This window comes from Ursus arctos, unplaced genomic scaffold, assembly GCF_023065955.2.
Source record: "Ursus arctos isolate Adak ecotype North America unplaced genomic scaffold, UrsArc2.0 scaffold_2, whole genome shotgun sequence".
Taxonomy (NCBI): Eukaryota; Metazoa; Chordata; class Mammalia; order Carnivora; family Ursidae; genus Ursus; species Ursus arctos.
Genome location: NW_026622874.1, coordinates 25,929,624 through 26,198,639, shown reverse-complemented (window position 1 = coordinate 26,198,639; position 269,016 = coordinate 25,929,624). Strand labels below are relative to the sequence as shown.

Here is a 269,016-nt window from a genome sequence, read left to right as displayed (position 1 = left end):
TCAAATCCATCACATTTTTAGGCTATAAAATATATTGCCAAAGTGCGCTCAGAAGACACTGTTCCTCATTGCATCCCCACCAGAAAATTGTTTTCTGATTTCTCCACACCGTAGCCAACAATGGGTATTAACACCGCTTTTATCTTTGACTAACATTTTGGAAAACTTATAAGCATACAATATTGTATCACACTTCTTAAAATTTAAGTATTTCATAAGCATTCCCATGTTGCTAGATTTCATAATTAGTTTCAATAACTGTATAACATATTACCAAACAAATTTAATCTACTTTACTAAACCACTTTTGTTGGATAGCAGAGGTTGGTTTTTTTTTTCCTTCTCCAAACCATAATGCTGTAATAAGCATCTTCATGTATGAAATCTTTTTTTTTCACATTTTAGATTATTTCTGTGGAACACACACTCAAAAGGGGAATTATTTGAGCTAAAGGATATGAAAAAATTATGGGGTTTGATACATATTGCGAAATTGCTTTCTTAACGGATTTAAGAGTTTATTAGCACACCAGCAGTGCTGTGAGAGTACCAGTTTCAAAGCACCTTCACCAGAACCAAATTCTAGGATTCCCACCATCTCAGCTGGTCCTTTAACACACAAAACAGAAGTAGGTACTATGATGTTTGGTTTTGCGTGTCTGTGATTGCTAATGAGGATGGCATTTTCTCGTTTGTTTACTAGTTACATTTTTGTAAAACAACAACAACAAACATTTTGGTAAACACTGAAAATGTCACCGGGTTTTTTGCATATTGGAGTAACCTCACCGGTCAACATGGCAGGAGACGATGCCAACCCAGTACCAAGACACATAAAAGTCACTGTGACCTCATCGAAGGCAAATTCTAAGTGTAGACGACCATGCCCTCCTCCCCCACCTTCATGTTCGTCCCTCACCGTCCCTGGTGTTCCTTGTTTAGGGACAACGCCAGGAGAAAAAGCAGGGGACGCTCTGTAAGGTTGGAGATGGCACACCGTCCCCTTCCCCACCCCAGCTGGACCTGACTAGGCTGAGAAGGCACATCTGTCTACATCTTTGGAACGAACTCAGGATGGGGGCGTCGCGAGGGTGGGATCCGTAGAGCCTCTGGGTCCTGCGGCAGGGGAGGTGGGCTTCCCGCGCCTGCAGCCAAGTGGCATCGAGCAAACTGATGAAGCATTAGAGAACCTTGGCGGCGACCTGCCCCAAAGGTGGGCCTTCTGTTTTATTTCCGCCAGGAACTTGAGTTGAGAATTTAAGTGTGCATGTGTGCCTTGTAAATTCGGTAAGCAACACAGGCCCCTTCCGGGGTTAGCAGGGGTGTCCGTGTGCGCGCTGCCGCCCTGCACGCACGAGGTCCGGAATTTTTCGAAGCGCCCGCGGTTGCAGCCGCCGAGGCAGAGCAGTTTCTGGGGACCAAGGACAGGACCCAGCTGAGCCGGCGTGGGCTGAGTGGCGCCGGCAGCCCGGCAGCCAAAAGGCGCGGGGACCCGACGGGGCCAAAGAGGAGCGAAGCGCGGACTCCCCGCGGCAAGCCGCGGCGAGCGGGGACGCGCATCGGGAGTCCGCGCCCGGCCGCCTCCGCGCGCAGACCCCCGGCTGCCTTCCCCTGCCAGCCGCGTGACTCGAGCCTTCCTGGCCGAGTACGGGCTGTCCCTGGCCTAGCCTCAGCCGGGCGCGGGGGAGACAGAGCAAGGGCTGAGAAGCGCCGGCGGGAGAGCAATTGGCCAGAGGAGAAGAGGAGGAGGAGGAGTTGGAGGATGGAGGATGAAGTCCCGGGCGGAGAGAAGCCCGGGACCGAGAGCGCGCGAGCGGAAGACTCTGCCGTGCGGCCCGGGCCTTCGGAGGGTCTGCCACGCCCTTCCCCATCCCTTGGTCCGAATGGAGGGGCAGTGGGGACATGAGCCGCCGACCAGTTCCGAAACTCCCGCAGGACCCGCAGAACCCCGCAAGCCCGGGGTTCCGCCGTCCAAGAGCACCTGCTGCCGCGGCCGAACCGGCCGCAGTATTTATACCCGGGGCGCGAGCCCGCACGGTGGAGCGCAGGGCGGGGGTGGGGGGCGACGTCCCGCGAGGCCCCGCCCTGTTCTGTGCGGCCCCGCCCCCATGCGCGGCCCTCCACATTCCGGGTGCCGGGACCCCCCACTCCCGCCGGGGTCCGCGGCCCGCTGCCGGGTGTGGGGATTGGCTGAAGGGCGGGCCTCCCTGCGGAAAGCGACGTCACGGCCGTTCCTGCAGTGTGAATGAATCAAAATGCTTGGGTGACCGCGGCCTCCCGAGCGGCCGGCACGCGAAGGGTGGAGGGGGAGGGGGAGAGAAGCGGGCGGGGGAAGGAGGAGGGGAAAAAAGCCAGAGCTGCAGCAACAGCGTCTCCTCAACCCGGGATGTGCACCTACCCCGGAGAGCGAGATCAAAGGGATTTGAAACAGACTGAGGACTGGCGGGGGGAGGGGGCCAGCCAGCCTGTGGAATCCTCCCGGAGAGGCGGAGGGTCCGGCTTCCACCGTGACTTCGGCGGCCTGGTTGGGTCTTTATTATTATTTTCAAATTTCTGAATCCAGCTTAAGCGAGAGAGCAAGAGATCTCCGTAGACTGCGACTCCCTGGCTCTCGCTCCAAGATGATGCAGAGCGCAGCTGTCCCCGCGGAGGGGGCTGTCAAGGGGCTCCCGGAGATGCTTGGTGTGCCGATGCAACGTAAGACACCCCCCTTTCTCGCTGATTTAATTTGATAACAAGACAACCAGCAGCCTTGGCGGGTACGGGGCGGGTCGGACGCTGCGTGTAGCCTGGACCGGAGGGGCCGGGCGGGGCGAGGGGCCGCCGGCCCCGGCGCAGAGGCGGTCACAGGGCAGGGGCACTGGCCAGAGTGCGTTTAAAGGGCCTGGCTCTTGGCTTTTGGGGCCGAAAGTGAAAGCCTCCCGATCGTGCTCGAGGCCAGCCGAGGGTACCGAACCCCGCATCTCCAGCCCATGGCTTTTCTAGGAGCGTTGGGAGAGTGCTATTTGGGGACACCATGGGACGAACTGCAGGCCAGGCCTGAGGGCTGGGTGGTCCCAGTAAATCATCCTCCCTTCTGGGGTTACGGTCAAAGCTGGAAGTACCGCTAGTGCAACTTCACCCCAGCTGGCGGGAAGTTGGAGAGCGCGTCCCCCGCCCCCGGGGCTGGCGGCGCGGAAGCCCAGGCCACACGCTCTGTCCCCGCGCGCTGGGCGTGCGCGCCTGGTGCGTCCTCAGCCGCTGCTGCCCGCGGCGCCCGCAGCCTGCGCCGCTGGGGACTGCCTGCTTCTAGTGAGGAAGTCGACTCGCCATGTTCCAGCTAGCTGAGGAATGCAGGGGAGGGAGAAGCGCCGGGACGAAGTTGTGAACTCGGGGTACAGCCTTTGCGAACGCGAGGACATACTTTCCAGGCGGCTTGGACTCAGCAGGAGAGACACATAGGATGCCCATAGGGTATTTGAACGCTTTGGTCGCCCACCCACTTTTCTTTCCCGCGCCCGATATTAGCAAGACTGCGGGAGCTCGAGGCGTGTTTATATCCAGGTCTCTGCGTGTGTTAGGGTGTGCGCGCTCGTTTCCCCGGAGGGAATCTGTCTCTGTCCCGCACTCCCAAACAGAGTCTTCGGTGGAGAATCTGTGCGGAGGCAGGAGCAGGTCCCGGGGCATCACGCGCGCACGGCGCGAGCCTAGTGAGTCCTCCCTACAGGGTCGCGGGCTCTGCGGAACACCCCTGCGCACCGTGGAGAGGGAAAGGTACCCTCACTCCGCTTGGCAAGGGACTGTGCTTCTGCCCGCGATTTCTTTAGTGGAGCAGTAGCTCCGTCCTCGAGGTTTATTTTAAGCAAATAAAATAATGCTGTCTACCTATGAACTAGGAGGACGCGCGGCTGCGCCCTCCTGCGCCCCAGCTCTCCGCGGCAGGGATTCTCCCTGGGCCATACCTCAAAGGGCAGGTTGGAGAGCGTGTGTCCTGGGCTTCGCTGGGAAGTTTTTGAGAAGGAACTGGAAGAGAAGAGCTTCACCCAAACCTATGTAGGTTGTTATCTGACTGTATCCTGCAGTTATCCTTTGTGTCTTTTCCTCTTAACTGTTGGCAAACAGTTCCACGTCTGCACCGCGTCTTGGGAAGTTTCCTGCTGACCGAGATGTGTCTGTAGAAGGCTCTGGGGGTTCGCCGCTGCCCTCACTGCCCCCACCCCACCACACACAGGCAAGGAGGGAGTAGGTTCTCAGCCCCTGCAGAAACAGAAACACAGACCCTGGCAAAGGAGCTCCAAGCCCTTAGACGGATTGTAGCTCTGAGTGCTCGAGGGGAGCGTGTGAGTGGGCGGAAGGCGCGTGTGTGACTCGTGTCCTTGTTACCCAGTACGTCTGCGCTTTAATAGTTGTGGTCCGTAGGTGGCCTGTCAGGACCGCAAAGAAGGGCAGTGCGCTTTGCTCTGACAGCCTTTCCTGGGATGCTCAGCACATTCTCCTGGATGGTCTCACTTTTTGTTTCTCTTACTCGGAGACAACTTTGATTTCCACGTCAGGAACTCGATTTCCTAAAATGCCTAGAACTTGCCTTCAGAGCTACAGTTCACCGGGGCTCGAGTCTGGGTTCCAACTGTGGAGAACTCAATGAAGTAGAAAATGGGACTCTCATCCCAGGGCTGCCCAGCAGAGGCAATGGCGAACTAGGAGGGGCTGGTCTGCCCTTCCTTTTGTCTTGCCCTGGTTCGGGGGCCTGTTGAAGGAAGCAGTGGCCAATATTGAGGGGCCCAATCCTTGAAGACTTGGAGTCCAGCTTTTTTGGGGGGGAGGTGTGCATGGAACATACTCATCCCCTTTCAGCAGATGTGGCTGATGGCCATTACCTGTTGGTACAGAGAACTGGGCATAGGTGGGATGTGGTCCCCTCACACACATACACACCACCTTCTCTCTTCTGGAACATGGGATCCACAGGGGGAACAACATCTGTGGGGGTGGGGGTGGGGTACATGCCCTTAGACCTCAGGGAAGAGGAAGGATCATCCCAGGCCTGTGGGTGTTTAAACCTTGGGAGAGAGGAGACAACAGAAAGGCTCTCTGGCAGCAGTTCTTCCAACCCCACAACTGGAAGGTTTGAATTGCCCCCCATCACTCCCCTCCCTGGGGCACACACACAGGCGTATTTGGTTTCTTTACCCTGAGCCACCACAGACGGAGCCCTTCGGGTCACAAATGTAGGGATCCCCCAACCTGGGTCCCTCTGGTGCCCTGGCGTTTTAGCAGTTTGAATCCAGTTTGTTTCGGAGGCAGTCAGAATATTCTTTTGGGGGGTGGTTGAGGTGCTCTCCCTTAAGGAAGACATTGACCAAGTGGTGTAATAAATTCTCTCTTGGCGGGCTTATTCCTTCTCTCTGATGCCCGCCTCCCACCACTGTTGGCTCCAAGGCCCACTTGTCAGCGCGGTCACCGTCCTTCTGCTTGCAGGGCTGATGAGAGCCTCCCTGCTTCGACAGCTCCGGGCCGCCCGATGGGGCCCACGCTCGGCTCGTCTTCTCAAGACAAGCTTGAGGATTTTCATCTGTTTGAGGGGCATGAGCCCGGGGCAGGAAGCTGGAGAAGAATGGGGCCGGAGGAGTCTGGGAGAGATTGGGAGAGCAACCTGGGGTAGGGAGGTAGAGCTTACCCCCTTAAATCTTGGAGGGGTTGCTGGGCAGCCCAGCTCCTGCCTCTGGTCGGTCGGTGTGTTCTAAGGAACTGAAAACCCCCAGCTCCTTGCTCTGTGTGGCAGGAACGCTGTTTGTGTGAGGCTGCACCCTCAAGGTCTCTTCCAGCACGGGCGAAGGTCATGTCCGGCATGAGTCCAGGGCCTTGGGTGCTTTTGTTTCTGGCTAGGTGGATAGGTTCAGAAAGGGACCTTGTCCTAAAGCTGGCTTTAGGGTCTCAGCTACCTGGCCTACGATTAGGATCGCAGGTGTCGCTCTCATTCTGGCCGCAACCTGCTTCTGCTTGGGTCTCCCCCGCCATCTGCTTCTGGGCTGTAGAAACGCCAGGTCCTAACTCTCTCAGGTCCCAACCGGAGGGCAGCGTTGGAGTGGACCATCGCCTCCCCATCCTCCCTCGAACTGAACCTTTCTCCTCCCTGAACTCATCAGTTTCCCCACACATCTCGCCCCACTGGCCTCTCTTGCACATGACTCAGAACAGTGAGGGACATGCAGGGAGGTGGGCGTTTTATCCGCCCCTTGCCCTCGGTTTTGGCCTATCTCCCACGTAGTTTCTCGGGGCACCGAGGGCCCCCAGGTTGCTGGCTGGAGGGCTGGCCAAGCCCCGCAGCAGAAAGGAGCCACCCCCCGGGTCCAGGCAGGGAGTGATAAATGGGGAACATTTCCAGGGCATCTCCCATCCCACCCTTATCTCTTAAAGTATCTACTTCTTGCAGCTACCCCCGAAAGGTATTTGATTTCGTATGTGGTAGGATCTGGGTGAAGAACTTCTCTAGGACGCCTCACTACACTTTCTTCTCTTCCCCGGCTCCTGCGGGTGCTTGGGGTAAATCTTCCAGCACCCATTGTGTCAGAGTCCTCGTTCCCGACTTTATCATCCGTCTTGCAGACTATTTCTTAAGGGGTGGAACGGACTCATTTCCCGGGCCAGGAGTTCTCTCAAACTCTGGAGCAGCGATTCGAGCTTCTTTCCATTCCTGCCTTTTCTGGTGGTGCAGGAAAGAAAAACAAGGGAAAAAATTTATTATATGATATATATCTCCATATATTATATATATGGAGAGACAGAGAGATATTGATTGATTCAGATTCCTATACAGAAATTCAGACAGCAGCCCCGGGCACCACAAATCTCCTTCCCCGCGTCACAAAAATATTGTCAGGCGCGAGCCAACTTTTAAAGGTCAGACTGGTGGCTGTCCCCGCCGGCAGATTCTGGCCTCACGGATTGGGGATTCAGATTCCCTCACCTAGAGGATCCCACCCCAGCCTAGAGCCAGAGCTTCGCCCCACCCGGAGGGGAATTTGGAGGAACCCGGGTGACCATGGCTGCGCCTTGTTGCGGAGCCGGGTGGCCGAGGGCGCCCGAGGGGCGAGCGGGCTCCGACCTCTGGCGTTCCACTGTCTCGTTCAAAGAGGGCGGCGAGGGCGGAGGGAAGCCCTCCTTGGCAGGGCGCGGCCCCGGTGCGCGGAGGGAGCGGAATTAACGATTTGACCCGGACAAGGAGCGGGCAGGCGGGGCGGGTGAGGGGCGGAGGTCTGCACTGAGCGGTCCCCAGTGCCCGGGAAAGAGGGAAAGTCGGGACTGAGAAGAGGAGGCAGGACCCAACTCGAGCTGTTTCCTCGCTTGGCTGCCGCCGTGCGGGCTCGTGGAAAACCAGGGCCAGGCGCGGCTGGGCGGGAGCGGCGGCCTTGGGTCCGGGAGCGCGACCTGCGTGACCCCCGCGCGACAGGGGCAGAGCTCCTCCGCGCCGCGAGTAGGCGCAGGTCTGGGTGGCCCAGCGAGCTGGCGATGAATTCCCTCCACAGGCGTTTGCGGCGCACCTGCGGGTGCTGTGCGCTGGCTCAATGCGTGCCCCGGCTGTTGAGGGCTTGCCCGTGGAGACGAGTGCGGACAGGACGGCCCATCTGGGAGAGCCGGCTTTGCGCACACCGCGTCCCGCAGCCCGACGTAGAGGTCGGGCCCGCGAAGGGTGCAAGGCGCGGGCGACCTCTGTGTCCACTGCGCGCGCCGCATTCAGCGTTCCTGCGCCTCGGCCCTTGCCCTTTGCCCTTGCCCGCCTCCATCCACCTTGCCGGTTCTCGGCTTACTCTTCGGAGCGGCCCCTGCGAGCGGGGACCGGCCACGCCTGGGTCCCGCTTCCTGCCCCTTTTGGAGCGGCGGCAGAGACTTTCCCCGCGGGGAGAGGCGCGGTAAGCGGGAACGCCGACAGCGTGTCCAGCCAAGGGAAACCGGGCCGAAACCTCTCTTTCTCCCCATACCCATTTCTCGCCAAGCATTTGGGAAAACAAAACTAATCTCCCAACGCCAGCGGCCCAAGGCTTTCCGGGACTTTAACCCTTGGAAAGCATTTTCTTTCCCATTTGGGCAGAGGCTCCTCACGCACGGATCCCGGAGGCAGCCAGCGGGTCCCCGCGCTCCGCGCACCCCGCGCGCCCTCCCCGGGTTCGAGCCTCGGCTCCTGTCCCTGCTCCCAGCGCTTAGCGGACCTCGACGAGCGCTCGAAACGTGGCGGGCTCAAGAGAGATGAGGTCTCTACCTGGGCAGCGGGTGCAGTAAATTAAATTCGACCTGGGGAGGTCGTTGGTGCCACTGTGCGCGGCGGAGGCGCCGGCAGCAGGTTGCTCCTGCGTGTGGAGGAAGCCGCGGCCGGTCGGGGACGGAGCGCAGCCTTCGGTTTGTGGCGCTCAGAGGTTGGATTCATCCGGGATGGGACTTTTTTGTTTTGTGTTTTAGTTTTAGTTTTTTACTTTTTTTAGACGGCAGAGTGAATGTCCTTTAAAGGGATCTGAAGGGTGAACTAACCAGGAAGGAAAGGAATGACTAGCCAGGCCGGGGCGGGATAAGACCGGCCGCGTCAGGAAGTTGAAGGAAGACCAAATGCTAGGTGTACCTCCCTCTTGACACGCCAGAAACGAAGCGGGTTTAAGGCAAGAATGTTGGCTGAATGCTCAGGGGATTAGAGCAACGTGAGTCCTCAAGACGTCTTGGAGACCGCCTACACCACTGCAAATAAATACCAGGGTCGATTTTTAAAAATCGAGTCCTCCTAGAGGTGAGGTGGGGGCGAGGGAGGCAGGAAACCGGCAAAGCAATTTCTTTCCAGGGAGTAGACAAAACACAGCCCACAGGGGCGTCTTGGGTTTTGAACAGTGACCTGATGACCCCGGCTGACCAGGTGTAGACAGCCTCAAGTCCTAAATATTCCCATTGTCCTAACTTCCCATTTGCCTCGGATTTAGTGCCCTTTCACTGTGTGCTACAGTCAATTAGTGAGTACTTAGCACCGCATTAGCAGGCAGAACCCAGAGGGACCCCCGAGCTGAGGAGGCAGGCCTGGAGGAAGGGGAGGGAGGGCTGCACCTGCAGTCCTCCGGGGATGGAAAATTAGTTAACAGGGGCTAACCTTTCCATCAGGTTGTTAAGAAGACTGCTTTGAGCCTCTTGTTTTGGTCAGCAATGATGGATATTTGGTGGATTTCTCTGGCTGAGAGACTTGTCTCCTCCAAATTGAAGAGTTGTGGATGGGGAGGGTTGGTGGCCTTGGATGGAGGGACCTTCTATCACTGCTTTCATTTAGGGAAATTGATCAGGCTTAGAGCTGAGAAGCTTTGGAATGGTAGAGATTAGGAAACAGTTTGGCTGTAGACAGGACGAAAGGAATAGTACTATCCACTTTGGGAAGCAGGGTTGGAGACAGACAAGCAGCCGTTTGCTGTGGTAGCACCAGAGGCTGGGTTTGGAGATGGTGGGGACGGGGAGGGCAGGTTTCCGTCTGTGATTTTTTTTTTCTCCCTTTTCTCTCTTTCTGGAATGAGTGTTAACAATGCCCACAACACAGATGTGAGCAAACTGCTGTTCGTAAAATTCCATTGTGGCTTACATGTCTATCCTCGGTCTTTCTCTTCTTCCTTTCTTCCCTTCCTTACTTCTTACTTCCTTCTTCTGTGAGGTCTTTGTAAGGCAGCGCATGGGGTCCTGCGCGAATTCACAGCACAGGGATTTTGTTAGAGGTTGACTGTTTGGCAGGCTGCAGGGTGATGGGGTCCCTCACCTTTTTTTTTTTTTTTTTTTTTTTTTTTTTTTTAGGAGACTTAGAAGGAAGGGCAGTTTCTGGGTCCAGGACAGAAGAAACTGCCCAGGAGCTGGGCTGTTGTTGTCTGTGGTAGGAAAAAAGTCATCTAAAGTATAGATGCTGCAGTGAGATTTTGCCTTTTTTTTTTTTTTTTTTTTTTTAGGTCTTAAATTCTACAGGAGCCCTGATCAAAATGGAGCACAGATGAGCCATTTTGAGGCACTGCTGTTGGGAGTAGGCGGACGGGTTGGGTTTAATCGGCAAAATTGGAATTGATTCTCCCTTGGAAAATGTACTTCAGGTTAACTGTATTAATGGTGGATTGGAAAATCATCTTGGGAGGCCAGTCCTAAGTCCTGTTGTTATTTTGGCGGATTTCTTTTCTCAGATTTCCTCAGCCCCCTTCCCTCCGTCAGTCTGGGTCTAGCCACAGATGTTTTACTGTGGTATCTCACCCCCAAATGCCTTTAAAGTATAATTTACTTTAATTATAATGTTAGAGGGTTAAGGGATGGGTTCTGGGAATAGCTTAATAGAGACAAAACTTGCAGCCAAATTAATTGAAAGTTTCTCATTATGAGGGAGAGGTTGCCAAACATATGGAATATTGCTACGGAATGAGACATCAGAAAAACCCATTGTGGAGAGTTAGCAGTGATTAAATGCAAAGATGGGGTGGAAACAGAGATGTGTTTACAGCATTTCCGTAGACTGTCATGGATTTGTTTAAGGTGACTTTCTGTTTTATTTGCAATCACGGAGAATATTCGATATCCTACCAAAGAACATTAATTCTGTGTCAATATTTAATCTAGAAGATAATCCTATACCTGCAAATACATATTTACATTATGTATTCTATTTACTACAGGACTCCTATTAAAATGTTGTCCAAATTCAGCCTTCAAATGGTAACATTGAAGTTGTCTCCAGGATACTTTCGGATTTGATCTTTACCCTGAAAAGGTTACTATATTTTTGAGCTGCCTAAGCAGAAAAAGAACAAAGGAGATTGTCACAGGGACCCCGGACCACGAAGGGAAACAAACAGGAATCTGGTGAAGAGGATTCTGAAGGACGAGTGGAGGGGAAAAAACATTAGGAACGGTCATTTCTTACATGAGAAGACTTTTCTGACTTTTTTTCTAGTTTTTAGTCATTCGTTGACACACACACACACACACAAACTAGGAAAGACTGGAAATTAGATGAGACGTGTAGGTTGATGTATTTTTCAAGTATGTAAGCAAATATAATTATAATAGAGATTTACCTTAAATTCAATGCTGGTTGTTTTTTTTTTTTTTAATTAAGCTTTTCTCAGGATTCGTGTGGCTCTATTTAATGCTTCACCACCATCACAAAATACCACACGCACCTTTTCTTCTTAAGTTTTGAAGAATTAATATTAGAATTTTGTGCCTCAGTTATGTTGCTTATGGGACAATTCTTACTAAGTTATGAAGAAATGTATAAAGTATTTGGGAAAATTATGTTACGGTGTCTTCAAGATACATGGGTTTGGAACAGGGAAAAATATGAAAAAGGAAGCTATAGATTGTTCAATAAAAATGAATCGTCCTTAGTAGGGAGGTGGAAAATAAAGAGCCAGGGAGGAGAAAACCCAGACACACAGAGTCATGATTTTCATGTAAAACACAGCCTGAGTTTCAGGCCCACCCTGTATGTGGACTGCAGAGATGAACCGTCCTCGGTTCCGGTGCCTTCAGCCACAATGATCAGGTGATTGAAAAGGGGAGTTGGGACCAGAAAACAGGATTTTATTGTCAGTGGTGATGGTGGCAACTTTGAAGTGGAAAGTTTTATTTGTGAAATATAGATCCAGGAATAGAACTTTTAATTAATTTAACTATACCTGTTATAATTCTTAGACTTGGAGATTCCAGAAGCTAGGTATGAGTTTCAGCAGGCACGGTGTCATGCTTGGTACGTCCTGTGGCCATATGTTGATACAGTTTAGAATTAGTCACTCCCAGCCTAAATCAGTAAGTCCCAACCCACCCCCACCGAGAGGGCTTTCCCTAGTCTGCCTTTTTGAAACTGGCTTCCTTCTTACTTACTCAGGGAAACCTGTGGTTTTCTCCCCCTTATATGTGGGGAAGGAATGGAGAATTCTAAGAAAAACAATATTTTGCACAATATTTCAATCGTATATGTGTTTCCTCAAAGCCCCACTTAGCTTCTTGTTTCAGTTTGTAGTCGGTAAAGAAACTTAACAAATAAATAAAATTATGTAGTTTGGGAAACATATATTGGCCAAAATGTTATTTAAGATGAGCTCCAAAACTACTTACTTCTCGAGTGAAGTCACCAGCAGAAGGGTTTGGAGCGAAAGCCACAGGCTTTCTTAAGCCCTGTTCGAAGCCTTGGTCTTCAGTCAACCCCAGAACCTGTCCCAGACAAAAAAAGAAGCTTCCAGCCGCACTTTGGCCCCCAACTGTGTACCCTTCAGGGAAGCACTTTTAAATGTAGAGGTTCACTCTTCACAGGTTGCTGAGAAGCTAAGAGAACTTGCAGATTTGCAAGTCCTCGGCAAAATTCAGAGTGCTGGCAATCTTAAAGACCAGGACCAAGGTTCCCATCTTGCAGACGGAGCTGCCCTCAGGCTGGAGTGCTCCTGGGCGTCCCAAGAGGGGCCAAGCCTCCCGGGAGTGTCAGTGTCCTGGGATCTATCTGCCCACCCCACCCGGAGCACTGGAACGTAGACCCTGGCTTCTGTCTTGAAAGAAGCAAGGAAAACTTTGTCGTTGGCATGAGGCTGTCCAGTCAAATTCTGAAACCAAAAGAGGAACTCTGTCCAAAAGGCATTTAAAAAGCAGGGTCTCATGGGGCTCCAAGGTGGCGCATCAAAGCCCAAATTTTACAAAATATTAATCCGATCTCACGACATGGTTAAATGAACATTATTCCTAATAACATGAAATAACTTAGTTTTAAAAATATCAAAATACTCATCAGCATTAGGATTCCATTAGAAATGTGGAAATTCCAGTACATTTTCCCAGAAAGGTGCACTTTTCTTCAATACATTTTAGAAGTTACTGCCAAGTGTGTTGGTTCTAGTTTTAGTCTCTTTAGTGGAAAAAAAAAAATGTTTTCCTCACCTTGTTGCTCTTCTGTGACCAGAAAGATAGAAAACACCATTTTTCAAAGAATTAAAATCGATCGAACAAACAAACACAAACCGTCTCTGAAATGCTTCATGGTGACCCCCGGTTCCTTGAGAGCAGTTGCTTGGAAATGAAGAAACGCGAGTGGGGAATAAAAACACACAATACTTTTTTAGATGTCATGGGGAGGGGTGTGCATGGAGGGGGTGATTTGGTCTACCACAGACCACATCAGACATTTTGACCCCCTCTACTTGCCAGTTTTCTGAAACTTCACTAATGGAGGAATTTGGGGATTTAAAATGGAATCCATTTTTGGATGGACCACTCTGAAAACTAAGCCCCTCGTGCCCACACCACAGTATTTCAGGTGATTGGAGGGCTGGGCACCATGGTATGGGTTTGTAAGCTTCCTTGATGAAGAGGTAGAGAAGACTGCAGGCAAAAAAAAAAAAAAAGGTTTTTAGCCATTTCTCATCAAATAAGAAATAGTTACTTTTCCATTGGGCATTTACAGACCTCCCCCCCAAAATACTAGAATCCTCAATGGTTAATATGAACTCAATCCACTCTTACCTGAATACATTACAGCAAAAGTGAAGTGACGTCAGCTGGTTGGTGGTCCTAACCCACCCCCCCCCCCTTCTCACAAATTTGCCCGCATTCGGTGGAGGAAGTAGTCTGCCAGATTTCTTTATTCCAAAAAGACTTAACCTTGTAATGTTACATTAGCCGCAATTCATATTCTGGGATTATGCTGATTAGAAAGGGGAGGATGGAGGAGAGTCTTGAGTGTTTTGTGTGTGTCGGGGGAGGTCAGTGAGGGAGGGGGAAATTATATTGGGAAATAAGGAAACATAATATATTAAAGTATATTTAATATACTTTAAATATATAAATTCATCTTGTTGGTGACTGGTCATGAAGAGTGGAAAGGGAGCTACCATTGAGCTGGGCACTGGCATTATGGGGCTGGGCGTTTTATACTCGTCTGATGTGATCACACGGCCACCCTGCGAGACACTGCGAGACCGGTGTTACCACCTCTGTTTTACAGATCAGAAAACTAAGGCTCAAAGAGGTTAAGCAATTTGTCTGACATCGTGTATGTGGTAGACTGAAATCTGAACCCAGGTCTATCAGACTCTGATCTGGGATTTCTTATAAACAATTTGGCAGACCTAAAGATTTGAAGATCTAAACTCTAAGCAGAACTGAAAACTTTCAAATTCTCCCAGTAGTTTTTCCAAAGAGTATTTGAACAAAATGTTTCCCTTCGCCCTAGCTTTCCATAGCGCTCAGTGCTCACTTCCCCAGGGCTCCCGGGTTGGACAGCTCCCTCCTTCAGAGATGGCTTCCTTTTCAGAGATGGAGCCGGCTTCAGAAGGATTGGCCTTTTTCCAGAATGGCGATACCTCAGCCTGTGTGTGAGGATGTGTGTGTGCATGTGTGAGTGTAAGTACTGTGGTATATGTGGGCTTGTGTACCTACGAGTGTGTGTTTTACAAGTGTATGTCTGAGTGTGTGCAAACGTGTGTATGTCTGTGTGACTGTGGTATTATGTGGGTGCCTTCGTGTGTGTCGCGGTGTATTTTGGTTTATTTGTGATTGTGTGTTTCTCTATGTGTATTAGCATGTATATGTGTGTGTGTTCTAGGTCTGTGTGTGTACTAAGTATGTGTGAATATGTGGGTTTGTCTGACTGTGTATGTGTTTGTGTGGGTGTGGGTGTCCTGGGATGTGTCCAAGGGAGCCTCCCTGCCTATGTAGCTGCTCTCACTGTGCTTAGGTCTGTGCTTTGAGCCACGTCACTCTGCAGGACTCACAGAAGCCTCTGGGCCCTGCCGATGGGGAGGGCATTGTACCCTGTGACCCAACATCTCCCCAGATTCCTTGGCTGTTCTATGGGCTTTGCTGTCTTTTCATGGCTGAGCTTACTCTCCATCACCAAAGAACATCACCAAAGAACCTTTGTGTGCAGATAAGATAAAGATTTTCATTTTAAGTGAAATGACACCTCATCAGAAACTGAGTTTAGAGGTTAAATTCTGTCTTAGTGACTCCCAGGGTCGGCTTAAATTCCAGTTTTTAAAGTGGAATCTTGTGATTAGGGACTTTGGAGATCTTCTGGCTCCTTGGAAATTTTGGTTACAACTTTATTTCAGGTAGGAGACCTATATAACCTCTGTCCTGTTCAGGCTCTCTGAATTTAAAAATAATAATCATTTATTGTAGTTTGAAAAAAAGGCTTATGTCATTGCTCCTGGAAAAATTTCTAGATAGCTTACATTTCACACTAATCAAAATAATTACATGGAGTGCTGTCACCTGAAGTGTGGGATCTGAGTTCACTGGTCTCCACCCCCTCACAGGCAGGGATGAATCTGAACTTGACAGATGCCATCAACAAGCTGGCACCTTGCAGCTGGGGGGAGGGGACCAGCAGGGCAGGGGCTTCTGCTTCCCACCCCGGTCTGGGCGTTAGGTGTCCATCCTGTACAACACATGCATACTCTGTCTACAGGATCCAATGCATGTCTCAAACATTTCCATTTGCCCAATTGTTACGGAGCACAAGAGGCCAGTGGCTCATATACTCCCTTGTCACTGTATGCAGAGCAGCTTTGAGGCTACCTCTTCCCTCCACCTCCTCTCCATGAAATGACAGAGGTAGAGCCAGCCAGGTGAGGCACGTCCAGATCCCTCCAGCTCTCAGGTGGGGTTAGCCTACCTTAAGCATAGGCTCTTGGTTCAAATCCCAACTCCCCCATTGTGGGACCTCAGGCACTTGGCTTCCCATCTCCAAGCTCAGTTTTCTCATCTCTACAATGGGAATAAGAACACTTCCCTCACCAAGTGGCACAGATTATTGAGCTAGTATACATCCAGGACCTGGCAGAGTTCATAACAGGCTCTTGACATTTGGTTTTTACCATTATTGGTATATAATGGATCTCCCAAATCATTTCTATGTTATCTTTGTTTTTAAAAATGCCACCCCCCCTCAAAATCTACACTGAAATACAGTGTGAAAGGTTTTATTTTTTAACTTAAAAAGCGCCCTTAGAATGTCCCTCACATTTTTGCTGAACTCGAGGACTTCCGTTTGGTCCCAAGGCCTCAGAGAAGCCCAGGTTTGGGCAGCACCAGGCAACGGACCCAGCAGGAAGCATCCCTGCAAGCTGGAGGCTGAAATGGCTTGTCTGTCTGCTTTTAGTGCTGTTCCTAAGCGTGATGCTGTCTCTGTCTCCAAGCCTCCAGAGCTCCGCTGCCTACCCTCCCCTGCATACGTTAGCCTTAATGTATTCTCTCTTGAATACTCATCATATTAAGGCTCCCGGTAGCTACCTTGCTCGAAATAAATTTTATGAGCACACATCCTCGCCCTCATCCCCCTGCATTTGCGGCTGGGAGGAGAAATATAGCCGTATCTCCCCCGGAGGCCGGGCCAGACAACAATTAGGTGGGAATCGGCGCCCTCTGGCCCCGCAGCGGGGTGGGGTGCGGGAGGCAGCGGGCTGGCGCACGCCCCGCGCGGGCACCGCGGCTCTCGGGCCGGCTTCTCCAAGGGTCACTGAGCGTCCAGGTACCCGGCCCGGGGACTCGGGCCGCCCGCTCACACAAAGACGCCCCTAGCGGGCCGTGTCGCCGCGTCCTCGAGGGCCCGCGCGGCGGGGCTCCGCGGGCAGACGGTGGCACCAGGGACGGGGGCCCCCCGCCGCTGGTGGGCACGGGCTCCGCTGCTCTGCCCTGGGGCGTCCGCCGGCCGCTGCCCCGCGCGGGGGGCCTTGGTCTTCTCTCCCCTCCCTTGCAGAGCGGTGCCGGAGCGATCGTAACGCGATCCTGCTCCGCACCTCCTTCCTCAAGCCCCTGGCTCAGCAGCCGCGGCCGCTCCAAATGCAAACGCGGGCCGGAGAACCGCGTGCCCCTTGCCCTTAATGACCTTCTTTACAAGAGTTGTCCCCCTCCCCCCACCCCCCGGCGGGCTGGCCTGTCACACTGCAGGAGCCCCTGATGAGTCACGCCTCACTCCTCAGAGTCTCCTCTGTACGTCTCCAGATCTGTCCGGGGCTAAGGCCCCCTGCTCCCCTCCCCTTCCCTGCCGCTCCAGGGGTGCCAGTCCTGATAGACCCCGAGAGAGGCAGGGGTGTAGTTGCAGTTGAGGGAGCACTACCTGCAGGCAGACAGGCATGCCCCCAGCCCTGGCGGAGCTGCCCTGTTGGTGTGGGGCGCTCTCTGAGCCTCTGCGGGAGGGTCCCGACATCTATGCAGGGATTCCTGGGAGGGCCCAATGAGATCAAGTCCATGAACGGGGTCCCTAACTTTCCTTCCCCTCAGCCACACGCAACAGCACCACATCAACACCTGGTTACTGCAGTTATCCCCTTATAAGAGCAAACCTTTATTGACCACCTACTGTATACTGGCTCACTCTTACCTCTATTGATTCAATTACTCTTCGCAATAATCCTACCAGGTACTATTATCATCACACCCCCGCACCCCATTTTAACAGGGGCAGAGAGTGGCGAAGTAATTTGGTGAAGGTTAAAAAGCAGAGCCAGGATTCAAACCCAGGCAGGCTGGCTCTAGAATCCATGGTCTTACCCTGTGTCCTACTCATTTCCCCTTATTTGATGGAAATCCTGTTGCTGTTGTGTGCTTAGTACTTTGCTGGGCACATCGGAACTGTTTGGCAAGGAACTCGGTAACTAATTGGTTGAACATTTTCTTTGTCAAGGAGGAAAAAAAAATTTAAGATTTTATTTATTTGAGAGAGAGAGAGTGAAAGAGAGAGAGCACAAGTGGGGGGAGGGGCAGAGGGAGAAGCAGACTCCCTACCAAGGAGGGAGCCCAATGCTGGGATTCAGGGACTCTGAGATCATGACCTGAGCCCAAGACAGACACCCAACCGACTGAGCCACCCAAGTGCCCCTAGAAAAGTTTTGAGATAGAAAAAAATTCTGTATGCACAGGGATAGGTAACCAGTATCCAGACCCAGGCGGATCTGCCTCAGTGTGGTTCCTGGTAGTTTTCATGGGGCATTTTGGTCTGAGAATGGGGTCAAAGAGCAAGGCATCTAGTGGGTCTGACTTTCAGGCACGTGTTGGTGGCTGCCGGGGCCATAACGGGAACAGGCTGGGCTTGGGGTTTCGTGGGCGCAACACTGACACGCGTGTGTGTCCAACACTAGGGATGTCACGTAGTGAGGGTCCCAACAGCCTGTCTACAGGTATGAGATGCAAATGACTTAGAAGTTGAGCTTTCCTTCTACATAGATTTAGACGTGTTCAGAGTTTCCCCAGTGCTTTGAGGCTGATCCCCTTATGTTAACACTTTTAAATTACGTCACACCAACAAACACGATTTGAATCAAGAAACACGGATGGTTCCTGAGAGATTTGGTGTTCCTACTTGTGCTGGTATTTGGAGTGCACAGGAGAAACTGGTGAACTGTTTCAAGATGAACTTCTTGGAGAGGATGTGATCAAGTATTTATTCAGTGATAAACATCTCTGGAGCTACTCGTGTGTGCCAGGCATGGTGCTAGGCCTCCAGGATACGAAGCTGCGAAAGGAACACTATTCCGCCCCTTGAAAATCCCACCTCCTAGTGGGAGACACAGGGTCGATTGGATTTCAGTTCCCGCCTGCCCCCTGGACCAGCGGCCTCTGTGCAGCATATAACCCGCATGATTCTCTGTGGCAGCCCGAAGGGTTTGGGTTATATCCTTTTCCTCCCGTGGGAAGGGAATCGTGAAGACTGGGAAGGCATCCACGCAGGCTCTGGTCTGGTGAGCAGTGCTGTGTGGAAGGCTCACTGTGCCTTTCTCTCCTCTCCCCACAGAGATCCCTCAGTGCGCTGGCTGCAACCAGCATATCCTGGACAAGTTCATCCTGAAGGTCCTGGACAGACACTGGCACAGCTCTTGCCTCAAGTGTGCGGACTGCCAGATGCAGCTGGCCGACAGGTGCTTCTCCAGGGCCGGGAGCGTCTACTGCAAGGAAGACTTCTTCAAGTAAGTCCGAACCCTGGTGCCGCCTCCCTTCCCGCGCCCTGGTCTGTCTCTGCCTCTCCCCTGGAAGTGAGGTGGGGGAAGGGGGGAGCTGGTGGCAGAGGGCAGGAGTGAAATTTCTACAGGGGGGCTGACACAGGAGTCCCACAAATCCTGCCTCAGGGCACTTGGCTGTCTCACTGCTGCCACTTTCAGAGTGGGTGCTTTGAGGTTCATACCCCTAATCTAGAAGGAGTCTCTGTGGCTGCTGCGGGGCTCCAGACACTTGGGAGAGTGGCTGGTGGTCCGGGTCAAGCCAGGCTCTGTTAGTGTCATCGCTTTCAAAGAAAATATGACGAAGAGGCAGTTTCTTGGGATGGTTAAGAGCCCAGACCCCGACTGGGCTGAACCACTTATTAGCTGTGTGCTCTTGAGTCGGTCACCTCTCTCTGCCTCGGGTTGCTTATCCATAAAATGGGCCTGGTAATAAGAGTTCCTACCTTGTAGCGTTGTTATGAGCTTTGAATGAATCAGTATGTGTAAAGTCCTTAGGATAATGCCTGACACCTGAGCGTTAGCTTTGAAGACTGTCCTCAATTCATTCTGGGGTTGGATCCATCAGCCACAATCCTGTTGGTCACGGTGAGGGGACTTCCTAGAATTTATTTTCTGTGGCATTTAGTCTGGGACTTTTCTCCCGGAACCTATTACCCGAGGCACTTAGGCTGATGCCTTAGCTCACTTGGACCAGCTGGCAGCAGCGACGCCAAGAACAGGAGGAGAGAGTTGTCTGGCGGTGACACGGAGCCCCGTGGGGGTGGCCCAAGGGCTGCGCTGAGGGGTCGGGACTGCTGGGAGGCTTGTCAAAGCCTGCAAACGTTTGGCACAAACTAGCAAGACTCAGCGAGGGGCCGGGTATCCTTTAGAGGCTGTGTGTTCTGCACAAAAGGAGGGGACATGGGGAGAAAAGCCCGTCCTGGAGACAGAACATGTTTCTCCTTAATCCTCCCAAGGTTTAAATTCAGTGATTTGAATTTCTGAGGATTCCCAAATTTCTTTAGTTCAATATGAGTTGAAAAGCACATTAAAGATGAATTTGGTTTCTGCTGGGGCTTCCTCTCCTCCATGGCTTGTGCTGAGAAGGCAACACTCAGGGTCACCATCACACTTTGGCCAAAAACGCACCACGTTCTCCCTGTGTGCGCGTGTGAGCACGTGTGTGTGTGTGTGTGTGTGTGTGCGCACGCGCGCGTGTACATCTGTGCCTGTATGCTACCTGAGGCAGGGGCGGTGGGCACACAGGCACGTCCAACAGATTCTTGATGGTTCCCCTTGGAGGGCCGGGCCTTTGGCTTGTCGTCTCGGTCTTTTCTGTGTGCGGCTCCCCTTTCTCCCTATCTTCCTTTTGCTCTCTCCCCTCTGAACCTTGCCCTGTCTCCGGTATTCTGGTATTTACGCAGTTCTGTCCCCTCCAGCCACATCCTTTCTCAGCGGGCAGCGAGTTATTAGTTATTCATTTTTCAGTGATGCCCTGGCCAAGCAGCACAGCGGCTCTTACTGGCCCCTGCATGGCGTGAATTTCATCGTGTGTGTGTGTGTGTGTGTGTGTGTGTGTGTGTAGGAGCAAGAGGACTCAGGGGGCGCGCCTGGCCTTGGGGCTGTGTCAGCTGCTTTCCAGGGTCTGTACACCATCCTCCTCCCATTTGTCTCTGTACCTTTGGGAAGCCTCAGTGAGCTCCAGGGGCATGGCTTTCTTGCCCAGCTGGGAACAGGTGGGTGCTGAGATGTCCCTGGCTCAGACCACTGGCTCTGTCACCGGAGAAGCTCCTTTGAGCCCCTCCCTGGGGTTTGGACCTTGACTAGCTGGCTCTGGGTTTGGGAAAGGGAGGAGGTGGCAACTCAAGTGTAGGTTTGGGTTTGGGAGAAGTCGTAAGTGAAGGGGTCCCTTTAGACCCAGAAGAGGCCTGGGGTGCAGGCTAGGGAAGGATTAGCACAGGTCTGTGAGCCATCAGCCCAAGACCAGAAGTAACAGTGACAGTTACTCACTCAGGCCAGTGCCCTGACCTCCTGCCACTGTAGCTTCCCCGTGCCACGGCCCTCATTTGGATCCTTCTGGGGCATTGCTCAGCAGTGACCTCGTGACAAATCGCCCACATGCCTCCCCACCAGACCAGCATCCAACCTCACAGCTGACCCTGACCCCCAGCCCCTTCAGGAGGCCCCGCCTGCTTACAGAATATTCCAGATGCACTGTGCTGTCAGAGCCTTCCTCCCCATACCCCGGCTCCTTTCTAGTCCTCCTCACCACTTTCCTGGATACCTGACGCCCCCCAGCCGGTTGCCCCCTTTCCCAGGCAGGCCCTGACCCAGGCTAGTTTGTCCTCCAGGGATGATGTCTGTTCTCTCATGGCTGTGAGTCCAGCTCTTCTGCAGGTGGGCACCCTGCCCCTTCTCTGTCCCAGTGACTCAGCGTGAGTTGCCTTATTTTTGCTCACCCCTCCTGCACCTGTTTGAGCTTCTTGTTGGCTCGAGGGAAGGTTTATTAGGTATGCGTTTGTCTGTCCTGGTCATGGCACAGGCGCTTGGCCTTGCCCACAGGCTGTTGCTGGCTTTGGTGCAATGAAGAGTAGATCCCACAGTGAACTTACAGCATGTTTGGTGACCATCCCTTCTGTCCCTCACATGCTGTCCTGTGTGTCGTGGAGGCCCAGGCTGCCTGGGAAATCCACAGGCCTGTGACTGACTGACTGACTGACATTTATTTATTTAAAGATGTATTTATTTCTTTTAGAGACAGAGTGTGAGTGAGCGGAGGGGCAGAAGGAGGTGGGGGAGAGAATCTCCAGCAGACTCACCACTGAGCACGGAGCCCCATGCAGGGGGGCTTGATTCCACAACACGGACATCATGACCTGAACCAAAGTTAAGAGTCAGACACACAACCCATGGAGCCACCTAGGCTCCCCAGGCCCGTGATCTACTCACAGTTACTCTCCTTGTCCCACAGGACCACTCTGCTTCATAAAATGACCCACCCTCAGGGTCAGGTCCTTTTGTGAAGTAGGGGAGCCAGCTGAACATTCCGGGCGGAATCCAGGTCCTTACTCTGTGATGAGAGGCCATGTGGAGAGAAACTGAAGGCTGACGTGATTCTGCCTGCTGTGAATGGAGGCCCACTCAGACCCGAAGGCTGGGCTGCTCTGAAGCCCCCAGGGAGGACACTTGGATCCCCGGCGGCCACACACAGCTCTTTGGGACTGTGGCTATTTGGTCGAGCAAGTCACAGTCCTCGGGGAGGACACAGAGGGAGTCAGTCCTCCAGGGTCAGACTGGTTCACCTTCCACCTCCAGGGGTCTTGGGAACCACTGCCCACTTGGGGCTCAGGCTGTAACTTGGCCACAGAGCTGGTGGTCTGTTCCTCATGACTGTTCACTAAACGTCACCAGGCACCTGCTTTCAGATGGCACACAGGGGACATGCGAGCAGAGAGAGCACAAGGCAGGGCTGGAGGGGCAGAGCCATCGCCGGAGCCCCAAGTCCCTCCCTTGGCCCACAAGGGGCTGCAGGGGTCCCTCTGGCAGCCTTGTGAGAGGGAAGGCAGGTGCTTCTCCTCAGAAGGCTTTCAGCTGTGGGATTTGGGAGAGGCCTGGTCAGATCCAGGGAGACTCTCTTCTCTATGCTCCTTGAAGAAGAAGAAAAAAGAAAGAAAAATCTCTTTTTCTGATACCTGCCCCATAGCCCTGCTCAGAAGGGCATGGACCTCACTGATCCGCTCTGGTGAGAAGTTTCGGGATCAGTATTTTAAATCTCTTTGCCCATAACGAGGGGCATGGCCACTGCTTTGCACACATCTAAGGGGTATCCTCTATTCTGTGTGACGTTTTGTGAATCAAGACTGTAACGGGAAGGGTGCCCCACTGGAGCTGTGTAATACCTCAGAGGCGGGGCGGGGGGTGGGGGGAGTCAGCCTTCCACCAGCCTTCAGCCCAGGAGACGCGGTAATACTGGTGGCTGACAGCAGAGGGCGATGTTGATGTGTGCGCAGGCAAAGAGGTATTGGAAGGTTGTACTCTGTGGTTGTTGCATTTTTCTCTCGGAGCTGTTGAATTCTATCTTGCCCAGTAACTTTGGCTGATTTTTGCTGTTGTTTGTTGGTTTTGCCTCCTGGGTCTTTGGCTGCCGTTCTCCAGAGGAAATAAAATTCTGAGACGGAGAGAACAGGCCGTGAGTTGACTAATGCTAGGGTTCCAAAGCTATTATAATTGAATCACACCCTGAGGAGCCAGCGACTCCTTGTGTTGCCTTTGCTAAGCAGGTCCTTTCTGGACTGTGTGTCCCTCATGTCTCAGGTCTCCCATCTCCTTGCCCAGGGCCTGGGGAGGGCAGGAGTCTGGGAGTAGAGCTTCTGGGCGCCCTCCTCACTGCGGACCCCGTCCCGGGAGGAGCCTAGCAGCTCCCTTACTCTGGAGTGCAGTGAACAGCACAGGTTCTCTGCTGCAGGAACTGGTCCAGGAACTGGCTCTGTCAGCATCAGCTGGGCGCCCTTTGGTAAGTTCCTTAACATCTCTGAACTCCAGTGTCCTCTTCAGAAAAAGTGAGGATGCTGATGGTGCCTGCTTTAGAAGACCTGGACACAGGAACATTTCATAGAAGGGAGTTATTTTATGAACAGAGTGGTTTGGTGAACCCGGATGGTGCTCAGTTGAATTCCTGTCCTGTCTTGAACTAGCTGTCAGCAAACAAGTGACTAGGCCTTTCCGAACGTCAGTGCCTTATGGGCTGCAAGGCACTCATTGTAACCCTCAGAGTTGTTGCGAAACGGGAAGGAAATAGCGTGTCAACCATGTCCAGCTCGATGCTGGCTGCTTGATCACTGTCTCTGGGTTTCTGGCCCTGACGTGTGGCCACTTGACCTGCAGCCCTGGAGGGCCAGGCTGTCAGAGCTCTCCCTCCAGGCGAGGGCTGTGCTGGCTTCTGCTGGTCTTCCTCCTCCCGGCTCCCAGCCCCCAGCTTTGAGACCTTCCTGTTGAGATGACATTTAACGTCAGAGTGTGGGGGGAGGGGTAGTCTGGCAGAGCTGGGAGGGTCTGCTGGGGCTAAAGATGCCTCGGGGATTTGCATGAAGATTTGGGAAACAGACTGGCAATGATTACAATCTGAAAACAAACACGACTCCAGGGTCAAAGAGAGAGCAGCGTTTAGGTAAAGCACAGCTTTCCAGAACATTCCAGGCTTGCGTCACCAGGGCTATGTGCTGGTCTGCCACAGGGGGGCTTGAAGGGAGAGTTGGACGCATTCTGAGAGTGACTGCCACTCCAGGGGGTTCCTGTCTAAACTTCCTGTGTCTCTGGGGGTGTCTCCCTGCCCCTGAGGCCTTCGTCTACACTGTGGCGGTGGTGGGCAGCGATGGTCCCTGCTGGGGACCCAGTGGGAGAGAAGGCGCCCTCGCCGCTTGTCAGCGGGGAGCTGTGTGGGCTGCTCCCCAGCCAGGCCCGGAGCACCGTGCCTCACGGCGCCCCTCCCCCAGCCAGTCTATCTCCAGGCAGAGAGCGAGGCTGTCAGCCAAGGGCAGGTAAGCAGCGTCCTTGGGAGCCCGGGAGACGCTGATTTATCCCCGCAGTTCAGAACAGCCTGTTTCAGCTCCAGCATGCTCTGCGTTTGGCCTGGACGCAGGGTAGTTTCGCTGGCTCCGGCCTGGTCTTCACTAGTGACCTTGGCCCCACCATCGCTCTGGTGCCCAGGGCCTCCATCCCTCAGCCGGGCAGATGCCCACAGGAAATCAGGGAATATGCGCAGAGGCCCGCGCTCAGCCTGCCTGTGAGGTGGACTTCCCAGAGGGAGCAGGCTCTGGGTTTGAATCCGGGCTCTGTGTGACCTGGGGGCGTTTGACGCCTGAGCCTCCGTCTCCTGCCTCTAAAGAGGGACGGAATAAACGTTACTTTCCTGGGTTACTGAGGACCGAGTAAGGTGAAGAAGTGCTTGGTTGTCATCGTTCTTAGGGGCTCTTTTCATTAAGGTCAGGATGGTGGATGCATGCAGGGAAGAGAGAAAAGGAGAGGAGGTTCCTGGGAGCAGAGGCTACAAAAGGCTGCAGACGAGGCAGGGGTCCTGTGGCGGTGGGAGGCGTGGCCTGTGTCTAGTGGCCACGTCATCGGAACAACCGGCTACCTGTCGGTGTGGGGGTGGGGCAAGGAGCCACCACGAGTTCTCCCCACAGAATGCCATCCCTCCCTGTGTGGTCCAGAGCTCTGGGCTGTGCCTGCAGCCCGCAGCCCTCACCTCCCAGAGGAGGGGGTCCCGGCTCTTGCCGGGGGCCTAGCCGGTGCTGCTTGTGTGGCTGCCTCTAGCCAGCTTTTACTCTGTCGCACTGGGAAGAGGCCACTTCAGGTCTCGGGTTGGTTGCTGGTCCAGTCTGGGGCCAGGTTCTGGTCAAGCTAGAGTTATCTCTAGAAACTACACACCTGCTAGCCTCCCCATTACCAGCATGTGGATACACACATTCTTTCTCTCTAGCAAAATGTGCTTAGGGAAACTTCAGGGGGAGTTTGACGTGTGACTTTCCATAATTTCTGAATAGTTTATAGTCTAATTCCCTCACTAAGCAAATTAAACCTTTTAAGGTAACGATCAGATGGTCCAGATAGTGTCTGTGCATGTGGACATCTGTAAGAGTCCAACGCGCTGGTGGGACCAGGCCCGCCGTCATCTGCGAAGGCCTGTAATCAAGGCAGAAGCAATTACTTAGCCGAGCAGCTCCCCCTGGGACCCGAGGCTGTAGCTCAGGCCGTGATGAGTCCGAGGATTATCTGTCTGCCCCCCCGGAGGCCCCACTTCAGCTGTGCCGGCCCCCCCTCCCGGAGCCCAGCCTGGGGCTAGGCTGACATCTGTGGGACCTGCATCCCAGAGACTTCTCGGCCTTGGGGAATCTGTTTGGAACAAGGTGGTTGCAAATCACACTGGGAGTCGGATGGCATCTGGGCTGTGGAAGCGGGTCCCCAAGCAGAGGGGCGTGGGTGCCGTCGGAGAGGGACGTGTGGAGCTGCCTCTTCATCCCAGGAAAACACACCGGCCAGCAGCGGTAGTGCCTGGTCCCTTCACTGCTGGGGCTCAACCACCTTCTCTCTCCTTCACCTCCATCCCAGGCGTTTAGTCATGGCCCCCAGCTCCCAAATGCTCTCTCTTTCTGCCCCCCCCCGCCTGTGCCCTCTCTCAGCCCATCACCACCCCTCTGTGCCTCTTGAAGCTTCTCCCTGTCAGGCATCCTGAAACTCCCTGCCCAGCACTTGCCAGCTGTGATCCCTTCCTGAGGGTCCTCTGGCCCCGGTCACACATGAGGGGCCAGTGTCTGGCTTGGGGCTCTGGCTCCTGGGCATCTGCCCCCAGAAGGTCTGCTTGAGTGGCATGCGGCCCTGTGGTGGGAGTGCGGTGTCAGCGTAGTAGATCAGTCTGGCGGGAGGCTTTGGCTAGGACCTCTGTCCCTGAATGTCCCTGCTGCTGCCTGTCACAATGCCTGCCACACCACCATTGAGGTCTTGAGGGACTCAAGAACCAGCCAGCCCCCTGCGGATGCCAGGAGCTCTGAGAACATCTGCTGCTTGGGGCTTCTCTGAGTGGCCACGTCACAGCTGCATGGGAGCCTTCCAGGGGCCTTGCTGAATGTGCGGACTCTGGGCCTGGAATCGGGGGTCAGGGGTGGCTCTTCTGCTTTGAAGCGGACGTCCCAGGTGGCTCTTGTGCACTGAGTACTTTGGTGACAGGTGAGCAAACACCTGGGCAGAGAAGAACTAGCTTGGAGTAAGCAGATTAGGTGGCTGGAGGGTCGGGGTGGGCAGGGGTGACAGCTCCTAGCCTGGCCCCATCTGTGGAAAGGGAATGGCCTATCTACCTGTGAGGGCTGTTGTGTGGTTTATAGGACACAGCTCCTATGAGATTGTGTGCTGACTATGTGCCCGGTGTGTGTTTACCCGGATTAAGGGAGGTGGGCTGGACTCTTGTAGAGGAGGGTCGGATCCAATGTCCCATTGGCTCTTGGGAAACAAATCTACCCCCAGCAGGGAAGAGGGGAAGCATGGCTGAGGGAAAGGGGGAGCTGGGCTCTAGCCCCTTTTCTGCCACTAACGGAGCTAAGTGATCTTGGACAAGTCACTACCCCTCCCTGGGCCCCAGTTTGTTCTGTGTTAAGTGAGGGGGTGGACTAGGTCACTTGATTCTAAAGCTTTTCTAGTAGCATTCATCTCAGAATAATATTGAATGTTTGTTAAGAAAAAAAGCATCGTTAGCCCCACCCCAACCCCTAACAAAAGGCAGAGCCCCGTGGGGCCGTTCCAGTGGGTCTGGGAGGTGTACGTGTAAGTGTGTGTTGTGGGGGGCTGTGTCTCCACTCCCCAAGGCTCTGACACTTTCTGGTGTCAGGCCTTCTCCAAATATGGCCCTTGTCTATGTCTGGAGAAGGCTGACCATTCTTGGGCAGAACTTTACGTGCCCGTGACATGGCTGGGGTGGTGATATATGTTGGAAATATTGGTACATACAGTAACAGTAAATATCAGCAACACACCTGTCAAGTGCGGTGATAGATAAAAGAAATACATGGAGGGAAGTGTCAGCTGGGAAAAAAATATACAGCTTGCCGTAAATCACCACCAAGCAATTAAAGTGTAAAATTAAGTTATGCAGTATTTTGTTTCCTCGGGACAGGGCACTGTGCTATGACAGCCCCCCCGCCCCCCACACAGAGGCTGGCGGGGGCCTGGGCGAGCCCCTGCCCGACTGCCTCCCGATGGCATGTAAGGAAGAGCATTGGGTTCTAATCCCAGCTTCACCGTTCATGGCTATGTGGTCTCTGGCACATTCTCTACCCTCTCCGAACTTGTTTCCTCATCTACAAATGGGGGACGTGTGTTACTGCATATCCCAGGCACGGGTCCTTCACTGTTGTTTCACCAGCTTTCATCGGACATGTACCCTGGGCAGGTACTGCTGTGGGTGCTAGATTCAGTGGTGACCAGGCTGGCATGGAGCTTCCTTCTAGAAATGGAGAGATACTGTACACGAGAACTGTGCAGCGCATGCATCTGGTGGAGACATGGCAGAAAGTGCTGGATCGGGGCAGAGCTGGTCAAGGAATGCCCCTGGAGAAGGCAACGTGTGAGGGGCGACCTGCAGAAAATGCAGACCTGAGCCACACGGGTATCTGGGGAGAGAGCATTCCAAGCCAAGGAGCCAGGGTGGCTGGGCGTGTGAGCAGGCAGAGTGTAGGAGAGGAGGCTAGATCGTCTTGGAGGGTCTTGTGGACCAGTAAAGGGACTTGGGCTTTTACCCTGAGCCTGGAAGGTGTCAAGCAGGGGAGTGAGGTGGGAGCACTGTGGCTGCTGTGTGGGGGAAGAGCTGAAGCCAGGAGAGCCGTGAGTTGTGGGCAAGGCCTCGTGGTGGCCTGAACTAGGGAGGCAGCGGTGCCGATGGTCAGAAGTGGTCCAATTCTGATTGAATTTTGGGAAGTCCCAACAGGGTGTGCTGACAGACTGGGTGCGGGTGTCCAAGGCTTTCAGCCTTAGTCACAGAAGGATGAAATCCCCATTCTCTGATGGGGGGCAAGCTCTGGGGGAGGATTAGGAGTTTGGTTTTGGACATCCAAGCGGAGAGGCCGAGGAGGCAGTGGGATAGACCAGTCTGGAGTTAGGCAGGAGGTCTGGGCAAGAGGCTGCTGGAGGGGAGGGGCAGGACCAGGAGAGCCGTGTGAGCCCAGTGAGCACCATGTTCTAGGGAGCAGGAAGAGAGCCAATGCCACTGAAAGGTCAGGGAAGATGAGACCTGACCGCTGGGTCAGCAATGCTGGGGTCATGGGTGACCTTGGCAAGGGCCGTTTGGGTGGATTTGTGGGTGGCACCCTGAGTTGGAGTGTGTATCTGTCGGGGTTCTCCAGAGAAAAAGAACCAACGGGGTGTGTGTGTAATACAAAGAGATTTATTATAAAGGTTGGTTCCTGTGATTTTGGAGGCCGAGGAGCCCCGAGATCTGCAGTCAGCAAGCTGGAGGCCCAGGAAAGCTGATAGTGTAAATTCCAGTCCAAAAGCCAGCAGGCTGGAGACCTAAGAAAAGCTGATGTTTCAGTTCAAGTCAAGGCAAGAAAAAGCCAATGTGCCAGCTCAAGGAAGTCAGGCAGGAGGAATTTTCTCTTACTCTTGGGAGAGTCAGCTTTTCTGGTCTAGTCAAGCCTTCAACTGATTGGATGAGGCCCACCCACAACAGGGAGGGCAATCTGCTTTCCTCAACCGACTGATTCATCTGTTAATCTCATCCCAAAACAACCTCACAGACACATTCAGAATAATGTTTGACCAAATATCTGGGCATCCCGTGGCCTGGTCATGTTGACACATAACATTAACCATTACAGTGGGTTCAAGAGGAGAGTGGGAATAGGGGTGTTAGAGGCCCTGCATGCAGACCCTTCTTTTGAGGAGTTTTCCTATACAGAGAGTAGAGAGGTGGGTGGTAGATGGAGGGAGATGTGGGGTCAAGAGAGGGTTTTTTGAAGTGGCAGAAACAAGAACACGATTGTACCCTGGTGGGGAAGAGTGAGTTGAGAGGGAAAATTAATCATGTGGGGGCGAAAGGAACAGTTGCTGGAGGACTGATCTTATTGGGCAAGAAGACATGCACTTGTGCCTGCGTGGGTGGTCGGCCTCAAACAGGGGGCACAGCTGGTGCTGCAGTAGGAGGCAGAGGGAAAGCAGGGCAGATGGTGGCTGGACAGGGGAGTGGGGGCCCATGGCGGGTCTTCTTGGGAAATAGGAAGCCAAGGGCTGGGACTGCGGATGAGGGGCTGGAGGGAGGAGGGGTCTGGGAGCATGGCAGAGCAAGTGGACTAGGGAGATGTACTGTGCTCCTCAGGCCCTCTTGAGTCACGGATCACAAATTTAAACTGGGCCCAGTCAGTGAGGCGGTAGGTCAGGTGCTGGGTGGAGACGGCAGAGGGTGGAGGGCAGGGCGGCGAGGTGAGGGTGTGTGCAAGGGAAGGACTGGTGAGATGGACCACAGAGACCTTGCTGGGTAAGGAGGAAGCCAGGCTGGGAGGGGGATGAGGACCTGTGGGCAGTGAAAGGATGAGCTGGTCCTATCTCAGCAGAGCCATGGGAGTCAGTGCTGCAGGGCGGGAGCTGGATGGACGGGAGGTGGTGGCCAGATGGGCAGGTGCCTGGAAGTCACCCCTGGAGGCACTGCAGTTCCTGCAAAGTCTAAGTGGACCATGGGAGTGAGTGGCTGAGGAAGGGTAGAGGCCCTGACCTTGAAGGAAGAGGTCAAATGATTGAGGGAGCAGGGGCAGGAAGCACTGTTGTGCGGATAGCAAAGTCAGGAAGCATGCTGACAGGAAGGACAGGAGCTAAATTCTCCAGGGGATGAGGGGGAGGGGCTGGGCTGGCAATGACCACCACGGGGAGGGGGCAGGGTGTGGTCTGTGGATCAGGGAGCACGCAGTAGGTGCTGGTGAATTAGTAGTATTGCAATGCCCAAACGTGGAACCTGGGATCATAGGGCAGAACTCAAACTCAGGATGTGCCAAACATCTGTGGTACAGGATTTGCGTGCATCTGTTTCTAGAAGGTGTGGTGTCTGCAGGGCCTGCCTGTTGCCCTTTTCTGCAAGTTTGTCCCTGGCCTGCAGAGTGGTCCCACCAGGCTTGTCAAGAGCAGCAGGGGTGGACAGATAAATGGGCAGACGGGGACTCAGGCTGAGCCCCGGAGCCAAGGGTGAGACCAAGGACACAGGCCTGGCCCCCTTCCCGGGGTCAGGGGCAGCCTCTGGCTGTCGGCCATGTTGTCTGGTGCATTTCCCCAGCCAGCAGCCCAGGCCCGTCATGCCCGCCCCCCGGGGGGCAGAAGCGGGGAGGGTGCTGAGCAGGGTCGGTCGGTGTGTCGGGGGGCTCCCCCGGGGTGAGGGCTCCCGGGGCAGCCTCCGCATTGGTCTGTGGCTCAGAGCAGCTGGGGAGGCTTGTGGAGGGCCCTTCTGCCTGGGTTCCCTTCTCAGGGTAGGGGCACCACAGCCGGCTTCCCAGGGGACATTCGCTGTGACACCCGCCATGTGCCAGGCGAGTGGTCGGAAGCCTGAGCTCAAGCCCCGTTTTTCTCACTCGTTGCCTGTGAGCGGCGGCCGCCCCCGCACCAGTGTCAGCCTCAGCTTCTCTCTGCTGGGAGGAATCGCAATGCCGGCGCTGTGCTGGGCAGGCACGTGACCTCCGGGACCGAGCATCGGGATGGCACAAAGTGGGGTGCGGGTTTCGTGTTTTCCTCAGCTGCGGCCCCGCTGCCACCCGGGTTCCATTCGTTTGTTGGAAAAGCTTTTGATGGGGGTGGCAGGATTATGTTTTGTGCTGGTTCCTCCCTGACGGCTGAGACCACGTTTTAAGGAGCCTTTCCTGAGTTCGCTCCTTGCTCCTTCCCTCGGTCAGCGCCCGGCGCTTGCCGACTCCATGCTGGGCGGGGTAAGAGAATTTCCAGTGATGCTGGTCCAGGAGGAAAGCGCTGTGGGCCATTAGCAAGTTCCTTCCTGCATTTTCTTTGTCAGTTGGATTGGCTCCAGCTGCCTTCCCCGGGGAGACCGCGGTCCCTGGAGGCTCGGCCAGGCAGGGCTGGCCAGAGAGACTGTCGCGGTGAGCAGGGCGGTGCCGGTGGCTCCAAAGGAGCAGGGCCCTGCACGCAGCAAGGGCCTGGGATAGGACGAAGGGGGTATGGCCTGGAACATCCCTCGGAAGACTCTTCCTTGGCTGGCGCCCAGCACCGCCTCACCCCAGCATCCTTCAAATGTGGTCAGGTTGCTGAGACATTGCCTCTCTGCGCAGCGGCCAAGTTCACCGTTTGACCTGGGTTTGGACCAGGGAATTTGAACTATGGCCGTCTCATGACTGCCTGTCACAGAACGAGTCATCTAGCCGTCCAGGCACGGCCGTCTCATCCGTGACTCGGGCTGGTCTGAGCTCTGGAAGCCGTGGGACAGTGTGTTCATCAGGTACCCCCCCCACCCCCAGTGGCGTCTCCTTCCAGGGCCACTGGCTCTGACCAGCGGGTTGCAGGGGGTGCCCCTCAGGGCGGGGCGCATGGTCCCTTCATCGAGGGTCCCGCTGGCTGTGCTCCAGGGGAGAAAGGTAATAAGGAGCAACTTGCACTTACTATCGGTATAAATCCCACAATCAGGAAAATTGCTTCAATTGCTAAAAAACACTGGTGGGAAAGTCCATTTATTTTTCATTTTTCTTGTGCACTTGCCCCCCTTACACATGAATCACTGTCGGTATGTAGATTAAATTTATACCCCCGTTATCTTTCATGTCTCTGGGGCTCTGGTGTCAAGTGGGTTTCTGGCTACTGAAAGCCACGGGCTGCTTCTTTGTGGAGAGATGTGGTCCTCTCCGAGGGGGGGTCCTCACTCTGTTCCGGAGCCTCCCCTCAGCCCTCCTCCCCTTGACAAGATCAGACTGGCTTTTTGGAAAACCCTCGTTCCTCTCTGGAGCTGTTTGTGTTCCAGCATCTGCAGCAAAGGATTTGGACCCTGGACTTGCAGTGCTTTGTGTGAGAGGCCCTGCAGGGAGCGAGCTGAAGGTGCGGGTTCGCTTGTAACACCTGCTTTGTGAATTGGCCTGGAGAGCATCTACAAACGGCAGGCGTTTTGAAAACACACTCTAGTAACACATATCCACACAGGCTTCCTTTCTCTTTGTCCCTCACACACACACACGCACCCACTCACACAGGATAGAACTGTCTGCCTGCCTTCCTCTTTAACATGGGTGGCCTGGTTAGACAGCAGCTGTTGAAGAAGCCTGGTTTCACCTGTGTTCTGTGGGGTGTAGAACTTTCTAGAATGGACAGTATACTTTGTTCTCCATCCTCAGATTTAGCCATCCCCATGTACATCCTCTATAAAGCATGGTTCTTTATGAGCTGATTTATTCATTCAACAAATGTTAACTCTCTGTTTCTGGGTCCTGTACCCCTCTGAAAATCTGATGAAACCCCTCCTACTGCACAATTCTGAATGACTCAGGGGTAGTTTGCAGAGTCCATCCTGAGCCGTGGGCTGGAGAACAGCTGTTCTGGAGGCCTGCTCCTACACCGCCCATCCTCCTCACCACACCAAGGTCTGGGGTCCTTCCGAGCCAGACTCCCCAGCCGCTCAAACCCTAACACCCTTCTCAGACCTTGTCTCAGAAAAGCAGCCCCCTGGGCCACACTTCTAGACTTAGAGACCCCCCACTTCTCTCTCTGTGACACGGTGTGGCTGGGCGGGGAGCCTCTGAAGTGGCAGCTGGCTGCTCCTGCTCTAGGCCCCTGGAGCCCCCCAGCAGGTATCATTACTGCATAAGAGACCCATCATTCTGCATTAATCTGGGATTCATCATGATAGCCATGACCATAATTAATTTATTTGGTATTAATGTGGATGAAATATGTACTGTCCTTTCAGGGGAAATCAGGCTGCCTATAAGCATTAGTTAAAAGGACCATTAAAATCAAACCTTCCCCAGATCCATTAGGCGAAGTCTTTCATCCTGAAGAAGATAAAGTTCTGCTGTGTGAAATGTCATGAATAATTAGGTTGATTGCTGTTTTAAACTCTGCCCCTGCCTCTCCAACCCCTCCCGCCTGAAGCAGGCAAGGCTCACCTGCCGTGGAGCACCCCCCCTTCATCACCCGTGTCTACACTGGCCCCAAATTCCCCTCTGGCCTCTATGACCACCCGTGTGGCTCTGTTGTCTATGGACGGCATGAGGAAGGGGCTTCAACGACCCCATTAGACTCTATTTTCAATGGGTCTCCTTCTCCCCACTTCCCACCTTGGGCCCGGGGGGCAGCAGGCGCCTTCCTCTTGCCTCAGTGCTGGTCCAGAAAGATGTAGAACAGGAAGAGGCCCGAAGCAGCATTGTTCAAACTGAGATCCGCAGACTCCTTGCCCGGAATGGGGCAATGGTGTGAATATGAAGATTCCTGGGCTCGCCTCAGACCGACACATCTTGGGGGCTGTGTGTGGGATGGGGATGGAGGCTGGCAGGGAGGGCTTCGGGGTGTGCCAGATGAGGGAGAGAGATGGGAGAGAGAGGACTTTGGGAGAGCCCCGCTCTTCCTGCCAAAGGCAAGTTTCTCCAGAACGGCAGTGTGGACCCTGGCATGTGGGGTCTCCTGGCTCCTCTTGTGCGAGCGTGTAAAGAGGTGTTTGCTGGATGCCTTTTGCACACCAGCCTCCCCCCACCATGCAATTGCCCGGTGGGGCCGGTCCTCGAGGCCTCACCGGAAAGCTGAAGACCAGGATGCCGAGGCTGAAACGGTCGGCTCGCAGGGGATCGGGGTGCTGTCGGGCGGGTGGGAGCCCTGGTGGGTCAGCCTTAGAAGAGGCCCTGGAGACTCGCCCTTCATTGGGTGGCTGAAGAGCCCGGGCACAAAGCAGTGAGGCTAGCCGGAGATGGGGGGCAGATGGTAAGTACGGGGTGGGGGGGCGCGGCCATCGATGCCCACGGACACCCCGAGCGCTGGGGTGGGAGAGGGGCTGATGTGGTAGGAAGGGGGCACAGCCAGCTCTCACCCTCGTGCTGCCCTGACAGGCGCTTCGGCACAAAATGCACGGCCTGCCAGCAGGGCATCCCCCCGACCCAGGTGGTGCGCAAGGCGCAGGACTTCGTCTACCACCTGCACTGCTTCTCCTGCGTCATCTGTAACCGGCAGCTGGCCACGGGCGACGAGTTCTACCTCATGGAGGACGGGCGGCTGGTGTGCAAGGAGGACTACGAGACGGCCAAGCAGAACGGTAAGCCGCGCCGCCACCCCGCGAGCCCCGCTCGCGCCACCCCCAGCGCTTAGCGCCGCCGGCCTGGCCCGCACGGCTCGGGGGCTGAAGGACGGCCAGCGGCCTTGCGCTCCTGGCACGGGCGGGGGCCGCGGGGGCGCCGTCTGCCGCGGACTGGGGTTCTCCCCGGGCTTGCGTACCGGGGTGCACGCCCCTCGGCGCTCCCACACCTCCAAGGCTTCCTCAGTGACAGCAGGACCGTGGCCTGCCTCAGCTCATACTTCAGTTAACTGCGTTCCCTTCTCAGGGCAGGGTCTCCCCCTTCCTTGTGAGGTGAGGACCCCGGGAAGTCTCCAGAAGTCCCCGATGCAGGAGCCAGTCTTCACACTCCGAGGGACTCCAGTCAGTCAGCCGCACAACTTCCTGCCCACCCTGCCCTTCCCCCAGCCCCCTCGGGCCTATTGTCTAGGGTCCGCGTGGAGACCTCTACAGGCCCCAGGGTTAGTGGCTCTGGCCCTCCGGTGCCGGTTCCCGAGCAGCCCAGAGCCTTTCCTGGGCCTAGACAGGGCTGCGACCCCTCAGGAAGGCCAAGTTCCCTCCTGCTCCCCTGGAGCCCCCCTCCAGCTCCTCACTCATAGCTGTGCCCCCAGGTGCTGCGCCCTTCACCCTGGTTCCAGATGGGCGTTTGGCCAAACTCCACCTGGGAATCTTAGATGCATAAACTCACAAAACACCAAGGTCATTTGCCTTTGACTAGAATTTTTATCAACTCAGCAGCTCCCACAGCTCTGGGCCTGATGAAAAAAAAAAAAGCAACAACCATTTCATGCATCCCCTTCTAGATCTTTCCTGGGCCCCCACACATGTGTTGCATAGATCTGATCCATACATGGAGAAATTATTATTATTATTATTTTTGGCTGCATAAACACAGTTTAAGGGTTCTGTGGTGGTGAGGAGGCATAGGCGTAGGGGCCGGTTTGGTGAGGCAGCTGGCACCAAGCTTGGCTTTGGTGGGAGGTGAGCAGGACAGCACTGCAGGGGTGCCGGAGTCAGAGGCTTCCACTCTCTCCTCCCAGGACCCCTGCAGCGCTGGCCTTTCGGGATGGACAGGACTTCAGTCCCCTTTCCCCTCTTTCTGGGGCCTCGGCAAGCCCCTTCCCAAGCTCTTTGCCTTAACGTATTCATCTGCTCAGGTTCCTTCGAACTCCCTCAATGCTGCTGCTTTGGAGTCAATCATGACGTCATAGAAGATTAGGGCATCTTGTCAGGGATAAACCATCAAAGCAGAGGGACTCAGGGAGAGCCCAAGCTGCCTTTGGAGCTCTGATGCCCTCCCCCAGAGATACTAAGAATGCGTGACCTCCCTCCAGGCCGGCGGCGGCTTCTCATCATCAGAGGCCTTGTTCAGACCCTGAGCATTCGTGGCCTGGCACCCACCTCTGCTGGGGACGATTCCAGAGGAGGGGGAGACTAGCTGGGGAGGCAAGAACGACAGTGGAGTGAACACTTTTATCAAGGATTATTTGAGCCACACCAGACATCTGGGGGACACTGGATTTGGCATCAGAGGCTGGTGGACATCTCTGCTCAGTTACTAACTTGGGGCCCCTGGCCAGCTATGTAACTGGTTGAGCCTTGGCTTCTCAGTTCTGTATGGGGGTGGGGGGGTAGTAGCACCTGCCACATAGGGCCGGTTCCTGAGGTCTACATAGGATAGCACCAGAACGGATGCTGAATGAGAGTGAGACCCACGAGGAAGATGAGTGTCAACAGGGGGGTGAGATCTGCTTTAGGTTTTCAAGTAGCCGAAAGTTACACAGTATTCCTGACCCGTTCCTCCTGCCTCTGGCTGTCGGTGGGGTAGGGCCTACTCCATCCTGTGGAATCCAGGTGACCCTTAATGCAGCAGGGGGCCTTTGTCTGCTTTGGGACATTTGACTCTTTTTCAGTTTTAATTCCTCCTTGCTGATCTAAACCCTCTTTCAGGCTTACAGTTCCCTCCCCTTGGGCTACACAAAGGACCGAACATCAGCTATTTGTACCTTAGTGCGAATGGTTTTGTTCATTTGTTACATCTCCCTGAATATTTGCATTTTCAATATAATGAGGTTGCATTTTACGCCAGGGACAAGTGCTAGGAGACCCTGAATAATTCAAAACGAACGTATTTTAAGACTAATTTTCCCATAGGAATTAATGTAAAAAGTAGGAGGGGGGGATGTATTCTGGAAGCACATAAATCTATAACCGGTGAAGTGTATCTTTGCCTTAATGCTACTTTTTATTTTCTCAGCACTATCTCTAATACCTTGCAGAATGCTCTCTCCTAAATTAACAGCCTAGGATATCATGGTCTCGCTTGGCCTTCTTCATAGCGTTTTATCACATTTAACTTCCGTACCAAAGTTATTGATTTTTGGGTACATTTTTCAGCACGAGCACTGCCACCACTACTTAATGAATACTTGGATGACATTGTTATAGGATATAAAAAAGATTTTAAATTATAATAACAGCGAATGTTAAAATAACAGCATAATAGTCCCCATAATCGCAAGAAGAAAGTCCTGTGCACGTAGGCAGCAGTTCTGAACCCAGGGGCCACCCACCCTCGATGACGGGCAGATCCCAGTGGCCACGGTGAAAACAGTTTCTAAATCACCAGGCTGGCCTATTTAAAAATTAGACAATTCTTGATGAATTACATCCTTTTGCTGGTTTCATTATTTCAAATTTTTGATCTGAAGACCGTAGAGATGTTTTAATAGAGCACTATTTCATACTGGCATCAAATGCTGTCCTGCTGTCATCTCTACAAACAGGGGCAGAAGGGATGGATTCCTTATGACAGAATTTAAAGAACTTGGGAGGTTTTCCTCAGTCTCTGCCATGGCGGCTGTGGAAGCCTTGCTCTTTGGATCAGGACTCCAGGGAGGGGATGGGTGGCAAGGGTTTGAGGACAATAATGGCTCTGCTGGAGCAGAAAACAGCCCAAGGAGAGAGGACTGGCGACTTCATCCTCCCCGGCCGCATGCATGACTGCCGAGTGGACTCGGGCCTGCATGCTGCCCCACTCAGGGCAGGCGCAGGTGCCCCAGGCTCCAGAGTGGGGAGGGTACTGGCCCACGTCACTCCCTTGCTCAGCAAGAAGGTTGAACCCAGGTCTTCAGGCTGCAAGAAACACTTTTCAGAATTGTCGTGAGGACTGTTTGCACATCAAGTTCTCAGATCACACCAGGCACATAGTAGGTGCTTAGCAAATACTGGCTATTATTGATCCTAAGAGATGGTTTTCTTGAATGGAAAGGAAGGTAGGAAGGTAACAGAGACATTTTAAAGGGCCCGGGGGAGGGAACACAGAAGACCCAGAGAGCCAGGCCTGGAGCGATGGCGGTTTGTGGACTCGGGTGCCCTGCAGAGAACGGGCAGAGGTCTAGCGCCGGGAGAGGGACAAACCGTCCGCTCTTGGCTGTGTGCTCCTGACTGCGCATAGGCGCCCTGCTCTGGGCTGAACAAACCAACCTCTGACGACGGGAACAGCAGGCTTATTAGCTCGATGCTCAGAATCCACCGAAGACTGTGGATCGGTCAGTGTGTTGTCCTGAACACTCTTCAGACCAGTGGTTTTCAAAAAATTTTGACTATGACCCCAAGTAAGAAACTCATTTTCAACTCAGCACACATATATTCATACCACGAACACTAAGCAAGTCCTGTGAACCATGCTTGCCCTCCTCTCTCCCATTCCATCCCATGCATCATATTCCGCCCCAAATTTTTGATCCACTCAATTGACAATACAAACCACTAGTGGGTTCTGACCCGTAATCGGATGCTTAGATGACTGGCCAATGAGCAGGTCACCCCTGCTGAGCTCAGGGAGGCCACTGCGAAGGGACCTGGGAAAAGGGAGGCTCCGAGGGGAGGAGGGGCAGAGGTGTCTGGGCACAGCCCAGAACTCACATCGCTCATCCTGGCTCATGCGCCTTCACAACCCAGGATGTCCAACCAGAGCCTCTGCCATGACGGGGAAGCACGTGGAATTGTACACCCTCAGTGGGGCGGGAGCCCCCGTGTGGCGGGGCTGGGGGCACGGAGAGGGGCGGGGAGCTGAGGAAGGACTGTTGTCCTCACTTTTCCGTGACTCGGGAAGGCCTGGGGTGAGGAGTGGGCTCCGGCGGGTCGTTCACCATTCCTTCCCATGGCTCTGCCCATGGTGGGCGAGACCGCAAGAGAGGAGGAAGGGGGATGGGGCCCAGCTGCTTTGGGCAGGCGGAGGCCAGTAAGGGGTGGTCTACACTGCAGATGACTCCGAGGCCGGGGCCAAGCGGCCCAGAACCACCATCACAGCCAAGCAGCTGGAGACGTTAAAGAACGCCTACAAGAACTCCCCCAAGCCCGCCCGGCACGTGAGGGAGCAGCTTTCCTCGGAGACCGGCCTGGACATGAGGGTCGTACAGGTGAGCCGTCTGGGGGTCCCAGGCCTGCGCCCTCCTGCTGGGCCGGGGTAGGGAGGGGGTGGCCTGGGCGGGTGTGTGGTTCCGTGGCCTCTTCGCTTGCAAGAGGGAGGCTCAGGGAGCGCACCGGGGAGCTGAGCTCCGGCCGTTAAGGGGGGCGAGCTTCCGGGAGCAGAGACTAGCGGGCACATCACAGTCCTGGCCCTGACCTCGCCCGACGAGTCTTGCCCGTCTCCAGCTACCTGTCCTGGGGACCCTGGGGGCCTTGGGTTTGCGGCAGACGCTCCCTGAGTGGGTCCCTTCTGCTCGTGCGGCAGGTTTGGTTTCAGAACCGAAGGGCCAAGGAGAAGCGCCTGAAGAAGGACGCGGGGCGGCATCGCTGGGGGCAGTTCTATAAGAGTGTTAAGCGGAGCCGGGGCGGCAGCAAGCAGGAGAAGGAGAGCTCTGCGGAGGACTGTGGGGTCAGTGACAGTGAGCTGAGCTTCCGAGGTGAGCAGGGCTGGAGGGGCGAGGCCGAGGCCTTAGGAAAGGCCCCTTGGAAGCAGTAATTCTTGACCTGCAGGAGGGACCTTTCTCGAGGCCTTGACAACTGCTTCCTGAAGCCAGGCTCTTCCCAGTGACTTGTAGTAAAGGGTGGGGGGTGGCAGTGGCCCTTCAGATGGGACAAGGAGTAGGAAACGAGAGCTCTGCTGCAGAAATGTGGAAGCTGGCTTCCCCAGGACCGTGGGCCCCAAGGCCTCCCCTCCTTTCCTGCTGCCTGGGGCTCTCTCACCGCCAGTGCAGCTGGGAACAGACAGCTGTGTCTCGGCCCCTGCCCTCAGCCCCCCTCCTGCATTTCCCTCCCTTGCAGGGGTGCTGGCCTCCCTTCCGTGATCCCCTGGAGTAACCTCTCCCTCCTCTCCCGGTGGTGGGGAGGACGCGCTCAGGAGGCCCTTTGCCCTGGGAAGTCACTGCTGTGAGTGCACGCAGGATGGGACAGGCCCCCCTTCGGAAGTCCCTTCCCCCGCCGCTCACTTCATCCTGTCCCCTGCACACAGCTCTGCCGCATGCGCTTCGTTCGAATCTGCGCATCAGCAAAATGGCCAATCACCGCATGTTTTGGATCCCGAGGTTGTTTGCAAATAGTCATAACGATTCTCATTTACTGAGTCCTCAGCTGTGGAAGGTCCTCTGTTGTAGGTGGCTAGAAAGAGTAGTGGCGGGGGGGCCCAGAAATCCGGTGGCCAGTTGTGGCTTTCTCAGATCAATTCACTTTTCTTGAGGCTCAGTTTCTGCATCTGTAAACGGGGAACAACTACATTCTTGCCCATCTCAGTGTTGTGGGGTTCAATGAACACCACTGACTGTGGATGTGTTTGGGTGAAGCTCAGCACAGTTTTAACACTTGGAAGACACGACTGTCCCCACCGGGAGCCTGTGGACCCCACAGAGGGTCGTACGGAATGACAGGTGTAGGCGAAAGACCAGATAACGGCCATTTTCCAGTGGAGCTGAGCCTTCATCGTTCTGCCCCCTTTAAAGAGCATGAGCTCTCCTTCCCCCTTTTCATTTGCAGGGTGGAGTGGTGAGGCGCAGGCCTAGGGCAGGCTGTCAGAAGGAATGGGTGTTGAAGTCTAGTCTGGGGAGACTCAATAGGAGCTGATGCACTGGCCCAGGGTGGGAATAGAGAAGGAAGTTCACGGGGCAGAGGCTGGACCCAGCTGCCGGCCAGAGCACAATGCCCTGAGAGGACTGTCGCCCACTCAGGAGGTCTGTCCTGTGGACCCTGGGAAGGGCTCAAGAGCCTATGCTCACCTTCCAGCCCTGTTGGTGGAGTTAAGAAAGCCATTGAACCTGATCTGAGCTGCCCACAACGTCTGGAACATGCAGGATCGTTGCGTCTTGCGTTGTAGCTCTTTTCTGTTGGGTGCAGGTGGGACCCCAGGTTGACATGTCATGGGTCTGTCTGGGTAATTATAGAACTCTTTATTTCTTAAGACTAAAACCTCTCGCCTCTTTTGGGGAGATACATGCTTCTAGGTAGCACAGGCTCCATTAGAAACCCTTAATGAAATTCTTCAAGAAACAAGAAGGTCCATTTGCCTTAGTCAAGTCAATGCTTTGTCCCCAGTGAAGAGCTTATTCGATTGAGAGAGAAACCAAGTCCTTCGATATTGAACTGCTTTTCCAGGTAGACCAGAAGGATTTTGTATATATGCCTAAGAGCGGCCCTCAGCTGCCCTTACCACGTGGGCCAGCTTCTTTCCCAACCAACGAAACCAAGCACTTTTCTCAGCCTGAAAGCTTTCAGATTAAATCTTGTCAGCACGTGGTTTCCATTTGTGAGGCTGATAACGTACGACTCACAAACCGCAGGCATTCATATTCTTTAGTGTAGCCATCTTGGTACGTGAGCCACACGGGACCTACAAACTCAGCAGACATTTGTCCAGCCTTCTGGGATCTGCCTTCAGTCTCCACAGGTGTTTCTTCTGTGTTTCCCCTCGATGTGGGTCAGTCTCTGGATGCCAGGTTGACAGTGTTGGCGTCTGACTCATGCATGGCAGTGAGGCAGCTGCCATCCTTGGGCTTCTTTCTTGGTCATGTGTATTCCTAGGTTGTGAAGAACAGGGACCACTGGAGTCCTGGCGGCTGACAACAAATCTCGTTCTTTTGTCCACAGAGGAGCAAATTCTCTCAGAACTTGGCCACACCAATAGGATTTATGGCAACGTGGGGGACGTTACAGGCGGACAGTTAATGAATGGGAGCTTCTCCATGGACGGGACAGGACAATCCTATCAGGACTTGAGGGATGGGAGCCCCTATGGAATCCCCCAGTCTCCCTCCTCCATATCGTCCCTGCCATCCCACGCTCCTTTGCTCAATGGGCTGGATTACACAGTGGACAGTAATTTGGGCATCATTGCGCATGCAGGGCAGGGAGTGAGCCAGACGCTGAGAGCCATGGCTGGGGGACCCACCTCTGACATCTCCACGGGAAGCAGTGTAGGCTATCCCGACTTTCCAACGAGCCCAGCCTCTTGGCTCGATGAAATGGATCATCCTCCTTTTTAAACATCTCTCCTCCCCACCCTACCCATCCTGGCTTGAGAGAATATCTTCAAGGATCAAAAGAGACTTGCCTTTTAAGGATCAAAAGTGCGCCAATGTGAATTTCCATTATTTTCAATGGAAGTCCTCCGCTGATCCCTAGGCGGGCGAGAGACCAGACCACACGAGGGCCCTGTTATCCTGGGGAAGTAGCGGGAAGGCAGCCTCCTCTCAGAACACAGCACAGGGGTGCAGAGCCTGGAGCGCTAGGGTGCTGCTTGGTGGCTTCCTACCCCCGTCCTGCTTACAGGCTTTGGCTGCTCGGTGCTTGGTAGCACGAGGGGACCGTCAGGCCACCTTGGCCTTTGGGAACTCTGCTCCGACTGGTGTGTCCCATGAGATGCCTCCCGAACCACTACCACTGCTCTCACCAGAACTGAGGTTGCTGGGGTAGAGGCGTCATGGCCCTTGAGTATAGTAAAAGTGATCTCTGGACCACCCTATTGAACTCGAATTTTGAAAATAAAAGGTCACTTATTAAAGGTCAGTGAAAACTTTGATGGCCACCGTTTGATATTGAAAATGTCCCATTCTTCTTCTTCTTCTTCTTCTTTTTTTTTTTTTTTTTTTTTTGCTGTGAAAAATATGACTTCTTCCCTGCCCAGAAATACAAGCCAGACAATATTTGTCAGTTTGGGTTTTTTAGAAATCCCGTCCCTATCACTGAATCCCTGATGGCAAGAAGTGGTTTTCCTTGCAGGTGACTCAGGCTGGAGCTGAGTAGCCCTGGACCATCACAGCGACTGCCCGACGAGTCCCCTCGGTGCACACTGTGCCTTTTTAATTTGCTCGTACCATTTATTCCACAAGACAGGCTGTGGGTTACAAGGTGATCAAAGCTAAAATACGGACAGGACAGAACGACAATCAGTGCAAGCGTGCAGGCGCATGTGGATTTTAGACGTGCCGTCCGCTTAGCCGTCGGCAGACGTGCGTCGCAGAGCTCCCCATCCCGCAGGCCGAGGCGGCCTGGAGTCTGCTTGGCAGGCGCTGGCGTACCTGAGCTTGCGAGCCCACCCCACCGGCAGTCAGCCCGCCCCAGCCCTTGAAAAACGAGAGCTTTCTCTGTGCTAGCTGACTCAATTGGACAGTTCTGGAATCTTCCAAGAACTAGTCATGCTTTTTGGCCTGTCTTGGTTGGGAGGAATCACTAGGGAGCGTCCAAAGGGTCCCAAGTGGTTCTTGGGCCGCATCTCCCTGGGCTGCTGCCTGGGCTCGGCCTGGCCCTGTGGCGTCCCCGGCCTGCGCTCCGTAAGGCCGAGCTCTGCAGCCAGCGGCGGCGACGACCGTCAGCTTGCAGGTTTGCTCTGACGCCTCACGCAGCCTGAGGCCTGCGGCAGGGGCTCGTTGAGCTGCCCCCGCCCCCAGCCCTGCCCCGCGGTCTGCAGGCCCCACGCGGGGAACCGCCGGGGTGAGCGAGTGGTGCCGCAGCTCCTACCTTACCGCACCTCGGCGGGTCGGGAAGTACCCCGGGCACGCTGCGGGGGCGCGGGGGGCGTCAGTCCGGTCCCCTTGGGAGATGGTGGTTCAGCCTCCATTTTCTTAAACAAGAGAGCAGGGAAGGGTGAGAAGGCATTGCCTTTCTCTCACACGAAGTGACGGGGCACCCTTCCTTCTGTGAGCGCTCCGTCACCTTTTGAGGACCACGGGATTCAGGCACACGGCGGGCAGGCTAAAGGAAGACATAAAACACTTCTTTTGGCTGCTGCATGTACTGGAGACTCCTTTCCAGGACTAAACTGAGGTCAGTCAAGCTTCTCGAAAAGAGGTAGTCAGTGAATTCCTGGGATCACCTTTGCTCCGATCCGTTCGGATTGTCCCATTATTTTTGGTGTGCTGCCGCTGCTGTGATTTTTGCTTGCAGAGTCTACAAACGTAGACTTCTTCAGGCTCCCGGTGGGGGGGGGGGGGTGTCAGGTTGCTCCTGGGAATTCGCCAGTAGTGGGGACGCTGGGAGTGGGAGCGGGGACACACATGCAAGATAAGCCGTGTGAGGGAAAGGAAGACACAACTGTCCTTTTGGAGGACAGCTTCTTCCACACACTAGTCTTTGCAGGCTGCTTGCAGGACGCAGGAGAAAGACAGTGTCGGGCCGTGAACCAGTGACACACTGTCCCACGCAGACCGCTATCTCGGCTTGACTATTTGGCCTAGTGACTCATGAGACGTCAGAGGCACTTCACATTTGTCATGCGTACAGTGCCGGGAGGGCAGACTCTTTAGAGAGACAGGCCCCCTCTCTGTGTGCCACTGGTTTTTTAAGATCAGCTGAAGTTGACCTGGTTTTGGTCTTGTATGTGACTTCCTCGTGCTCACTCCCGATTCAGCGGTGGGAGAACGGGAGGCTGTCCGCGTTCCCGCTACTAGCCTAAGTCTCCCGCCGCACAGCGAGCCGTGCAGCCGACGGTGCTAGCAGCCTGCGGTTGTGGTGGGGTCGGCTGCCTTGAAGAGCCCTTTCGAGAGCACTGGCCAGAAAGCTGGAGTGGCCTGAACGAGTTCCCTGGGGCCACCTCCCCAGAAAGCAGCAAGCACTGGTGTCTCATCTAGAAGAGGAGCCACCAGAGGCCTCAGATTGGAAGTGGGTCTCCTTGCAAGTGAGGTTAGCGTACGGGTGGGCCAGGGCCACCAGGGAGCCATCACATGCCAAGACTATTCCTTGGCTCTTCTGCGGCTCAGAGAGGGAGAAGAATAGAGCATCACCTTGAGGGTCTCGTAAAGGCACTCGTCTAGCGCTCATTATGGTGATACTCTAATATGACAGTACTAGTCTAGTACTGAGGTACAAGGTGCTCCGTGGGAGTGGTTTCCTCCTTACTAAAACGATAGGGATGAATTATCAAAATGAAATGAGAACTTCTAGAGGCATTTACAATATTTGGGTCTGTCTTTGGCTCTAGGAGGGCAATGAACTAGCAACCCTTATCTGCAGCGCCTGGCTGGTAGACCTTAGGGTAGGTGGCTTCTGAATCCAGGAGCAAATTAAAGGCAGAAAGAAAAACACCCCGCCCCCAAGTTTCCAGGGGTAACTGGTATGAGCAAAAATGGGACCTGAGTGGCTACGGAAGAATCTACATTTGCCGAGAAGAAAAGCATAGAGGAAATACCAAATCCAAGGGCTAAGCTGCCCTCTAGGTAAATCACATTGCTGGGGAGCCTGGCTCCTTGCAGGGACTTGCTGTGCAACTCGAGGCCAACCCCTCTCCATCTTCGCGCTTTCTCTTTCCTGCCCCATCTGGTAGTTATGACTATAAAATGAAAATCAGCTAACATGACTCCTGCGAACGAGTACAGTGAAACATTAGGGAAAGAGAACAAGATGTAAGAAAAGCATTGTGGGGTGTCTTTAAAACTTGGTCTTTTTGTTTTTGTTTTTTCGCCAGCGTAAAACACGAAATCTAGTAAGATCACTGGGGCCATTAGATCTTCATAATGAAGTTCACATTGCAAAAAGTGTGAGAAGTCTGTAGAACAAAAGACATTAATGGCTGTGAAGCTCAAGCTGGTTATCGTGAGATAACTGCCTCCTGGCAGGAGGGGCTCTAAGGCTTCAGCTGAGCAGAAGCCCTCTGACAGGGCACGTCTGGCCCCCACGCTCCCATGTGACCCCTCCCATGCACCACGACTGACAACTCGGTCATAACCACGGAAATAATGACCATACCTCCTCAGCCAGCAGGGGCTGGAAGGACTGAGGAGGCTCATTTTTAAACATTGCACTTTAAAAATTGGAAACCGTGAGATGAAGAAAAATTCAATTAAGCGGAAATGAGTTTTGTTTTATTGGCTGCTGCTGACGGGCTCTGGGCGTGCTGAAAGCTAAATAAAAAAGCACATCACTGGCTCTCTCTTTCTTGGATTGGTCCGTTGGCCCTTTTTGCAGTAGTTGCTCCAATTGCTCTAACACGGTGACTGGAGCCAAAAAGAGAGAGCACGGCAAAGCCATCCCACCCACACACTGCTTGGTAGGACCCCACGGAAAGCACAGTTTCATGCTGCGAGCTCTGGTGAGGAGGCAGCTGCAGGTCTGGGAGGTGTGCCAAGCATTCCTTTCCTTAGGGAGGCAGAGCACAGGTGGACAGAGAAGGACACCCCCACTCTCGTCTGCTGCCCACCTAGAGACAGGAACCATTTGTACTTCCCCACTTGAGGACTGTGTTCAGCCAAACACGTGGGTTCAGGGCTGCAGGGACCCAGAAGCTGCTCTGAACTTGCATTCAGACCTCAAAGCCCCAGATCCCCTAAGCTCTGGATCGTTGCCCTCACCCTTGGCAGTGTAAATTTTGTACAGTTCAAAAGAAACATGAAGTCTCATTTCCTGGAAAAAATAAAAAAATTAAAAAAAAGGACCCACCCATCCCTATTTATTGCCATGTGACTTTGGAACACAGAAGCTGGTGCGTTCGTTTGTATGTGCCTCCTGTGTGTTGGCATGAGACGTGTATGGTAAAATTATGTCAAATAAATATGGAAATTCTTTAGAAGCGGATGTGTCTTGCTTTTCATTTTCGTTCTCTGGACGTTTTTTCTCTTGATATAATTAGGACAAAAAGCTGAGCTGACATGGGGTCCTTTCACTACTGGAAGGAAACCCAAAATACAATCCGAATGCCAGAACGACTTACAGCATGAATACCACAAGTGCTCAATAAAGGTTCGATTAGAGGAAGTGCTCTGGTTTTCTGGCAGCAATTTCCTGGGACCCAATCCTCTGCTCCTAAACTTGGGGGATGGGCAGGGAAAACCCACTGACCACATAATCTTGGTTACTGTTTGTCCTGCTGCATTTGAGAAGTCCTTCCCACTTAAACATGTTCTCCCTAGAAGAAGTATGTGCAAACATCTGTATCTGGGTGAGAGGTGGACCGAGGGATAGAAACACCTTCGCAGAGTCATCAGGGCTCCTCGATGAGCTCTTCTAGAAAAACCTTCATTCGGCTTTCTTCTCTGCAAGGGGTGTTAGCGGCGTGTGGAACCCGAAGGTTAGCGGGGGTGGGAAAAGCAACACGGCTTCTTTCATCAACAAAACTCACAGTCCTCCGATTTCTTTCGAGCTGGGCTTCCATCTAGGAAAAACTCAGAGTGCTTTTTCCATTAGTGATTGGTTTTATTTGAAGAGAAGATCCCAAACAGAGGTGCACTGCCCCATATGGCAGCTACTAGTCACACGTGGCTATTTCCCTTTAAACGGTTCATATTCAATAAAACTGCAAGTTTCGCTCCTCATGCGGGCTCTGTTTCAAGCGCTCAGTACTGCGGGTGGCCGGGAGCTACTGTATTTGGACCCACAGACACAAGCCCTTCAACCACCGCAGAGAGTTCTACTAGCCAAGTGCTGATGGAGTCCGCCGAGGGAGAATGGGCACAGCAAACTCAGCCATGTGGTAGATCCTCGCTCTCCCGCGGCCCTCGGGGAGGTAGTTCAAGACTCCTTAGACAGAGGGAGCGTCAGCTTCTGTCATCCTATTTTGTGAGCAGCACTGCCCACAAGTACAGCTTGCTTGGGGGCAAGGGAGGGGGGCTGGGCTCTGGACTCCTGCGTCCGCAGTCCAGTGCTGCCACCAGCTTGTCCTGACTCTCCGTAACCCCTGGACGCGTGCTGTGCCCCACGGTCCACACCGTCACCCAGGAAAGACACTGCCTCCCGGGCAGACATACAGCGAGATCCTTGGGGGGCTTGAAGGTCTTTTAGTGAAGACCCAAATCTCTGCCATCAGGAGAGGGAATTAGGCTGAGGAAGGCGGCCAGGATGGGTGAAGATAAGGGCATCACGTGGGAGTGGGGGTGCTGGTGGAGGATGGCAGCAGGTGCTGGACACGAGGACTTGTTTCCTCCACTAGCCCAGTCCCTTGGGTGGTTGAGAGGGAGAGTCGCAAAGCGGCTGTGAAGGGCTCTGCTGCTCTCAGATGCTCTCAGATGAGTACATCTGAGCATTCCCGAGGCACTAGTGACGGGCCCCGAGAATTCGGCTAGTGTGCGCACTACACAGCACGTCTCGAGTCTTCCACCCTCAAACCCCTCGTCGTCAGCCGGTCTACACGGAGCCTTTGCTCTCAGGAGGCTGGCAACCGTTTCGAGGATATCAGGCTGACAATCCATCTCCGCTCTGTGCTCTGCGTGCACAGCTGCCACCACGATGCCAATCTGTAACTTTTTGGAATTACGAGATGCGTTCTCAGCTCACAAAGGAAGCGGAGGATCTGATTCTCTAATTTTTTTTTTTTTTCTTCCCTTTGGCTTGGTCACTAGGAACCAGCTCCTGCGCAGTGTGATTTTCTGACAGTGGCTTTTCAAAAAGCTGCAAGAAGAATATAGGAGAGAAATCCCCGGCCAGACTAAAGTCAGACACAAACTCAAGAGGGCGAATGAAGGCTCAACATTCGTGTTTTCACTGCTTTTCTTTCTTTCTCCTTGGGCGTAGGATTGGACTCAGCTAAAATCAGAAAAGGATAGTAAGAGATCAAAGGCTAATTATTGTGTTGTAAACTTTCGCTGATTGCCAAACTAGAAGTAAAATCACGAGAGGTGATCCTTAACCCATCTGAATGTATTTCCTTAGATTTGCTATTTGAGGCAGTTTCAAAATTGTCCTTTACGGTCTATACCTCTTTAGAAGAAGCCTGTTTCAGTTTCATCATTTGGAACTCCTGGCGCGGTCTTCATACTGTCCTCTGCCCGCGGGGCGGGGGATGGCGAGCGAAGGAGGGCGGGGTGCTTGCTGGGCTGCGGAGTGCGGTTTGGTGGCCTCGGGGAAGAAGGCGGTGGCCACTGCTGCTGGAGCAAAACCGCAGTGTTTCTAAAATGGGGCCAGGTCATTAAGAAAAGGAAATAATTTTAAATTATATTTAAAAAGGAGTAATAAAACTAAGCCATCCAAACTGTTACACACAAATCTTCTAGATGATCCACTCCGGCCCTCGGAGCGTGGACGGCACCCTTCCGGAGAAAGTGGGCGTGGGCCTTTGCATTAACACCCGTCCCCGTATGATTCTGCGTTTGTTTTCTTCTGTCGTTCTTGTCCAGTGTGACTTCAGGATCTTCCTTTAGAACCCTTTCCTTTGGTGATTTTTCCTTTTGCCATCTGCCCCGTTGAGCACAAACCCTGGTCTCTGCTATGCTATTAACTGGTATGTTATTCTGTAATTAAACGAACAAGGCACAGGACACCCCTGACAGGATACACATTCTTCCTTTCCTGAAGGGGGCTCCTCAGAGGAAAAGGTACCCACGTGCTTTATTCGTTCTTCTGGTTGTTGGGCAGACCACCGAACCAGCCGGAATTTTCAAGCCTGATACAGGCTGGGCTGTCTCTGGAGCTGGGGAAAGTTTTGTTTTTGTTTTTAAGGTTTGTCTTTCTCTCATTTGCTGCCAACCCTGGACCAGGATCTCCGGTTGGTTGGGAGGGGTTTGGGGATTTTGGAAAGGCTGGGAATTACTTCCTGAAAGATAAAATACAGACCCAAAAAAAGTGGTCTTGGCACACACTTAGAGCTGGAAATAAGCAGTTTTTTTTTTAAAAAGGTCATTAAAATGGTAAATAGGTTTCAACAGATGGCTTCAGCATAGCAACGGAAAACCCAGGCAAGGACTTTGGGGTTAAATCTCATATTTTAGTCACCTGGGACCAGCTTATTATTCCAGAAAAACAAACATCTATAAAGTTGACAGCTCCCTCCCCTCCTCTAAAGTGGAGCCCTTGAAGGTTGGCTGCCTGCTGGCCAGCTCCTGGGCGGACTGCAGATAGTGACCTAGGGAACTGAAAGTCACTTTTTCGACACCTGTCAACTGCACGGCTTAAGCTCACCCAGGCTAGAGGGATATGGTGACCAGGAATCTTTATTACTGATGGGCCAGGACTTTTAGACTCAATATGTGTGCTGGCTTTATTCTTTTTTTAGAATCATTTTAACATTTAATGCTCCTCAATTAAAGTGATTTCCTGGAGTGGATGCCAAGCTTCGTTTAGCATGCACATTAACCACTTTCTGTGTCAGTAGTTAAAGGCACTGAGGGATTTAAACAGCAATCCACAGGTCTGTTCAGTTAAGGTTTGGCGGAATAAAGCAGATTATAAACAATAATATATGTCTCTCTCTTCTTTTTTTGGAAGGGTTCCAAACTCAGAAACGGAGCTAAAGTGCTATAAACATATCCAGGCCTAAGCTCCGGCCCCACAGATGTACTCCGTGAAAGCCACGGGCATCGGCGGTGCCACTCTCTAGCCTGTGTGTGCGCGCACGTACTTTGAAAGAGCTTTTTATTACACAAAGTGTCCATCAACTGAACTTACCTTCTAAATATGAAAATGGAAACCAGGATTGCTACACAAGTGAGAGGACAAATAAATCCTGGCTGCAGTGTAGGTGATGAATTCGTTGCTGCTGCCTCGCGCGGCCCCGAGGGAGGCCGTGCTCCAGTCCTAACGCTCTCACACCCGCCGCAGGCAGGAGCCCCAGGTCCGACAGGGCATTTCCCCACTGATCAGAGACGCCCACACTGGGGGCAGTGAGCTCCACCGCGAGGCAAACGAATGTGACGAGGGGCAGCTCCTGGGATGTTTCCCATCTGGCCTTTAACCTCAGAGTTCTATTGCAAACTTGCGTTCGTTCCTTCTAAGACCATGTAGGAAGAATATCAGAAAGGAAGCTTCTGTCTTGAGCACAAACTAGCACGCACCTTACGACTAACCCCATCTAGCTTTTGGGGCCTGGAGGTTTCCTGTTGCTGGAGGACGGGACACACCTTCAGAAGTGACTTCAGTACATGAATCCCCAAAGAAGAGACAGTAAAAAATGTAAGATAACGACATTTATAATTGTGCCAAGAAAAGTGATATGACAAAACACAGGAAAGAAAGTTTTGAAGAATTTATATGTAAAAATAAAAATAGTAAGAAATAAAAAGCCACAAATTTCCAGTAACTACTGGTGAACAAACCATTAAGTTCTGCTTTCCAGGGAGGAGCGTGACAAGAATATTTTAAGGACAAGTGAATGAAGATGAGGTTAGATAGCTTTTGCTGTTCAATGCTTCAGTGTAACACCAATTAATGCATATTTGAAAAATGGACCATCGCTGGTGCATGCTAAACCGGTGATGAGTACGACAAGGAAGGTGATTATTATTATCGGTCTGATAAGCACTATACTTTGGCCCCAAATCTCTCTGACGAAGGATACTACAGATGCTTATGGCAAAGCTCCAATAATGACCGTAATTTTCAAATCACATGATTACAACAGATTGCACTGAAAGCTTTTTATGCCCTAGGACAAAGTCCAATGTGTATATATAAAATCCATGAAGAGGCTCGATTATTAATGTACCTTTGAGTATGGCTGCTTTTGTTTCCACTGTAGCTTATCCTGATAATGTGGTGCAGGGAAAACTTTTTGACTTGGTATCGCGAAGCTTGGATAATCACCCTGATTCTGAAAAAAAAAAATAAGATCATGTAGATTGAAGTGCTTTACCTATAATAAAGCCCATAAAAAGATGAGCACGCTTACTATTTCTATTTATAGAACCTCGGACAGTTTCCCTGACAGTTCTGAGTTTTAATTCCCTCATTTGCAAAACAGAGAAAATACCAATTATTTCTACTTTTACAATTATTCTGAGGTTCAATTAAGATGCTCGTGCAGAGTCTTGTACAAAAGGTATAATTACTGCTACATCCTTGAAGTTAAGACGTATCGATTATAAGACACATTAGTTTATGTGTCACCAACCAAAAAAAAGTGTGCCTTAGAATGGATCAAATACAATATGGTAACTACTCTTGAAACATTTAATCCAAAATACCTTAGGATTTGGGATTTGAGACTCATGCACAAATATTTAAACTCAATATGTTTATTACTATATTGTAGTTGGTGGGTTACATACCTATTCTGTGATAAACATTTATTTATGAAGGGGATTTCTGGGGGACTTGAAGTCTGATGAAAGCTTTCAGGCTTCAGCTGTTAAATGTTAAATAAACAATTGAAAGTCTTCATGTTCAACTGAAGCATGTATTAGCCTGGGCACTGACCCCTTCTGCAACTCAAGCTCAGCTCTGCTATAATCATGCACATTGCTCATTAACCCTCGGAGATGCCGTACTGTACACGGAATAATAACCCATAGCCAAGCAGTTAAACCTGGCAGGAAGCGAAGAAATACCTATTTAATAGAAAGGTTCACTTGATTATAGCAACCTTTTAGCTGGAAAATGCTGAAACGTTAAAAAAAAAGGATATAATAGATACAATTCCAGATATTATACTTTGGTTGCTATCCTTCTACCTGACGAGCCTAAGAGATAACAAGATGTGGCCAATTGGCTGACTTCTTACATCTTTATTTGAGACATAGTTAGAGTAGGTTTAAAAGATTTCGTTTTTCGTAAGTAATTTATGAATTTCTATGAGACTTTTCAAGATACCTCATGCAATATCTGGAAATAACATCATGTAATTCTAAATATCCATGACAACGGGAAGAGGGAACGACAGTGGCCTGGAACAGTGTCTGTCATTCAGCAGGCTCTGAAAAAATCTCTGTGGATTGAATGGAGAAGAGCTTCAAAACTGTACAAGTGTTTTGTGGTCTAATAGACAGGACTGAGAGTCAGTAGACTTGGTCCTAACTGTGGCTCTACTACTCACACCTCTGTGATCTTGGGCAATTTAAGTAACCTGCGTGGATCTTCAATTCATTCTTGTTTAAGTGGCCTTAATGAACACCCGTGCTGCCTACTTGATAGGATTCCTATGGAGTGACAGATTGAATAATGCCCATGACAGATTGAATAATGCCCATGAAAGAACTCTGAAAAGTCAAAAAAGCTAAATGCATATGAAAAGACATCACTAGTCATACAGAACTGAACACCTGGGTTCATTTCTGTCCGGCAGCAGAATCAGAGGGCAAAGATGTCAGAGACCAGCTTTTTGGCCAATCTCTCTTTAAAAATTTCCCCATGTGGTGATCGGTGATAAACTGCAGGATACCGTTGAAATTGTGGTCGGTGGTTCAAAAAAAAAAAAAAAACAACTGCTTCTCTCATTCTTTCAGGTAGGCATGGTGACACCCCATATCACTTGGTAGGAGCACTTGAAACTATGAAAATAGGGTCAGTCAACAAAGATTTCTCTTTCTTGAAACACTGTAACAAGGAGTCAGGAAAAAGGGTTTTCAGTGGGATCCACAGACCCCTGGGGAGTCAGTCCATAGATGGGCTTCAGATCTATGAACTTTTCAAAATTCCATGCATAACACTGTATTCTAGGGAAGAGGTTCATAGTTCTTCAAAGTGTCTGGAACTCCCCAAGAGTTGAAAACACTGATCGAGTAGACTCCTGCAAGCATTCTGAAGATAACAACGATTCAGGTATTTTTCTTTGTCTCCTCTCTAATGGTTATTTGCATGATTCTCTTTTTAGTCTTCATTTTTCACTAGCGTGTATCAAAGCCACTGTGAAGGCAATCAGGGCCTCTTAGATTAGCTGGCGGAGAGCAAAGCAAATGGGAGTCATGAATAAAAAATAGTCCCTAGTGTTTTTCTGATCACAATATCTTCAGGAAAGAAAAAAGAAAACAAATTTCCTTTTGCAATGTTTTAGGGATATAGGAAAATGGGGCTAGGTATGTTTTTATGTGTAGACATACACCTACAGAGGTGGCCTGAAGATAGGAAGAATTATCTTCTTGAGAACTGAGAATGAGGTAAGAATAGAAAGGCAATCTATAAACAGTCTAGAAGATTCAAGTGGTAAAGGGGACAAAAAGTAACTACTCCTAACTCAGACAAATGTCTTTAGTTACCCACTGCTTTATGACCACTCCAACTGAACTAGTTTCCAGCTTGAGAACACAGAGGAGACTCAATTTTTAAAATACTATGTACAATAAAAATAACAAATCAGAGAGTTTCAACCAGGGATGAAGTAAATTGAATTCCAATCCCAGTAAACGTTAGGAAAAAAAAAAGCAACAATTATTTTGAAATACTTGTTGTGTCATGACCAGAAATGAACCTTCAGGAAAAGGTTTTCTAGGATATTTTAAAATATTAATTGGCTTGAACATTACTAATCTATCCAGGAAAAAAAATTATGCATAGCGGAACCAAAGTTATGCTAAATTAAATTATGTCCTGGTTTTATTCTGCTGAACTACAGGAAAAGATGGTTCGCCATGTACCTGGGAAGTTAGCTGCTTTCTGCTACAGTAAATTCGTGTTCTTTGCTTGGTGGGAACTATTGCAGCTTTTGCCAATGGAACTCATGATCCGGCTGAAGTGTGACGCACTACATAATAATTCAGTAATTTCAGGGGAATGAAAACAAACCAAGATCCAGTTTTCTGGTATTTCTGGATGAAATCTTTCCCTCAAGCCACAGGGAGATGATCCATAGATTGTCATGAGAGTAAGGTTTTTGAAAATTCAAGTACCAGTGACAAAAGAATAGAGATTTTGGAAAACGATTTTAGAATGTACTTGAAAATGTAGAGTTGATGACTGTTTTTAATGACAGCTTTGAATGTAAATTTGAAGCCCTTAAAATAAAATTAATATAAAACAAGCTATAATCTTTGCTCAAAAACAATCTACATAGTTTTAGATGTACCAAAACAGGTTATAAAACACTTGTCTCAGAAATTTTAAGGTCAGGGGTGCCTGGGTGGCTCAGTTGGTTGAGTGTTCGACTCCTGATTATGGCTCAGGTCATGATCTCAGGGTCATGGGATTGAGCCCTGAGTTGGGCTCTGCTCAGTGGGGAGTCTACTTGAGATTCCCTCTCTCTCCCTCTCCCTCTGACCTCCTGCACGCTCTCTTTCTAAAATAAATAAGTCAATCTTAAAAAAAAAAAAAGACATTTTAAGGTCAAATTACAAAAGAGAAATGAGAAAAGGAGCTCCTTGATAGCTTCCTGCTTAGATAACTACCCTGTAAATCTGAAATGAATTAAACACTTTTTGATTTGCTAATGTCCTAAAAATGCACAAAGTACTATTAATGAAAGCTGAATGCAACATCTTGGTCACTTTTACTGTAACTAATGAATAATGTTTGTTAAAACACAATTAATGTGGAACACGAGAGAGTTCAGCTTAACGGCAGGTTGCAATGTGGCTGGGATTATGGGAAAAGAACAGATAATGAATAGAAAGCTCTACCAGAATTACAGTCATGTTTCAGTATGTACTAACATGCGATCACTTCCACAGATAATTAGACCGTTTAAAGAATGAACAGTCTTGGTGAATGGTTTTGGTTTACATCTCAGAAAATAAGAAATGAGCTTAGAAAAATCACAAAATAAGCAGCATTCATATGCCTCATTTCTGCTCTGAAGGAAGGCTTGTTCCGGAAGGACAGTTTAGGTGGAGCTAATGAAAATTGTGTCCACTGTCGAGGGCTCCACTAAGCAAGTTTATCTTACTTTTCTTAATAGTGACATGTTGGAAAAATTATCTTTTAAATAGTCATCTTTGCATCTCAAATCATTTCTTACTTCATTTCTCTTCCTACGACAACTATCTACTTTCCTTATATAATGAGAAATGTCAAGGAATTCCCCAGATGGAGTTCTTGAGCCTTTAAGGGGAAAACGTAGGGAGCCAGTTTCAACAGTGGCACACTTGTTAATCCTTTAAAGAAACACTGTGGTGTACTTGTCTATGTTTTCAATTAAAACATGAAAGCTCTCCTGGTATCCAGAAATAACTACAATCACAGCTAAGCAGTGGGGCATTACGGGCTATTTCACATTTCAAACAGGCCTCACAGTGCGGGCCTGAGCTCATTTCCAGAGACTACTGCCGAAAACGATGGGGGACATCAGAGCCAATTAAAAGGGCCCTAGGGAAATCCCTCCCCATTTTGTGAAGGTGAGTTTAAGGAATCTTGACCTAACCAGTGAATTCTCTGGAATCTGTGCTTTGATCCTCAAGTGAGGGTGCTGAATCTTATTCTAAGATCCTAAGGTTTTGAGGTTTTCAGTAAATCTGGTTATTCCTCTGACTTCTAGACCCCTTTTATGACAAAATTCTACCCTTTCTCTTTTGCTTGCTTCTTAACACCCCTCTGTCTTCTCTATATTCTCAATTCCATCTGCCAAAAAGAAGAGACATTTTAGCTACCTATTCAGACCAGCCGTGCAAAATGCCACAGGATCACTTGATCTCTACCACCCTGGGATTTCATGCAACTTGGCCTAATTGTCAGTGTAGCACTGTCGGTCATATTTTGCTTCTGTATGTTTTTTTTTTTAAAGAGCAGCCATGTTTAATATCATGAAATACGATGTGTCTCCTCCTTGCCCCACCCTCTAGAGCAGTGATAAATTTCAGCGCACGCTCAGCAGAATTGGATTGTATTATGCACAGTACCCATGTTCATCACCAAAACTGTACTTGCTGGAATGGATGCAAGGAGAATGAATTGCTGAGACTTCAAAATCCCAGTTCCTCAGAACTGATTTTATTAGCCAATGTATACCAAAGGTGGGTGGTAAGAGAAGTATTATTTTTGCAGTTTTCCTTCATCACTGAAGCTCTCTGAGGTTACAGACTGTGCTTTTCCAGTCTTTTGATTAAGCCTTGCCAGTCGTGTGCTGCTGCAACGCCAACGACACAGCTTTGCAAGCCGTCACCTCCTCCGGCAGGCAGCCGTCCTGGTCCCGGAGCGTGGGGTCAGCGCCGGCCTGGAGCAGCAGCTCCACGACGTCCAAGAACTCACAGGCAGCAGCTGACGGAGGAGAATCGACAGACAGGAAAACAAGGTTACCGTGAGACAAAGAGAAGCGACTGCGCTCCAGCAGGAGCGGCAAGGGCTGAGCAGTCAGGGATCCCGAACAATGAGAAATGTTACCGTGGCCGGTGGGTGATCAGGCCTTGTGATGAGAACTGGGCTGTGAAAGTGCGTTTTCAAGGGTTAGGAAAATCAAATCTACCTTTTTTGGTTGCCCAGAGGCAAACAAACAAACACAATTAAAAAAAAAAAAACTGAGGTTTTTAGACTCTATCTCAAGAATGGGATGAGGGAAAGAACAAAAATAGTGTTTACGTATTTTACTTTGATCAGAATAATGACAGGTTTGTAGGCTATGTCAAAAGGCTAAAAATACTGTAAATGTAAAAGGAAAGATTTTGTTTTGTCTTTGAAGAGGGGGTTAAATGGGTAACTAAACTTCAAAATTTGCAAATGAAAAAAAAAAAAAGCTGGCCTAAGTAATTGGACCAACCCTTTACAGAAATTTTACTTATTTAAAAAAATAACAAATGGCCCCCATCACACAAGGCACAGGAAGGAGACAAGGACCTATAGATACGGAGACTCATTATGAAGATGGTATCTATCGCCCCCCAGGAAGGACACACAGACCAAAGGGCTAGAACGGAGAGCCATCCACGTTTTTGCACATATACGGAAACTTGATTTACGACAACGCTGGCATCGCAGATCAGCAAAGAAACAAAGATCCATTAATTCAGATGCGCTGAAACAACTGGGCTAAAACACGCATTTCATACAAGATGAAACAGAAATGGCAATAAACATATGAAAAGATGAACAACCACATTAGTAGTCAGGGAAATGAAAATTAAAACTCGGAGATACCATTTCATACCCAGTAGAGAGGTGGAAATTAAGAGCAGACAATATGAAGCACGCAAGAGGGCTGAAGCAGGGGAAGCTCCCCTCCGGATGGCCCGAGTGCATGCTGGTGCGGCCACCAGGGACACCGGTCTGTGTTAAACCTGACACATGCGGGCCCTGCGCCCAGCCATCCCACTCCTACTTACATACTCCAGAGAAACTTGCGCGTGTGTTCTCTAGGAGATGTCTGCAAGAACGTGTGTAGTGGCGCTATTCGTAATAGACCCCAAAGGTCAACAACCCAAATGCCCACTAAGAATAACATGTGAAAATAAAACACTGTTTACTTCTTCAATAAAATCCCACACAACACTGAAAACTAATGAACTATAGTTTTACACACAAGTGGACCTCCAGGACATAACGTTGAAGGAAAGAGGCGAGTCTGAAGAATACGTACAGTATGGTTCCATTTAAACAAAATTTTAAAAATAGACCAAACTAAACACCATTGTTCAGAGAGACAAATATATAGTGAAATTATAAGGGAAATCATTAATATAAAATTTGGGATAGTGTTAATCTTGGAGAGAGGGGATGGAGGGAAGGCCCTGTGGGATTGGATAAGCACACCCAGGGGGTTTCAAAGATATTAGCAATGTTCCATTTCTTAAGCTAGGTGGTGGGTGCATTTTTTTCAAGTTACATTTTAAATTCTTCGTGGACATTTAATATACTCATTCATTGTGTGATGTAATGTAACAGCAACAACAAAAGGTAAAAAAAGAAAGAAAGAAAGAAAGAAAGAAAGAAAGAAAGAAAGAAAGAAAGAAAACAAACCAGGGAAAGAAAGAAGGGTAAGGAGTTTGATTCAATGGCCATTTTATTGAGTACATGCTACACCAGTCCTGTCAAGGGTGCATTAAGATTCCTGCTCTGCGGAACTTAACAGCTGGGAGGCTAATATGTAAATCGGACACTCAACACCCCCCCCCCCCCCGCCCCCGTCAACACACCTACAAAGAAGTGGGGGTGGGGTGGGTGGAGAAGCTGAGTGGTCAGGAAAAACACAAGTAGGTGGTATGTAAGCTGAGCTTTGAAGGACAGAGTAAAATTCCGGGAAGCGGAGACAGAAAGGCACTGCGGAGAGAAAACACCACTAACAGTGGGAGTGCTGAGAGAACTGACTGCCGGCTCTGGGAAGCCATACAGTCAAACGCAGATGGGGTGCACTTGAGTCAACCGAGGCAGAGCTATGAGAGCCACACTAAGCCATGCTGAGAAGCGTGGTTTTGCGTGCTCTACTAAAGTCTGCATATTTAAGGAAGGGAGTGGCATACTCTGGCCTCTGAGTTACGATGATCATTCTAAAAAGAGTGACTTGGACAGCCTAGAAATGTGTGGCAGGTAGACCAACTAGGAGACTATGACTATTTTAGGAGACTTGAAATTAGCCAGTGTCAGTATGAATAGAAAGAAGGGACAGAATGAGAGCCACTGAAATTCATGGGGATAGGACATAGCAAAGACTTGTAAAAAAATGTTTGTGAACTCTAAATTTAATAATTAATGAAGCTGATATAATGTTATATTTACAGTTAAACATTTAATTATTATATTTTGCAATTTTCTTTGTTTTTTAGAACAAAAAATATTTTATTTCAGGTTTCAAATATTTTTAGAGGTTTCTGAAAAGCTCACAGGCCCACCGCTTGTGATCATAATGTTTACTGAATAAAATGGCCTGAGTTTTTCCATTCTTGCTATGAAACCCAGACACCATAAAGAAAATTACTGATAAATCTGAATACACAGAAATCTAAAATTGATAAATTTGAACACATAAAAATTTAAAACAGCTATACCACAGACACACAAAATATGATACATAAAGGTAAATCATAAACTGGGAAACTATTCACATATATGACACATACAAGAGCTAATACCCTTAATATCTAAAAAGCATTAACAAATCAATCCAAAAGAACAATACGCAGGGGCGCCTGGCTGGCTTAGCAGGTTAAGCTCCTGAGTCTTGATTTCGGGTCAGGTCATGATCTCAGGGGTGTGAGACCAAGCCCTCTGTCAGGCTCTGTGCTGGGCGTGGAGCCTCCTTAAGATTCTTTCTCTCCGCTCCTTCTGCCCCTCCCCCCACTCTCTTAAAAAAAAAAAAAAAAGAACAATGCGAAAAAGAATTGCAGGAACCAAAGATGTACCTATGTTTTCAGTCTGGGAGACTTGTGCTCTCTCTCTTTCAAATAAAGTCAATAAAATCTTAAAAAAAAAAAAAAGGAGAGATTTTATTTATTTGAGAGAAAGAGAGAGAGAATGAGCCAGAGGAGAGGTGCAGTGGGAGAGGGAGAAGAAGGCTCCCCACTGAGCAGGGAGCCCTAAGCTGGGCTCCATCCCAGGACCCTGAGATCATGACCGGGGCTGAAGGGAGATGCTTAACCGACTGAATCACCCAGCGCCCCTCAAATAAATAAATAAAATCTTAAAAATATATATATACAAATAACTCTAAAAGCTCAACAATAAGAAAGCAAGTAACTGGGTGAAAAATTGGGCGAAAGACCTTAACTGACACCTCACCACAGAAGATACACATATGGCAAATGAGCTTATGAAAAGGTATTCCACATCACATCGTCAGAGAAGTGCGAACTGAAAGAACAAGGAGATACTACTACACACCTATTAGAATAGCCAAAACGTGGAACACTGGCAACACCAAATTCCGGCGACAACGTGCAGCAACAGAACTCACTCATTGCTGGTGGGAATGCAAAAGGGTACAGCCATTTGGAAGACAGTGTGGTGGTTTCTTACCAAACTAAACATACCCTCACCATCTGATCCAGCAACCATGCTCCTTAGCTTCTACCCAAAGGAGCTAAAAACTTATGTTCACTCAAAAATCTGCACATGAATGTTTATAGCAGCTTAAGTCATAATTGCCAAAACTTGGAAGCAACCAAGACGTCCTTCAGTAGGTGAATGGATAAATAAGCTGTGGTACATCAGACAATGTAAGTTTACTCAACACTAAGAGGAAATGAGCTATCAAGCTATCAAAGGACATGGAGAAACCTTAAATGCGTATTACTAAGTGAGAAACCAATCTGAGAAGCTTACTTACTGTATGATTCCAACAATATGAACATTCTGGAAAAGGCAAAACTATGGAAATAGTAAGAAGATTAGTGGTTGCCAGAGGCTGGGGGTGAGGGAGGGATAAACAGGCAGAACACAGTACATTTTTAGGGCAGTGAAAATACTCTGGATGGTATCATAATGATGGATACATGTCATTTTACATTTATCCATAGAATACACAAAAGCCAAGAGAACCATACTGTAAACCTTGGGTGATTATGATATATTACGATATGTTAATAATTTTATGGTATGTAGGTTCATCAACTGCAACAAATGTTACACTGATGAGGGATATTGATAATGAAAGAGTGGAAAGAGTGTGAAATGACAGAAAAAATACACATTGGTTTCTGTCCCCAGTTCTTGGCACAGAGCTCCTAAACCCCCTGGACTTCCCTACGTGTGCGAGCACTAGAGGCATCTTTTGTTTTAATACTTAGTCTTCGACCCTGGTTCCAGACACAGAACTCCTAAATCACTTGGAATTTCCTGGTGATAGGAGTATCTTTTGTTGTAATGAATGATTCTTGGTGGACTCCACTGCTTCAGGAAGGGGGCTGGTCACCAAAAAGACCCAATCAGATTATAAGCTTGTAACTTTCAGCCCCACCTCCCATCCTCTTTGAAGGGGAGAGAGGCTGGAGATTGAGTTAATGATCAGTCATGCCTATGTAATGAAGCCTCCATAAAACCCCTCAAAGTAGGGTTTTAGAGAACTTCTGGGTTGCTGAACACATGGAAATACTTAACAGGTGGTACTGGTGATGGCACGGAAGCTCTGCTCCCCTCCCCCCATATCTCATCTAATGCATCTCTTCCAGCTGGGGTTTCATCTGTAACCTTTATCATATCCTTTTATATTAAACCAGTAAACCTAAGTGTTTCCTTGAGCTCTGTGAGCCATTCTAGCAAATTATTGAACCCAGGAAGGGGTCATGGAAACCCCAATTTGTAGGTCAGTCCCAGGTGACAGCCTGGGACTTGTGATTGGCATCTGAAGGCAGAGGTGTAGTCTCGTGGGGGGCGTGGGGAAGGTAGACAGTGGAAGAACACCCAGCTGGTGTTGCAGAGAACTGCTCGTTGTGAGGAAAAACTCACACACATGGTGACCAGAAGTGAAGTGCAGTGGTAGTGGGAGAGTAAAGGAGAGACACACAGGGACTGTTTGTTCTTTAGAGGGAGGCTATCCATGGTGTGAGGGTTATATGCAAAATCTCTGTACCTTTCCCTCAGTTTTGCTGTGAACGTACAACTGCTCTGAAAGTCTTACCAACCAACCAATTAAGCACTTGTAATTGGGTCTATTTCTGGGTTATCTATCCTGTTTCATTGATTTACACACTTATCCTTATACTAATACCACATTGTCTTGATGTTTATAACTTTATAATAAGTCCTAAGTAAGGGTGTGTCCTCCATCTGGGTCCTTTCCTTTTCCATATAACTTTTAGAATAAGCTTGTAAATTTTTTCAGAAAGTCCTGTTGGAATTTTGATTGGGAGTGCATATAGATCAATCTGGGGAGGATGGAGAGCTTAACAACATTAAGTCTTTTGACCCATGAACAACAGTATCTCTGTCCATTTATTTTGATTTATCCTTAGGATTTTAATTTTTTTGAGGCTATTATAAATGGTATTTTTTAAAATTTCAATTTCTAATTGGTTCACTGCAAGTATAAAGGAAAACAACTGGTATCTGCATACTGACCTTGTGTTTTTAACTTTCAATTTCCAATTGTTCATTACCAGTGTATAGGAACTTTTTGATTTTTGTATATTGATTTTCTAGTCCTCAAACTTGCTGAACTCAACTTATTAACTCTAATAGCTTTTTAAAAACTAGATTCTTTGGGGTCTTCTACGCAGGTGTCATGTCATCTGTGAATAAAGAAAGTTTTATTTCTTCCTTCTAAATCCATCTGCCTTTTACTTCTCTCTTTTGCCTTAATGCACTGGCTAGAACTTCTAGTACGATGTTGAATCAAAGGGGAGAGAGTGGAAATCTCTGCCTTGTTCCTGGTCAGAAGGAAAGCATTCAGCCTTTCACCATTAAGAATGATGTTAGCTATCAATTACTTCAGGTTGAGGAAGCCCTCTTCTATTTCTATTTTGCTGTATCTTTTTTTAATCATGAAGAGAGGTTGAATTTTGTCAACTGTTTTTTTTCTATATATATATATATGGAGATGATCATATGTTTTGTTTTCATTTTGATCTGTTGATGCAGTAAAATATAATGATTTTCATGTGCTGAACCAACCTTGCATTCCTCGGATAAAGATATTTGAGTATGATTTATTATTCTTCTTGTATACTGCTGGGTTCACTTTGCTAACATTTTATTAAAGATGTTTGCATTGAGGCACCTGGGTGGCTCAGTCAGTTGAGTGTCCAACTCTTGGTTTCAGGTCAGCTCATGATCTCAGAGTCATGAGATGGAGCCTGGTGTTGGGCTCCATGCTCAGCAGGGTGCAGGGGAATCTGCTTGAGATTCTCTCTCTCCCCTGCCCCTCCCCACCACTCATGCTCAATCTCTCTCTCAAATTAATTAATTAAAAAAAAAAGATGTTTGCATCTATATTCATGGGAGATATTGGCCTGCAGTTTTCTTTTCCTCTAGAGTCTTTTTCTGGTTTTGGTATTAGGGTAATGTCAGCCTCATAGAATGAGTTGGACAGCCTTTCCTCTTTTATTTTCTGGAAGAGTTGATGTGGAGAATTAGTTTTACTGTGGAAAAGTTTTTAGCTACAAATTCAATATCTTTAAGAGATATAAGGCTATCTAGGTTATCAATTTCTTTTGAGTTTGTGTCTTAAGAAATGTGTCCATTTCCTCTAAGTTATCTTATTGCTATGAAGTTGTTCATAATATCTCCTTATTTGCTTCATAATATCTGTACAATCTGTGACCACTCCCTTTCATTCCTGAAATTGGTAATTTGTTTCTCTTTTTTATTATCATTATTATTATTTTTTATTGCTCTGGCTAGGGGTCTATCAGTTTTATTAACCACTTCAAAGGTTTTCAATGATTTCATGGATTTTCTCATTGATTTTTGGTTTTCTATTTCAGCGATTTCTGCTCTCTGATCTTAGTTTATGCCTAAGCTTATCTTGGGCTTAATTTGCTCTTCATTCGCTAACTTTTGAAAAGTAGAAGCTTAGGTCATTGACTTGAGAGCTTTCTTCTAACAAACGCATTTAATTTCCCTCTAAACACTGCTCTAGCTGCATCCCAAAATTCTGATAGTGTTTCTTTTCACTCAGTTTAAAATATTTTGTAATTTCCCTTGGAATTTTGTCTTTGACCTATGAGTTACTTAGAAGTGTGTTTAAGTTTCTGACAACTGTGGGGGCGGGGTGGTTTCCACATATGTGTCTGTTACTGATTTCTAATTTAATCCTGTTGTGGCCACAGAGCAAACTTTGTATGAGTTTTATAATATTTGTTGAAATTTGTTTTATGGCCTAGAATATGGTCTATCTCGGTAAGTGTTCCATGTGTACTTGAAACAATATATTCTGTTTATTAGGTGGAGTGTTCTCTAGATGGTCTAGAGATCTAAAGATGATAATTAAGTCGACTTGGTTGATTGTATTGTTCAATTCTTTGATCTCCTTGCTGAATTTTTATCTACTTGCTCTATCAATTACTGATTTATAGCCTGACAATGAGTTGTTTCTCCCCAGCTACTCTAATAATTTTTGATTGAATGCAGAACATTGTATGTAGAAGGGCAGTGGAGGCTACATTAAATAACACTATTTACATCCAGAAATAGGTATGCCTCTTTTACTGTCATGCCATGAGCATGGGTGTTGAATCAATCTGGTCGGCAGTTGAACTGGGTTTGGGTTTTGTTGTTGCTATAGGTAACGTCAATGCATCACACACTTCAAGTTCCTCCAGCTGTGGGCTGCTGCCACCTTACGTTTTGTATGTGGCTGCAGGTGCCAGTGGGTTTTTTCAGGATTCCTGCTCCACCCTCAGCTTTCAGTAGTCATGCATGTCTACTACAGAGGGAGTTTCTCTCTGCACTCTTGCTCCTTCCCCATCGCTCAGAGTGCTACTGCTTATTACTCGGGGCAAGTCTCATGGTGGGAGTGGAACGGAGTTGTTGTCTTTTTGGGCTGGTCTCAGACTTATGCAGGCCCTCAGAGGCAGTGATTTCTCACTGTTCCTGCCACCCCCCCCCCCCAATGTCAACAAAACTCCACCTTGTATGAGGGAAAACATGTCTGGAGAGGGAGAGAGTTTTGTGCCCTGCTCTCAGTGGCAAGAGATATCTGCTTTGGGTCAGAGCAGGGCTCCTTGACCTTCCCGAGTGGCAAAAAGAGCTTGCTTTTACTCCTCCAAAAGCAGTGGCTATCTGCCTGGGCCTAGGGACAGGGGAAGAGGACAGAAAAGTTTTCTGCTCTCCCCGAGAGGCTTAAGGCATTTTGCTTCCTATGAAATAAGACTCCAGGGAAGTGGCTGGGTTTCATGCCTGGGTGACACTGAGAAGGGCTCTCTCCGTTCTCAATTCCTCTCTGGGTCTCCTAGCTAATGAAAAGGGGCATGCAAATGAGGACTACTCCTCTTGGGTCTGAGGCTCCTGGTTACTCTAGAATGTCACATTAGGTCACTTTAAGAGTTTGTTAATTTTAGCTGCCTTCTTTCCTGCTTTCATGGTGGATGCCTCCTCCTTGGGTGCTGCACCAAAGGTGAGACAATTTGTGTGTCTTGTAGGGGTTTGTTATCCTTCGGAATCCAGATTTCTTTGCTGCCATGCAACCTCTGCTATCTTATGGGTTCAAGAAATTAATGATCTTGTAGATTATCTATCCTTTTCTTCTTGTTAGTATGGGAGCATTGTTCTTTTGCACTTTTCTACATTTCAAATGGAAGTAGAACTCTATGGGAGTTTGGTTTTATTTTAAATTTTAAAAGATTTTATTTATTTGAGAGACAGAGAGAGAGAGAATGTGAGCGGGAAGGGGCAGAGCAGGAGGGAGAAAGAATGTGAAGCAGACTGCACTGAGCATGGAGCCTGACGTGGGGCTCAATTCCACAACTGCGAGACCATGACCTGAGCTGAAACCAAGAGTCGGATGGTTAACTGACTGAGCCACCCAGGCGTCCTGGGAGTTTGGTTTTAGATGATTTAGCAGTGATATTTCTTCTTTTGCTCTTTGTTGTTACTCAGATAAGGATAGTTTCTCTGGCTCCCTTGACTCCTTACTCTGCTGGTGGCTGCTTCCAGCTCTGGGCTCCCTGCTATAATGCTAAAAAATGGCATAAAGCCAGCAGCCAAAATCAGGTTGTGATGAGTTATAAACTTGGGACAGCTTTGGCGATCCTTTGTATTACCCACCCTGACAAACTCAGGTACCAAACTCTACTCCATAATAGCACAGGCTCAGAGGTAGTTCTAAGTGAACAGAGGTGGAGGACAGAATTTTACTCTGAGCTAAAGTCAGACCATTTGAGAATGCTATCTCTGTCTCTAGTGGTGCGGGATTTCTTAGAAGGCTATCAGGATTATCAATGTTAAATTAACATTTGATGAATGAATGAATGAATAAATAAGAGAGTAGGAGAAAAGGTAGAAAAAGGCAAGAATTGCCTATTCCAGTCCCAGGACAGGTGTTAATGGGCTAAGATCATATTTTGCTACGGTAGGTCACAGACAGGAGGATGGCGGAGACAGAATATCTTTACCAAGGCTCAGGACTCAACAGAAATTATGTAGGATTATAATATCTCTTAAAGAATTTAAAATAATCTTCCCCAAATAATATTATGGACATTTTAATTTTACATTTCCAGAGGTTTTACCATGAATCACTGTACACCAAATTAGATTCCAATGGAAGGCAGTCTCTTATAAAATGTAACAAAGTTAAAGACACATTGCCTAGTATCAAGTAGTTGTGAGAAGAGGGTTTTATCCTGCATAGAACTAGCTACCTGACATCTATATTCTGAGAAATAATCATTTAACCTTTTTGCTGCAGCTATCAGTCTCAACTTACTGTAAGAAACACTTGGTTAGGTTTTAAAATTGGAACTTTTAAAGCAGTATCAGAGGAATAAATTTCCCAGGGTATAAATCTGTAATACAGGATAATAACTACCGTTGTCAGATCACACTTCTCAAATCTAACCCAACACTTGAGACCCCTAAGCAGGAAGATCAAGGCTACATCGATGAGAACTACAGCTGAAGACACTACGCCGGCCGTCTCAGACAAGGAAGCATTACTTTCATCTGTGCCACAGAGTGAAGTGACTTTTCCAACAGTGAGAGATGGTATAATGTGGCAGTACGAACTCAGGAATAGAGCTTACGCTTTTAAGTTCCACATCCAGAGGAGCACAGCCAACCAGCTGAGAAAAGGCTAAGCAGGCTATCTAACAATCCCCTAACCTAACAAAGGTGAGTGCGATTTAAGGGATAAGAGGACACCACACAGGTGAATCTCATCCTGGTATGAGGAAGGCATCAATTATGTTTGTTTAGCACAGAGCCAACTGGCAAAGATAGGTGCCCAACAAATAGCTTTTGGAAAAACTATGCTTTGTACCCCCACTTAGGTGGTGAGCTACTTGATTACACGCTTTGTTATGTTCTCTTCTCCATCTAGCACAGTGCTGGGAACTTAGTATTTGCTCAAAATTCATTAGTTAATTGATTTCTCCGCCTTTGGCATCTTCAGTAAAGCACAATTCACAAGGCAGAGTCATCTTTCAGAAACGTGTGAGCTGCCCGTCCCCTCAAAATGGACAAAGGGAAAGGCGATGCGAGAGAGATGAGAAGGGTGCTAACATTTTGCCAAATTAATGAGGGGATACATTGGTGCCCACAATGTGCTGGGAAATACAAAAACAGTCATAAGCCTGTCTCGGAAAAGCTTGAGCAAGTCTATAGGGATTAGAACAGTTGCTGAATTTATGGTACCCTGGGAACCTCTATTTGTCAAGTGCCATAGAGGCAGCCCTGACACTGGCACAGGTGAAGATGAATTTTCATTCAGAGCAGTGAGCCTTCTGACTCCATTAATCCTCAGGGTTTTGATGATGAATTTCTTTCTTTTTTTTATTTTATTTATTTTCACTCTAATGCCTCCTCCCACTGCCCTGTAACAGCGTGGAAGGAACAGAACAGATGGTGCTTTACGTGGAAGACCGAGGGCTCATGAGGATACAAAGCCTGCCCACTCTGAAATCACATGACTGCACGTGCAAGGAAAAGCCTTGATTTCCCCTGGGAGACACAGATGCAATGATGTTAGTATTCCCAGTGGAGGGAGAGGAGGGGAAGGCTAACAGGCCATTTACAAGGAAGACCACACTTACACTAATATACTCTTCAGCAAGACCCGTGTTTAATCACAAAACAACAGGAGGACTGATATCTGAAGATTAAAAAACACCAAAGTGAAATAGAGGCAAGTAAGGGTTTTAGTATGCTGCTATGCAAAGCCTATTTAGAATGAACTAGTGAAGACATACAGTAGTAGAATACTGGCCTCTAGTTAACCTGCCATTGGCTCTGACCCAGTTTTAATCGGAAAAAGCCAGGATTTACAACCTGCTTAAGGATGGAGTTTGACAACTGCTATAATCAGAAGAGCTGTCAACACAAGGACAGCTGTCAAGCCAAACTGTAATTCATAAAAAATAATAGCTAAGCCCCTAAGATATCCCCAACATTGTCTGTACTTACTGGATTTAACTATACTTAGAGTTTTATGAAAGTTACAAAAATAGGTTAAGGGTCTTAAAATCAAATAAAAAAATAGCTACAGAGTACCTATTAAATAAAAAAGGGTAAATAATACTAAGTGACTAAATGGATAAATTATATCTAGCAGATTCCCTGGCACATAGTGTTTAATAAATGGTTATTATTATTATTACATGGCCAACTCTGTTTTGATGACCTTAAAAACTGGCAGAAGTCTAGTGACCTAGTAAAAAATCTTAATTAAAAATGAATCACTCCTATAAGTGATTATTAATTAAATTTAAAATCTTAATTTCATGAAATATTCCTGAGTTGTCAGAATATTTTAGTTTTATATATTTGTAATGTCAAAGCCTCTTAACTAATGATATTATTTTAGTGTTTAATTATCTTGATTATAATATACATGGTATTTGTTTTGTTCTTTCTGCAATGAATAATATAATCTGAGAGACAGAGATAGAGGTTGTTTTACTAGATCAATTTTGGGCAGAATCAGAGATAATTTTTGTTAATGTTGAAACTCTCAGTGAACAGAAATAAGAATATAAAAGCACATGGATGGACACAGATATTGATAAAGTACAGTTCTGAAAAATAGCCTTGACTCACTAAGGTGACCAATGATAAAGAATTTTAATTTATTTCTATAAAAGATTATCCTCCAGAAAATAATGTCTGCTTTAAAAGGATACCGGGGCTGTAATTATTTATGAAATTACGGAAACGCGACTGGAAGTGGAATCAGAAGACCTGGACAAGTGTTTTGGCTCTGCTCCTACAACTTGTACTACCCTGTCAAGGTCACTTGGCCCCTCCAGACTTCAGTTTTTTATTTGCAAATGTAGAAACAAGACCTAGCTCAGACATCTGTTAGAAAGGTTAAGAGATTATATATATGAAAACAGTACCACCACCACCACCTTCAATGAAAACGGTACCACCACCACCACCTTCTATCTATCTGGGTCTGGAGTTTTAACATTTTATTAGAGTATATATAAATTAAATACAGAAGAGGACCAAAATCATATATACAAATTTTCTTAACATGAAATTATCCACATAACTAACTAGCACACAGATCAAGAATCAGATCATTAGAATCTCAGAAGCATTGCTCCCCTGTTAACCCCTTCCAAACACTACCTTACTGCCTATCCATTACCCCAAGGAAACCATTCTCCTGTTTACTAATGCTGGAGATGAGTTTTTCCTGTTTTTGACCTTTATATAAATGGATGCATACAGTTGTACTCTTTTGTGTCTGGCACCTTGAACTCAACAGTACGTCTGTGAGATTCATCCAAGGTGTTGCACGTAGTTGTAGTTCTTGTTTATTGCTGTATAGAATTCCATTGGATGAATATCTTACCTGATCAGATCTCATAATTCCTGCATCTGAAGATTGGAGCATTTTATCAGTTACAGAAATTATTAATAAATGTATCTTCAAATATTGATTCTTACCTACTTTCTCCTTCTGGAACTCCTATTTAAAAATGCTGGACTTCACTATTTTACACTCAATGTCTCTTCCACATTTCCATCTCTTTATCTTCTGTGCTGCCATTTAGAACTACCTTTCTGTTCACCATTTTTTAAAAAAGACTTTTGCCAGTTCTGCATTTTAACCTATCCATTGTGAAATTTCTGTATTTTTTATTTATTGAAGTTCTTTTGGTTCTCAAATCTGCCTGTTCTGTCTTGTTCTTATGTTTTTCATCCATTGATTTTATACCAACTTCTGATAATTTCTTCAGTAAAACTACTGAAGTTCTTCGAAGTCTAGTCCTGAGGTTTACTATGTCCGCTGACAATCACCTAAGTATACTTTGTAGTTTTGGATTATAAGCTCATTTTTAGCAGGGCTTCTTTCTGTAGCAATTTTGTGCTGCTCTGGTGGAGGAGGTGTCCTGCAAGAGAAGTTTAGCATTTGCTTTTCCCAGGTCCCTCATGGGTAACCAGCCTGTACACTTATTACGTTAATTTCTTGACTTGAGGATTTATGAAGCAATCAGAGTATAAATTTAAACCCCAAACTCACATGAGATGGAGCCTTTTCCCCCCACTCAAAATTCTGGTGTGTGGCTGATTAGCTTCTTCGTCTTCCTTCCTTATACTAGTGGGCCAACTTTTTCTAATGTAACTATTATTATTTTTTTCTAAACTGAGGGTGTAGCCCTTTGAGTGTCCTGGCTTATGTGCAGGGTCTCAGTTTCAACGCCTCATTATTTCTCATTCAGGAAGCATCGTTTCCAGGGTTTGGTGCCACTGAAATCCAAGCCCACAGTTTTCCCAGTTTAGATGCAGCGTTAGCTCACACACTTACCATTATGGTTGTCTCATCCTTGCATATTGGGTGGGAGTTCAAGACACCTAAGTCTGGGGACGTCCCTTCACCTTTATAGAGGATTTTTGGTATATTTTATTTAGCAAATAGCAGATGCTCAAAAATATTCGTTGAATGAATGAAATATAATTAAGAAAGTAAGTCATATTCACAGTACTAATAGAGCTTATGATATTGTGATTTCAAAGAATTTAAAATTAATTTTCAGACAAATTATATATAACAATTTCTCTTCCATATATATAAAGAATCACCAAATAGAGAAGTTATTAAAGGGTTTATAGGAAAACCTTTTTATCCTATGCTTGTATTCTAGCCCTGCAGTTCCTCTTCCCTCAGGCAACCAACACTGGCTTTTCGTGTACCCTTCCAGAGATATCTTATGCAGTTACTAGCAAGTAAGTACAGATATATTTATATACACTGCTCTGCACCTTAATCCTTTCACTTAACAATGTATCTTCCATACAGAGATTTTTCCATATTAATACATAAATAAAATATAGCTTATTTTGAAGCCAGTCAGGAAGACCTTTGGAAAATCCAATCCTGTTGCTATCTAGAAATGCATTTTGCATATACCACGCTTAAATGGACACATTCCCACCTCCGCAAGGCATTCACCCCTAACGGTTACCTAGGGATGACAGAGTGACTCATCTACATTCTCAAGGGCGCAATCAGTCTGGCTTAGATGTTTCTACAGTTTCTGTTTAAGTTTAAAATTTTAATATACTTATCATAATTTAAATTATGATTTGCATTTTTGAGTGTTTTCTTAAGAAACCACTCCATGGGACGCCTGGGTGGCTCATTTGGTTAAGCGTCTGCCTTCAGCTCAGGTCAGTCCTGGGATCGAGTTCTGCATCGGGCTCCTTGCTCAGTGGGGAGCCTGCTTTTCCCTCTGCTTGCAGCTCCGCCTGCTTATGTGTGCACTCTCTCTCTGACAAATAAATAAAATCTATTAAAAAAAAACCAACAAACCATTCCTTATCCTATTCATCTAAAAGTTTGTAATTTTGCTTTTCTTTATATATGCATCCAATTCACCTAAAATTGATTTATGTGTATGGGGTGTGCTGTTTGGTTATCTACTGTAGTATAACAAACCACTCAAAATCTAGTGGCTTAAATACAACAATGTATTATTTTTCATGATTCTGTGGGTTGACCAGCTGGTTCTTTTGCTTCAAAGAACTAATTTTTAGTTTGTTGATTTTCTCTATTGTTTTTCTATTCTCTATTTCATTTATTTCTACTCTAATCTCTATTATTCTTTCTGCTTTCTTTAGGCTTTGTTTACTCTTCTCCAGTGTCTTAAAGAGGAAGGTTAAGTTAGTTACTGATTCGAGATTTTTCTTCTTTCTTAACATAGGCATTCACAGCTATAAATTTCTCTGCAAGCACTGCTTTAGCTGCACTCCGTAAGTTTCGGCATGTGTTACGTTCATTTCCATTCATCTCAAAGTATTTTCTGATTTCTCTTTTAATTTCCTCCTTCTTGACTCACTTGTTACTTAAGAGTGTGTTGATTAGTTTTCTCATTTTGTGAGTTTTCAAGTCTTGATATCTAATTTCAGTCCACTGTGTTTGGAGAACATACACTGTATCATTTCTATTCTTTTAAATTTACTGAGGTTGTTTCATGGCCTTCATATTGTGTATCCTGAAGAACACTCTATGTGCGCTTGAAAAGAATATATATTCTGTTGTCATTGGATGGAGCGTTTCATAGATGTCTGTTAGATCTTTGATTTATAGTGTTGTTCAGGTCTTCCATTTCCTTGTTCACCTTCTGTTTAGCTGCCCTATCCATTATTGAAAGTGGGGTGCTGCAATCTCCAACTATTATTCTTGAATTGTCTATTTTGAGTTTTCTCTTTAGTGATTACTCTAGGGTTTTCTTTAGGGTTACTCTAGGGTTTACCACATAAACGTTTTAACTCCAGCTTCAGATTTATGCTCAGCTTAATTCCAGTGATATGTAGAAACATTACTCCCATATATCCCTACTGCATTTTCCCTCTTTTGGTGGTAGTATTGTTATACCTGTTACAATTATTAATGTTACAAATCCAACAAGACATTATTACAATTACTTTAACATCTGTAATCACTTTCTTAACCCATTATAACTTTGTTCTCACCCATCTCCTTTAGGCTGTTACTGGCAAATATATTATACTTCTATATGTTTTGGGCCCAATAATACATTATATACATATTATTTTAGATACTACTTTTTAAAATCAGTTAAGGAAAGAAAAGAGAAAAAAGTATGCTTTATACTGTCTTTTATAACTGTACGATTGTATTTATGAGCGTTCTTTGTTTTTCATATGGATTTGAATTACTTTTTGGGTCATTTGCTTTTAGTTTGAATATTTTCCTTTAGTATTTCTTGTCAGATAGGTGTGCTAGCAACGAATTCTCTCAGTTTTTGTTATCTGGGAAAGACTTTATTCCATCTTCATTTTTGAAAGACAGTTTTGCTAGATATAGATTATAGATATAGATTCCTTCTATTTCTATAAATAGATATTCAAGGTCAGAACACAGTGGGATAACATATCGAAAGTGCTCCAAGGAAACCACTCAACTGGGGCACAAATTGTCCTACAAACCAACCCAATCAAATTGTGGCTTCTTTAAAGGTCAGTGTTTGATATTTTTCTTACTCATGAAGGCTCCTTCCAGATGTAGTATTCTCCCATCCTCTCCACTATTTTTGAGAGTACCCTTAGCCTTGAACTTCTCCAGGCTCTGCTGCAAATGAGGTCAGATCCTTTGGGAAGCGAGTAGGAGCTGTTTTATAGTCTGCTTCTCTCTCCAGGCAAAATCTCTGAGTCAGATTCTGGAGCTGGGAGTGTGGACAACAGCAAGCTTCTCTTTGAGTGACACCCTTCCTCCCCCTACTCTAGCAGTTTGTGCTTGGTGGCAGTGTGGGGGCAGCCTGGTTTGCCTCTCCTGGCATGGAGCCACTACCTTGCAAGAAAGGGCAAGGGTGATCAGGGCCTCCATATTGTCAGTGTACCACATGGGGGGATGCTGGACAAGATAAGGGAGCCTCCATCTCTTGACTGCACTTGCCTAGGACTTAGCTCTTTATATTTACTTTCTACCTTTTATACTATGTTTAAGAATGTAATTTAAAAAACTGATCTTCTATTCAGCATCTTTGTTAAACTGTATTAGTTTTAATAATTTGACTGCAGAGTCTCTTGAATTTCTATGTAGCTACTTATTTTGTTTGAGATTAATGATGATTTTGTTTCTTTTTGTCCATCCCATGTACTTTTTAGTTCTTTTGCTTTTCTTTCTGTATAGTCTAGGATTCCAATATAACATTAAAGAAAATTAGTTTTGGTAGGCGTCCTTTTCTCATTCCTGTTTTTAAAGGAAATGCTTCAAACATTTCACCTTTAGTAATATTTGCACTAGGTTTTTGATATATAATTTAATCAGGCCATAGAAGTCTCCTTGCATATCATTTATTAAGAGTTTTTATCATAAACAATCATATTAGCTAACATCTACTGAGTACCTCCAAGGTGTTGGACATTGTCCTAAGCACTTTACATAGATTAGCTCATTATATGTTTATAACATATCTCTGAGGTTATTATTCCTATCTCACCATAAGTAAACAGGTGCATTGAAGTTAAATAATCTGTTCAGTAGTAGAACTAGAATTTGAACCCAGATGTCTGGCTTAAGAGCCTGGGGTCTTAACCACTTTTCTGTATTGCTTCTTTATATTGCATTCTGTATTGAATTTCCTCAATTGCTTTTTCTGCATCTGAATTGACCAAATGGTTTTTCAATATACTAATGTGGCAAACTACATTAATAAATGTTTAAACTGTTAAATCCTTTGAATTCCTAGGAAAAATTCAACTTAATCACATCTTAAAAAAAGACACTGATGGATTTCATTTGCTATTATTTTATTTAGGATTTTTACATATATGTTCAAAAGTGAGACTGACTCACGAGTTTCCTTTTTTTTTTTTTTTTAAGATTTTATTTATTTATGTGACAGAGAGACAGCCAGCGAGAGAGGGAACACAGCAGGGGAGTGGGAGAGGAAGAAGCAGGCTCCTAGCCAAGGAGCCCGATGTGGGACTCGATCCTGGAACGCCGGGATCACGCCCTGAGCTGAAGGCAGACGCTTAACGACTGCGCTACCCAGGCGCCCCCACAAGTTTCCTTTTTTTATGCTGGTTTTGGTACCCAGGTTATACTAGGTAAACTCATAATCAGTTGGCGGCATGCATTTGGTGATATTCAATCTTCATTATTAGGCTGATAAACATAGTTATTAGCATTACCAGCTAGCCCAATAGTTTAGACTCCTGGACAACTCAGTGAGGTTTCTGACATCCAAGCAAATGCTAATAAGCAGCAGACAAAAATATCCAGGGGCATCTGGGTCATTTATTACTGCATGGTGGTCCAAGATGGCCAAAACTGGCGAAAGAGCCTAATGTATCCTGTCTCCCAAAGTCTGATGGTGGTTGATCCTTAATCTGATTTAAATATTGATGGTTGTCTTTTACTCAACCATATTCACACCCAAATAGAATAAAAGTAAGGATACTTTACTAAGTGCTTTATTTACAAAATACTTCAATATCTTTTATCTCACTGAATTTACCCAATACTCTTTGAGAGCCACATTATGTCCATCTCACAGATTATCCTCTCTTTTATAGATTAGTTAAGTGAGGATTACTCAACTAAGCTAATCAGTTAGTAAGTAAAATGAGTTAAAAAATCAAATCTATTTTTCTTCCCTTCAATTACATCATGAAAGGATGGATTTCTTACAGGACTGGAGCTCCTACAGTGACGATGGTTAGCATCTCAGTTGTCGTTGACAGTACCAAAAACAAAATAATGATGGTATAGAAAGGCTCAACTTACTATGAAGGTTCCCATAAGAATTTTAATATAGCTCTAACTTTAGAGGTTATTAATCTATTTTTAAACAAAAAAATTAGTGTATTTCTGCTAGTGACCATTTTCCTTTTTATATTTTTTATATTATTTCTTAAAATTCAAGTATCATTAACAACAGTGTTATACTAGTTTCAAATATACAACATAATGGTTCAACAATACTATACATTTCTCAGTGTTCCTCAAGATAAGTATAGCCTTAATCTCCTTTACCCATTTCATCAACTCCCATATCCCTACTCCCCTCCCCTCTAGCAGCCACCAGTTTGTTCTCTGGGTTTTTTTTTTGGTCGTTTGTTTTTTTGTTTTTTTAAAGCAGGCTCCAAGCCTAGCATGGAGCCCAACATGGGGCTTGAACTCACGACCCTGAGATCAAGACGTGAGCTGAGATCAAGAGTCGGACACTTAACCGACTGAGGGACCCAGGTGCCCCTGTTCTCTGTACAAGAGTCTGTGTCTTCTTTCCTTTGTTCGTTTGTTTCTTAAATTCTTAATTTCTTAAATGAGCAAAATCATATGGCATTTTTCTTTCTCTGACTGACTTATTTCAGTTAGCATTATACCCTTTAGGTTCACACCCACGTTGTTGCAAATAGCAAGATTTCATTCTTCCGTTGTGGCTGAGTAGTATTTCCTAGTGTGTGTGTGTATACATATTTACACATACACACCACATCCTCTTTACCCATTCATCTATCAATGGACATTTGGGTTGCTTCCATATCTTGGCTATTATAAATAATGCGGCAATACACATAGGGGTGCATATCTTTTTGAATTAGTGTTTTTGTTTTTCTTTGGGTAAATACACAGCAGTGGAATTACTGGATCATGTGGTAATTCTATTTTTAATTTTTTGAGGAACCTCCATATTGTTTTCCACAGTGGCTGTACCAACTGACCAGGCATTTTTCTAAGTGCTACACAGGGTTGGACAAGGTTGAAATAAACAGAGAAAACCTCCTAATATGATTATTAATAATTTGGAAATATCTTACCATAATGTAGAGCTGTTTGACCTTCATTATCCTGTAAAAGAAATACACAACACATTTTAGAAGTCTACATTATTGCAAAAGTATGAAAGTCCATAAGCTATAGCAAATATATCTCATCTACCAAAGTCATATAGATTTATCAGTGCGGGGCGCCTGGGTGGCACAGCGGTTAAGCGTCTGCCTTCGGCTCAGGGCGTGATCCTGGCATTATGGGATCGAGCCCCACATCAGGCTCCTCTGCTATGAGCCTGCTTCTTCCTCTCCCACTCCCCCTGCTTGTGTTCCCTCTCTCGCTGGCTGTCTCTATCTCTGTCAAATAAATAAATAAAATCTTAAAAAAAAAAGATTTATCAGATGCAGTTCTTTGAGCCTCCCAGTAACTTCCAGCCAAGCTCTGTACCGCGGAGAGCAGGAGGTTGTTGAATGGCAACTTGTGCATCTCAGCCGCTGCAGCAGAGTCCCACACAACCAGGCTGCAGATATTAAACCAAAGGGACCCTCTTAAAATGCAGCAGTCTGATTGCCCCATCCGTGGCAAAAAAAACCCTGACACGGTATATCCTTCATTTTGGTTAGTATTATAATGTTTTTTCTGAGTTTATCTCCAAATCTATCGAATAAATCTGTGATTTCTCATAAAAGTCAGTAGCTTTTGGGGCGCCTGCGTGGCTCAGTCAGTGAAGTGTGTGCCTTTGGCGTAGGTCATGATCTCAGGGTCCTAGGATCGAGTCCCATGTCGGGCTCTCTGCTCAGTGGGCAGTCTGCTTCTCCCTCTCCCTCTGCCCCTCCCACCACTCATGCTCGCTCGTGCTCTCTCTCATAAATAAAATCTTAAAAAAAGTTAGTAGCTTTTTAATCCTCTTTCAAATAGTCACATTCCAGGCTCATAATACTATCAAATATTACCAGATCAAATATCATAAGGAAATGTGATTTCAAAGCACATAAAATCCTGGAAGTTAAGAAAGTCAGAAGCTCCCATAGATAACTCCAATAGTTCAGTTAATTTTTTTATTCTTTTAAAACCAAGATACTCTAACTGTACACACTAATTATAGCTCACGTAAGTACCTTTTTAGCAATGCGGCCTCTTAAGTTGAGAGCAGGTGATCATATTAATGAGCAACAAGTAAATCAGGATTAAGTACAAGTAAGAAGTAGAATTTAGTTGTTAATTTGATATTCACTTAGTAATATGCATAGCCACTGTTGTGCCCCTGGTAATTAAGAACAAATGCTTAATTATTGTGAATAACTGGGAAAGGGTGATTTTATGACCTCATCAACGATTCCTGGGCACACCATATCTACTTCTCTCACTTCTTAGAGGTTGAATGTGGGGTTGATTCCAGAACTTTTGGCTATGTTTCTATTTAATCCCCTAGGAAGTTTCCTGAGGCAGGAACCTTCTTTTCTGGTTCAGACAAGTAGTAAGAAAAAGTCATTCCTTAAGGGCTTTTTAACACCTAGAAAGAGCTTACAGGGGTGACATCTGGTGGGGGCAGGGAGATAACCTTGAGGCAAGACAGTTTATTTTTTATTATTTTTTTAAAAGATTTTATTTATTTATTTGACAGAAAGAGAGACAGCCAGTGAGAGAGGGAACACACGCAGGGGGAGTGGGAGAGGAAGCAGCAGGCTCCCAGCGGAGGAGGAGCCTGATGTGGGGCTCGAACCCAGAACCCCGGGATCACACCCTGAGCCGAAGGCGAATGCTTAACAACTGCGTCACCCAGGCGCCCTAAGGCAAGATAGTTTAATTAAGCTATTTTCCTACCAGAGAATGGGAATTCTTGTTGGATTTGGGGGTGAGGTGTGAGGAAGTGAGCGGAGATCTGAAAGAAGGAATTCTGAGGGACCTTGGGAGTAGGGCCGACTTGGCTGAAGTGTAAGAGTGGTTAAGTCTGGGATGCCCATCGAGGATCATTAGGATAATAAACTCTAAGGGATATAAAAGATGGAGAGCAGCACTAAGAAGTCAGGAAGATAACAGAATATTTTTGCCTTCTTTTTAAAAAATTTTAATTGAAGTATAGTTGACATACAATATTATATTAGTTTCAGATATACTACTTAGTGATTCAACAATCGTATACGTTACAAAATGCCCATTTCTTTTTTGTCTTTTTAGTATAGCCTCCACCTTGATCCCTGCTCCCCTTTGCCTTGCTCTGCTCTTGAGGTTAAGGACAAGCAGGGGAAGGGAGCAGAGGCAGCTACACAGGAAACAGGTTCCAAAGGACGTTTATGGTGGGCAGCACGACAATGGGAAGTTGCACTCCAGAGTATCCTGACTTGCCTGGCTACAGCCAAAAACAATTTAGAAAGAAAAGAAGTGCCCATTACGGCTTTAGACTCGTATCTACTTTGCCCATTTCCAATGTTAACCAGAAAAAGTGTATGTAGCGTGTGTATGTGTTTATACATTCACATGCATGCATGTGATGAGTCTATACATTCATGCTTATGGTTTAAATGTCCAGCAATAGAAAGCAATTTCAGAAAGGGCTTAATCTACTGCAATTTTGGACTTATGCATCCATCATGCAAAGTTATATTTTCCACAATTATCTGTCTTTAGGAAGTGTAGTTCTCTTCTTATTTGTGCATAACACTCTTGTTTAATCACCCTATTTATATATATTCAAGGTTCAGTTTCTTTTAATTTTTCTTTCTTCTTTTCTTTTCTTTTCTTTTTTTAAAGTAGGCCCCACACCCAGCATGGAGCCCAATGTGGGGCTTGAACTCACGACCCTGAGATCAAGACCTGAGCTGAGATCAAGAGTCTGGATGCTTAACGGGCTGAGCCACCCAGGCGCCTCTCTTTTAATTTCTTTTTGCTTATCTTCATTAGGGAGATGGAAACAATTTCTTTTAGTCACTTTTACCAATGAATACTAAATCTGTATCTCCAGCCCAATTTCTAGTTAATTAATTAAAAATATTTACTGAGCTCCTATTATGTACCAGTTACTGTTCTAGGGACTGGAAACACAGAGGTGAGCAAGAGAGAAAAGGTCCCTCATGTTATAAATCTTACATTCTACTGGTAGAGGAAGTAATAAGCAAATAAGTATATTTAATAACAGGCAGTGATGTGCTCTGAAAAAAAAAACAACAACAAAGCAAAGTAAGGGTCTAAAGTGATGTGGGGTACTGTTTTAGAGAGGACAAAGAAGGACTCTATGAGAAGGTATGTTTATGAGGAGAACTGGGGAAGATTCTCTGGTAGCCATTTAACCCAAGCTGAGCAAACCATAGCATCCATCATCATCCTGGTCTGAAAAGCCAAGCCAAGCCCATCAGAGTTTTCGCTCAGGATTTTGAAATATGGAACTAGGGGATGGAAGTATGTGTACAGAGAAGGTTCTTTCCTCTATGATCAAAAGGAAATGGCGTACTGAAATGGACAAATACTGTATTATTTCATTTACATGAAGTACTTACAGTAGTCAAATTCATAGAGACAGAAAAATAGAATAGTGGTTACCAGGGGCTCAGGGAAGGAAGGAATGGGGAGCTTTGTTAATGGGGACAGAGTTTCAGTTTGGGATGGTGAAAAAGTTCTGGACGTGGATAGTGGTCATGGTTGCACAATGTGCACGTGTTTTATGCCACTGCACTGTACACTTGGTTAAAACAATTAATTTTATATTGTATTTTACAATAAAAAAAAAGCTATTAAAAAAAAAAAAAGCCCAAGCAAAAGGTGTGAGCCAAAGCTGCAAGTGTCAACATTCTCCACTTCCTGGAGAAAACTTCTGCAGTAGGAAAGAAGGAAGTATTCACAAAGAAAAGTAGTGGTCAGAGATGGAGAGAAAACGATTCCTGTCATTTCAACTATATTCTTGCCTTTCTTGGTTAGGTGAGCCAACAACAAAATACTCCCTAGACGAATGTTGATCTTTTTGTCACTTGCAAATAAGAGTCCTAATACAGAATGCAAAGCAATTTATGACCCAAGTCTTCCTCCCAATTCCTCCTCCCATTTTGGTGACTGCTAGCTCCCAATAAAAAGACCTGTCTGGACTCCCACAACTGTAAAGGCTCCTCCCTCTGCTTGAAAACTATCTCCTGATCTTTTATAGATACTATCTTGCTCTTTTCTCATGTTTTAAAATGTGACTTTGACATATTTGAACATTTTAAGTAGACTTATAGTCCTCCTATTTACTTGAGATGTACTGAAAGATGTGATGTTTGTTGTGCTGAGATTTGCCTACTGTTTGCTTATTGATGATTGATTCCTGTGTACTTTATAATTTTGGACTGTAAGTTCATTTTAAGTGGGGTTTTTTTCTGGGGGAGCTCTGGGTGGCATTTTCTTTTGTTTTCCATTTATTTTTTAAAATTTTATTTTATTTAAATTCAATTAATATATAGTGTGTTACTAGTTTCAGAGGCAGAGTTCAGTGATTCATCAGTTGTATGAAACACCCAGTGCTTATAACATCAAGAGCTCTCCTTAATGCTCATTACCCAGTTACACCATCCCCCCACCCATCCTCCCTCCAGCAACTCTGTTTGTCTCCTATAGTTAAGAATCTCTAATGGTTTATCTTCCTTTCTGACTCCGTCTTATTTTATTTTCCCCTCCCTTCTCCTCTCATCTTCTGTTTTGTTTCTTAAATTCCACATATGTGTGAAATCATATAATTGTCTTTCACTGGTTGACTTCTCTTAGCATAATACTCTCTAGTTCCATTCATGTTGTTGCAAATGGTAAGATTTCATTTTTTTCTGGTGGCTGAGTACTATTCCTCTGTGTGTGTGTATACCACATCTTCTTTATCCATTCATCTGTTGATGGACATCTGGGCTCTTTCCATAGTTTGGCTACTGTGGACACTGCTGCTATAAACGTTGGGGTACAGGTGCCCCTTCGGATCACTGTTTGAATCTTTTGGGTAAATACCTAGTAGTGCAGTTGCTGGGTCGTAGAGTAGCTCTATTTTTAACTTTCTGAGGAACCTCCACACTGTTTTCCAGAGTGGCTGTACCAGCTTACATTCCCACCAACAGTGTAAGAGGGTTCTCCTTTCTCTGCATCCTCACCAACATAGGTTGTTTCCTGACTTGTTAATTTTAGCCATTCTGACTGGTGTAAGGTGGTTTCTCATTGTACTTTTGATATATATTTCCCTGATGCCAAGTGATGTGGAGCATATTTTCATGTGTCTGTTGGCCATTTGTATGTCTTCTTTGGAGACATGTCTGTTCATGTCTTCTGCCCCTTTTTTGACTGGATTATTTGTTTTTTGGGTGTTAAGTTTGGTAAGTTCTTTATAGATCTTGGATACTAGCCCTTTATGTGATAAGACATTTGCAAATACCCTTTCCCATTCTGTAGGTTGTCTTTTGGTGATGTTGACTGTTTCCTTTGCTGTGCAAAAGCTTTTTATCTTGATGAAGTCCCAATAGTTCATTTTCGCCCTTGTTTCTCTTACCTTTGGAGACATGTCTAGCAAGAAGTTGCTGCGGCCGAGGTCACAGAGGTTGCTGCCTGTGTTCTCCTCTAGGATTTTGATGGATTCCTGTCTCGTATTTAGGTCTTTCATCCATTATGAATTTATTTTTGTGTATGGTGTAAGGAAATGGTCCAGTTTCATTCTTCTGCATGTGGCTGTCCAATTTACCCAACACCATGTTGAAGAGACTGTTTTTTTTTCCATTGGTTAGTCTTTCCTGCTTTGTCCAAGATTAGTTGATCATAAAGTTGAGGGTCCATTTCTGGGTTCTCTATTCTGGACCTTTGATCTATGTGTCTGTTTTTGTGCCAGTACCATACTGTCTTGATGATACAGCTTTGTAATATAGTCGAAGTCCAGAATTGTGATGCCACCAGCTTTGGTTTTCTTTTCCTAAGTGGGGTTTTGTGAAAAATTCTGTGCTGTGTTTACTGGATTGAGGGTCTGTCCCTCCAGAATGATTTTGCTTTTGTTTTTGCCAGGTACCACAGAGATACTATCAATCCCTATGTTGATTTCTTAGCTTGGGGATTCTGAGCACTTAAGTAGTATAAAGTTTAAGAGGGCAAACCTTTCTCCCACACCTGGGCTTGGAGCACAGGCCAAGACAAACTCTCCATGTTAACTTTGCATTGGTGGGCAGAGTATTTTAGTCTACCTTCTTCCTGATGGTAGTTGGTGTTGTTTGAGATCTCCATCTCATGGGTATTGAGACCAGCAAATCCTTTCAGGGCAGCCCAGTGTTGGTTTAAATCTACCACTTTCTTTTTAAAGCTTTGGGTTTTTTAAAGTTTTACTTTAAGACTTCTAATTTTGTTTCTTAGTTGTGTTTGTTTGGGCCCTTGGAGAATTACCTTGCTTTTTTATAATCTCTGCTGTGCATTTAAAGGGATGCTTGTTATATTTTATTCTGCATTGCTGGGTGTTTTGTGGTGGGAGAATTTTCAGATTATTTAGTCTGGAATCTTGCTAGGAAAAGGAAATCCCTTAACCTTTAAGACATTTAAGACACAGTTCAGCTTCTTCAGGAAACCTACCCAACTCCTCATGTGGGGTTAGGTGCCCCTTTTTCTACTACTGGGCAGAGCACACTGTATGTACTTACCTGTCTCTTCCACTAAACTTCTTGCAGGCAAGTACTATGTCTTTTACCCAGTGCCTATCACAGTATCTTAAATATAGTGTGTGCTCAATAAATGTTCATGAAATGAGAGAACGAATATATTACTTTAATCTTTCCTCATTTGTTTATTCTTTAATTTTTTGACCTATCTTTTTTCTTTTATCTGAATTTAAAAAAAAGTCCCCACATAATTCCTATAGTGTAAAGTATAATACCAGATATAGTAATGCAATGAGGGACTAAACAATGATGAACAGGAGACTCAGTTCACAATTAACTAAGTGCTAAATGATTACTATATTCAGTTTGATTTCTAGATTCTTTTTCTTCTATATGTATACACAGTAAATTGGTCTCTCCTGAATTTATACATTTATTTCTTTCCCCACATGTATTCTGCACTAATCTTCTCTTACTTTATTTTGATCATGTCTCCATTTTATTAATAATGATTTCTCTAAGGACTTAGTTTTCTTCTATCTTCAGACTGGGTACCCTATCGAATATAAGAAATACATTTAATTTTACCAAATGAAGTATTAGTGAAAATATTAAATATTTTGTTCAGAACTGATATACAGGAAACTTTATTTATTTTATCCCTTTAACATGAAGCCACTGATAACACTACTGTTTCCTGTGCATAAAACTCTGTAGTCAAGTCTGATTTTTTTTCCTACTATTAAAAGCAGTTTATCAAATTGAATTAAGAGCCATATTTCTAAGTCAAGATACACATATTTCACAGCTAACATATTTACAGCTAACATCATATTCAATGGCAAAAAACTGAGAGCTTTTCCTTTAATATCTGGAATAAGACAAGTATGTCCACTCTCACCATTTTATTCAACATAGTACTAGAAGTCCTAGCTGTGGCAATCAGACAAGAAAAAGAAATAAAAGGCATCCAATTTGGTAAGGAAGAAGTGAAACTGTCACTATTTGCAGATGATACAACACTATATATAGAAAAACCTAAAGACTCTACCAAAAACTATTAGAACTGATAAATGAATTCAGTAAAGTTGCAAGATACAAAATTAATATACACAACTCAGCTGCATTTCTATATACTAATAATGAAGCAGCACAAGAGAAATTAAGAAACCAATCCTATTAATAATTGTACCAAAAGGATAAGACACCTAGGAATAAACTTAAGCAAGGAGGTGAAAGATCTATACTCTGAAAACCATAAAATACTGATGAAAGAAATCGAGGACAACACAAACAAGTGAAAAGATATGCCATGTTAATGGACTGGAAGAACCAATATTGTTAAAATGTCCATACTACCCAAAGCAATCTACAGATTCAATGCAATCCTTATCAAAATACTAACAGCATTTCTTTACAGAATGAGAACAAATAATCCTAAAATTTGTATGGAACTACAAAAGAGCCTGAAAAGCCAAAGCAATCTTGAGAGAGAAGAAGAAAGCTGAAGGTGTCATAATCCCAGGTTTTAAGGTATACCACAAAGCTGTAGTAACCAAAACAGTATGGTAGTGGCACAAAAACATAGATCATAGATCAGGAGAACAGAATAGAGAACCCAGACATAAACTCATGCTTATATGGTCAATTAATCTACGACAAAGGAGACAAGAATATACAATAGTCTTTGATAAATGGTGTGGGAAAACTGGATAGCTACATGCAAAAGAATGAAACTGGACCACTTTCTTACACCATACACAAAAATAAACAAAATGGGCTAAACAACTAAATGTGAGACCTGAAACCATAAAACTCCCAGAGGAAAAGACAGGCAGTAATTTCTCTGACATCAGCCTTAGCAATATTTTTCTAGATATGTCTCCTCAGGCAAGGGAAACAAAGGCAAAAATAAACTATTAGGACTACATCAAAATAAAAATCTACACAGCAAAGGAAATCATCAACAAAATGAAGTGGCAACCTACTGAATAGGAGAAGGTATTTGCAAATGATATATCCAATAAGGGATTAATATCCAAAAAATAAAGTTATGGAATGAATAAGACAGGAATAAAAGGTACAGTAGAGGGAATAAAGTCAATGACAATGACATTGTAGGCGGCAGACAGATGGTAGCTACACGTGCGGGGAGCACAGAATAACATATAGAGAAGCTGAATCACTATGTTGTTCACCTGAAACTAATGTAACGTGGTGTCAACTACACTCAAAAACAAACAAACAAACAAAAAACCCCAATCCTTTGTGGGAAAAGAAAAGAGTAGTGGTTTTTTTTTTTTTTTTTTTTTTTAAGAACTTATGCAACTCGGGTGCCTGGGTGGCGCAGTCATTAAGCGTCTGCCTTCGGCTCAGGGTGTGATCCCAGCATTCTGGGATCAAGTCCCACATCAGGCTCCTCCACCAGGAGCCTGCTTCTTCCTCTCCCACTCCCCCTGCTTGTGTTCCCTCTCTCGCTGGCTGTCTCTCTCTGTCAAATAAATAAATACAATCTAAAAAAAAAAAAAAAAAAAAAACTTATGCAACTCAATCCCCTGAAAACAAATAATCCAAGTAAAATGGACAGAGGACCTGTATGTCTTTTCCAAAGACATACAAATAGCCAACAGACACATGAAAAAGATGTTCAACATCACTGATCATCAGGAAAATGCAAATCAAAAACCACAATAAGGGGTGCCTGGGCGGCTCAGTTGGTTAAGCATCCAACTCTTGATTTCAGCTCAGGGTTGTGGGATCGAGTCCTCCGTCGGGTTCCACATTCAGCATGAAGTCTGCTTAAGATTCCCTCCCTCTCCCTCTGCCCCCGCTCACAATCTCTCTCTCTGTCTAAAAAATATAAGATAAAATACAAAATAAAAATAAATTTAAAAAAATTTAAAACACCACAATAAGATATCATCTTACACCTGTCAGTTACACCTGTCAGAATGGCTAGAATCAAAAAGACAAGAAATAAACAAGTGTTGACAAAGATGTGCACTGTTGGTGGGAATGTAAATTGGTGTGCCCACTGTGGAAAACAGTATGGAGGTCCTTCAAAAAATTAAAAATAGAACTACCATGTGATCCACTAATACCACTAACTAGGTATTTACCCAAAGAAAATGAAAACACTAATTTGAAAAGATATATGCACCCCTATGTTTTTGCAATATTATTTATAGAAGCCAAGATAGGGAAGCAACTCATGTGTCCACTGACAGATGAGTGGATAAAGAAGATATGGTATATACATATGTACATACAGACACACATACATACACACATACACACTAGGGAATAATACTCAGCCATAAAAAAGAATGAGATCCTGCCATTTGTGACAACATGGATGGACCTAGAGGATATTATACAAGTGAAATAAATCAGAGAATGACAAATACAATATGATTTTACTTATATGTGGAATTTAAAAAAACAAAACAAACAAGCAAGCAAAGAAACAAACAAAAAACCAGGCTCTTAAATCCAGAGAACTGATGGTTGCCAGAAGGGAGGTGGGTGGGGAACATGTGAAAGAGATAAGGAAGATTAAGGGATATAAACTTCCAGTTATAAAAAAAAAATAAGTCATGGAGATGAAAAGTACAACACAGGGAATACAAAAAAAAAAAAAAGATGTAAAGTTACAGGCACAGAAATAACACGCTTCCTAGATGTTCTCTGTGAGCAGAAAATTCTGAGTATTACTGGATTTCTATTTTTGTGACCATAGTGATATTGATACCATATATATATTATATATATTCAATTCAGACTTGATCTATCATCTCTACCAATATTATTCTAAAGATACAGTAGTAAGGCAGCACAAACCATTAAAATCAATAACAGAGCTGCATAAAGGGGATCGATTTTCCCATGTGGCTAATGAGAGATGTTGTTCTTATCCAGTAATTTGATATTTAAAATATAAATTTTATTTTAAAAATAGTATTTCAAGTGCATACAAGATAACGGAGGCACAGAAGAAAATTACTTGTGAAAAATTAGAAGTAGTGATAACAATTATGAGTTAGTAATTTAATTTTGGGTAATTTTTAATATTATTTCTAAGCTTGAAATGTACCGTCTCTGAGATCTATGACTCTGTAATAGAATATGATTAAAAGTGATCTGACAACTTAGAATTTTGAAAATGTATTTAATGATTATTTTTCTAAGAATTTTTCGAGATACATGAATTAAGCCTTCATTTGAAGGTTATAGGCATACTCCTTTCTTCCTTGGGGGGAAAAAAGTAGGTACAGTAATACTTCATTTAACGGGCATCTTTACAGAGTGAAAAACCTGTCAGGAGGTTTTTCAATACTTGGAATATTTCCCTTTGAGCATACAAACATTAAAACCACCACCCCTAGAAGAGAGAAAAAAATAAAGCAAGAAGAAATCAGAGAGGGAGACAAACCGTTAAGAGACTCTTAATCATAGGAAACAAACTGGAGGGGAGGGGGTGGGGGGATGGGGTAACTGGGTGATGGGCATTAAGGAGGGCATGTGATGTAATGAGCACTGCGTGTTATGTAAGACTGATAAATCACTGACCTCTGCCTCTCAAATTAATAATACATTATATGTTAATTGAATTTTAAAAAATAAAAAATAAAAACACCACCCCTATAAACCTTCTAAAGTATCTTACTTCTCCTTATCACCCTGCATGGAGAACATGGAAGATAATTTGATGTTCTCTTGAATCAGAGCTATCATCATAAATGGATGATGGCCCTCGATGTCTGGCAGCAAGTGAACATCTGGGAATACGAGTAAACAAAAACATCATTTTTTCCCATTTTTTAAGAAACTTAAGTATAGTTGATACATAATATTATATTGGTTTCGGGTGTACAGAATAGTGATTCAATATTTATACACATTATGAAATGTTTATCACAAATAAAGTCCAGTCACCACACAATGCTATTACAATATTACTGACTATTCTTTATGCTGCACTTTTCATCCCTGTGACTTACTTATTTTAAAACTAGAAGTTTGTACCTCTTAATTCCCTTTACCTATTTCACTCATTCCTCCCACTTCTCTCCCCTCTGGCAACCATTAGTTTGTTCTTTGTATCTATGCATCTGTTTCTGTTCTGTTTCTTCACTTGTTTTTTTAGATTCCACAAATGAGTAAATCATACAGTATTTATCTTTGTCTGTCTGACTTATTTCACATAGTGTAATGTCCTCTTGGTCCATCCCTGTTGTTGCATTTGCCAGGATCTCCTCTTTTCTCATGGCTGAATACTATTCCACTGCACACACATACCACATCTTTATCTGTTCATGTATCGAGGGACACAGATTCTTCCACCATCACGGCCACTGTAAACAATGCAGCAATAAACATAGGGGTGCATATATCTTTTCAAATTAGTGAAAAAACATCATTTATTATACACGTTATAATATAAATGATGTCTTCATAGGATATCAAGGCATAGAAAACTATTTGAGGGGCGCCTGGGTGCCTCAGTCTTAAGCGTCTGCCTTCAGCTGAGGTCATGATCCCAGGGTCCTGGGATCAAGCCCCATGTGGGGCTCCCTGCTCAGCAGGAAGCCTGCTTCTCCCTCTCCCACTCCCCCTGCCTGTGTTCCCTCTCCTGCTGTCTCCCTCTGTCAAATAAATAAATAAAATCTTAAAAAGAAAAGAAAAGAAAGCCATTTGGCTTTCCATTAAATGACCCCAGACTACTTTTGCTTTTCATTAATTTTGATTTTAGTCCTGGTTTTTGGGTTTTTTTTTTTTTTTACAGCTTTTCCTCCTCACAGGATTATCAAATATCTGTGCCTACACTCCTAACATTTCCTACTTCTGCCAAGGGCTGCTAATCAGATTCAGATCAGTCAGCTCCTCGAGCGGAGTCTACAGTGAGGAAACGGTCTCTGAGTGACGGACTGGTGACGGTCTTACAACACGGTCTGTAGTAAGCTTTGTCACAGATCCGTATGGTCTATTTTATCTTGAGTGTTGGGCTACACTCTCTTGGTCAGTGATTTTCACGGTATGTGTAGTTTTTACCCTCTGGAAGGGTTTTTCTCAGGGCATCTGGAGTGGCAAGTAATTGAGGCAAACTGAAAAGCTCTGGTTGAGGAGGGGACCAACCTGGAGTCCCTGAACACTGGGCACCCCTCGCCAGCATTGTCACCAGACGGGCCCCCACACGTGGAGCTTGGAAGTCACTTTCTGGAGACTTGAGGATGATGGGTTAAGAGCCTCTGGAGAAGTCAGATGCCACTGTTTGACTTGCTCTTTCTGTCTAATCTAATCCTCCACAAAACTGTGGAGCATGACAAGAAAATGAAAGAACAATCAAAGGCAGGGTGTACTGACCACTCATTCGTTTTAAGGCAAACACGTGGATTCACATCCACACAAATGTCTCGGGCACAGGTCTGTTTGTGGAACTGAAGTGGAGATGACTGCGCTGACTTCAACGTGTTAAGAAAAGTGCTAGACAGGAGGGCTGGACTAAAAGAGACAAAGTGTGAGTGAGCGGTTGAATTAGGGAGCAGAAAATGTACCTGCCGTGCCCACAAGGTGGTCCTCTTAGGTTCACCTAAGATTCAGACTCCTAAAACCACCCCTGAGTACCCCCGGCATCGGTGTATTTGGGAGTTCAGACAGAAACCATTCAGAACCGGCCAGCAGGGCAGTGTCAGACGGAGTCCTCGCAGTAATTCATGTGACAGCTCGCCCAGCCATCTAGGAGTTATCTTTTTGCTAGGAGATACAGCTCAGGTGAGAGGAGAGGTCCATCTAAGTGGGTGTGGAATCTACCTGGACTTAAGCCCTGCTGTTTTACAGGAGCCACTGTACCTTGTAACAATAGCTTCTAGGTCCCACAATGGATCTGCCAATTACAAGAAACTTAGGACAGAAAAAGTGCAGAGCCCCCACCAAATATATATCACTTCCTTGCAGTTCCTCCCAGTCCAGATGCAATCAACCAGTCAGAGGGTCATTTTTGTATGTGATGTTGCCTAGTAATATAACTGACACCTTAACCTCATCAGGTTACTTAGGGAACTTGGACATTTTTACCCGAGGCCAGCTTTTCATCTAGCAGGGGAAACTGTAGTAAATATCACCATATGGTACTAACCATATAGCCAGAATTCCCACTGAGAAGTTTAATTTGACATACTTTTTGGATCTCAAAGGACTTTGCCAACTCTTACCATGTCCTTTGACCATGAGAACTTCTTTCAGGGCATGTGTTCTCTCTTCCTATTTTTATTTTCTTTTTGCCTCAATTCTTTGAATACCTCGGTGAATTGGACTACAATTTTACTGTATCTGGTTGTTTAAATCAGGAGGACCTGATAGGATAATACTAAACAATGCTAAAACAATACTACTAATGCTAAAACATATTTGGAAGAATAAATGCATGAGTATGCTTAAGAAAATGGGGGCCTAGCAACTCCACTTCTGTACACTTGTCCCCTGGGAAACATGGTCCCATCCCCAAGTGTTCATGTTACTAACCGGCATGTCATTTGGGTCTACTGTTTATCTAGCTTCTCAAGCCATGTGAGTGAGGTCCATCCTTGCCTTCTCTTTCCCTCACCTTTATATATCTAATCAGTCAGCAACTCCTTCTGGTTCCGCTTCCAAAATACACATCTTCATTTCTCTTCATCCTCATTGCCTACCCACCCCCCATTACATGTTAAAACCCCAACTCCCAGTACCCCAGACTGTGACCTTATTTGGAAAAAGGCTGGAGTTATGCATCTATACACCAAGGAATGCCAAGGATTGCTGGCAAACACTAGAAGCTCGAAGAGGCAGGAAAGGATTTTCCCCTACAGGTTTCAGAGGAAGAAAGGCCCTACTAACAATAAATTCCTATTTTTTTAAGCCACTAGTTTGCAGCACTTTGTTATGGCAATCCTAGCCATAGGATTGGACTTCAGTCCAATCCCCCATCACTTCTTACCTGGACTAATGCAGTGCCTTCGTATTCGTGCCCCTCCCCCCTCCCCACTGTTGACCCACCGTGGTCTACTCCTCACACAGCAGAGACAGTGACCTTTTCAAAAGTTAAATTAGATCACATCAGCATCTTGGTTTAATATCCTTCAATGGTTTTCCTTTGCTGTTAGAATAAAGTGCAAAACTCTTACCATGACCTAGGACAGCAATTCTTAAACTTTCTGATCTCAAGGCCCTTGTATAGTAAGCCTTCAAAATTACTAAGGACTTTAGAGTTTTTGTTTAAGTGATTTAAATCTGTCAATATTTACCATATTAGAAATTAAAGTTGAGAAATTTAAAAATCATTACCTGTTACTAGAAGTAACTTAATTTTTTAATTTTTATTTTTAATTTTTATTTTTTAAAGATTTTATTTATTCATTTGAGAGAGAGAGAGAGACAGACAGAGAGCACAAGCAGGGGGAGAGGCTGAGCAGAGGGAGAAGCAGACTCCTCGCTGAGCTGGGAGTCTGACGACTCGATCCCAGGACCGTGAAATCATGACCTGAGCTGAAGGCAAATGCTTAACTGACTGAGCCACCCAGGCGCCCCTATTTTTAATTTTTAGAGACAGAGAATATGAGCAGGTGGAGGGAGGTACAGAAAAAGAGGGAGAGAGAGAATCTCAAGACCCTGAGATCATGACCTGAGCTGAAATCAAGAGTTGGACACTTAACTGAGCCACCTGGGCGCCCCAGAAGTAATTTAACTTTTAAATGAAAATATATTTTCCGAAAGAGCAGAAAACATAGTGAAAAGACTGACATTATTTTACATTTTTGCAAATCTCCTTAATGCCTGGCTAAATAGAAAAAAACTGGATATTCACATCTCGTTCAGAATTCAGTCTGTTATGATACCACATCACGCGGCCTCTGGAAAATGCCATGCTCATGAGTGAATGACTGTAAAAAAGGGCAAACAGTGTCTTAATATGTTGTTATGACAATAGTTTCGAAAAGATCAGGACTCCCAGGGGTTCCCATTCCCTACTTTGAGAACCACTGGGCCTAGGAAACCCTGCATAATTTAGCCCTGCCTAACTTTCTAATCTGATCTCATGAATGCCCTTCTTCCTGCTCTCCACGTGGCTGGATCCCTCCTCAACCTTCAAGCCCCAGCCTATCTCTCATCCATGTAGAGAAAGTCTTCCTTCACTACTTGCTTCAGAGACGTCACCTTCTGTTGTTACTCTTCAGTTCAATTCCCTGGTTGTTTCTTTCATAGCACGTATTACAATTTATAGTTAAAAAATGCATTTATCTGCCATCTTCATTTGACTATGGGCTCCAAAAGACAGGACCCTTGTCTGACTTTTTGACGGTTAATCCCTAGTACCTAGGACAGTATCTGGCACACAGCAAGTACTCAAACATTTTACTGAGTGAATGAATAAATGAATCATGGATTTGTACAAATATTTATCTGCCAAGGATGTTACTGCTTACATTCATTCATTAACAGATATTTACTGAGTACCTATCATGTGCCAGGCACTGTTCTAAGTGTAGGAAATAAAAACAGACAAAAATCTCCAATCCTAGTTTTGGAGGAGGGGTATACAGAAAATAAACTAAGGAAGTAAAATACACAATATGTTAGATGATCATACATGATGTAGAGAAAAATAAAGCAGGAAAGGATAGGGAACACTGAAGGCAGGGTAGAATGGGTTTCAGCTTAAAATAAGGTAGTCAACACTGGAAAAATTATGGGGGGGGGGGCGGTTGGAGAAAAACCTGAAAGTGGTGAGGGAACAAGCTGTAGGAATATCTGGGGGAAAAGCAATAGAGGGAGGAAGATGAACAAGGACGAAGGCCCTGAAATGGTCACGTGCTGGCATGTTTCAGGAACTAAAGAGGGGCCAGTGTGTGACAGCAGCAGAGTGAGCAAGTTAGATCAGTAATAGAAAATGAAGTGTGAGAGGTAACAGAGGGCCAAACTGCACAGCACCCTGGAGGCCATTATAAGGATTCTGGCTTTTAGTTTGAATTCAATGAGAGGTCACTGGAGGGTTTGACTTCACTTATGGGCTAAAAGGATTACCCTGGCTGCTAGGTTGAGAATAGTCTGAAGGAGAAAGGTATGGGCTGGAGATAGAAATCTGAGACTCATGAGCATATATTTAAAGCCCAGACACTGGATGAGACCACCAACAAATTGGGTATAGAGAAAAAAAGAGATCCAAAGATTGAGCTCTAGGGCCTCCCAAAACAAGAGGATAGGAAAAGGGGCAACCAAAGGAACTGAGAAGGAACTACTGAAGAGGAATGAGCCAAAGGAACTGAGAAGGCCAGTACGGTAGGAAGAAACTCAGATGACTGTAATGTCCTGAAACATAAGAGAATATAAAGTATTTTGAGAAGGAGTAATAGATTGTGCCAAATGCTGCTCATAGGTCAGGTATGTTGTGAACTGAAAAGTGATCTTTGGATTTAACAAAGTGGAAGTTCGTGGTTTTCCAGATAAGAACTGGAAGAAGGGTCGAAGTGAACACCTACTTCAAGTGGGTCCAAGAGATAATGGGAAAGGAGGAGTTAGAATATAAAAAGCTCTTTCATAGAATTTTGCCATAAAGACTGAAATGGGGTGGTAGGCAGACAGTTAAACACAGCAGAGATAGTAGCATACCTGTATCCTCATGGAATCTACCCAGAAAAGAGGGAAGACTGATAATGCAAAAAAGGATATGTGGAGTAAGATCCTTGCGTAGGATGGGATCGTACATAAGAGGGGGGCTGGACATACTCATAGGAGGGAAGGAGGTCTATATAAGCACAGATGCAGGGACGTGGGTAGATATGACAGTGAGAACTTGTGGAAGTTTTTTAAAAATGACTCACGTTTCCTCAGTTAAATGGGAAGAAAGGTCATCAGCAGAAAATGAGGATGAGAAAGGAGGAGTTTGGATTTCAAGGAGAGAAGAGTTAATGAAAGAGTTATCGAGCAGAGTGGAAGAGTTAATGAAGTAAGGAAATGTAGTGTGAATGCTGGTGGCCCTTGAGCTAAACGGTCACAACTCTGAAGTGAGCACAGGTGTGAATTCTTCTCCTGGCATTAGCTGCATGGGTACAGACAAGGAAGGGTAGGCGAATTAAACACCTATTTTCTGAAAGCCTACACATGAGGACCACAATGATACATAAGCCAGTTACAGTCTTTGTGCTCATGGAGTTTGCATTCTTGCTAATATATTGCAAAAGAGAACAACCCAAGCATCTTACCAGTGGCACGGAGACAGTATGATATCCCTGCATGACGGGATACTAGGCAGCCATCAGAAATTATGTTAAAGACTATCTAGAGAAGATATTCAGGATAAATAAAGTGGGCTGAAAACCACGGACAGGATGATCCCATTTTTATTTTTAAAATGTGTTACCTACCTACAGAAAAAAAGATAAGGAAAGCATCAAAAGTGATAAGGGGTTATCTCAAGGTTGAAATTAAAGATGACTAAAATCTTTTTCTTTATACTTATTTTCACCTTCACAAAATGTCTTATGTCTACTGTTATTAATTTTTAAACAAGAAAATATTACTGTTCATTTGTATTTTCTCTGAACCTGAATACCATCTATATGTTTACAAGCATTTTTCAGTGATAATTACTACTTAGCTTTTCCCAATAAAAACTGATCAAACCAGGGGCGCCTGGGTGGCTCAGTCAGTTAAGTGTCTGCCTTTGGCTCAGGTCATGATCTCGGGGTCCCAGGATCGAGACCTGAGTCGGGCTCCCTGCTCACCGGGAGCCTGCCTCTCCCTCTACCCCTTACCCTGTTCATGCTCTCTGTCTCTTGCTCTCTCTCAAATAAATAAAAAAAAATTTTTTTTAAAAACCCTGATCAAACCAATTAAAATCATAGCTACTTGTAAATGGCTCTTCGCAATTATAAGCATGAGAGGGTTCTCTCCCATCTATTTCTGGTTTGCTATGTTCCTCAGATCACCATGTCTAATTCGGGGCTTTTGAGTTCACATGCTGTGGGCTGAAGTGTTGCAGTGTTTAATGTAAAATGTTGAGATTTTTTGATCTTTCGACTTAAGAGCATGTCCACCCAGAAATCAATTAGAGCAGGGACATGAACATAAGAACCATGACTCCAATCACAGAACTGATTGGCAAGTTGGGAATAGAAAGACAGGAGGACAATCAGCTTGTCTTCTAATTCTATTATCTTTCCTGTCTTCCAAGAGTACTAGAGACAGGAATAGGCTTTAAAAAGACATCAAGAATTTTCAATTCTGAGTTGTTTGTATATCTAAGTACCTTGAAATGTCTAAAGAATAGGTTTCTGGCTGAAACAAAGATGATTATTTTAAGTTACTTGCTAATCAAATCACAGTCTTTAGGGACCCAAATGCAAATTCTTCTTTTATTCATCTTTTGTATGCCTAGTACATTATAAGCACTTAAGAAATGTTCAATCAATGAACTCGATGGTAATGAATGACTACTATAAAGCCTATTCAGTGTTTAATCAGTTAATAATTATTTTAAATCAACTACTATATTACAATACTCTTACTACTATTACGATTATGATGCTTTAATAAAACACATTACCTTATATTTACAAAATCTTTACCTCTACTATTCCTCTTTGTGTGTTTAAGTGGAATTTGTATTAAAGCAAGAATATGACTCCAAACATTTTTTTCTTGGTAACTTCAAAAGAGGATAGAGGAAACCAAACCTTGGTCTTTATAAACATTCTGTTTTAAAATATATTACAAAGAATAAATGGAATTGAATGTCAAGAATGAGTAAGTGAAAGCTTTTACTCATCTGGTTTACAACTTATATCAGCTAATTTTTTAAAATTTAAGTTGATTAAATTTTTTGGTTGTTTCATTTCAAATGGCCACACCAGAAAAGGGTTGTTTGTCATGGTTATTTATGCCTTTCCTTTCCGCTTTAGCTTAAAAGAAATGTTCAAATTTAATAAATATGGAGTTGTTATAAAGAGTAGCAAAAACAATTCCAATAAATTAAAATTGGTTATACATTTGAAATCTTTATAAGGGGTTATACATTAGGGTAAAATAAAAATACTCAGTTGAATTACAATAAACAAAATCACATAGTAAAGTCAGAGTGTAGAAAAATTCAGCCATGATTTTTTTGGAAAATCCAGACTACAAAAGCAGAGAAATGTGCAACCCCTCCACTACACCTCCGCGTCCTGTTTCCAAATCAATGATAAAAATTCATAAGGAATACAAATGAATGACAAAATAATACAAGCAATCTAAAGACCCAGACTCTCAAATAAGAAAAGGAAAAATGTGCCCATGATCCCATTAAGTGATTCTCTACCATTACCTTTAGAGTGGGAGAGCATGATGAAAGCTCCCTTCCATCTGGCCTGCTTCTCTGTTCTGACTCTTGAAGGGACTTGAAACTATCACCCACCACTCTGAGACTGGACTCCAAGGCAGCTGCCTTCTTTAGAACTTTTGCTAGAACCCTAAGCCTTCTCAATCCTTAACTTCTCTCTCATCCCCCCTTTACCTTGTATTATTTGTGAATATGTGTTCCCCTGCTCTTTTGAAGGTGACGACCATGACATACTTTAACTTATGAGACCCCTATCACCATCATCCCTCGTATCTAGCACAAAATTTTGCATAAAATTTAAGTTAAATGAGACTAAAGAAAAATAAACAACTTGCAAGAAATCAAATATAGTTACACCTCACTAATCCAACGACTTGCTTTTTAGCATTCTCAAGTACCTGGAATAGGGCCCACAGTACGGAGAAAAAATGCTGATAATGACCACATTAAACATGTTGTGACCAGCTGCCTCCCTGGATAGAGGGATTCTTCTACCTAGTTTGAGAAAGCAATGAAAGGCCAATTTGCCTATGAACTATGAGATGCAACACGAAGAGTAAGACCTGGAAAGTGAAAAGTGAAGGAGAACAAGAAGTAGAGAAGAGAAATGGTAAGAGGGCCAACAGAGCCTAATGGTAATTAGGAGAAAGAATGGGGGCAGCAGCAGTAGCAGCCAGCAGAAATGAGAAGCTGTGACAGAAGTGGCAAGTTGCAGACATTTTAGACCACAGAGAATAGCCAGCCATAAAGTGGGCTGGGCTGCGTGCCAACCTGTAGATTTTAGCAATCTCAGGAGAGAAAGAGCAGCTTTTTAGCCCTATGCTTCACACCATCTATAAATACCCATGGTATAGTACAACAGTTTAAGGAGGAGGCAATGAAGTATAGAGTATGTTTGAAAAAAAATTTTCTAGGAAACCAGCTAAAAAAATAAAAAGCAGAATGTAACTGTTCAGCTTTTTGAAACCAATACTAATCTAAAATGTTTATCTTTCCAAAGGGTGCTACATAGTTACGAGTTTATTAGAGTAAGGAAAGAAAAAGGAACAAACACTGGCTGAATACCTACTGTATGCTGAAGGCTTTACAAATGTTTCTTTCAGTCCCTCACGACAACCCTATTTATAAACATTATTATTCCCATTTCCAAGCTCAGTAAAATAAGGCTCAGAGAGATTATATATAACTTGCCCAAGGTCCCCAGGCTCTTCTGACATCAAAATCCATGTTTTCTCAAATATATTGAAGAGGAGAAAGGAAAATCAACAAAAATAAATACAAGTAAGGAGAAGAGTGGTTACGTTTTTTTCCTTTCGCAGGTTAAAGACAATAGGTAACCGAGGTTATAGCCTCACATACAGCACATTGTGTAATTCCTATCAGCCATATGTACATCACATTCAGAGAGTGAATAATCTTATGCCTCAGGACTGTACACTCATCTTTGCATCTCCTCAGTTGATTGCTGTACTTTTTCAAGTATGCATATTTTGGAAACCTGTAACTAATTTTAAGAAATTAACTTTCTAAGCTGATCTAGCATACATAAGGTATGTATGATATCAGAACCAAGCTGATTTTTCTGAAAGGTGTTTTGCTTACTGCATTACTGTTTTTTTAATACCATACGGTAAAAACTCAATATACCTCCATCCGCTCTCTTCTAAACCCCTTGTATGGTAAATAATCAGACATATAACAGAGAAATCCCAGAAATGATTATTTCTGTTCATACTTACTTATTACTTTCACAATGAAAATTTTCACAGTCTGCTATGTCCACAAAACAGTTCCCTATCCATAGAAGGTACTATGAAATAGGCACTTTATTTGTTGTTGGTAAGAGCATTAACAACACTCAGAAAATGTTCACTGCCTCTGGTTTAGCATTTCTAGAATCTATCTTAAAAAATACTTCAAATATTTTAAAAGCTTTGTGAAAAAAAAGAGTTTATTCTTAAATTATCTAGAATAGCAAGAAACTGGGAACAATTTAATAATTTAATGCCCCCAAATTAAGGAAAAGTTAATAATATATTTGTTGAGCAGATTATTACACAACAATTTAAAATGATGGTCATGAAGTATTTATAACTTAGAAAATCATCACAGTATTATTGGTGTAAAATGGAAGAATCAAAGAAGTTTTTACAGTAAGATCTCAACTATGTGAAACAAGAAAAGATGGTATGTTGAAAACATATTTTTAAAAATCTACATTGTAAATAGTAGATATACATCTATGTAGTTTATTTTTTTATATATTCTAGGAGCAGTTACTATGATTATAATGGAAAAATAAAACACCTTGAATTTTTTAAAGTTACATTATTTTACAATACAGCAACATCTGGCCTGTAGCAGCTCCCTGAAACTAGCAGTAGTTGCTGGAAATTTAGAATTCTGAAGCTAAAGTTTTAGAAATCCATTCGAGGTTAAGATATGGTAAGTATACTGGGTGAGAGAAACAGGTTTCAAATGCTGACAGGCTAGATCAGTTGAATCTGACAAGATGGAATTTAACAGAGATAAATATAAGATTCTGTACTAAGGGCCAAATAGTCATGACCCACAGTTCATGTTGAGGAAATATCTTAGAAGCATAAATTGAAGACATGGTTCTTTAGCAGGAATAAGCTCAGTCTGCTTAAGACTCCCTCTCCCTCTGCTCCTCCCTCTCTCTCCCAAATAAATATATAAATCTTAAAAAAACCCAAAAACTTAGATTGTCTTCAGCTTTGCCTCTGAATGTCGCTGTAAAGCTGATTTTTACTTTTGAAGTCAAGTCTTTAAGCTATCATGAGATCATATCAAATATTTTTCTACTTGCATTCTCCTCACTCCCCATTCCCTCTCCCTAACAACTGAGTAATTCTGATATGATCAACCAGGCTTTATGATAATAACAGTGCAACTAAAGATGTTTTAACCCTCTTCGCTGACACCTAGTTTTACTGTTTCCTCCCAGCACTCCTTAATCCAATCTGTTAGGGACCCTAGTTTGTTCTCCTTTTGATATCTGGGAAACTTATTCATATCTTCTGCTGTTGTTACCCAAACACAAATCAATTCGTACCTGAATTAATAAAATGGTGTCTTCACTGGTGGTCCTCCCAATTGCCTTTCTCCCTAGTAACAGTACATTGTCACAAGATTACTCATTCTAAAAAAAAATCTGTTGTCACTCCTTTCAAACACACACACAAATTCCTTAATCCATGGTCTGGCTCCACTTTATTCAATTATTCTTCATTACAAACACAGATCTAGATTTCTGCTACCTTTCTCTGTCCCCACCTCTGTGGCCATCAACCATCAGCTAGCATTTACAGTTCATGACAGGCCACAACTCCTCTTGAAGAGGTCTCTGATGACTGTGGCTCTTACCAATCTTTCCCCGTTCTCCCCCGCTACCTCTCCAAAAAGTACTTTCAGAGTATCTCTCATTACGGCACTTGATTACATTCTGGCCTGTAACTGTTCTTGTTTTTTAATGAGTGCTTATTGTCTCACCAGTAAGCGACCTGAGGGCTGGGACCATGGGTTACACTTCTTTAGCATTCTCTAATGTCTTGTTAGCATCCAGGCCATGGAGTAAGCATTTAATAAAAATACCCGAGTTAAACTTAATAATCTCAGCACTGTTTTCTTATGCTTGTATTCTTGCTTTTATTCCTGTGGTAGTCTGTGTGCTAAATTTCTAGTAATTACCCTCTTAACCATGATAGACAAATCCACGAAATTTAATATGGATGACTTGTAGAGATCTATTCTCATATAAAAATGAAAATAATAAATAGGTTTATTCTCAATCTAGATATCTCTCTATCATTCTATGGCTTACATTATTTGTCTGGCATTCCTTTAATCAGGGCATTCTGTCAGATATCTGCTAAGTATTAAAATTTCCTGATAATGCAATGAGATATCACTTCACACCCATTAAGATGGCTATTGTCAGAAACAGAAAATAACAAGTGTTGGCAATGATGAAGAGAAACTGGAAACCCTGTGCACTGATGGTGGGAATATAAAATGGGGCAGCTGTTGTAGAAAACAGGATGGTAATTCCTCATAAAATTAAAGAGAATTACTGCTTGATCCAGCTATTCCACTTCTGGGTATATGCCCCAAAGAAATGAAAGTAAGTGCTCAAATTGGTTATTTGTACACCAATGTTCATAGCAGCATTACTCACAATAGCCCAAAAGCAGAAACAACCTAAACGCCCATCAACAGATGACTGGATAAATGAAATATGATCTATACATTCAATGGAATACTACTCAGCCTCAAAATAAAATTAAATTCTGACACATGCTATACCATAGATTAACCTTAAAGACATTATGCTAAACGAAATGAACCAGCACAGAAGGACAAATATGGAATAATTCCATTTGCATCAGTTATCAATAGTAGACAGAAAGTAGAGTGATGGTATGCCAGGCGCTGGGGGAAGGAGAGTACGGGGAGTTAATGTTTAATGGTACAGAATTTCAGCTAGGGAAGAGGAAAAAGTTCTGGAAATAGATGGTGGTGATGAAGGCACAACAATGCGAATATACTTAATGCTACTGAACTGTTTACTTAAAAATGGCTAAAATGGTTAATTTTATGCTATGTATATTTTGCTAAATACATTTTTTCCCCTGGTAACAGATATTTAAAAAACCCACAAAGCCCAAAAAATCTGATGGTGTGTTAAATTTGTAGGGTGCACCTTACTTTTTATTCCTGTTTATTTTTTTACTTTTTATTTTGAAGAGCCATTTTTATGAATTTAAACTTTCTCTCAAATTTGACTTAGTTCTGAAATGTCTATACTAATCCAGATATAAGTGGAATGAAATTCCAGTGGTCTTGCTGTCTTTTGCTACACAGGGAAATACTTCAAGATGCTTGAGAATACGCTACACTCTAACTTTTGGTAACTGACTTCAGGTTTGTTTTTTTCAACTACACATACCCTTGGAGACATTGAGGGTTCAATTCCAGACCATAGCCCAATAAAGTGAATAAGGCAAGTAAAATGAATTTTTAGTTTCTCAGTGCATGTAAAAGTTACGTTTACACTGTAGTGTATTAAGTGTGCAATTGTATCATGTCTAAAAAGGAACGTACATGCCTTAATTAAAAGATACTTGACTGCTAAAAAATGCTCATCATCAGCTGAGCTCTCAGTGAGTTGTAATCTTTTTTGCTGGGTCTGGCCAGCAAGGGTCTGGCCTTGATGTTGATGGTTGCTGACTGATCAGGGTGATGGCTGCTGCAGGTTGTGGTGACTCTGGCAGTTGCTTAAAATAGGACAACAGTGAAGTTGGCCACATTGATTGACTCTTCCTTTCATGACTGATTTCTGTGTAGCATGCGATGCTTTTTCATAGTGTTTTACCCACAGAACTTCTTAAAATTGGGAGTCAACCCTCTTCAACCCTGCCATTGCTTTATCAACTAAGTTTATGTAACATTCTAAATACTTGGTTGTCATTTCAACAATCTTCACAACATTTTCATCAGAAGTAGATTCCATCTCAAGAAGCTACGCTCTTTGCTCCTCCATAAGAAACTCCTCATCTGTCTAAGTGTGACCATGAGATTACAGCAATTCAGTCCCATCTTCAGGCTCCACTTCTAATTCTAGTTCTCTGGCTATTTCCACCACATCTGCAGTGACTTCCTTCACTGAAGTCTTGAACCCCTCAAAGTCATCCATGACGGTGGGAATCACTTCTTCCAAATTCCTGTTAATATGGATACTTGTACCTTTTCCCATGAATTATGAATGTTCTCAATGGCATCTATTATGGTGAAACTTTTCCAGAAGGTTTTCAACTTACTTTGCCCAGATCCATCAGAGGAATCACTACCTATGGCAGCTACAGCCTTATGAAATGTATTTCTTAAATAATAAGACATGAAAGTTGAAATTACTGCTTGATTCATGGACTGCCGAATGGATGTTGTGTTATCAGACATGACAACAACATTAATCTTGTCCATCTCCATCAAGAGTTCTTGAGTGACCAGGTGCATTGTCAATGAGCAGTAATATTTTGAAAGAAACTTTTCCTGAGCAGTAGGTCTCAACAGTGGGCTTAAAATATTTGGTAAACCATTTTGTAAATAGATGTGCTGTCATCTAGGCTTTGTTTTTCCATTTATAGAGCACAAGCAAAGTAGATTTAGTATCATTCTTAAGGGCTTTACGATTTTTGGAATGGTCTGTGAGCAATGGCTTCAACTTAAAGCCACCAGATGCACAGACCCTAACAAGAAAGTCAGCCTGTACTTTAAAGCTTTGAAGACAGGCACTGTCTTCTCATCTCAAGCTCTGCAAATCCTAGGTGGCATCTTCTTCTAATACAAAGCTATTTTATCTACTCTGAAATCTGATTAGTGTAGCTACCTGCACTCTCTTAGCTCGATGTTCTGGATAACTTGCTGCAGCTTCTACACCAGCACTTGCTGCTTCACCTCGCACTGTTACGTTATGGAGACAGCTTCTTTCCTTAAATGTCACGAACCAACCTCTGCTCCTTCTGCAGCTTCTTCACCCCTCTCAGTCTGCATAGAACTGAAGAGAATTAAGGCCTTGTTCTGGATTGGGCTTAAGGGAAGTTTGTGTCTGGTTTGATCTCTCTAGAGCACTCAAGGTTTCTCTGTATCAGCAATAGGGCTGTTTTGATTTCTTATCATTTGCGTGTTCAGTGGAACAGCACTTTTAATTTCCTTCAAGAACTTCTTCACATTCACAACCTGGAAACTGTTTGGCACAAGAAGCCTAACTTTCGGTCTATTTCAGCTTTCAACATATGCCTTCCTCACTAAGCTTAAAAATGTCTAGCTTTTGATTTAAAGTGATGTGACTCTGTGAGATGTGTGACTATTCCATTCATGTGAACATTTTGGGCCATTGTAGGGTTATTAATTGGCTTAATTCCAATACTGTTGGGTCTCAGGGAACAGGGAGGCCGAGGAGAGGGAGATAGGGGAACAGCCAGTCAGTAGGGCAGTCAGAACACATACAACATTTTTAAGTTTGCTGTTGTATATGGGCGTGGTTCATGAAGACCCCAATTATAAGAGTAACATCAAAGATCACTGATCACAGATCATTAAAATGAGTATAATAATAATAATACTGAATAGTTTGAAATACTGTAAGAATTATCAAAAATGACACAGAGACACGAGGTAAGTAACTGCTGTTGGAAAAATGGTGTGGATAGACTTGTTCGATGCCACAAACCTTCAACTGTAAGAGAGACAATATCTGCAAAGTGCAATAAAACAAAGGGCAAAATATGAAGTACACACACGTGTAATGAGAAGCTATTCTACAATTCCACTACATCTACTAGAGGCACTTTTATAACTTCCTGGCTTTAACGTGATCTGTGGGGGGCGCCTGGGTGGCTCAGTCATCAAGCATCTGCCTTCGGCTCAGGTCATGATCCCAGCATCCTGGGATCGAGCCCTGCACTGCGGGTCCCTGCTCAGTGGGAGGCCTGCTTCTCCCTCTCCCACTCTCCCTGCTTGTGTTCCCTCTCTTGCTGTCTCTCTCTCTCTGTCAAATAAATAAATAAAATCTTTAAAAGACAAAACAACCAACTAAGCAATAACAACAAAAAAGTGATCTGTGCCTTCAGTCCAACAGTACTAGCAGCAAGGCCTTGGTAAAATGGCTTTAATTTTTTTTATTCTACTCAATAAACCATCATATATTTGTATGTGTATTTGTTACTGTTTACTTATGCTCACAATTAACACAGGGACTGACGAAAAATTTTTAGGAAGAAAATTTGTATTTTTATACCCTTTTTGTGTGGCAGCAACTGTGCTAGGCATTTTCACATATATAATTTAATCCTCACAGAAACCATTAAGTAGGTTATTATGTAAATTTTACAAAAGTGGAAATGAGACTCAGAGAGGTTCTGTAATTTGCCTAAGACACACAATATGTAAGCAGTACAATCCTAATTTGAACCTCCATCTTTCTGACCCCAAAATGCACATGGATACATCTAATAGGCTAACAGGAAATACAGATCCCAGAGTTCAGGAGAGAGGACTGACCTACAGATAAAGATTTGAAAAACACCAGGCCAGAGGGAATAACTGAAATCACAGGTGTTTATGGGATAGTCTAGAGAAAGTATACAGTGAGAGGTGGGGTGAAAGTCGAACCTGTTGTTTAAAAAAGAGCAGACAGAAGATGAGCCTGATAAGGAATGATCCAAAAAAGTGGGTGAAGAATCAAAACTGAAGCCAAGACAAGAGTGTGTGTCAAGGAAAGAGTGGCCAATAGTATAAAAAGGTTAGGTAGGTATGCCAAAGTGTCACGTCCTTTGAGAAGCATGAGGCAGGGACAAATGGTTTTCTCCGCTATGGCAGTCATATTCCTTCAGGTGCATTTCTATGAGTGCAGTCAATCCCACTCTATCATTACATGCGTCTGTCATTCCAGACTGAGGTGCAGTTACACCACAGGAAGGGTTCAGGCATATAACTACCTACTGGGTGTAGATCAGAGCCTAGCTAGAGCCAATGCTGAAATGCTTACTGAATCAATGAGCCCAACGCTACTTAACCTGGGAGGTGGTATGAAACAGGACAGCACGTGGAGTCCCTGTTTCAGGTTCAGAAGACAAGACTCCGGCTGACAGCCCAAATTCCTGGATGTGAGGCTCTGCTTTAGCTAACTTAGCCTTCCTGAAGGTCATTTACCTGACAGAACCTCTTCTGCTTAGCTGGATTCTTGGTTCTGACACTCATGGCTAGGATTGCCCTATTTTACCTGTAGTTTTAAAGGCAAGACAGAAGTGCTAAATATTGCAAAGTAATATTGGATGCTGACTGGCTGAGCAAGGGAGAAGATTCTTTAATAGGAAACAAGTCACTGCAAAAATAACAGTATTACTGGTAACTGTGACATAATTACACTCACTGGCCTTACTAATTCCACCAGAACGCCACCGTCCTTTTCCCCCGCATATGCATATACACTTATATATAATACATACATAATAGAACCCAGATTTATTGAACCCTAATGATTTTATTATGAATGTACTATGTAAATTTCCATTTTAAATTATTTCTATGTCACTGTGCAGTAGCTATTGTATTTCTAGAGGCCAAACTTTTTTCCTTAGAGAACCTGGACTGATCCTCGCCTTCCACGCACAATAGCTTTCTCTGTTCTACTAAACTTTAAAAGGTAAAAGTTGCTTTCAATTTCATTGTATTTGGAGGCCAGATAATCAGTATTTTTCTAAAAATGTGAATATTTTAAGTGCTAGAAAACTCCTAATGATTAAGCAAAGACTTCCTTCAATGGAGCACAGCATTTAAAACTGTAGTGTCCTGGGAGTTAGAGGTTTGCCTCATTTTATGCAAAAGATTTATTCCTGAAAAGTCAGGAGCACGTCAAATCATACTGTAAATGCAGTGGGGAATTACGGCACTTGTCGATAAATCCTTTTGAGCAGTATCTTTTTACACTTGATCTTAGCCGAAAGGCTGAGAAGTGACCAGCAGTATCCTTCTATAGTATGACTAAGTATCCTTTATCAGTTTGGTAAGGCAAAATGGTGCAGTACTATATTTCTCAACCTTTTTTTTTCTTTTTATAATAATTTTTTATTATATTATGTTAGTCACCATACAGTACATCCCTAGTTTTTGATGTAAAGTTCCATGATTCATTACTTGCGTATAACACCCAGTGCACCATGCAATACATGCCCTCCTTACTACCCATCACCAGCCTCTCCCATTCCCCCACCTCCCTCCCCTCTGAAGCCCTCAGTTTGAGTTGAGAGCCCATAGTCTGTCATGGTTCATTCCCCCTTCTGCTTCCCTTTCTTCTCCTACCCATCTTCCTACTTTTTATGTTCCATAAATGAGTGAAACCATATAATTGTCTTTCTCTGCTTGACTTATTTCACTTAGCATTATCTCCTCCAGTCCCATCCATGTTGTAGCAAATGTTGAGAAATAGTTCTTTTTGATGGCTGAGTAATATTCCATTGTATATATGGACCACATCTTCTTAATCCAGTCATCTGTTGAAGGGCATCTCGGCTCCTTCCACGATTTAGCTATTGTGGACAATGCTGCTATGAACATTGGGGTGCATATGGCCCTTCTCTTCACTACATCTCAACCTTTGAATACTCACGCCCCCTTCAGATAAACATAAAGATTGCATGCCCTTTAAACATTTTTATATGAAAATTGCACACATATACAAAAACAGAGACTATGAACTTCCATGTTCCCATCTTCCAGATTCAACAACCACAACAATTTTAATGTTTGCTTCATTTACTCTTTTCGTCTTACTGAAATAATTTAAAGAAATTCCAAATATTATGTCATTTCCCTCCACATATCTCAATATGAAACTCTAAAATACATGGGAATGTAATCCTATAATCACAACAGGAAAGCTTCCTGATTGTTTTAAAGCTGTGTTTTTACAGTTGATTTGTAGGAATGAGGATCCAAACAAGATTAGATGCTACATCTGATTTTTAGATCTTTAAATAATTTTCCACCTAGAGCTGACCTCATTTTTTTTAAGTGCCACTGACTTGTAACAGAGTTAGTTGTTTGGTAGAATGTCCCACAGTTTAGATTTGCCAATTTCCTTTCTCTTGATGTCAATCATGTCATTATCACATGAATTTTTAAATTAGGTTTTATTAGATTTGGATTCAACATTTTTTGGTAAGAATACTTCATAGTACTCTGTGCTTCCTACTGAAAAGAGGTCTTAAAGAGCAGATGGTATTTGAGAGGATGGGAATGGATGCCGGTGTGACAGGGTAAGGGTAGGTATTACAGGTATGAAAACATGAGCAAAGGCATAGACGGAAATAGGTAAGTGATGTGTTCAATGGAAGAAACTATTTACACCTGCTAGAGGTAGGTTTTCAATACTGTCATGACACTGTATACACAGGTCCCATCTAAATCAGCATTTCTGGAAACACAAGCTCAAATAGCTTTATTTCCCCAAAGTTCCTAAGGAAATTCAGATGCTTTGCCAGGCCTGAAATCCACTGGCCTGGAGAAGAGTGTACATATAAGACGTCTGTTCTTGGTCAAGCTCATTTCTGTTTCAGGGATTTGGGGCATTATTACAGCCACTTCTCTCCCCTGATGTCTCAGTTTAACTACTACCTCCTCAAGTAAAGTCCTACTTGATTCCTCTGTTCAAAGTCGCCAATCTGCTTTATTTCTTAACATGTGCCTGATACTGTTTTACTTGTTTGTTTGGTATGTTTCCCTCACTATAATTTATGTTCCCAAAGAGTGTGGACCTTGCATACTAAATGTTCACAAAATAGATGGATAAATTTGGCAGATTTAGGAATTTTGGGGGGGGGACATTCTTATGTAGACAGGAAACAATAAAATTATCCTTTAAAAATTGTTGTCATTAAGATTGGGATAGTAAGTTACCTTCTTTGAGAATCTCTCTTTGCCATTTTGGATATTTTGCTTTATGACAGCTCAGTCACCTTGCTGTTTAAATGGAAAAATTTGGGACAGCATTTCATAGAGGATAACTGCATCTCATAACATCTATGTAATCAGTTCAATAATAATTTCCAAATGTACTTAATGGAGTATTAAATCAGTAATTAGAAATCAAATTTTGCTACGCTGCAAAAGATGTCAAAATTATGTACGCTCAGAATAAGATATTTTAAAATTAAAATTTTATTTAATTAGTATTCCTCAGAGACAGATATTTTAAAATTAGAATTTTATTTAATTAGTGTTCCCATAATCTATATTAAAATTTATTTGTACCTTGCTGACTTATAAAAATACAGGCAGGGCCGGGTAATATACAGAAAGAGCTCATGGCGGTTAACAAAATTCAATGACATAAAACAACCAAAAAAAAAAAAAAAAAAAAAAGGCCCAGCAGAAAAAATGATTTAGAGTTTAAGGAGTAGCAAAAAATATGAATTAAGTGAAAAAAACTTTTATATAAGTTGTTTTGTGGGGTGTTTGAAAACATTCCTTCCTTTCACCCACACTTTTGTGAGTTAAAGTTAATGGATTTCTATTGCATTCCTGTTGTCACTATTGCCAAATGCTTTCCTATGGATGAGGCAGATACCTGGTTATTTAAGAAGCGGGATAAATGGGCCAAGACAGCTTTCCCTATCCCCAATTCACCAGGGAACATTTGAGAATTCCACCTGACATGAGGACAGCACTGTGCTCTTAAACAATCTGCAGTTTGATCCGATTGTTCCCCAGTGGGGGAGGTAGGCCACAGCTCACTCAAGAGTCATTGATTGGATTAACAGCCTAATTCCCAACAGATGAATAGAATACTGATGTCTTGTCAGCCCAGATCACAAAAGGAAAACACAATCTGCTTCTACAGCTCAGAGATTTAACCCTCTGTTTGCCCTGAAGCGACAACCTCAGTTTTTAGTTCTATAATTTCTTCAGAACTATTTGCCTATGAACATCGTCAAATGGTGGTTTTATCACCAACCACATACCTTCACCCTCTTTTAGGGTAGTTTTAGAAAATGTTTAAAAACATGGAAAGATTTTTCCTTCAATTTCACTGCCCACATTAGTCCTGCTGCCTAAATTCTTTCTTGGGTTTCCTAAGGAAATAATAAATAAACTGCTTTCTTTGGGGACTTCATAAAACAGGACACAGCATATAAGAAGAGAAGTAACAAAATCCATACATTTGAAGATAACACTATTTAGAGCTATTTTTCTGGAATAAGTGACTGATTTAATTAAGAGGAATGAACGATTGCATTAAGGGGAATAGAGCTCTCAAACTGTAGCTTTAGTTTATTCTCCTACTCAACCTCTACCTCCCAGCCCTACTGTAATTTAATAATTTTTGAGTATGGCTGTACAACAAAGAATCAAATAAAAAAGGTCTTATTTCTGATACAGGTTTATTAAAAATAAGAACAAAAGACTTCATTCAAGTCACCTCTTAGAACTGTGTAACAGTCAGTTGAGAATAAAAACAATGATGGCAGTGGCTAATCTGTTTACTGTACTAAGCAATTTACATGTGTTCTCTTATTTAATCCACCCAACCTTATGAAGTAGGTTCTTCACAAACGAAGTTTCTTCACAAACGAAGAAACTGAAGCTTAGTTAGGTTAAGTAACCTCGTCTGAGGTCACATGATTTGTTAGTGGCAAAGCCAGAACTTAAACTCAGTCTCGGGAACCCAAGCTTATGCTCTTAAACACTACTGGGATTTTTATGGGTTTCTCTGTATGTCTTCATATTTATATGGAGTCTGAGGTGTTAAAATTAAGATTTAACCATCTCTTAGAATCTGTTAATATTTTTTTAGGAAAACATCTCTATGTGTACAAATGTCCTCTGTTGGCTTTTCTTTTTCTTTAGGACATTTTTTTGAGGATTTCATGATAGCCACCTAAAATTAGCCGTGTCAAAACAGAGATCTTTTTTGCCCATGGCTTTGGAGTCATATTCAACTTCTATCTTTTTTTAAAATTTCTCACATTGTCTTTCGTCAAGTAAGGTTGATTGAATTCTCCTCTGCACTGTATCTCTGATTCTTTCTTTTTCCACAGTAATGGATCCTATCTAGGTCCTAATCTCCCAATCCACTAATTCCTACAATAGCCTCCCTAATAATTGATCTGGTTTCCTGTCCCTTTTGCAAGCATTGTCTTAACCATGTTATTCTTTTCCTTAAAACTTTGAAGCATATTCTAATTGTCTTCAAGTCAGATAAGCATTTCTAACAAGGATTTCCTTAGCTCTGAAAAGAATTTGGCATATTGTCATGGTTTTAAAAATTAACCGTGTATATGTAGGAAGTTTAGATCAGTGCGAATATGAGAACATATTATATAATTAATATAGATTGTTTATATTATTAGTATTATAATATTACCTCAGATTATAACCCAGTTCTTTATGGTATTACATGTTTCCGTAATAGCCATTAGGTTAAAGGACATTTTTAAAAAATAAAAAGTACAGGGAAGAGAATATATTTTTTGGAAGGAGACAAGGAAAAAGCTCAACCAATGCCAATAAAAAAACATTCACAAAATATGATGGTGTAAAAGATCTTCATACTACCTAGCCTCTCACAAAGATCTAATTCAGACATGCTTTTCTTTCAAGAAAACAAAAATTGAGTAGTATATTATTTTACAGAACACTTTCATATAGACCAACTTATTTGAAAGTAACTTCCTGAAGTAAGTAGGATAGGCATTAGTAACTCCATTTTATAAACAAGGAAATTAAAGTTCAGCAGGGTTAAATGACTTACCTAAAGTGATACAGTAAGTCAAACAACCAAATTAAGACTTAAACTTATGTCGTTTACACAAATGGAATAAAAACTTATGTCCTTTACACATATGGAATAAGTAAAGAAATGGCAAGGTTTGGAATTTCAATGTCGAATTCCCACTTTTAGACCACAAGTAACAGTTATCACTGAATCTGAATAATAAAACATTAGCTACTAATATTTTGGCCAACCAAGATCCCTCCCTCCATCTCCAAAGAGGTTGTCAATGTTCATTCAGTTAAGAATGAAGAAATCCAACAAAGAGGACAAAGGACAGCCTCAGTAACTAAAAATAACTTTATAGTAAAATAAAACAAACTATTTTTAAAAAGATTTTATTTATTTTTGAGAGAGAGAGTCAGAGAGAAGTTGCATGCAAGAGTGGGGGGGGGGAGAGGAAGAAGCAGACTCCCCACTGAGCAGGGAGCCTAACGTGGCGTGGTGCTCAATCCCAGGACCCCAGGATCATGACTTCAGTGGAAGGCAGATGCTTAACTGACTGAGCCACTCAAGCTCCCGTAAGATAAAACAACCTAAAACAAGTGTTTAGAAGGTACAAACATCTCAACGCATTCTGAGTCAAGAGAGGTCCTATTAGATGTTCCCTAGAAGCTGGAAGATACCCAGGAGGATGACCTCCAAAGAATTTCTTTCCCAGTTATCTAGAAGGGGCAACAGAGCGCATGAGGAAGCAGAACTGCTTCCCTGAATGTTAAACACTTAGGAGCATTTCCATGGTGGCTGGAGGCATGATGCTTAGTGCCACGGAGACTAATAGCTCATAAGCTCTTGTGATTTTTGTTCCTTCATACTGTGTGAGTTCTTAAATTCAGAGGAAATTTTTATAGCCCTCACTAACATAAATTGGGGAGGTAGAAGTCTTTGCTCTGGATCCCCCTAGTCAAGTATAAAGTTAGCTGACAATGCTGGAAACCATGGTAGGCATGTCTACTAACCCATCTTTAAAAAATAATATCCTGAAAGGCCTACTGTTTTAATAATATCCTGAAAGGCCCAGAGGTTTTCATATTTTCATGTCTGCAACTTCAGATTTCTATCATGTAATACAAAACAGCATTTTAGCAGATATTCTAAAATAAGCCCTATTTTCAGTTCTCCTTTCAAAAATCAGTAAGGTTATCAATATCAAGTAGAAGCAAAAACCAACTAAAAAACAAAAAACAAAAACAAAAACCAAATAACCCCCAATTTTAATAACAAGGAAAATCAAATCAATGGTGTATCCTCTGTGGTAACAGAGATAGACTTGTCTGACTGTGGAAACCAGGTTAAAGACAAGGGCTTGGACAGTTGTGCCCTGAAACAAGCAGACTGCAGGTCTTATAAATACATACAGAAATAATTAAAATATAAGGGGTTTAGAGAGATTAATCTCCTTTAAATAATCTCAGCCACAAAGCCTGTAAAGACACTGCTGGCGGCAGGCCCACGTGAGACCAGCTGTCGGATATCAGAGCAGCAGAGATTAACTGCTACCACTTCTGCACTGACCTCCTCCACGCACTCTTCCCTGGACCCCATCTGCAGTACTCACTGCACCACCGGGAAAGGTTAGCAGAACAGTACCTGGTACAACGTGCGCCATCATCATTTGACTTGATTACCTATCCTTAGCTGAGGGAACAAAACAAACCAAAATAAGAAAGTTGGTGCTGGCAGGGAATCAAAAAACGTAGGGCTCAGAGGACTCTGGGGAAATGCAGGAGGGCTCTGGAAAAGTGCTGATTACCTGATTCCATTCATTTAACCCGTGGCAATTTCAAAGTCACCTTTAATTATTTTCAAACTGAGTTTTAAGTAATGCAGATAGTACCCTTACTCCCAAAGGAAGCACAAAGCAACTGATAACTCTTTAAAAACACTAACATTTGTTTCAAAGTAGCCACAAATTCAAAAAATATTTTTAAAAGGTGACAGTGCCAATGAATAAAACAAGAATATTTTTAATAAACAGCATTCTTTCAGTCAGATAGATTTGGGTGAGGCCCCCTCTGTATCTCTATTGCATGTTATTCCCATGACTTAAAAAGGAAACCATTAAAAACCAGACAAACAATAGCTTTGAAGATGACATGAAATCAATGTACGTAGAAGTCCTTTTAAAAATATAAGGTGTTATGCAAATACTATATGAATATTTTATGAAAAGGATTTCAGATGGAATTTACTTGGACTAATAGAAGAAAACAGGATTGTGAAACAGAAGAACATTATGAAGCACTACAAGCGTTCAAACATTGTAAGACTAGATACACATGTACTTATTATCAGATCTATTCTTCCACCAGGATAAATTGAGACCTGGTGCTGGACCACCTTCCTTAAACAAGGTCTATCCAATGTTCCTAAGCCTCTTTTATTCTAATTTTGCTTCTCTGATTTTTGGATACCAACAAATCTCTGCTATAATTTCTTCTTGTCAAAAAGGTGTGGGTTTTGTTTGTTTGCTTTGTTTTTTTGTTTGCATGGTTTTGTATCCTATTTACCTCACAGATGCATTTGAAGGATGAGCGAATAGACAGTATCTAACTCTCTGACTCTAGAGTGAAAGTAGACTGTTGCATCAATTCTAAGTATTTCAAAGAAAATTCTGTGGATATGCTAGGATGAAATATTCTGGATAACATAATTATCACATTTCTTACACAAATATGACCAATTTTCAAAGAACCAGAATATCAAGTATAATTTACTTTTTTTTTTTAATGAGTAAGAAGGTACTTTGGGTTTTTACATTAAGAGGCAGAGTTCTTGTTAAAAAGAAATGTTCATATATGAAGACACAATAAAGGACAGCTTCATTCTATTATTAAGCAACGGCTCATAAAAAACTTACGTTCAGTTTCTGTTCTTTTAAGTAACACACAGATACCCACACTTTTCTGTGTGTCTCTAAAATGAAAGCTTTGTGTTTATGTTCTTCCCCCCTTAAAAACGGGTTTTAAAGAGTGCCAAGGACGAGGCCAAATGTCAAATACATGCCTGGTCCAGTCAAGACTATATTGATATCCATCAACACATTTTTCACACTTCAGAGTGCTCTCAGATGGTAATGACTTTCAGACTAAATGATTTGATTCAAATTTTGAACCACTGATCTAGAGGTGAGCACCTCTTTTCATGGATCCCCGAGGCCAGTGGTTCTCCAAGTGTGGGTTCCAGGTCAGTGGTATCAGTTTCATTGGAAAACTCATTAAAAATGCAAATTACTAGGCTCCTACCCCAGACCTATTAAACCAGAAACTTTGCAGGCCTGATCTAACAATCTGTTTTAACAAGTCCCAGGTGATTCTAATGCTAGCCAACATTTGAGGACCATGGCCCTACGCTAGTACATATATTCTCTGTAAATGAGCACCATCTTTTGGACAAACAGAAGTAACTCTAAACCATAGTGAAATAATTAAATGCAATAAAAAGTTTATTAAAATATTATTTTAAATAATTTATCTTTTCCTTAATCTTTTAAATTTAAACATCCTTGACAGGATTTCTTTTCATCTTCCAGTGAAAGGCTTGTCCATCAGAGATACCATTATAGTCTGGTGCGCTGTTTTTATAGTTCTATAACATAAACCGACATTTATTGGAGCTTCACATAAGATTTTTCCATCAACGGATGTGTTGGAAGAGCAATAACCAAGTATGCTGTGGTGGGCAAATACCTACACATCAGGACACTTTTCAAAGCCATCAGGCAAAGGGGGTCAGTTGAATTTTTTTTACAGCACAGGCTAATGCTTTAAGAGTGTCTTGATGGAATCAAGGAAATTGGATTGTCCCCCCATTTGCTGGGCTAAAACAAGCCTTTTTTATTTATCCCATTAGAGGAACACAAGAGAAACCTTTTAAATGTCACTAAAAATTTCCCTGCATTGCAAAACCCAGTCAAAAGGGTTTTAATTTTCTCTGAGAACTCTTAAGTAATGCAGTATGTCAAGGTTTAATAAATTGTAGGTGGGGACAGTTTTTGTTACAGGCAACTTTTTTTTTTAAACAAGTGCTTAGACATGCTTAGGCTTCTCTATAGAGAGAGGTCGGGGCACCACCTCATACAACAGAGAACTCAACTTCAGTCCAGATAGCAAACAAATGAATCATAATGGAATCTGTAAAATATTTGAAATAAATTGTAAGGACATTTAAAAAAAGAAAATATCTTAAAAAGTATTGAAAATGATGGTAAATTTTTTCATAAGTGATATTTTTGTGTTGAGCTTCTCGAAAAATTTCTTAAAGAATCTGGCCTTGAACAAAACCTACCCCAAAGGACAGCACAGAGATCAGGTATTCAACGGTCTTCCAATAGAAAGAGGGAACTACACAGCAAAGAGCGACACTGTATTCCCAACCTGTAATGGGGTAAAACCCCACCTTTTACAACTTTCAAAATACTATAGACACACCAACTAAAAAAAAAAAAAAAGCTGATATATATGTTATACGGATTGCATATATCTCTAGAAACATAATAAAGTGGTTTATATTTAGCTTCCATGATCATGTATTTTGGTGTTTTTTTTAAGAGATCTAACAAATAAATACTATGAGAGGTTTTCTGGTTGATTTTTTCCCCCTTCAACAAAATATTCAAAGTACTTACAAACACAAAACAAAATGTTACAAAGGGAATACCAGAACAGAGGAGTTTTTTTAAAAAATGACTACCTATAAATGAGTGTGGTTTCTTCCCTGAATCATCACCTTGGTAAAACTATTTTTAACCATACTCAAATGCTTAAACACAGTGTCTTACTCTATTCCCTAGCTCCCCACACCAAAAGAGAGAGCGAGGGAGGGAGAAGGTAAGAAACTATGCCAAAGACAAAATACCTAGTACTTGGAAATGCAATGATTAATAATGAAATTAGGTTGACTATTTTCTAAAATAGACTTTTAGGTCACATCAGGGCCAGAGGATGTGGGTTTTGACAATGAGAAGGTTCAGTAGGGCAGTCCTGCAGGCTGCTAGCGCCACTTGAACTGCTGGTGTTCTGAGTCCACCGTGTGACCACAGCTGTTCCAGAGGGAGGCTTAGTGAAGTGCTAGCTGACAAAAGAAGAATGTGAAGCAGGCTGGGAACAAGAAAGATTTCGCTTGTGTCATGTACAATCAGCTATCCCTACACTTTCAATTAATCTGCTTTAATTATTAATTAAACTTAGTATTTAAAAGTTAGTATCTTCTTTTTATGGGAACTCCAGCTTTATTACCTAAATTCCTAACAAGTTCATACATTTCGGTATTAGTCACTCTATTCTTTACACGTAGATGAAGGTAGTTTTCCTTTTTGAGCTGTTAGCAATAACAACTCAGAAGCTCTAGATGAAATTCTAAGTTGTCAGGCCTTGAAAGGTGAGTTGTTGAAAGTCTTCCAAATCTGTCAACATTGATAAAAGAACTACCGATTATAAAAAGACAAACTAATAAGCAACCAAAGAGAAAAGAAGCTGACCATGCGAGTAAGGGAATATATTCAGAGTCTATGATGAATTTTTAATCATCAAAAGACCCTACTATTGGCTTAACTTCACTACTGTTTTCATAGGAAAACGTACGCTAATCTCAAAACTTGACATTTAGGTGAACAGAAACGTTGAGAGAAGTTAGTGTTGTCTTTGCTGGAATGCAGGGATTCGTATCCTGGATTCTCAGGTTCACAGGATATCTGCGAAAGGGCTTCAACAAGTGTATGAACCTATTAAAACTGTTTGCGAAAATTCTACATGCAGGTCCTTTCTCTCTGGTGTTCATAGCTTTCCTAATATTCTTCCTAAAAACGTTGAAGAGCACTGTTGTGGGGTAGCAGTACAGATTAAACCCGACTGGCCAGGAATTGGTAATTGCTGAAACCGGGTGATGAGTACATGGAAGTTTGTTACACTAGTCCCTCTAATTTTGCATGCGGTTGAAGTTTTTATAATTAAAAGATTATTTTTTTTAAACTGCTGGGAAAGGAATTCATTAAATACAAACCAATTCGTGAGAGAGGACTGTGGAATTCTATCTCTCAATCTAAGTGAATTGCCGATCTAAGTGATAGTTGTCTTTCCTTATGTCGTAAGATAAGTCAAAGTGAAGGTAAAGGATTTGGAATTTTAGAAAACAGAAGTGTAGAGAACATAAGCATGGAAATCTTTCACACCAAAACGTTCAATGATGCAAGTTACCTTACTTTTACAATTCCTTATTCTCTTTCTCAAATATGCCAAAATTTGACAGAAAATCTGGAAAACAGGAGAAAAGGTAACTGGCAAAGCAAAGACCACAAAGACAAAGAAGGTGGTGGTTTGATGCGTGAAGGGGAGGGGAAAAGTGAGAAGAATAAAGTGGTGGGTCTAATCAAATCACTGTAAAAAGCTGCGGCTCTCAGAGTTAACCTTGCCAATCAGAGCAAGCAAGAGCAGGAGAAGGAGCAGGAACATGTTTGCGCACATTAAACTTTGCGTGTGTCCTTGAACCTCTGGTGCACTTCCTCCTCTCAAGCAGCCCGGGAAGGCTTCATAATGCTTACCCTTAGAGAGAACCTTGAATTCCATTAGAAAGCTCCATAGGAAGGAGAAACCCTCAAGTGGCAGCTTGAACCACATAGACAGCTCATACCCTTTACTAATATTAGAAGTGAGCTCATGGGATTAAGTCTGCAAGTCCTGGAAAATTAAAAAGTATGAACACACTGATAAATGCCATTATACCAACAAGAATACAAGATACCTTTAAATCTTTTCTCCTTTCTTTCTTTCTTTTTTTTTTTAAGAGATGGCAAATACAACAACGATATAATAAAGACTGGTTACTAAGCCTACAAGTAAACTCTATAATCTGGCTAAAATCTGACTAATATTTTATTAATATTTACATCTGTATACTGCTTTGCTATAAAATCATGCACTTAATTGATGGCCTAGCATATTTTACCACAAACTACACTTTTAAATAAAAGGAAGTAGGGAGGTAGATACCTTGTCTTTCATGTCACACCTATTAAGTGATTATAGTTCCACTCCATTCTGTACTAATGAGATGATACCTTATATAATATACGGTTTTAATATTACACGTAGGTGGGCATACATTCAATACGAAGGAGAAATTTCTAATTCGGCTTTCGAAATTGGAATAGTCTACCATGTGAAGTAAACAGAAACGTTCTAATAGAGGCTACGTGGCTTAATCTTTTGAAAATTTAGCAAAGAGTATTCTTGCACTGGGTAGGAAGTTGAACCAGATGATTTTTAAATTCCTTTCTACCTTTAAGTTTCACAGTTAGGCTGTATTCAGGGTACACAGTCAATGGCAGAATAGAAACTAGAATTGAGGTAACTTGACTCCAAACTTGAGTTCTTTCTAAACACAAGGTTATAAACCCTTCGAAAGTCTCCAGGCAGTAAACAGAAGAGTGAGGTTAATTAGGTCAGGGAAGCAATACTGGGGTGATGAGGAACTGGACAGCTCAAGGCCTATCAACAGAGGGCATTGGCTACTCAGCTCTAGCTGATTGATACTCTATGGCAATGTGCCCAGGACTGCCATATTTTTAGATTTTTCAAGAGAATCCTAAACTCTGTACTTTTATGTGAAATTAATTGGCAGTTATTGACAGTTAATTGTAAATAAACTGTGGGTACAGTATCGGTGCTAAACAAAAATTGATCTTTGGGCTGTGTATGACCCATGCTGGTTTATGACCAAGAGACTTTCCTCAAAAATCCCGTATCCAATTACTGATTTTTAAAAACCCCATTCTAGATTCTTCAAATTTATCAACAGTCTTTTTGAAATACAAAAATCTAAAATGTGTGCTTTACATTGATTATAGTCTGCTATGTATATAGTAATTTGCTCTAGATTTTATAGATTGTGTTCCTGTTACTATAAGTGTCAGCATTAAGTTGGCTTTTGCAAGATCAACACTACAATACAATCTCAATGTTTGTGTATGGTCTACAATAACCATCACATTTTCTACAGATGATATTTGTGCATAATCAATCTCTCTACATGTGTATATGGATATATGTCCATAAATATTGTAAAGACACAAATAACTATTTCTTTGAAGAGTAATTTTTTTCTTGAATTATCTTATTCCTATCTTTCAGCCATTATTAACCACTCTATGAGAGTGTCAGTTTAATCATCAAAAAAGCAAGCTTGACCATTTCTAGACCTTATTCTGTTGCCTCATTTGGGAGCATCCCGTTACTTTGTGTAATTCCTTCATCTTTAATTTGCCTTTTAATTTGACATTTAGAAGAACATTTCAGACTGAGCAACACCACATACAGCCAAATAAATTTTATAACATGCATATCTAAGTAATAAATCTCAGAAATCTTCAATGAGCCACCATTCAACATTCAAACAAGTTAGTTCTTTTAAGGCAGATGACTCATCCATTTCTTGAGTTCAATGAGGAAGAACTGCTTGACTTTTTAAAAAGTTACAGAATTACAGAATTAGCCCAGTTCTGAGAAAATAATCAACTTAAAAGTGTCAAAATGTTGTGATTCAACTGTAGGTAGCTAAGATGTTCAGAAATCTTTATGGTGAAGAAGGTGGATTGCCGGGAGATAAAAACCAGTTCTTTTGTTTTCAAGCTTACAATAGTGTAAGATGTCAACAATTTCTGGTTTACAGCAATAGCAAGAGAGAATGTAGCCAGGGGACCATTAAGAAGGAGCAATTTACTACACCAGGTCATAACACTTTGACAGTGTCCTATAATTCAGTTAGATGTAAAAATAAGATGACACTGGGTGTTCTCTGAACTCAAAGTAATTTGAACTTGATTCACACTGTACTGTGAGCCAGTTGTTCATTCTCAGGTACAAACTTAGAAAAAGAAGTGATTATTCAGTATAAAAATGACAGAAAAAAACTTATTAAAGAAAATTGTGTGCTGTGAAAATAGGAACATGGATTAAAAGTCACACTGAAGGGGACTACCTGCTGAACAAAATGATGTCTACAGACAAGAATTTCATTATAAATAAGGAAATATTAAAGAAATGAAGAACTTATTACTATAATCCTCATAAAATGCATCAGATGGCTGTGAATTCTAAAAGCACTGAGTCAGTGTGATAGAGAATGATGACAGCACAATGCAGGAAAACAGCGTGGAATCTGCAGTTAAAATACGCAAGTGTGAACTCTGGTTATCCTATTTACTTACTAGCTTTGTGTCCTCAAGCAATTCACATAATGTCTTTGAGCTTTAGTTTTCTCAACTGTGAAATGAGGACAATGCCCCACAGGACTCTTGTAAGGATAAAATGAGCTAATATATAAATACATTTTGGAGAATGGAAAAAACGATACAAATATTTGATCTTTCAATATTGGTTTTATCATCTTTGTTCACAATTTTCACATTTCTTTTGCAGTGACATGTCTTTCCCTGTTGACCCAGAAAACTCTGCCTTCATTTTTTTGGAGATGTACAGGTTTCTTTGTGTAAGAGGATGATATATTCGTTTTATTCAACAAACTTACAAAAAGCCTCCAAAGCTCCCAGGACTTAAATAATACTACAGGCTTGGTACACAGTGAGGACTAGACTTGATCTCTACCTTCATAATCCATTATAGGGGACCTCTTTTTTTAAAAACAAAATCATACTCAGCAGTGTAATCTTAATATATGTAAAAATTGAGGTAGAGAGGGAAACTTCTAGGTACCTCTATGGGGATTTACAGAACACTCTAAAACCCATCAAGCTGGTAGGTAAGCCTCCCCCAACATTTGTGTGTGCCTAGGGCAAAAGTACAAAAGGAGATCTCTAGAACCCCTTCCTTTGCAACTCCTGGCTCCGTCCTACATCACAAAGGGCTTCTCATGCATGTGCGGAGACACCTCAGCAACCATGCTGAAGCTCAGTTCATCCCTCCGCCTCCCTTCACTTACTCCGTGCCCATCCTTCAGGCCTAGGATTGAAGCAAGATCTGCCTTGGCTTGGGTCCTGGGAGTGAACTGGGCCATTTCAATTGGTCTCCATAAAAGCCAATTGCATTTCTGGTGGAAGATGTGATTTGAAAGTACAAAGTGAATGTAAATTTTATATTTTGGGAAGGGATAAATAAGAGACATGATTATTGTACACCTCAGCTGTTTCTTCTTTCTACTGTTGTCATAAACTAATACATTCTACCACAGTTTTAAGAGATTCTCTACATTTCTTTCAATCCATTCATGTTTTAAAAAGCATGTAAAAATTGGGGCACCTGGGTGGCTTGGTCATTAAGTGTTTGCCTCTAGCTCAGGTCATGATCCTAGTGTCCTGGGATCAAGCCCCACATCAGGCTCCCTGCTCAGCTCACCCACTCCCCCTGCTTGTGTTCCCTCTCTTGGTGTCTGTCTCTCTCTGTCAAATAAATAAATAAAATCTTAAAAAAAAAATAAAAAGTATGTAAAAATTAAACACTGCTGCTCAAAAAAATAAAGAACTGTTTGGAAAAGATAAGTAAGAGCTACATGAAACAAAGCCAGTCCACTGCCAAGATAATCTGTCAAGAGAATTAAGTCACTTCAACATGTGTATTGTGGTCTCATAATGCATACCCTTCATTTAAGAGTACATTTAATTTGTCTTTAGAGCAGTCTTTAGCATCTACTGCTCAAGAATGTCTACCTGATGTATGTGTTACAGTATATTTGTTCAGGCCTGCCACACGAAGACAGGACTCTGCAGAATACGCATATTGACCAAATATGTCAAGAGAGTCATGAAGTATTCAAATAACCTTGTTAAGATCAAGTTTTCCTACTCTAATTTTTCTTTCCATAAGTTTCTAAAAGATACTGTTTCTTTGAGGCATTATTATTTTTATTCTAAATCTTTGCTCATGGTTTATTTCAAACACATATTACGTGATATGTCAGGTAATGTATTAGGAGTTGGGAGTCGAAAAATATCAAAGTTCCTACTCTCAAGGAGCGTAGAGTCTTAAGAACGGAGATAATTAAAATAAAGAATGACAAATTCTATCACAGATGTAAACAAAGTATATTACAGGAGTGCAAAAGAGGGGGTCTAAAAGGAGGCTGTGGTTGGAGGAAAAGAAGTGGTATGGAAATGTAGAAAGTATAGGCAAAAGGATTTTGTGTGCATGTATGTGTGTAACTCGTGTGTGTGTCTTCCCAGCTGGGGGAGTATTTATCTACAAATGAACAATAATTTTTTAGTATTTTATAATATTTACTGAATGTGTGCTGTATGTCGAACATTATGCAAGAGCCCACTAGGAATATTAAAGAAACAGGAAACATGATCCTTGCACTCAAAGAACTTACAATCCACTGGAGAGACAACAAAGGTGAACAATAAAGTAAATACAATTAAGGCAATAAGAGCACTTAAATAAAACAACTGGGGAATATCCTATATATATAGTATAGTAAAGTTTTCTTTAATTTTATCTTCCTTTGTTAAGGAATTTTCTACCACGCTGTCTTGACCTCAGTCAGGGTAGATAGGCTCTGACTATATTTGCCTTCCAAGTGACCCATTAAAAAAACACAACCTTGTTCCCCAAGTTGTTGCTTTATTATTCTAGTGTGTACATGAACTTATGGAAAATATGTGAGTTCCAAATGAACAAAGGGTAGAAACTGTAGAAACACACTGAAAAATGACCTCATGTTGGACAGCCTTGTTTATTCTGTTTAAAAATATATTCATTCTCTAGGGGTGCCTGGGTGGCTCAGTTGGTTAAGCGTCCAACTCTTGGTTTTGGCTCAGGTCGTGATCTCAGGGTCATGAGATTGAGTCCCGCACTGGACTCCATGTTCAGCAGGGAGTCTGCTGAAAACCCTTTTCCCTTCCATCTCCTTTCCCCTCTGTTCTCTCTCTCCCTAAAATCAATCAGTCAATCAATCCTTAAAATATAGATATATATCTTTTCTAAAAAGCTTTGATGATTTTACTTTGTTTTGATAAACTAACTGAAAACTTACCAGTCAGGATCATTTGTTAGTGGAAAACTTGGATTTGACTCTTGATGTTGCAGCTGATTATGTGGGAAAAATTCCTTTTAAGGATTATAATAAGAAAAAAAACAAGACCAAATATGTAAACATAGCTTGCACAATTATCTAAAAAAATCACAAGTGTTCAGCTCATAGGATTATATCTAAATTTGCATCCACCCTTTAAAAATTCCACCATAGCTAGAAATTCTAAACAGCTGTTAGTGATTCATCACAGCAATGAATTAGTTTAATCTGATGATTTTATCCTAACTCCTACTTTAGATGGCACCACAGAGCTGGCAGGTGAATATAGACAAGCCGTGTAGACATTTTATAAATTTGAGATTCTCATCTTCCCAATACCCACCATCCCCAACTCACCTACTAAGTCATAATTTCTGGAATTGAGGTTTTTTTTTTTTTTTTAAGATTTTCATCTATTTATTTGAGACAGAGCACAAGCAGGGAGGAGAGTGAGGGGGGGAGGGAGAAGCAGACTTCCTGCTGAGCGGGGAGCCCGATGCGGGGCTCAATCCCAGGACCATGAGATCATGACCTGAGCTGAAGACAGACGCTTAACCAATTGAACTACCCAGGCACCCCTTGAGGTTTATTTTTAAAAAGACCTAGAGTTGATTCTGGTGATCCAGGTTTGGGAACTTCTGGGATATACAAAGTGAGCTCAGCAACTTCATAAAGCAAGGAACACTGGATAAAACGTATGGTCATATCGATGGGGCTTTGAGAGTCAAACATAAAAGTTGAGGATTGATTCGTAGATGAGAAACCACCAGAGGTTCTCGATCATAGAATCATTTACTGGAGTAGCATTTAGATAACGATATTTAAGGAAGACTAACATATCAATATCACAGAGGATCAAATAAGTTTAATAAGTTGCCACAATAATACACTCATGAAGGAATGATAATTTGGACCATATGATTGTCAGTGAAAATGAAATTTATACTATGTAGCTCCCCATACCTTACAAGGCCAACAACTGTAGATCTCAAGAGTTTACTTTCCCACAGTCAGATGGTAGTTAAGCCTGAGTGGCAATAATGTTATTAAACAATGAGTGGAATGCTAAAGGTTTACTAATTAAGCAATTATTATTACTATGGATAAACAATAATATAATGCATAAAAGAAGCCAAGCTTTGATAACTAAGTAGAAATTAAAAGTATGAGCAGAATGGGACAGAGAGAAACCTTTTCTAGTAACACACTAGCCGGATGGTTTTATTACAACATGGTTCTTTTGATGGTTACTTTTTATCATGAAAATAACAATATAGAGAGAAAAGCAGAGACCTACTATTCATATTCATATTTAACAACTGTTAACATTTTGCCATATTTTCTTTCTTTTTTGTTGAAGTAGGTTAAAGAAATTATGGATGACATGACATCTTGTTCCTAAGGATATCAGTGTACACCTAAAAACAACAAAGAAAAATCCTACACAACCAAAGTACAATTCCCACACTCAAAATGGTTAATACTAACTCATTAATGCTAATGTGACATGGTCCTCTTAACTTTTACAGTTATATACAAATCAAGACAACATGGGCTTGTGTTACATTCCTTCCCCAAAGCAATCTATACACTCTTTGTGAATTACTGATGGAAAAGTTAGATAAATAGGCTTTGCAAATCCTCCGGATCTTAACCAGCAATGCGATAGAAACTCTTCTTGTTTAAAAAAATGTATCATTAAGGAATGTTCATTTGATAATAACAAAGAGAAGTCACTTGGAGTTTCACACATAGCGCTTACAGAAGACTTTCAAGAGTTCTTGAGAGTATCACTTCTTTCCAAGAGTCATGGGTGTGGATTGAACATCAGCAAGAACCATGGCATGCTCAAGACTTTGCCCTTAACAGAACCAAGACCTCTGGCCACTGTCAGATAATCTGTCACTATAAGCTACTTGTATCCAAGCCAGATATTTATTGCTATTGATCTGCCTGGTCCTAGCAAAAGACTTTTGTTCTCCCAGACCGGGACTTTGACCTCAATTAAGTTATGAATTTCAATCCGATAGACTGCTCCACTTACCCTACTGCTCTCCCCGACTGGATTAATTAGAATTAGCTAGGCCGAGAGTCACCCCAAGCTCCTCATGGATCATGTTATTTTAATAATAAATAAAAGAAAAGCAGCAATGTACAAGAAGTATTTTGAAAGATTGCTCATCTAGGAACATCATTCAGAACCTGCCAATATCAATTTCTCTGACTTTGATTACCTAATTTACTTTTTATTTCTTTTCATTCATTGGAGTCTCCCCTTCTATTTCAGCTTTCTAAACATTTTCTTTGCATTTAAAAATCAAAGTACTTGCCATTTTAGCACTTTGGTGCTATTTTAGGGTTTCATTAGACAGTAACTCATCAAAGCAATCATTTGCAAGAACATAACTTAAAAACATTTAATAATCTCAGAGCATCAAGAAAAAAACATTCCATCATCTAAGAAAAGTACTAGTCTTTAGCTAAAAGCACTTTTCTTATAGCTGGTTAATGCATTAAAAGTAGACAAATCAGAATGTCACCAAGAAGGCAATATCCAAAGTTGCAAAGAATAAGAATGTACAAACACATTTGTTTTTAATCCATAATCCACTGGGACAGACTACATATTGGCCAATGAGAACTTTAAATCATGCTGATATCAACAATAATCAGTGGAATCAGGATTTGCTAAATATACTGTTCTAAATTCATGATTTACCAGCTAAACATAAAAAATTATTTTAAAATGTAAATAATATTATATAAGAATGTTCACATTCTGGGATGAGTATTTGGTATTTGATACTGAAATTGTAAGATTTTTAGAACCTATAAAGGGAATCCTAAAAACTCTACATTTTCCATTGATGTTTTTGACATAGCAAAAACCTTTTACTTCTTTGATTACTGAAATTTTGAGTTTTGATTAGCTCAAGGGAACGTAAAAGAAAGATTTAATTAGAATGTTGAAGTCTAGTAGTAATTTGAATATTAAAAGCAATACAAAATTAAAGCCCAAACTCTGCCCTCAAAATGCTGAGAATTCCATGTATATTTGAAAGGTACATTCTGAGGACAAAAGAATATGCCATGTATGGTCTATATATATAGATATATATATGTATATATATATCTATATATATATCTATATATATATCTATATCATTATAAATCAGTGATGGAAGTGTTCTTTTCAAATCTTGTAGGAAAGAAACAGGCACACATGAAAGTGACTGCTGCAATGAAAAATAAAAACAAATTTTTAAAAAGTACAGTTATTGGATTTAATCTCCATTCCCCTTCTTCTCTCTCACTACCACATACGCACTCACTTGGGTTCTGTAGATTATGTAAAACTTCATTCATTTTAGAGAAAGGTTTTTTATTTTCCCATGGAAAGGTTCTAAGCTCAAGCACTAGTAAACATTTCTCCTTCAGCACCCAAAACATATCTGTAATCTAGTAAGAAAACAAAACTGGTATGAGGACTGGACTCTTTACAATGTGTGAGAGAATCAAGGATTAAAGAAATAATTTGAGAGCTAAGGCTATTTTCATAATGAGCCACTCAGCAGGAAAAGATCGAATGACAAAATGTATTGTGCTTTGGCAAAGAGCCTCTGTTTTCACACCTGACTTTCATTAAGTTACATATTCTTAAGTGGGATTAGAGCAATTCTCTAGCAAATCATACAGGTGATTTAACACATTAGCCCAGACTTTTCAAATGACCCTTAATTAGGGTCACAAGGACAATATGTGAGGAAAATCACTAAAATTTAGCATCTTACACCTTCCCTTACAGTTGAAATATTTGAAATGTAGACAATGACTTAACATCATAAAAATAGTACAGGAACTACATTAAAGTAATTAGAAATCTAAAAATCTCAAAATTATTTGAAAACATAAATACTAAACAGTCTGCAGCAGCAGCAAAGACTAAATATTTAAGAATAAATTTAACAAGAAATGCTCAAAATCTATGTGAGGAAAAATTTTAAGTATTCCTGGAAAGATGCAAAAGTAGACTTGATCAAATGGAAAGACATCTCCTATACCTGAACAGGATGACTCAATATTATGAATACATCAGTTCTCCCTAATTTATAAATTCAATATAATCTCATTAAAAACACCAACAAACTATTTTATGAAGTTACACAAACTGGTATTAAAGTTCATATAAAACAAACAAACGAATATGTAGAACAGCTTGGAAAACATTTAAAAAGAAAAACTATGAGTGCACTACAGCTGTTCCAAACATCAATACCTACTCTGAGGCCTCTTTATCAAATCATGTAGTATTGGTAAGTGAACAAAGAGACTGGATGAATAGACTATAAAACCCAGAATCAGACCCAAACATATGGAAATTTAGTACAGGACAAAGGTGGCATCTCAGGTCACTGGGGGATGGCCTTGTAAATAAATGATGTTAACACAACTGGGAAGCCATTTGGGAAAAGAAAAAAAGAGCTCATATCTCACACCATACATTCAGGGATCTGAATGTAAAACATGAAACCATACACGTACCAGGAGACAACATAGGTGAATTCCTCTTTAACCTTGATGTAACAAAAAGCTTACCATGACTAAAAAGCCAGAGGCAATAAAAAGGCTGATAAATTTGACTACATAAAAATTAACAAATTTTATATGGCAAAAGATATCATAAAGTCAAAAGAAAAAAATGGGGAAAAATCTGCAACATACTCATATCATACAATGAATGTTAACTCAACTGAAGGGACAACATTAATAACTAAAGCCTAACTTTATTCAAACACAGGCAATGACAACTACATTATTTAATGATTAACAGTGATTTAAAGACATATCTCAATTTCAAGATGTTAAAATGTTAAAAAAATCATCTTAGAAGTGACTTAATGTGATGTAACTAGTTAGTTTAATGTTATTCCAACAAGAATGCCATGGCTTCAAGGTACTTGGTCACTACAATAATTCTGAGATTCAAATTTTAGCTTTTATGATTTATAACCTCTAGATACATGTCAATTATATATATATAGTGCGTGCGTGTGTGTGTGTATAGATATATATTTGTAAGTGGGTTTATAAATGTATAGAAGAATTTAAGAATTTGAAAAATAAATATTTTTTGGTAAATTTACAAAAAAGACAGCTATGTCATTTACTAGTATATTCTATTTTTGCTTAAACATCTCAACTTTTCAGTCTAATTTAAATATTTACTTTAATACTGAATGTCCAGGAATAGTGTTTACATATAAAATAAAGGTAGTAAAAGGGAGAAGGCAGGCCTTTTTTTTTTTTCCCTCCATTTTCTAGGGAGGACTTTTTAAAGGCAGACAAAAAAAGAAGATTAATACATGTCTTCTAAAATTAGTAAATGAGATAGTCAGTGATATTTACATATTTGAATACTAAAAGAGAAGGAGATAAGATAAATCTAAACTATAAACTACTTCCTCTTGGGAAAAAAATTACTGAAAAACTGAAAGAATATATATATTTTTCTCATTAAACTTTTGTTTTAATGGGCCTCAAAATTCTGTGACAGATTTCTGGTCAAGTTGCTTCCATTAAAAAGTACTGATTTTTAAAAACTAATAACTTAAAATTGCCACACACATACACAGAAAAACCAAATGGTCCACAAAACATTCTTCTTTCCTCCCGAAGGTTTTATGATGCATTGTTATCATTAACCAGTGTTTTACTATTAAATGGCCAATTGACACAAACGGTTCTGAGACCTCTGAGACCGTTCTTCCACCACTGATAAGACTGGGGTGGCAGGTATTGGGGATAATATTCATTTAGCCTTCTGAGCTTTCTGGGCAGACTTGGTGACCTTGCCAGCTCCAGCTGCCTTCTTGTCCGAAAAACTGAAAGAATATCTTAAGTGACTATATAGCCTTATTGAAAACAAGAAACTTCCTTGAAATCTTGTTTTACCTAAGTAAAGTATGTACATTTTATATCCTAGTCCACAATTACATATCTATGTTTGTTTACCTATAAAATGATTTTTAGAGTTACTTCTAAGTTAAATTATTTGTATTCCCCAAATCTTCAAGGAAAATGGATACTCTGGAAAGATAAACCATACTCATCTTATGCTTTCTCATATATTCTTTTTTATTAAATTTTTAATTATTTTTAACTTTTTTGAAGATTTATTTATTTGAGCTAGAGAGGACATGCAGGGGGACGGGCAAAGGGAGAAGTAGAGAAAGAGGCAGAGGGAGAAGCAGATGCCTCGCTGAGCATGGAGCCCAGCTTGGGGCTCAATGTCAGAACCCCAAATTCATGACCTGAGCCGTAGTCAGATGCTTAACCAACTGAGCCACCCAGATACTCCGGTTTCTCGTGTATTCTTGCATGTACCATGTATGCCACTGTTGCCAGGGATATAAGGCCCTCAGTATGATAAGCTATTAAAAAGAAAAAACAATAAAAAACTTTAAAACAATTAAATGATATGGAAAAATGTCCATTATATAATATTAACTGAAAAAGAAGTACAGAAACCATATATGGCTGTTTTTTGGTTCCAAGTAAGATATAAGAAGATATAATAATTTTCCTAATGCAACATTAAAAAAAGTTAGGTAAACTGAAAAATTGTATTTACAAAGAGTCATGGAAGCAAAAGGGATCGAGTGAACTAAATCAGAGAGCTACTGAGAGAACAGGTTTTCAAAAAAAAATAAAAAAATAAAAAAAAGGGAGAGAGAGAACAAGCTCTCTCCTGATGCTTTCTTACCTGGTGGTATTTGCGGATTCTGTGTAAAGGCTAAGGATTGAGAGTGGCTCAAATAAAATGATGACCCTGGGGAAAATAAAATCTGCAAAACTTTTGGAGGTTGCCTGGGGTTGGCTCAACAATTGAAAAATTTCAGAAGTCCCAAACACAAAGTGCTGTTTTCCCACATGGTTTAATTTCTGAATTCAGGGGGCATGTGGGAAATCAGAGTTTCTAAAAGAACACAAAGGAATCTGTTATCTTGCAATAATTCAGAGAGACAGTCCTGTTTGAGAAGGGGGCCTACCTCAAATAACAAATCTCAGCATAAACACATTTGCCAAAATTTGGAAGCAGTGTGAGATAGGAAGCTGGAGAAAAAAGCTCAAAGCAGAAAGAATCAGAAGGAGTCTTCATTAGTCTTTCAAGGCAGGGAGGCAGAGACCCATAGGCTCACAAGCAAAAGCCCTGAAGAGTCTCCCCCAGATATGTAGGAAAGCAGACATACAACTAGAGCTACAACACAGCTCCAACCTAGCTTAATTCCTCATTGGCCTGAGGCGATCAGCCCCCCAATCAATATATCTGACAGAGGATCAGGGGTGCTCCTCTCTTGGGGGAAAATAACACTGACTTTAGTTTCTATTCTTCTTTATACATATGTGCAACATACCATAAAAAAAATGATGAGATATAGCTCTTCCTCTTCTCTTATTGAATAGTTCAGTTTTAAAAGCATAGTTAAGGTTGAATGAAGTAGGTGTCCATGGGAATGGAAGGGTAGAGAAGAGAGAAGAAGTCATGTTATAGAGCAAGGTATTAGAGACTAACTAGGATGAAGAGAGTGCCACTGGGAGTGGCAGCAGCCTAATGAGAAGTGTCAGGGCTCATGAAGGATGAGGAAGACGTCCAGACAGAAAGATGGTCTGGTACACAGTGTCAGAGTCCAAGTGGAGTGAAGAAGATATATCTACAAAAGTTGGCAAGGTACTGGATGTTGAAGCCTAAGCTGACTGAGGAAGGCACTCCCATGGGAAAGTAACCCATCTCAGAGTGTCAGAGACAAAGAGGTGTGAGGACAGCATCCTCCAGGAAAGTGGTCTGAGCAAACTGTCAGAACTCCAAGATGATGAGCACATCCATGCAGGAGGGGGTGGCAACAGCAATGAGAAACTGGTTACACAATGGGAGATTGATCAAATAAGTAAATATGATAAGATAATGAGAGCCAGGTTTCTCACTGTCAGAGAAAGAGAGTTACAAATACAGAAAAATTTAATGAATCTTGTGGTATTCAACTGGAAGTAGAGGTACTCCTGTGAACTTATGGTAAACACACACACACACACACACAGAGCACACAAAGAAAAATGAACATAGATGTTAATGTGTATGTGTGTGTGTGTGTGTGTGTGCGTGTGTCAGAGGATCTGGGAAGAGTGATAGCCCAACAGCAATGAGCACACCTATTACTCAGATCTTGGTTTCTAAATATCATTGTCTACTAAAATGAACCACAGCTCTCTGGAGAAACTGCTGTTTCCATGGCTGGGAAAGGGAAAAGTTCAAGATGAACTGGAGTTCTTGTTATGCCAGAATGTGAAAATTCTCAAAGAATTATGGGCATACGTCAAAAAGACACAGGAGGCAGACTGAAGGGCTCCCACTGAACAAACCTGGAACAATTTGAGCATAAATTTAAATAATGACAACAGTGCATTATAATAGTAAATAAAATAGGGAACTATGAATCTGAACTGATGTAAATAAAAGCATGAATTGAAGTTTTGATGAGGACAGGATATTTATATACCTCCAAGTATCTTTCCCACAAAACAGTAATGAATTACAAAGGGACAAAAGTAATTTTATTGTGAAGGATCTTGGCAGACACCACCCTAACCAAGTGATCAAAAAAACCATCAGTAATGGGGCAAATTGAAAGTATGTGCTATCAGATAGGTTCCAATAAGAATACAGTATCACTTCTACAACATCCCTCTAGAGATGCATAGCATAAGCATAATCAGGAGGAAACATCAGACAAACTCCAAATGAGAAACGGTCTAAAAAATAATTGGTCTATAATCTTTTAAGATATCAAATTCATAAAGGTCAAGGAGAAACTGTAAAATTGTTCCAGACTAAAGGAGATCTTTAGGCTCTTTTTGACATGATAATTAAGTGCAATGTGTGATTCTAAATGGAATCCTTTTGTTAGAAAAGACCCTCTAGGCGGGCACCTGGGTGGCTTAGTCAGTAGAGCCTTTGACTCTTGGTTTAGGCTCAGGTCATGACCTCAGGATCCTAGGATTGAGCCCCAAGTCGGTCTCCGCACTCATCCGGAGTCTGCTTGTCTCCCCCTCTCTCTGCCCCCCCCCCATGCTCATGCTCTCTAAAATAGAATGAATAAATTTTAAGAAAAAAAAAAAGACCCTCAAGGTCCAACTGGCAAAACTTGAGTGATGTATAAAGATTAGATGACAGTAATATACAGTGATAATATCCTGATTGTGATAGTTGAATTGTGGCTATATAGTAGAATGTCCTTGTTTGTATAGGGGTGACAGGGTATAATGCTGGCAAAATACTCTTCTAGTTCAAGGTTTAAGGTTCAAATACACTCTTGTTGTTTGTATAAATTTGAGATTGTTTCAAAATAAAAAAAAAAATTTTATTGAGACATGTGGACAAGTGGGAAATTGTGATCCATAAACAATAAAGAAGAAAGAGCCCAAAGCAGGAGTCTCAAAGATGATTCAGCTATTTAAATTAAGACAAAAGAACTTTAAAATGATTATTGCAAATACATGAAAGAAAATAGAGCAAAAGATGAAAAATTTCAATATAAAAAGGGATTAGGTAAAGTTAATCAAATGGTCATTCTAGAACTGAAAAATTATGTTTGTAATTAAGTACTCAATGCAGTCTTAACAGCAGAAGATAAGCTTATCAAAGACAAAGATGGGTCAACAAAAATTATACAAACTGGAGCACTTAGAGAACTAAAAAGCAATATAAAACAAATAAACAAAAACAATAATAGAGAATATATGATTTTTAGAATACATGCCAAATGGTCTAAACTATGAGAAACTATACTTCCAGATCAGAGAAGAGAATGGAGCAGATGCAATATCCGAAAACATCACAGTGAAAAATTTTGCAAAATCAAGAAAAGTTATGTCAAAAGGTTCAGTGGACCCTAAGCAGAGTTAAACAACAACACACACTTAGTCACTCCTGGAAAATGATATATACTGGGAAAATCTTAAATGCTGTCAGACCAAAAGACAGCATCCTCAGGGTAAGAACAGTAAGGCTTACAGCTAACTTTTAAGAAGAAATTATGAGAGCTAGAAGAAAATGGAATGACATCTCTAAAGGGCGGAAAGAATAAAGTGGCCAACGTAGAATTCTCTATCAAGCAAAATTATCTTTTTAAACTATAAGTGAAATAGACATACTCAGAGAATGACAGCTGAGGTCACCCATCATTAGAAGTCAATATTATAAGAAATACTGAAGTAAGTTCTTGAGGCAAAAGAAAAATAATACCAGATGGAATCAGGAAAGTACAAAAAAACAATGAAAAAACATCAAAGAGAAGAAATGAAAAAGCATCATTTATGTGCAAAAGATAAAAAACTATTGACTGTTCAATGCCAAAACAGTCTCCTGTGAGCTACATAGCAAATACAGAAGTAAAAATATATCACAGTTATAGCAACGTAAGCAGAAAAAAAAACAAAAAACAAACAGAATTGTACCATTTTAAGATTTTACGTAGTTCAGGAGGAGGCAAAAGCATTAATTTAAGGCAGACTGTAATAAGGGACTATTTTGTAATTTCTATCACAACCACTAAAAGAATGATTGTAAAAGGACAGCAAATACCCGTTAAAGAAGGCAAAATGAAATAATAAAAAAATAATACAGAAAAAATTAGGGAAGAAAAAGCAGAGAAACAAAGCAGGTGAAACAAACAGAAAACAAACAGAAAGATGCCAGGGGTGCCTGGGTGGCACAGCGGTTAAGCGTCTGCCTTCGGCTCAGGGCGTGGTCCCGGCATTCTGGGATCGAGCCCCACATCAGGCTCCTCTGCTATGAGTCTGCTTCTTCCTCTCCCACTCCCCCTGCCTCTCCCACTCCCCCTGCTTGTGTTCCCTCTCTCGCTGGCTGTCTCTGTCAAATAAATAAATAAAAATCTAAAAAAAAAAAAAAAGAAAGATGCCAAAATTAAATGGAATAATACCACTAATTACATTAAATGTAAATAAATTAAACCTTGCCATTAAAAGATAAAGATCTGAATAAAAACCAAGACCTAACTACACGGTATTTACATGAAACACACTTTAAATATAAAGACATAGCTGATACACCGAATTATGCTCCCCTCGAATTTGTAAGTTGAAGCCCTTACCCCCAGTGTGACTGTATTTGGAGGCAGGGCCTTTAAGATGGTAATTAAGGTTAAATGATGTCATAGGAGTAGGGCCTTGATCCAAAGGGGCTGTTGTCCAATTAGAAGCAGAGGAAACACCAGAGACCTCTCTGTGAGCACAGAGAAGAAAGGCCATGTGAGGACAAGTCAGAACGCAGCTGTCTGCAAGCCACTACAAGAGATCCCACCAGAAACCAACCCTGTCAGCCCTCTGCTCTTAAACTTGAAGCCTCCAGAGCTGTGAGAAAATGTCTGCTCTTTAAGCCATTCTGTCTGTGGTATATTGTCATGACAGCCTAAGCAGACTAACACAGAAATAGGGTAAAATTTAAAGGATAGAAAAAATATATATAAGGCAAACACTATCCAAAGAAAAACTGACGTAACTATATAATATTGAACAAAATACATTTTAAGACACTAAGAACAGATTTTAAATAGCCATTTCTCAGTGATAAAAGATAAAAGCCAACTCAGTGAAAAGTTGACAGCTCTTCTTTCAGATTAACTATATAATATTGAACAAAATACATTTTACACACTAAGAATAGATTTTAAATAGCCATTTCTCAGTGATAAAAGGGTCGATTCAACAAGATTTTAGATTATGTCTAATAACAAAGTTTGAAGGCACATAAAAAGGAACATAAAAGAAAAAGTAAATAAACCATAATTGGAGATTGTAAGACAATTCTCTCAGTAACTGAGACCCCTATCTTACACCACACACAAAAATCAACTCAAAATGGATTAATGATCTAAACCCACAAAACTACTAGAAGAAAACATGGGGGGTAAGCTCCTTGACATTGGTCTTGTCAATGTGTTCCACTATTATTTTTGTTGTTGTAAGGACTGGTATTTCTATGTTCTTTAATTTTGGAGCTGAAACTAGAAATTCTCCCCTCCCCAATGTAATTGTCTTAAATATTTCCTATGGATCAGTAGGATATTTAACATCACATGATGTTAAAATTTTTGATTTGCTGGTCAAGTGTAATTTAAAAAAATCAAGAGTAAAGGATAGTATATTATTTTTTATCCCTATTTTCATCCATCCTATTGTTGTTTCTCTTCTTTATGTTCCAAGTTCCCTCCTGTTATTATTTCCTTTCTCTTTAAAGAACTTCCGTTTAGCCATTCTTTTAGAGTAGATCTGTGGGTGACAAATGCTCTGCATTTTTCTTCATTTGAGAATGTCTTTATTTCACCTTTATTCCTTTTTTTTTTTTTTTTTAAAGATTTTATTTATTTATTCGACAGAGATTGAGACAGCCAGCGAGAGAGGGAACACAAGCAGGGGGATATTTCACCTTTATTCCTGAAACATATTTTCACTGGCTATAGAATTATGAGTTGACAGCTCTTCTTTCAGCACCTGAAAAAAAAGTGGTGCCTCTTCCTTCTGGCCTCCATGAAAAACCATCTGAGTCACTGTTTCCCTATAGAAATAATGCATTCTTTCCTACTAGCTGCTTTCAATGTTTTCTTCTCTTTAATTTTTGGAAGTTTGATTTTGACATATTTTAGCTTAGAATTTTTCAGATTTATCTATTTTGGGTTTGCTCAGCTTCTTTAATCTGTAATGCTGTTCATCAAATTGGGAAGTTTTCTGCATTATTTCTTTGAATATTTTTCAGCTTCACACTGTTTTTCTTCTGCTTCTGGGACTCAGATGACAAAAAAATGAAATCTTCTGTAATTGTCACACAGGTCCTGGAATCTCTATTGATTTCTGTCCCATCTACCTTCTCTTAGTTTTTCAAATTAGATGATTTCTACTGATCTGACTTCGAGTTCACTGATTCTTTTCTCTGTCATCTCCTTATGGTATTGAGCCCATTCAGGGAATTTATTTCGGTTATTGTGTCTTCAGTTATATAATTTTCATTTAGTTCTAAATTTAACAAAAGAAGTGTAAGATTTATACACTGAAAACTACAAAACATCATTTAAAGAAATTAAATAAGCCCTAAATAAATGAAAGGACATTTCATGGATGAGATGACTTAATATTTTAAGATGGCACTACTCCCCGAACTGATCTACAGATTCGATGCAATCCCTATAAAAATTTCAACTGCCTTTTGTTTTGCAGAAATAAGTAAGCTGATTCTAAAATTCATGTGGAAATCCAAGGGCCCAGAATAGCAAAAACAACCTTGAAAATAAAGAACAAAGTCAGAGAGCTCACACTTCTCAGTTTCAAAACATACTACAAAGCCATAGTAATCAGGAACCAAGAAAATCAGAACTTAAATAAGCAAAGGCAATCAATATACACCAAACACCAAGATGACTCAGATGTTAGAATTATCTGACAAGGATTTTAAAGTAGTAGTCATAAAATATTTCAATGAAGAGTTATGAGCATTCTTATATAAATGAGAAAAACAGAAAACCTCAGCAAAGGAATAAATTTAACAAAAGAAGTGTACTGGCATAAGGGTAGACATATCAATCAATGGAAGAGAATTGAGAATCTAGAATTCAACCCTGACGCTTATGGTCAAATGATTTTTGGTAAGGGTCCTACAATAACTCAACTGGGGGAAAGGAATGGTCTTTTCAACCAATGACACTGAAACAACTGGATATCCACATGTAAAAGAATAAAGCTGGACCTCTACCTCACATTATATACAAATCAAAATTAATCAAAAACCTAAATGTAAGAGATAACATTATGTAACACTCTTAGAAGAAAAAGGCTTAATCACTATGATCTCTGATGAAACAAATTTCTTAGAAATGACATCAAAAACACAAACAAAATAAAAACTATAGTGGGCTTCATCAAAATTAAAACTTAATGTGTTTCAAAGGATACTATTATGCCAGTAAAAAAATAATCCACTGAATGGAAGAACATATTTGCAAATCATATACCTGATAAGGGGCTTGTATTCATAATACATAAAAATCTCACAACTCAATTAATAAAGAGACAACCAAATTCTTAAAATGGGGACAGACATTTTTTTCTTTTTTCCATATGGATTTTTAAAATTTAAATTCAATTAGCCAACATATACTACATCATTTGTTTGAGATGTAGTATTCAATGATTCATCAGTTGCGTATAACACCCAATGCTCATCACATCATGTGCCCTCCTTAACATCCATCATCCAGTTATCCCACCTTCCCACCCAACCTCCCCTTCCACAACCCTCAGTTTGTTTCCCAGAGTCAAGAGTCTCTCATGGTTTGTCTCCCTCTCTGATTTCTTCCCATTCAGTTTTCCTTCCCTTCCCCTAGACATAGTTAATATTAATCTGCTCTAGCTGTTTGAGGTATAGAAACCACCTATAGAATTAGGTGAATACACAAAACTACCCTAGTTCCTTTTCTTTGGGGGTCCCTCTGGATGATGGCTAGAGAATTTAGGGAGATTAAAAGAAAATTGCCAAAAACAATATAAAAGGTCTGATTCAGGCAGTTACTTCATTTATCCTACTACTAATACCATCACCTAAGCAAAGTCCCCAACCTACTCCATTGTACTCACACCCTTCAGGCTTCTGATATGACATATTTTCCCTTTGAGGTCACCATTATCGGTCCTTTCAAAGCTGATTTCACCCAGATTAATACCTCAGGCAGAAGAGAGGATGGCAACAAAAGACACAAATGATGATTTACCTCAAAAGGGCTGGCCCTGGGTCCATTATATCCCTCAACAGATTTTGCTTCTAAAAAAAGCTTATTGTGCTTTCACCCAATAAAAAAAAAGTGGGCACAGGATCTGAAAAGACATTTACCTTTCAAAGAACATACAAAAGTGGCCAATAAGCACAGGAAAAGATCCTCAACATCATTACCAATTAGGACAATGAAAATCAAAACCACAAATGAAATATACTAAAATGGCTATGTTGACAAGAATGTGGAAAAAGTAGAGCTCTCATACATTGCTGGTGGGAATGTAAAATGGGGAAGCCTCTTTGAAAAACCATAAGTTTATCCTCAAAAGGTTAAACATAGAGTTACCATATGATCCAGCAATTCTACTCCTAAATATATACCCAAGAGAAATGAAAATATATGTGTATATGCCCATGTAAAATGTTTATAGCCACTTTACTCATAATAGCCAATATTCCTTAAACTGAAGAGCAAAAAATAAAAAAACTAAATGTCCATCAACAGGAGAATAGATAAATTGTGGTATATGCATGCATACAATAAAAAAACATTATACAGCAATAAAGGAACAAATGATATATGTAACAAGATGGATATATATTATATTGAGCATATGTTATATCGAGCATAATAAACCTGATCCAAAATAATATATGTTATAAACATTGAATTTCAAGAAGAGGTGGAACTAATTGATGGCAATAAAAGTCCGAATAATAGTTCCCTCAGAGTGGGAGTGGGAGGACTGATATTGATAGGAAGTTGCTTAAGGAAACAAACCCACTAGGGGTTTTGGAAATGTTCTACTTTGTTACAGGTGGTAACTGCATAGTTGTGTGTGTGTGTATTAAGTTGTGTCCTTAAGATTTTTGTATTATACGCATCTCACTAAATGTATTTTATATGTCAATTCTTTTAAATAATAAAGAAAAACTACTCTATGTACAATACTTACAAGTATCTTCTTTTTTTTACTTCAATTTTTATTTATTTTTTATTTTTTTAAGTAATCTCTATACCCAACATGGGGGTCAAACTCACGATCTTGAGATCAAGAGTTGCATGTTCTACCACTGAGCCAGCCAGTCGTCCCTGTACCAAATGTCTTTAAAATATGTTATATACGTGTAAGTAGAGAAAATAAAGATGAGACTAAAATGTGCTCAAATTTTACAGTGGAGCGGTTAAGAGGTTGGGCTTTATTTAGAGTCAGAATAACATGTTCAAATCTAAACTTTGTCACTTATTAGCTCTAGGACTTCCCAACCTCCTGTTTCTTCACCAGTAAAATGCAAATAACAATACACCTACATTATAGGACTGATGTGATGACTAAGAGAGACAATACATATAAAATGCTTGGTACACAGTAAACACTAAAAAACTGTTTTATATCTTACCCCTCCCCCAACCCACACACATAATAGAATTATAGATGGTTTTACTTACTGCTTTATATTTTCTCATGACTTTGTTTTTTGTCTTTTTTCAGATAATGAAGAACTCTGAATTCAAATCTAGAGAGTTTGGAATTTGTCCTATGGACAGTGCAGTCATTAGAGAGTTTTGACCAGGTCAGTGACATAATAAACAGCAGTCTCAAGAAGTCTCTGTTGGCAGAAATATTCTTGGTGGACTTGGGGTGGAGGAGTAGACTTGGCCAGGAGCAGCAAGACAGCTTGAGGTAGAGAGGCTACTGTCATTACTTTAAGCCCCACAACACGCTGGTGGAATCTAGACTTGTCATTATTCCCATGCTTTTTAAAAAATACATTTTCTATTTATTTCATAAAACTACATACGGAGATAGAATTTCTTTTTTTTTTCAGATTCATTCATTTATTCGTTCATTCCGCAGTATCTTATTTTTTTTTTTAACTGAGATGTAATTGACACACAACACTATATTAGTTTCGGGTATACAACATAATGATTCAATATTTGTATATACTGTGAAAAGGTCACCACAATAAGTTTATTTAACATCTCATATTTTTGAAATCTTTTACAACACATAGTCACAGACAGTATGGTGCTCTCTGCCATCATATAAACCATAAGTTTATGTAATTTATAAATCGCCAAGTCTTAAACATTTCAGTACCACTCAAACAAAATTTTTTCCGCTTGAACTGCATGTTAACACCTAGTACACAGTGTAAACACCTAACACCACAGATGCTCCCACTTCTCCTCCAACCCTGCTGAGTTCCTTAGTATTACTTTACAGTAAATCTTAGAAAACCTAGTAATAAATCTTCAGCATTCAAATACTTCCAGTGTGCTTTGGGAGTAGTTTTAATCTTTCTCCAGGGCTTGAAAGATCAAAATTACTCAAAAGGTCTGTGGGGTGTATGTGTGTGTATTTAACCCATATCCTAATATCAAATATGGTTAAGAACTTAACTTCCAGAGTAGAACTAAAAATCAATACCAAGCAGTGGAAGAGACAAAACTGTGTCCATAATACTACCAGATAACAAATGAAATCTATAAAGGATCTTTCTTAGAAATAAAATAAAAAGTTCCAATTCCATCAGTCATGGAATGTAGAAACTGTAGTGCAATAAAAGTATGTATGAGATATACTGACGGGTAAAAATGACAGAAAAACACAGAGTAGACTTTGACATATCTCTAATTACTACTCCGTTTCAGGCTAATGGTAAAAATTAGTCTTCAGATAGTTGATAACATCAGCCTGTCTCTGCTGGGTTAGTACCAAGATCTGTGGCCAAGCAAATACTTCTAATAAAATTGATTTTCCTTTTTGGCAACCAATAGGCCAGTCAATAATAATGTTGTTTAAGAAAGATTGAATCATGAGGGAGATGAACCCTTCCTTCCATTTATTATGTTTGTATTGTCTATATTTGAAAAGAGTTTTCAATAACGAAACCAAAGAAGAAATTACAAGGGGAAAGCTCTTCTGAGAGGTAATCTCCAAAAGCCCTGTGACTTGGAAGCATGTTAGCAATCCAAACTGACAAAGCCAAGAGCGGTCCCTTAACTGAAGCTAGATCATATGGATTAGGATTGTCAATAACAAAGGAAACTCGAGGCTAGGGCAATATAAAGAAGTTCTGTGAATACAAAAATGTCGAGGAAAAAACTGGCTGCACATAGTCCTAAATGATCCATCTAAAAACCTACATGGAACTTTTACTTTGCATTAAAGCTGGTGTTCTGTAAAGAGTATTCCATAGGCCACATAAGGCAGTTTTTGGTTGTTTGTCTTATATTAACCAAACATAATACAAGAAAAATATAGACCGAAACCTCAGGTTACTTCTAACTTGGGAACATCTCCCTCCAAAATACCTCCTAACAATGCAAACCAAATAAGAGACATGAGTGCATCAATACTTTGTTGTTTTTTTTAACTTACTTAACTTTATGGTAGTGGATAGGGGAAGCAAGGGATAGAAACATAATTTAAAAGTTGATAATGAAAAATAAACAAGTAAAAATACAGGAAAATTTCTCAATAAGTAGTGAAGAAACCTATCCTACCAGATATTAAAAAATATTTTGAAGCTATAATCCTTAAAACATCATAGTACAAGTACATGAACAGAAAAACAGAGCAACAGAACAGGAAACAGCCCCCAAAACACACTGAAATACCTACAGAAAGTGAGAATATGGAAAAAAGAAAGATACTTCAAATCAGTAGAGGAAAGATTATTCAATATACATTACTGAACAAATGATTAATCATCCACACAAAAATAAAGTTGGCACCATCTGGACAAAAATAAAATGTCGATTACACACATGTGACACAAATTAATTCTAGATGGATCAAGGAAACCATGAAAAGATGAAAGTACAAGAAGGAAACATGGGGAAAAACTTTAATATTTTTATCATAAAGTGCTAATTTTCCTTAATATATAAAAAGTTCCTCTAAATTAAGAAGAAAACATCAATCCAACGGAAACTGAGCAAAACATATGAACAGATGTTTCACAGAAAATGAAATACAAATGGTTCTTGGTTACAGGAAAGGATGTTCAACACGTGGGTCCATTTATATGGTACCAGTTAAATAAATTATGATACATCTCTATAAAGGAATATTATGCAGCCATTAAACAGAGTAAGGTAGCACTGTCTATACTGATATAGAATAATCTCCAAGATAAAGAAAACAAGTTATAGAATAGTGTGTGTAGTTTGTATCATATCGCTACTGCACAGGCTTATAATATATATATCATATCCTGCATGGATATATATAAAACTAGTAACAGATCTGTCTCCAGGAGAGGGAACTGGAACCAAGGATCACGACTCGAGCTGAAGGTAGACACTTAACTGACTGAGCCACCCAGGCGTCCCAAGGTTTTTTCTTTTTTTTAATACATAGTGCCCACTTAAAAAAAAATCAATGTAATATATATATATATTTCAAGGCAAATTATGGCAGCAGGCTATGATCTGACCTATGACTCAAAGCTAGAGAACTGGCCCAAGAAGAATGCACACATGTCTAATGGGAAAAGAAGTATTTCTTCTGACAAAGCAACAGGGACACCCAAAAAGTCCTGGTAAATGCTTAGGTCCTTTCTGGTACTCATGTTCTATTTTTCTAATATTTTGTCAACTTCTTTATAAGCCAATATTCCTTTACTCAATAATCACCGAGCAACTACTGTGTGTCAGATATTATGTGAGGCACTGGTGATAGAACCAAACTGTAGTACCTGTATACGGTAGTGCTGAGAATACAGACATGTAATCAGCCCTTACAGTACAAAGTGATTGCACTGTGATAACTCTTTGATGAGCTTAAGAACAGGGAGCTATAAACTACTGGGTTTGTCTAAGTGGCTGAGTGACAGAAGGCTTCCCGCAGGAAGTGATGTGTAAGCTGAGGCATAGGAAGGAGAATGAAGGAGAGAGAAAACAGCACATATAAAGGCCAAGAGGTGAGCAGTATGTCAAGTCCCTCAAAGTAATGAAGCTTCTTAGCACACCAGGAATGGGAGACAAGCAAGGAGCATGCTGAGAAGTAAGTGGAGATGTAAGATCATGAAGGGCTTTCCAGGGCACATGAAATTTAGATTTTGCCTTAAAAAATAAACGTAAATAAGAAAACATTTGCAAATTAGCATTATAGAAAGACTCTCCAGATGAAAAATGGAAAATATACTGAAGGATATAAAGATTAGAAGCAGAAATATAGTTCAGAGCTGCTGAAATAATTTAAGAGGCCTGAACTAGTGTACTAGAAACGTTGAAATAGAGAAGTAGGTAGATTTGGAGATCTACTTAGAAGGCAGAACCTACAGGACTTGAATGGGTATGAAAATGAGAGCAGAATCAAGGATGATTCCTGGAAAACTGGTTGGATGATGGTGCCAACTACACTGAGGGGTAGTAGCAGTTGTTGAGAGATGGTAGGTTCACTGTAAGATACTGTGACTTTGAAGTGTCTGGCGGATAGCCAAGAAGAGATATGTTTTTGACCTATTGGCTGAGAATTGGGTTGGTGATAAAGCTTTCTCCTATTCTCTGTGAAATGAGAGAGAATCTGAGAATGAAAAATTAAAGATGGATACCGTAAGTTATGATAATATCGGAGTTGTATAATTTTTTTTTTTCTAGATTTGCCCGGAGACTAGGTATACATGTGTAAAGGGAAGGTAACTGGCTTAATCAGAATTAGGCTTTTCCCACGTGGCTGTAACAGTTGAAAAACAGAGAGAATGGAGATGAGGATGAATATAATAGCATGAGAATGGATAAAATGTGCTGACATGGGAGAAGGCACATGTAAAGAAACTAGAGATTTCTTTTAGGTCAAATAAGAAATTTAGGGTGAAATGGAGAGTGTAGTTAGAACTAAAATTTTCAGGCTTAATGAAAAGAGCCAGGATGCTTCCATAAGACCTAAAAGGCTGGACTGGAATGGATATATATGGCAATCAGTGTTAGGTAAAGAAAAGCATTTTATATCTAGTATACTGAAAGTAAACACCTAGAACAAGACAAAGATACCCATTTATATCACTCCTATTTGACACAGTACTAGAAGGCGTAGTCAGAGCAAGCAAGCAAGAAAAATAAAAGGAATCCTGCGGCATCTGACTGGCTCAGTTGGTAGAACATGTGACTCTTGATCTTGGGGTCATGAGTTTGAGCCCCACGCTGGGTGTACAGATTACTTTAAAAAAAAAAAAGAAAAAGAAAAGGAATCCAAATTGTAAAGGAAGAAGTAAAATGATCTCTGTTTATAGACAACAAACATGATCTTATATGTAGAAAAACGCCAAAGATTAAACAAAAGCTGTAAGAACTAATAAACAAATTCAGCAAAGTTGAAGGATACAAAATCAACATGCAAAAATCAGTTGTGTTTCTGAAGACTAACAATGAACTATCCAAAAAGGAAATTCAGAAAACAATTTCATTTACAATAGTGTCAAAAAGAATAAGATACTTAGGAATAAACATAACCAAGGAAGTGAAAGAACTATACACTGAAAACCACAAAATGCTGCCGAAAAATATTAGAGAAACCAATAAAAGGAAAACAACCCACAGGTTAGAAAACTTAACATTGTTAAGATGCCAATACTCCCCTAAGTGATCTACAGATTCAATGCGATCCCTATGAAAATCCCAATGACGTTTCTTGAAAAAAAAAAAAAAAATATTCCAGCTTATTAAGCAAGCCACAATAACCAAACCAATCTTGAAAAAGAAACAAAGTTGTAGGGAACCTGGCTGGCTCAGTCGGAGAAGCATGTGACTCTTAATCCTTGGGTTGTGAGTTTGAGCCCCACATTGGGTGTAGACATTCCATAAATAAATAAATAAATAAATAAATAAATAAATAAAACTTTAAAAAAAAGACAAAGAAAATTAGAAGTCTCACAGTTCCTGATTTCAAATTTTACTACAAATGTATAGTAATCAAACCAGTGGTAATGGCACAAAGACAGAAATATAGACCAATGGAATGGATATAAAGCCTAAACCCTCACATACATGATCAAGTGATTTTTGACAAGGGTTTCAAGACCATTCAATGGGGAAAAGACATTTCGACAAATGATGCTGAGAAAACAGACTATCCACACACAAAAAAATGAAGTTGGACCCCTACCTTAGGCCATATACAAAAACTAACTCAAAATGAGTCAAAGACCTAAACATATGATCTAAAATTATAAAACTCTGAAACGTAGGGAAAAACCTTCAAAATACTGAATTTGGCAATGATTTCTTGCATATGATACCAAAAGCACAGGCCACAAAAGAAAAAATAGGTAAGGCAGACTTCAAAATTTAAAAGTGTTGTGCATCAAAGGACACTATCAATGGAGTGAAAGACAATTCACAGAATGGGGGAAAATATCTGCAACTCATATATCTGACAAGGGACTGACATCCAGAATATATAAGGAATTCCTACAACTTAACAACAAAAATACAAACAACTCAATTTAAAAATGGGCAAAGGACAAAAACAAAGAAGATATACAAACGGCCGAAAGTCACATGAAAAGATGTTCATCACCAGAAATTAGGGAAATGCATATTAAAACCACAATGAGATACCACTTCACATTCAGTAAGATCCGTATTATCACAAATATAGAAAATAACAAGTGTTGGTAAAGATGTGAAGAAATTGGAACACTTGTGCATGGCTGATGGAAGTATAATGGTGTAGCCACTGTGGAAAATGGTATGGTGATTTCTCAAAATATTCAACAAAGAATTATCATATGATAAAGCAATTCCACTTCTGGGTATATACTCAAAAGAAGTGAAAGCAAAGACTCAAACATTTGTTACCTACGCTCATAGGAGGACTCATCACTACAGTGAAAAGGAAAGCAACCCAAGTGTTCATAGATGGATATTTGGATAAGCAAAATGTGGTATATACATTTAATCGTATATTATCTAGTTTTAAAAAGGAAGGAAATTCTTTTTATTTTTTAATTTTTTATTTATTTAAGAGAGAGAGTGAGTGAGACAGAAAGAGAGCACGAGTGGCGGAGGAGCTGAGGGAGAGGGAGAAGCAGACTCCCCACAGAGCAGGGAGCCTGACGTGGGGCTTGATCCGATCCCGGGACCCTGGGATCACAACCTGTGCTGAAGGCAGACGCTTTACCCACTGAGCCACCCAGGCACCCCTAAAAAGGAAAGAAATTCTGGTACATGCTACTAACATGGATATGATCCTTGAAAATACTATGTTAAGTGAAATGAGTCAGTCATAAAAGGACAAACATTATAAAATTCCACTTATATGAGATACTTAGAATAGTCAAACTCATGAAGGTAGAAAGTAGAATTGTGATTGCTAGGAGATGGGGGAATGGGGAGTTAGTTAAGAATTCAGAATTTCAGTTGGGGAAGAAGGAAAACTTCTGGAGATGAATGGTGGTGATGATTTAACAATATGAATGTACTTAATGCCAAAGAACTGCACACTTAAAAATGGTTTTGTAAATTTTATGTTATGCATATTTTGCTACAGTAAAAACAAAAAGAAAGAAAACATAAGGGTAAATCTTAATGACTTTTTATTTGGCAGTGGTTTCTTAGGTATGACACCAAGAGCACAACCAACAAAAGAAAAAACAGATAAACTAGACCTGAATCAAAATTAAAAACCTGTGCACCAAAGGACACTATCAAAAAGTGAAAAGAGGGGCGCCTGGGTGGCACAGTGGTTGGGCGTCTGCCTTCGGCTCAGGGCGTGATCCCGGCGATCTGGGATCGAGCCCCACATCAGGCTCTTCTGCTGTGAGCCTGCTTCTTCCTCTCCCACTCCGCCTGCTTGTGTTCCCTCTCTCGCTGGCTGTCTCTATCTCTGTTGAATAAATAAAAAAAAATCTTTAAAAAAAAAAAAAGTGAAAAGAACTCACAGAAAGGAAGAAGATACCTGCAAATCATGTGCCTGACAAAGGTCTACAATCCAGAATATATAAAGAACTCTCACATCTTAACAACAAAAAGACAAACAACTCAATTTAAAAAGGGGTGAAAGACTTGAACAGACACTTCTCCAAAGGAGATACAGACTTTGTTAATAAGTACAGGAAAAGGTATCAACATTGCCAGTGGTTAAGGAAATGCAAATCAAAATCAAGCAAGACATGATTTCACTTTGCCCCCATTACGATGGCCTATTAAACAAGAAAATTAGTATTGGCAAAGCAGGGGGGAAATTAGAACCCTCACGCATTGCTGGCAGGAACATAAAATGGTGTGATTCCTGTGGAAATAGTTTGCAGGTTCCTCAAAAACATCAAATTACCATACAACTCTGAAATTCTACTCTTAGGTACAGAACCAAAAGAACTGAAAACAAGCATTCAAATAAAAACACATACATGAATTGTTCACAGCAATTACTCACAACTGCCGAAAACAACCCAAATGCCCATCAACTGATGAAATGATAAGCAACATGTGGTATATTCGTACACTGGTATAATATTTAGCCATAAAAAAAGAATGAAGTACTATTGCATGCTACATGGATGAACCTTGAAAACATTATGCCAAGTGAAAGAAGCCACTGATTATGATTCCATTTATAGGAAATATCCAGAACAGGCAAACCCACTGAAACAGAATGCAGGTTAGTTGTTGCCAAGGTCTGTGATGAGGGGGAAATAGGGAGTGACTACTTAGCAAGTACAAGGTTTCCTTCTGGGGTAATGAAAATGTGAAACAAGAAAGTAGTGACGGTCACACAACACTGTTAGCTGTATGAATGCCAAAGAACTGTACACTTTAAAGTGGTTAACAGGGTGAATTTTATGTTGTGCGAATTTTACCACAATTTTTTTAAAAAGCTGCCTCTTCATCAGTCTTACCTGACAGTTAATATCAGCTCTATATTGTAGCAAGACTGTAACTAGTTCTTTATGTCCTCGATCACATGCCCAATGGAGTAGAGCTCTGCCCTAAAAACACAAAAAAAGAAATGAATTTGTTATTCCACTTATGAGGCCAAGTAAGACATACTTTTTTTTTGGTTGAGAATTGTGTATGTATTTTATTATTTTTTTATCTGAGTAGAGTTGACACACAATGTTAGTTTCAGGTGTACAACACAGTGATTCAACTTCTCTACATGTTATACTGTGCTCCCCACATGTGCAGCTGCCATCTGTCACCATGCAATGCGATTACAGTATCACTGACTGTATTCCCTATGCTGTGCCTTTTACTCCTGTGATTTATTCATTCCACAACTAAAAGTCTGTATCTCCCACTCCCCTTCACCCATTTTTCCTATACCTCCAGCCCCCTTCCCTCTGACAACCATCAGTTTGTTCTGTGTATTTACAGATCTGATTCTTTTTGTTTATTAATTTGTTTCGTTCTTTAGATTCCACATGAGTGAAATCATATAATGTTTGTCTTTATTAGTCTGATTTATTTCACTTAGCATAATACCCTCTAGGTCTTGATAAATGGCAAGATCTCATCTTTTTTTACAAAAGCATTACATTTGCAGGTGTGAGCGAACGTACGTGTGTGTGTGTGTGTGTTGTGTACACATATAGAAATATCACACCTTCTTTATCCATTTATCTATCAACAGACACTTAGGTTGATTCCATATCTTGGCCACTGTATGTAATTCTGCAATAGACACAGGGGTGCATTTATCTTTTCAAACTAGTGTTTTTGTTTTCTTTGGGTGAACACCCAGTAGTGAAATTACTGGATCATACAGTATTTGGGGGGGGGATCATATAGTATTTCTATTTTTTTAAAAGATTTTATTTATTTATTTATTTGAGAGAGTGCACGCGCGCGCGCGCACACACACACACACACACACACACACACACACACACACACACGAGTGGGGGAGGGGCAGAGGAAGAGGGAGAAGCAGACTCCCTTGCTGAGCAGGGAGCCCGATGCGGGACTCAATCTCAGGACCCTGGGATCATGACCTGAGTCAAAGGCAGACACTCAACTAACTGACTGAGCCAGCTAGGCACCCCTCGTATTTCTGTTTCTAATTTTTTGAGGAACCTCCACACTGTTGTCCACAGTGGCTACACCAATTCATATTCCCGCCAACAATGCAGGAGGATTCCTTTTTCTCTACATCCTCCACAACACTTATTATTTCTTGTGTTTTTTATTCTAGCCATTGTGACAGATATAAGGTAATATCTCATTGTGGTTTTGATCTGCATTTTCCTGATGATTATTGATGCTGAGCATCTTTTCATATGTCTATTGGCCATTCGTATGTCTTTAGAAAAATGTCTATTCAGGTCCTCTGCCCACTTTTTAATTGGGTTATTTTTTTGGTGTTGAGGCATATAAACTTTTTATATACTTTGGATATTAACCCCTTGTCAGATAAATCACTTGGAAATATATTTTCCCATTCAGTAGGTTGCTCCTTTGTTTTGCTAATGGTTTCCTTCGCTGTGTAAAAGCTTTTTATTTTAATATAGTCCCAATAGTTTATTTTTGCTTTTCTTTCACTCTTGCCTTAGGAGACATATCTAGAAAAATGTTGCTATGGCCCATGTCAGAGAAATTACTACCTGTGTTCTATTCTAGGATTTTTATGGTTTCAGGTCTCACATTTAGGTCTTTAATCCATTTTGAGTTTATTTTTGTGGATCGTGTGAGAAAGTGGTCCAGTTTCATTCTTTTACATGTACCTGTCTACTTTTCTCAGCACTATTTATTGAAGAAACTATTTTTTCCCTGTATTTCTACCTTGTCGTAGATGAACTGATCATATGAGTATGGGTTTATATTTGGGCTCTCTACTCTGTTTCATTCATCTATGTGCCTATTTTGTGCAAATATCATACTGCTTTGATGACTACAGCTTTATTGTGGTACCTTGAAATCTGGAATTATGATACCTGCAGCTTCTTCTTTCTCAAGATTGCTTTGGCTATTCAGGCTCTTTTGTGGTTCCATCCAAATTTTAGGATTATTTATTCTCGTTCTGTGAAAAACATGGCTGGTATTTTGATAGGGATTGCACTGAATCTGTAGATTGCTTTGGGTAGTATGAACATTTTAACAATATTCAATCCATGCGCAGGGAATATCTTTCCATTTGTGTTGTCTTTAATTTCTTTCATCAATGTTTTATAGTTTTTAAAGTACAGGTCTTAACCACCTCCTTGGTTAAGTTTATTCCTAGGTATTTTACTATTTTTGGTGCAACTGTAAATGAATTTTTTTCTTAATTTCTCTGTTATTTTGTTATTAGTTTATAGAAATGCTACTGATTTCTGGGTATTAATTTTTTTTTGTATTTTTATTATTTATTTATTTATTTATTTATTTTTATAATGATTTTTTATTATATTATGTTAGTCACCATACAGTACATCCCCGGTTTCCGATGTAAGGCTCGATGATTCATTAGTTGTGTATAACACGCAGTGCACCATGCAATACGTGCCCTCCTTACTACCCATCACCGGCCTATCCCATTCCCCCACCCCCCTCCCCTCTGTGGCCCTCAGTTTGTTTCTCATAGTCCATAGTCTCTCATGTTTCATTCCCCCTTCTGGGGTATTAATTTTTTATCTTCCAACTTCACTGAATTCATTTATCTAGTAGTTCTATCTAGTTCTAGTTCTATCTAGTATCTAGTTCTAGTAGTTTTCTGGTGGAGCCTTTAGGGTTTTCTATGGATAGTATCATGTCATCTCCAAATAGGGACAGTTTAACCTCTTCCTTACCAATATGGATACCTTTTATTTCTTTTTCTTGTAAAATTGCTATGGCTAGGACTTCTACTACTAGAGTGACTTAAATGGTGAGAATGGACATCCTTGTCTTGTTCCTGACCTTAGAGAAAAAGCTCTCAGTTTTTCACCATTGAGTATGGTGTCAGCTGTGGGTGTTTCACATATGGCCTTTATTATGTTGAGGTATTTTTCCTCTAAACCCACTTTGTTGAGTTCCTATCATAAACGGATGTCGAATTTTGTCAAATGCATTTTCTGCATTTATTGAAACGATCAGATGATTTTCATCCTTCATTTTGTTGATGGGGCATATCACGTTGATTAATTTGTGAATACTGAACCAGCCTTGCATCCCCAGAACAAATCCCACTTGATGGTGGTGAATGATCCTTTTAATGCATTGTGAATGTGGTTTGCTAATATTTTGTTGAGGATTTTTGCATCTATGTTCTTCATGGATATTGACTTGTAGTTTTCTTTTCTGGTGGTGTCTTTGCCCAATTTTGATATCAGGGTAATGCCGGACTTGTAGAATGTATTTGAAAGCTTTCCTTCCTCTTCTATTTTTTCGAATAGTTTAAGGACAATAGGTACTAACTCTTCTTTAAATGTTTGATAGAATTCACCTGTGGATCCATCTGGTCCTAGACTTCTATTTTTTGGTAGTTTTTTTATTATCAGTTCAATTTTGTTACTAGCTTTTCAGGTTTTCTATTTCTTCCTGATTTACTTTTAGATGACTGTATGTTTCTAGGAATTTATCCATTTTTTCCTAGGTTGTCCAATTTGTTGGCATATAATTTTTCACAGTAGTCTCTTAAAATGCTTTGTATTTCTGTGGTGTCAGTTGTTACTTCTCCTTTGTTTCTGGTTTCATTTATTTGGGTCCTTTTTTATCCCCCTGATGAGTATGGCTAAGGGTTATCAATTTTATTTATCTTTTCAAAGAACCTCCACCTGATTTCATTGGGGTTTTTTTCTTTTTCTTTTTTAGTCTTTATGTCATTTCTTTATGCTCTGATCTTTATTTTTCCTTTTTTCTACTCACCTTGGGCTTTGTTCTTCTTTTCCTAGTTCTTTTAGGTGTAAGGTTAGATTGTTTGAGTTTTTTCTTGTTTCTTGAGGCAGGCCTGTATTGCTAAACATTTCCTTCTAAGAACTGCTTCTGCTGCATCCAAAAAAATTTGGACCTTTGTGTTTTCATTTTCATTTGTCTCCATGTCTTTTATTTCTTCTTTGACTTCTTCACTGACCAACTGATTGTTTAGTATCATGTTGTTTAGAGCTCCACATGTTTGCGTTTTTTCCAGCTTTTTTCTTGTAATTGATTTCTGGTTTCAAACTCTTGGGATCAGCAAAAATACATGGTGTGATTTCATATTCTTAAATTATTTGAGACTTGTTTTGTGGTCTAACATGTGATTATTCTGGAGAATGTTCCATGAGCACTTGAAAAGAATGTGTATTCTGTTGTTTTTGGATGGAATGTTCTATATATATCTGTTACATCCATCTGGTATAATGTGTCATTCAATGATACGGTTTCTTTATTGATTTTCTGCCTAAATCTATCCATTGATGTAAATGGGGTGTTAAATTCCCAACTATTACTGTATTACCATCAATTTCTCTCTTATGTCCATTAATATTTGCTTTATGTATTTAGATGCTCCAATGTTAGGTGCATAGATATTTACAATTCTTACATCTTCTTGTTGGATTGATCCCTTTATCATTATGTAATGCCCATCTTTGTCTCCTACTACAGTGTTTATTTTTTTCTTTTAAGATTTTATTTATTCATTTGAGAGAGAGAGACAGAGACAGCACAAGCAGGGGCAGATTCCCCGCTGAGCTGGGAGCCCAACAGGGGGCTCAATCCCAGGACCTGGAGATTATGACCTGAGCTGAAGGCAGACGCTCAACCATCTGAGCCACCCAGGTGCCCCTACAGTGTTTCTTTTAAAGTCTATTTTGTCTGATATAAGTATTGCTACCCCAGGTTGTTTCTTGCCTCCATTTGCATGGTAAATGTTCTTCTATCCCTTCACTTTCAGTCTGTATGCATCTTCAGATCTGAGGTGAGTCTCCTGAAGGCAGCATATAGATGGGTCTTCTTTTTTATTCATTCTGTCACCGTGTAACTTTTGATTGTAGCATTTAAGCCATTCAAGTAATTATTAATAGGTATGTACTAAAAGATAAAATGTTTTAAGAAAGACAAAGTAATATGTAAAACTGTAGGCTAATTATTCTAAGACTAGTTGATATAAAATGCTCTAGGGAAAGGCAGTCGACTTTTCTAAATCAACTGGAAATTCTGAGTTCTACTTCTGGAATACATTATGCACCAGCCCAATGCCTCACTTCACCCTGATCCATTTCCTCATCTACACAGTGAAGAAAAGGATAATACTAACAGCAGTAACAACAACAGTATTTGTTGAATGAATGAACTATAAGATGATGCGTTGTTAATTTTAACATACTTTATAAATGTAAAATATAGTTTTCTTAAATTATTATGTTCACTTCTGGTGAAAGAAATCTTATGGATAAAATACGAGTACTTAAACTTAGGTAGAAGTCACAATCAGTATATCTAAATTAACTCATATAGTCCTTATAATGTAAGAAAATTTGGTCAGTTTGAAACTAAGCATTGCCCATTAATATCCCAAATTTACACTATGAAATGTCTAAAAAAAAAACCCACTAATACGTCTGCTAGTGTCTATCTTCAAATGTTGGCACTTGCAAAACAGAATAGATGACTAACAGTAAGGAGACAAAGTACTAAATACGAAACATTTAACCACTGTCTACCAAAGACTCACAGTTACTATCAACATGTTAATTCTATTCTCCACTTTCAGAAAATCTTGATTTAGTTAATCAAAGAAACCCACTTGGTCCAAAGAATTAAAAAAAAAAAACCCAGAAGTAGAGGGCTTTTCTGAAGAAATGAGTGATATATAGTTTAACCCTACTTTTTGAGGGTAGAAGTGATGCTGTCATTTTTACAGAATTGAATGTTTTTCTACATTAAGTTGTCTTTATGTCATTTTAGAAAAGATTTAAGAAGATACAAGCAACAAAGATGGTTTTAAAGTAAAAAGCACTTTTCGAGAAAGCTTTTCTAAACCCACTCTATACTCTTTATCTTTCAGACTCTCTTCATGCACCTAGTAGTTCGACTAATTAAACCAGGATTTACTCTTGAAGAAAACAACAAGGAAAAAAAACAATGACAACTTCTTCCCTACAAATTACTCTTCTCTTTTCCTTCCATTTGCTCAATTTATTTACTTGTGAATATGTTTTCCTACAGGCTTATACAAAATCCAAAGAGGAAGGAAAGCAGAAAATTTTAAAATGTGGGCAAATTCTTTACAATTTGTTATAGTGGCAAAACTATTTTTTCAGAACCCACTAAGACTATCTTTTAATGGAGACAGTTCTAAAAGACAAGTAATAAATGTATTGTTGAGTACAGAAAAGAGTTTCCCAAGTTAAAATTTCTGTAGCTCTGGGGCTCCTGGGTGGCTCAGTCATTAAGCGTCTGCCTTCGGCTCAGGGCGTGATTCTGGAGTTCTGGGATCGAGCCCCATATCAGGCTCCTCCGCTGGGAGCCTGCTTCTTCCTCTCCCACCCCCCTGCTTGTGTTCCCTTTCTCGCTGGCTGTCTCTCTCTCTGGCAAATAAATAAATAAAATCTTAAAAAAAAAATTTTTCTGTAGCTCTAATGTGTACTGACCTGCTGCCACTAAGGCACAAATTCCAAAACCCTTCATATGGTCAATCAGATACTGTAATAAGACTCTTGCGAAAAATAGCAATGTATAAAATATTCTATAGTTCTATTTAACTGTTTCACAGATTTTACATTAAAAGAATCAGGATTTCAAAGTCTCTATCTTCTTTCGTTCTAATTTTAAGTATGTATTCTACGGCTATTTAGTTAAACTATTAACAAGAATTACTGCACAGTTAAAATGATGTGTGATACACTTACACGGGGCACCTACCAAAGTACCTAACAGTTAAGTAAGAAAACATAATATTAATATATCTAGTAGCTTTACCTCAAAATGAACAGATAATTTCTACTTCTCAACCAGGTTCCTGATTTCTCTTTAGGTTTAACCCAACAGGGTTATATCAACTAATGTTAAAATATAAATCCTTAGCTGTTGCAATGGGAAAGCAGACAAGCAACATATTTTACTGTTAATGGTAGTTATATTTTAAATTTCCCATATGTGGTGCCAAAAATTTACTTTAGGGGAAAGACCTATGACTGGACCTCAGTACTGATTTCCACTTTAGATATATTTTCCAGAACGGTAGCACTAGTCTAGCAATGTTTTAGGGAGGATGATGTGCTCTCAGACATTTACACTACGCTTTTTAATACGTTTTTTTGACCTGTGCTATAATTAATTTTTGTAACACATTATTTTAATGGTACACTAATTAACCTTGAATTAGAATGAATTCTCTGACAATGACTTTCTGTAGAAGTGCTGAAGATATCTACATTAAGACCACCTAATGATTAATATTTTTACATAGTATAAAGAAGCTCAAAACAAGAGCAAGATTACACATACTTGTAAATAAACAAAGATAAAATAAATCAGGCTTTGGAATTTTGCTTTCAAATGTTCTATACTTAAATGAAGAAAGACCAGCACAACCAGGTGTCTGAACGTGATAACTCTTTACTTCAAATTATAAAGTTCCTGTAAACATGCTCTAATTTAAGATTATTAATTCAAGTAATAACATAACCAGTAATTTGCAGAGATGCTCTCCTCATAACCACTCAGGACAAAATTAGGAAGCAAACACCTATGGTTTCTTTCTTTTCTCTTTGTTAACCACAAACATATTTTGACCAATACAATTATTATTAAATTATTTCAGATACAGGTTTTCATAATCTCTCCTCTAAAAGAAAAACCGTGAATTAGGTACACATTAAGCTATAGTTTCTTAAAGATTATCCAAATTCATAAAGTACTTCACCTATTTTTTTATGTAACTGCTTTATTTTCTGTGACTGATATAATCTCCTACCAATTTTCAAGTTAAATGTATTTTTACTGCACCATAAAAGCTGACAATTCCTTGTTTCTAGTTTTAACAACTCTCCTGAAAAAACACCCTACAGGGATTTAGGAGATTAGGGGGGAAAGCCATTATTAAAAGGAATCTTTGGCCACAAGAAGACTAAGAAGCACTATTTGGAGAGCTCCGGATAAATTCTGGAATTCAAATACTGTAAAACACAGGGGGTAAAAAAGAGTTCTCATCTGTTAACCAAGAGTGCAAATACTGTCCTACCTCAGACAGATGAATGACTCCTAAGTGCTTTGAAAGTGCAGGGTGGCAGCTAACCTATTAAGTGGTATTACTTTCATACCTTCTGGAAAATACAGAGTGGGTCTTAATATTTTAAATGGTTCGTTGCTATCCTTAGTTACTTGTCCTTATACCTGTAGAATTTTTTTAAAACTAGATTTTCTCCTGATACCACAAATTAAAAGAGAATGCATTATAAAATGAGTCTTGATGGTCTTATGGTATTTTGAGAACACAAACAAAACATACACCATAAGTACAGTAGACAAAAACAGAGCAAAGTTTGTATACTTAAATTTGTGAGAGTTGTCATCTTGCCATTCTGTGCAAAAGAAATCTGCAAACAGACTGATGTGAATTTCTCTCTGCAAAAAAACTGGGTTTAAATTGACAATTGTGGTGGAGACTGACTTCAGCTACCGATAACCTTCCATGTCTCTGTCTCCTCTACCCATCCTTATCTTGTACCTTTTCCTGCAGCTGCTGTAGCAGCTGGTTACAGTGACAACTCCTTCGCCTTCAGCACCAGAAACTACACAATGCCTCGTACTTACCCCTCCCTCTCCATAGAACCAACAATGCTGTTTCAAAAATTTAAAGACAGGATTAGGACCGGGGAGGAAGTTTAAGGCGTCAAGCTTGATGAACCTAGCATGGAAGGCAGTGGCTCCCTGTAGGACTCTTTATTTACCAGCATTAAAGAGAACACCATGTACCAATATGGTGATACATATTTAAATAAGCAACTACTTGATCGCTTTCATTGGCTAAGATCTAAGGTAAAGAGAAATGGTGTTGCTGAGTTTTCAGGGAATTAAGAAGCATTTTAAATTTACTACTTTAAAAAATCTCTTCACAAGGAGTTACTAAGCCATAATGTTAGTGACTTATGAAGAAACAAACAAGGGAGCTATTATTTTATCCTGTATAAAATAAGTAATGATAAATTGCCATGAAAATAGCCCAGGTGTCCGCCACAAGGCAATGGACAAATAATGATATATTTACATGATGGAATATTACTCAGCAATATAAAAAAAGAAAGAACTGATTTAAAGAACAAAGTGAATGAATCCCAAAATATAATGCTAAATGGAAGAAAACTTACACAGAAAGTACATATTATGATTCTATTTACATAAAGTTCTAGAACATACAAAACCAATCTATGAATCTATGGTGGAAAAATTATAAGAACAATGGTTGTTACCTTTGTGGAATCAGAAGAATGAACCAGCTGGGAAGGGGCATGGTGGAACTTTCTGGGGTGATAGTAATGTTCTCTATCTTGACAGGAGTTTCACTTAGGTATATTAATTGAGTATGCAGTTAAGATTTGTGCATTTCACTTTATGTAAATGCTATCTCAAAAGAAAAACCGAACAAATACTGAATTCTAGTAAGTGATATGATGCTGAAGCATGCAGAAGGAAATGTGTTGTCTGCAAAATACTCTGAAATGCATCAAAAAGAAGACTGATTGATGGACAGAAAGATGGGTAGACATTGATAAAGCAAGCAGAATAAAATATTAAGTGGTACAATCTAGGTGGTAGGGATACAGATGTTCACTGTAAAATTCTTTCAACTTTGCTCTATGCTTAAAGTTTTTCATAGTAAAGTGTTGGAAAAAGTCAAAGAAAGACTTGTACACCCATATTCATAGCAACATTATTCATAATAGCCAAAATATGAAAGCAACTCAAGTGTCCAAAGACAGATAAATGAAATGTGGCCTATACATACAATGCAATATTATTTAGTTTTAAAAAGGAAGGAAATTCTGACACATGCAGTAATACAGATGAACCTGAAAACATTATGTTAAGTGGAATAAGCCAGTCGGAAAGGACAAATACTTGTGATGCCATGCAGAGGAGATACCTAAAGTAGTTACATTCATGGACACAGAAAGCAGAATGGTGGTTGCGGGGGAGTGAAGATTCGGGGAGGGAATGGGGAGTTAGTGTTTAATGAGTACAGACTTTTGTTTGGGGAAGATGAATACATTCTACAGATGGATGGTGGTGATAGTTGCACAACACTGTGAATGTATTTAGTGCCACAGAACCATACATTTCAAAATGGCTAAAATGGTAAATGTCATGTATATTTCACCACAATCAAAAATAAAAAGTGGTCAAAGCTCAGAAGATTTAACCTACTTTTGCTATTTTCTGATTTTGCATTAAATATGAGCTTCTGATATAAAGTTAGGCTTGATTTTGAAATGGTGCCGCTTGCATTAATGCATATGACAATAATGTGACAGTTTACGAATGCATTTCTCAATTATTAGTGTGAATGAACAAGTTCCTTCAAATTACTATTTTAATCAAATACACAATCAAAATAACATATACTCAAATGTAGAAAGTTACTTAAGGACATACATTTTTTTCCTTTCTCAAATCTTAAATAAAAGCATACATTTAGCCTCAATATACTGACTCTGCTTCTTAAACCTTTTGTTAGGTTAACACTATCAGTTTCACCAAATTTTGCAGCAGTTTCTCAAGGCAAAAACATGTAAATTGTATTCTGATATGAGCCACAAATTTAAAGCAAGGCAAGAAGGGAAAGGGATGAAGAGAAAGGTAACTTACTTCAAGGCATTTGAAAGAATCAACAAATATATGGAGAATGGTAATACTAAGTATAGTAAGTATAACTACACAACTTTTTTTTTTATAAAACTTTTTTCTGTTATGTGAAATACACTGTTTTAATTACGATATCAGCTGGAAACACCATGTAATTTTCTCCAATTAGAAATATGTGCCTTACTATATTAGTAGTAATTACAACTTGAATAAATAAAAGATATATACCAGGAACTATACTTATTCCTAATAAAATAACTTCATTATGAAATATGAATTATTTAAAAGCATTTTATATATATGCTCATGTGCCATGATAGTTATAGATCCAAATATATACATTTCCAGCAAGATATGATTGTGTTTATTTCAATATGTGGAAATGCAAGCATATCATTTATGACTATAAATTAAATTTCTACGACTATGACTTATTTTATGACTGTAATTAAATTTCTTTATGTGCTTACAGCAAATTTTAAGTGCAATAAATGTAATTTTTAGTCATCTAAGGGCAAGACTGAAATTGGGTTGAACTTGCTGGATGAACATTTTAAATAAAGTCATATACCATCTCAAAGAATCCTAGGCAATCAGTAATGAAATCTCTCAAGCTCAAATATCAGATAGAGAGACACAAAGAGCTGGATGTCCTTTCAAAACTGTAATTGTCACCCAACTTATTATAGTAGGGAAATGTCTTTTTTTTATAAAGGGGTTAAAAGTATTTAGCTAGCAATTTAATTCTGAAATTTCAAACTTTTAGTCCATCATCAAGGCTTACCAAGTCGTTGTTTTATTTGCTAGGGCTTTAAAAGTCATGAAGCAATACCATTTATTTTATTTAGGATGTTAAGTTTGATTCTAATTTTAAGCTCTCATTTCCCTCATGTTCTTAAATTAATTCATACAAATCCCTGATTAATAATAAAAGGCTCGCCATCAGTATTCAAGGCCCAGCCTGAGATGTCATGGCTGAGAGGGCAGAAATCTGCTTGGAGCAATGAGAGAACCCAACTGAATTCTTGGCGTCTCAGTCTATGAATGTGTAAGCACTTCATCTGTTCCTGGAAACACAATATTCTGGCAGGCTGGGGGTAAAGGTAGCTGCATGGGTAACAAACTGTTAGACGTGGGAAGCCATACTACATCAAAGTAACTGAATGACCGAAGCACTACATTTTACAAGTTTCTTTTAACTTGGCAAAAAAAAAAAAAAATTGTGTTACAGTAAGCTATTTGTGTTCTAGACGTTTTTTACTCCTATCACTGCTGTCCAATGATCTTTGCAAAGGCGGTGTGGTAGATTTCCCTTTTAGTACTGCTTTTTTTTTTTTTTTAAGATTTTATTTATTCCTTTGACAGAGAGAGAGACAGCCAGTGAGAGAGGGAACACAAGCAGGGGGAGTGGGAGAGGAAGAAGCAGGCTCCTAGCGGAGGAGCCTGACGTGGGGCTCGATCCCAAAACGGTGGGATCACGCCCTGAGCCGAAGGCAGACACTTAACGACTGAGCCACCCAGGCGCCCCTTTAGTACTGCTTTTTTTTAAAAAAAACTGTTGCAAATCAGAGCATAACACTAGCAGGGCCAACTGGAAACTGCATATCCTTCTTAAATCCAGTGGCAAAAAGAACACTCTCTCAGACCTGCATTTCTACCTAGCAGTTATATGTATTTCGGTAAGTGATGTGTACGTCTCTGAATTAGTTCATGTCTGTAAAATGAGGACAGCATCTACCTTATGGGGTTGTTGGGAATATAATAGGTGAAAGTACTCTGTAAATTAAAACACACACCATATAAAGTATTATTATTTGAAAGATGGAAAATTCTAATAGGGAATGTCTAGTACACGCACAATACGTTCCAGGGAGAAAGTGACCTTGAAAAGTTAAGTGGACTTCCAGTTTCCAATTCTATATATAAGGAGCTTGGAAGGTGCCACTCCATACTAACAACAAGCAAAATGCTGAACAGGTTGAAAAATCAATTATTCTTGTTGGATCCATAGGAGAGGGGAGGACACAAGGACACCTGGGTGGCTGTCAGTTAAGTGTCTGCCTTTGGCTCAGGTCATGACCCCAGGGTCCTGGGTTCCAGTCCCACATCAGGTTTCCTCCTCAGACGGGGAGAGAAGCCTGCTTCTCCCTCTGCCCCTCCCCCCACTCATGCTCACTCTCTTGCTCGTGTATTCTTTCTCTCAAATAAATAAAAAAATCTTTGAAAAAAAAAGAGAGAGAGAGGGGAGGACACAGGGCAAACTACTACCCTAAGACTAGAGAGACAGGTGAACTCAACTTTCTAAAGCAGAACTTCATAAGTGAAAACCACTCCAGGAAATGCCAGGCAAAAAAACCTGACTACGACTGACAAAATTGACTTGCTGAAGGGTCAACTCTGAGAGTTAAAAACTCCAGGGGCATCTACTCATGGTGGGGAGGCTACACAACATTGTGAGATTTACCTCCGTGAGTTTGGCCAGGTTCCCAAAGTAACTATCAGAGAAAAATCCCCTCTTGATTCTGGAGTGGGAAATGAGTCCTTTTGAAATATATCAGCATTCTGTTCTCAACAAGGCCTGCCTTTGGGGAAAACTAGTTAACCAGTGCCTAACCTGCTAGGTATCATCAGAGCCAACTGACCTGGGGTAAGGGAAATACCCAACTCCAGCCCACTCTAGCCATCCTGTTCCACTTAAGCAGGGAGGAAAAAAGACAGAACCACTTGTGAAATTCACAGACCAGAGACATAGACTCACTAAAGATGGAGACCTAATCATAGGACTATAGAGCCCTTCCCCTCTTCCACACCTCACCACATCACTAAAGGACTACTTATAGCAGTTCCTTTTACCCAGTGGATGATGTGTAGCTATTAGTAAAAATTACAAGGTATACCAAAGGGTAAAAAACACTATCTGAAGAGATAGAGCAATTATCAGACCCAAATATGGCAAGGATATTGGAAACATCAAGCCAAGAATTCATAACAACTATGATTAATTTGTTAAAGGCTCTAAGAGATAAAATCGACAGTGTGCAAGAACAGATGGACAATGTAAGCAAAGACATAGAAATTCTAAGGAAGAACCAAAAAGAAATACCAGATTAAAAAAAACTGTAATAGAAATAAGTAATACCTTTGATGGGCTTATTAGTGGCCTGGATAAGACTAAGGAAAGAATCTTTGAGCTAGAGGATATACCTAATAGAATCCATGAAAACTGAAAATCAAAGAGAATAAAGACTGAAAAAAACCAGGATAGAATATCCAAGAACTGTGGGAAAACAAAAGGTGTGACATATGCATAATGGGGACACCAAAAGCAGAAGAAACAGAAGAAGGTACAGAAGAAATATATGAAATAATTACTGGATTTCCCCAAATTAATGCTAAACACCAAGCCACAGATCCAGGAAGCTCAGAGAACACCAAACAAGATAAATGCCAAAAAAAACCCCTAAAACCAAAACAAAAAAAAAAAATGCCCAAAAACCAAAAAACTACACCTCAGCATATTGTTTTCAAATTATAGAAAATCAAAGACAAAGAAAAATCTTGAAAGAGGCTAGAAAAAAAAACCGCCTTATTATAGAGGAACAAAGATTAAGAATTACATCTAACTTCCCCTCAGAAACTGTGCAAGAGGGGCACGTGGGTGGCTCAATCAGTTAAGCATCCGACTCTTGCCTTCAGCTCAGGTCACGATCTCAGTGTGGCAGGATCAAGCCCTCCGTTGGGCTCCATGTGCTCAGTATGGAGTCTGCTTGACATTCTCTCTCTCTCTCTCTCTCTACCCCTCTCCCACACTTGCACTCTAAATAAATAAAATCATTAAAAAAAAAGAAAAGAAAAGAAAAGAAAGAAAGAAAGAAAGAAACCTTGTGAGGAAAAGAGTAGCTTTGAAAAAACTCCACCAACCCAGAAATATGTATCCTGAGAAATTCTCCTTCAAAAATGAAGGAGAAATAAAGACTTTCTCAGACAAACAAAAATTAAGGGCATTTGTTGCCAGTAGACCTTGCAAAAAATGTTAAAGGAAGTTCTTTAGTGGGGCGCCTGGGTGGCTAAGTCATTAAGCATCTGCCTTCGGCTCAGCTGTGGTCCCAGGGTGCTGGGATCGAGCCCCGCATCAGGCTCCCACCAGAGCCTCTCCCACTCCCCCTGCTTGTGTTCTCTCTCTCACTGGCTGTCTCTCTCTGTGTCAAGTAAATAAATAAAATCTTTAAAAAAAAAGTTCTTTAGAAAGAAGGAAAATAATACAGGTCAGAAACTACAATACAGGTCAGAAACTTGGATCTACATAAAGAAAAGAAGAACAGAGAAGAAGGAATAAGTGGGAGCAAAATAAAAACTTTTGTTTTTCTTATTTTTGATTGGTCTAACAGATAACAGTTTGTTCAAAGTAACAGCAATGTTATGCTCAATTATGTATGCTCATGTATCATATATATACATATGCTTATGTATGCTAATATGTAAGTGAAATGAGTGATAGCAATGATACAAGGGACTGGAGGAATAAATTAAGATTATTTTATTATTATTATCTTATTATTATAAGATACACTATTCATGAAATGGTATCATGTTATCATGACAATAGACTTGGATTAGTTGTAAATGTATATTGCAAACTCCAGGGCAACCACCAAAAAAGGTTAAAAAAGAAAAAGAAAAAAGAGGCCTAACGGATAAGCTCAGAAAGAAGAGAAAATGGAATCGTATTAAATCCTCAATTAAAACCACAAAAAGTAGAAAAAGAGAAGACAAAAACAGGAACAAAGAACGAGTGTAACAAATAGAAAACAGTAATAAAAATGATAGATACTAATCCAACCATATCAATAATCACTTTGTATGTCAATGGTCTAAATACACCAGTTAAAAGGCAGACTGTCTCAGTGGATCAAAAATATGACCCCACTATACGTGTCTATAAGAAACCCACTTAAAATATAATGACACATATAGAGTAAAAGTAAATGTTTGGGAAAAATTATACCATGCTAATAAAAAGATAATAAAAAGATCCATGGTTGGAGCAGAGCAGGGAGTATAATTAGGCAGAACACATAGGATTTTAAGGGCAGTGAAAATATTCTATATGATATTAAAATGATGGATAGATGTCATTATTCATTTGTCCAAACCCACACCAAGAGTCAACCCTAAGGTAAACTATGGACTTTGGGTGATTATGATGTATCAATGTAGGTTCATCCTTAGCAAAAAATGTACCATTCTGGCGAGTGATGTTAATAATGGGGTTGGCTATACACATGCAGGGGGCAGGAAGTCTCTGCACCTTCCTCTTTATTTTACTATAAACCTAAAACTTCTCTAAAAAAAATTAAGCCTTTAAAAAAAAAGGGTTGGGGCGCCTGGGTGTCTTAGTCGGTTGGGTGTCTAATTGGTTTCTTTCGGCTGGGGTCACGATCTTGGGGTCACGGGATTGAGCCCCTCACTGGGTTCCTGGTGGGGAGTCTGCTTATCCTTCTCCCTCCCAAACTACCCCTCCCCCCGCATATGCATGCACTCCTTCTCTTTCTCTAAAATAAATAGATGAGTGAAATCTTAAAAAAAAAAATTAAGTGATCTTCATTCATTTCTTCATTATATTATCACTTTTCATTCATATTATTCATTAAAAATAATCAAGATGGCTAAAATTTATTGAGTGCTTGTTATGTGTGTCAGGTATTGTTTAAGTGCTTTATATATATTAACTGATTAATCCTCAAAACAATGCTGACACAGGTACTACGATAATCTCCATTTTATACATTAGGAAACTGAGACACAGAATAAACTTGACAAAGGTCATATAGCTAGGAAGTGACAGTGCGCAGATTTGAACCCATGTAGCCAAGCTCACCACAATTATAATATACTGCTTCTCTTTTTTTTTTTTTTAAGATTTTATTTATTTATTTATTTGACAGAGACAGACAGCTAGCAAGAGAGGGAACACAGCAGGGGGAGTGGGAGAGGAAGAAGCAGGCTCCCAGCCGAGGAGCCTGATGTGGGGCTCGATCCCAGGACTCTGGGATCACACCCTGAGCCGAAGGCAGACGCTGAACGACTGTGCCACCCAGGCGCCCCTGCTTCTCTTTTTCTTTTAAAGATTTATTTATTTATATTGGAGAGCAAGCAAGAGAGAGAGAACGAGCACACAAGTGGGAGGAGAAGGGAGAGAGAGAATCTCAAGCAGACTGTGTGCTGAGCATGGAGCCTGATGTGGGGCTCGATCTCATGACCCCAAAATCACAACCTGAGCTGAAACCAAGAGTCAGACACTCAACCAACTGCACCACCCAGAGGCCCCTATAATATACTGCTTCTACTTATTCATTTAATCATTCATTAGTTCGTCAAATACTTATTGAGCATATGGAATATGCCCAAAACTCTAAATGAAACATTTTCCTTTTTTTTTTTTTTTAAAGATTTTTTTATTTATTTATTCGACAGAGATAGAGACAGCCAGCGAGAGAGGGAACACAAGCAGGGGGAGTGGGAGAGGAAGAAGCAGGCTCATAGCAGAGGAGCCTGATGTGGGGCTCGATCCCACAACGCTGGGATCACGCCCTGAGCCGAAGGCAGACGCTTAACCGCTGTGCCACCCAGGCGCCCCTAACTGAAACATTTTCAACATGGAATATCTCAAAACACTTACCTTTCTCAGGAAGCTACTAGAGGAAATGCTTCATCAAAACTGGGAAACAAATAAAAAAGGAAGCTACTGGAGGAGACACTTCACCTAACAAGGAAGTAAACAATAAAAGGCCTGGGATCCAGAAAACAGAAGACTCCAGGAGAGAAGGGAAGGGAATCCCCAAGGAAGTGGTAAAGCATAATCCCAAGATGACATCTATACAACAGGCCAAGAGAGTACCCAGTTGAGATTAGAGAAGAAGGAGAGCTCCAGAAGGGATATCACTAAAACAATAGGGGATTGATTACCTGATGTGTGTGACTGCACAGAGAAGACCTCTGTTGGGCAATTTGAGGAAAGAATTAATGACAGAAACATAGACGATATAACATAAAAATAAAAAAAGAAACAATTATTAGCCTTTAGAAAAACAGAATGTTGTACCATGGCATGTAGATTATATTATTCATAATTATATAATTATTCATTTCCTTTCCACCTGTGCATTGCTTCCCTATAATCAGAAGAGGCTGCCTACCATCCAGACCTGGAGTTTGGCCTCGTGACTTGTTTTGGCCAAAGGAATGTGAGTAGATATGACACATGTTACATCCAAGCAAAAGCTTTAAATGTTATTTGTGGGGTCTGATTCTGTCTGCCCTTAGTTCTGCCCCAGATAGTGTCTATCCACTGAGATTGGATCTCAGAATGAGAAAGAGAAGACACATGAAATTGAGATGAGCTGAGCCCAAACAAGGCTAGCAAACATAGCAGAGTCTGACTGATCCAAAACCCTTTTGAAATATAAGCAAGAAATGTAGTTATTAGTCACTGAAATGTGGCTAACAGCAAAAGCTGACTAGTACACACAGTACACCTAAAGCTCAGCAATGAGCATAATTTACATAGAATTAATAATATAATTACTTTACACCTATAATTAATTATAAAATAATAATATTTTAACATTGATTCCATAGAGATTCAATCAGAAAATAAAACTAAATGTGATATAACTGTCAGGAGGGAAGAGGAGAGGGGATATGAGTAAAAGAGCTAAATCCTAATATAGCAGAAAAGAAAATCAATAATGGCTAAAGTTGGAAAATCAAGAGATACATATATGTTATTTAGAAATATGCAGGTAAATTACAAAAGTAACAAAAAGAATTGAAAGTTTTTGCCTCAAGGAAGCTAGAGTCAATGTGAGAAGGGTACAGGTAAGGGAATACTTTTTCGTTAGAAGACTTATAGTACTGATTTTTGTTGAACTACCTACATGTATTAATTTTATAAAAATCTTAACTCCAAGTACAAAAATAAAAAACAACAATAAAATCAAGGGAAACAGTAACATCTGATTTACAAAAAAAAAAAAAAAAAAAAAAAAAAATTTCTAATCCTGAAAGGCAAAAAAAACACCAACTGTTTGTTTTATTACTTAGGGAAGAATAAACACTATTACTGGCCCCCCTATACTACAGAATTATAGTCTTTCCAGATGACATTGACAATACATTATAGGAAAGACACTGCCTAAAAATCAGATATTAAGGGCTAACCTGTAGAAAGATTATTATTGATTATTTATCTACCCCACACCTTATCTATGATCACTGAATGTCTTCTTCCCAACAATCACCACCTTTCAGTCATTTTGATCATCTTTCACTCATCAAAGAATGAGTAAAATGAGTAAAACTGAATTAGTAAATTTTGCTCCCTATTTAACAACTGTAATTCAGGGACAGTTTAAGCTCAATATGTGAACAGTTTTATTCACAAAACAAATAAATTAAAAAGTAATATATTTCACAAAATAGTTTAGTATAGAATCCCTTTACGTAGCAGGCCCACATTTAAATGAATGGATTTACCAGGGCGCCTGGGTGGCTCAGTCAGGCTGACTCTTGATTTCAGCTCAGGTCATGATCTCAGGGTTGTGAGATCAAGCCCCAGATCAGGCTCCATGCTGGGTGTGGAGCCTGCTTGAGAGTCTCCCCCTCTGCCCCTCCCACCCTCACCCCATCTCTCTTCCTCTCTTAAAAAAAGAAAAGAAAGAAAAAAGAAAGTAAAAGGAAGAAAAAAAAAGAATGGTTTTATCAAAATTCTGACACACTGTTTCCTAGAAATATATTTACAGAGCAAAGAACAATATACCTGTTTAAAGTATAATGAGAGAAGACACTAAAACTGTTTATAAATATTTTTACATTACCTATAGATTTCACTTATTAAGTTAACAGTCTCTCCCTTTATTGTGAAAAAACAGAAGTTATTTGACTGCAGCAAGTTTCAGCTAGTAACTTCCTCGACATCAACAGATGGATGGATACATACACAGAAAGTATCTTAACTGGATAACACCATCTCATATAGATATTCTGATACAATCTCAACCACACTATACTTTGAGCTGTAGTTCATAGGCCATTTCAAAAAAAGCATTAGGGCAGAATAACAAAGTATAAGAAAATAATTAACAAGGCATGTTTTCCATACCTCTTCATCTTTCATATTCACATCCACATTTTTCGATTTGATGACTTTGGTTACATGGTCAATGTTGTTTTCCCTGCAGTAATCAAATATGTTTTTGTCTTCTTCCCTAATTAGAGTAAAAATAAAAAGTGTTTGTCTTACTAGGTAATACATAAAAGTTACATATTTTTAACACATCCTGTTTACTGCTGACAAACATCAATGGAATTTGTTTTCATAAAGACTTTTACAGGAATAATAATGGATTTACCATTAGACATAATAGATCCAATCTCTAAAGACTAAAGTTCTTAGTAACTAAAATAGGGAAAAGCTTCGTCTGCTTTAACAAGTTACACTAATACACTGATGAAACACCTTGAGTAGATTTTCTCAGCCCTCTTCCTCTCCCCAGTTCCTTTTACACACTGGCAGGCACAGATTTCCTGACTCAGAATTTTCAACAGTAGCACTACAATAATGAAGTTATTTGCTGTTGTCTATGCAGAGGTCTCAAAAGATCAGGACACAGCTTACTACCTGTAATACAGGATGAAAGAATAAGTTGATTGCTACCCAAGTTTAAAATATATACACATATGTGTGTGTGTGTACACACACACATATATACATACATACACATATATACTAATGTAATTTTCTTAAAGGAAAGACAGAAAGCAATTTTCTTAAGGGAAAGACAGAACATCACAAAATTCAGAAATCTTTCATGAGATATTAGAAACAAAGACTAGGAACAAAAAGGGAAGCATATTATACCCAGCACTATTCTAAATATATTGGTGGACTAAACTCATTCACTCTTATCCAACAATTTCACAAAGAAACAGGTAAAGAGAAATCATATGACCTGCCAAATGGCATCACATTTATCAAAGGTAGAACAAGAGCTCAATCCGATCAACTGATTCTGTATATAGTACATTTTTCAATCATATCAAGCTGCATCTCGATTAGTCTGCTAGTCTATTCTATAATCTAATGCAGAAGTTCTTAACATGAGGTCTATGAGTTCTCTAAAATAGTATACAGAATCATGTAAATGTGTGTGCATTTTTCTGAGTGTGTTGCATGTATGTGGGGGTATGGGAGCTTCAATAAAGAATCTCAAAAAAATCACTAATTCCCGAAAGGGTCAGTAATTTGGAATATTATCATTGAAACTGTTCTATATGTGGACTACATTTTCTGGACAGGCATAAAAGAATGCAATTTGAGTTCCAAAAATTATACTAGTATGTTTTATAACCTGCAGGGCCATAGCTTCCATTCATCAGAAATGAAAGCAATTGGCCTTAGGAGTTCTTCTATCTTAAAAGCCAATTTAAATACCTTAAACCCTATAAAAAGCTATTTTCACTCAGAGGTAATTAACTTAAAACACCCTACTTTGGCATTACCATCTATGCTTTCCTTATGCAGGTGATATATTTAATTGAGCACTTACTACATGCAAGGCATTGGGCAAGATTCTGTTGATGACACAAGGATAAACAAGAAACTTTAGGTTCAACACATGTAGATTACACTCGGGATGAGAAAATCTATATACGATTAACATAAGGTAAAGATGGATCTTTAAAAAGGCCTGTAAGAGTACAGAGTTCAGCTGGAGAAAACGAGGTAGACTTCCAGGAAGAAACAGGTTTAAAAGGAATATGAAAATGTCCATTTTGCAGAGGAGAAAATGCTCTTTCAGATCACTTACTCTGAAAGAAAACAGAGAGCTCTGAGGCCAAAGCCCCAGAATGGAGAAGTATGACTTTTAAAATTAAGGCTGTATATAATACCACTTTAGCTATACTTAACTATCACAAAAAACACTGTTTCTGTGAAACTGTATTAAAAATTCTGACTTGGGTTGGGAATAATGGGGACCTACTACTTTCATCCAATCCAGTAAGAGAGGCCCCTCTAATTCAAGAGGCAGCAACTCCAACTGCGAGAGAAAGGACCATATCATTTTGAATCATAACAAAAAATGCACTACTCCCCAGTTGTTCTGAACTTGAAAATAATGGAGAGTTGTTGGTGGGGCACAGAAATGAAGGTAAGGAGAATCCCTGGGATGCAGGCTAACCATACCCAGTAATGCGTAAGGGTTATTCATAGATGGTGAGGACCTTTCTCAACCTACGGGGTCTTTCTTCCTGAATCCTAAATGTGTGTGTATACTTAGGCCTTAACCAGTAAAAAGAATAAATATAATACAAACTTATTTACATTTTTATTTAATATATTTTATATTTTCAATGTTTATTATTCATCACTTATATAAATTATTTTGTTTGGGTATATGAATGTTTTGGAGGGCAGGGGCATTTTTTTCATCCATACAAGTTCATCATCTGTTGGTTTATCACCACTAAATACATCAGGCACATAGAGGACTTATAAAATGCTTACAAGTGCAATATACAATGTAAATTAAGTATCAAAAAGAAATTCAGTAAAATCACCACAAATGTGCCGCAAAGCTAAGTGACTAAGACAAAAAAGAAAACTTGAGTGATACTCTTGGGCTTAGGAGCTTAGTCCCCACTCCAAGATTGACTCTATTACTTGCCAGCAACCAAGCTGTCTTTATACAATGTCACCACCTAGTGTCCAAAATGGAGAAACAGCTGGAGCAACAGCTTTCCACATCTCTTTTCTTGCCTCCAACAAGATTATGTACAATTTACAAATCTAATTCTCTTTTCCTGTCTACATTTCCTTGTTAATACAGCATTCTGTCCGCAATCTTTCCCTCCATAACCATACTTAAATAAAACACGTGCAAATGAATTCAATCATCACCAAATACAGTAGAGCCTAAACGGATGTTAGAGCTCTTCCACATCTTCTCACTTTATCTTCCTTTCTCTTGTTTCTTAGCCAGTTATCTTTCTCTCTCTTTGCTGAATTTGAGTGATAAAATTACCATATCCATTCTCTATGGATAAGCAAGAGCTGTGGCCAAGATACCACCTTCAAAGATATCCCACATTATCCCTAGGAAAAGACAAAAGGTCTCTTTCTCTACTCCAGTTTTTCTGAAATTGACAGAAAATACGATTGTATATCTAAAGGAGAAAAAAAAATCAGTGGTTTTCTTTGAAATTTTTTTTTTTAAAAGATTTTATTTATTTATTTGTCAGAGAGAGAGAGAGAAAGACAACACAAGCTGGGGGAGTGGCAGGCAGAAGGAGAAGCAGGCTCCCAGCTGAGCAAGGAGCCCAGGACCTCCGGATCACAACCCGAGTGGAGGGCAGACACTTAACCGACTGAGCCACCCAGGTGCCCCTGAAATTCTTATGAAATATGAGGACACGCCCTTAATGAAGAAAGGAATGGAGTTTAAGTATGGTTATCTTTCATCAATCACAGGAAGAACAGATCCTTGCATGCTCCTAAAAATGTTACCTATACTACTTTCAACAAAGATTGCATTTTCCTAACAAGAGTATTTCAAACAGGTTTCACAGCAAGTCACCTAGAGTCCATTAGCTACTATTTCACCTCCCTTGTAGAATTAAAAAAACACAGTTATGGGACTAGCTCAGATATCTAACTATTTAAGAGATACATTCAATAAATATTTATATGTATATATATGTGTGTGTGTGTGTGTGTGTGTGTGTGTGTGTGTATATATAAAACTGTCAATCAGAAAAAAAAAGTAAATAGACAATGAAAAATTCTTTAATGAAGGAAAACACAGAATAAGCCAATACCTACACAAATATAAACAAACACATGTCATTAATTCCTCAAATTAAAAATGTGTACCTACATGCTCTGTGGGGGTACACAAAGACATTTAAAGGGATATGCAGGTAGGAAAATCTTAAGCTAGAAAAAAAATAAAAATTTTAAGTCAATCAATTTTCAGCTCAACTTGTAAATAAATGCATTTTTCCCTTAACTGATCAACCTGGAGAGACTCCTGTGGTAACTATCTCATCACCATTGCCCTTTTCAAATTTCTCTCTGTTCTGATCACTCCCCTCCTAGGTTATATCAGAAAGGCACATGCCTCTCTCTTTATTATGCTATACTTCTAGGAAATATTAAAAAAAAAAAAAAAAAGACTTCGCTAAGACTTAACAAATGACTATTAATTAAACCTGTTACTCTTTTGCTTAGAAATACTCTGTTTAACTAATACACTGGGAAAGATTTGAGGGGAAAAAAGTCAATCCTAGGTTGATTACCCAAGATATAAAAACCTTCCTTGGCACCAAATAAAGGGACAATTCTCGTGAAAAACTGGTGTTGGGAAACATTCTATAGCTAAGATTAGAGGACGGAAGAGCTGAAATAAAACAAAAAGCAGACTTGTTGCTGTACTCTGTCTCATTTTAATAAAAGATAATATTCATCTGTTAAACTATTTTTAAAAGCCTCGTTCATCTCATTAAGACATATTTTCAATTAAATTTTACCTACGTTTAATAATGATTTAACAATATTTATGATGTATGTGGATCAGCTGTATAGAAATAATTACAATGATAACTCAAATGGGAAAAGATTTAATGCATAAAGTTTTGGGTTACAGAAAATTAAATTTAAAAAAAGTCCAACTTACATACATATTTTTGTACAGAGATTTATGATAGTATGGTAAGATTACACAAAAATATATTACTTTAAAATAAAATTGTGTGGGAGAAGTAGAATAAAAGGAGAAAAAGGAATGATGTAAAACTTCCGTTAAAGACCTTATTCATATATATCTTTTTAAGATTTATTTATTTAGAGAGAAAGCGAGCATGGGTAGGGGAGGAGGGGCAGAGGGAGAGAGAAACTCAAGTAGACTTTGCGCTGGGCGTGGAGCCCGACAAGGGGTTCAATCTCACGACCCTGAGATCACAACCTGAGCGGAAACCAAGAGTCGGATGCTTAACTGACTACACCATCCAGGCACCCTTTGTTCATGTATTTTTAAATCAAGATCAGAATTTTATTTTAATTAAATGTTCTATTTTGGGACAACTAAAGATTCACATGTAGCTATAAGAAATAATACAGAGAGATCTTATGTACCATTTTCCCAGTTTCTCTCAATGGTAGTATATTCAGGTAGTTTAAAAATGGATTATCATTGTTAGTATTTAGATTCATCTAAAAGATTTATTTTAAAACGCATTATTTATAAAATACCAGAAATTATGCTCTTTGCAATATACTTAAACTTTTAAATAAGAATTTTATATGTTATCATAAGACTCTAAAGGAGAATATAGTCTTCCAAAATTCTCTTAGGGACTAAAATAGCAAAAAGTTGCTTTGAGTGTCAGACTAGCCCAATATTCTATAAAGTCGAGGCCCAAAATAAGGAGTGGGCTAATCAACTAAGGATGATCAAATAAAAGCACTACAGAAGAGCTGACATTACAGGCTAGCTTTGAAGAATGAACTGGCCACACAGCTGGGTTACTGAAGAATAGAAAGAAGAATATTCCAAAGAATAGAAAGAAAAGGAAAAGCATCAACAAAAAGAAGTGCTCAAGGGATCTGGCTATGGTAGGGTGTTGGGAGATGAATTAGAGAGATACCAGATACAGATCCATAGAGCTACTTGATTCAGACCCTAGCCTCAGCATATCTAAAACAAACAAAAACCCTGAAAAGCCAACTATCCTCAAGTAGGAGATATGATTAGCAATGAACCATAGTAAAGGGAAAAGTCAGTGAGGCCAATTAAGAACTCTGACCAAAAGAATTAATTTGAGGCAAAAAAAAAAAAAAAGCATTCTGAGATCTCTCTCTACTGGGAGACAAGTTTGTCCAAGAGGCCTCAATTAGGACCTTGGCTAAAGCAACTCTCAAAAAATGGTTCATCTTCTAGTTACATATTCACAAATAGTCATCTCACTATTAATCTGTCTGTCTGGATTCCTCAATACTCAGACCGAGGGTAGAGGGTACGCAGGCTACCTAAACTTATCTGTCTCACTACAAAGATACAGCCTTTGTTATTTTAGTTTACACCTCAGTTTCAAATGAATTTTATTATTGCTACACTGTCTCTGAGAGTATGTATCTTTTTCTAGATCTTTGAGATTGAAAAATGAACATAAATTCATACTGTGAAGTTCCTTAAGAGCCAGTCTTTCTGGGGCGCCTGGGTGGCATAACGGTTAAGCGTCTGCCTTCGGCTCAGGGCGTGATCCCGGCGTTATGGGATAGAGCCCCACATCAGGCTCCTCCGCTATGAGCCTGCTTCTTCCTCTCCCACTCCCCCTGCTTGTGTTCCCTCTCTCGCTGGCTGTCTCTATCTCTGTCGAATAAATAAATAAAATCTTAAAAAAAAAAAAAAAAAAGAGCCAGTCTTTCTAAAATGAAAGCCTGCTTGCTGTCTTACAAAATTCAGGAGTACTGTTGCTGAATACTATTTCTGTGCAGGAATTTAAGTTCCTCATTTATTTGACAAGTGTATGGTCAGAAGTTGTTAATCTGGGGGGTGCCTGGGTGGAGCAGTCAGTTACGCATCCAACTCTTGGTTTCAGCTCAGGTCATGATCTCAAGGTCGTGAGATCAAGAGCCCCGTGTCGGGCTCTGCGCTCAGTGTGCAGTCTGCTTAAGATTCTCTCCCTCTTCCTCTACCTCTCCCTCCCAAGCTCTTTCTCTCTCCCTAAAATAAATAAATAAATCTTAATGTCAGGAAATAATGATGTCATCTCATTGATCTCGTTTTGACTAGATTACCAACATTCTATCATTGTATGACAAACACAAAGCCCAAAGTCTAATGCTGATCCTTTTTTATAAAATCTTTATGTAGATTTTATATGTAAATGTATAATCATTATTTTATATATAACTATTTATAACCTTTGATATGACTAAACTACCAATACTTTTTAGGAGCTGAGATAAAATGTCTACATAGAAATTAAGATACTCTCTGAATTTAAAAAACAAGTTTTAACTTACAAATAAAAAAAAATTATACAAGCATTTTAAAATTTTGCTTACAGTTGCTTCTCTCCTGAACAGGAAATATTTGTTCTTACTCGAAGGTTTTTAGCAAAGCTGGTGTAAGGCTTATCTGGGAGAAGCAAAGTCAGCTCCTAACTAAAAAATTAAATAGTCAGAGCTGTCATACTTAGCACATCAAAAATCCCTACTTTAAATTAATATCTAATTAAAACTTCAGATGTTAAATTTCACCTTGTAAAACACTGTTTTCGAGTCTCAATCTTACAAAGACCATAAATGAGACTCTATACTATGATCCTCCAGGTACAATCTTGTCAATAGTACCTCTTTTCTGAGATACCTTGGTCATATGCCCGTGAGCAGGCAAACAATGCTGGGGCAAGGACTATGCTCAAGAAGCCTAGCATTCAGATCAAGGCACTTAAGAAAGCGTTTTTGTTGTTGTTGCTGTTTGTAGTGTTGTTCTTAAAATAATCCCTGAAATCCTAAATGGCAAAAAGACATTTAGAAATCGTTTGTTAAGTTACCATATTTCCTTGATTCTAAAACACAAACTTTTTCGTATTTTAACATTTCTGATGAATCTTATAATCTGTAACATCTTATAATTAATTAATAGCATTTTTTCTTAATGGTATTTAAATAACAGTGTTCTAAAACCAGGGGTGTTTCAGAGTCAATGATAATAAAGTAGGTTCAAAATACACAGTGCCAAATGGACAGGTGCATGACTGAAAGAATTTAAATATATTGAATCATAATCCTCCCACTCAGAGTGCTACTATATCTGCAACTGGTTTCAGACAGTTATGGTACTTAACCAGTTAGTTTTCCCCATTCCTGTTATGCAGTAATGGCAATGTCTTCTTCACCAAATCGTAACTATTTTCGACTGGGTCATATATACAGCACACTTAATTCTAGGTCTAGAAAATTTTTTTATTTATTTTTACTTTTTTAAGATTTTATTTATTTGAGAGAGAAAGAGGAATGAGTGGGGAGGGGAGGGAAGGGGAGGGGCAAAGGGAGAAGCAGACTCCCCGCTGAGCAGGGAGCCCGACGTAGGGCTCGATCCCAGGACGCTGAGATCATGACCTGAGCCAAAGGCAGACGCTCTACCAACTGAGCCACCCAGGTGCCTCTAGAAAATTCTTAAAAGCCTCAAATAAAAAGTTCTATTTATTATCTTATTTATGTTGTTAATATGCTGTTAATGTATTTTTCTCATATTTTTGCAAGGAAGCAATGACAAAGGAAAGATCAATATTCCAAGTACTTCTTGTATATAACTTGTTATTCTGGAAAAGTTATCTAGCCATGATTTATAGACACTAGTTACTAAAAATGCATTTTCACCTCTTAAAATCTGCTTAACTCTATAACAGTTGATTGAAAATTTCTGATACTTTAAATGCCTATAAGAAAAAATGTATTTCAATTCTGATCAATCCGTGGAAAACCAGTGGCCACATCAGAAAAATCTATAGAATCCCTTAGCTAACAGGCTCTATAGAGCTGAGTTACATTCTCAAACATTAAGGTAAGTCTAAAATCAATAAATCCAATTAATCCAAAAGAAGCATCATCATCAGTATACCGATAAATAAAAGACTAGAGTTTCTAATTTTACCAGTAAAGCACATTTAAAAAAACACTAAATAGAAAAGGGATTTAAAAGTTTCAATGGAAGATATTCACTATGTTCATATAATAATAACTATCAAAATTACTTTCACTAATTGCAGAACACAAGGATTCCTCAACCATTCCAGGAGCAGTGTAGTACGGCAACAGCAGAGTACTAATCACATGACCTTGGGCAAGTAACCTCAGCTGAGTCTCAGTTTCCTCATCTATAAAATAGGGATATTTCTCATCTGAAAAACAGGGATATTAATACCAAGAGTACCTTCGTTCTGAAGACTAAGTGAAAGAATATATATAACATACGTAGTATGGTAACTAGCATATAATTAGTGGCCAATAAATGTTAGTTGGTATTATTACCTTAAGATTTCAATATATGTTGTACGCTGGGTCATTTCTCATATACCCTCATACAACACTGTCAATCAATTCATCTAACAACTATTAATTAGACCTTTAAGGAAATAAAAATAAGCCAATGTGGGTGGAACAGAGTCAATAAGGGGAGGAGGGGGAAATGACATTAGATAAGATGATGAGGGACCGTGTAAGACATGTTAAGGAATTTTAGATTTTATCCAAAGTGCCATGAGAAACCATTAAAGGACTTTAGCAGGAGAGTGATATGATGATATGGGTTATAAATCCAGGGAGGAGACAGCAAAGGAAGAAGGAATCCATTCTGTAGTGTCCTGGCCAAGAGATGATGATTGTTTAAGAGTAGTGACAGAATTGGCAAAGGCATGGTAGTGGTGATAATGAAAACTTGATGAATTTGGATTATTTTGGAACATGAAGAAACAGAATTTCTGATATATTAAGGAATGAGGGGGAGAGAGTAGACGAATGTGACATAAGAAACCCAGGAATGACATACTTTACATGAAATACTGGTAAAATACCTAATACATATATAACATTTTATATTGGGTAAAATTTGTAAATAAAACCATGTAATTAATGTTACAATGCCTTTTTCACACAGAATTCCAACTTCAACAAACACCAAGCATTTATTACCATATACAATGCAATCAGCAAAGTTCTCATAAATTGAAAGGCAGTGAAATGAACCAAAACTGCTTGCTTTCAGTATTGAGAGAATAGCTGATAATAATTAAATGAGAGTTAAGAAGATGACATACAATTCTAGCATCTTTGCTACACTTTTAAAATATCTTCCTTTAAATATGTCTATAAAGCATTTTAACAGAGGAAAACATTTATTTATATTATGTATAATACATATACCTTTTATTATAATGGATACAGTATACCCATAACTTATGTATCTTTATACGTGCACACACACACACACATACACTAAAACTTTGTAAGTGAGTCTAAGTGCCTAGCATTTCACAGGTACTATATAACGATAAGGATAAGATTAAAGGGCAGACAGAAAAGAGACAACAAAGTGAGGAAAAGGAAGAGGGGGAAGAAAAAAGAAAGAAGAAAAGGAGAGAGGAGGAGATGATGGTGTTAGCTGAGGAATGACCCCTTGTTCAGAAAGGGCTGTTGATCTACAAACAGGTGGATCTGCCTATATGCTTGGTTGGCATCATGACACTAAGCACACGGGAGCTAAATAAAGCACAGAAGAAAAGGGTGAATATGAGAGCCAGGAGACTCTTACAACAGTTACTGTTTATGGCAAGACCTGCTTGTCCCAAGGGACCCATTTTCACATAATCTATAATTATCTCTTCGCTTTAATCGCCTTGTCATTCCTAAGGCTCTCCTGGGCACTGGAAGAGGAAAAGCTCATTAACTAAACCTTTTCTCCTCTCTCCAGCCACCCATGGCTTTTAATTGCTTGGTGTGTTATTATCTAGGAGTGCAACTGGGATCATTTTCATAAGAAAGGGAGGTAGAGAGGAGGAAGGGAACCATGAGTCCCTGAGGTATGCAGCACAGAAAAACCTTTGCTTTCTCAATTATTTATGCCAGCTGAGGTTTTACAGGCTGAATAAATCCATAACTCAAGTTCATTCTGAGCAGTCAGATTCTCAAGGGGGAGTTGCCCACTTGCCTATACACACTTGTGTAGTCCTCAAAGAACAACCAGAATGTAACAAGACATATGTCATCCAATTTATCACCTATCACCAAAGTGTTAACACAATGTTGATCATGGGCAACACAGTGAAATAGGGAAGGATTTCACTACTACCAGCCAAACGGATGTAGGGAAGCAGGATAATCTTTTTGGTGCTGAGGACAGTGGTATCAATGGGACAGTAGTATCCCAGAATGACTTAGCCGATTGAAAGCAAAAAAATCCAAATATTCAAATTTTAAAATATAAAATATGTATAACATATACTCTTAAAATTTTGGAGTCTTACATGGATTTGTCCAAACAGATTGCTATCTAACAATGTGAATGAAGCTTTGAATAAATAACTGAGTGGAATTTTATACCATCTGATTTCACAAATCACTTAAAAATAAAACAATGTTTTATATATATATACACATATATATATGTTATAGCTTTTTCTCCAATTATACCTCTTTCAGGAAAATTTTAAAGTACAATTTATGTGTAAGGGATACGCTTTTATGTTTTCATTCCAGTTCATATTTTTACCAAAAATACAAAATTAAAGCGTAATCACTTTCACTGTAGTTTATTATATATATATATATATTATGCCACTTTATAATCACAACTAAAGAGCAGCCAATCAAAAGATATTTCTAAAATATTTTCAAAATCCAATGTTGTTTAAAAATTTTTAACTTTATAAGTCAATGATGAAAGCATCTCTTTAAAATTCTACAGGCTTTTGCGTCTGACCACAGCAGTGACCTCTGGTATTTTCTGCCAAAACAGTTCATTTGTCTCACAGAACAACTAATCAATTCCAGAGCCCATCAATCATCTTAGCTGTATACTGGTCTGGTCTTGCTTAGAGAAGGTCCAGATGGCTGCCTGTCTAAGTGGGATTAATAAAATTCTGATAGATTACATAGCATCAAACCACAAAATATAACAGGGAAGACCAAATCTTATCGCAGGGTAGAAGAGACACTGTGCATGCTTCTTTTATTGTATTTTTAATTCTTGCCCTAATTTCTCAGTTTATGTGTCAACTTCTAGATAAAACCTTTTAAGTATACAAGTCACCAAAAGTGATTTCTTGTTAAGTGAGTCAGTATATGTAGTGCAGAAGCATTTGACTCTTCGCAAAGCCCCATGCTTATTAATCAGAGCTTTTTCTGCCCATCTGCAGTATAAATGAAACACATCTGATCTCAAGACTAGAGCAACTGTCTGTGAGTTATAAGATTCGTCACTCTCTTGTGTCTATAGTTCCAAACACAGATTCTAATAGTACTGGCTCTTCCTTTTTTATTTTCCATTTTCTTTTGCAAAAGCAAACAACCTGTACTTAGTTCTATAACCAGACTGACATGTGACTTTAGCTCCTAACATAAGCCCTGTGCCCTGGGTCCCTGCTGTGGGGGTTCTGTGCTGAATACAATACTAATAAAAGTTAACAGTTACATAGTAACTGATTTTGTGCCAGATACTGTTCTAGGATGCCTGTGTATACATACTCACATAATCCACGTAAGTGTCATATGAGAAAGGTAATATAATCACCCCCATTTTGCAAATAAAGTAACTTGTCTAAGGTCACAGAGCTAATAAGTGGTGGAACCAACATTTGAATGCTGGCAGTTTGGCTTCATAGTATTTTATATTTAATTAGCCTCACATTATATCTTCTCCATTACACTACAGACCAATAACCAGCTTCATAATGAAAAATTGGTGTCAGTGGGCACCTGGGTGGCTTAGTCAGTTAAGCAGACAACTCTTAATTTTGGCTCAGATCATGGTCTCAGGGTTGTAAGATCCAGCCCCACATCAAGCCCCTCGTTAGGCTTGGCGCTTATCGTGGGGTCTACTTGTCCCTCTCCTGCCCCGTCCTCCCAAAATAAATAAATAAAAATTTTTAAAAAATGGTGTCAGGGCTCTAGAATATTAACACAGAGATCTGTGCCTATGATATTATATTGTCACTTTCTGTGACAGAGTAGAAATAATGGTCAGTACCAAAACAGGCTCAGAATTGGCCCCAGTGGCCCTTGGCTCAAGCACATTTACAATAAAACAAAAATAGGCCTTAACTTATCACCTACAATGCACATTAGTCAGGAAAGCTGCCAGAACAATGGAACCCAAGCCTTATCAAATGAGTTTATTAGATACCGATTTTCCTGATCTTTAAAAAATATAAAAAAAGTTTAGAGGACTATATATTAAAATATCCAAAAAGAGCTTCAAAATCCTTTTTTAGCGGTTCCTGGGTGGCGTAGCCGGTTAAGCCTCCGACTCTTCATTTCAGCTCAGGTCATGATCTCAGGGTCGTGAGATCGAGCCTGGTCAGGCTCCATGCTGAGCATGTGGAGTCTACTTGGGATTCTTTCCCTTTCCTTCTGCCCCTCCTGTTCGTGCTCTCTCTCTCTCTCCCTTCTCTCTAAAGTAAATACATAAATAAGTACAAAATAGTGTTCTTTTTTAAAACAGATTCTACAGAAGAGAACTTTTCCTTTCCCCTAAGTTTACCATTTAATATTTCTAAAACCCTAAAAAACCTACTGTCACTTTCACCTCAGCTGAACATAATTCTGCCAAGAAACTGCAATTAACATCAGTTAAAGCACAACTTCCTCTGGGAAAAATAAAACACCAGGTCTATTTCACCTAAGTACCAGCAAAATTTGATTACATGAACTTCTACAAATAGCCTGTGTTCATTGTTGCAACAGCATTCTTATACTTCAGAAACAATAGGGATCACATCTGATCCTTTATTGAAATAATCCAACATTTCAGTTTAGAGTAATTTTTATCATGATCTAGTTTATTATAGTGGAATTCAGTTTAACTACAAAATGATTTCTCAAATATAAGAAAATGACTAAGTGCTGTGATTTCTGATCTGCTATTAGTGATAGCAAAATTAATGGTTCACATTCATATTTCCCACTGTTTCATATCTTAATATGTTTCAGAATACATAAGAAGACTAAAATTTAGATGACTTAAAAAAATAAGGCCAAGACTAAAAATCTTAGAAGAATGTGTCACATGACTAAAACAGGACAAAATCCTTTTCCTGATTTTCACACAGTGCTGAAAGAAAAAAAATTATCCAAGAAATTTTATACATAACATATAAAATGTAAGATCCTGTTAAACAATACAAGATGACCCTTAAGAATTTTTTAAATTGTGGTTAAAAAAACCCCACATAACACAAAATTTACCGTCTTAACCATTTCTAAGTGTGTAGTTCAGTACTGTTAGTATATTCTCATTGATGCACAACCAATCCCCAGAATTTTTATCTTGCAAAACTGAAACTCTATACCCATTAAATAACAACTCCCCATTTCCTACTTCCTCCAGCTCCTGACAACTGCCATTCTACTTTTTGCTTCTATGAATTTGACTACTCTTGTTACCTCCATATAAGAGGAATCATACTGTATTTATCTTTTTTTTTTTTTAAGATTTTATTTATTTACTTGACAGAGATAGAGACAGCCAGCGAGAGAGGGAACACAAGCAGGGGGAGTGGGAGAGGAAGAAGCAGGCCCATAGCACAGGAGCCTGATGTGGGGCTCGATCCCATAACGCCAGGATCACGCCCTGAGCCGAAGGCAGACGCTTAACCGCTGTGCCACCCAGGCACCCCCATACTGTATTTTTCTTTTGATGAATGGCTAATTTACTTAGCATAATGTCCTTAAGGTTCATCCATGTCCTATAGCCCGTGTCAGAATTTCCTTCCTTTTAGAGGCTGAATAAGATCCTACTATACGTATAGACCACATTTTGTTTATCCATTCATCTGTCGATGGACATTTGGGCTGCTTCCACCTGTTCTTGGCTATTATGAACAGTGCTGCTATGAACACGGCCATGCAAATAGGTCTTTCAGATCCTGTTTTCATTCTTTTGGATATAAAACCATAAGCTGAATCATATAGTAATTCTTTGAGAAAGCTCCACAATATTCTCTTTAGTGTACCATTTTATAGTCAACATGATTTTTAATCTTCAAAAGAAATAATGGTAATTTCACAATGACAACAAAAAATTTAACTTTTTTTTCTCTAAAAAAGAACAGAAACAATTTTTAGAAATTGTATAAGCTTCATGGGACTGAATCAACACCTTTCCTTACATACTTCAGTTCAGATTGCAGCCATACCAAAAAAAAAAAAAGGGATAATGGCATTTTTATCAGTATTGCGAATAACCCTAAACACAAATACACACACACTCACACACACAAAGAAATATGGTATTCTGAGGAAAACTAACAACATCAACAACTAGAAATCCACAGCTTTAGATTGTGTGAGACACAAAATGCTGCCCTACCACTCCTTATGTGCTGGGAAAAGTTACTATCTGGCACTGATTCAGACACTTACTGATTTCAAAGATAATATACCTAAAGAATTCTTTCCTGCTATTTATTATACTACTAGAGATATCAGCAAATTAGTTTCATATTAAGAAAAAGTTCTTCACAGATGGAAGTTTTCAGAATTAAAAATACACACACACATACACATATACAGATGTTCGTATCTCTATTATCGAAGACCAGAAGAAAAATTACCTGATGATTTCTTCGTGATACAGAGAACTAACAACAGGCCCACCAAAACCAGTATTTGCTTCTTTTCCTTTCTTCTCTGGTGACTGTAGGAGGAAAGAAGATGAAAAAAAGACGCATGGATTAAGGTAGTAGGTATTTAAAATAGTTACAAAATACTACTTGGCTAAGGAATACTAAAGATTTCAGGTCCACCATTTTTCAAAGGCCCTCGTAACAATTTCAAGATGGTATCCAAAAGGTAAGACGACCCTCAGGTCATCAGGCTAATGGAATGAGTACCCATAGCAAACCAAGGCCATATCACTACTGTGCTCTCGAGCCACCTAAAGCCCACCATTCCCTTAGCTGATTATAAGATGTCAGCTTTGCTTACTGCAGAAAATATTGATGCTCAATGCAAAATAATGAAAATGAGATATGACCTATAAATACCAGATGTAAATGTGATCATGAAAATCATACCTAGTTAGCAAAATTAAAGTTTCCAAATAAGAAAAAAAACTAAACTGTAGTAAAACTTCAAACTCAACCATAAAGAAAAATAAGTTAAATAAATAAATAAATAGAAAATAAAAATATATATTTTTAGGTGTCAAGAAGGAAGGAGAAAAGGTGGAAGAGAGAGGAAAGGAGGTTATGTCCTAAAATAAATGAAAAAAGAAGCAAACTGTTGTTTTTAAATCTAATATTCAATAGGCCCTGACCCTCGATATTCTCAAAAAGCACAAATTTAAGATTAAATTTAGAAATAAGATTCTTCTGAAACATAATGTGGAAGCAGTAAACTTAGTTATTATTATCTGAAAGGTTCAAATTGCAACCTCTCCAAAAGCCCACGTCTCCTGCAACAATGACACTTTGTAGGTCAGGCCCCCCTGTAAAAGTCAAAATTCTGAACATAAATATTATCTTAGAATCAAAACTAATACTTTTATTGTTTAATTTGACCAACTAGTTTCACTTCAGAAAAATACAAGTAGTCCCCACATACCTGGTTTTCTTTTTTCCTGTTCTTTAAAGAAGGGGTTTTGTCTTATTGTTGTTACTTTTTTTTTTTTTTTTTTTTTGCTACTTTTGGTTTGTGAACCACTAGGTAAAGGACAAAGATTCTGGAGACAGCATATTCTATGATAACCTAATATCACTGGGAAAACTCAAGTTTTGAGCAAGTGTGGAAATTTTTGAGATGCATCAATGCAGTTATCAGTTTATGAGAGAAACAAAGTGACAATGTCACAAACAACCACTTTCATGATTAAATGACCACGTATGCTAATCCATGCTGGCAAATAAGAAGCACCAAGTAAATGCCAGATCCCTCTCTTCTCCGAGGACCATTCTTACAGAATAAATACTGCAAAAAATTTTCGGGATAGACAATGTTTTCTTTATACTAAAAAAGCACAAACCAAAGGGAGAACTTATTTAATCAACTGTGTTCTAAATACCTACTCCCTTAGTATGATAAAGTTGAAACACACCTGGTGTTCAAGAGATGCTTGCTAAATGAGCAACAAAACTGAAAAGAGAAAACTTCACAGCAAGCATAGCTTCCTGACAAAGAACTGACTCCAAGAAGGTAACATAGGGGAAAATTCCTGGATTTGCCAATGACTTTTTAAAATACAACACCAAGGGGCACCTGGGTGGCTCAGTCAGTTGAGCGTCCAACTCTTGGTTTTGGCTCAGGTCGTGATCTCATGGGTGGAGACATGAAGCCCATGGTCAGGTTCCGCACTCAGCAGGGAGTCTGCTTGGGACGCTCTCTCCCTTATCCCGTGCCCCTCCCCACTGCACATGCACTGCCGTGCTCGCTCTAAAATAAATGAAGAAATCTTGAAAAAAAATAAAATGCAACACCAAAAGCATGATCATGAAAGAAAAAAACTGGTGTTTGTCTATAATAAAATTAAAAATGTCTGTTCTGTGAAAGATACTGTTGAAAGAATGAATGACAAGGCACAAACTGGGAAAAAAAAATCTTTGTAAAGCAACTAACTGATGAAAGACTGGCATGCAAAATATATTTTTTAAAAATCCTCTTAAAACTCAACAATAAGAAAACAAATAGAAAATTATAGGCCAAGATCCCTGACGAACACAGACACAAAAATCCTCAAAAAAATTAACTAAATTCAACAACATATTAAAACATCACATACCATGATCAAGTGAGATTTATTCCAGGGATGCAAGGAGGTTAATTAACATGATGCAGCACCGCATTAACAAAATGCAGGATAAAAATCACATGATCATCTCAGTAGATGCAGAATAAACATTTAACAAAATTCAACAACCATTCATGACAAAAACTCTCAATAATGGGGTATAGAGGGAACATAATTCAACATAATCAAGGGCATATATGACAAACCCACAGCTAACATCATACTCAATGGTAAAAAGCTCAAAGCTTTTCCTCTAAGATCAAGAACAAGACAAGGATGACCACTCTCAACACTTTTATTCAATACAGTATAAATAATCCAATTTTAAAAATGGGCAAAAGTTCTGAACAGACACCTTACCAAAGAAGATACACAGATGGCAAATAAGCAAATGAAAAGATGTCCAACATCATACACTGTTAGGGAAGTGCAAATTAAAATGATGACAAGATATTACTTCACACCTCTCAGAATGGCTGTACAAAAGACTGATAACTTCCAATGCTGGTAAAAATGTGAAACCACCAGGAACTCTCATTCATTGCTGGAGGAAATGAAAAATGGAACAGCTACTTTGGAAGATGGTTTGGCAGTTCTTCTAAAACAACATAATCTTACATATACATGATCCAACAATCTTGCTTCTAGGTATTTACCCCCCAAAATTGAAAATTTATATGCACAAAACATCAATGTTTAAAGCAGTGTTGTTGTTGTGTTTTTGTAACTGGCAAAACCTAGAAGCAACCAAGATGTTCTTCAACAGGTGAACAGATAAACTGTGGTACATCTATATAATAGAACATTATTCTCTGATAAAAAGAAATAAGCTGTTCTATATTAACTAAGAAAAATGACAGTAAACAACTAAAATCATTACTTAAAAAGGAGACTTTATGACTAATACCACAGAGTTTAAAAAGGATTTTAAGAGACTACTATGAACAATTATATGGCCAACAAGTTGGATAACCTAGAAGAAATGCATAAATTCCTAAACATATATAACCTACCATGATAAAATTACGAGTAAAAAATCTGAAGAGACTTAAAACCATTAAAGAGATGAATCAGAAATTTAAAATCTCCCAACAAAGAAAAGCCCAAGACCAGAAGACTTCACTAAAGAATTTTACCAAACATTTAAAGAATTAACACCAATCCTTCTCAAACTCTTCCAAAACACTGAAGAGGAGGCAACATGCCTAATCTCATTTTATGAGGCCAGCATTACCTCGATACCAAAGGCACAGAAACTAGAAGAGCAGAAACTATGGAAACTATAGAGCAGTATCTGAGGAATACTGATGAAAAAAATCCTCAACTAAATACTAGCAAATTGAATACAACAGTACATTAAAAGGATTATATACCATGACCAAGTGGTATTTACTCCTGTGAATATAAGGATGGTATGGTTCAACACATGAAAACTGATCAGTGGAATACACCACATTAACAAAATGAAAAACTATGTGATCATCTCAATTGGTACAGAGAAAAGTATTTGACAAAATTCAACACGCTTTCATGATTAAAAAAAAAAAAACTCAATAAACTAGAAATAGAAGGAAACTATTTCAACATAATAAAGGCCACTACGAAAAGCCCCCAGCTAACCTCATACTCAAATAGTAAAAAAACTGAAAGCTTTTCCTTAAAGATCAGGAACAAGGCAAGGATGCCTACTCCTAACACTTCTATTCAACACAGTATTCGAAGTCCTAGCCAGAGCTATTAGGAAAAAAAAAAAAAAAGTATCTAAATCAGAAAGGAAGAAGTAAAATTATCTCCATTCACAGATGACGTGATCTGATACCTAAGGATCCCCTCTACATACACACATACAGACATACAAGAAACTGACAGAGCTAATGAACAAATATAGCAAAGTTGCAGGATACAAATTAACACACTGAAATCATGTAATGTCTGAAAAAGAAATACATTTTCTAATATTAAAAAGTGATCAGTGTTATGGAAAAAATATGGGGAAGAGAATTGCAATTTCAGGGCCTCACAGAGAAGTTCATCTGAATAAAGACATAAAGGAAGTAAAGAAGTGTGCCTTGCAAATATTGGGGGGAGACTGATATATAGGAAACAGCTAGTACAAAGGCCCTAATGGTGAGGCTATGCTTAGAATGTTAGAAAACTTAAGTGTTCTTTGCTGAAGGCTAATTAATATCTTTTAGGGGGCAAGACTAGAGGCAAGAACACAAGGTTGCTCACGAGACAAAGTTTCTGTTGGTGTCATTCACTGAAACTCTTAATGTGAGTGAAATAGGCAATTTAGAAGAAATACCTGTGATCTGCTTGGCAATTATTGCTGTGAAAACACAAACTAGTAACTCAGAGTTATATGTATTTTGGAAAGGGATGAATACAATTCTTTTTCTTTCTTATTTAATTAATAGCCTTTATTTTTTAGAGCAGTTTCAGTGGGAAGTACAGAAGGTTCCCATATGCTTACCTCCCTCAAATTTTCCCCTACTATTAACATCTTGCAGTACCATGGTTACTGTGGTACATGTTATTAATTAAAGTCCATAGTTTAGAGTAGGGTTCACTCTTTGTGTTGTATATGAATTTTGACAAATGCATAGTAACACGTATCCACCACTACAGTACCATTTAGAATAGTTTCACTGCCCTAAAAATCTGGTACTTCACCTATTCACCCCTCACTCCCCCTGAAGCCCTGGCAAATACTGATCTTTCCATGGTCTCCATAGTTTTATCTTTTCCAGAATATCCTAGAGTTGGATCATACATATATAACCTTTCAGATTGGTTTCTTTCACTTAGCAATATGTATTTAAGGTTCCTTCATGTTTTTCTTGGTTTGATAGCTCATTTCTTTTTTAAATTTTTAATTGTTACACACACACACACACACACACACACACACACACACACTTTACCACTGTAACCATTTTTAAGTATATAGTTCAGTAGTGTTAATTATATTCACTTCCCCTGGCTCAAAACATAAGATTTTTCTACAATCTTCATCGTAATAGCATGGTGGGATGCAAAACTAATAAAAATAGGGGGTGCTCCTAAGACTGGGCCCCCAGGAGTTTTTAACTCAAGCCTGTTCACTGAGCCTCCAGCAATTCATCTATTATCATTTAAGCCAGTTTATGGCTCAAGCAGCTTCTGGTTCCAGTTAGCAGCTCTTAGGTGTGATTTTCTGTATTCACCTGTCTTTCCAGTTTGGGAAGTGGTAGTTTCCATATAACCTCAAACCTCAGAAGGATTTAAGAATAGTTCTTGATATTCAGTTTGGTCAGATTTTTGTTACTGTTGAAAACAGGAGTGATGATTTCCATGTTATTTACATGTGGAGCTGAAACTGGAAGTTTGATGATCTTTTAAAGAATTTTAAGATGAAAAAAAGCCTTTTATATTTACCCATATATATTCAGCACTTCCAGTTTCTCTTCACTCTTTTATGCAGGTCCAAATTTCCAGCTGATATATTTTTCTAAAGAAGTTCCTTTAATATTTATTATACTGCAGATGAGTTAGCAATGAATTATCTCTGCTTTTATTTGTGTGAAAGTGTTTATTTTACCCTCACTTTTTCTGTATTAACATTAGATTCACATAACAAAATTAACCATTTTAAGGTGTACAATTGAGCGGCATTTAGTACATTCACAATGTTGTATAACTAGTACTTCTGTTTAGTCTCCAAACATTTTCATCATCCCCCCAAAAAATCTTAAACCCAATGCAGTCACTCTGTTGTTCTTTCTCCCCGAAACCCTGGCAACCACCAATCTGTTTTCGTTTTCCATGGATTCACCCATTCTGGATATTTCATACAAATGGAATCGTTCATTATGTTACTTCCTTCCTATTCTATTGCATCTAAATAACATCATTTTGTTTACCCATTCACTAGCTGATGGATATCTGGATTTTGTGTATCTTTTTGGCTATTATGTTGCTATGAACATTTGTGTACAGATAGCTGAGTTCCTGTTTTCACTTCTTTTGGGTACATACCCAAGAACAGAATTGCTGGGTTGTATGGCAATTCTATGTTTAACTTTTTGAGAAACTATCAAAACTATTTTCCACAGCAGCTGCACTATTTTACATCCCCACTAGCAATGTAAGATGTTTCCAATATCCCCACATACTTGCCAACACTTGTTATTATATGTCTTTTTATTATGGTCATCTTAGTACATGTGAAGTAGTTATCTCGTTTTGATGTGCATTTCCTCATAACTAATTTCATATAATTGTGGGCTCTTCTTTTTGGAGAAATGTCTATTCAAGTCCTTTGCCCATTTATTAATTGTTATCTTTTGGTGTTGAGTTGTAAAAGTTATTTATGTATTCTAGACACTAGATCTTTATCAGATATATGATTTGCAAATATTTTCTCCCATTCTGTAGGATGTCTTTTCAGGTTCTTAGGAGTATTTTTGAAGCAGAAAAGTTGTAAATATTGATCAAATTCTACTTATCTATTTTTTCTTTGGTTATGTTTTTGCTGTCATATCTAAGAACCCATGGGCAAATCCAAAATCATGCAGATACATCCCTATGTTCACTTTAAAGAGTTTTATTATATTAACTCATTATTTAGATCATTGATCCCTTTTGAGTTAATTTCTGTATATAGTGTGAGAAAGGGATGTACCTTCACGCTTTTGCATGTGGATATCCAGCTGTCTCAGGCATCATTTGTTTAAGAGATTATTCCTTCTCTATTGAATGGTCTTGGAATCCTTATTGAAAATCAGTTGATCAGGGGCACCTGGGTGGCTCAGTTGTTAGGCGTCTGCCTTCGGCTCAGGGCATGATCCCAGGGTTCTGGGATCGAGCCCCGCATCGGGTTCCCCGCTCTGCTGGCAGCCTGCTTCTTTCTCTCCCACTCCCCCTACTTGTGTTCCCTCTCTCGTTGGCTGTCTCTCTGTCAAATAAATAAATAAAAATCTTTAAAAAAAAAAAAAAGAAAAGAAAATCAACTGATCATAAATAGAAGGGTTTATTTATACATTCTATTCCACTGGTCCCTATGTTTATTCTTATGCCAATACCACAGTTTTAATTACTGTAGCTTTGTAGCAAGTTTTGAAATTCAGGTGTGAATCCCCCAATTCTGTTCTTTTTGAATACTGTTCTGCTCATTTGGAGGCCTCTGCAATTCCATATGAATTTGAGAATCAGCTCTTTCATTTCTGCAAAAATGGAAGTTAGAATTTTCAGAAAGATTGCACTGATTCTGTAGGTCACTTTGGGTAGTACTGCCATCTTAACAGTATAAAATCTTACAAGCTGTGAACATGGGATATCTCTTCATTTATTTAGGTCTTCGCTAATTTGTTTCAGCAACGGTTTCTGGTTTTCAGTGTAAAATCTTTCCCCTCCTTGGTTAAAATTATTCCCAGGTATTTTATTCTGTTGGATGCTACTATAAATGGAATGGTTTCCTTGGTTTCCATTTTGGGGTGTTCATTGCTGGTGTATGTCGCTCTTGTATCTTGCAACTTTGCTAAATTTGTCTATTAACTCTAGCAGGGTTTTTCTGGTGAATTCTTTAAATTTTCTATATATAGAATCATGTTCTCTGTCAACAGAAATAGTTTTCCTTTTTCCCTTCCAATTTGGATGCTACTCATTTCTTTTCCTTGTCTAATTGCTCTGGCTAGAATTTACAGTACAAAGTTGAGTAGCAGTGGTAACAACATCTTTGTCTTAGTCCTCATCTGAAGAAAAAAGCTTTTTGTCTTTTACCATTGAGCGTAATGTTACCTGTGGGTTTTTATTAATGCCCATTATGATGGTAAGTAAATCTCACCTTCATTTCTGAAAGCTATTTTAACTGGTATAGAATTAAAAGTTGATAGATTTTTTCCTTTTGATGTTGTCCCTATTAGCTTCAGACTTCTGAAAAAGTCTGCTGTAGTTCTTATCTTTGTTCCTCTGTATCACGTTTTTTTGTCTGGATGCTTTAAAATTTTCTTTTTTTCCCTGATTTTCAACAATTTATGATATGTCTTGGTATGGTTTTCTTTATGTTTCTGCAGCTTAGTATTCACTGAACTTCTTGGATCTACGAATTTATGGCAGGGGCAGAGCAGCCTTTAAACCTAGAGCTTCATTTAGCCTCACTACTAAAGTGAAATCCTTCTGAGGCCTCTACAATATTATGTTCCATATACTACATTTTCTTTCCACTCTGACTAGCAGGAAATGAAATATTCTCAGTCCTATGTCAAATCCAGGAATTGTTTGGCCAACTGCTTTCTTGTATTTCTTTCCTCAGCTTGTTAGTTTCCTCTCTCACAAACAGAAACTAGTATTCAGACAAAGGGACCCATCTGCACATCTTTGGAACTCTCTTTCTGTGTAAGAACATCTTCTCTAGTAGCCAGCCTCCATTTTCCAGATCAAATTAGCAAGAGACCCAGACTCTTTCAGGTTCCTCTTCCCCGTACTGTAGCCTGGACATTATTTCCAGGCCATAAGCTGAGGCAACTATAGGCCTCATTTTGTTTCCCTTCTTTACTATTGTATACTACTTTCAGTATGTCTGAAAAATCACTATTTTTCATCTACTGTGTCTGGTTTTCTTCCAGTTTTAGGCAAAATGGTAACTCTCACCCCCATTACTCCACAATGCCCAGGAGAAGTCCCACAAACATTAATTAAAAAACTAGCACAATATTCGATGCATAATTTACTTAAGCATTATCTGATAGATGTCTAGGTTATTTTCATTTTTTCACTCATAAACAAAAATGATGAATATCAGTGTATTTTAAGTATATGTCTTCTTCCTGGGATTAATTTCTCTTTCTGAAGCTTTGTGCACGGTAGAATGCTGGTAACAACTTTTTTGGTGGGGGAGGGGAGAGATTATATCTTAAGCAGAAATAATCTTTAAAAAAATAATCTGCCATTATCAGATTGAACTCAGAATAAAGCTGCCAAAGATGCATTAGTTTTGCTCTCCATCTACTTCATCTACAAGAAGGGGTGCACTTTGGCTACCTCACCCTCCTAGTTCCACTCCAATGAGATGTTTTTCATAGAGGCTTAAGAAGTTTATTCCATTTCTCTCTACTCAAAATCCATTAAGTTATTTTTATGTTACATCAGCAGTTAAAGGAAGAGACTCCAATTTGGCAGCCAATAGGATAAAATTTGCCAATTCTTACATTGCCTCAGACTATATTATCTGAGACAGTGAAATGCTCCTTCACTCAAAGGGGAAAGGATAAGTTGTTGGCTGAATCTTTAGCACTTGATTCAGATTCCACCTTAGTCAGTTGCAGAGTCAAGATTTAAAACCTTGTGAAGCGTTCTTTTCCTTCCGAAAAATAACTATTCCAAAAATTATCAGACTAATATTTGCAAGGAGGGGGTTTCTTGCTTCCACGTGCTACCTTTTTTGGCTTCTCTTTTATTGGTTTGTTTGCTTAATTTGTTTATAGGTCTAGCTGTAGAAATTTGGGTAAACTAACCTCTCTGCCCCAGTTCCCTCGTTTGTAAAAATAGGGATATTATTACCTACCCAAATGGGTGGTTGAAGGTATAAAATATGTATGTAAAACAGAACAGTGCCCAGCACAAGGAGGACACTATGTAAGTGTTAGCTAATATAATAATTATTAGCCAAAATATAGCCATTTCTCCAAAGCAAAAGTGCCTCACTAATACAGATAACAAGATGCTCTGATGTGGGGACTTATAATATTGGACCAACACAAGTCTTTATCTAAGACACTTAAACTTCTGAATCTCCTGCTAAAGCAACCAACCCCAAAACCAACCAAACAAGAAACTTAACATAACTCTTGTCATTAAGAAAAAAGAAAAATAAGACTTAAGGGGTGTCTTCTCTATGCTTTGCACTTTATATATATTATCCAATTCCAACTTCAAAACAATTCTAGAAAGTTGGCATTTTTACTGCATTTCACTTAACCTAAGACATCGATTATGAGAAGTACCATTTTCTGTAATGCTAAGAAAGAAAAAACACAATTAAATATAATACACCATCAATTTTAAGACACATCCAGGATTTTTAAAAAAAATTTCAAGAACTTAATAACTGTCTGCCTTATATTTGATGAAATGTATCTCCATTTTACAGATTAGAAAGCTGAAGATAAGAGAAATGAAGTACCCCGTGCCACATAGTAAGTGGCAAAATCAAGATTCAAACCAAGATCTTCTGATGTCCAAAGCCTGTGCTCTGTTAAACTATGCTACCTCTCCAAGCTACTTTAGAAACCATTATAACATATTGACAATATTCTGATTTGTTCAGTTTCTTAAGAGTAAAAAAAAATTTTAAGTACTTAGTTCAAAAGGAAACTGAGATTTAACATATAACTCTGACTTTTTGAGGCTGATTTATGATAAATTATGCACAATTTAATCAATTACATAGACTAATACTACAGTCCTTAAAAAAGAATACTTTTCCAATAATCCTTCACAAATATTCATTGTAGTTCTTTTCCTGAAACATGAAGTTATTCCTTTCCACATACAAAAGAATATTAATCTCATCTCAGCTATTATCTGTCATGAGTGTTAAAAACAACAACAACAACAACAACAACAACAACAACAACAACAACAGGGGCACCTGGGTGGCTCAGCCATTAAGGTCTGCCTTCGGCTCAGGTCATAATCCCTGGGTCCCGGGATGGAGCCCTGCATTCGGCTCCCTGCTCGGCGGGAAGCCTGCTTCTCCCTCTCCCACTCCCCCTTGCTTGTGTTCCCTCTCTCGCTGTCTCTCTCTGTCAAATAAATAAATAAATAAAATCTAAAAACACACACAACAACAACAACAACAACAACAAAAACCTAGGGGCCCCTGGGTGGCTCAGTCAGTTGAGCATCTGACTCTTGATTTCAACTCAAATCAGAACCTCTGGTAAGATGGAGCCCTTCATCAGGCTCCACACTCAGCACTGAGTCTGCTTGTCCCTCTCCTCCTGCTTGTACTCTTTCTCAAATAAATAAACAGAATCTTAAAAAAAAACCCTACCACAAAAATACTGTTCATTGCTATTTATAACACTACTACTTCTAAAATTTCGCAAGAGGGGCACCTGGGTGGCACTGCTGGTTAAGTGTCTGACTCTTGGTTTCAGCTCAGGTCATAATCTCACGGTGGTAAGATCCAGCCCTGTGTTGGGCTCTACGCTCAGCGTGCAGTCGGCTGGAGATTCTCTCTCCTCCTCCCTCTGCCCCTCTCAGTAGTGCTCGTGTTCTTTCTCTCTCTAAAATAAACAAGTAAATCTCTTTTATAAATAAACAAATAAATAAATGAAATTTCACAAGAAAAATAAACTCCATTAATCTATATATTTTAACCTTAGTTTCTCTTAAAACTACAAACAGCATAGTAAAAAAAAATTCAACTCCTAAACCCTTAACTACAATGGACATTTAATAAGGATGTCAATTATCTAGAAATATTATATAAATGCTTAAGCGACAATTGGAAAATAATATTTAGATCACAGAAAAGAAAGCAGAAATAATATGTGCAAGCACATATTTTATCCAAACCTCCAAATTTCAGCATTTCCTACTATTTTTTGCATATATACTATACACTATACCTTAAAAAGCGATGTACATTTTTATAATTTTTATAAATAAAAAAAACTTAAAAATACACTTTTTTAACCAAGTATTTTTATCACCAAAATACATGAGATAATTCTTCCAGATAATTAATATGGTCAATAGAACTCTTATATAATCCTTATAATTCACCAATTAAATTTCATCACTGTATAGCAAAACAAAAAATAAGTTGTTCTTTTGCCACTCTATAATGGAATTTAAGAATAAATATATTAATTTTGTCTTAATTTCCAGGCTGTTGTCAACTGTCTTTTTTTTTTTTTTTTAAGATTTTATTTATTTATTTGACAGAGATAGAGACAGCCAGCGAGAGAGGGAACACAAGCAGGGGGAGTGGGAGAGGAAGAAGCAGGCTCATAGCGGAGGAGCCTGATGCGGGGCTCGATCCCACAACGCCGGGATCACGCCCTGAGCCGAAGGCAGACGCTTAACCGCTGTGCCACCCAGGCGCCCCAACTGTCTTGGTTCTAGGGTACTTTAAAACAATGTACAGGGACACTTGGGTGGCTTAGTCGGTTAAGTGTCCAACTCTTGATTTCCACTCAGGTCATGATCTCAGGGTTGTGAGATCCAGCCCCACGTAAGGCTCCGGCTAGGTGTGGAGCCTGCTTTAGATTCTCTCTCTGCCTCTCCCTTTGCCCTACCCCTTCTCCCTCTCTAAAGCAACAACAAAGGTACAAAAGATTATCACTTGTATACATGCCCAGTTTCCATTATATAATATATAAAGCACTTATCTTTATGGACTACTTTTACTCAAAATAATGCTATTTTAAAATGTCTCTCATGGAAAATAGCCTCAAGTTATTACCACTTCCTAGAAATGTAACAATGATCAATATTTAAATGTTCTTTGGAAAATTATTCTGAATATTTATCATACCTATTCAGAAATTAAAGCTTTCCTTAGAATTTAAGCATCAAAGAAAATCATAAAAGACCAACATTCGAATACTTAAACTAACATTTCTGTAATAATGTAGTAAAAATAAGTTAGAAGAAACTGTATTTTAAACAAATGGTTAATATTTCTATAATATTATAAGCAATATAACCAAATGATCTCAAATGTTAGAAAAACATTAGGATCCAATGGTTAAAAAGACTGCGGTTATAAGCAAGCAATGAGACATTTGAAGTTACAAAGAGGTTTAGAGATTTATTCACATACATACATATAAATATCAATAATGTTATACCACTACTTGGGAAAATGTTCAACATGCCTAATCATTTAAAAATGCAAATTAAGGGGGCGCCTGGGTGGCACAGCGGTTAAGCGTCTGCCTTTGGCTCAGGGCGTGATCCCAGCGTTGTGGGATCTAGTCCCATATCAGGCTCCTCCACTATGAGCCTGCTTCTTCCTCTCCCACTCCCCCTGCTTGTGTTCCCTCTCTCGCTGGCTGTCTCTATCTCTGTCAAATAAATAAATAAAATCTTTAAAAAAAATGCAAATTAAGCCCTCTTGATCCATCCATGTTGCTTTAAATGGCAATATTTCATTCTTGTTTATGGCTCAGTAATATTCCATTGTGTGGATGGATACTTGGGTTGCTTCCATAGCTGAGCTATTGTAAATAATGCTGCAATAAACACAGGGGTGCATATATCTTTCTGAATTAATGTTTTCATTGAAATAAGTAGGTCAGAGAAAGACAAATACCATATAATTTCACTCATATGCAGAATTTAAGAAACAAAACAAAGAAAAAAAGAGACAGACAAAAAACCAGACTCTTAAATATAGAGACTGAATTCGTGGTTGCCAGAGGGGAAGTAGGTGGGGGAGGAATAGATGAAATAGGTAAAGGGTCTTAAGAGTACACTTGTGATGAGCACTGAGTAATGTATAGAATTATTGAATCATATTGTACACCTGGAATTAATATAATACTGTATTTGAACTGTACTTGAAATAAAACAAATATTTTAAATAAATAATTAAAATTGCAAATTAAAACAATGAGCAATGAATTTTAAACTAATTCCATTAGGATAACAAAATATTCTGATTTTGTAAAGCTATAGTAAAACAAGTACTCATACTATTAATAGCCTTAATGACCTTGTAATATGGTATTACTCTTTGGAATGCAATATTGCAATCTTACTATGGACCATAAAAATATTAGCATATTTTCATTATTTTCAGCATTAATATAACTTCTGGATTATAAGGAAAAAAGTACAATCTTGAATTATGGTACCTTTGTAGGATTTGTAGAATTCAACCACAATCCTTTCTGTTACTCATCTTTACTTGAAATGACTGTTTTTGAATTTTTTTTATTTTCTTTAAAGATTTTATTTATTTATTCGACAGAGATAGAGACAGCCAGCGAGAGAGAGAACACAAGCAGGGGGAGTGGGAGAGGAAGAAGCAGGCTCATAGCAGAAGAGCCTGATGTGGGGCTCGATCCCATAATGCCGGATCACGCCCTGAGCCGAAGGCAGACGCTTAACCGTTGTGCCACCCAGGTGCCCCTGTTTTTGAATTTTTAAGATCGAAATGTGGATTGGGATAGATTTGAGGGTCTATAGCTCCCTTTTCTGTTATTTTCATAAAGTAGTTAAAATTCTGGCCCTTGAAATACTTTCAAGATTGCTTGGCTCTGGTCTCCTTTCCCACTTTTATCTGTTTTTTTTCCTTTAGTCTTTATTATCATTGTCCTGCCTGGTTGTGATTAAATTCCCAGCAGATTCCTCTCAGTGTAAGGTTTTATACTGGAAGGGAAATTTGGCTGGTTAATTTTGGAACAGAGCCCAGACAGCTCTAAAGAACCTTACGATGAACCCATGAACCCATGAAGTGTGCAAAATGTTCTAAACTACCTGTTAGCAAAAAAAATAAAATAAAATACCTGTTGGCAATTTTAGGATCATGCCATTCTCAGGTCAGTCAGACTTCCTACTGCTTCCACCTATGGAGATCCCAATATTACACTAATCTTGATGGTTTGTTCCAATTTTACTTGATCAACTAGTTTTTATAGAGATATTGCTTAAGAGCTTTTGGTTATTCTATCCTGGTTATTCTGTCAAGAAAGCATTCAGGAATATTCAAAAACTATGCTACAGCCACTGCCATCTTCTCAGGATTCCAATAACCATAAGTGATTTTTGACGGAATGCATGAATGGGAATACACAAATAGATAAATCCGTAGTGCTAAACTAGATGTATTTCCCTTTTTTTAGTTTCAACTGGGTGTATTTCTATTCCATTCTCTTTTCCATTACTTTTGCCTCCATTCAACCAACTACCTTAATAGGATGAATGGATGATTTCATGAAAGAGAGGTACAGAGATTGATAAGGCAAGACCAGTTTATTTTATTTATTTTTAAGTAAACTCTACCTCCAATGTGGGACTCAAACTCATGACCCCAAGATCAAGAGTCAGATGCTCTACTAATTAAGCCAGCCAGGCACCCCAAGACAAGTTTAGTGAACATGTGTTATTTGTGGCTTACCAAAGTCTTTTGAACACTATCTCAACATTTTAGTAACTTTCCATATTGTGGACCTCAACTTTCCAAAGCAGAATCCTCAAAACCTCATTTCTCAAGACTACCTTGCAGCAACCATATGCAGGCCTATGACCTAGATTTCATTACTCAGATGCACAAACAAGCCAGTTGGATATAAAATGGAGCTACTTGTCACCAACCTGCCGCAAATCATACTTCTTGATTCATAGCTCAAAATCTAGTTGATATGATCCCATCAACAAAAGTAGTGTCTTTGATACAAGCAGAATTCAAGTAATTAAATCAAACTTATCATATTAATTCATATTTTAATTTTAAGCACACAGGAGAATACTAATTAATGTCATCAGGAAATTCACAAGTAGAAATCAATGTTACCTTATGGATGGATAGCTCTCAGGAAATATGGCCATCTATTGTTTTGTGATTGCTACTTTTAAAATACATATTTATGAACTCATCAGATGTGCAAACTTAGGTACTAAAAACATTTACAAATAAGCAAACATTAGAAGTAGTTGAGTTTGGGGCGCCTGGGTGGCACAGCGGTTGAGCGTCTGCCTTCGGCTCGGGGCGTGATCCCGGCGTTGTGGGATCGAGCCCCGCATCAGGCTCCTCTGCTATGAGCCTGCTTCTTCCTCTCCCACTCCCCCTGCTTGTGTTCCCTCCTCACTGGCTGTCTCTATCTCTGTCGTATAAATGAATAAAATCTTTAAAAAAAAAAAAAAAAAAGAAGTAGTTGAGTTTGATGTTTGCTATAGGCTTTTATAAATATCCTTTATCAGATTAAGAAAGTTCCCTTCTATTAACAGCTATTAACGGTTTTTATCATGAATGGGTATTAAATTTTGTTGAATCTTTTTTCCCCTCTAACAAGATGATCATATGATTTTTTTCTTTTTTTCTGCTAATACGACAGATTACACTTCTTTTCAAAAGTTAAACCACTCTTACATGACTAGAATTAACTCTACTTCATCATGATGTGTTATTCCTTTTATTTATAAGTTACTGGATTTGATTTGCTAATACACTTTTTAAAAATTTTTTCACCCATGATAACATGAATAATTGATTTGTATTGTTCTTTTTTGTATCGTTCTTGCCAAGCTTAAGGGTCAAGGTTATTCTGGTCTTAAAAAATGAAATAAGAAGTGTTTCCCCTTTTTCTATTTCCCAGATGAGTTTGTGTAAGATTGGCAGTATTTCTTCCTTAAACAATTTAAAGAATGTACCAGTGAAGCTATCTGGGCCAGAGGTTTTCTTTGCAGTAAGCTCTTTAAGAGTCACCTTCTTTAACAATGTTTGTTCTTCCAATTCATGAGTATAAAATGTTCTTCCATTTCTTAATAGATATGGAACTACTCAGATATTCTGTTTCTTATTTAGTCAGCTTTGGTAAGTTACTGGGTTTATTTGGGGTATTTTGAAAAACTTGTCCATATTTTTCTAAATAATCAATTCATTTGCCTAAAGTTGTTCATAAGATCTACTTATTAGTTTTTTGATTCCTTGACATATGTGGTGGTATTCCTTCTGCATTCCTGACATTGACCATTTGTCTTTTTTCTCTTCTTTCTTGATCATTATTGCTAGGGTTTTATCCATCTTTTCAAAGAACAAACTCTTGGCTTTGCTGATTTTTCTCCAGTACACATCTGTTTTCTATTTTATTGGCTTTTCCACTTATCTTTCTATTTTTTAAAATTTGATCTTTTGTTCTTTTTGTAGGTTCTTAAAATGCAAACTTAAAGCATTATGTCCTCTTGGGAATTACAATTCATTCAAAGAAACTTATTGAGGATAAATATCCAGAAATATTCTTAACTTTTAGTGGATTCTCTGGCTTCCCACTTGAAAAAAAAAAAAGGTGAAATGTGTTCTTGTTTTATCAAAGAGCATACTGATGAATGGAAAGAAAAGGGTCAAAATAAAAATTTCCTTGGCCTCTGTAAGGCCCTTCCTCATACTTAGATATGAGCCAAAGACAGACAAATAGGTAGAACTGCAATACCTGGGGCACAGAAAGATTAATAAAGAAGCACTTCCAGAAGCATTTCCCCAGACAGTGTATTTTAGATCCTCTAGTATAATCAAAAAGCATCTTAAGAAACTGTCTTTGGTCCTACTATATTACAGAATAACTTCAAGGAGGAATGAGTAGGAATCTTTTCTACCAGTTATCTAAGTACTTCACTCTCTTACCAATTTAAAGTCCTTATTTAAATATTGCCCTTCTCAGTACATCATACCCTTACCACCCTATTTAGAATTATAACCAAATGCCCTCTCTATATTATACTCCGATCCCTCTTGTCTTCCTGTGTAGAATTTAAGCCCCACAAGGGTAAAGGTTTTTGATGTATACTAGGAACTTAGAACAATCCCTGGCACACAGAAGGCTCTTAATAAATATTTGTTGCATATATGAACAAATGGATAAGAAAAATAAGGCACAGCTTCAAATAAGGTGGATTTTTTATGAGAGTGAATTTTAGTTATATATTAACTTTAGAATGAGACATATTGTGTTGAACTACTACTCTGCCACTTATTAGTTATGTAACTTTAGGAAAAATTATTAATTTTCCTAAGTTTCAAGGGTTTTTTCTTCCAGAAAATGCAAATAAAGTGTTTGCCTTATAGGGTTGTGGTGAGAACTAAATAAAATATCTGAAGTGGGGTGCTGTGTGGCTCAGTCAGTTGGGCATCCAACTCTTGATATTGGTTCAGGTCATAGTCCCAGGGTCATGGCATTAAGTGCTATGTCGGGCTACGGGCTCAGTGTGGAGTCTGCTTGAGATTCTTGAGATTCTCTTTCCCTCTTCCTCTGCCCCCTCCTCCGCTCACACGCACTCTCTCCCTCCCTCTAAATAAATGAAATCTTTTTAAGAAGTTTTTAAAATAAAAATAAATATCTAAAGCACTTAGCATAATTCACAGCACACAGAAAGAGCTCAGTAAGTACAGCTAATTATTATTTTTATTATTAATGAGTGTCTTGACCAAGAGGCATACATAAACAGATCAATATCAATCTCCAGTTAAGTTTCGCAGGCAAAGTCAGTCTTTGACCCTATCCTATGTACCACCTTCATCAATAGTTGACTCAAGACACAAAAAAGCATGCTAATCAAATTTCCTGATGACAGGATCCATGAAAAAGACTTTATAAATAGACAAAACACTCATGATCCGAAAAAAATCCTAATGTTGGAATAATATAATGAATCAAATAAATGTAATTTAATATGAGGACACATAAAGTACTGAACATAGTACAAAAAAGACACTACATAACAGAATCTGTAAAAAAAAAAAAAAAAGACTTGGGATTGTAGTTCTCTGAAAGAGTAAAAAAAATTAACATTTTAATGTGGTTGCCAACAAGTTAAAGTAATTTTAATCTGCATCACAGAAGTACATAATTCAAATGAGAGAAAAGTTCTATAGTGGTCACACTATGTCTCAAATAGTCTGTTCAATTCCAAAAGCCGTACTGTAAGAGGTGCCATGAAACTGAAACTTGTTCACACCAGAATGACTGGGATGGTAGAGGTCTTGATGGTGATGGGGATGGAAAACAATTTTAGAAATTATGGATACCTAGCCTTAAGAGGAAACTCAAAAGCTGTCTTAAAACAATGAAGGACTCTCGTGTAGATGAAGCATTGGGACTTGGGCCTAGAACGCAGCAACAATAAAACAACAACACTAAAAATAAAACAGTGAAGTAGATTTTGACCTAATATAGAAAGAAGCTTCTAGTAACTGGGGTAAAAAAAATTGGGTTAACTTCACAAATTATATATTTCCATCCCTGGGAGTCTTCTGGCAGAAGCTAAAAGTCTATGTTAGAATAATATGGAGACAGAAAATTAGTCTAGACAACCACTAAAGATCTAAATACAAGATTACAGTCCTACAAGAAGAGAAATAGGATTTTTTTAAAAGACATGTAAATGGCCAATAAGCCAACAAGAAAAAATGCTTAACATCATTACACATCAGGGAAATGTAAATTAAAACCACAATAAGATATTACTTCATACCCACTAGGATGACTATAATCATAAAGTCAGAAAATAACAAGTGTTGGCAAAGATGGAGAGAAATCAGAACCCTCATACACTGCTAAGAGGAATGCAGAATGTTGTACCCACTTTGGAAAATAGCCTGGCAGTTCCTCAAAGTTAAACACAGAGTTACTATTTGACCCAACAATTCTATTCTTAGGCATATACCCTTGAGAAATGAAGACCTATGTCCATACAAAACCTTGCACACCACTGTTCTCAGTAGCATTATTTGTATCACCCAAAAGGTAGAATAACCAGATATCCACCAATGGATGAATGGATACACAAAATGTGGTATATCCATACAACAGAATATTATTTGGCAATAAAATGGGGAGACTGAAATTGACAGCTAAAGGGTTATTTCAAAACCTCAAAAAGAAACTCCATACTCTTCAGCTCTCAGTTTCAATTTCTTCATTCCCCCAGCCCCAAGCAACCACCAATCTGTGTCTCTATAGATTTGTCTATTTTGGACATTTCAAAAAGATGGATTCATAGTATTTGTGGTCTTTTGTGGATGGCTTCTTTCATATAGCATAGTTTAGCATGGAAAAACAAGGATTCTTCCAAATTGCAGCATGTATCAGCATGCACTCTTCTTTACAGCCAAATAATATTCTGTTGTATGGATATACCACATTTTGTGCATCTGCTCATTTATTAATGGACATTTGGGTTTTGAGCATGTTCATACCTGACTGTGGTAATGGCTATACAACTTTATGAACATATAAAAACCACTGAATTGAACGCTTCAAATGGGTGAACTGTATAGAGTGTGAATTATGGTGCCTCAATTAAAAAAAAAAAAAGTACCCCAAAGAGCATAAAGTTTTGAGATGGTAGGTGAAGGGATAAACAATCTATATCCTAACTAGCCTACAAGCTCATCACATTATTACCACAATGATTAGTAAACATAATGATAACCCTGGGAGGTAAGGAAAGTGATAAAATGTGTTTAGTAAACTATGATTAAAGAAGCCAGGAAACTTAAAATCACACGAAAAGAATTTTCACCTAAAAATAAAAAAGCTTAGCTATTTAAAAGAATACATTTATTTAGCTGAAAAATTCACTAGTTCATTTCCCAGATCTAGAATCAAGGTGGCAATCTCCAATCCAGAACCACTACATTACGTTCCTGTCCTACTGCTACAATCACAAAATCAAGTAATTCTAGGTCATGTAGGGATTTAGCTAGTATATATCTGTTAAAGAAAAGTAATAGCTTAGAATTACCTGAATTAGAATTTCCTGAACTATGGCCAACTATGATAATCCATAAAGGAAATGTACTTATAACTAATTCTTCAGAAATATAATTACACTCAATGAACCTTCAAATCTTTTTTTGTTATTCTCTTATTACTGTCAGACTTATTCAAGTCAAAATAAAAAATTTTTTAAAAGAAGGTAATTTTAGAGTTTTAAAATTTCAAAGTAGATAGGTTTATAAGCAAAACCTTCAAAAAGTTTCAGAAACTCTGTTCTCATTTTCCTGCTCTATATCAAGGCATGGCACGAATGCCCCCGGGGAAGAAACTTGGGCGGACAGTAATTGTATTTGACAGCAGCAATTACATGCAAGGTTGGAGATTGGAAGACCATTAATGTGTGTGCAGTAATTGCTCTGGTATTCTCCGTTACTATTGAGGGCCAGCTCAAAGAAAATTCACGGCAAACTTCACCTTGGATACATTTGGTCCAGGAATTCCACCCTAAGAAAGCACATGAAGAGTATGAATACACTGGTTATAGGCACAGCAGGCATGCAGAACATTCCCTTGATAAGAAACTGATAAAGCATGAAATAGAACTAGTAACATGCAATTCTAAAAGATATTTCTACCTATACCTTTCAATTAACTATGAAGAACACCAGAAAAATACACACACAATGAATATGACTAAATGTTAGCACAGTCCAGATAAATTCTTTCATAACGTCATACTATGACAAAAGCTTACTCAATATTTGGAAATTATACTGAATAGAGAGCCTTGGAATTCTGGAAACTCTGGAAATACCAGAAAGACAGCAGGAACAGCAAACTTAACTGAAAAATAATAGGAAGATGGTACACTAAACACATATCCTTGGCTCCCTCTCCCTCCATATAACATACTGGAGAAACTCAACAACTAAACAAATCTGGAAGAAATTATGGGTGCATCTAAAGGAAGAGGGTGCAGGGGCTAAGGGCTGGAGTAGAAATTTAATCTGGCGGTAAAACCTGAATACACAGGGGCCCAAACACTTGATGAAAATAGGTTCCCTTAGTAAGTGGAAAGGTGTCATACCCACCACATGCTATTTATGGTCCTACACATACACTTTGGAAGTCCTAAATACCCTGGTAGACTGAACTGTCCTCAATCTCTTTGCTCAAGAAGGACCTACCTATTTTCAGCATTCAACTGTAGAGTCCTACCAGAAAAAAGGTCTCAATTACTCCATTTTACTTTATTCTCTCACTGAGTCTACTGTAAAAAAAGTCTACTGTAAACATTAACTTTTTTTTCAATGTTGATAATATATATTCTAGTTTCTTTTTTTTTTTTTTTAAGATTTTATTTATTTATTTGACACAGAGAGAGACAGACACTGACAGAGGGAACACAAGCAGGGGGAGTGGGAGAGGGAGAAGCAGGCTCCCAGCAGAGGAGCCTGATGTGGGGCTCGATCCCAGAACACCAGGATCACGCCCTGAGCCGAAGGCAGACGCTTAACGACTGAGCCACCCAGGCGCCCCTATACATTCTAGTTTCTATATCTCTTCTACAGCATGGCTCAAAACAGCCCTTCAATGAATTAGCATGATTCAGCAACTGGAGCGTTTTCAAAAAGACAATGAAAATACATACTGAATGTTAAAACCACATTCAAAAAAAAGCACATATGCCATAATATGAGGCATAATTTATGTTAATAAATATCCCTAACCTCTCAGTTCAACTCAATTCAGCACGGTAAGTACTTTCAAGCACTCGCTCTCTTCAAAACTAAGCTTATCAATGAAAGGTACGTTAATCAAGGTACCTGCTATCAAGACATTTAGTATTACCAGGGATTTAGGCTACCTTGCCCCATAAGAAGCAGATACGTTGCCACTGATAAGAAACAATGTAAAACAAGTAAGATCAAATATCAAAATGTACACTATAACAATAAATGTAACAATTACAGAAAGGGGAAAATAAGTGTGGACTAGAGGCTTGTGGAGAGCTAAAAAGTACTTATTGATCAGGGCTAAAAAAAAATAGGTAGAAACAGTACAGATGGCATTTCAGAAAACAGTATGAGTAAAGAAAGACATACTAAATGAACTGTATTTGCGGGATGAGGAGGAGGCATGTCTGATGGGAGTCAAATTTACAGTACATAAAGTTAGAGATAAGTCTGCATTCACAATGCCAGGGACAGGTTACATAGGACTTGAAAGTAATAATTAATAACTTATATTTGAGTTAATGGTCCCTCAGAAGTTTAGTATAAAACAAATTTTTGTCATTTTCCTGTTAACCTTCATTATAAAGAGGAACATTGTTCCACTATAAAACTGTTCTCCATATGTAATACAATCACACCTACAACATACCAAATTTTAAAACATACAGTTTCAAATGTTCTAATAAAGGTAATGATTTTTTTCAGTAGTATAAATCACTAAAAATAATCCATATTATAAACCCTAAAATTATTTATAGTATTAATATACTGAAAGTGACAACCTCATCAGATAATTTGGTAGTATAAGAGAGAGCTTAAAATATTCCAGTTATCCAAGAGAAATCTCTAGTACTTCAGCAACTTGGCTCAAGTTTGCCTTAAATATTCCTTTTTTTTTTTTTAACGATTTATTTATTTATCTGAAAGAGAGAAAGAGCATGAGGGCGGAGGGAGGCACAGGAAGGGAGAGGACGAGAAGCGGACTCCCCGCTGAGCGCGGAGCCCGACTCAGGGCTTTCAGGACCCTGAGATCATTACCTGAACTGAAACCAAGAGTTGGTGCTGAACCAACTGAGCCACCCAGGAGCCCCCGCCTTAAACATTTTTAATTTTGAAACCATGGTCAGTAATTTAACTTATTTGTACTTTCTCCATTATAACTATAATTTACTGTTCCATTTTCTAATATTTTGCCACAATTATATCTCTACAGTTTTTAAGGATATCCCTGGCTGTGAGGAAATGACAACTTATAAAATCAGAGACCAAAATGTTCAATCCTGGTTTAGCTAGGGAGACTCAGCTTGAATTAGCTAGGACTCACAGCTGATGAACAGCTTAGCACCAAATATCCCGACGATGATAAGCAAATGAGAAGGCTGGTCTTCTGTGACTACTCAATTCCCAATATAAAGGTCTGTTCACTATCAACTAGAATCTCACTGATAGCTATTAGTACATTAAAAAAAAAAGTGTTCTCACTCATTCATTTTAACTGTAACATACACGGTAAGAGGACTTTGACACTCCATCTCATAATATATATGCAATGCTAAGATCCTCAAGTTCCATGGGGAAAAGGAAAAATTTAAGTCAATTTGTTATTTAATTCATGCATTGTTCTTCTTCAGAATTCTCTTAAATGAGGGATGCTTGTACAAGGAAAAGATTGCCACACATCTAGTTGTATTTATACAACACTCTTGTATTTTAAAAGGAAAAAATCAAACACACATGATCTGAAGAAAACACTTAAATGCAGTAAACTGCATGTGTTTACTCAAGATGCTATTTTGGGGGTAAAGGTTTAATTTACTAAGCTTTGACTCAAAATGTATAATGAAGGCATTAGCACGTTATTTATTCTAATTATATTCAATTTCAAGGTAACAAACCAACAACATAAAATTGAAATGTAAATATAGCATATTCAAGACGGATTTTCTGGAACTATTTAAGACCGTATTTCTATAAAAATATTTACTACACATGTGATTTGGAAGCAGTCTCTCACAATGGGGTTGTAACCACCACAGCAATTAATAAATTTGGAGTCATTTATTTTCAAAGTAGCTTTACTTTGTGATTTAAAAGAAACTTTCATAGAGAATGTAGTTAAATATAAACAATAAGCATTACAGTATATGATAGTGATTTTTTTAAACTGCATTGGCCAAAACATCACAATTCCAAAAGGCAACTCATTACGTTATTTCTTAAGTTATTATTAATGACAAGCCTAATCCGGGTCTATTTTATCATTTCCAAAACTGTCAGAAGGAAGGATACTTCTAGGCTATAGCAAATCATATCCAAGAGTTCTACAATCCTAAAACCAAAAAACCCCACTAATTTGAAAGAATTTTTTCTATCATAGTCAACATTCAACACTTAGGATAAAACTGGTAAACTAAAGTGCCAAGTACTCCAGAATATCATCACCTACGTGGGTTTTCCTTTTTCCTGAATTTGCCAACAATGTTCCTATGACTACAGTGATACTTGCTCCTTCTGACATTCCAACCTGGCGAAGATGAGCTCTAGCAGAACCTAGTAAATAAGGTCTATCTCACAGTAGAGCTGAGGCAATAGACTGTATGGATACCAGAAGTTTAGGAATGAGAATCCCTCAGATACTGGTAAAACAAAAACAACACAGTTGAAATTACAAATTTAAAAGAGAAAACACCCTTGATGGAATTGTTTCTATTTTTGTATCTTGATAAGTATACTAAAATCAATGGGATAAAAATAAACATTTTAAATATTTTATGATTATTTAAGAATGCATTTAACACTGTTACTATGAGAGTGTATATTAGAATGTTATTCACATACCACATTCAGAATTTGAAAAAAAAATTTTTAAGTTTTAAGGATCTTAGACCCATATATTGCTCTGTGGTTTTCCTATGGCAAGCTAAACCAGGAAAAATTTAAGTACTGCAGATATATTCACACTATGCTAAACTACGTCTTTATTCCTTCAAATCAAGTCATAATACCTAGTTCTTCCATGTATGAATTTTTCTAGATTAACATCTAAACTTTTTTCAACTAAAGTAAAATCATTACATTAATAATTCTCAGGCAAGAATACAAGGTCTGCCAAGGATTGGGTATTCAAATATTTTTGAATACATGAATAAATTATAAAATTTAAAAGCAAAATAATTTTTTTCTTTTAAAGAACTATAAAGGGTAGTCTCTCCTCACTCCATATAGAACTTCAAAATGCTCCTAAAATAATAATCTAGCCCTAATCTTCCCATCCATATTTTCCTAACCGATGACCCATACACATTAAACTTCTCTCCATTTTCTGAACATGCCCCCTTTCTTATGTTTCCACTCCTATGCATCCTCTGCCTCTACCCAAAATGTGGTTCTATCCTCTTCTTCCTCTAACAAAACTACCCACACCAGGAGACCCAGGTTACCTCCATGGCTTTCCAATGGTCAACAAGCAGATAATCATTCTGTGATTCCACGGCCCTGTGCTTATAATGCTGTTAGTATTCTTTACACTCTACCACAATGATCAGTTTAAATTTTTTTTCTCTTTCACTAGATTTGGATCTGAGAAAAAGGATTATGCCTTATTTAATTTTGTAGTTCCAAATCTAGCACTAACGCCAGGCATGCTGACCAAATAAAAAATAAGTAAATAAGCAAACAAATGAACATATCATTAAGTCTTTCTTTGTAACTCAGTATCTATAGCATATTACTACAGTGCAACTTACAGAAATTTAATATTTTGTATGCTACCCCAACATCCGCTGAATTAAATAATCCATGATTTAGAAGATCATTTAGGAAAAAAATAAACTATTAACATAATGACTAAAAAGTAAATTAAAAAAGGGAAACAACTATCTTCAAACCTTTCATTTTTTTTAAAGATTTTATTTATTCACTTATTTGGGGTGGGGGGGAGCACACACATGAGGAGGGGTTGGGGGCAGGAAGAGGAAGAGGGAAAGAATCTCAGGCAGATTCCGTGCAGGGCTCGATCTCAGGACCCTCAGAGATTATGACCTGAGCTGAAACCAAGAGTTGGAGGCTTAACCAACTGAGCCATTTTCAAACTTTTCAAAGTTGAGGCATAATTTTTTTTATACAGTAACAAAAATACCAACCTAATTTTCCTAAGTACTCTTATCTAAGTCCAGTCGCAGATGATAGTTTTACTACCTAAAATATAGACAGTATTTAAAATTTTCTAAATCAAAACTTTTTAAGGTTCATAGGCTTTTGGCAGTTACTGGCAATCTATAAAGTGATCTGTAGGTTGGCAGTTTGATATTATAATGCTCATTCAACAAGAGCCTGACACTTCCCCAACACTTGCTGGCTTTCTTGACTTTTTTAAAAAAGAAATTAAGAGGTGCCTGGGTGGCTCAGTCTGTAAAGCATCTGCGTTCAGCATGGGTCATGATCCCAGGGTCCTGGGATGGAGCCCCAGGTCTGGCTCCTTGCTCAGTGGGGAGCCTGCTTCTCCTTCTTCCTCTGCAGCTCCCCCTGCTCCCCTGCTCCCTCTGTCAAATAAATAAAATCTTAAAAAAAAAAAAAAAGAAATTCATGATATATTATTGGGCATACTTAAATATAAATAAAATACTTTGTTTTGATTATTAAAACGATTATGATGAATCTTCATTAAAATTTACCTTTAACTAGTAGTTTGCCTGTGCACAAAAACAACACACTAAATGCCAAAAGCTCTAATTGGTCTAGAAAACTTGCTGCTTCTAAGTGATTTACTTGTATTTTCTAGTAGTTATAATAAAGATTATCTAGCTTTCAGAATTTATAACTGAAAAGTTGAAAAACCTATATAGAGAATACCAGTGATAACTTAGAATAAAAATCAGCATAAAGGAGGAAACACTCTCAAATAACCAAGAACCTTGCCATTCATTTTATAGAGATTCTTTACTCTAGACCCTATCTAATTACTTGTGGTCTTAAGCCATTCATTTCTAAGTTGGCTAAAGTAACCAGTAAACACTCCTTTGGGGCATATCATTTGTAATAGTGATTTATTAGTCTGCTGCCTTCCAGTATTGGTCTGACCCTGAGTTTATAATTAGGCTGCATAATGTGGATACAGAATGGTGGTTCACCATCTCACTTTATGAAAGGGTATGGACATATAAAATGGAATGGTTTAATTAAATGAATTGAGAATGCTGGTTTCACCTATAGAGCTTTAAAACATTATATTTAGCAACATCATAATATATGTTCAAAAAGCTTGGTAGCTACAATTCTACAAATAACTTAGAAAATAGATGTCATACTTCACTGTATAAATGTATTATTTCTCATTTATTTATTAATTCAACTGACAGTTACTCCTAACTGGGAGTACAATGGTGACCTAAACAGATAAATGTTTTCTTTACCTCTTGGAGCTTAAAGTTCAGAGAATGGAAGAGACAAGTACTAACAGTCAATTATAATGTAAGTAGATATAAGCTAGGTAAAGGAAAAGTATAATCTACATAGATTTTAAAGTTATATTTCATTCTTTTTCCTCCAAATCCTATGGAATAATATTCTCATAAGTTGCTTCCATTCTTTACTCAAAAGCAACTCTGCTGCACAGTTTGTAGTCACAGATTCCCCCAGAGGAAAATTCTGAAAATAACATGTAGTGATATGGTGCCATGTTCACAGCAGGCACTCAGCATGCATGGTGAGTACTCAATAATTACTAGCCATTACTGAAAAGTCACAAGTGACTAAAACATGAGACTGTATTTCTTCCTAGACAAATAATGCACTGCTCAATGAATCTAAGACATTAATCAAGAACTGAAACTATAAAACTTGGCTACTGACTTCTAGGAATTCGTTCTAAAGAAATAATTAGATAAGTGTATAAGAATATAAGTAGAAAAATATTTATTGCAGCATTACCTATAAGAGTTGAAAGAAAGAAAGAAAGAACAGTGAACAGTCAAACACAGAATCATAGATTATTGGCTAAATTAATTAGGACTTATCCATACAATACACACACACAGACACACACAGACAAGGAAAGATGACGATGATAATCGGCAAGTAAAGTAGATTTTTAAAACTCATTGGGAAAAAATTAAAATTTTTAAATTCTAACTACATGTGTATGTGAATGTAGATATAAAAATTTCAAAAAACAAATGCCATATATTAACAATGGTTATCTTTAAGACAATCCTTATTTTCATCCAAAAACTTGTGTTGTCTCCACGTTTCTATAAAATTTTTTACAATCAGAAAAAAAAAGCTATTTCAGTTTGATTTTAAAAAAAAATCTGCTCCTACCCACCAAGACAATAAAACCTGACTATCTATATCAAGTAGTTTGTAGGCAACTTTACAATAGGATCATACATGGGTTGTGATATGGTGGTGCTATTGGAATGAATTAGATAGAAACAATATAGTTAAAACATCAGACTCTGACATCAGGCAAAACTGGATTAATTTCCTAACCACCACAGTTAAATCTATATAACGTCAAGCAGGTTCTGTTTTTGTGGGTTTTTTTTTTTTTTTTAAGCTTTCTACACCTTGGATTCCTCATCTGTAAAACAGAATTAATATCAGCACCTACCTCACAGAGTTGTTGTGACCAGTAAGATAATATCTACAAAGCATTTAGAAAAATTCCCCAGTTTATATTAAGCAAACACACACACACACACCCCTACATAATGAAGTTTAGAAGTTAGTTTTCACATGATCCCCAAACATTAATATTGGAGGAACTAAGCACTGATATGTTTTCTATCTCCTAAACATTTGTTCTCCATTTTTAATAATTATCCCAGTGTCTAAATAATTTAAGTGGCAAATTCTTCTTCCAGTGTTTTATTACATGTTCCATGTGGAAAAAATTGAGAAAGGAAAAGTTAAAATCCTTCTCTTTCCTTACTTTCTTTCCCAATCTGACATCATTTCTTTCAATATTATGCCTGTGCCTGATTCATTTGGTGGCTTAATTTTCCTAAATGGGATCAAACTGAACATATTGACCTGCACTTTATCTCATATATCATGGACAACTTTCTATATCATTCTTTTGATTGCTGGATAGTATCCCATTACACATCATTATTTAATCATTTCCGTATTGATGACCATTTATATTGTTTCCAACTTTTCAGTAAGGCAAACAATGCTGCAATGTACATCCACAAACTTCTTCTAGAAACTGCAGATATTTTTATGAAATTGAGCCTCAGAAGTGAATTGTTGGCTTCTTGACCTGTATTCCCTAAAAACAGAACCTGAGGCAAAGCTTCCAAACTAAGGAATTCTTAGGAGGTAAAATCCCAGGATATGAAGAATGAGAAGGAAAAGGAGGTGCGACAGGTAAGGAAGAAAAGCAAAAAAAACCATGATATTGTTACTGAACTGGCTTCGTTGACCTAAGTCAGACAGGATGTCTGCTTGTCAGGCTAAATGGACACCCTGTCTTGGAACAGGCAAAAAAGAAAGAAAGGAAAAGCAATTTAACTGTTAGTCCCTTCCCATTTCCAGTCTCTACTTGGTCAAATTTTGTCCCCTGAACTTCCTGACTTGCTACATAACCCCTCCAAACAGTTACTGGGAATAGAGTTTCTGCCACACACACCCCGCACCCTACCACCTGCATCCAAAAGAAGCAGAAGGAATCAAAGCCTCTTTGATTGGGCAGGGGGTTGGGTAGGAGGTGCTGCTGAATCAGGGGGTCCTCATACCAAAGAAGGCTAAGTAGGCAGGCAGGTGGTTTTAGGAGGTGAAGAAACCATCTCCTAGAAGACTGCTGCCAGTTTACACTCCACTAAAAGTGCATGCCTGTGCTCATGCCCCGCCAAAGAGCCTTCTATTTCAATCTATCAAAAGAAAAGTAGCATGCACTGTTTTATCTTACATTTCTTGATTATTGGTGAGACTGAGCATCTTTCACTATTTATTGACATTTGTATTTCTTCTAGGGATGGCTTATTCTTATAAATTTCAGGTGCCATTTCTCACCCTTCCATTATGAGACTATAATTAGACTGCAGGATTCCGTTACTCTCAGTGTTACCCTATACCCTAAAATTACTTCACATTACCTATAAATCAGACACTTAAGACTGCAGCAAGACTATCAGCTAGCTTAAATACAGTACTGTAAAAAACTTTGCTGTATTCTGTCCATAGCTATAACAGAAGAGGACAAGGCAAGAACACAACTTCCTTATCCCCAGTTTCCATAATTACATTTTTGCACCATACAGGGAAACTTTGGCATATAAGAAAAGATTGCATTTCCATCCAGTTTCCATATGTCCTTGAGCTTGTCCTTGTGGCCAGAATGCTTCAGTTATCAGTCAGCTGGACAATGACCCCAGCTTGCCATCATCACTGTTTCTCAACCAATCAAACTTCATTGCCAGTGTCCAGTTCAAATTTCCTTTTATCATTGTAGGGTTCTGACCATAAGAAAACCATCTCCAGTATAGAAACTTTTTCCATACAAGCACAGGTACCAAGAAATTCAGACTCCAATTTGTGATAATATCTGTTTCCTCTTATGATCAAATATTTTCCCTTTCAAGAACTATCCTGGTTGGGTTTTTTTTTATTATTATTATTTACTTCTGCATTGTACCCAAGGGTCAATCCATCACCTCACTGTCTCCCTTTTCATCTCTAACATACCCTAAAAATTGAAAGACCAACAAACATATGGTAGCTTTGACTATAAACCCGAAAGTTAGTAATATGTTTGCTCTCAAGTTAGAAATTGTGTCAAATAGCTGGAAGTTTTACTTCGCATGCACTGCAATGCGAATAAACAATACTGTCTCCAGAAGAGGGCTACTCTATAGTGAGACTGAAAACAATGTAGTTTTCAGGCAGTGTTTCAAATCCAAGCCATTGTAGTATTTTCTTTTTTTTTAAACTATAGTTGACATATAATGTTATTATCAGTTTCAGGTGTACAACATAGTCTTTTGATAATCCCACATGTTACTCAGTGCTCACCATAAGTGTAGTTACCATCTGTCACCATACATTATTACAATATTACTATATTCCTTATGCTGTACTTTACATCCCCATGATTTATTTATTGTGTAACTGGAAGTCTGTACCTCTTAATCCCCCCTTCACCTCTTTCACCCATCCCCACTGCCCTCCTCTCTGGCAACTACCAATTTGTTCTCTGTATGAGTTTGTTTTTGTTTTGTTTGTTCATCTTGTTTTTTAGATTCCCCATATAAGTAAAATCATATGGTACTTGTCTCTCTCTAACTTATTTCACTTAACATAATATCCTCTAGATCCATTCACGTTGTTGCCAATGGGAAGATCTCATTCTTTTTCAAGGCTGAATAGAATATCATTTTGTGTGTGGTGTGTGTGTGTGTGTGTGTGTGTGTGTGTACATACACACCTCATCTTCCTTATCCATTAATCTATTGTTTCTCTTCAGATCACACACATCTTTTGTCTTTGTAATATTTTCTTTAAGATGAAAGTATTTATTTTCAACTTGGTTAATAAAATCTAATTCACACAGCTGACAGATTGGATATATATGGAGAAAAACTGTAGTTTCCAATTCTGCATAAAAGGAATATGACTTTAGACTTAACTAAATCAGTCCTATACGATTCAAGGTTTACAGCCGCAAAAAGGAAATGAATTATCTTTTCCCTCTGAATAATTCCTCCATAATTTCAACCCAGTCATCTATTCAACATAGCCTACTGTGTGCTACATTTTCACTAATTTCCCCAGCAACGTTAACACTGCATCACATTTATTTTTTGGTAGCTAATTTAATATAATTCTTGCCTCTGTTAAATATTATAGTTGGTATAAATAATAATTTATATTTGCATTACACTCTAGGATTTACAAACACTTTTCTACATATATAATCTCAATGAATTATCACCTTCCTTCACAATTTTAATACATGACAATATACTACAAACTTCCAAAAGTAAATCATATCAAATATTACAAATAAGATTTTAACAATAAAAGACCAATAGAAGTATAAAGAAATTAACCTACCATTGCCTTCTTACCTTGCTCCAAAACAATTCAACATTAGCACTGTTGGTTCATTCTCCCAATTTAAGCTTTTAAAAAATACATACTAAATTTCCCAATATTGTATTTCAATCAATTGCCTAAGCTGAGACTACAATGTCATAAATAAAGTACCCGATCATAAATTTCTCAAAAGACATAAAATCAAAGACACCCAACACCTACAAATTAAATGCAAAAACACAAACAATGAAAAGGAGTTATATAAAATTCAAGTTGATCAGTTAGTTAAGTAGTCTATTCTGAACAGACTTAGTTTTTATTCTCTGTACTAATATTAAAATCATAACCATGCACCAAAATCATCCTGGTCTAGTCTTTTCATTTTACGTTTTCTTATAAATTATGGAGCTATGGGAAAAAAGTCAATCACCTTTCAGATGTTTGACTGCAAAAGCACTTCGTAGAATAGCAATGATATGAATTATTTAAACACAGGACTCTCTCTGAAATGAAGGCTATCTGTAAACAGCATATACTTAAACTACAGTATATATTATAATATTTTAAATATCTAGAAGATCTCAAGCCTCCTATGATTCTATATTTATACAGCAGATGAAGAATGCCAGTATACAGAAATTAAAAAAAAAAGGCTAGAAAAGGCAGGAACACAGCTTTTACTATTTTCATACAAACAAATGCTACATCTATAACATCTCACCATATCCAGGCATTAAGAGGCCATGTTGCTTGTGCTCACTATAAAACTTATTTATAAGAATATATAAAGTTAAGTTGAATTGATTTTTAAGTACATGCATGAAGCAGCATTTAAAACCAACTGCCACTGTGTAGAGATGGATAAAAATACTTACCTATTCAATTTTTTGTTAAACCCATTTCTTAAAACTGTTATCTAAATAGAAGTCACATTCTAAGTTTTCCCAAATTTCAGAGCTTTTTGTTATTAACCTGTGAAAATAATTTAAACAGAAATTTGCAACTTAAGAATTACTGTCTTATTCATTTTGTAACTGATACTTTCCTGTCCTTAAATGATACAAATAATTAAAAGTTAATCTGTCATCTTGGAAGGAAAGACCTAATTGACACTTCATTCTTTTCCAACCAGCGTAAAGTAATTAAAAGACTGCAGATTTTATCTAAGCATAAAAATGATCAAAGAAAAAAGCAGTGTGGTTGGTATAGCAAATTATTCAAGATATATGGTTTTCAGCCTTAGCAGTGGCTCATACCAATTTTCCTTCACACATGCACACACACACACACACACACATGCACACACATCTGTAAACACAGAAAAATGTTTATATCTCCTAGTTCTAAAGTTATGCACTTAATTATATTGTATTTGATGTGCTGAAATTTTAGGAACTTACATAAAAATAGGACAAGGCCTGATCTGAGGGGTTCCAACTAGTGTCAAACCCTTCCTTTAAGTTAATATATCCTCTGATAGGGTTGTCTGTGTACAAAATATGTTAACTCTTCCAATACTTCATCACTCGGGGTTGATTCATATGGTAAGGTGACATCTGGCAAAAAGCTACACTCGGAAAAAATGCTCACACCTTACTAACAGACAAGAATGACTGTATCAGAAGGTGACAGCATCATGACTTAGTGCGCTCAGCTGAAGCACCCCATTAGGCATCCCTGGAAACTCTGAATAAAGCCAAAAGAGGTGAGTTGTTGGTCCAACAGGAAACATCCCCATTTAAACTTCCCTGGGAGATACTATACATCTGTGTATATATACGGATGTGTGTATATATATACACATATATATATATATACGTGTGTGTAATCAATAATTGTAAAAATCATAAAATTTTCTAATTTAGTTTTTTTTAAGTCATACCCAATGACATAGTAATTGAATTGGATGATTTCAGATTTTACATTGATCACGGAAACGCTAGAGGAAGGAGATAAAAAGTAAATGATCTTGAGTTTACTAAGAAAATCACATTCCAAAGTGCATCAATTCTTTAAAAATTTCAGAAGATGACATATAATTAATCATTATTATTATAAGATTTCAGCAGGATTACAGCATTAGTTTATGCTAAGTAATGCAGCCTGAAAAGGCTCAATAAATCTTAGCTAAACTGAATCTCAAAGGACAAATTAACATAGTCACCCCTAGTTTTACAACACAAATAGATCTGAAAAGAAAACAAAGACTATAGCACTTGGAAGTATAGAAATCTAGTACAGTACTGGAGTAATTATTCCAAAATAATAATTCCATAGAATAAAAGATAAACAAAAGAAACCCACTGTGAACTATAAAAATTAGTATGTAGAAAGAACACAAAGATTAAAATAGTGATAAAAATGATTTAGTCAGCTATTGTACAAATATCAGACATTTTAAAAATTCAGTCTCTCAATATACAAAACTTCTGCACATAATCCAAATTTGGGGGGATGGGAAGGGAAATCAACCTTCAAATGTATTCATCTAGGTTACCAGAGGGGATGCATGAAGTAGGTGGAGGGGATGAGAGGCACACTTATCTTGATGAGCACTGAGTAATATATGGAACTGCTGAATCCCTACACTGTACACCTGAAACTAATAAAACACTGTATGTTAACCACACTGGAACTAAAATTAAACCTCAAAAGATTATCTTTCTAGTTTTAAAAAATTTTAATATTTAAAACAATGTTCAGAATTTTAAAAAAAAACTTTAGGGGACAGTTCCAAGCATTTTTTTTTTAAGTAAGCAATACAAATAGTTATTTGGGATGCAGTGTTAACACCATATGTAAACACAATGTTGCTATTTTTGAGGCTTTAATGTATCTCATTTCTTAGTAATACCATCAAACTCCTTTGCTATAATTACTGATATTGAATGCTAAATGACAGCAGGTAGTATGAAAGAAATTTAAATACATATAAGACATGTACACATATACACAACAACAAACTATCACCATCAAAATAGAAGTTCTAGATTCACTTGATCAAAATATTTATAATCTTCCACCTGTACTAAAAGGTTAATTATGTCTCTATTGATATCAGTTTATATGCACATATACTGTTGTTCTAACACATAGGGTTAAAACTCTGAAATTATAATATTCAGTCCATGTTAAGATTTCTCCTCACTGTAAATCTAACAGAATTAATACTTCTAAATACTTTCAAACAATGTAAATTGTTACCAAAAACATTATAGAGACTTCAGTTTCAGAACAAAGAGAAAGATCACTTTTCAATTATTTTATAATTTCCAATTTACTAATGATTCTGTTCATATTCACTTATATCCAGTGTGAAATACAAGAAATAACACTATGTTGTCGAGAAAGAGTACAAAGCTATAAAGGCATCTTGAAACAAATCTGGTGTATATTTCTCCTTCAAAAGTTATAAAATATGAAGTTATTTAACTGGCTTAAAATACAGCTGAAATCTACACTTGATTTTAAAAGGGTAGACCGTCCTAGAAAAGAGCATCAGGCTCCAATATAACAGGGTCAAATATTTGATGGATATTTAAGGAAAAGACAGAACACAGAACAAAATATATCCACAAAAAGCTAAAATCTTCTAAAAAGAGCAATATGGTGTATAAACAAAATAATGCATACCATATATCTAAGTTAAGCAAGCCTGGGTCCGAAACTCTTGCTTTTTGTCCTTTCTAGCTGTCAGCTGGTTAATGTCTTGGTTACGTTACTTAATCTCTGTGAGCCTTAGGTTCCTTCTCTGTGACAGGGGAATAATAACTACCCTACAGAACTAAAAATAAAAGAACTGAGACTAATAGAATCTTTTAATCTTATATGTATGTATGTATGTATGTATATGTGAATAAATTTGTATGAAAGGTATATACTGTTTTGGTAAATATATTAGGATAGTAATAAAACATTCATTAAGCTTGTGGGATATCATTTCACTGACTTTTGTGTCATTTTATTTTTAAAATAAAGGGGGAAGAAAAAATCATCTTCCTTCACTGGGTTTCAAATCCAAATTAACAGATTTTCCAAGCCCTAATTTAAAACAGCCCAGTGTCATAACTACTACATGATGGGGAAATGATACGGTAAAAATTATATGTTAAAAAGAGTAAGTGGGACATGTCTCATTAAAAAAAAAAAAATCCCAAAAACTTCTCTTCCCTAACTATATTTCCATTTTACTTAATTTAAAATTATAGATGACTAGGAATTCCACTAAGGTTTTTTTCAAATGTATGAAATACTGAACCTAAGGAGAAATTGGAAAACTGTGGAGGATGACAACGCTAGTTATTATGTCCAGGTACTGCAAGAAGAAATACCAAAACTAATACCCATTATATTTCAGAATCTGCTTCCAATGCAATTCAATCCCACTAACATGAGAAGTTTATCCCAAGGTAATTTTATGTGAGATCTACGATGCAAAACTATAGTGCTATTTAAAGACAGAATGTGAGTCCTAAAAGCATTCACATGTTTCACTCAAGGTTTCTGCATACACACACATACAGGCATAAAGACACATACTGCCTCCTTTCTTCAACTGGCAAATATAATAGGAGACGGCAAGTAAATGCATGAAGGAATGTGAAAATACCCAATGAATACATCAGATGATTATCCTATTTGTCAATTCCCCCTGAAACTAACCAAAACATTATACTTTTTTAAGATTTTATTTATTTATTCGACAGAGATAGAGACAGCCAGCGAGAGAGGGAACACAAGCAGAGGGAGTGGGAGAGGAAGAAGCAGGCTCATAGTGGAGGAGCCCGATGCGGGGCTCGATCCCATAACGCCGGGATCACGCCCTGAGCCGAAGGCAGACGCTTAACCGCTGTGCCACCCAGGCGCCCCAAACATTATACGTTTTTTAACCACAAATAGGAAGCACTAGATTAAACTGGCAAATGCAAACACACACACACACACACAAGCATTTAGAATGCTATAGTTCCATACTGTACAATCCTTTATTAAGTCAGTAGGGTAGACCATTTTATGTTTTTACTAATACACCATGCTTTTCTGTATCAGAAATTACCTGTACATGAAAATTAATAAATTTGACCCAAAATATAATCAATATTTGTTCCTAGTAACAAAATGTGTTATAATAGGGTTCTGCTTTTAGAACAAACAGTTTTTCAGTAGAAAAAATAATCTCTTTATAATCTGGAAACTAGAAGAAGTACAGTTTCAATTACTAATTCCTAATTAATACACATAAGTTGTTTTTTAATTAAAATAAATCTGAAATAATAACCCACTCCAAAAGGAACTATTCCTAGACTATTTCTTCTAAGTCTTTAATATCATAATTGAATTAGTCTATTCAAATGTGAAATTGCTTTACTCACAAAGAAATATATCCTATTCTATTGCACAAAGAGGAAAGTCTTGAGAATTCTTCTATAAAAGAAAATTTTAGTTACACTAGATATTAATTTTCTAATAAATTTAGATTACCAAATGAAATTTATATTGCTTATTTTTCTTATATGAATTATTATACAACAAAATCTTTTCTCATTTTTAGTTCTCTTCTATTATTCCAAGGCTACAACATTTTTGGACATAAAGATAAGGCGTTCTTTATTGAAACTATACCTTTATTTTTCATGAAAACATTACATTTTAGTATATTAAATACAGCTTAAAATTTTTCGAATATCTAACCCTACGGTTACTGTAATGTGTTTCTATAAGAGAAACAAAAACACAAAATAAGCACAATATCAGTGTATTTATTTACCTTCACAGGAAATCAGTCTTTAAACTGTCAAACACTGCCCTCTACAGTCCACTGACTTAAAAGACAATACAAGTTCTCTAAATCACAATATAATCCAGACAAGGAATTTCGGATTTTCCTGCGCCCACCCCCTTTTTTAAAGATTTTATTAATTTATTTGTCAGAGAGAGAGAGAGAGAGAGAGAGAGACAGCGAGAGAACGCACAAGCTGAGGAAGCAGTAGGCAGAAGGAGAAGCAGGTTCCCTGCTGAGCAAGGAGCCCAGGACCCTGGGATCATGACCTGAGCCAAAGGCAGAGGCTTAACTGACTGATGTCTCTCCTGCCTTATTTTTAAAGCAAGATTCTCCTGCACTACATAACACTCATTTTAAAAACAGGCTTATCCTAGATAAGTGCCTTTTTCAAATGTATTTCAACATCTTAAGGTTTCTCCTCCTCTCTGGCTCACCCAAAACTCCATGTGCAGTTAATTAGGCATTAACTTTCATGTCAGTACTTAACCCAATTAAAATCTAACCCAATTAATCCATATACAACATATCTGAGAAAACATGCACATAAGCCGTATAAAAGATGAATAAAGATGCTGCTTTCAGAATTCAATGTATACAAGCCCTTAACTTGATTTCCTACTAACTTGGCACTATTATAACTGGGAAAGCTTTACAAAGCAAAAACAACCCTTCCCCAGCACCATATGACACAACAGCCAGATCATTTCAGTTCAACATTTACTGATCCTCCTCTGTTTCAGGTACTGTCCTGGTACAGGGAATATAAATATAAGTAAAATATAATCTTAATTTGGGGTAAATTTACAGTACAAAAGAAGAGAAAGAAAATTTAAATGCATGGGCGCCTGGGTGGCTCAGTCGTTAAGCGTCTGCCTTTGGCTCAGGGCGTGATCCTGGGGTTCTGGGATCGAGCCCCACATCAGGCTTCTCCACTGGGAGCCTGCTTCTTCCTCTCCCACTCCCCCTGCTTGTGTTCCCTCTCACTGGCTGTCTCTCTGTCAAATAAATAAATAAAATCTTAAAAAAAAAATTTAAATGCAAAGAGCCAAGTACAATGAAGTATGGACCACAGAGAACAGGGACTTTGCCTATCTCAGTAAGGTTCAAGGAATGAGGAAAAGATTCCTAGAGGCGAAAATACACTGAACTTAGTCTTAAAAGATGAGCATAAATCAGAAAAGAGAAAGCTAGATGTGAAATATTTAGAACTATTCAGAAGGTAAAATTAGTGAGACTTGGTAATGGGCCACTAAGAAGTAGTAAGGAAAGATGCAGGGTTACTCCTAGGTTTTTCACTTGAATTAACCAGGTATATGGCAATACCATTAAATAAGATAGGGAATAAAAAGAAGAAAACAGTTGAAGGCAGGGGAGGGGCTAGTTAATGAGTTCTACCTTGGATTCACTGAGTTTGAAGCCCTACTGCAATACTAAAGTAGAAATGCTCAGCAGGAATTTCAACAGATGAAACTAAAATAAAGTAAAAATAATAATAAATAAAGTAAAATAAAGTCAAGTCAAGTGGAATGTGGCCTGTAGAGGTGTTTGATTTGGTTCACATTGTGCTTAATTTTTTTAGGCCTTATCTAAAAATCAAGAGATATCACATAAAAACCTAGATTTCATATCCCATCTGGCACTCACAGCAAAAACTGGATGGAGCTAAGGTCCAATCCCCCTGTTTAATAAGGCCTGCACACCTCTATAACCGCTATTGCACACCTGTCTACATTCCAACCGACTTCATTCTTTTATGTTAATGGCCTCTCTGTAGGTGTTTTGCTTTTTTTTTCTTTTCCTTTTTTTACTTTTTATGACTTGGGTCTAAAAAGCTCTAATCAGGATCACAGAAAAGATTAGGGCTAAAAAAATAAATTTATAATCAACACAGGTTATAGTTAAAAACTGCAAGAACAGTACGGAGAAACATCAACAGAAGCTGAATCCTTGGGCAAAACAATATTTAATCATGCAGACTTTGTGCTTTATGATATTCCCATCAACTCAAAAGTGGCCTTTACCACATTCACATCTTAATTCAAAATTCACTTTCCCTGGGGCACCTGTGTGGCTCAGTCAGTTGGGTGTCTGCCTTTGGCTCAGGTCATGATCCCAGGGTCCTGGGACTGAGCCCAGGGCTCCCTTCTTAGTGGGGGGTCTGCTTCTCCCTCTCCCTCTGCTCATGCTCTCTCAAATAAATGAGAATAAAATCTTTAAAAACAATTCACTTAACCTGTGTGTGCATATTTTAATCTCTTCAGCAACATTGTCAGTCCTTAACCATAAATGTTGAGTTTTCTATTTATTTCCAGGTAGGTTTTTTTCAGGAGTTAAAATAACAACATGCATATCTCATGGTCTATAAATGCTGCTGAATTAAATAAAGTAATCCCCCAGGGCACCTGGGTGGCTTAGTCAGTTAAGCTTCTGCCTTCACTCAGGTCATGATCTCAGGGTCCTGGGATCGAGCCCCACGTTGGGCTCCCTGCTCAGTGGGCAGTCTGCTTCTCCCTCTCCCTCTGCCCCTCCCCCCAACTCGTGTGCACTCTCTCTCAAATAAAATCTTTAAAACAATTTTTTTAATTTAAATAAATAAATAAATAAAGCAATCCCCCAATACTGAGTATAAGTTATGCCCTGGAACTTAAAGAAACGAGAGAGGAGCTAGAAAAGGGTTAGATACATCCTAAAAGGCAAATGTAAAGAGATTAGTGTTATTTGAGAAGGAAATTAAAATAACCTAAAAACTATTTACTAGGTTCTTACTATGGCATCGCCCTTATAGGCAGTATGGCCAAGATACAAAGATGAACCCAATACGATCCTAGGTTTTGATGTAGTATTATCAAGCATAAAGGTCAGATGAGGTTCTAAGATGAGAGTTTTAATATATGAGAAACTATAGCTTAAAGCATGATTCTCTAGCATAAGGCAGCTAAACAAAGGAAACCCAATTCAATACCAATAGCTGATAGTCAACAAGAATTAAATTGGAATGAATTTTTGGCAAAAATAAACATACCTGCCCAGTCATTTTTTTAAATATAAATTTCAAAAGTTTTGATTATCTTTATAGGTAAGTATACTTACACATATGAATTTATGTACTCTAATGTTCAATGAATTGAGAAGTAGGACAACGCTATAAAAACCACAGATGATTAGTAGCAAGTTTTACAAAAGGCTAGATGGATACTGGACAGCTAGATAACCACTTATTTAGCTATCAGAACAAAAGAGAGTGTCAGTTCCCCCACCTATGCAATTTATCTTCTTAGATAATACACAAATATAATACAACAGATGCTAGTCCAGAAGTCATCGGACTAGTAAGGGGATGAGATATATGGTTATTAATAAGATCAAGTAAACATAAAAGTTTCAAAACCTAAGAATTAAAAAAAAAAAAAAGGCAAGAGACTAGATGGTCAGTGAGAACCTAGGTATTAACGATACCACTGAAACATACTGAAAGCTTCAGAAATTTCTAAGAGTGAAATCTCTGTTTTATTTATAATGAACTTTGCGCCCTCTGGTGGCCACAGGGGGTTTTGCCAGAGTAGACATGGAGGTAGAGGGCAAATAGAAAAACTGCAGGAGCTATCCAGATTAACCTTCATCTGTATGTCAGACAAATAAATGTTCAATTTAGGAAGACCACTTTTTTTAAAAGAAAGAATTCAGAGTTTAATGTTATGAAGGTAGTCATGCATAATTACACAGTCACAAGTGGATAAACACTTCTGGGAAATATAACTGAACGAGTATATGACATGTGGACAAAGAAGTTTATAGATTTTAATTTTAAGAGTCTTCCATACTGTTTGAATTTTTATTTCCATATGCCTATATTACTTTCATTAAAATATTATTTTAATATCGAGCCTGGGTGGCTCAGTCGGTTAAGCATCCAGCTCCTGATTTAGGCTCAGGTCATGACCTCAGGGTCCTCAGATTCAATTCCAGTGGGGCTCCACACTCAGCAGGGAGTCTGCTTGAGATTCTCTCTCCCTCTCCCACTCCGCCCACTCGTGTATGTGCACACTTTCTAAAATAAATAAACAAATCTTTAAAAATATAGATTATTTTGGGAGGTGGGTAGGGGAAGGGGTAGCCAGGTGACGGGCATTAAGGAGGGCACATGATATGATGAGCACTGGGTGTTATACACAAATGATAGATTGTTGAACACGACATCTGAGACTAACGATGTATTACATGTTGTTGGCTAATTGAATTTAAGTAAATATATATATATTATTTTTTGGACAATACAGAAAAATACCTAATTTTTTTTACAGGTTTTAATCAATGAGTCTATTCCCCTTATTCAGAGTAAAAGCCATAATCCTTATAACAGACTATTCCATGTGCCCCACTCTACTTCTTCCTATTCCTCTGCACCCACCCATGGCCATATGACCATTCAGTCCTTCTCGCAGTTTTTGGGTTTTTTTTAAAGATTTTATTTATTTATCTGAGAGACAGAGTGAGCTAGAGAGAGAGCAAGCGAGCATGAGCCAGGGAGAAGCAGAGGAAGAGGGAGAAGCAGACTCCCCACTGAGTAGGGAGCCTGACATGGGGCTCGATCCCAGACTCCAGGGTCATGACCTGAGCCAAAGGCAGACGCCCACCTGACCGAGCCACCTAGGTGTCCTGTCCTTGCAGTTTCAAGAGCACACGAAGCATGACCCTGTCTTAGGGATCTGCACTGGCTGTTTCGTCTATACAGAATGCTCTTCCCCAGACGACAATATGGCTCACTCTTTCACAAATCTGTGGCTCAGCGTCACCTTTTCAGTGAGCCTCCCTTGACCATCTTATTTAAAATTGCAACCCCACTTCTTGTACAGCCTCTCCTGCTTTCTTTTCATAGTATTAATCACTTTCAAATATGCCATAATAGCTACTTATTTTATTACTTATGCCTATAAGCTCCCTAAGAGCAGGGGAGGTTCTCCTTTGCTCACTGCTATATGCCCAGCCCCTAGAGCCATAACCCGCACACAGTAAGTATACCATTAATGAGAATGAATGAATGACTAATATCAATAATACCTTAACAGATATCCAAAAAAGGGACAAACGGCCTCATTTTATATTTAGTTCAACATGCAATAATAATCTCTTACAGATTAGGATAAAAATTTAATTACATATGCAAAATACCTATTAATCTTTTAATAAATGAGATCTACAGAGAGATCATTGTATGTCAGGGTATTATGTGTATATTTTTGCCTAATACAGAACCAAAAGATACCAAATAAGCTCAAATTAAATCATTTTGCTATTCGTACTCAAAAGCCTTTATATAGGACTCAAAAAAACAGTACTTATTATACTATGCACCCTGGAACCAGAATCTTTTCAAAGGGGCTATAAAAATATCAAGTATTAGCTAGAAATTACGGGAAAACATTTAATTCTTTAATTTAGAAAATGTCCTCTTCTGGAACTACTAATACATTTATCAGGCTACAAAAACACAACCTTTTGTCCAGAGTAAAAAATACATTAAAAATGCTATAGGAATTATAGTTTGGTGGTCCTACTTTAGATGCAAGGTAGCCACTTCAGAACAGGATTACTTCATGGTTCAGAGCAAGGTAGCCACTTTAGAAGCAAGGTAGCCACTTCAGAACAGGATTACTTCATGGTTCAGAGCATTCACATTAAAAAGAATCTTAATCTTCCAAGTGACAAGAAGTCAATTAAGTAGCAGTCAGAAAAAAACAAGGTGACCAACTGCACCAAAGTTTTTATAAAACTGCCTTGACTATTTGTTAAAACATCAAATTACATGCTTAAGATTTATGTATTTCACTGTATATGAATTTTACCTTTTGTTTAAAAAACGAAAATATCCCATTAAGAAATAGAGAGCTTCAGTTAGTAAGCTTGCTTCTCATAGTAGTATAGGTTAATGATTCTGAAATTTCTTTCTGTGTATTCTAAGTTTGAACAAATGAGTAAATACAATCAGAACACTGGAAGCCAAGGTTCTGTTGGAGAAAGGAGTTACAAGTACGGGAAGAGAGAAGAATAAATGTGCCCTGTAGTGTTAGGCTGGAATTAAGAAGTATTAATATGAATTTGTGGTTTTTAATATGTAAGTAGATAAATATATAAATACAGATACAAGAGACATGTGAGAGAGGGTTATGTAGGTGTGTGTGCATGCATACACATACATAAATCTGTATCTACAGTGAACAAAGAAATAAGTATATATAATATATACATTTATATATACGTACATTTGAATGTGTATTATTTAGGTCTGTCTGCTGAAAGGGCCTATAAACAATGACACCCAGTAGCAATGGACATATCCAACACCCAGACCTTAGTTTCTAGATACCATTCTCTACTTAAAAAAAACAGAAAGAAATAGCTAATTCTAGGGCTAAGGCAGGTAAAGTATAAGATGAGCCTGTGTCGGGGCACCTGGCTGGCTCAGTCGGTAGATCACGTGACTTTTTTTTAAAAAGATTTTATTTATTTATTTGAGAGAGAGAGAGAGAGCTAGAGAGCACAAGTTGGGGAGAAGGAGAAGCAGGATCCCCGCAGAGCAGGGAGCCCAACACAGGGCTCAATCCCAGGACTCTGGGATCATGACCCAAGCCAAAGGCAGACGCCTAACTAACCGAGTCACCCAGGCGTCACAAGCACGTGACTCTTGATCTCAGGGTCATGAGTTCGAGCCCCATGTTGGACATAGAGCTTACTTAAAAAAAAAAGATGAGCCTGTGTAGTGGGTTAAATTGTGTCCCTCCAAAAGGTATGCCCAAGTCCTAACCCCAGGTCCCTGTGAATGAGACCTTATTTGGAAACATGGTTTTTGCAGATATAATCAAGATGAGCTAGATGGTCAACCAACATTTGACAAGAGAGCCCTCAATGGGGAAAGAATAGACTCTTCAACAAACGGTGCTGAGGAAACTGGATAACCACATGCAGAAGAATGAAACTGGACCCCTATCTTAACTTACACTAGTAACAAAAATTACCTTGAAATGGGGTAAGGATTAAGCATAAGACTTGAAACAGTAGGACTCGTGGGATGCCTGGGTGGCTCAGTAGGTTAAGCGTCTGCCTTCGGCTCAGGTCAGGATCCCAGAGTACTGGGATTGAGTCCTGCATTGGGCTCCTTGCTCAGAGGAGAGCCTGCTTCTCCCTCTGCCTACCACTCCCCTTGCTTGTGCACACATGCACTCTCTCTCTCTCTCTCTGGCAAATAAAGAGATAAAATCTTAAAAAAAAGAAAAAAAAAAAAAGGAAACTGTAGAACTCCTAGAAAAAACCATAGGGAAAACACTCCTTGACATTGATCCTGGCAATGATTTTTTTGGATTTGACACCAAAAGCGCAAGCCACAAAAGCAAAAATTAGTAAGTGGAAGTACATCAAACTAAAAAGTTTACACAGAGCAAAAACAGTTCAAAATGAAAAGGCAAGCTACAGGAGAGGAGAAAATATTTGCAGATCATATTTCTGACAAAGGGTTGATATCCAAAATATATAGAGAATTCACACAACTCAATACCAAAACCCCCAAACAATCCAATTTAAAAACGGGCAGCAAAACTGAATAGACATTTTTCCAGGTAAGATATACAAATAGCCAACAAGTATACAAAAAGGTTCTTGACATCACTAAACATCAAGGAAATGCAAATCACAACCACAATGAGGTATCATCTCACACCTATAGAATGGTTATCTAAAAGACAGATGACAAGCATTGGCAAGAATGTGGGAAAAAGGGGAAATCTTGTGCACTGTTTGTGGGAATATCTGATGAAGCCACTATGGAAAACAGTTTAAAGGTTCCTCAAAAACTAAAAATAGAGCTCCCATTCGATCCGGCAATCCCACATCTAGTTTTACATCCAAAGAAAATGAAAACAGGATCTTGAAGAGATATCTGCACTCCCAGGTTCATTGAAGAATTATTCACAATGGCCAAGATATGGAAACAACGTGTCTGTCAACAGATGAATGGATAAAGAAGATGTGATATATGTACACAATGCAATATTATTCAGCTATGAGAAAGGAAATCTTGCCACTTGCAACAACATGAATGGACCTTGAGAGCGTTATGCTAAGTGAAAAAAGTCAGAGAAAGAAGACAAATTACCACTTATGTGTGAAATCAAAGAAAACCAAACTCACAGAAGCAGAGCAGAATGGGGTGTATCAGGAACTTAGTGGTCGGGGGTGGGAGGACGGGAAAATATTGGTCAAAGGGTACAAACCTTCAGTTAAAAGACAAATAAGTTTGAGGATCTAATGTACAGCATGGTGATTATAGTTAATATCATACTGGGGCGCCTGAGTTGTTCAGTCAGTTAAGTGTCCAACTCTTGGGCTCAGGTCATGATCTCAGGGTTGTGGGATCAAGCCCCTCATCAGACTCAGCACTGGGCATGGAGCTTACTTGAGATTCTCTCTCTCCCTCTCTCTCTGCCCCTCCCTCTCTCTCTAATAAAAAATAAATAATATTATATACTTGAAAGTTGCTAAGAGAGTAGATCTTACTGTTCCCACCACAAAAAGAAATAGTAATTATGTGATGTGATGAAGGTATTAGCTATGGTGGTAATCATTTTCAAAATATAAGTGTATCAAGTCAAATTAACATGATTTACATTTTTTTAAATTCCAGTATAGTTAACATATAGTATTATATTAATTTCAGGTGCACAATATAGTGATTCAACAATTCCATACAGCACCCCAGCGCTCATCACAAGTGCACTCCTTAAAGATTTTTTTTTTTTTCTGAGAGAGGGAGAGAGACAAAGACAGCGACAGAGATCACAAGGGAGATGAGTGAGCACAAGTGGAGAGGAGAGGGGAGAAGTGGGGAGGAGAGGGAGAAGCAGGCTCCCCTCTGAGCAAGGAGCCCAATGCGGGGCTTGATCCCAGGACCCTGGGATCAGGACCCAAGCTGAAGGCAGATGCTTAACCAACTGAGCCACCCAGGTGCCCTGACAAGTGCACTCCTTAATCTCCATCGCCTATTTCACCCATCCCTCCCATCCTCCTCCCCTCTGATAACCATCAGTTTGTTCTTTATAGTTTGTCTTGGTTTGTCTCTCACTTTTTTATACTTTTGCTCATTTTGTTTCAAATTCCACGAGTGAAATCATATGGTATTTGTCTTTCTCTGAATTATTTCACTAGGATTATACTCTGTAGCTCCATTCATACCATTGCAAATGGCAAGATTTCATTCTTTTTATGGCTGAATAATATTCAATTGTGTATACATACCACATCTTCTTTATCTATTCATCTATTGATGGACACTTGGGCTGCTTCCATATCTTGGCTGGGCTATTATAAATAATGCTGCTATAAATATAGGGGTGCATGTATGAATCACTGTCTTTGTATTTTTTGGGTAAATATCCAGTAGTGTTAACTACTGGATTGTAGAGTAGTTCTATTATTAATTTTTTTGAGGAGCCTCCATACTGTTTTCCACAGTGGCACAAAGTTTGAATTCCCACCAAGAGTACAAGAGGGTTCTTTTCTCCACATTCTTGCTAATACCTGTTGTTTCTTGTGTTTTTTATTTTAGCCATTCTGACACATGTAAGGTACCGTAGTTTTTTTAGTTAAAAATTTTATGAGATAATTGTAGATTCACATGCAGTTGTATGAAATAATATAAACAGATCCTGTGACCCTTTACTTATTTTTCCCAAAGACACCATTTTTAAAACTATAGAACAATATCACAACTGGAATACTGACATTAATACAATCCACCAAGCTTATTTAGATTTTCCCAGTTGTACTAATCCTCATTTGTGTGTATGTGTATTTAGTTCAATACACTTTATCACACTCACAGGTACTGTAGTTTTGAATTGCACCTCCCTCATGATGAGTGATGCTGAACATCTTTTCATGTGTCTGTTGGCCATCTGGATGTCTTCTTTGGAGAAAATGTCTGTTCATTTCTTCTGCCCATTTTTTAATTGGATTACTTGTTTTTGGGGTATTGAGTTGTGTAAGTTCTTCATATATTTTGGATACTAACACTTTATAGGATGTCATTTGCAAATATCTTCTCATTCTACAGGTTGCTTTTTAGTTTTATTGCTTCCTTCCTTCGCTCTGCAGAAGCTTTTTATTTTAATATAATCCCAAAAGTTTATTTTTGCTTTTATTTCCTTTTCCTCAGGAGACATATCTAGAAAAATGTTGCTGCAGTCAATGTCGGAGAAATTATTGCCTGTGTTCTCTTCTAGTATTTTTATGGTTTCAAGTCTCACATTTAGGTCTTTAATCCATTCTGAATTTATTCTGGGGTATGGTGGAAGAAAATGATCCAGTTTCATTCTTTTGCATGTAGCTATCCAGTTTTCCCAACACCATTTATTGAAGTGACTGTCTTTTTCCCACTGGATATTCTTTCCTGCTTTGTCAAAGATTAATTGATCATATAATTGTGAATTTCTGTTCCCATTGATGTGTCTATTTTTATGCTGGTACCATACTGTTTTGATTACTACAGCTTTGTAATATAACTTGAAATCTGGAATTGTAATACCTCCAGCTTTGCTTTTCATTTTCAAAACAGCTTTGACAATTCGGAGTCTTATGTGGTTCCACATAAATTGTAGGATTTTTTTTGTTCTAGTTCTGTGAAAACTGCTGTTGTTATTTCTACAGGGATTGCACTGAATGTATAGATTGCTTTGGGTAGTATAGACGTTTTAACAATATTTGTTCTTCCAACCCATTAGCATGGAATATCTTTCCATTTCCTTGTGTCTTCAATTTCTTTCACCAGTGTTTTATAGTTTTTAGTTCTGAATTCAAGTTTTGTTGTGGAGTCTTTAGGGTTTTCGAATATAGAGTATCATGTGATTTGCAACTAATGTAAGCTTTGCTTCCTCCTTACCAATTTGGATGCCTTTTATTTCTTTTTGTTGTCTAATTGCTGTGGCTAGGACTTTCAGTACTATGTTGAATAAAACTGGTGAAAGTGGACATCCTTGTCTTGTTCCTGCTCTTAGGAGAAAAGCTCTCAGTTCTTCCCCATTGCGTATGATGTTTGCTGTGGGTTTTTCAAATACAGCCTTAATAACATTGAAGTATATTCCCTCTAAACCTACTTTCTTGAGGGCTTTTATCATGTACTTTGTCAAATGATTTTTCTGTGTCTCCTGAAATGACCACAGGGTTTTTATCCTTTCTATATTGATGTGACGTACCATGTTGACTGATTTGCAAATATGGAACCACCCTTGCGTACTGGGAATAAATCCCGCTGATTGCAGTGAATGATTTAAATGTATTGTTGGATTCTGTTTGCTAATATTTTGTTGAAGATTTCTGCATCTATGTTCATCAAAAATACTGGCTTGTAATTATCTTTTTTTGTGATGTCTTTATCAGTTTTTGGTATTAGGGTAATGCTGGCTTCAGAGAATGAATTTGGAAGCTTCCTACTTCTACTTTTTGGAGTAGTTTGAGAAGAAAAGGTAGTAATTCCTCTTTAAATGTTTGATACAGGGGCATCTGGGTGGCACAGTCGTTAAGTGTCTGCCTTCAGCTCAGGTCATGATCCCAGGGTTCTAGGATCAAGCCCCATGTCGGGCTCCCTGCTCAGATGGGAGCCTGCTTCTCCCTCTGCCCACCCCCCCCCCCACTCATTGCCTCTCTCTCAAATAAATAAAATCCCTAAATAAATAAATAAAAATAAATAAATGTTTGATACAATTTGCCTGTGAAACCATTCAGCCTGACTTCTGTTCACTGGGAGTTTTTTTGCATACTGATCCAATCTCTGTGCTGATAATCAATCTACTCAAATTTTCTATTTCTTCCTGCTTCAGTTTTGGTAGGTTATGTTTCTAGGAATTTATCCATTCCCTCTAGGTTGTCCAATTTGTTGGCATACAGTTTTTCATAATAATCTCTTACAACTGTATTTCTGTGGTGTTGGTTGTTATTTCTCCTCTTTTGTCTGTAATTCTATTTATTTCCGTCCTTCCTCTTTGTTTTTTAATGAGTCTGGCTAGAGGTTTACGAATTTTATCTTTTCCAAGAACCAGCTCCTGGTTTCATTTATCTGTTTAGTTCCTATATCATTTATTTCTGCTCTAATCTTTATTATTTCCTTCCTTCAGCAGAAGGGCTTCCTTCCGCATTTTGCGCTTTGTGTGTTGTTCTTTTTCTAGCTCCTTTTGCTGTAAGATTAGGCTGTTTATTTGAGCTTCCCTTCCTTCTTGAGGTAGGCCTGGATTGCTATCAACTTCCCTCTTGGATCTACTTTGGTGCGTCCCAAAGATTTGGGATGTTGTGTTTTCATTTTCATTTGTTTCCTAGTAGTTTTTGATATCTCCTTTGATTTCTTGATTGACCCATCCATTGTTTAGGAACACGTTATTTAACTTCCAGGTATTTATGGTCTTCCTAGTTTTTTTTCTTGTGGTTGATTTCTAATTTCATAGCGTTGTTGTCAGAAAGGATGCATGCTATGACTTCAATCTTTTTGAATTTTTTGAGACTTGTTTGGTGGCCTAACAGGTTATTTATTCTGGAGAATGTTCTATACGCACTTGAAAAGAATGTGTATTCTACTGATTTAGAATGGAATGTTCTGAATGTATCTGTTAAATCCATCTGCTTCAGTGCATCAACCAAAGCCACTGTTTTCTTACTGATTTCCTGCTTGGATGATCTGTCCTTTGATGTAAGTGAGGTATTAAAGTCCCCTACTATCATTGTATTACTATCAATTAGTTCCTTTACATTTGTTATTAACTGTTTTATGCATTTGGGTGCTCCCATGTTGGATGCATATATAATTGTTATTCCTTCTCGTTGGACTGTCTCCTTTACTATTATATAGTGTCCTTGTCTCTTTTCACAGACTTTGTTTTAAAGTTTATTTTGTGGGGTGCCTGGGTGGCTCAGTCGTTAAAGCGTTTGCCTTCGGCTCAGGGCGTGATCCCAGCATCCTGGGATCGAGCCCCACATCAGGCTTGCTGCTCCGCTGGGAGTCTGCTTCTTCCTCTCCCACTCCCCTTGCTTGTGTTCCCTCTCTCACTGGCTGTCTCTCTGTCAAATAAATAAATTCTTTAAAAATAAATAAAAATAAAGTTTTTTTGTGCATTATAAGTATTGCTACTCAGGCTTTCTTTTAATATCCATTTGCATGGAAAATGTTTCTCCATCCCCTCACTTTCAATCTGCAGTGTCTGAAATGAGTGTCTTGTAGGCAGCATATAGATGGGTCCTGTTTTTTATCCACTCTGTCACCTATGTCTTTTGATTGTAGTATTTTGTTCTTTTATTTTTTTAAAGATTTTATTTATTTATTTGACAGAGCGAGAGAGCACAAGCAAGGGGAACAGCAGAGGGAGAGGGAGAAGCAGGCTCCCCCGCTGGGCAGGGAGCCCGACGCGGGGCTCGATCCCAGGACCCTGGGATCATGACCTGAACCGAAGGCAGACACTTAACAATCTATCTGAGCCACCCAGGCGGCCCGTATTTTGTCCTTTTACATTCAAAGTAGTTATCGATAAATATGTATTTCTTGCCATTTTGTTACTTATTTTGTGGTTGTTTCTGAAGTTTTTCTCTGATCCTGGTTTCATGGTTTGCTGGCTTTCTTTAGTGATATATTTCTCTTTGTTCTTTGCCTATCTATTAGTGGTTTTTGATTTGTGGTTACCAGGAAGTTTGTATATAACATCATCTTTTTTTTTTTTTTTAAAGATTTTATTTATTTATTCAACAGAGATAGAGACAGCCAGCGAGAGAGGGAACACAAGCAGGTGGAGTGGGAGAGGAAGAAGCAGGCTCATAACGGAGGAGCCTGATGTGGGGCTCGATCCCATAACTCCAGGATCACGCCCTGAGCCGAAGGCAGACGCTTAACCGCTGTGCCACCCAGGCGCCCTGTATATAACATCTTCTGCATATAGCAGTCTATATATTAAGATGATGGTCATTTAAGTTTGAACCCACTCTTTACTCCTCTCCTCCTTACACTTTAGGTATATGATGTCATATTTTACATCCTTTCGTGATTTCCTTGACTGCTTTTATATAGAAACATTCATTTTTATTGCTTTTGTGCTTCCTACTTTCATACTGTCACTTTTGGTCTCTCCTTTCCTCTGAGACCCCTTTTAATATTTCTTGCAGGGCTGGTTTAGTGGCCATAAACTCCTTTAGTTTTTGTCTGGGAAACCCTTTATCTCTCCTTCTATTATGAATGATAGCCTTCCTGGATAGAGTATTCTCAGCTGCAGATTTTTCCCATTCGGGACTTTGAATATATCATGCCACTTCCTTCTGGTTTGCAAGGTTTCTGCTTTAAAAGTCCCGTTAGGGGCACCTGGGTGGCTCAGTCAGTTAAGCGTCTGCCTTCGGCTCAGGTCATGATTCTAGTCCTGGGACTGAGCTCCACATCAGTCTCCCTGCTCTATGGGGAGCCTGCTTCTCCCTCTCCCTCTCCCTGCTGCTCCCCCAGCTTGTGCAATCATGCTCTGTCAAATAAATGAATAAAAGTAGAATTAAAAAGTTCCCTGTTAGCCTAGTGTGGTTTCCCTTGTATGTAACCGTTTTTTGTCTCACTGCTTTTAAATTTTATCACTTACATTTTGCCATTTTAATTACAATATGTCTTGGTGTGGATGGGCTTTTGTTGATTTTGTTGGAGGTTCTGTGTGCCTCCTGGATCTGCATATCTGTTCTTTCCCCAGATTGGGGAAGTTCTTAGCTATTATTTCTTTAAATAAATTTTCTACCCCCTTTTCTCTCTCTTCTTCTTCTTCTGGGACCCCTATAATAGGAATGTTACTATGTTTGATGGAGTCACTAAGTTCCCTATGTCTCTTCTCCTTCTGTGTAATTCTCTTTTCTCTCTTTTGTGCAGCTTGATTATCTCCATTACTCTGTCTTCTAAGGTCATTAATTCATTCCTCCCTTTCTTCCAGCCTGCTATTCGTTCCATCATGCATGTTGCTCATTTCATTTATTCAAATTTTTATCTCTATGTTATTCCTTATCTCTATGTTAAGGGTCTCACTCATGTCTTCCACTCTTTTCTAAAATCCAATGAATATCTCACAATCATGATTTTAAATTGTCTTTTAGGCATGTTACTTATATCTGTTTCACTTAGATCTCTGGCCATGGCCTTGTCCTGTTCTTTCATTTGGGACAAATTCCTCTGTCATCTCATTTTGTCAAAGTTTTTGTGCCTGTTTCTGTGTGTTAAGAAAGTCAGCTATGTTTCCTGTTCCATGGAACGGCCTTGTGAAGAAGAGGTCCTGTAGTGCCCTGTAGTATAGTTCCCCAGTGTGTTTCCCAGGACCCGGTGCCACAGGGAGTGACTCCAAAGTGTGCTTCATGTGCTCTGCTGTTATGTTCTGGCCACTTTATCCTTCAGGCCAGTTGTCTGTAGAAACTCTTTGCCTGTTGTGGGCAGTGTTTGGTCCCTGGCCTGAATGTGGTGAGTATTAAGTAGGTGTGCTCTGGTCTGCTTGTGAAATGACACCTGTCACCACCACCAGAACTGAGGTCCTGCAAAACTCCCAGTCAGGAGACATGGTGTGGACAGGGGTTTCGGCTGGTTTTCTAGGGGAGGGGTCCTGCCATGCTGGGACTGAGGCAAGTCTGACTGGGAAGGGCGGCTCTACCAGAGCACAGGGGGGCAGGGCTTGGTGTAAGCAAGTTAGGTAGCAAGCGTTGGCACTGTACTGGGTCCCACAGATGGCTCTGAGCTTATCCTGTGGTGCAGGGGAGGCAAATGGCACCTGCCAGTTCCCTTGTTCCGGGAGGGATCTCTCCATGAACTCTGCCTCTCTGGGATACACTCAGAGATGAGCAAATAACCTTCCACTGTGTGCCCCAGGCATTCTTCAGATCACTCTACACTATATGTCTGCAGGCTGTTTGCCCTGCCTTCTCTCCAATAACAGCCTCAATGCCTATGGGCTCTCCTAAGCCAAGCCCACTGACCTTTAAAAGTCCAGGCTTTAAGCCGTGCTGGTTGCAAGAGTTCATGAAATTCAGCCCCTCTTGAAGCCCTTTCCAAGCCAACTGCTATGGATATTTGCTTTCCCCATGCGCTCCCCCATGTACTAGTCTGTCTCTCGCCTCTTGCCGCAACGACTCCCTCCCCATTACAGTGGCCACACTCTTTTTCTCTCCCAAAATGTGTCTCTGTACTTCCTATCTTCTTGGATGTGGCCTCCTCTCTGCCTTTAGTTGTGGAGCTTGTTCTGCCAGTCTTCAGGTCAGTTCTGGGGTATTTAGGGTGATTTGATAGTTATCTAGTTGTATTAGTGGGAGGAAGCATGCCTTGTGTCCTCGTACTCTGCCACTATCTTCCCAGCATCTGCCAAAGTGTTTTATATCTTAAATTTACATGATATTCTATGTCAATTTTATCTCAATAAATTGAAATAAGGGAGAGAAAATGAGGTATGAGGTGGACGCTAAATCCAATGACTAGTGTCTATGTAAGAAAAAGGAAAGGGAGATTTGGATACAGACATGCTGGGAAGGAGGCTATGTAAAGACAGAGGCAGAGACTAGAGTTATGCTGCCACAAGTCAAAGAACACCTGGGGCCACCAGAAGCTGGCAAAGGCAAGGGAGGATTCTTCCCTACAGACTTCAACGAGAGCCTCACTCTGCTAACACTTGATTTTGGACCTCTAACCTCCAGAACTGTGAGAGAATAAATTTCTGTTGTTTTAAACTACAAAGTACCAGTTTGTGTACCTTGCTACGGCAATGTTAGGAAACTAATACAGCCTGTAACATTTTGTGCCAAAAAGTAAGAAACAGCTCAAAGATTGAGGCGGACATATCAAAAGGAGACAGGTGCCATCTTGAAGGAGTTCCCAGTGACCAAATAAAATGATAGTAATGGATTGTAACTCACTGAATAAAACAGAAATCCATGAGTAAATAAAGTACAGATATAAATACATGAATGTTGGCAGAAGCAATCAGCCATGGGCCCTGAGCATCTCTACACATTCTCCTCCAGTATGCCAGGCTCTGACTAGTCTTTACCTGGGCCATTTCTCAGGGTTGTGTGTACAGCAAGCAACCCTCAGGGATGAAGTAATGTCTTCTCAACCGCTGACAAACAGCAGGCTTGCTTCCACCTGCTATAAAAGTGGTGAATCCCCAAAGCTCAGTGTTCCTTCGCTACAGCACAACCCACTGCATATGCAGTAATCCATCTAGGCCCACCTGCATCATCCCTGTGGGACTTGGGGGATTTGAGAAACCAATGCAAATCAAATGACTCTCATGCAATTTGCCATACCATGAATAATAAAGACCTTTGGCTCAGACCCAGGAGTCTTGTACCTCTGCCAGCATCTAAGAAACAGTAACAGGCTGACTTATTAGCTTGCAAGTAGGGTACAATCCTAGATCTTTCATAATTCTTGACAATGAATAAAAAAATAAACAGGGGAGAAGGGAAAGCCCATTTTTAGAGCGGAATGCCAAATAATAAATGTAGAAGAAAAAATGGAGTTGGAAAAACATTAATGGATATTAAAACTAGTGGGTGAAATCTGATGAGGAAAAGGATATTTACATAGGTCAAAGTATCTCCCCATAAATTACTAATTACAAAGGGAAAAACAAGAATTTTACAGTAGAGAAATCTGGTACCACGTTAAGCAAGTGATCAAAGTTAACATAACCAACATTGGGACAAACAGACATCATGTAGGGCGCCTGGGTGGCTCAGTCATTAAGCATCTGCCTTCGGCTCAGGTCATGATCCCAGGGTCCTGGGATCAAGCCCCGCACTGGCCTCCCTGCTCAGTGGGAAGCCTGCGTCTCCTTCTCCCACTCCCCCTGCTTGTGTTCCCTCTCTCGCTGTATCTCTCTCTGTCAAATAAATAAAATCTTAAAAAAAAATAGACATCATATATCTCCTGGTATAATGCACTGAGAAGGACACAATTCTGTGTGTATTTCTCCTAAAAATGTACAATCTGAATCTACTTATGAGGAAATGTCAGACAAGCCCAAACTGGGCAGTCGCTTAACCAACTGAGCCCCCTAGGTAACCCTGAAGGAAATTTTTAAAATAAATGACAAATTTGAATATGGATCACGGATTCAACAATACTGAATTAATGTTAAAACTCCTGATTTTAAGAAAAAAGAACTAATGTACACTGTTGATTGGAATATAAATTGGTACAGCCATTATGGGAAACAGCATGGAGGTTCCTCAAAAAATTAAAAATAGGGGGCGCCCAGGTGGCTCAGTCAGTTAAGCGTCTCACGTGGGCTGAGGTCATGATCTCAGGTTCCTGGGATCCAGCCCTGCATCAGGCTTCGCACTCAGCAGGGAGTCTGCTTCTTCCTCTCTCGCTCTCTGCCCCTCTCCCCACACATGGGCACACACTTGTGCACACCCTCTCTTTCTCTCTCTCAAATAAAATCTTTCCAAAAAAATTAAAAACAGAACTCTCATATGATCCAGTAATGCCACTTCTGGGCATACATCTAAAGGAAATGATACCGGGATCTCAAAGAGATATCTGCACTCCCATGTTCACTGCAGCATTATTCACAATAACCAAGATATGGAAACAATCTAAGTGTCTACCTATGGATGAATGGATAAAGAAGATGAGGTATATATATAAACAATGGAATATTATTCACCCATGAGAAAGATGCAAATCCTGCCATTTGTGATAACACAGATGAACTTGGAGGACATTACTCTAAGTGAAGTAAACCAGACAAAGACAAATATTATACGATCTCACTTATATGTAGAATTTAACGAAATTAAAAAGTCAAACTCACAGAAGCAGCAAATAAGAGTAGGTGGTTACCAGGGGCTGGTGGGGAATGGGAGACAGGGAGATGCTGGTCAAAGGGTATAAAATTGCAGTTGTGTAAGATGAATAAATCTAGAGATCTAATATACAGGCATGACAGGGGTGTCTGCCTGGCTCAGTTGGTAGAGCACATGACTCTTGATCTTCAGGTCATAAGTTCAAGCCCCACACTGGGCATGGAGCTTACTTTAAAAAATAAATAAATAAATAAATATACAGGCATGATGACTACAATAAATAATGCTGTACTGAATACTGAAAATATGCTGAGAGAGTAAATATCAGGTAATCTCACCACAAAAAGAAGGTAACTATATGAGAGGAAGGTATATTAATTAGTTTGACTATAGTAACCATTTCACTAAATGTATATCAAATCATGGTATATACCTTAAATATATACAATTGATTTGTGTGTATAGAATGCCCTATAGGAACTCCGAGCCCAGAGGGTCTTAAAAAAAAAAAAAAGAAATTTCAAAAGAACTCATGACACCAAAAAAAGGTCCTAATTTTTATAATGATGGTGTAATGACAGAGAAAGTCCCTGTTCTAAGAAATAATGAAGTATTTAGTGATTAAGGGACATGATCTCTGCAACGTATCTAAAATAGCCTGCAACTTATGTAAAATAGTTCAGAAAAAATTTGAGTGTGTAAATAGGGAGAATGCTAAAGCAAACATAAACAACTGGTGTATCTAAATAAAGACTATCCAGAAATTCCTTGCACTATTTCTGAAACTTAAAAAAAATTATATTAAGTATGTATTAGTTAATAATGTACCATTATCAGTTATTAATACACTAGTTAATAATAATACACTGTATATTTGAAATCTGCTAAGAGAGTAAATACCAAGAGTTCTCAGCACCAAAAAAAAAGGTAACCATGAGAGGTAATAAAAATGTTAATTAGTTTGATTGTGAGAATCATTTCACAATGTATACATATATCAAACAGCAAAATATCACGTTGTACACCTTAAATACATATAATTTTTATTTGTCAAAAATAATAAAAAGAAGTTATACCAAAATAAAAACTTATCCTCCTCCCCCTGGCAAAAAAAACAAATAAGGCAAAAGAATTGCCTTGATTAGATATTCAACAGCACATTCTTGAGATAAGATGAAACCATAACAGAAAACACAGTCAAGGGTTTACATTTTAAGGTATTGCTCATTTTATACTTCACTTTATACTCCATGGAGCTTTGACTAAAACAGTAACTACCTTTACCTGAATTTTTTATACACATACACACTCATAAGTTTAGATGGATGCTATACATAATGTTTTATATATATACAAATGTATATGTGTGTAAATACATGTAAATATAAAACGCCAGATGTAGAAAAGATAGCAGAGTGGTTAAGAGTGCGGCTCTAGACTCCTACACAGATAAACCCAAATACCAGCACCTCATTTATTAGCTGGCTAATCTTGGGCAAGATACTAAAACCTTTCTGTGCCTGAATTTCCTCATTTTTAAAATGCAGACAATAACAGTTTCTAATCTAATTAAGATTCTTGTGGGGGTGCTTGGCTAGCACAGTCAGTAGGGCATGCAACTCCTGATTTCGGGGTCATGAGTTTGAGCCCCACATTGGGTGCAGAGATTACTTAAAAATAAAAAAAACTTAAGATTCTTGTGAAGAGTTCAAAGAACAACACATGTAAAGAGCTTAGCACATTCAGCAATGAGAGTTATTATTTCAATGATTTCAGGAACTAGTATCAAAAGAAAATGATTCTTTAACCTAAAAGATAATGAATGAAATACCAAATGTCTTGAGATTGCAGTTACAAACTACTTCATACCAGTCAGAAAGAAGGGGAAAAAAGCTGAGTCAAAGGGGACCAGATCAAGAATGTTTACATTAAACAAAAATATAAACAAAACATAAAATTCCTCTTTACAACTATTTTAAGGATGTCAAAACATTTTGAGAACAATGTATTAAAGAATGATCTTTGATTTTTTTTAAGAGAAAGCGAGCACATGCACGTGTAGGAGATGGGGGGCAGGGGGAAGCAAAGGGAGAATCTTACTTTTTTTTTTAAAGATTTTATTTATTTATTTGACAGAGAGAGAGAGACAGCCAGCGAGAGAGGGAACACAAGCAGGGGGAGTGGGAGAGGAAGAAGCAGGCTCCCAGTGGAGGAGCCTGATGTGGGGCTTGATCCCAGAACGCTGGGATTACGCCCTGAGCCAAAGGCAGATGCTTAACGACTGAGCCACCCAGGCGCCCCCAAAGGGAGAATCTTAAGCAGGCTCCACGCCTAGCACAGAGCCCCACAGGGGCTCAACCTCACAACGCTGAGAAAGTGATCTTTATTTGAAAGTACCTTTGATTCTGCTTAGTTTACTCAAATTTATGTTCAATAAGTGATAGTTACATATTTTTAAAAAGCATCCTTACTGCCTATTTAAATTTCCATAAGAAATTTATGGAAGAACTACCTAACCACATGAATTCTGCAACCATTTGTAAGAGTTATAGTTAATAGGGCGCCTGGGTGGCTCAGTCAGTTGAGCATCCATTCTTGGTTTTGGCTCAGGTCAGGATCTCAGGGGTCGGTTGTGAGATCGAGCCCAAAGGTGGGCTCCAGGCTCGGCGGGGAGTCTGCTTGAAGATTCTCTCCCTCTGCCCCTCCCCCTGCTCCTGCATGCACGCACATCCTCTCTCTCCCTCTAGAATAAATAAGTAAATCTTAAAAAAAAAAAAAAAAGTGCTGGTTAACAGAATTTTATTTAGTAATTAAGATATTGAAGGTAAGAAATAATAAATTCTATCATTTATCAGAACTTATAAACTCAAATGCCTATATAGGGCAGGCATCAGAAACAGTCACGTAAAATCAATAGGTAAGAACTAAGACCACAGAATATGAGGAGTAAAGTACTCACCAAAACGCATTCAAACTCAAGTTTTGTTTTTTTTTTAAATGTTGTGGCATATGTGTTCAGGCTGAGTTCATCTCAGGGGGCACCTGTTTTCACCACTTAATTTCAGATACGAAGTCCTTAGGACCTCTATGATATACATTTGTATGCAAACTTGATGTTTCAGAAAAGACACTAACAAAACGGAGTATTTCTGAAAATATTCATGCACATCAAAAACATCAGGACATGTTTCAATGACTTCAAAAAGGCAGCTGTACCTTTAAAGAGACCCTAAGCTGGTTATCTCCCCCTCTTTGTACTCACTATAAAGATATACTTTTATACATCACAATACATCATCTTTAAGGTTCCCTACAACTCTGACATTTTAAGATTCCAGGATTACTGCACAAAATTCCTTCAAACTAGTAAAACGTGTACCAATGAAATAATTTAATTATTAGCAAAAAAATCTGCAAATTGCTATATTCATGCATCACTGAAATGTTTGGCCTAAATATTTTTAATGAAAAGTAATACTCAATTTGCATTTTTGACATGGTACTGATGCCTTTATCCCACTAAAACACCTGTCGACCATGTTTTTTAAAAGTTTTTTAATAAAATACCAACCCTACCTTTATTAAACTCTTTCTAGATATTCTCCAGCAAATATTAGAAAAAGAGGGTACATTTAAGTGAACAATACCCAATACCTCCAAGGTCCAAAGTAATCTCTCTTTCCACTGGATTCCCTAGCACTTGCATTACTACTATTTTATACTATGATCATACTTCGCATATGTTATCTTCTCAAATATACTTTAAATTATGTAATGGCAGAAAGCATATCTTATTTATATTTTATCCGCATCAAAAAGCATTTTGTACTTGCACAGAACTGCTCATTAAAAAAAAAATCCAAGAGAAACCTACCATTTCTCAAGATAATGATGATCTCATGTTAAATGCTTTCAAATTCTGAAATGAACTGAGTTTTTACAAAATTGAAATTATTATAATGCTTTTAAAAATTCTCCACAATTCTGGGGCACCTGGGTGGCTTAGTCAGTTAAGCGACTGACTCTTGGTTTCAGCCCAGGTCATGATCTCAGGGTCGTGAGATCGAGCCCCACATCAGGCTCTGTGCTTAGTGTGGAGTCTGCTGGGGATGCTCTCTCTCTCTCTCCTTCTGCCCCTCCCCCCTGCTCACTCGCTCTCTCTCTCTCAAATAAATAAATTTTTTTAAATCTTTTTAAAAAAATTCTCTACAATTCAGAGAAGTTCTCAGTATCGGTAGCTGGTTAATATTTAAGCAACAGTATTTTGAGGTAGATAAATATCATAATAACTCTATAATCTAAGAAAATAAAACATTAAGAATGGTACTTAAGGGGCACCTGGTTGGTTCAGTGGGTTAAGCATCTGCCTTTGGCTTAGGTCATAATCCCAGGGTCCTGGGATCCAGCCCTGCGTCGGACTCTCTGCTCAGCGGGGAGTCTGCTTCTCCCTCTCCCTCTCCCTTTGCCCTTCCCTCCCCGCCCCAACTCGTGCTCTCTCTCTCAAATAAATAAAAAAAATTTTTTTTTTAAATAAAAGAATATTACTTAAGCCTAAGCTTGGTTTTAAACCTTTAAGAGGAAGATGATGTTTTTGGAAAGTATTATTTACACTCATCAAATCTTACCTGAGGATTCCAACCTGGATCTAATTTCTTAACTTCTGCGATATACTCCTGCATTGCTTGACTGGGGCTTGAATCACCAAGTGCTTTCCATGCTTCCCTACAGTAAAGAATATCAAAACGATCTATCATTATCTATGGAAGTAACACAAATGGCACATTCCTTTTTAGTATTAAAAAAACTGGCTTGCACATTTTAAGGATGTGAGATATAGATATAATAAGCCATAGATGAGTAACTCTCTTTTTGCCTTCACAATGGTCTATACCAACACATACCTTACACCCCACCACCTAAGGAGCCTTTTTAGACATTTTTTTTTCTAATCACCCTCCCCCATGAAATTTTATAACACAGATATATTGCATATCAAATGAATTTAAGACCATGAACAACTGTAATACCCACGATTTTATAACTCCCTGAAACCCACCTTTCATCCCTATTGAGAATGTATGATCTATAGACCAATAAAAGTAGTTCCCACCTTATATAGCATTTTGGTAATATGGGAATTAATCACACACAAAACAATATTCCCTGGGAAAATGCTTTGAACTTCGTATTTAAGCTGTGAGAAATACACCTTCCCCTTTGGCTGTTATCTATAAGCTGCTAATAGCGGATCCCGAGGCAGGGAATTCAAAAAGTGAGGGGTGGTAAGGACAGAGGTAAGAATTCTAGTAAGTTAGAAGGTAGGGACTACTGGCAGTATAAATATCAAGAGTAATATTTTAGTCCTGTGCCCCCTTCTGAGTCATCCTTTTCTTCTTTCTTCTGTAAACTGCCAAGACAGGCTCCTTCTTGGTCTTGCCCTGCCAATTCTTTCTACTTCCAACCAGGAAGCAGATCCACTGATTCACTGTAAAACACAATTCAGGGCCATGGTTTTTTCACTACCTTCCTGCTCCCATAATGAATATAACATCTTTCTGAGGTTTTCCAAATTTATTTTTACTGCCTCTCTTGAGAGTTACCTGTATATATCCCAACACTCTACCCCTAAATGTATCAGCATATATCAAACAGGAAATTTAACATCAATACTATTATATAAACATAGACTACCTTCAGATTTCCCTGATTTCCCAATAATGTCCTTTATAGATTTCTTCTCCCAGACCAGGAACCAATCAAGATTCGCACATAGCACTGAGTTTTGTGTATCTTTAGCCTTTTTTGTCTTCCATGATATTGATATTTTTTAAGAGTCCAAATCAGTTGTTTATAAAATATCTCTCAATTTGGATTTATCTGATTGTTTCCTCACCTACAGGGTGTTCTTGCCAAAAATGAATAATCATGATTAGAATCAGATGAAAGGTTTTGGCAAGAGCAATATACAGGCAACGTGTCCTTCCCAATGTATCACACTGGGGGCACATGGCATCAGTTTGTCCCCCCATCATCAAAGATAAGATTAAGGACTTGGCAGAAGCAGTATCTCCTGTTGTCTTCCTTGTAATTAAAAAGGAAACTGAGGGTCAGATTGCGTAAATGCTCCTCAGTAGTTTTTCATCTACTGGTTCCAGCATCCATTAATGATTCCTGCCTGAATTGTTAGAGTGGTCATAAAATCAAAACCTGTTAAAATTGCTAAAAACAATGAAAAAACAGGCAAGCATAGGAGAAAAAATAATGCTGAAGTTATGAAATTTCATAAATTAAAACAAAAAACTCACAATAAAAGTTGCATCAGGTATTCTCCACAACAGTAATTAAGTGTCAGAGAACATTTTGTTACCATCAGCAAAGAAAGCTTCTGCCAGAACGGAAATCAAAGCACTGCTTCCTTCACTGTGAATGTCCTACACACACAAAAAGTCAGCTGAACGAAACACGGGCTTAATGACAAAACTGATTTACATTCAAGTTCAAGCTTTGCATGTCTTTACCACTGGGTAACAAACAGTTCATAGACAGGTAACTTGTCAGGGGACCGCATTTTGAGTAGCACAGCTCTAGAATGTAAAGTTAGAACCCATTTTTAGCAGCACTCTTCCCTCTTCAACCATATTTCATTTTTTTTTAAACCCTATCCTTTATACTTTTAATTCCAGGCCTGATGCTCCAAAGTTCTACCGCCTGTAAGTAAGGGTCCCGATTTTATGCATTATCTTTTTCACTTATACAAGGTAAGAGTAAATAAAGCCTCATACGATAAGGAGGAATCTCTGAATTAGAAGTAAAAAAGCTGGGGAGGGGATCTGTTTATGGATTCAGGAAAGAAGGGGACTCAGTATCTTCTCCCACCCCTTTCTTCCCAACTGGTGATTATAAGCACTTCACTGTGGTGTGGATGGGGCAAGGTGCAAGAGAGCACTAGAGGTAAGAAGATAAAATTGGGGCCGGGGAGAAGAATAAAAATGGGGATTTATCCTGTGCTTCTCCTTTCCCATCCTCCTGTCCTTTCAAAGATTCCTCCACAGGGCAGAAGTGGTGATCCATTAGGGGCTGTATGACAGGATAGGAAAATCTCAAGCAATAGCTCTTACTATCACTCTCTAAGAAGCTATTCCTATGTAAGAAGTGTATGTCTGTCGTGAACTATGTATATACCAGCATCGTGGCATGAGAATCCTTTAGGAGACTTAGCTAAAAGAGGATTCTTTTAATCTCTCTCCCAATTGCCTGTTGTTAGCACAGTCTACAGCAGAGAGATTAATATAAAAATAATTCTTTAATCTGCTCACTACTTTCTAATTCCTAAACACCTAAACCACTTCCAACAACTTCATTAGATTCCAAGAATTTCTTACCATTTTTGCTTTCCTTCGAAATCAAAGAAGCTTGGTTTAGGAGTATTACAATTTCCAACTTTGACCTAATTGAAGAGAGGGGAAAAAAAATAAATCAAGAACTTATTTTTCGAAGAAATGCCAGAGAAACTTTTTATTTTCAAATTTATTATGTATACTCAGTAACTGTACGTTAGAAAATATTTGTATCTATATAGAATAACAAAATTTAACACTCTTTGCAAAAGCAAACAAAAAACAAATTTTAAATACAGGCTGCTTTGGCTTACTGCATAAAACCACTGTCGTCTAATACTGTGATACCTAAAAAAATACAAGTGACAAACACCTGCATTCCTTTTTTTTTTTTAAAGATTTTATTTATTTGACAAAGAGAGAGAAAGACTGGCAGCGAGAGAGGGAACACAAGCAGGGGGAGTGGGAGAGGAAGAAGCAGGCTCGATCCCAGAACACAGGGATCACCGTCCTGAGCCGAAGGCAGACGCTTAACAACTGAGCCATCCAGGCGCCCCAAAACTTACATTCCTAAACTAGGAGACAAATTACATATACAAGGCAAATTATAAATATAGTTTATGTAATTCTTATTACCGTTTATCATATAGAAGAATTTCTAAATGTACAATAAGCAAGCTTTAAAGTACAGTTTTATCAGAATTCATAATATTGTTTATTTATGCTGATTCTCATTACACTATCAGCATTTTATCTCTCCCAAATTCCAGGACAAAGCACACTATTTGTAAAGTATCCTATTATGAAACTAATCAATGCAAATATAGATGCTGACAGCCTTGCAAAAAACTTTCAAGGGTTTTTCAACAATATAAATTCTATCCACTCCACAATAATCTTTTCTTGTTTGTGGTCAATACTTATTTGTAATCCTCAAATGACATTTGTAGTGAAACTATATGATATTTCCATTGTGAATAAACATAAATGAAATTCACACAAGTGCAGAATTCACTATACAACCCCTGATTCCCACTGCCAAAAGTAATCTCTTTCTGATGAACTCTCAGAGCATTTACTCTGTATACCTCTGTTAGCACTTTCTACTTTTACCTGGTGTTAGAAAGTTTTGTGTAAAGTCTCATCTTTCTCTCAGAACACAGCCTCTAGGAAACCATTCTTAACTCACTCATTGCACCCTATATAGTGCCTAACCTAAGGCAGTAAAAGATGTTTGTTGAATATGAAATATGTCAGGCATGTGTTCAACCAAATACCTGTTTTTCCTGATACCACAATCCAATCCCCATCTACTTCTCAGAGAGCTTCTCGCCATCTACTATTACTTTTATACACTTGAATTTTGCTAAAATCAAACTGATGGTCTACTCGCTAACCAGACTGATCTTCTCACTGCTTTAAGGATTTTTATTCTGAGTTTCGCTCATGTTACTGCCCTCGCCTGAAATGCCTTCTCCTTTTCCTTCAGCTTTTCACACCTTCAGTCCCACTCATGGTTCAGATTGTAAGAATCCTTTCAGTCTACAATGATCTCATCCATCTCTGAATTCATAACAAGTATCATCTCCATCATTTGCTTAGCAATTAATCACATAGCCCTCTGATGAATATTAAAATGTACACTTACACAGCAGCAGCCCAGTTATAAGGGGACAGAAGAAAAAATGAGAGCAGAAACTGCCTTTCTTGATGACCACAAACCAAAAGCTACATATATGCTATGGCAAATGAGCCATACAACAATCCTGTTAGGTTTGCCATTACAAACTTATTTTATAAATGAGCACAGAGAAACTGAGGAGGGTTGTTGGAGTTCACAGATTAGCAAATCCTGAATTAGTACTCAAGATGTGAATTTGGGACGATTTGACTCCAAAGTCCAATATTCCTTTTCTGTAGCACTCTGTTTTACATGCCACATCAAATTTAGGCATTTCCAAATCACTTCAACTACTGGATTGTTAGAAACATGAGAGAAACTATGACACATCATAAAACAGCAGTCATTACTATTCTAGTTTTTTATCCAGACACCAGCCAATGGTGTCATCCAGCTAAACGTTACATGTACCGTGCAACTTCGGCCCAGGTGCAGGGGACTGGATGTGTATGAAAGTGATATAAACATCTTCCTTGAAGAGAAAGCGGGGCTTGTCCTTCCCTTTCCCTGAGCCCTAGCTAGGACATGCACGCAGTGATGATGAGCCATCTCTGGCCATGGAAAGAAGATCTGAGAGGAATAGTTCTCAAACTTTTTGATCTCATGATCCCTTTACACCTGTAAAAAATGAGGACCCCAAGGAACTTTGTTTATGTGGGTTATATATCTATCATATTTACATTAAAAATAAAAAGATTTAAATATGTGTATTAACTAATTTAAAAATAATAAACTCATTAAGTTAACATAAATAGCAAAATTTTATGAAAAATAACTGCATATTCTAAAGCAAAAAAAAACTTAGAAAAGTGACATTGTTTTACATTTTGCACATCTCTTTAATGTCTGCCTTCATAGAAGGCAATTGTATTCTCACATCTACTTCTGTATTCACTCTATTGCAATATGCTGCTGTGGTTGAAGTATATGAAGAAAATGTGGCTTCACACAGATACACTGTTACAAAAGAAAGAAGTATTTTAGTAGCCTTTTCAGATAATTGTGGATATTCTTCTTTGATACAACACCAAAACTGGACAAGTGGCAGTTTCAAGGTTAGATGCAACGTGGGCTCTGTGTCATATCGTTGAATTCTTCCTACTGCTACATTAAAATCCATTGGTCTGACTTGCACTTTGAATGGATCTTTTACTCATATATAATTTGTAACATTCCATGCAACATTTGGAAAATATGGTCCACTGAGTTATGCATTCCTTCCAAATGTTGACACATTTCATTATACAAGAGCGAAAGTTTACAATCATCAAAATCACCATTAATCTCATCAAAAAAGTTCTTAAGTATTAGGAAGCTGTCAAGTTCATGTGACAGACACAGATGTTCCAATTTTCACTTGAAGGCTCAAACGTGACCACTGGCAACAAATACTGTCAGTTGTTTTCCTTAAAATGACAGGCTCACTTCATTTGCTTTGAAGAAACCATCTGCCAAATATTCAAATTTGAATAAGCAGTTTATCTGTGAGTTGTTTTATTAAGGAAGAATGATGTTTCATGAAAAATGTGGCTAACTCAGCTTGCAACTCAAAAATTACACAAGTGCTTTTCTTTAAAATAGCCAACATAATTCAGTGTGCAGAACTGCCTTGTGTGTACTCCCCATTTCAAAATGCACAATATTAAAAAGACTTGTATTCAAGAGTTAATATTTAATAAAAATGAATAATTTTTACTGCTTTATCAAAGACATTTTTAAGTGAAATTGGCCTTTTTTTTTTTTTTTTACTCTGAGTACATGGTGGTAAAATATATGACTACTAGTACAGTTGCTGCCACTGCCTTGGTTCATGCTGATGCATCAGCAGTTTTATCAAATAGAAAAAAGGCAAATACTGTCTTAGTATATGATGAAAATAGTTTTGATCTTATAGATCTCCTGAGAAAGTCTCAGGGATTCTCAGGGGTCCATAATTTGAGAACTGCTGCCTTGGGGGAATGGCTGAACTACAGGACAGAAAAAGACTAAGCCCCTGGATGACCTCATGAAGCAGAATCACCCAACCAGCCCTAAGTCACCTGTCTCCAAACCATTATGTGTGATGAAAATAAAAGCTCAGCAGCTGACCCTGTATTCTGACACAGAAGCTTTTGTATTCCCAAATTCGAACAACAGTTCAGGATCAGAAAAGACTGGGTAAATAAAACTACAGGATTTTAGGACATGATGAGCAACACTTTCCAAATCATTAAATAATGACTTTTAAGCTATAAGGCAGAATTATAAAATGTGCCACTTTAACAAAACACCTGAACTCTGCTCTGATATGATATATCCAATGCCCTTCAAACAGAGTGTTTTAACAAAGAGGGCTGATGGCAAATGCTAGTGAATCACGTGTGGCCAGGTTAAAGTAGGAGAACATGCTGAGTATCCTCACCGTGCTACTGCTGAAGGCTCCTGTAAAATGAAGCTAACGGGGGTTTGAAGTTTTCATTGTCCTAGAGTTTTCAAAGGTGTCAATTAGTTATCTTTTGCTGGGAAAGTGTAGGCTAACACAGAAGACCAAAAAACTGTTCAGCGGTGTGATCTTTCTGAAACCTCACTAAAAGATGATTTTCGAGCCATAGGCTTATCTGAGACTAAAGAACTATGATGGGGGCACCTGAGTGGCTCAGTCAGTTGGGTGTCTTCCTTTGGCTCGGGTCATGATCCTGGGGTCCTGGCATCGAGCCCCACATTGGGCTCCCTGCTCAGCGGAGATCCTGCTTCTCCCTGCTTGTGCTCTCTGTCAAATAAATATATAAAATCTCTTTAAAAATAAAAAATAAATAAAAGAGCTACGATGTGAGGTAAATGTAGGGCTCTGCCTAAGAAAAGAAGGTTCACAGCTCATTTTTATTATCTTCCTGGGGACAACTTAATTCATTCAGCCTCCAAAATACAGTGCTACTCCAAATACAAAATGTAATTGTTTCCTGAGAAATTCTGATCCACCATGCATCAACTATATTGGAATTTCAACTTTATTATGCTAACAAAGATGCTATTTTTTAAAATTTTATTTATTTGACAGAGAGAGAGAGAGAAAGCACAAGGAGGGGGAGTGGCAGAGGGAGAAGGAGAAGCAGGCTCTCCGCTGAGCAGGGAGCCCTATGCGGGGCTTGATCCCAGGACTCCAGGATTGTGACCCAAGCCAAAGAAAGATGCTTAACCTACTGAGCCACCCAGGCACCCCCAAAGATGCTATTTTTAACACTATCTCAAAATTCTGTTAAAAATAAAATATTCAGGAGCACCTGGGTGGCTCAGTCAGTTAAGTATCTGACTCCTGATTTCGGCTCAGGTCATGATGGGGGGAGGGCGGCGGGGTCATGAGATGGAGCCCTGCCTGGCGCTCCACATTGGGCGTGGAGCCTGCTTAGGATTCTCTTTCCCTCTCAAAAAAAAAAAAATTTAGAAGAGATTAATGAAAATTGTGTCCCAATATCATATCTAAGTAAGCATAAGCTTATTCTCTAATAGCAAAGAATTTTATTTTCAGATACAGAAAATTTCTGAACACCCTAACATCAAGTTCTTGAATGGGTGAGGGACACGTCTCTTCCAGAATATCTGGATGAAGTAAGAATACATGAGACAGAATGGTTACCAGCTAACAGGTGACTACAGTTCACTGATAACTCAGAAATCACATACTAGTAATGATGACACTAATATCAGTAAATAAGTTATGTCCTAGAAAGAAAAAGAACGTTCTCTAGGGGATTTGGAGAAAAACAGTCTTATGCTGACCAGAGAATTATTAGTCAGACATGTTAGAAGTCCTAGCACAATGTTCAATAAACTCTTCTTGTTATATAATTGAAAGTCTCATTTTAATGTTATTGGGACAGGATAAATAACCAAAGAGAAAAAAGATATCCAGAACTTCTGCAAGAAAGCAAATTCCAAGGCCAATTCAGGGGCAATTTTCATTCAACACTATTAATTTATACCATACGTATCTATAGCTATGTCTCTCAAGTCACTTTAACCGTATTCATAATTGAAATTCATCAATCATCAAAAGAAGTTTTACCTCTATGCAGTATATTCAGTTGAAGAATACAGAAAGACCCTACAACTATTTTTTTCTTCAAAGAATACAGGAGGAAATAGATACCAAGAAGCAAATGAAAGCTTAAAATCATTTAGTAAAATAAAATGGGCTATTCCCCAGAATGTCATTGCTTCAAGTGTTCCAAAGAGCTGGAGTTTTCCCAAAATGTTATTTACTCTTGTTAGCAATTTTTCACATGTTTAAATCTAGACTCCTGAAGTAACTTTCTAAGTCTCTTGAAGGCAAATACCATGATGCTTTTTCTTCTTTGCACTCCCTGTAGGCATAACACCCAAGAGTTTTGCACATAAAAGATGTTATACAAGTATTGGTTGATTATGATAAAACAATTATTTCTCTTTCTGGTACCTCTGACTCTTTGAATGATAAATTAAACATGTTTTATAAGACATTCCGATTATAATTTCCAGGTAAAGTTAGAGCCTTAGACAGAGTCAGGAGCTACAATCTAGTTCTAGTTCTGATTGTTGGTATGACCCCAGGCAAGTTATCTACTCTTTTTGGGCTTACCTTTCCTTTCCAGCAAAAGAAGGGGATTATTTCACCTGGTGCTTACTAGCTCTAAAATGTTTATAATCGTATCTAACAGTCAGAAGCCCATTCAGCCAAAACGTAAGTCTAATATAGTTAAGATTTTAAAAATACAATAACAAAAGTATAATACTTTATTTTGTATTGCATCACCCTTTTATTACAATCATATAATTCTCTTGGATCTCACAATTTTTTTTAACATTACTTTCATATGACCATATTACTTCCAAAATTACCGCCATATGACCCTTCAGAAAGAGTGAATGATAAATCTTATTTTATCATCCTCATTTTGTAGGGGTTCTGAAGCCGGGAAAAGCGTAAGTGCAAGGTCACTGTTCAAGTCAGGGAAGCCATGGAAAACAGTCATTCGGTGTCCAGCCAAATATCATTCCCAGGAGAGCAGACAGGCCCTTTCCATCTTCAGAAGGATGCTAATCCTTAGTAGATGATTACACATAACACACACGCAAACTTCCTTACACCTAGCCATCAACCAAGCACGCTTACTATTAGATTTTGGAGGGCGGAGAAGGCCTCTTGTCGCTCTCCCGCATCCACCCCTTCCCCAGGACTTTACCTGCTTGTACCTGGCATACAGGTACAAGAGCTGCTCCCTGCTGGCCACTTGAACCAGGCCTTGGAGGTGCGCTGCAGCCTTCTCAAAGAGCTCTGCCAGGCTCCCGGACGCCTCGGTCTCGGGGCTCTGGAGGGATTCCACATCACCGGAGTCGTCCCCCGAGCTCAGCTCTCCGCCGCTGTCGCCCGTGGTGGCCCCCGCGGGCAGGAATGGCGAGGCCATGTGTCCTCCCTCGGTCCGTCCCTGTGTGTCCGCTCAAGTGCTCCTCGGAGCGGGTGTAACGCCGGCTCGGGGGCCTGGTCCACCAGTCTCCGTCCCGAGCCCGACCTCGAGTCGGACCCAAGCTCACTTACTCCTCGCTGCCTCACGTAACTCTGCCTCCCTCCCACTTCTCTCCCGGGCGTGCAGGGCAGGCTCCGTTAGTCTCGGCGGCTTGCCCCGGCCGACCCGGTCTCCTCCGCCTGCCTCTGGCTAACAGCGCGCTCGGGCTCCACTCGGGTGCCTCCACCGGCGAGGGGGTCTCGGGGCTGCGCAGCTGAGAGATCCGGAAGGGAAGGCGGCTGGCGGCGCGGGCGGGCCAGGCGGGGCAGAACGAGGAGGGGGCGGCGTGCACGCGGGGCGGGGCGGGGCGGGAGCGGCGTGAACGCGGGGCGGGGCGGGGCGGGGCGGCGTACGCGCCTGAGCACGCGTCCGAGCGCGCGCGCGGGGCGAGGCGCGGCGGCGGCCTCGGCGCAGACCTGCGAAGCGTGGGCGGCCCTACGTGGGGCGCCCTCTAGGGGAACTCGCGGGGCCGCGCTCGAGAGATGCTGCTCGGGGAAAGTGTCCTCTGTCGTTGGGATGTCCACTATTCCTTTCACTGAAATTACTAGTCACAAAGTCTGGAAATTGTCCTCGGACTAGGCCATCGGGGTGGGGAAGAAGGCCGTCTATTTGGTAGTGTAGCGATAGGAGCGGAGCCGCGGGAAACACCGAACTGAGGACGAAGGTTCCGCCTGCGTCCGCCTCCGCGGAGGGTGTGTCCCGGGCGTCCCCACACTGGCCTCGGGTCCCTGCACGCGCATCTTTTGCTCGAGAGCTTGGCTTTAACTTGAATAATGGGTGAAAGTTTGGGAGGTGGGAACTTCACCGCCCAAGCCGTGTGAGCGAATGTTTCAACCGCTCCTCTCCCTGTCTCGCTTTGCACGCCTGTGGAACCCCGCCCCCCACGCCTCAGGGCTGTGCGGGGACGCCCCCGTGCCCCCCGCGGTTAGCACGAGTCACCTCTGACAGGGCCTTTGCCATTGTGTTTTGAAGACGCTAAAGTGAAACCAAAAAGTATGATACAGTTCTGCCCTAAAGGAACTTACACGAAACTACGCAAAAACCGTAACATGATTATAACAATTAACTTTCACTTAGCGGTTATTATGTCCCAAGTGCTGTAAAACAAAAACGAAAACACTATGTTCATTTAGTACTCAAAACAATGTAATAAGCACCATCAGACTGGTACAAAGAAAGTGTTCTGAAGAGTGTTTACTGACCGTGTGGGATTCGACGTTATACAAGTGGACACGGGGGAAGGATAGACAGGGGACAGAAGAAAGAAAAGGCAAGAAGTTGTGAAAGCTTGGGTCAGGATCCAACAAACATTCCTTGAGATTCTAGAATGTGCCAGGGTCCTGGGATGGAGCCCCGTGTTAGCCGTTGCCCCCCTTGCCCCCCGTTGCTCAGCAGGGAGCCTGTTCCCCCCCCCACACACACCCTTACCCCCTTGTGCTTTCTCCATCATTCTCTCTCTCTCAAACAAATGAACAAAATCTTTTTTTAAAAATTATACTTTTCTGTATGTACATTATATTTGTATGAAAAGATTAAAAATAACACATGAAAAAGAAAAACAAGAAGAGCGCCTGATATTCCGAAGCTGGCCTGGCACTCACAGCTAAGCCATATTATTGTCCTATCAGATAGAAATAATCTCATGAAATCCCAACCTCTGGCAAGGTCATTGTAAAACCACGATAAAATAAGACAAGGCAAAGCACTTCATGAATTTGTCTAAACACAGACAAAAACAAGCTCACTCTTTCCATAAAATACCAAACACCCTTTCTTTTGGCCAAAATGAATGGTTACTACTTTACAAATTACAGCTTTATTCTCATATTAGTCTTCTTTCCCTATAGATAAGATTTATTGAGATGCCCAATCATGGAATTGCCCTGGCTTTCTGACCGCGTCCAATTGAGAACAGATCCCTGTTACCTTAGACTCTCCCTCAAGCACCAACCAAAGCCCAAAGCCTGTAACAGGTTCTTTCCGAACGCCTTCTTAGTAAGGCAGCCCATGGTATGTATTTTTCCTTGCTGCAACAAGAAATAAATACAACTGGGTTTACTACAGCTGACTTCCTGGAGGTCTCCAGCTGAAGGGCACTGACACTTGAGAAGGTTTGATTTCTTGACAATTCTATTAAAACTCCAAAACTATCAAGACCTGGTGATTTTGAGTGAATAAATCTTTTACAATTGGTGTTTCCATTCAAGCATTTCTTGGGCACTGTAGGGAACTGAATATGTTTTTCTGAATCTCAAGAAAAATCAGCCAAGAAATCAGGAAGACAGGAGAATATATTATAATTAGAATGAAACTATAACAATCAGTATTAAAGATTAGCAACCAATATGGAGGGGTTACTGATTCAAAGGGATTCACTGACAAGTCAAAAGCGATACCAGGAAATGCTAACACCTGGAGTCCAAAGTGAGCCGATGGAAGGAGCAGTCAGAAGAAAAGTTGTCAAGAGCTAATCAGTCTTGCTTGTGGTAGTTGCCTTGGTGTACATGTATGTGTCCATGGCCCCACCTGCTGCTAATGGTGAATCGTCCTAGCAAATAAAATAAATATTAATAAGATTATAAGCATAGTATACTTTACACAAATTCTACAAGTGGTGTTCTGAGAAATAAGTTTTGGAAGAAAAGTAAGTCCTTAAACTGGCAATTTCTTTAAGTGATTCTAAGTAGTGCTGCTAACTTTGCTAGATCTGAAGGTTATGAGAATACCACCTGACAATGTTTACTGGTATTTTCCAGTGTTTATATTCACTGTAGGTTATAGTTCTTTGTAAGCACTCTAACAAAAAGAAGTGCAAAGAAAAGATTGTAATATACTGCAACGTGACATCCTGAACTGACCTAAAACTTGAGTTAATAAAAGTCATACCTGTTTCAATGGCAAAACTAAAGTCAGGACAAGCAAAGAAAACGTTTTTGTTAAAAAGGTAACTGGATTTACCACAATTCAGGTTTTGTGAAATATTGGCCTCTTTTTACATTACCATCAAAATTTTCATTAATTCATCAAAAATATTAAGTCCTAATATGTTTCAGACACAGTGTTAAACCCTATGAATAAACAGGATTATCATTCCTCTTACTCTACTCCAGCCTCGTGGACCCCCTTGCGGCTCTTCTTCAAACCAGGCATAACCCAGCATCCTCCTATTTTAGTGCCTTCGTGCTTACTAGTCCCTCTTTCTGGAACACTCTATCTCTAGATTTCTATGCGGTTTGCCCTCACCTCCTTCAGGTTTTCGCTCAACCGTTGCATTAGCCAAACTTTCCTTGGCCACCTTATTAAAAATTGCAACTCCGTCCTCCCAACACTCTCTAGCCCACTTCTTTAGCATTTATTGGCACCTAACTAACAATATGTTTTACTCGTTTGTTATATCATTTGTGTATAAGTCCCAGGAAGACAGGGATTTTTGTCTGTTTATCACTGCTGTAGTCCCCAGAGCTGGCACATAGCAAAATCCTTATTGAATAGATAAGTGAGTGACTGTATAAAAGACCCAGTCATTGTTCTTTAAGGGCTTGGGATACTAAATGAATAAGGGCAATAATACATTACAAGTGATGTGGAAAGGGCATGCCAGACAGAGGATGCAGCGTGAGTAAAGAAAGGCATAGGGCTATAAATATAACAAGCAATATTGCTTGTTTTCCCTCGATAATAAGTAAGGTTCAATAAACAAACAGCAGAAGTGTAATTAGCTGTTTTTCTCTCACCAACACAAGCTAAAAATTGGAACATATGTTAACCTACTCCTGAGAGGAATACCTTGCTTAACAAAGACTGCATTATTTGGCAAATATTTAAAAGAATTGAGTTCTTATAGGTCAGTGGCTTATTTGTATGTCACTAATCAAATTGGTGGTATTTACCTAGGACATAATCTTCTAGGCAACCTATGGCCCTTAATCCAACTCTTTAAGCACATTAGTGGGATGCTGGCACATAGGCAGATAAGCAGGTAGAGAGAGATATTAGACGATATTATCTAATTTGCATAATCTTGAAGTTCATTTGACTACCTTCAAATACAATAACTAGCAGAATTATACTATATGCAAATTTTTAAAAAACGGACTCACAATGGGGAAATCAGAGCCCCGACTTTGGAGTCTTTATGAAATCTGTATAATGAATAAAATTTAATGAAAAAAAAACACACCTTCAAGTTCTCAAGAAGTTAAATATTTCCTAATAAAAATTAAGAAAAAAAAAGTGATTAATTTTGAGACACCTCCCACCCCCACACTAGGCTGTTTGATGATAATGGATGGGCTTAACTCTATATAAGTAACAGATTTCTGGGGGATGTGCTTGTGGGTTTAGAAACTGAGTTAATGGTAGAATCTTGTGTAATGCTGTTATCATTACATGGATTCAAATACAAGGGCAAATCACATGCCATAAAGCAAAATAGGATTAAATAATAAAAGTCTAGTATACTTTTAGTTATCAGTCCTGAAGAGATTCCACTGTGCTTGATAACATGAACCACAGAGCAGTACAGAAAAATCAGTGGACTTGAGTAAGTGGGTAGTGATGGCTCACTTCTGCCCCACATTTGAAACATTTCGGTTGTTGTTGCTGATGATAATATATTAGCGAGTACATTGATGGTGCTGCATATTATCTATTAGTCAACATGAAGAAGTTTTAAAATTTTATATTGTTATTTTAACTTGCTGAAAATTAATCAACAATGAATTATTAAATGCTGACTTCTTAACCTCTTAGGTAATGTAATACAATAGAAAGTGCACAGGCCAGGGAGTCTGCTATCATTCTTGCCATCAAATAATTTAAAATTTTAGTTGGAGAAACAAAATTAGGACTCGTGAGAAAAACTAGAACGTTAAATAACACAGTAAAATTAACTACTAAATCCTGTGGTTCACACTGAAGCAAAATAATGATAGGATATTTTAGCTGGCTATCCTCCCCATAGAAGTCCTCAGCTGAGGTCTGTCATCTTTCAGAAAGAAACTTTTAAACGTTGAACGACTTGCATGAGGCCTGATATATTCAGGTGGGTGTCCAGGAGACCTGCGTGTTAGGTCTCCTAATACGTACGTATGTATGTGCATATGTATGTATTATCTACTTATTTTTATTGAAGTATGGTTGACACACGATGCTGCAGTCTGGGGCTTTTCTACTAAAACACACGGTGTTCAGTATGCATTAAATGAAAAGGGAGCTATTAGTCAGTTGGCAGAAACTAATTTGAACTATTTGTGGACACATTAAAAATAAAATCTTCATAGAAGATATCACTGAACTTGAAACCAAGAAACTGAAAGTTTTCTTATCCATCTCTGTAATCTTTTTTGGGGTCCAGAGGGTCCAGAAAAGAAAAACATAACTAACACATTGTGCCCTCATAAAATGTAAATTCTTTATATGAAAAATGAGGCCTGGGGACCCTGGGTGGCATGTGGGTTAAGTCTCTGATTGTTGGTTGTGGCTCAGGTCCTGACTTCAGGGTCATGGGATGGAGCCCAAGTAGGGTTCCACGCTCACTGCAGAATCTGCTTAAGTTGTTTCTCCTCTCTAAAATAAAATAAATAAATATATCTCAAAAAAAGGAAGAAAGAGACAAAGAAAGAAAAGAAAGGAAGGGAGGGAGGAAGAAAAGAAAAATGAGGCCCGTGGGTTTGAACCACTTAAACCAGTCTCTGCGCGGTGTTAAGATTCTAGGCGGTGATCACGCTGCCGGGCACCGGTGGAGTGGAAGTGTAATATACATACTGACCACATGATGGCAATATAGAGCCAGGTTTGTTTTCTGCTAGTGTGACAAATTTGCTGGATTATCTTTGTCCTTTGGGTCTTCGTGTTTCGGAAAGACAAGGACCTTGCAACAAGGAATGAAACAATTGTTTATGTAATTATACCTTTATTTAAACTGAAGCCAAATCCTAATTTTGTTTCTTCTTTAGACTTAGAACCCAAGAACTGAGAGTGAAGAGAAAAAGTCTTTGTTAAAATGGGCTTGGTTAAAAAAAATATTCTAACAAGTGCACTTGCTATTCTGAATGTCGCAATAAGAAATAGAGGTTATACAGTGTAGAGCAAGATAAACTTAGCTCTGAATCTACGTCATTACCCCCTCTTGATTGTTGTTGGTTGTTGTTTTTGCTTTTGTTGAATTTTCCTTTCCTGAAAAAAAAGTTCTTGCACCTCACCCTGTTCTTCCAAATATTTGGGGGAACTTTAAATTTAAAATTGACATTCTCAGGTACCTGGGTGGCTCAGTCAGTTAAGAAATCAGATTCTTGATTTCGGCTTAGGTCATGATCTCAGGGTCTTGAGATTGAACCCCATGTTGGGCTCTGTACTGAGCATGGAGCCTGTTTAAGATTCTCACTCTCCCTCTCTCTGCCCCCTCCCTCATGCTCTCTCTCCCTCTCTGTAAAAAATTTTAAAAATAAAAGAGAGAGACCAAACGCCTTTAAAAAAAATTGACATTCTAAAATACATAATAAAAGATAAATAGTCTGTATATCTTTTTTTTTTTGAAGATTTTATTTATTTATTTGACAGAGAGAGAGAGACAGCCAGCGAGAGAGGGAACACAAGCAGAGGGAGTGGGAGAGGAAGAAGCAGGCTCCCAGCAGAGGAGCGTGAGGAGGGGCTCGATCCCAGGACCCTGGGATCAGGCCCTGAGCCGAAGGCAGATGCTTAACGACTGAGCCACCCAGGAGCCCCTTAGTATGTCTATCTTGACGTACGTTTATTAAAGTTTAAAAGACTTAGGAAGTGAAAATGTACCGAAATTAGAATTTTCATATGCTACATTTTCTTTAAGTTTGCATTCATCAAAATATCCCATTGTTGTTGATCTTAATGTCCACAGGCTGGCATCATCCTGGAAGAAACCATGACTTTGATGAATTTTGTGGCATTTATGCTCACAAGAGTTGATCAGACATTAGTAATCAAAAACCAGGAATGGTTTTCATCATCAAGAAAATCTGGTCAGGTAGACACAATCACGTTAAACAGTTTTGTTTATATTACCTTAAAAATAGAGAATAACATTCAAGTAGGGTTGCGTTTTTTTTTACGATTTATTTATTTACTGGAGAGAGAGAGGGAGAGAGAGAGTGGGGGAAGAGCCTGAGGGAAAAGGAGAGGAAGAGAAAAATCTCAAGTAGACTCTGCACTCTGACTTGGCATTGAACCCACGCATGACCTTGAGGTCATGGCCCTCATGGCCCCAAAATCGAGAGTCAGAAGCTTAACTGTCTGAGCCACCCAGACACTCCATGATTGTAAGTTTTTAACTTCCAGCTCTTGAAATGTCAAATGACCATGTATACCTTTAGGCCATTATTTTGACTGTAGAATTAAACCTCTCTTCCTGATCCCCCAAATGGGTCAAGCAAATAACATTTATTTATTCGAGTGCATCAGTATTGCTCAGAAATAACAGCACCGTAAACCTCACTAACAGAGATGCCTTCACACACTCAATGTACGCACACACATGTCACTGGCTATTACAATTGGTCTGAATATTGATGGTCCTACTTCTGATTTTTTTTCATGATGTCAAGTTTTTTTAAATTAATTGTTTATTATTAACATTTTCAAATGTGCAGAAAAATTGAAAGAATATTAAATAATCACCCAATTTTCTATCTCCCGGATTCAACAATTGTTAACAGTTTTCAATATTTGCTTTATCTATCTATCTATCTATAATTTTTTGATGAACCATTTGAAAATAAGTTACAGACATCATGGTACTTCAAAACCTAAGTACTATAGTATGTATCTTCTAAAAATAAGAAAATTCTAGTATGAAACCATAATGCTTTTATCATAGTTAACAGAATTAACAAATATCAACTGTCATGTAGTTCTTTGTATTCAAAATTTCCCAGTTTTTCCAAAAAGGCTTTAAACACACATACACTCAAATTACTTAAAACTAAAATACACGAGCACCTGGGTGGCTCAGTTGGTTAAGTGTCTGCCTTCAGCCCAGGTCTTGATCCTGGGGTCCTGGGATCGAGCCCTGAGACAGGCTCCCTGCTCAGTGAGGATCCTGTTTCTCCCTCTCCCTCTGCCCTTCCCTCCTCCCCCCCAAGCTCGTGCTCCCTCTCTCTCTCTCAAATAAGTAAGTAAAATCTTAAAAAAAAAACCTATACATATATGTATTATATGTATATTAGCATATGAAAGCCAGAGCTCAGGTCCAGAAGGTTTGGTCAAAAAAATCAGAGCACTTTATAGTGAAGGTGAACAATCAGCAAGAATTTATTGGCATTTGATCACATGCTAGGTACCATTTCAGATTCTGTGAATGTATGGGTATATAGAAGCATCGAAGGCATTGAGCCTACATTTGTGCTTAGTGTAACGAAAAGCATAACACATCGGCAGAAGGTTCCTGCAATTTCTTTTTAATTGACATGTTTTGTAAATAATTCAAAGAACCTCAATTTCATATAAAATATCAAGAAGGTAAAAATGAAGTCTATTTGTGATACTTTATCCTAAATATGTAATTTGTTCTTTTCTAACTTCTGAACAGTAAAATAGCTTTCATGTAATAGGCATCTTACATAGACCATAATTTTTTGCAAAGGCATGTTTTCAATCACAAGTAAAGATAATATTTGAATTATTTTGGTTACATTAAGCTGTCATGCTCTTTTGCTTTTAATAGTAAGGTCTGTTTCATTTTGTGTTTCTGTGCATGGTGCAGGGTGTGTTGTTTATGAAGAGACATAAGACAGAGAAAGGAGAAATGAGAGAGAAAGAAGTCTTGAGTTGTACACAGCCCCAAACAGTGACTGCGGGACAAGACAGGTGCACACAAAAGAGGGGTGAAACATTATATAAGCACTAAATGATATACTGAGGACTGTTACTGCTACAGGAATTTAGAAAAGAGGAATGTCAGTAAGGACATCAGGAGTTTCCAGAGCTTCCTGGAGATGGGAGATGAGCCTTAAGGTATGGTCAGATTTGAATAGGAAAAAGAGATCAAGAAGGGCTTTGCAGGTGAGTGAAACCATGCAAGGAAAGCCATCATAGCATACTTGCAAGAGAATGGTTTGGGGTAAAGGGAATTGATTGGGAAGCAGGGAGGGAAAAGGAAAGTTTTAGGGGTGAAGTGACAAAGCCATGGTAAAGCAAACCTCACAGTTCCCTAGGATAAAGAAACCGTCTTTTCTTCCATTTGTACCCCACTTTGCCCCAGAAGTAATTTTAGGTAGCTATGACAGTCATTGTAGAAGTGTTTAAGAGTGGAATTCTGAATTGAAGACAGGTGATTAGATTTGCTTAATGAAGGGAGTTAAGAATAGAGAGAAATGGATAAATTTACCATTAAGTCAATGGCTACAATCTATTTACGTGGTATTCTGGTGACTATGGCTTTCCATCTTTTTCCTTCCTTTTTGCTTTATTCATCATAATATTCTTGGGACTTCACTGCTGACTATTGGCTAGGATAAAATCATTAACCTATATCATATTGAAGTATTCCATAGTTATCCAAAGCATCTATTACAACTGAGTAATTAAAATAAACGTATCTTAGTAGTTTCCTACTGGAGGCTTTACAATCTATGTGAAGCCCAATCTTGGCCTCCCTGACAGATCTACCCTGGCAGGTGCACATCCAAAAGAATTCCCCTTAGGGGGCACCATTCGCCCACCTGTGAACTCGGCCCCATTAACACTAACGGTGTTGGCTAGTCGGTTAGCAGGAGTGGACATGAAGAATTTACTGCTGATATCAATCAGAACAGGATAGGTTATACGGCAGTAACAAAACCCCTAAGCTTCTCTGACTTAATCCCATAAATCTGTGATTCCTCCCACATTCTGCTTCTCTGCACAGCAGAGTCATCAGAGATCCAGCCTGACAGGACCCATCTTGACACCGGCCTCCACAATCTTTAAAGCAGCAATGAAGGAGAATGTCACAAATTGTGCACTAGTTCTGAAAGGTTTCACTCAGAAGTGACAAGTGACAAGGAGTGACATTTCATCAGCCAAAGTAAGTTACATGGTCATAACCTACCTTCAAAGGGGCCAGAGAAGTGCCATCCTACTATGTTCTTGGAAAGCGATGAACGCCAGACTATTCGTGAACATCCCAAATGACATTCACTATCTTACTCTTTTTTTTTTCCCTTTCTTCTTCCCTACTTTTTGTGAAAACGTATTATTTAATGAAAAACTCCCTGCCAGGGTAGGGTCACCTGCTGAATGATAAGAGATGTGCTGCCTCATGCACATTATACCTTTGAAAGTTCATTCTATGTCATATTTTATAGTATTAGAATTTAATTTCTGCAAATATTGCCCAATCCAGAGACCATCTGTGGTTATGGAAAATATTAACTGTAGTGAACATAATTGCACTGAATCACATGTCTGCAGTATCTTCCTTTTTTCCATGGAAACCAGGAGACATTTTGCAATTTATCAACAAGTGTGCTGCCAGATTAGAACTGAAGGCTTGCTTCCAGCTCATTGTGCTTGTCAGGGCATGGCCCAATTATCCCTAATGCATAGAAGAAATAGCTGTACATTTCCCACTGTGCCCCTTAAACTTCAGTAGTTGGCTGAGTATTGGGCAGTGTGTTATACCGTCACCTTCCAGGAGGGTCGGTTGAAGGTTTTCTGTTTTCAGTGTGGGAATGACAAGCATGCCTTAGCAGTTTGGCGGAATCAGTTATCTGATACCTTATAGTATGTTAAGGGCATTGCCTTGACATAGAAAGAGCTTTGCACATGCTTGCTACCTATCTCGGCTATGTTTACTTATTTTCTGCTTTTTAAGTGATTTCCTGTTTTGTTCTGAATTTTGCCACCTGCCCGTTTTTAATTTCTCTACCTTGGAATTCCTTTTAAACACGGTTACATGTTGATGAAAAAGGTCATAGGTGAAGACTAGTAAGATCACACTTTGAGTTGTTTTTCCAGAAGAGCAGAAGTTAGGTTTGTCTCGTTGGCCACTGAATCGCCATTGCCAGGCATTGCTTGTGGCACATGGTGCCCAATAAATACTATTGGATTAATAAACAAAGGAGTGACCAACAGAGAAGACATTATTGGCTTACCTGCACAGTAGTTCTCTATGATTCTTTTGACCAGTGGCAAAAATTGTAAGGTGCTGTACTGGAATGAGAGATAGAGAGAACTTCTCTGTGTTAAACTAAGCTAACAAGCCCCTAGTTTGCTCTCCAATTATTTTAGTTGCTAGATTGTTTTCATTGTCCATTACTCCCTAATCATAGTCAACTTCTCAGCCAAACTGAGCCACCAACTTTCCTCCGAATGGTCCTGCTGTTGTTGAATTACTCCCCCCCCCAAAAGATATGTCAAGGTCCTAGCCCCCAGTATCTCAGAATGTGACCTGATTTGGAATTAGGGTCATGGCACCTGTCCTTGGTTAAGAGGAGGTCAGACTGGAGTAGGGCTGGCCCCTTACTCCAATATGACTGATGTCCTTGTAAGATGGCCACGTGGACGTGGAGACAGACAGAATATGGTGTGACAAGGAAGGAAGGCAGAGAACTGGGGAGATGGGACGTCTAGCCAGGGAATGCTGCATACTGCCTGCAAACCGGCACAAGCTGGAAGAGGCAAGGAAGATTCTCCCGTACAGGTTTCAGAGAGAGCAGGACCCTACTCACCTGACTCTGGACGTGCAGCCTCCGGAACCAAGGCGATCAATTTCTGTTGTTTTAAGTCCCCCCGTTTCTGGTGCTGCATTACAGTAGCCGCAGGAAACGAATACCCCCACCCCATGCCCACGTGCTTTGTTTCTTCTATTCGGTCTGCACCCATCTTGACACCTTCCTCAATACCTCTTCTTGGGTAAAATCTTGAAATCATCTCCAACATATTAGATCGGCTGGCTCCCCCCGTCTTCTGGAGCACCTATGTCTATTGTGGAGGAGACGGCGAGGAGCAAGCAGAACATTCTGAAGAGACTGCTCTGAAAGTATCAAGGTGAAGAGAAGTAAAATGAGTGAAACAAATGAGTAAATTCAGGGGAAAGCATATGGGTCATGGAGACCTGGGAGGAAAACAGGGGGGAGGCCAGAAATACAAAAAACTCGTACACACAGTATTTTGAAAGGCCAGGTGAAGGTTCTAGGAAGGGCCGCACTGCCTAGGTGAGCAGACACCATTCCAGCTTCCCTGGCAAAGAGGCTTCCTCCTTGCTAATGATACTTTTCTGACAAAAGTCCTTGCAATCGAAGTAAATAGAGGCAGAGCCATATATGGCCCATGAGTTCCACTCAATTCAAACAAGGTCTAAGAAGGAGCTTAGGAAGGGGTGCGCCATGATGAACGAGGTCAAGAGATAAAGATTTTGAGTTACAAAGAGCAAACCCGTTTTAAATGCACTTTTGATAAAAAATTAAAAAAGAAGGAAAGAGGGAGAGAACAAACACGGCAGGATGGGAGGGAAGGGGGGGTGCCTTCCGGATGTGCTTGTTACTTCCCTCATGGCCTTTTGGTCAAGTCAATTAGATAATAAATTATGCATAACCATCTCTACTGGCAGGAAAAAACACTTGCAGTGAAACATGACGGATGTTTTGGTGACCCATGTAAATTTGCTTGGGGTCGGAACAATGCCCGCAGCCTGTTGCTTACACTGTTCTCCCTATCCCTGTCGTCCCGTCTGGGCTTGGCTGCAGGAGGGAGTGACTGTCACCTAGAGTTGACACATACCTCTAGTGAGGGTTCATCTCCTGGCATTTCAGTCATCTTTGTTGAAAAACCAATAAGTAGCAATCCGTTCTGTGAGAATGAATTAAAGAGACAAAACACATACACACACTGGGACGGATGGGGAGGGGGGGAGAAGAAGCCACTTTATGGCGGGAGGGAGCTAGAGGCAAGGTATGGGGTAAGCCCACCAGCTGTGGGGTGGGAGCGGGGTTGGGGGGGGAAGGCCAGGGGGCAGGTGCACTTCACCATCAGGCAGACTAAGCGAACCAGCAAATTGGGCCTCCAAAATATTTGGGCAGGAGGAGCATATCGCAGTTCAAAAAAAATCTTTTTAGTAGTCCTCTAATTTGTTAGAGTTTATATTTATTTTATGGTTTATAATGTTAGCATTATAGTTTAGGTATTTTTCCATGGCTTGGAGTTTTAAAGGCTTTCGTGAAGCTGTAGGTATTTGAGGGAGGGGAATGCTGGGCTTCTGTCCAAGGCGGGCACAGTCAGAGCCAAGGTGGACAGGAGCTCGGGTGTAGCCCCAGACTGGGGCCGAGGAGCTGGTAGAAAGGGTGTGGCCACTGATAGGAAAGCCAAGAATAACAAATGAGTAGCAAAGGGAGCAAATTGGGGGCTGGATGGTCTGGAGAAATTCTGGAAACTTAGACAGAGGCTTGCAAAGGGCCTTCAAGCCGCTTGTGTGGGCGCACAGGGTTTATTTAAAGAGATAGGAAATGATGAATGACAGCAGTTCAGCTCTTGCCCTCGACAGGGCTGCTTACTGTCAAGAAGACGTCACGGGCAATGTGGGGAGGCTCAAGGGTGCTGTGAGGAGTAAGAGCCTAAGAATAGCAGGAGCCCTGCTTCTGCCTGAATATAAGAGGAAGCGCCGCTCCCTGCCCGAGGCAAAGGACGCTAAGGGCACTGCCCTAGAGGCCAACCAGCGGTGAGGCTTGTGGCCTTCGATGGCTGGTGCATTATCTGAGGGGTTCCACGAATTATTTCACAGGTGGGTGCTGGAGCGGCCAGTCAGGGAGCATCCCTGCAGCCAGGGACACAACCTGACGGCAGTTGTGAGCCAGCCCGGAAATCTGTCCCCTTTGGAACCAAATCCTTGCGCTACTCCTAATTTGCATCCTGTCTATCCCTGAGGCCAGTGACCTGGGGAAACCTTCCTTTGCATCCTGTCTATCCCTGAGGCCAGTGACCTGGGGAAACCTTCCTGTCACACAGAGGAGAAGAATGAGTGCCTGGAGTCACAACTGCCACTCAGAGATGCTGGCTTTGTAAACTCAGCGGGTACAGATTAATTAGAATGTGCTAGAGCTACTCCAGGTGAGTCAGCTTGACCTGACTTATCAGGAAGTGATAAACAGCCGCTGGGCAGAGGGCCCAAGAAAGCCTTCCTGTCAACTCTCGGCTCTGGTTTGGTTAGTTCAATAGCCAGAGATATTTCCCGAATTCTTCTAGGGACAGTTATGCATATGTTCGTGTAACCTGGATGTTACTAAGTCCGCTTTCCTTCGGAGGCCGCTCTTGCCCTTGTTGTCCAGTGTGGA

The 269,016-nt window shown here is 40.2% G+C and overlaps 2 protein-coding genes across 5 annotated transcripts; one reads left to right on the top strand and one right to left on the bottom strand.

Moving 5' to 3' along the window:
- Nucleotides 1–2,621: 2,621 nt before the first annotated feature.
- Nucleotides 2,622–42,191, top strand: LHX4 (LIM homeobox 4). Its single transcript, XM_026509157.3, has 6 exons — nt 2,622–2,697; nt 18,752–18,923; nt 34,493–34,695; nt 38,983–39,137; nt 39,452–39,623; nt 41,797–42,191. The coding sequence occupies exons 1-6, from the start codon at nt 2,622–2,624 to the stop codon at nt 42,189–42,191; spliced, it is 1,173 nt and encodes a 390-aa protein (XP_026364942.1).
- Nucleotides 42,192–56,675: 14,484 nt separating this feature from the next.
- On the bottom strand, nt 56,676–255,028 carry ACBD6 (acyl-CoA binding domain containing 6). 4 transcript variants are annotated; one of them, XM_044387855.3, is made up of 9 exons: nt 254,417–255,028; nt 247,583–247,647; nt 244,826–244,922; nt 183,209–183,291; nt 167,976–168,081; nt 165,782–165,811; nt 147,970–148,059; nt 77,023–77,053; nt 56,676–56,964 (listed from the first exon to the last, which is right to left on the bottom strand). In XM_044387855.3, exons 1-9 carry the CDS (start codon nt 254,636–254,638, stop codon nt 56,810–56,812), a joined length of 879 nt encoding a protein of 292 aa, XP_044243790.1. In that variant the 5' UTR covers nt 254,639–255,028; the 3' UTR covers nt 56,676–56,809. The 4 variants fall into 4 exon arrangements, with proteins under 4 accessions (XP_044243790.1, XP_026364944.1, XP_026364946.1 ...); XM_026509159.4 differs by lacking the exon at nt 165,782–165,811 and having other exon boundaries at nt 254,417–255,024; XM_044387857.2 differs by lacking the exons at nt 56,676–56,964; nt 77,023–77,053 and adding an exon at nt 139,931–146,957 and having other exon boundaries at nt 254,417–255,027.
- Nucleotides 255,029–269,016: the final 13,988 nt, after the last annotated feature.

Bases quoted from the DNA above. Each gene is read 5' to 3' on its own strand.
- LHX4 (XM_026509157.3), top strand. From the start codon at position 2,622: ATGATGCAGAGCGCAGCTGTCCCCGCGGAGGGGGCTGTCAAGGGGCTC. The intron at 34,696-38,982 runs GTAAGCCGCGCC...TCTACACTGCAG, and splicing joins CGAGACGGCCAAGCAGAACG to ATGACTCCGAGGCCGGGGCC. The intron at 39,138-39,451 runs GTGAGCCGTCTG...CTCGTGCGGCAG, and splicing joins TGGACATGAGGGTCGTACAG to GTTTGGTTTCAGAACCGAAG.
- ACBD6 (XM_044387855.3), bottom strand. From the start codon at position 254,638: ATGGCCTCGCCATTCCTGCCCGCGGGGGCCACCACGGGCGACAGCGGC. The intron at 247,648-254,416 runs GTAAAGTCCTGG...CTCTTCAATTAG, and splicing joins TGTATGCCAGGTACAAGCAG to GTCAAAGTTGGAAATTGTAA. The intron at 244,923-247,582 runs GTAAGAAATTCT...TCTTTACTGTAG, and splicing joins TTCGAAGGAAAGCAAAAATG to GGAAGCATGGAAAGCACTTG.